This window comes from Saccostrea cucullata, unplaced genomic scaffold (genome assembly GCF_032062105.1).
Source record: "Saccostrea cucullata isolate Sc308-1 unplaced genomic scaffold, CSIRO_AGI_Scuc_v1 ctg116, whole genome shotgun sequence".
NCBI lineage: Eukaryota > Metazoa > Mollusca > Bivalvia > Ostreida > Ostreidae > Saccostrea > Saccostrea cuccullata.
Window position 1 is genome coordinate 141,063 of NW_026931870.1, and position 239,450 is coordinate 380,512.

The following is a 239,450-nucleotide window of genomic DNA, read 5'->3' on the forward strand; positions in this document are numbered from 1 at the left end:
TAGGTATAGGCAGACTTAACAGGAAGGTATAGACAAAGACTGACTGGTAGGTATAGACAGACTGATTGACAAGTAGGTATAGACAGACAGAGTGACAGGTAGCTATATATAGATTGACAGGCAGATATAGATAGAGAGACAGACTGACAAGTAGGTATAGACTGACAGAGGTGTAGAAGACGGACTAGGGAGAGGTTTTCTCAAGGAGAGGTTTTTTTAAGTTTCAAGAACTTGTAACCAATCCCTTTGTATAAATTATACAATAAAATATATTTAAAACAAAAACAGACGGACTAACATGTAGGTTTAGACAGACAGACTGACAAGTAGGTATAGACAGACAGACAGGTAGGTATAGACAGACAGACTGACAGGTAGGTATAGACAGACAGACGAACAGGTATAGACAGATAGACGGATACAGACAGACAGATTAACAGTTAGGCATAAACAGAGAGACTGACATGGTATGTATAGACTGATATACAGGTATAGACAGACTGACTGACAGGTAGATATAGACAGACAGACGGACAGGTAGATATAGACAGACAGACTGACAGGTATGTATAGGTAGACAGACTGACAGGTAGGTATAGACAGACAGACTGACAGGTATGTATAGGTAGACAGACTGACAGGTAGGTATAGACAGACAAACTGACAGGTAGGTATAGACAGACAGACGGACAGGTAGATATAGACAGACAGACTGACAGGTAGGTATAGACAGACAGACGGACAGGTAGATATAGACAGACAGACTGACAGGTATGTATAGGTAGACAGACTGACAGGTAGGTATAGACAGAGAAACTGACAGGTAGGTATAGACAGACAGATGGACAGGTAGGTATAGACAGACAGACTGACAGGTAGGTATAGACAGACTGACTGGCAAGTAGGTATAGACAGACAAACTGACAGGCAGGTATAGACAGACAGACCGACAGGCAGATATATAGACAGACAGATAGGTATAGCTAGACTGATTGACAGGCAGGTATAGACAGGCTGACAGGCAGGTAAAGAAAGCATGCAGGTATAGACAGAAGGTCTGAAAGTGGGTATATGTTGACTGTACTGGCAAGCAACGATAGACAGAAAGACAGACAAGCATATAGACAGGAAGCGGGACTGGCACGTACGTATAGGCATATAAATAGACACAGACAAATAGGTTGATAGACGAACGGGTTGACAGGCAGTGACAGGCTATAGATAAAATGATATTTATAGATACGTAGACTACATGCACATACATATAGACTAGTCACTATAGACAGACGAACTGATGTATACGTTTTAGGTTTAGATCGGCGGACTGACAATTTGGTATAGACTATAGGTATAGATCATGCTTTTTTATGCGGCCTCCTTAAGATCTATATAACCTAAAGGCACTCTGTAGGTTCTATCAGATCAGGGACGTAGCAACAACCCCCCCCCCCCCCCACTTTTTTTTCAAACATTACTTTTACTATTGAAAATGTTCATTGAAGGGCTGGTTGCCCCCCCCCCCCCTTTATTCTAAAGCAAAGCAATATCAAGGAAATATAGTATAGTAAGCTTAAAAATGCATATCGAAAGGAATTGTTAGTGAAAAAAGTTTGCCTCTAACCCCCCCCCCCCCCCCCCCCCCCCCCACACACACACACACACGAAATAGGATTTTCGACTTTGGGCAATTTTCTTTTTTTTTTTTTTTTTTTGCTTGTCGACTTTTTCAGGTAAGTAAAAAAAAATCTCTGTGTGTGCCCCCCCCCCACTTTCAAAATCGATGCTACGTGCCTGCAGATGACCTGAGATGAGCTGTGTGTATGTTTTTTATGCCCCGCCATGAATATGGCCGGGGCATATAGTGTTTGTCATGTCCATCTTCCGTCCTTCCGTCTTTCCGTCCTTCCATCTTTCCGTCTAGGTGTCCTTCTGTCCTTCCGTCACACTTTACGTTTAGCTCTGTTCAAAGCTTAGTTTCAAAGAAACTATCCAAGATATTTTCATCAAACTTCATATGCTGATAGATATTGGTGAGAACTATGCAACTGCATCAACATTTTTTTATCTTGACCTTTCCTCTGACCTTGACCTCACTTTTCTTGAATTGGTGTTTATCTCAGTTTTAAACATACCATTCAATATGGTGTTATCAAACTTCACATATTGATACATACTGATGAGAGCTATTCAACTGCATCACCATTTTTGACCTTGACCTTGACCTCACTTATATTTAATTAGTGTTTAGGTCAGTTTTAAAGATACCATTCAAGATATTTTTTTCAAACTTCATATGCTATTACATACTGATGAGAGCAATTCAACTGCATCAGCATTTTGACCTTGACCTTGACCTTTCCTTTGACCTTGACCTCACTTTTCCTAAATCAGTGTCAAACTTCATATGCTGATGCAAGCAATTCAACTGCATAAACTTTTTTGACCTTGACCTTTCATTTCACCTTGACCTCATTATCAAATTGTGTTTAAGTCAGTTTTAATTAAAGAAATCATTCTAGACATGACATATGCAACTGCATAATCATTTTTGACCTTGACCTCACTTTTCCTAAATCAGTGTCAAACTTCATACGCTGATACATACTGATGTAAGCAATTTAACTGCATGAACATTTTGACCATGACCTATTATTTGACCTTGACCTCACTTTTATTAAATTGTGTTTAAGTCAGTTTTAATGAAAGAAATCGTTCTAGATATTTTTATCAAACTTCATTTGTTGATACATATTGATTAGAGATATGCAACCGCATCAACATTTTTTACCGTGACCTTTGCTTTGACATTGACCTCACTTTACCTAAATTAGTGTCAAACTTCAGAAGCTGATACATATTGATGTAAGCAATTCGAATGTTTCAACATTTTTTACCTTAACCTTTCATTTGACCTTGACCTCTCTTTTATCAATTTGTGTTTAAGTCAGTTTTAAAGAAACCATTTATAATATTTTTCAGCTTCATATGTTGATGCATACTGATGAAAGCTTTTCAACTGTATCAACAGTTTTTGACCTTGGCATTTCATTTGACCTTGACCTCACTTAATTGAAATTTGTCAAACTTCATATGCTGATATATTCTGATGTAAGCAATCCAGCTACATCACTATTCAAGATATTTTGATCAAATTTCATACAATAATACAAATTTTCATGTTGCATTACTAATATACCCAGGGTGGGACATTCATGTCCTATGGACATATTTCTAGTTTCAATGTGAACTCGACATCGGTATGAAAGGTGTAGACAGTAAATAAATCAAGTGCATCTGTAACACCCCCACTGCTACCCCCCGCCACCCCACCCCCACCTCCCCGAATCCAAGATAGCAACTATATCGAACCTTTTATCATTATATATATTCATGTATAGAAATATAATATTTAAACTGAATTCAGTGAATTTTTATCTTCATTTCATGAGTTTATTCACACAGACATGGTTCTAAAACACAATTAGCAAAATAGACCATCCTGAAATCAAGCGCCTTTGGTTTTTATTTGTAATGAAACATATGGAGGTAACGAACAGTATTCAAACTCAAAAGTCTATTAAAACAATACAGACCAAACACTGACTTCCAAAAACATCGGGGGTGGAATCAGGTGCAGTGGAGAACTAAGCATCCCCTGTCGACAGGTCAAACTCACTGTATCATCAGGTATTAACGGGAAAATCCGTAGACAATTAAGTGTGTAAATAATAGCCTGATTAGTAAGAGAATTAATTGTAGGTTGAATTTGTTGACAAGGTCATAATATCGCTTTTAAAAGTTGCGACTAAAATGATGACTGAAACGTAACTGTTGATATGCTTGTTTCTTCCGCTTATTTGTCAGTAGCATGTCTCGTTTTAGAAACTGCTCATACGTAGATATCGAGCATGGTCTTGCGTATCGAATCAACTGAGACATAAACCCCATGTGCATTAAAGATTAAAGGAAAGTTGACGGTTGAAAAGTTGCACTAGAGTTATCAATGAGATCAATAATAGTTTTGTTTGTTTGTTTTAGTAACACCCCCCCCCCCCAAAAAAAACCATCAATCTTCAACTGCCCTCTCTGTTAGTATGACATTGGCTGTCTCCGTAAATTTCAGACAAGTAAATCTCAAGAGTTGTCGTTCCTGCTTAGCAGCCAATATATACCATCCCTTTTAATAAATGATTTCAACAAACTATAATTTGCAGTCTGGATATAAAAACATAGGAAAAAAACCTTTTTAGGGGATGATTTATTAAGGTGCAACATGTTAAATGATAATCGAAAGAGAAAAATTTAGACGATCATGCATTCTGAACGTTGTTAAATAGAAAATGTCAGTGAGAAAATACTGAGTGGTAATTATGTAAAAAACAAAAACAAAAAACTTTTAATATAGTATAAAACTTTATACTTGATATTGTAATTTTAAGCAAGTTGTTATAAATCGAATCAATTTAGTGTGGTAAATATATTTATTATTTTATTTGTTTTAATACAGTTTATTAACTAAAAAATTTAATATCTTTTATAACTTATGTGTATAAATTTTTGTAAATTCATTAACCCCCCCCCCTCCCCTATCCCCAGAATAAATAAAAACAGAAACTATATACATTCAGATCCTTGATCAGGCACTTTTTTTCGAAATGAATTTTAAAAGTGTCTGTGTTACAGGGGCATAAATATTTGCAACAATATTAAAAGACTGATCATTTTTTGATCCGCGCCTGAAAAATACAACAATGCAATATATACAAATAAATACGAACAAAAGTTAAATACCATAAAAATGCTGGGCGTGAATGGACTGAAACTTAATATTTATTCCATGTTGATTAATTAGGCCTATGATTGGGAAGTTTATTTAAAAGTGCACTGTAAACATTTTGTGCGGACCTCCCTAAAAGTAGTCTGCATATTTATTTTTCACATATCATTGCGCATAGAATAAGTCAAGGTGTGCAGAGTAAAAGCTGGTAGCAGATGGGAGAGGATATGATAATATGCTTTCGTTAACTATTTTGAAAGTTAAAATTTAAAATTGAAAACGCTTCAATAATAATTTGGGTGGGAATGTTATTTTTTTCATGGACCTAATTTCACACGGTTAACGAGAGTACTTCAGTGTGTTGTTCGGTTAGTTATGGTGGACTGACAAATTCCTATATGCTACTGTAACTTTTACTCCAAGAGGCGCATAATTCAAAATAACATTGTTTTAACTCCATTCAAAAATAAGCAAATCTAATTTCTTTATCAGCTTTTTGCTATTATTCGGTTTCTTCTGTCAGATCAATTGCATCTTCGACACTTAACTTTAGCCGAGGCTGAGTAAGGTGTTGCTTGCAATGCTCGACTTCAGAATCCAGTACCGTTGAAGTGACCAATGCACCAGCCATGTCTTTTTCGGAGAGGTTTGTATGTTACATCAATGTTAGCTTGACAATATCTGGCTTTTCCGTCAATAATTGTTCAGTGTCTCGAGTAATGACTTCCGAGCGGAAGGAAACATAATTAGGCCATCAGATTGAATCACTGTTGCCTCATAACACTAACAGTTACTGTTATTCTTCTGTGTCCATTGCAAAATTGTTGGTAGTAACTTTTGAGATTGGACAACTGTCAAACATTAATTTAAACAAAACATAGTTGTTAAATTCAGTAACCCCTGCTTCCTAATTTTCACAATGCTTCACACTACAGAACAAAATCTGCCAGGTGTTCCTCAGTACATAAAATATTTTCTTTTTTTTTTAAAGTTCAGATTAATCCATTTATAACATGAATGTGTGAGCTATGTTAAATAGGAATTAAATGAATTCAAACAAATTCTAAAATGTCCTGGATAACCTTTATTATTGGTATTCTTCATGCCAGTGATCAGCTGGTGATAAGAATTGTTATTTACTTTTCAGACAAAATTTGCCTTTAATCACTTGTCTCAAATTATAAAGACAGTAAATCCCACTTATAGCGAACATTTTTATAATGAATTTAGTCCTATGGCGAAGTCATTTTCATTCCCCTTGACTTTAAATTATACATGACTGTATTGTAAACTTGGCAGATATGACAAATTACACTTATAATTCTACAATTGTTTAAGCAAAATTGTCCGTCCATAGCACTTCCTTATAGATATGTATTTTAAAACTGTATAAACAGTGTTTCACATATTGTGTACTAATCAATATTGAAAATATTATTTGTCCAATTCAGTACTGGGATATAAATGCATGAACCCAAAAAAAAGACTCATTAAAACTGAGTCCATTAATCTGGTATATGAAGGATGTTTCAATCTAGTAAATGCTCTAGGGAAATATGAAGCAATTAAATGTTTATTCATTGTCTTAAAAATGCAATCCAAGATGATCAGGATTTGAGGAAGTCGGCAGGCCTAGAATTAGCCTGCCCCTTTCCTGTCATATAATACAGAATCTATATCTTAGAAAAGTATTTCTACACTTTTTATATGAACATATAGCAATATTTTAAACAGTATATTACTTCAGATGGAAGTGCCAGAATACTCAGATTAATTCTGATCATTAATCAGTTTGAGTTCAGGCTCATTATAGTCTTATAGACATAAATTTGGTTTGTTGTACACATGCTTTCATATTAGTAGTGTGGCAGTCAATTGGGTTCTACCTTTAGTGACACCTCTCATGTTTCATTTGGTTATGTGACCAGACAGTATGTGTCAGGTAAAAGACCTGCTCAGGAAGAATTGGTGTCTTATTGGTGGAAGACAGAAATGTGGTGGTCAGATGGGCTCCATCACCAGTTTGTCAAGTATCGTGGTAGAGCACCTGACTGGAGATTCAGGTGGCCTGGGGTCCAATCCAGGCCTGGTTCGTTGCATTTTTCTCCTCTACCTTTACAGTTGTACCTGCAGAATAAAATTAAATTTGACATTTCTTTAGTCAAGTGGGGCTTTTCTCTTATAAGTGAAGTGTGGAACAGTATTGTAAATGTTTAATTCGTATGTATAAACAAATAATTAATTTAGAAATTGAAAAACAATACTGTGAGGAGCAATGTAATTATAGTCAAATCTTGGTAATGCTCCAAAATTTTGCAGCAACTATCAGAAAGTCAGCGTGTACTTAAGATCTAATTTCAATCAGATTATTTTCAGGAGTTACCTATCATGCTAAATGAAAGAAGTCAAAGTACAAACAGTTAAAATTTAAATGTATGCTTTATACATCATTGCTTCCTGCTTGAGAAACTCAACAGTTGATTTTTTTTTCCTAGACAGTTCACACTAAGTCTAAAGAGTTTATTCAAGTTTTAATATTTTAATATATTTTTATTATTCCTATAATTATTTAGCTGATACTTCACATTGAATTTAGTTATAATCTGAAGTTTCATTTTATAAGTGTGCAGTGCATGCCTGTCTCTAAGTTGAATATTTGTTAGGGTTTTTCGCTTTGTTTGGGTTTTATTGATTGGGGTTTTAAGTTTTTTTTCTTTTTTTTTTTTAGAAAATTAGGAGTGTTATCTTTAACAGTTATTGCTTATTAATAATATCTTACTGTTTGAGTTGGTATCAATCATTACTCTAACTGGCTAGTCAAGGAGGATAACTCCGTTATGACTGTTTATCAAAACGTTGAAGTTTCGGTTTCATTTACTGGTATGTCGTTAGTCTTTCCCTGAAATAGGCAAATTTTTAAATAGAACAAGGTGGCTGATTATCTCTTCTTTTTTTTTTTTAACTTAGCGAACATTCTGAAAGTTATGATAGAGCTGTTGTCATTGAGTTCAAATTCTTGGAATTACTTTGAGATCTTTGATACTGATAACAAAGTCTTTGTAACTTTTCGACTGTGTTGAAAAAAACAATGATATTATTATAGATTGAATATTAAAATTCTCAATTCATTGGTATCAGTATATATAATTCAGTTACTCAGTACTCCTGAAGTATTGCTTTGGGAACAGCTGACTTTTTTTTCCGTAAAAAGTTTGTCACCATTTCTTTTCTTAAGTTGTTGATAAATGAAAGTCATAGAGATAGTGAGTTTTAAAAGATATTATATGACTGAATTCTGCTGGCCTCATTCAAACACTTTTAAAAATCACATATATTTTATATGTATTTATAACATTATCATATATCTAAATTATATTTAAGTGGGGCCAAAATAAAATTATAGTTTGTTTGGAATTGCCTCCCGACTCATTGAAATACCCCCCTCCTGAAAAAATTTTATTGACCAAAAGTAGGATGATTTTTTTTTATTTAATCAATTTTTTGCCTATTACATGTATCACATACAAAACACTGAAATATAGTGTCAGATCTATGTAAAATTAAATAAAATAATTTCCCTCCCTCCCTCCTGTGTCTGAAACCCTTCAGGCGGCAATTCCAAACAAACAATTTTTTAAGGATGGCCTGGCATAGATTGTTAATTGTATTATTTGTTAAACAAAATAAGAAATTATTAATATATATTACTTGTAGTAATACTATATGTAAAAAAGGTGCTTACCAATACTTGTCAAAAATCAAACTGAAATGTACTAAACCACTTCCATTGTTGACTAAATTGAAATCCAGGTGATGGAGGGATCTTTTAAAACTCCCTTCACCTTTGGATGCTTTGGTTGGAACATAAAGATTAAGTTTATGTTTAAGCCCGTATCTTTCCCTGGTTTGTTCTTGTATCAGTCTGTTGTCTGTTGTCTTTGAAGTGTGTACAACAACATGTGGCAGATCGCTAGGATGATCACATGTTGTCAAGTAGGTTCCTAAAATATCTCCTCCCAGCCTTGTCATTATATAGCCTGAATGTGCATCATAAAAAAGATGACTGAATATCTGATCCTTCCTGTATTTTCATGGATTATTAGTCACCTGATGCACTGAAATCTATAAGGTTTTGATTTCACAAGAGATATATGCATTACACGCAGGCCACACAAATCAGTCAGGTGCCAGCCGTGCCGTGAACCAGCACAATAATTCTGAATATTTTATCACTTTTTTAAAACAGGTAAATATTTCACTACCAAGCCCCTTTCACTTTCATGGACAATAGCACTCTTTACCTTTGCCTTGTTTGATTTTATTAGGGTTATAACAGCAGAACTTTATTTTTTGCAATTAAGAAAAGGAGTAAAACATTCATTCCTTAGGGATTAAGGAAATTGATTATAAATTAAGAATAATCAGCTAAAATGCAATATATCTGATTTATGGCATTAGTCAGCATCCATTGATATAACAGTAGTAGTATGCCTAAACCTGCCTAGTAATCTGTCACAGAATGTATCTTTATTTCACATCAGTTACTCGGCAATTATTTTGCCAGGAAAGTGACGTAAGGATATTTAAGCCTGGAGGTTTTATTTTTCTGGAATGTCGGATTGATTAGAAGGTTGGCTTGCTGGAATCCTAATGTGTTTTGTGTTTTGTCTTTATTGAGAGAGATATAAATGCTCAGTTAGCCTACATAGACAGATGAGTTGTGGTCATACATGTTTTGGGGTTTAGCCGGGTCACTAGTATAATCCACCTAGAAGGATCTGTAGTTTATGACATGTATAGATCTATATACAGGATGTGACTTAGAGCTCAGATAAACCTTACAACATTGATATAATGAAAGCCTTTGTTTTACTGTTGTTTTTACTTGTAAACAATACCATTTCCTGGTGTCTTCCCTCAAGGTCAAAGTTCACAAGGAATAACCACAGCAGCTAATGGTGGGGTTAGCTAACGCAGTGTAGATATAGTACTGTGGTGTTGGAGGGATACATTACATTCATTGACCGGGAAATAATAGGGAGTAAACTGAGTTTGCTGGAGTGTACTCCAGGTGATATTGTGTGTGTATTTAGTGACCAGGCTTTGAATGACAAGGATTATCAGTGATCGCTGGCTGGACGAACAAACTAATTTGATGATCCACCTCTTAAGTGTGAGAGTGTTGTGGTGTAAAGGAATTCATTTTATATATATAGAAGGGGAAAAACATTGTTTTTGATGATGAATATTTAATGAGGAATTTGAAATGGAATTAACCACTATCACTGGATGTTATTTGTGTTTTTTCATCAGATTTTGGTGTGGCTTGTGATCACATCTGTGAAATCAGTTATTGATTTGAATATTTATATCTTATTTTACCTCAAGTTTATTTTAATGTGTTATCTATCAAAGTGCTGAATTGAGTGAATATTAGGCATTCCTGCAGATTAATTAATAAACAGCTAATTTATTTGATAATGGAGAAATCATTCTTGTTGTTGAGATAGCTAGTCTACACAATGGTGATAATAGAAAGCAATTAATCTAGCTCAGCATTGATTCAATTTCGCGTAATCCAAGTTTACAAATATGCCATTGGGAAAAAAATGGCGATCGATGGACGTTCTTCATTTTGGCTCATCTAAGCAAGATAAAGAGGCCCTAAAAAAGGACGATGGACTGGTAGGATCTGGGGAACATTTGTCTCGAACCTGTGATGCTCGGGTAAAGGGCGGGTCCAGAGAAGACCTGATTGATGCAGATCCACCGGTTATTCTAAGAAAGAAGCATACTAGTTCTAAGCATCGGTTTAGTTCACGAGAGGACCTCCTCGATAAACCCGCCTCCCCCAAACTGCGACAGAGCCTGCATGTCCCCTGGCACAAGACTAAGTCGAGCTCTAGGGATGATCTCATAACTAATGAATCTAGGAAAGAAGTGAACGACAGGTATATCAAATTCACCAATCATATCTGCCTGCTTTATTAATTATCACACTCAGGGTTACATGGTGCATGTACACACACATTGTTTGTGTATGTATAACCCTGATAGCACTACCTGTGGCTTAATATGGGTGAAAGGGATAATGCAGTAATGTTATAATCAGGTGCACTTTTTAATGGATCAAAACTGGTATGCATTACTTCACAAAAATCCAACATTGTGGATCATCTGTGGTGCAGAATGCATTGATGGGGGAAGGAAATGAACTGATAACTTACATATGTCTAGGCCAGGAAATTGATGTCTTGTGTGTAGTGGTATCATCTCATTATTGGTAAATGTTAACACACTTGTTGAGTATTCTTCATGACAAAAATGACTGGACATAGTGTATTGATATTGTACACAATCATCCAATAGGACCTGATCTACTCCAGACCAGGGTCATGTTTACACTAACCTGTCATGAACAGGTATCGGTGAATGACAACTTTCCCACATGATTTTACTAAATTCTAGACTGAAGGAATGTTAAATATAGTCTTTTCCTTTCCCCATGCAATTATAATTCCTTCAGCTCAATTTAAGGTGGTACATCTACTTGATAGGAGTAGATAGATGTAGCAGGTCAGGTGTTTACATTGTGAATCTTTCCAGGGATGACTGAATTTAATGCTGTTTGAGGTCTTAATTTTGTGTTCTGCATGAGTAACTTGTGTGTATAATGGGTATCAGCGATGCTACGCATCTAACTTTCATACAGGAACTTGCATTTCTTGTTTGCCTCTACTCCTTGGGTTTTCTCAGGAAATGATAAATTGTAGATCTTATACACTGTAGTTAATACACAGACTGAAAGTTGGTTGAGTTTATATATGTATATAAATAATCATTGAAAGGGAATTTTACTCACATAATTATTCACCCTTTACATTATATTGTTTTTAGTACAATGTTTTCAGTAAAGAGACACTGATTTTTCATTTCTATGTGAAATATTATGGGTAACTAAGAAGAATCTATGTGTTCTTTATTTTCATTTGTGCAAAACACTTGAATTTAAGGAAAATGTATCCTCACTATGTGAAACACATGTTCCTGTTAATGCCTATTACGTAAAAGGTTTCAAGTTTGTTTTATGGCTTTTCTGTTGTAAAATCAGAGAGAGAGAGAGAGAGCATTAGAGAGAGAGAGAGAGAGGATGTTATGGATGGCAACAGCTGATCATATCTTTATTTACTCCAGGTTCATATTAATTGATCTATTTATAACAATCAGACTCAGAGGAGGAACATCTTCCTTGATGTTATAGATTGCTTATATTTACTATTTACACCATTCAATTTACCCAAGTTTTTAAAGAGTACACATAAACTATGCAAAATTAAACATTTGTAATTCTACATTTTTTTTTGTTTTCACAAAATTTAATGCTATTTGCTTCACAATACAAATCAGAATATATTTTATACACGCCTGGTAAAATGTCTGATATTTTGCTGTCCATTGTAGGCACTCTAGCAGTGTGAAATTGGAACAACATGGCACTCAGGAAGAAACCAAAGAAGGTAAGCTGGCAGAATGATAGGTGCAAGATTTAGTAAGAAAAAATAGGTACAAGATTTAGGCAGAAAAATATGCAAAAGGATTAAGGTTTAGACAGAAAAATAGGCACAAGATTTAGAGAGATAAATAGACACAAGATTTAGGCAGAAAAATAGGCATAAGGTTTAGTAAGAAAAAATACGCACAAGAATTAGGCAGAAAAATATGCAAAAGGATTAAGGTTTAGACAGAAAAATAGGCACAAGATTTAGAGAGATAAATAGGCACAAGATTTAGGCAGAAAAATAGGCACAAGATGAAGGAAAGTTAATAATATTAGTTAAGCAACAGGAAAATGGGTGGTTGATATTGCTTTGTGGAACTCTTTTACAATGGAGGTAGGAAACATCATTTAGCGGGTTGCAATGTGCTGCTTAGCATGTTAGGAGTTCTGTCATCACTGTAGGTTTTAAGGACATACAACAAATGAATACTGTGATGATATATCTTGCTAGATGTTGCTCTATTGACTCTCACTTACCATAAAGTCAACCATATCTTTCTGATAAATGTTAATTTTGAAAATCTGAGCAGTTTGAATAAGATGTCTTAAAATGACTCAAAGAGCATATAGGCTAATAACAAAAATTCAAAAAGTAGAGCAAAGAAGGGCTCTCGGATATATAAGCAACAAAAAAATACACAAAAAGAAAAATACACAAAGAGCTAGGGCTCTCACATGTCATGCATTTAGAGAAGCAACAAAAATACAAATAGTAAGGCAAAGAGCAGGACTTTCACATATAGGCAGGCAACAAAAATACAAATAGTGGGGCAAAGAGTAGTACTCTCACATATAGGCAGGCAACAAAAATACAAATAGTAAGGCAAAGAGCAGGACTTTCACATATAGGCAGGCAACAAAAATACAAATAGTAGGGCAGGGAGTAGGGCTCTCAATACAGGCAACAAAATTACAAATAGTGGGGCAAAGAGTAGTACTCTCACATATAGGCAGGCAACAAAAATACAAATAGTAGGGCAAAGAGCAGGACTCTCAATACAGGCAACAAAAATACATAGTAGGGCAAAGAGTAGGGCTCTCAATACAGGCAACAAAAAACAAAAAAAAAGTAAGGCAAAGAGCAGGACTCACATATAGGCAGGCAACAAAATTACATAGTAGGGCAAAGAGTAGGGCTCTCAATACAGGCAACAAAGATACAAATAGTAGGGCAAAGAGTAAGGCTCTCAATACAGGCTACAGGCAACAAAAAGTACAAATACTAGGGCAATGAATAGGACTCTCACATTTAGGCTAGCAATAAAAAAGTAGGGCAAGGGCAGTCTGGGCTCTCACATATAGGCAGGCAACAAAAATACATGTATTAGGGCAAAGAGCAGGGCTGTTATGCCAAGGCCATTTAGGCAGCAACAAAATATATGTAAAGGGCAATACAGGAAACAAAGAATTACAAACAGTGCAAAGATGTAAGAAAAAAAATAAATGGCAGGTAAGGCAACAAAAAATGTGCTCTCACATATAGTAAGACAAAAAACAAATAAGTAGGGCAAAGAGTAGGGAAACAAGAAAATTTACAGATAGCAGGTAGACCAAGGCACATAAGATTCTTGGGGATGCAATCCAGCAATGTAGGACTTATGATGTACTATAGTTCAAGGCATGACTAGCAATTCATTTAAATTTCATCCTGCATTCATTTGATATGGTGGCTTGTCAAGATAATGAGGCAGAAAAAATCACCCAGCTATTTCTGGATTTGTTATCAGAAGGGAAAGGAGTATATTGAAGCTTAATGGCTGCCAAAACACATCAATATCAAGTAATAGTTCAGGTTTCTGTCATTCATCCAAATATGCATTTACACACACACTTACTGAGAGAATAGGACAAATATAAGCAGATGTCTGTAGATTATCTTCAGAAATGTCCACTATTTGCGGAAAAAAACACTTTGTTTGTTAACAAAGCCAGGAATTAATCTAGGGCATATTTACTACTGATATTTTGCCCCAGAGAAAATTTCCCTATCCCTTTTGATAATTAAAAATTCCCCTGACAATGTTGAATGATAAAAATATAGAATAATTTTTTATTCCTTAATTAATAATGGAAATTTCAGGTAAAAAAAAAGCAACAAAATATCTGCAATATGGTTTTACTTAGCTATTTTATGCACTCAAAATGGTCTTTAAACTAATGAAGTTCAGTTGGGCCCCACAATTGTTGCTCTTTGGCCCTCAGACCCCCAGCTGATTTTCTTAATTTCTCCAGAAAGGGTAGTTTTACCAAAAAGCTAGATTAGTCCCTGAAAGCATAGGTGATTAATAAATAGTTACTGTATAGCTACAGAAGCTTTTACATCCCAACATTATAAACCATACTGCTTTTTATACATCTTAATGTTATAGGAATTGCCTAGCTGTTTTTAATTCAGGACTGGTCATAAAAAACAACAACCCTAGTTAAAAATCTACATAGGCCACACAGGTGTATGTCTAATATTATAATGATGGATAACTGAAGAGTTACAGAACCATAAAAATTATACTTCACAATGTTTACCTGATATAAGGCTTTGCCTTTGGAATGTTTTCTGAATGAAAAGTTGAGATATTAAACCATATTCAAACAATACAAATTAGGAGCAGAACAAACATGTATGTCTAAAACATCAGAGGTGGGATCAGGTGCCACAGAGGTGTGAGCACCCCCTCCTGACCATTCACACTCACTGTGTGCTCCTTGTCATGAGCAGGGAAAAATCTGTAGACAATTTAGTGTGTAAAAAAGTGGTCTAACAATGAATACTTAATAGCATGAAATAGATAAATTTTAATACATTTTTAGCTCACCTCGACAAAGTCGAGATGAGCTTATGCTATACCCCCGGCGTTGGCGTCAGCGTCAGCATCCCAGGGTAAAGTTTTTGGAGCAGGTCCATTCCCAAGGAACTATAAGCCCTACCCGGACCAAACTTGCATGGATGATGCATGTAGGGATGGACACTACCAGAATTGCTTTGGATGCTGGATCTGACCTACATTTACCAGATTAGTGACTAGATTATTCCTAAGTAACTATAAACCCTACCTGGACCAAACTTGCATGGATGATGCATCTAGGGATGGACAATCGAAACTTGCTTCGGATGCTGGATCTGACCCACATTTTCCAAATAAGTGATGAGGTTAAAGTTTTTGGAACAGGCAATCCCAAATGAATTTTAAGATGTATTTAAACAGAACTTGCTTGAATATTATTGTCAGAATAAAAATCAACTGTAAAGAAAATATGATGTGAGATTGGCATTACCTAAACTGATAACACTCGTCGAGGTGAGCTTCGTAATCTTTGATTACCTATGTTTTCTAAAGTGCACACACCATTTAAGAGAGTAATACCAATTATTATTTGAATGTGATAGTTATCATAAGGATATCTTAAGAATTTTAGGCTGTTCATAGAGAAAAAAAGACCCACCAAGTTTTGAAATGTTACCAGTTCCCAAGATTGTAGATATGTACACAATCTCACAATATCAATTTAAATCCTACAATTTCAAAATTTGCAGTACATGTAGCTTTGGTAAAACAAATTTATCTTGAGTTAGACTGGTTATTGTTTGGATAATGTAGATATGTCAGGTTATAGATGAAATTTAACATTGATTGAAATGGCTAGATGCTGAACACAATGTCTTAAGCCATTGTCTTCAGTGTTTTCCCTAAGAACCGGCTACTGGCCAAATTGACTGATTCAATTGACAAAAATGCCACTTTGAAATAAAAATTTGTTGTTAGGTCCACAGAGATTTTGTTCATAAACCTCAGCCCCTAGACTGTTACAACTGATCTCTAACCCTTTACTTTGAAATAAAGGGAATACACTGTGTCTTATGTTGTTAATCTTGGTAATTTGATGTTTGTAATACTTCATTATAAATGTGTTAGTATTCATAGTTGAGTAATTTGATTATATGTGGTACAGAGAATGTTACACAATGCCCACATGTATACTTATGTATGTACTTGACAGGTTATATACAGAGATGTGTGATCATACAGAGAGATGAGAAGGGCTACGGACTCACAGTCAGGGGAGACAATCCAGTCTATGTAGAGTCTGTCAAAGCAGGTCAGTTTTGTCCAAATTTTCAGAATCAAGTTTAGAAAAAAAGGAGGGGGAAAACTCAATTCAAAAATACAGACAAAATGCATCAAGAATATTAAAAAAGCATCCTCATGTAGTAAAGATTCATTTTCTCAAATTAATAAAGAAAAACATAATATTTAAAAAAAAAATGATAATAAAAAATCTTCTTGTGCAGTGGTCGGAATGTTGACATATAAATATTTTGTGAAATGATATCATTACCAGTGATGCTTAAAAATCAGTGATTGCTTAAGTTTCAGGATACATAGAATATTTTTAATGCCTCACTGTGTAAAGCCACAGATTCTTTAATACACTGTAAACATTTTGTTAGTTATTTTTTTTAAACAGTTGAACATCTAAAAATATTCAGTGCATACATTTTGTTAACAATATCATTTGGTGCAGTATTAAAACATATGTTACACAGTATTTCAAATTGCTGGTGGGTCTGAATCATCGGTTTTAAATTTGTCTGTAACTTGAATGATACACCTGAGAAATAAGAGATGTAAATATTTAGGATACTTACCAGTTTGAATATTAAATCACATTGTTGGTGTACCTGAGGCAAAATGCTTGGCATATTACACATTTATTCTAACAACTGCATTTAATACGTAACTATTTGTCTGATTTATTATCTTTATGATCATTATCTTCAGGAAATAGTATGAAAAATAATGTCTGAGCACAAAATAAAGTTTTTGACAATACACGATATTACACAATCTTAAATGTTAATTTAGAAGTCTTTGTGTTTTAGATGGGGCAGCAGAGAGAGCTGGCGTCAGACAGGGAGACAGGATTTGTAAGGTACAAAATAATTATCAATTCAATGTAAAATACAAAGCTCAGGTTTAATGGTGATGTAATTAAAATTTAGTTTTAGTCTCTGGTATGATTTTCTCCAATCAGACATTACATAACAATATCACACACATGGAGATGTGATCTGTAAAGGCCCACATTTTCTCCCATTCAGATTACGAAAATTAAGATCAGATATGACTAAGCCAGTATTAAGTGTGATTTGTAAAGTTTATTACAATTGACACACTCCCCAGTGTCTGGTACTCAGTACAGATATAACCTTTAAAGTGGATGTTGTTATATGGGGAACAAAATCTGTATGTAGAAGCTCTCAGTTTGGAGTTTTTAGCTCACCTGAGTCAAAAGCTTAAGTGAGTTTTCTGATGACATTTTGTACGGCATCCATCTGTAAACTTTTCACATTTTCAAGTTCTTCTCAAGAACCACTAGGAAAATGTTTAAAAATCTTTTTCTCTAGAATAAGAAAGCATTGATCACCTATATTTATATGAAAGCATCCTCCTGAAGATTGTTCAAAACATGAAAGAAAGGGCGGGGCCACAACAGCCTTAAAAGATTTTACAATAGAAGATAAATTTGTAGAAAAAAACCTTACTTAAGCCATGATTAGTCATAGAAATAGGGAAGCAACAGTGGGTGACTAAGTTTTACTATAAAATTGAAGAATGTATAGGAAAAAACCTTGAAAAATGTACATAAGCCATGATTAGACTTATATACCTCAGGTAGTGTAGGTTCAAGATTGTTCCATATCACCGAAAACTCTTTTCTGGACACTTGTATTCAAAATTCAATATTGACTGATTTGGCATTTTCGTAGCCAGAATGCTCAGATGAGCTATGTGGCCCATGAGCCTCTTTCCCAATGGTCTACCTTTCATGCTTATGCCATTTTACATGTTGTGCCAAGAAATATAAATGCTGTAAACATAGCTTTTATAGATTTGGGTTACTGCCCTTTGCAAATGCACAACTAAAATGAAAGGAAAAAGTTGGGAAATTTTATGAACAAGGTTATTTCTGATTAAGGTACAGTATCAGTATAAGGTTCAGTGTTTTACTGCTATATGTTTCATTGTAACTCTTTCGGAGAGATATCTTTCAATCTTGATGAAAAATCTTTATTTGATCCTTAGTTAAAACATTGTGTTTTATTTCTGTGGACATCACCTCTGTGCGCGGAGCAGGACGAACAGATGGCATTTTATCTCGACATACTTAATTGTCACATTACTGACTTCCTGTATGGAAGGAACTGTAACTCCTCCAAACCTTATACAAAAGAGGCCTACTGAGGGGCTCACAAAATTGTATACATAAACATGATTGTACCTGTATAAAAAAAAATCAAGTGTTAGATAGGTACAAAGCATCTTAAATAGGGGGTATAAAATTTTAGGGCAGTTTATTTCAGGGCAGAATTTTTTGTCTTCATAGATTTTTACATGTAGCTATATATTTTCATGTTGAGCACACAGTGTGGTTTATACTTGTCTAGAATGTTCTGTGTGATGCTGTTTGTAGATTGCACTGTCAGGAATTACTAGAGGTACACAGGTTTCTGGCACTACTGTAGGTGTAGTCTCTCTCTACATACATAAAGTGTGTGTTACTTCTATTACTTCCTGGTCACCTGTGTGTAGGCTCTCAGTCAGCTGATAACAGTAAGAAATTAGGTATCACACCCAAAACTGACTACAAAGTCAATCAAAGGAGCTGCTGTCTTAGAACAAAAACTAATACAGATTGAAGGCCATTAGTGTAGAAGATGTGAATAACTTGATGATTAGGAGAAGAAAGTGGCAGTAGTTTGTGGGGAGAGATTCTCTACTCCTTACACAAGTTCAGGGAAATGTAGGTGTGCATGTAAGTTATGATCATTCCTTTAAATATTCTTAGATTTTTGTGATAATATATAACCCAGTAAGTAATCTGGCAGAATGCAAAAGCATGAAATCTACTTTCACTGATATATATCACTGAATTTTTTTTCTAAATATTTTGTTGGTCTTCACTTACTTCAATTATAATTTTGATTTCCTGTAGATCATTTAATATTATGAGTGTGTGTGTGGGTTGGTAAACAATTTCAGTGCAGTTATAATTGATTGATTTGAAACCTTATGTTCAATACTGGAAGCTTGATCTTTTTGACTGATTTTATAACTGATATTGTGAGTTTCCCCCTGTAGCATTTATAAAAAAAAAAAAAATCAGTTAAGTCCTCAATCAACTCAAACTTTCCAACAAGTGATGAGGACAAGAATAAAACAGGGGCATTTGCCAAAACAAATTTTAAAAAACAAGTGCATTTCAAATCTTAAAATAGAAACATTGTATCCCAAATATCGCGGTATTTTTTATACTGTCTGGTGTGTGATGATAAAGTCGTGGTAAGGTCTTATACATAAATGTCAGGCAGAGGCTTTTCCATAGTATATACAGGTACACAGAAAATGTTCAACATGCATAAAATTCACAAATCTAAGGTTTATCAAAATGATTAAGGAATTAGCCGGTTTGGTATGGTATGTATAAATGTTTAGGATACATTTATCAGGTTTATGTATGCGGTGATCCTTGGATTGATACTGTAAGTAGGGTTGATAAGAATTGGCTGGGTTTGGCTGGATACCACCTCAGATTGACCGGTCCTGCCAATTACTGGCAGTGATGTGGAAAAAACCTCTCTCCCAAGGTCAGAAGGTCACACGGGAGGAATATGTTTGTTTGTTTTGGCCATACAGTGCACACATCTAATTCCCAGAAGATTTGATACCATTATAGCTTGGTAATGGTACATGAAGGTATACTCCTGGAATCTTTATTTTTACGTAAGCATGTGTGTACCATATCACTTGGAAATCATACATCAGTGTGTCTTATTTTAGACTTAATGCTGTCACTTCTTAAAGCATCAAGTGTCTAAAACAAGAACAGACAACTCATCCTATGAGCTAGTCATACAAGGCTTCATTGTCATGGGGGAAATTATTCTGCAGAATTTATTGATGACTTCTTCCTTTACATGAAGTCTCCTTACTTTTTATTATAACTACAATGTAAGATTTACATGCATTTTTATTAACTTAAGATTAGAAATGTTAATTTTCTTGTTTTGATTTTTAGGTGAATGGGACACTGGTAACAAACTCAAACCATATAGAAGTTGTGAGACTTATAAAAGGTAAGAATGGACATCAAGAAACAAGGACAGACTACTGACAAATTTATTGATGGATTAAAACCTCAAATTATCTGGGGTTAGGAAGGTCAATATAAGATACAAGATACTAAAAGTTATCTTTATGATTAACTCCAGTTTATTTGTAAATAGGTGTTCATTGATTGTGGAATTAATCATCAAGGAAAATATTGAAGCAGGAAGGAGTTTAGAGTTTACATGGGACACCTGATTTTCATTTATGTGCCCCATTTATAGAAGATTCAAGGGCACAGTTTTCTGGTCTGTGTATGTCTGTCTGTCTGTGTGTTAATCTTTTTGGCTGCCATAACTTTAACCTTGTCCATAACTTTTGAATGCCTTCTGCTAGGGCTTTCATATTTCACTTGTGTATTCTTTGTTATAACCAAAGATTTTTTATATTATTGGATTTGACTTCTTGACATTGACCTTGGAGTTTGATATACTTAAATTGCAAAATTTTACCCTGAAAAGGGTTGATTAAGAGCATTAAAATGCTGAGGTCAATATAATGTTCTTTAACTGCATCCCTGTTTTTATGTGTTGCTTCTGTCTGTTAAAATCCCTGCCCCTGGGTTGTGATGCCAAAGGGGGGGGGGATCATGCAGGAGTGTAGTACATGATGCATATTGCAGTACTGGTATGTCATGGGCAACAAGTGATAAAAACTAAACTCGTCACTATACGTAGTACTTTAGGAGACTGTACAATTAGTCAATATTCTGTCTGTATTTTCTGATTCATAGAACCAGCTAGTTCTATTGTAGCTATAATAATTCTAACTAACATCAAAGGCAGTGAATGTGGAAACATTAGACGTCCCTAACTTCTTGTTGATAACTCTCTCCCATCATTTAAAGCCATCATCAAGGAAGAGCTCAGCCAGAAAATGGTGGCAGGCCATCAATCTTACAAAAAAAACACCTCAGAATTCGGAGGGGAGATGTCAAGGTCATAGGTTCTATTGACATTGAAATTGACTGATTTATGTAATCTCATTAGCATGCTACAGGTAATTCTACCTAGCAGGTTCCTTTCGACAGTTTGGCAGACTTATAGAAGCAATCAATTACAAAGGAGATATCTGTAGAAAACTGAAATGTTTTCTTGTCTTTATCATTTTTTGATTCTTAAAGTTGCCTTCTTCATGTTTTTGATTCTTATAAGTCCAGTGGAATACCAAAATAGTCTCATTTATAGTTATGCTGCTCAATATGCCATATCACTCTGAAAAGGATTTTGTTGGAGTTTTATTTTAATATTATTTCTCAAAACTGCATTTATGAGTGGTCACATCCATGTTTATTTCTAAGTAAATGAAAATGCAATGAAGTGGAAGTTGAGAAGTAAACTTTCATTGCATTTATGTGGACAAGTATAGAAATATCTGTATGAGTCTAATATTCAAACTTTGGGTGGAGTAGTTACAATGTAAGATGCTTAAGGACATATTGTTTTCAAACAGGTTTAGTAACTTAATGAATCTAGCAGGAATTTGGGAATTAAGATTTTTGAAATAGTTGGTATGGAGGTAAAAATTTGGGCAAACAATTACAAGTGTCTGTTGTTTAGAGAAGCGATGAATTCTCTTCCATTTGACAATGATGAAGAGAAATGCAGACCCCCTTGAATTGGCTCACGGATTGGGAAGAACAGAATCTTTTTCCAGATCTTGTTTACCTATCTCTTGAGCTGAACTTCCTGTGTAGTACCTCTGCCATTATGGGCTTTCTTGGCACAGGCTATATATTGCCGATTTCTCTGATAAATAAGGTACTCCAGAATCTGGAGAAATACTGTACTGCAATAGCTTATATTTACTCTCTAAATAAAACTAGTAAATATATATATACATTCTATCAAGCTATTTTTGATATAGGAACAGTTGAGCTTTCTTCAGTTTTGATTTAAGTTTGCTGTTTGTGCTTAAACATTCAGTGATTACAGATGTGAGCTGGGGAGGAACATCAGAGCTATGTTCCTTGTCTGATGTTTTTTCTCTCCTATTATTCGTTGTCTTATGTTTACACATGTCATCCATGCAGTGTAAATGACAGATCAGACCAGAAAATCGCCCATGTGTTTGTGACAGCGAGACTCAGCTGTATAAGTCCTGTACAAATCACTCTCCAATATTCCTCTACTTCTGATCAAGGGCTTTATAAAAAGCCTCCGAGGGACTGTAAATTCTCTGATTAAATTCTCCATCTCTGTGATGCAGGGCTTAGAGAGCTGCTGCTATAATGGTTACAACCAGACCATTATCTTACAGAATTCAATTAGATTTAGATTTTAATCAGCAGCGTATTGTCTTTGAGAAAACTAATGATCTGTCATTCATTGGAACTGCGTGGACAGATATAAGATAGGAAGGGGACAAAGTGATTGTTATATTCCCATCCATTTCTGGGTTTAATACAGAAAAAAAACCTTGGTTCCTACCACTGTATATATTGATTTTTCTGAGTTTTGAGAGTGCAGGGACAACTGCATAGTCACAATTCTTACCATCAAGTTCAGGGTCCAAGGAAAAGACCAGGGGTGGGGTGGGGAGTATTTCTTTACAGAAGTTGTGAAATCAGCATCACCATTGTATAATGAAATAAACAAAAATGTACTTATGTTTAAAACAGTGAAGTGATTTTTAATTTGGTAACACTTATCTAGCGCTACTAGTTACGTAGAATAGTACTTTTGACTTTTGTCAGCTAGTGCTGGGATAAATGATATGACACTGCATGAATATAAAAAAAATCCTTGAAAAATCAATTTATAAGTAAATTAAAGAGGAAGTATAGAAGGAAAGAAATACAAGGCCTTAAAAATCTATATCTCAGTGATAACCTATACAGACACGTATGGTGTTACGGAACTCCATCCATGAAATGTGTTCATTTCCTCTATAATGTAGAATGATGTTTTAATGAAAATAATTTTTCACTTGAGGAATAAACTGATGCTGTAGTAATTGTTGAGCGGTATTTCTCTCCATGCCTGGCCTTGTTGGAGATCCCTCCTCTAGCTGTGGCAGCTTATCACCGGCAGCCAGAGGTAGTTAGCCAGCAAATATTGAAACAGACTATGACTCTCTCCGCAGAGCTCAGTATTGTTTCTACAGTAAACTGTTATATATATATATATATATATATATCTTTATTTATGTGTTCTATAATTCATGGAGTTTTTAAGTGTGTAACAGGATGTGTTAGGAAATATTAAGTGAAAGTTCAACATCGTTAATTAGCGGGATGCTGGAAGACTCAGAAGGTAAGCTTTGTCTAGAATCCAGGTGTTGGGTTAATATTTTTTTTTTTTGGAAAACTTTTTTTTTTATGTGTGTATTTAGCGCATCCATTTCCTTAGCAGGTGGATAAAGATTTGAACGAGGGGGAAGACATTTTTCTTTTGTTGATGAGTGAAATGTTTCGTTGTTCTATACCTGTTGTACACTGTTTTAAGCTGCGATATGAATAAGAATATCATTTGTAGACGGAAAGACACGGGAGCCGCGATTTATACCTGGTTCTCCCATGTACAGTTAGAGGCTCGGCTTATTGATGGAAATAGAAACACTAGAGAGACTGGAGAGCTTGTTCTAGGCTTTCCTCAATCTTATCTCTTTGAGTCTTGGCACTCCACGGCTTCAAACAAGAAACCCTCTGCCTTCAGCATTTTTTAAATAATTTGGTTTTTAATCTTCCAATTAGATGTGTTTATTTTTGTTTGCATTGTAATCCATTTAGCAAGTGGTTAGCATTATCGTTCTGCCAAAAATAATAATACCAAAAAATGTTATAAATGATCATTAAGAATTCCTATAGGTGTGTGCTGTAAGATTCAGATCGTTGTAAACAGGTGACTGGTAGAATGTTTCCAAAACATGAACAGTTTTGAAAGTTTAAAAAAGAGAGATGAAACTGGAGAGTAATTGAAAATTCATATCAGTATCTGGGAAGTATTCAGAAAATCTGTGTGATTGATAGTGAGCATAATGGGAAATTCTTGTCTGAACATCACCTGGTACTTCTGATAGTCGGAAATCTTCCTCCTCTTCCAGGAACACAGGGATGTTCACGACAAAATAAGGATAAGATGTCGGTCACTCTGTAAACTAGGATCTGAGAAAACTAGGGCTCATTCTGAGAACAAACCATCATGGCATGATGTAAAAAAAAATCCCTCTTATTTTCATTGATCTTCACTTATCAGTTTGATCCTATAACTGCCTGGAATGTGACAGGTGGTTGTAGGGAGATGGAAAATATCAACTAGCAAATGTGTACACACGTGTGGAACAATTCAGGGCCTCGTGATTGACTTGAAGATGTTTTATTGACATTATCAACATTCTAAATTTACATATTATTGATATCTACAAACCTCTGAGGAGGAGGAGGAGGAGGGGACTTAGGTGTTGTTTATTTTGTGGTCAGGAAAAGACCAGTGCACATGTACTACAGAAGATGATAATGTAACAGTTTATATTGATGAACAGTCAGCTAGTGAAAGAGATGTTAAGGTCTACCAATTAAGACAAGGCTGAATGTCCTTCAAATCAAATCTTGTGTGGTTAATTAAGACCAAGTTTCTAGGTAACTTTCAACACAGTTAAAATTTCTGCTTCATGTGATGTCAACATTAACAAGATAATCTTTGTGAAAGATGCTTAAGGTTCACTGACCTGATGATAAGAGAGATAACTCACACAGGGTAAAATGAGTATTATTCCTTTATAATTTGTCAACTTTTCCCTGTTAAATGTGCTGCAATTGTGTGGGGTTTAATTATTAATCAAATTTCTTTCTAAAATCGTCAGCATCAAAGCAAAATTTCTTGTCACTGAACAGAAGGACTTTGAACTATGTATTGGAAAAAAAATCTTTGGTAAATTATTTGTGCAGCAAAAATCTATTGTGTACGTCTCATAGTAAATTTAATATTCAAATAAGTTGGTGTAGATCTTCACATTCCTCATTTTATGCAACCTGTCCTGTTTGTGCAAGCTGTACTATTGTGAAAAGGCATTAGATTTCTGCAAACAACTCATTTATCATCAAGAAAGCAGTAAAGCGTCAATGTAAAAAAATCATCATTTTCATGCAAATGTTTCTTAATTTATCTAAATGTAGACCTGCCAGTGATCGAATAGTAAAAGTTGTTCTTCAGGTTCAGGGAAATGGAAAGTTATCGGTACAAATGTCAGAGCTGAAAATATAAAACAGCATAAACATTTAAACCCTGTTATGCTACAATGAATTTTACATGAGTGACGAGCATTTATTAGGATTATGTAAAATTATGACAGGGTGACACTCAGGTGAAAGATATGACTGCCTAGGCAAAACTTGTATCCCGTCTAGCAAGGTTTCTAATAAGGATACAAATTTGTTTACACCTGTGTGTCGGGAGAGTATTAGTGATAGGATCGAGTGTTTGGAACATTGGACCACTTGATAAAGTAAATTTACGATAACATTCCAAATACAGCCGACCTGGGATCCAAACTTTCACTAAAGCACTGTGTCATTGGTGCAAGACGAGAGAACATTGTGCAATGCTAATAGTCTGGAATGTCTAAAGATCCTGGGCTTTGTTAAACTTGTCTTGGTGAGGATTCCATTAATAGCGGCATGTAAAGGCCCTCGCTGACAGAAGATTACATATTTGTTTACATTAACTAACAACAGGAAGTGGAGATTCAGAATTCTTGATTGTTTCCAAATTCTCCCAGATCTACATTGTTTACGTTTCTAACCTTTAGGAAACTGTTTGTACTTTTTACGCAGATGTCAACACAAAAAAGAAAGGGGAATAAATCAAGTACTGGACCAGCTGTTTACAAAACAAAGTGACTATATTGTTAAATTAAGATACTTATTGGTTAAGTTTCTTTGATTCCATATGTCCGAGTGCCCAGTCTTTATATTTACTAAATGTATAATCTGCTTTGACCCGATTCCTGCTATAAACGACCCGGACCATTAATGACCCGCACTGAAGAGGTAGACCCCGGTTTATGGTCCTGATAGTGTGTGGACTTTGTTGACAGAGTTTATCAGGGAAGAAAACAGTTCTAAATACACAGCCAGGTCACTCCATTTAACACACTGGAAGCTGATGGAAGCAAATCTACAGAATTAAATATTGTTTTTGTGTGGGATTTAAAGTCATTCATCCATGTGGATTATTAGAAATCAAGCTTGTTATGGTGGAAAAGTCAACTGGATAAAATTTTTGTCATTCAATATGACGACTCTGCCAGCAAAGTAAAGTATTTGGAACATTGAAAAAGGAAACTGAATTGACTCATGCTATGCCCACATGGTGATAAATGAATGAACTATGAATAAATTTCTTGAGAAGCGAAGAAGTCAAAGTAAGTTGAATATCAGCTTTTATATTTAGACAGGTTTTTGTGTTGTTTAGGTGTCACTTTAAAGAGATGATATGGCCTGGGTTTATATTGATTGACTAGGTAACCACATTTATTGGTTTTAGTCAGTTTAACTCCCTCTGTACAGGAGGCTTGATGGTCACTTTTAATGTTTCTGTGTAACCTCTATTTAATGTTTCTGTGTAACCTCTATGGTAGATTAATGGTGACTTTTGATGTCTTTGTCAAACCATTGTCTCTCTCTCCTATTTACATCCCAACTTAAGGAGTTGCATCTATAGAAAATACCAGTCCCAAGGAAATGTTAAAACATGTATGTGTACCAAACTAAAATTATGTAACTAAAAACCTACACATGAAATGGCTAGAATCCAAAAGTTAATACACAGGTCTCTGAGCAGAGTAAATATTTCAGGTACTTCAAAGGGGTGTGACTGATCTGTAAGAACAAAAGAGAACCTATGCAGTCAAGTGTGTACGTAAATATACCAGTGTAACCGCTTCCCAATCATAGCATCTAAACTTTGCTGGAATAGATAAACAGTGTGCATTAGGAGAGATGTTTTGTGGTTTAGCATGTTTAGGTGTTGTTCCATGTAAACCTTGGAATGATGTTCAGTCCTTAGTGCAGTATATACATCAGCACATATCCTTCAGGAAATCGGCAGCACTGACTTGTCTGGTGCCAAAATACTGCTTGTAAATATATTGCCCACTGTCAAATTAAGCAATTCATTCATTTTCATTCCTCCATGATTTTTTTTGGGGGGGGGGGGGATGGGGGCAAGAAAAGATTTCTCTCTTCAGGAAGAACAAGGGCTTCAGGTTTTGACTAACTTGAAGATTGAAATGAAATATAATGGTGTTAATTTTGAGAAGAGTAATTGTTATTGTTCAAGATTTAATTTCTTTTTTTAAGATGGCCAGAGGCAATATCGAGATCTGTAAAAATTAAACTAAATACTTGTACTTCGATTATGATCTGTGACGTCATGCAATAACGGTAAAACAACAAATCTGTGTCTCCAAGATTATTTTGAAATAAAAAAAAAAGTGCAGCTTTATCATGTTTATGTTTCCAAACATGTATCAAGGTGCAGTCATTGCTTTGGTTTTACATGAAGATTTTATAGCAATGCATCTTTAAGGTTGTGTGCTGTTGTGGTTAGACGACAAACAGATAACTCTTTCTCCTCTAGTTGTTCTGTCGGTGGATCACTAATTAAGAGGTGTACACTTATTCCTTGTGATCCTTTGTGGGCCGACGTAGATAGTGATTTCACGGTCTGATGGTCATCAAAGTGTTTCTCCCATCTTCACAGTAAAAAATAAAACTTAATATTAACGCAATGGTTACTCCCTCAACAGAGTTTGATTTTGTTAAGTTATTTGAAAATGGATATGTTAAATCGTGTTTTGGCAGTTAGTTTTCCATATCTTGTAAGTAGAATAATTGCAACATATCGTGAATAAACTACTCAGTAAAGATGAATAGGTGTGAAGTAAAATATAGTTAAATTAATTGTGTCTGAGGACGGTAACGACAGCAGTGTTAGCAGCCATATGAGGCATTCTGTGTGTTATTTGATAACTTCTGAGGTTTCTTCCTTTTTTTGCTGATTGTGCATTCCTCTTAAATAATTTGACTTTGACTAAAACCTCAAGATACATATATATGTGTGTCACATCTCACAAAATTATGCAAATATTTCCCCATTGTGGAGTAGGTTTAATCGATGTTGTGTGTTAATTATCCATGTCCAGGTAGATGTTCTGTACGTAGTGGCAGGGTCTTGTTAAACAGTCAGGTGACACTTGTTAGAAGAAGGAGTATCATTGTATAGGGCACATCCATTCTTCAGCTGTTTACTCCAGGGAAGGCCAAAGTTTACACACTGAACACTGGTCTCCGTTGTGGAAGAAATGAGGGGGTAGGAAGGTTTTAATTTTCACACCTGATTTGCATTCTCACCTGATTGTTTTGTTTTTCTTGGAAGGAAGATGGAGATATTTATGGAAATGTTTTCTTTAGAGTAAGTGGTTTATAAATTTTATGTTTTTGTAACTGTGGTTGGGTTGATCTTGTGTCTTTGGCTTTGACCTATATATATGGTGGACTGAGAGCTAAGATGTGTGTGATACGACTTATTGACCAAATTGTCCACATCAAACAGTTAAAGACCCCGGTAAACAGGGTGTATGTTTGATTTATGATGAAATCCTCTTTACACAGAGAAAGTCAATAATCACATCTAGACAATATATCTCAAAGGTCATCACTAGAGTGGAAATATATCAGTTATCTCCCTTGCTGGAATAACAGGAGTCACCCCCCTTGTTTAACCTCAGGCAAGTAATGGAATAGTCATGTAGGAACAGTTCAATAGGTCAACATTTACCACATCTAAATAGAGGAATAATTATATTCTTTGCATTAAGGTGAATTTTAGAAAACTGGGACCATTTGTTGTGCATTAAATTATCCATATGTGCATGTAGTCAGATAAAAATAACTGGGCTTAGGAATAACTTAGAGGTGATTCACGGCAGACGTGCTGTGCAACAAAACAGGATTGTGTTTTACCAAGTCACTGGTCTAGATGTCATGAATATTCATAACTGTTGGAGGACACTCGGTGCACTTCTAGACTATACCATCCTGTAGGTTAAATAAAATGACATAAGGTGTGGCTTGATTTCATTCCCTGTCTTGACCACAATACAGGACACAGTCTCTAGGTTGTTTTTTCTTTAATATTTAAAAAAAGATCATCTGACTCAGGATTGTTGAAAATTACTTAATTTGTTGCTGGAGACTTTGTCTCAAAGTTCTTTATTTCAAAAAATTGATATGTCGAGTTTCAGAGTGAGAAAGGTCTTCATATACATTCAAAATTCAAATGTCATTAATTTCTGTTTTTTAATTGTCTCAATCATGGCTCATAACCTGTGGTACTGTATTTATGTATCCTTGAATGCATAACATCATGGTTGATTGATGATATCAATTATTCTAAAACTGTTGTAATTTTTAATAACAAATTTGTCTTTAGATGTAGTATGTATCTATAAAAACTGCTTTAATTCTTAAAAACAAATCTGAGGAAGTGAGGAAGTATGTTTGTGTTAGATTTTCCTCCAAGAGGTACTGCAATCGTCTCTTTCTGATTGCACATATCTTTTTCATTCATTAAATATGCAGCTATACCCTAAAGGGCACATAAAAAAAGAATCAGAATTTTTTATGTTGAAACTTGAACCCTGTTTATTTGAGAGAAGAAGATGAAGTGTACACGCATAAAATGCAGACTTTGCTGCTCAGGATATTTGACACCTGTTAGATAGAGAAGATATTTTTGATAAGTTTTCTCCCTTGATGTGCACTACCCATCTCATATGTATATGATTACATATGATTGCCTTGGCAAACAGGACAGTGGAGGAATGTCTAATTACTCCAGTGACTAATGATCAGATTGAGCTGGTGATCAGATACACAGCCATTATAGAGGGACACATTGGGAGACAGAAAAACAAACGGTTTACCCCCGGGACTGACTGGTATTAGGACCTCCTTCCTGTTGTTCAATCCCGGGATTAAGTGTTCTGGTGTCTCTATTGTACAATCCCAGGATCAAGTGGTTTGGTGTCTGTTGGACAACTTAACACTGTGAAGTGGGGAAAACACTGGTATGGACTCCCTCAGTGAGAGATACTCTTCAGTGTGTAGCGTTTAATCGGAGATGTTTGTCGGAAGTTTTATCTTGTTTACCAACACCAGATCATAATCATGGAGAACAAACTGAAGGAAAATGGCCACCAAGAGGGGTACAACTCCCTCCCCCTCAGGAGGAAGAACTGTAAGAAGTACAGGAGGGCCTCCGATGTGGCTGTGGGAAAACGTCCGCTCGGGGAGGGGCGACTGGCCGCCTCCATGTATGATGTTACTGACCACATGACTGGACAGGAAGATAGTAGGTTTTATACACGGGATGCGATATCTCAGGTTTTCCTTATCAAGCTTAAGATTCTCTCAGTTTAAATCTGGAGTTTAAATTTCATAGCTATGCTTGGAATGTGGATTATACTGTGTTGTTTGTGTCGTCTTCTTCTTACATGTTTTAAATGTAGGAGCTGGTCTGTTTATGAACATATTTATGTGTAGTATTTAGCATGCAACTTGTATAACAAACTGCCCTGATAGGCATGTTTGCTTATCAGGCCTTAACTTAAGTACACACATACTTATCACAGATTTATCATTGGGTTTTCCATGTAGTGTTTGAATCATCTCTTTCTTTAAAGTGAAAGTCCTTTGATGAAATCCTTAAAACTGAAGTCCAATGTCACTTCTATCATGGTAAACATTGAAACAAGAAAGACCCTTACTGCTTAATGGCCCTTATTGTGACGTATAGGTCTAAATTTGATGCCATTCACTGGTATATGTATATGGTGACATCTCTTATGGGATGTAAAAACAAAATAGAATCCAATTTTCTTTAAATTATACATTTGAATTCTCAAATGAGACCCCTCACCACCACCACCCCACCCCACCCCCCAAAAAAGAACAATTAATCTTTCCTATAAATACTCTTGTTATAAATTGAATAGTACTGGCTGCTAATGTAGAAATTTTACTATGAAGACTCTATTGATCATCTTTCAGCAGCATTTTATACATCAATCAATGATTATAACATTGTATAAGTTGACTCTTGTGTGTTAGTTTGTTGATTAACAATAAGACAACAGGTGCCCTTTAATTTGATCGGAATTCTTAGTTCTTTGACCTGTCTTTAACTTTTTTCTGTCACTTAATTGTCTTGATTTCAGTATTGTGTTTAGAATTAGAGCTATAATAGAGTAGGCAGCTCTTTTAATTCAGTTAGCCTGCTTTTCATGGTGATATCAGGAAATCTTGAATTCTTAATTGGACTTCCTGGTATACTAGATATTTGTGACAGGGTTTAAGCATCAGGTGATTTTAGGTTCATGTAAAAGTGTGACTAAACAGTTTTTGAGTTTTTTTGGTAAACTGTTTGGAGAATGTTACATTGTTTGGTGGTTGGTTCTCTTATTTTACATCTGATTAAGGTGTGAGGGTATAGAAATACTTTAATTTACCTGTACTTGTTTTTTTTTTATCAAACTTTTAATAGCATTTTTTTTTTTTTACATATTATGATACCTAAGATTTAAATTTGCCTTTAAATGTACCACAATCCTACATGGCCAGGAAGATGGATTTATAAAACTGTGTGTAAGGTGTTGTGATGAACTTGAAGCATGAAATTTATTCAAGACCTTCAAATGTTGACAGCCAAAGTTCCAAGATATTCATATGACTTAAACTTAACACTGCATGCTTAATATCGAGAGTGTAAATTATATGTAGAGCTGTAAGAAAAACAAGTGATTTTATGTTATTTTCCATGACTGTAAACAGTTGTGCAATCAATGAAACAGTTAAATGATGCACTCCAAGTCTGCATTGCCCCAGGCTATATTATATATATAGATTATATAGAGGAGACCTCTTGATATATTGCTCATAACTCCTTAAAAAAACTCCTACAAATATGATAGAAGATGTTTGTAGCAAATACTGATGATGAATTTTTATGACCTAGACATTTTACCACTAATGCCTGTATAAAGGAAATTTGACATCTTCAATGTTTTGTTCTTGATGAGGAATTTATTTCACAAGTGGGACAAGATTTTATTTAATATATGTTTTCATGAGTGCAAAGCATGATTGAAAATTTATGAATAGTCTGTCATACAAGTCACAAGTTAAATTAATTTCCATATTTATCTACAGAAGATTGAATGTTCTGTTTATTATGTTAGCTTTATCCCTTTTCTCCCCATTGCTTATATGAGCTTCTTATTTGCAAGCAGTTGTGAGATTTCATGTGAGATGAAAGATTTTAACAGTGTTATGGAGAAACTTTGGCAGTTTTAGTCGGTGTCAGGATAGTTTATTCACTCTCCCTATCTGTTGGGAGAGTTTTTGTAACACACTTAAGAGGAACTTTTCAAGGCAAACAATTTTAAAATTTCTTGTTATTTTCTTGGTTATAATAATATTTGTGTAAGTTTTACTACATGAAAAAAAAATGATGATGATGAAATATCACTTTTATTGAGAAGAAGAATTAATTATGGTAATTCACAATGGAAATTGTAATGAACTATTTTAATGGTCTTTTAAAGATCAATTTTATTTTCCTTCAGCCTTGACATAATTTTTTTTACATAAGATTTTTTCCCAGACTTAATGATACAACATTTTTTTACTTTCAGCTGGATCTTTTGTACAACTCACACTTATGAACAAAGCGCCTGAAAAGGTCACCAAACCCATTCCAGTTGATGTAAGTATGATAAAGTATAAATAACACTGTAATGATGGCAGTCAGTAAGGGTTCTGTAAAGTCAACCTATTCCAGTTGATATGTCCTTAGGCTTCTGTAAAGTGGCACACAAACCTATTCCAGTTAATATGTCCTAAGGATTCTATAAAGTCATACAACCTATTCCAGTTGATATGTCATTAGGATTCTGTAAAGTAACACAACCTATTCCAGTTGATATGTCCTTAGGATTCTGTGAAGTCACAAAAAAACAGTCCCAGATGATGTACACCACAAAGTTTATTCCAGTAAACTTGATTAGATATGGATATACTTATGTCCACATTTCACTATTAAGCTTTTCTGTGACCACATTGTTGATATTCCTACTCCTGACTTCATTTCGACTTTATTATTTTACGGTATCATAAGATTGAAAAGTGAAGTCTTCCTATACTAAGTATTGCTATGTTGACGTGACATGGATTAAAGATTTAGGGTAAAGTTAATCCAGGTTAAGTCGATCTATATAGACTAAATCTAGTGTGGATTAGCCCTAATAAAGTTAAGGTTTCTCAGAATTTATTCCTAAAATACTTACTCAAACTGTACATAAAATTCTTTCAACTTTGGAGATAAACTTTTGACTTTCTTCTGTAAAGTACACAACTAGGCTTCTGTAAAGTGGCACACAAACCTATTCAGAAATCTTCCTTAAAACAGTATTTTGTTGATTTTACTTGGCATACACACATTTCTCTGTGGCACACAAACCTATTCCAGTCATTAGGCTTCTGTAAAGTGGCACACAAACCTATTCCAGAATATATAAAGTGCACACAAACCCCACTTTTGTCACTTGTGAACAGTTTTGCAAGGCACAAACAGATGATATGTCATTAGGTACATGTACTAGTAAAGAGCACACAAACCTATTCCAGTTAATATGTCCTTAGGCTTCTGTAAAGTGGCACACAAACCTATTCCAGTTGATATGTCATTAGGCTTCTGTAAAGTGGCACACAAACCTATTCCAGTTAATATGTCCTTAGGCTTCTGTAAAGACCTATTCCAGTGTAAAGTGGCACACAAAACCTCTGTCCTGTAAAGTGGCACACAAACCTATTCCAGTTGATATGTCATTAGGCTTCTGTAAAGTGGCACACAAACCTATTCCAGTTGATATGTCATTAGGCTTCTGTAAAGTGGCACACAAACCTATTCCAGTTGATATGTCATTAGGCTTCTGTAAAGTGGCACACAAACCTATTCCAGTTAATAAAATTTGATGGCAACAAACCTTTTTAAGTTTTACTAAAGTATAATTGTAAAGTGGCACACAAACCTATTCCTGTTATATTTTTTGAATACAACCTATTCCAGTTGATATGTCATTAGGCTTCTGTTAAGTAATACAACCTATTCCTGTTGATATGTAATGAGGATTCTGTGAAGTAACACAACCTTTTCCATTAGGCAAAACAACCTCTTCCAGTTGATATGTCATTAGGCTTCTGTTAAGTAACACAACCTATTCCAGTTGATATGTCATTAGGATTCTGTGAAGTCACAAAAAAAGTCCCATATAATATACACCACAAAGTTAATTCCAGTAGACTTGATTAAATATGGATTTACCACATTTTACTAGTATATAAGCTTTTCTGTGACCATTTTATATAACCACTTCATTGACTATAATTTTAATTAAGAGAAAAGGCTTTCTATGCTAAGTATTGCTATGTTGACGTGACATGGATTAAAGATTTAGGTTAAAGTTAACATAATGACTAAATCAGTGTGGTGCATAAAAAGGTTTCTCAGAATTTATTCCTAAAATACTTACTCAAACTGTACATAAAATTCTTTCAACTTTGGAGATAAACTTTTGACTTTCTTCAATACACAACTCCGTCAGAAATCTTCCTTAAAACAGTATTTTGTTGATTTTACTTGGAAGACACACATTTCTCTGTAAACTCAGATCAGGGAAATATTGCCCACTTTTATCACTTTTGAACAGTTGTGCAAGGAAACAAATGATATGTCATTAGTACATGTACTAGTTAGAGAAAAATAAAAATGTCTGTTTATTATTCCTATAGATCCTTACTTGAAAAATAATAGGGAGAGTGTCTGTCCTGTACATTCGATAGACTTGGGAGGTATCCCTGGTATAGGGATGGGGTCTCTGTCCTGTACATCCGAAAGACTTGGGAGGTATCCCTGGTATAGGGATGGGGTCTCTGTCCTGTACATCCGAAAGACTTGGGGGCACCAAGGTTTCATCTGCTTACTTCTTCTATACCACTAGTACTGGATAAAATTTAATAAGACTTTTTAGTTTAACTGAATAATGTGTAACATAGTATAATTGGGCACCTCCTATTATATTTTTTGATCAGGCAGTTAAATAGGGTTCCTTTAGCGATGACCAGTTCCTTCTATACCACTGCAAAAATCAAACAAGGCTTTCACATAATCTTTCTTACATAATTTCATTGTGCATTTCCTATTTTATTCCTCAATCATCAGATAAATAGGGTTACCCAATACAAAATATAACATCTTTGTCTAAGAAGTGTGAGAAAAGTTAAAATGATTTTGACTTTTCTCACTAATTTATTGTAACTTTTTTTATCCTTATGTAATTAGTTCCACAAGATTAAGCATTAAAAAAAGATCCATATTATAATAATGAGAGTCCGTGTGAAGAGAAAAGGGCATGTTCTTCACAAAACTCAAAAAATTGGCAGCCTTGCTTGCATTGAGCTGTTCTGAGTTTACTGACATGCACTGCCTCAATATCTACCTCCAGTGTGTGTTTGGCAAATTTCACTCTAAACAGTTTAGAGCACACAGCATCTTTCTATATGAAGCAGCTTTTTGTACAGTGTGCATTTTAGCTTAATCTCTGAATCAGTATTTTTATCTATTGGGCTTCCCAAATTAACAGGTTACAGTGAGCACTGTTAATGATGACCTCTCATTCACCTGAAAATATGTCACAAACCGACTACCCATAAAGAAAGTCTATAATATTTTAAAGCTGAACACGATCCATAAAAGGAATGTGTTTGCCATATTCCATAGGACTCTGGCTACATCTGATGACCCCTATATAAAGTAGTCACTATTCAGTGTAATCAGTTGTCACAGGCGTAGACGTATATGTGCTTTACAGCACTCGGTAGTGACAAAAAATAACTGTATACTTCTTCTAATGCAGGAAAGTAACTTACAAAGAAACTATACAAACAAACACAAATAGTTGTAACAGGTAAAATGTAAACATAATACAAACAATCACAAATACACTGATACCCATGACAATAAAATGTAATAAACAAAGGTAATACATGTTTTACTAAAAAGATTTAAGTCCTGTTCAGCTTTAAGGACAGATGATGATATATAATTTTTTCCAAGATTTTTTCCACACTAGCATACCCAAAAAATGACAATAAAGCAGATACCAGATGATGGCATTTCTTATATAATTCTTTAGGAAAAAAGCTTAGTTAGCCAAAATTACATTTTTAGTGTTTCAAATTTTTAAAAACAATTGGAAACAGTTGTATCAAAAATAAAGGTATATTTTTTACATTATAAAGATATACAAAACTGTTCAGCTTTAAGCTTCAATATTTGTGACCTAACCAGATTTTTAAATAACAAGTGTAATTACATTTTAGATAAAATGTTTTCAATTGTCCATCATAAAAGTTCACTTTCTTTTTACCCTTTGAAGGTTCATAAATGAGGCATTTTTTTTCCAAGTACACAAATTTTCCAGTACTTTCTTACTTGACAGTTTATATTCATCTTTTCACTTCCTGTCTATGCTTTAGAAGTCTGTGTCAAGAAGAAGCATCTTTGTACTTTGTTAATATATGCTAGATAATTGACACTTTGTATGATGTAGCGATCTACTGTAAGTAGTAATTGTTTAAGCCTGACAAAATTTCTCTTGGCAGTCAAGAAAGAGCGCTGAACTGCAGGCTTCCAAACTCTCGGAGATCAAGAAGTATTATGACAACGCCACTGAGGAATTACAGGTTGGCAGCTTCAGTCAGGAACTTTATGTCAATGTTAATAAAAACTTGTAGTCATTTTGTAAACGGGCAAGAACAAATTTGACAAGCTCTCAGAAATATTCCATTTAGACTTTTTTAAATTTCTGTGTCACATGTAAATGTTCAAAGCTTGAATTAAGGAATGTCTTATGATGTAAAGTGAAAGTAGTGAAATACAACTTCAGTTTTTTTTTCTTGCAGAGAACAAGAACCCAGTTACAGAATAATCCCTCAGATGAGAAACTAGCCTCAAAGGTCAAGGAGCAAGAGACTCTTGTTAAAAAACTTGAAGACCAATTAAAGGTTCTTAGTTCTACCTTAAACTCTAGTCAAAATAATGTAAGTAGGTCAAAGGTCAAGGTAGCATGAGTGTCATGCATGACCTTTGTAACAGTTGTGTGTTGTGCCTAAAACGATGTGGTGAGTGTTACTGCTATTTGAAAATTCAGAAGGTGCAAAAACAGCAGGACGTAAATCTTATTTGGATATATCAAGTTTAGTTTATTGAAAGTGCTGTCAGTTCAATTTCATTAACAACATTTGGTAGTGACATCCCAAATTTGGCACAAGAGCATATTTGTCTTGTTTTCTTCCATATTGACATGTTGGTCCATCTCATCAGTTTAGAAGTCGTGGACAGAGATAATTCTGACTGTTAGAGCCTTATAATGTCAGATTCCAGAGGTTTGGGGTGGAGTGTGGCTTCTACATTGTTGATTTTTGTATTCCTGGTTTTATTGGCTCTTTGTTTAGTACAGCAGTATACTGGATGTTAGTCTGGAATACACACCTGCCCATGTTTTGTTTGCTGTAGTGGATAACAACCGTAATCTATGGTCCAGCCTATCTGGCTATGGTCAGTGTATAAGAATTATTTTGCTGTACTATCAGCTATCTAGGTAGCTGTGACTTTACATGGCAATACATCAGTGTATAGGCCTGGTTAAGACTGATGTCTCACTATGATATGATGGATTCACTTAATTGCAGTGTTTTTAAATAACATCAGTTATGAAGACTGCCTTTGTTTTTGGTGGGTGTTTCCCTTGTTCATAAATGTGGTTTGTATTTTTGAGCAGTTGATCAAATGTTACATAGGATTACTACTAGGCAGAATTAAGATTCTTTTCAGACTGTCATAATTTTGGACTGCACTGTGTTGTGTGGAATGTGTGCATGAATGAAGCATAATACAATAACTTTATAACTGGTTGTTATTAGAATTAACTGCAGACCCATTGTAAGTTTAGACAGCTGATCATGTTCTGGATTCAAAGGATGACAATAAGGAATGTTTAAAATATCTGTGCATTTGGGGTAATTGTGACTGTCAGAAAAGGAGGTATTGTAATCTCAATCTTTAAGTAATGCAGTGAATAAGGAAAACTTTTTTTTAAAAGTGAAAGGGGATGGTATTACATAAGATGTTAGCAGATTTCTAAGCTTAGTGGAGGTGTTAATTAAACATTGACAACATTTGTGAGGCCTTGTTTTCAGATATATAGGGAAACCGTTTAAAATCTTCTTTTCAAGTACTTCAAAACTATGATTAGTGATATTCATATGGAATCATCCTCAGGTAGTGTAGATTCTAGTTTGTTCAAATGATGAACGCCTGGAGGGGGGGGGGGGGTAAATTCAAGCTATTATTAAAATTAAGGTGTGCAGCACAGAGTTTTGTAAGAGTTCAATTAATCACATTAACACTTGCTTGAGTTTGGGAAAACCCCAATAACCTATCTATTATGACCTGTGTAGCTAACCTTTTGTAACGCATGCAGTGATTGGCCCTCCATCTTCTCACAGGTCAAACAAAACAGGAAATTAAATGTTTGTTTATCAGATGTATTTATTTATTGAATTGAAAACATTCTTCAGTGTATGATGGTACCATACCTCTACTAAATTTGATATATTACGATGTATTTGAATATCTTTGTTTTAAAAACATTTTTTTAACGAAGTGTCCAGTAGACCTCATGTTAACAAATATCTCTGTCACAGATTTCTTCATTATTTGTTGTCTTCTTACAGGCGCAAGCAGCAGAAGAAAGTAGTCCTGACATCGGTAACGGTGACGGATCAGTCGCTCCGTGGGTAAGTCCTTACCGTGTCCGGGTGTGTGGGCGTGGTCTCTGTATTAACTTACGTGGCTACTATATGTATATCACTTCTCTCACAACATTTATTGTTTCCTTCTTATCTGGCTTTATTATCATTATCAATTTAATGTACTGTAAGTTGTTTATAGGTTTTTAGTTTGTGTTAGTTATGTTTATATTGATGTGTTTTTTTGGACCCTAAATGTTTGCTGTGTCAATTGCTAGCTGCCTGATGGTCCGAAACATAAAAAGTCAGGTTCTACCCCGATTGAGTTTACACCTGACACTAGGGAATTAAGAACTATATCTCGCTCTATGTCTGACGCTAGCAGTCGAGTTATGTTTCGGAAGCCTGCACCGGTACAGAAACGACAGCCAGGGGACATAAGTCCAGAGGTATATATCTAAGTCGTCAGTGCTGTTTAAATGTTTGTACACCCAGATATTTTCATGGAAAAGACCAAGCATTTAACAAACACTGATGATAGCAGCCATGCCAGTCTCTGATCTTCCTTCTAGAATTAATCATGCTTGATGCCTGATATGAGGTAGACATTTGATCACACATTCAGCATTTCTTACGATGATCCAGCACTTACTGTATGACCTGCAGTTCCTCAAACACAGTGACATGAGGCAATGCTGTAGTTCTTACGGGGCTAGCCTGTATTACAGGGGATAACCTGTATTACTATTCTGAGAGTGTCCTGACCATTCTTAAGGACTACAGTATTGCACTCAGTGTCTGTCTTGCTCAAAAAAAGTCAGAGACATTAATCACTATCACATTACCCTTTTGCACTTTTTCACCATTTGACTCACAGATCAGCATTTGTAAGTCAGAGTCATTCAGAATACAGTAAACAAGAGCTTTGCTTTCTGTTTGCCTCCTCATCCATGCTGAATATGTTGTTCTCTCTGCATTATGTCAATGTTCTTCATAGAAAAGAGATTTAAATATTCATTCATTTAAAAACATGCATGGTGTACTTAATCACCAATTTAAAGTGTCCCGTTTGTGAAGAGAATACCAGTAGATGTATTGATGTTGTGTCCTTGTATTATGATTTTTTTGTCTACCTGTATTTTGATTTTTGTTTTTACCCTGTATTTTAGCATGTAAGGTTTAGCACTAGGCGAGGCCGAGTGTTTAGAATAAAGAAGGTACCAGTATGGTTTACTGAGGATCTGAAGCATTGGGTTTCTGTTTAAGCTAATTCTAGACTCCAGTTTTGTTTCTGATAATTTAGTACTAACAGTTGAGAAGTTTTTTATTTTTAGGTTTTGGATATGAATTTTGTTTTCCATTTTGAATGAAGCATTTGTTATTAACAGAAAAACTAAGTTAGATTTAGCAATTGATATTGAAGCTCATTTTGATATACATTGTATGTAGAAAAAAAATTGAAGACTATCTGCTTGTGTGTAAATAATGTACACAAGTGTGTAAACTTTGTACAAAGAGAAATTGTTACCTCTATTTGAAGATTTGTTTAAAATGCTTCTAGATTCAAGATGAGCTTATAATTTTTACACTTTGTTTGAAAAGTTTGACAATGCAGAACATTGTTTTCTGTTTGAATAATTTTTATGTTTCTTTGTCAAAAATAATGTTTTTTAATATTACTTTTCAATTGTATTTGAGTTAAGTAAATAAATCTCCTTGAATTCAGTTGCACATTTGATCTGTTTACTCATGATATGTAAGAAGGAGCTAAGCTAATATAAAGCATGAAACCAAATAATTATCAAACTCTCAGCATGCATACACATTTTTTTTTTCATGAAGAGTAATGGACAGTTTTACTTATTTCTTGTAAAAAAAAAAAATCAATTTATAAATGAAGCCACATTATAATGATTATATCTAAGTAATTTCAGTATTTTTACCTATGAAGTGTATATTTTGGCATGCTCATCTTATTGATTTGATTATTTAAATCACATACCTTTATCTTTGTGTCCTATTAAACCTGTGGTTGTGAATTTCAGGGAACCACCGGTCCAGTTTCTGATGGTAGCAGTGTGTCGGATTCCCCTAACACCTCCCCTCCACCCTCACCCACCCCCGCCCACCCCAACAACTTAGAAGACACACAATCCGTCCAAAAGAAAGACCTGGAGTACGACGTGAGCACATTTTTATTTTATTTCAAGTATAGGATGATAAATATTTCTAGAAAGCTTTTGGTTATATGAAGTGATAAAGGCTAAACTTGTAAAATAAGCAACCACTTCGTTATTCAGGATGATTTTTTATGATGAGGAGGTCACCTGTTGTCATGGTGTTATTTGTTGTTTAGGAAATCAGTCAAACAAGTCAGGTTTCCATTGGACAACAACAGATGCCAATCATAGCAGCAGAGGAGGACGAATTCAACTCAGATGAAGATATGCAAAACAAGGTAGAAAATCAGTGACCAAGTCCCAAAATAAATACTAGTTTTGTATGCATATATAAAGCTTCTGTAACCTATATGTTGTGAATTTATAGTTTTTCTCGAAATCATTTCTGAACATTGGCTTTTATATACATGTATGTACTCATCCTACATAGTAAATATTATCAGATATGTAATGCACAATTAAAATGCACACTTGATCAATCATTTGAATGAAGAATTTGTTATATAACTGCAGAGTAATTGCAACAGAAAATGTAGCCATTATTGACAAGGGACATAACTCTGTAAATGAGAAGAAGTACACTCAGAGTTGAGAACTTATTTGGATGTACAAACCAGTTATATTCCTGCATTTTACACAAAAAAAATCAAGATATTGGGATTTTATGTTAGCTTTCACGTGTGAAAATTTAAATGATGATAGCTTTATTAGATAAACTTTAAAAAAAATCTGTTGCAGTTACTTGTAAGAATGTATGTAGACACTGTAGATAAACTTAGTTTTATTGAGATTCTAATAATTAACAACTACTTAAAATTTGTAGTGCATGGATTCTGAAATGCCAGTGAAATGTTGTCACTTTGTTGATGTTTTCAGCTGTCATTTTTGACTTCTGTTAAGAAATCCCCTTCCCTTTTAACTGTGGCATTTATAAATATTAATTCAATGTCAGTCATATTGATTTTCAAGACCAGCTTCACATAGTAAAGATATTATTTAGAATAGACGTGATTATATGTTCCTTATTGACACAAGGAAGTTGATAAAGTCAAAATGCAGGATAGGGAACCAGATAGATAAAAACTTTGGATATTGATTTTGTACATGTATTCAAATTTTAAACCAGTATCCTCTTTTATCTTATTATCATTATCTGTAACAATGTTGAAATGTGACAATGGGATTATGGTCTTAAGTCTTTTTTTTTTATTTTATGATTTGGTTTGTTTTTCCTAATCCAGGTACCAGTGAATGGGAGGTCCTCCTCGTTAACAAGTGCCTATTTAAACGCCAGATCTCAAGCGGAGGTTAACAATTTATTAATGCACCGCTGTACTAGAGCATGTGGCTATAGAATTAATCCTGCTAAGCCTTGTCTCACCCCGTCATGTCATTCAAACTCAGCAATTCTAATAGCCATTCTGATTGGTTAATAAGTCAAATCTTTTTGGTAATTTTTAAACCACACTAGAAATCTTATGTGTGATTAATTTTCTCTGAATTTCTTACTGCTATAAAACTGATTTTAAAATATTTTTTGCTGCATTTCATTAAATAAAATATCAATAACATTTCTAAAGATAAAATTAAAAAAAAAAATTGTTCTAGAAGAATTTTGAAATTAAATATTAACAGTTTTACACTCATACCTGGGTTTAGAATGTGGAAAAATTATGGGCCTGACTATTAAAGAAGGATACTAATAAATTGTAATATGTTTAGGGCAACTTTATTAACTCAGGCATAACCCTGGTATTTGACATATCATATTATTGTCAGCTGAGTAAATCGAACTTGAACAGGATTTGATATGCTTATCAAAAGGCAGCAGGGTGATGCCATTAAAATTTCTAGTTCAATGCACATTATTCTTTGTTATAAATTAAATTTTTTGTACAGGCATATTCAAAATACATCTGGGAATTGGTTATATTCATGTATAAACTTTCAACTTTATGAAGTACTCTATGAAACAGTGACCTTTTCTACCCATTAAGCTTATATATTGACTCGCTGTGGGTTTTGTTTTTTACTAAACCAGCTTTTAATGAAGGAATACCTGTCTTTTCATATGTTTATATGTTACCATTAATGCTGATTTAATGGTTTACTAGCAACATGTAGGTGGATAAATCGAACCAGAAAAACAGATGTTTGTGACCTTTCATTTTATTTGGATTACATTTATATGTATGCTTATACCTAGAGATAGACAGAGAAATGCGGAATATACTAAAGTTGCTTTAATTAATTTTGCAGCAAAAATACAGAGACTGAAAATATATCAATGAGAATAAGGAGAAATTTAAACTTTTGGTGTATTTTCGCTTCTTTTAGTATAATATTGATGTGTAAATCACATGCACTTGTGATATGTTATTCATTGACAACTAAAATTTGAGGAAAGAAAAAAATAATTTCTCAGCTTTCAGAGAGGAAAGATTTTTTTTAATAATGTATAAACAGAAGAAATGTGCATGTAAAATGTATAATGTCCAAACTTTGATGGGTAGCTTAAAGGGCCTGTTGTATCGAGTCCTTCAGTATATTATGTATTATTATAATTATCCTACTATATTTGTACACACTGTAACCTGACTACAGGGATATCTTAGTACATGTACTACACCTATTGTATCTTGTATGAGGTCTTCCTACAATTCCACTTTCATATTGTCAAACATATCCAGATATAAATATATCTAAAATTGCCTCCCCTTATTCTGGCCATTCTATACTGTAATGACTACTGGGTACACACAAAGCTTAATTAATTTGTATAATTTTACTGTTCCTTACAGAATATTGCATGAAGATATGGTTAAGTAAAGGAGCAGAGAGAATCCTTGACATTTTTTCTCAACTGTCCTCTGGTCAATAACTTGTTTTGTTAAATTGTATAGTGGGGTGTCTGTTGACCTCTGTGTATACAGTGATTGGACGTTTTTGTTTTGTAGCTGGATGACTGTGGGCCTTTCAGTAGTCTACATCAGCTGGAGGCCAAGCCTGCCCATATGTCTGTCTTCCTCAACTTTGTCCTCCAGAATGAGTCACCCTCAGCCCTGGTTTGTAGCTTCTTAGTGTCCAGAAATAATCTAACACTCAATATAAATAATATCTATCAAGTAACAGTAAAGTTTTTGATTTAAAAGAGCAGGGTTTTTATGAGTAATTTATAGAGACAGTATGAAGCTATCACAGTTGTTAGTATATTTGACATCTTTGAAGAGATACACAAATTTAAAGAATGAGCATGAATTTTATCTTTGATTTTTTTTTCAACAGTTATTCTATATAACCACAAATGTGTACCAGCAAGCTAAAGGCGGTATCAAGGAATTACAGAAATGGGCATTCGAGATTTTCTCGACATATCTGGCAAATGGAGCAGTAAGCTAGTTTTGTTGTAATCTTCCAAAGAAACTTGTTTGTTTTCTGCATAAAAATTATTAATATTATACAGTTATTGACTGGGTATGAGGGCAGCATATGATTTGTTGAACCTGAAGGTGAAAATGTTGTCCTTGGCCTGCGGCCTCGGGCAACATTTTCACCTTCAGGTCCCACAAATCATATGTTGCCCGAATCCCAGTATAACCGTTTTGTTTTACCCTTCAGTGCTCTTTTAAGATTTAATCAATACACAATATTATCAATTACTTTATATGGAAAATTATGGCTTAATCAGCAAATATAAAACAATAGCTGAGAAAGAACAAAATTAATTATATTTTTATTTTATCACAAAAACTATTTATCACAAAACATATACTCTTCCCTTCTTCCTTGCTAGAAGCAACAACTCTTACAGCTCTTAACTTCGGCTATTTCCGTGTCGCCGATATTGAACGATGATTAATTACTTGTGATGTAGCAGTGACGTTGGGATCTTACAATTCTTATGTTGGACCGGCAGGCCGGTCAACAGTGAAATTGTTAGACGGATGTAATAAACATTTCTTTTGTTGGACTTTTTATTAGTAATAAATACATAGAAAGCTATATAAGGGTATAACAAATAATTCTGTAAAACAGTATTAAGGAATTATGTGTATTGACTTTATTCATACTGAGTCTTTTTCGGTCGTAAATTGTACACAGCTCTATGAACTCTTAATGAATTCCCGTTAACCTACTAATTTATTTGCAGCCCCTAAAGGTGAATGTGGACCAGGGCCTGGTGGAGAGAATCAATGAGACATTCAACAGTAAGGCTTCCGAGAAGGAGGACATTTTAAGGACAGTGTTTAATGGAGCTCGTAACTTTGTTCAAACCGAGATTTCCAACAGCCTTCAAGGATTCTGCAGCAAACTAGGCCTAGGTAAGGGGAGATAATTCATACCATAAGCAGAGATTTAAGTCTCAGGGTAACAGCCAGCCTTCGAGAAAATAATTTTCTATGAGAATTAATTTAAATTTTTTACACTAAAAATTTTTTGGATTTTTATTTCAGGTTTTGGCACTATGTATGGTTTACAGCTTATTACTAATTCATCAAGTATGAGGCAGAAAGAGGAAGCTGAAGTTGCATTACAAATCCTGTCTCCTTACATTGAGAAAGTCCCGTAAGTTATGCATAGTACAAATACAGTCTCTGCAAACAAAGATACCGTAAATTTTACATACTAATACATATACCACTTATCCTGTCCCCCCACATAAACATAGTCCCTGTTGATGTGCTGGTGTTTGTTGTAGACATTTCATTGTAGATTGATGTGTTTATTGTAGACATTTTAATGTTGATTCACTGGTGTCTACTGTAGACATCTTGTCATTGATTGACTGGCATCTACTGTAGACATCTTGTCATTGATTGACTGGCATCTACGGTAGACATCTTGTCATTGATTGACTAGCGTCTACTGTAGACAGCTTTTCATTGATTGACTGGCATCTACGGTAGACATCTTGTCATTGATTGACTGGCATCTACTGTAGACAGCTTTTCATTGATTGACTGGCGTCTACTGTAGACATCTTGTCATTGATTGACTGGCGTCTACTGTAGACATCTTGTCATTGATTGACTGGCGTCTACTGTAGACAGCTTTTCATTGATTGACTGGCGTCTACTGTAGACATCTTGTCATTGATTGACTGGCGTCTACTGTAGACATCTTGTCATTGATTGACTGGCGTCTACGGTAGACAGCTTTTCATTGATTGACTGGCGTCTACTGTAGACATCTTGTCATTGATTGACTGGTGTCTATTATAGACATCTTGTTGTTGATTAACTGCTGTTTATTGTAGACATCTTGTCGTTAATTGACTGCCCTTTATTGTAGACAACCGGATGATGAGAGTAAGCCTGACCAGAGTCATGCTATTGCCTGGGCTGTAGCCACATTCCTCAGACATAATGGAATAGCGGACAAAAAACACTCCTCCATGGAGAGAGTACAGAGCTTTATGGCAAAGGATAAAAAGAAACCTTTGATCCAGAGAAAGAGGGTAAGGTCATCTGAGGAGTACAGTATTAAACTGTTATGTAATGGGAGTTTATTTAAATTCTCCTATCATGGGAAATTCAGCAAAAAAACTGATATTGTGTTTAATTTTTATTTCAGACCCAGAAGGGACACAGTTTCCAGCCACAGCATTTTTCTCGGGTGGAGAACTGTATACATTGTAGAGAGCTGATCTGGGGTGTGGGGATCCAGGGGTACCAGTGTTCCAGTAAGTTATAGGGGTTAGAGAAGAGTTGTATAGATCTGGGGTGTGGGGATCCAGGGGTACCAGTGTTCCAGTAAGTTATAGGGGTTAGAGAAGAGTTGTATACATTGTAGAGAGCTGATCTGGGGAGTGGGGATCCAGGGGTACCAGTGTTCCAGTAAGTTATAGGGGTTAGAGAAGAGTTGTATACATTGTAGAGAGCTGATCTGGGGAGTGGGGATCCAGGGGTACCAGTGTTCCAGTAAGTTATAGGGGTTAGAGAAGAGTTGTATACATTGTAGAGAGCTGATCTGGGGAGTGGGGATCCAGGGGTACCAGTGTTCCAGTAAGTTATAGGGGTTAGAGAAGAGTTGTATACATTGTAGAAAGCTGATCTGGGGAGTGGGGATCCAGGGGTACCAGTGTTCCAGTAAGTTATAGGGGTTAGAGAAGAGTTGTATACATTGTAGAGAGCTGATCTGGGGAGTGGGGATCCAGGGGTACCAGTGTTCCAGTAAGTTATAGGGGTTAGAGAAGAGTTGTATACATTGTAGAGAGCTGATCTGGGGAGTGGGGATCCAGGGGTACCAGTGTTCCAGTAAGTTATAGGGGTTAGAGAAGAGTCAGTTAAAGGGGGCCAGGGACTGTGTAAGTTTTAGGGGTCAGGGATGATGTAAGCAGTACACACTGTATATATAGATAGGTAAAATGTAAATATTTTATGACCTAATGTTTTTCTTAGGTTTCATATATCTACAAGCATAAACAAATTCAGGTATAAAATAGACGGTGATGTTCTGACAGACTTGAGCATGTGAAGACTGTATTTATTTGTGTGTACTTTCAGACTGTGAGTCGTGGATACACAAATATTGTCTGGACAGCCTAGAGGATCAGTGTCCAAAGAAAAAGCGACCCCGACCTCACTCATCTGTGTTCAATATTCCAAGACCACAAGCAGGTAGGTGGACACCTTGTCATGTTTATCTGTGTACTGAGTAGAGTTAGTGTATAAAACTGCCCACACCAGGAAAGGGGTCATATCTCTCAAAGACAAAATTTTTAATCATAACAACCTTATTTTTGAATGCAAGAACACTGCCAAGTTATAGAATACTGATTGTGTAGCACTTCTTGTAGACCGAAATTCCAGTTCTAGTATAGAACAAATACTAAGTCGATCAGGTATGTAATATACGATACAGACTTAAAGCTTTAGGACTATATCTTCCTAACGCATGAAGTAAACCACTGATTTACTTCAGGTGATCACTCGTGGTTAAATACTTCATCAAATTTAAGCCAGAATCTTTAGCTTTTTTTTATCCTGAATACTTTTTTTTGTAATAACAGACCATAATTTTATAACACTGTAACTGCTTGTTATTTCATTCTTTGCATGATAAAGTAAAAATGGCTAAGGACAATAAGATAGAAGCATGACATGCATGTTTTATGAGTGAAATGCCGTGTTGTATATAAATAAGTAGTCACGGCGTGGTGAAGCTCATCCTCCCCGAGCTCTGGCCAGCAGGTATCACTAGATATAAAATGTCCACTCTCGTAGAAATGTATTCTGCACAGTCTGTGTATGTGTGCGACTCTAATGCAGACATTCTAGTTAATCTCGTATACAGATGTACCCTTGTTAATAGACTGACACTATATACCTGTCAGATTGTGTTTTTAATTGAAGTCTCATGAGGATTTCTAAGAAGTTCAAAATAAGTTTGTAAATGGTGTTCAGGTTCAGCATTTTGTTCGGGTTCAACATTGTGTTCAGGATCAGATTTGTTACAATGTTCACTATTTTGTGTGTTCACTTGAATGCTGACCACCCATGATGTAGTTGTGTAACACATTCTAATGAGTAGTTTTAATAGATATCAACGATATTACTATTAAAGTATTCATATTTCTTAGTTAACACAACATTTTATTTATATATAGATTTCTCTAACAGAAAGTATAAAGGCACATACATGTATTAACAAACTTATAGATTTGATGTAAATGACTAACACTGCCATTAATGTATATTCTGCTTTTATCAACAAGTTTTCCATGTGCCACTGGCTTTATCAGGTAATTTTTGCATTTGGGGAATGTTTTGCCTGAGTCATCAGATATGAATATCTATTTCCACAACTCTTGGCATTCAGTACCTTCATATAGTTTATAGTCTTACAATTCCCTGTCTGACAAAAACATTTATGATACTGGTTTGTATTTTAACTGTATTTAACATTATCTAAGAGATGTACTATAGCAAGGATAGGTGTGCCTCTACAAAGGCAGGGATTAAGAGCATGTATGAAGCTTGACAAGCATGTTTATAATTTCTAAATTACACTTAATTCATTAAGATTAACCTCAGTATAATTATACACGGTACTCTGTATACACAGACATTTGAGAATGTAATGTAGGTCAAGTATATGGGGAATTTCAATCTTTATCAGTTACTTAACCTAATACTCATCTCAACACTGTTTTTTTTTCTTTTTTTTTGACAAAATAATTACAACATCATAGCATGAGGATAATTGTATGCAATAATATTTTACTCAAGAAATACATCACTTGGTTTTCTCCTGTATTCAAAAATAATGCATTGAGCACATTGTAAGTAACATATTTCTCTGTCTTGGAGACTAACTGCATTTGAGTCCCCTTTGTACTGCTAGTTGTTAGCTATACATTGTTTTTTTCTCTGTGACTTACGGGGTTATTCTGTTGTTTTAGTCCCCTCATCCTCAGAAGCCCCCAGTCCAAGTCCAGCCAATCCCACGACGTTTAACATACAGTCCTTAAAGGATGAGCGAGAAGAAGATAAAGGTAACACAAGGACCAATGGAAAAGCTTCTAACAAATTAAAAAATTTAAATTCTGATGTGGTATGATAATAGACTGAATTTGTTCTTAATGATAATGAGAATATATTGTCCATGTAAAGATATTTGATATAACACTTTGTACTTAACTTACTGTGAGAATAATCATATGAATCTGATTTAGTGTTAACTTTCAAAACATATAGCTAAAAATCTAAAAAGGTTTAAAATAGCACTTATAAACTTGACTTCTACTACTACATGTAATTTACTTTGTAAGTAAATTTGAAAAAAAATATTCACATTTTGATATTTTGCCATTTCAGTAACCCCCATGCATACAGTGAATTCCCTGATAAAGAGATATGACAATGGTAACCCTGACGCCCCGAGTGACCGTAAGAAGAGCCCTAGTGTGGAGGACATGGCCAATAAGTAGGTCACTGTGACCTCATTCTGTAACCAAGAGGTCATCATTAGCATGTTACATAAGTATAAACAACAAAGCTGCACATACAGGCACATTCAGCTTTTTAGAGGACAAGATATTTTTGTAAAGAAGCTTTGTGAATTGGGATGCTATTAATTGCTATACAAGAGATAAAAATAGACCTAGAGATTGTCTCGCTGCTTAGACAGAGCTATTTATATCACATAGCCATGTATCATATATCTATGTAGTGCTGCTTCAGTATACTGGGAAAGCTCAGGAGAACTAGAGTAGTTCTCAGGCCGGAGACATGCTGAGCTTTCCTGTTTATCCTCTGGTGGTAGTCTTAATATTCTCTAATACTCTGCACAGCCAGTGCAAGTTTTCCCCCAAGCCTTATATCATTTAACAAACAGTTTACATAAAATCTTGATTTGAACAAGTTTAGATATCATATTTTTGTGATAAAGTTAAAATTGGAAGAGATTGATAATTTGGTCTAAGCTGTCAGTGATTTGCTATGTATTAGGTTGGTGCTTGTATTAAACCATGGTAACAATAAATAGTTGTATATTTAGGGATTTGAATATTGCTGTGGTTCTCATTACCAAAGACTGGTTTGACAAAGTATAAAATATAAACTTTATGTAAATCGTATAAAGTATCGTATCTATATATATGTATTGAATCTAACCCAGTATTATTTTAAGAACTGTATAAATTTTCATTCAAAGAAAAATTAAATTTCATTAAAGTAAAAGAATGAATTTGAATCAATTTGAACTGGCTGTCACACAGAGCTTTCTCCAATAATCAGCCTGAGTACAGTAGAGGCTATCAGCTTTTTTTTTTTGATGTGGATGATTTTCCTTTATTGACCTTATTATAGGAAATCGACTGAGATCAGTAGATCTGAAAGTTTAAAGGGTCGGCAAGACCAGAAAGGCAGAATTAAACAACGTCGCGTTAAAAGGTGAATCTAACGCATGTGTCTTCTTGATTGAATTTGGCATAACCCGAGTGACTATCATAGGGTGGCGATTCAGGTTAGGTCGTCCGCTCTGTGATAGTCCGTTTTCATTTCACTGTACAAATGTTTAGATTCGGGGTTAGTACATGTTGTCTTAACTCGAGTTAGCACGGTTTGGTTAAGGGAAGGAGAGAGAAGAGGCCATTTGTACAGTAAATGAATTTTTAAAAAAGTTGCTGTGTACATTTTTTTGAAAGATATATTTTTTATAAAGTCATAAATCAAATATAGCATGATTTTTTTTTCAACAATTTTATGTTTGATATCTATAAGCATGATTTCTCCTTGTTTTGAAGCAAAATTTTCAGAATCTTTTCACCTTGTCCTTTTTTTTTTCTTTTTTTATTTTGCATGAATTAAAAACCGAAAAAAAATCCTTAAAATTGTGAATGTTTTAAACAAGCCACCGTAAATAGAGCTGGGGTATGAAATTGATGGGCAGTTAAGTTAAGGTACTTAAAGCTACATTTATATGTTTGATTTATTTGCAAAAAAATTGTATATGTGATGCAAATCGCTGCATTGATCATTGTCTTTGATAGATATAAGAATGAAATTGATCAGACATTTAGTCATGTGGTACTCTTGTGAATTCAGTATGGCTGTTAGCATTGTAAGGGTACTGCATTTTAACTAATAATATATTGGAATTGGACTAATACTTTCCTGTTAATGGGGTTTTGGATTAGAACTGATGGCTGTACATGTAGTAGCCTGTGGGATACTAACACTGTATGATTGTATGTGTCCGAGGGATTTGGATTATATGCCGTCAGTCGTGGGATTTGGACTAACTCTATGTCAGTTGCTCTCCTCTTTCACTGCTTCTAACCTAACACATTCACTCCATTCTTCCCATATTTAAGAAAATATTCTGAGTTAATAATTCAAGGCACTTCTTATTTTAAAAAAGTCATTTAAGACTTTCCATAAGTTATTTTAGCTTTCAGTGTTTATTTTTCCAGTTTTGTTCTGCATATTTTTCTCCCCCTTTTAAATATGTTTATATATATTCTTGATCATAATTTTGTTTACTTTCATCCCTTAGAAGCAGGAATCTATAGTGACTTCTGAATGACATTTTTTTTGCGTTTTCAGTGACGTGGAAATTGATGATAACATGATGAGGACCATAACAGGGAATTCCCCCAGTTCCTCCTCCTCCAGTATCAGGTACGACGCCGTTTGTTTACTCTAATCAGCTGATCATTTATTTATTGAAATCACTTGTTTACTGAAATCAGCTGACTGACTGGTTGTCCATATTTTCCTTGATAACTAATACCTTTTTGTAACTTTAATAGCTTAAAGACAAAAAAAGATTTTATTTTTGTATTTTTTTTCTAATCTTAAAAAAAATTGACTGTTAGATTAAATAAATGTATTGAGTGAGAAGAATGAATTGTTTCCTTGAGAGTAGGGATCTTGTGAAGGACATGTTTGTTATGTCAACTCTGAAGGTCAGGTTGTAGACTTTATCAACTTCACTGTACCAACATCATATATCACAAATTGTATATTTAGTATATTACAAACAGTATCATGTAATAGAATTGTGTGTTAAGAGAAGAATATAAGGGATCTATATTAATTGAAATACACAATATGATAATCTGTTACAGACTGCATTAAGAAACATCATTTAAATGAAGCTGCAAAGGCATATTTTTTTTACTTTTCTACATGTAGGGATATTCCTATAATTTCCATGTGAAATTTGCATACACATATTCACATCCATTTATTAAATTCTCAATTAAATCTCATGCATGTTTTCACAAAAATGTGATTAATTATCATATCAAAAATTAGCATATTTTGATCATTTATTTATCTATGAAATCATTTCACTAAGAGAAAGACATAAATATACAGTAATTTTACACCAAAAAAATGTACTGTAGTTCACAAGGATTCAATAAAATGATATTTAAGATCAGTGTCAGATGATTTTGTTGATGTACATTTATCTTGTCTACACTGTAAAATGGTTGCTTCTGTCTACCTTTTAGCCTTAACTATTTTTTTCTTCTTTACAGGAGTGGGGAAAGCCCCAGCAGTTCTATGGATGCTGTTAATAATATTCCACATACCATAGAAAATGACTCAGATTTCGAAGTTGAAAATGAATTACCTCCCTTAGAATCTATTTATCCTAGAGATGTTTACAAGAAATTACGACCAAAAGATAGGAAGAGACTAGAAGTAATAAATGGTAAGGTTTAGCTTATCGGACATGTATAAAGTAATGTTTTATGTCATATGTTTTGGCCAAAACAGATCTCTAAGTCTAAAGTTTTAACTGTTTTTGGCTGATCTGTAAAGGACAATAAATATATACTAGGTACATGTGTGTCTGCTCTGTATAGGCAATATAATTTTTGTAACTGAAAAGCAGTATCTATTATTCCTGGTTTGTTAATAGAGGTCCTATAATGTGTATGATATAATTATCAAGCATACTAGTTTTGATGAATTGTTCAGCTGATAATATTGGGAATATGCATGTACAATTCATTGTTAATTTTTTTTTTTTTTTTTTTTTCAGAATTGTTTTACACAGAAAGAACTCACTGTCGGAACTTGAAGATATTACAGAACTTATTTTATAAACCTATGTCCCAGGACCCTAATATATCCCAGGATTTGGTTAATGTATTATTCCCTAACCTAGAGGAAATGGTAGCTCTACATGGTAAGATTTTCTGCCTTAATTAAATGTTTGTCTACAGAATTTACTTTTGGTAAATAAAAAAAAATGTGAATTCCAATAATAGTGTAGCTTTGTGATACCAGACTATAGTGAGCAGTAGGCATTAAAAAGTTGATGATATAAATTTTAATGTGAGAAATGTATTACTGCATGTATACATTTACTACTTAGGTTCAATGAACTGTGCAATGAAAGAAAAGAAGAAGCAGAATTCGGTGGTGACAGAGGTTGGGGAAATATTACTGGCTCGGGTAAGTACATAGGGCATCTTGGACGGTCACCTCGGTTTGAAATACTGTACATACCTCATTGTATGCAGGAACTTAGTATGGCTAAGTTACAGGTTGTTGTCAAATCACGAGAAAATGAACTTGTGAGTGAACTGTTGAGAAGGAATTTTTACCTGCATTGAAGATCTAAAAGTAAAATCAAATCATTTTATTTTGCAAGTTGTGCTTCTCATGAAATTGCAGGATAAGTTCCTTGCGTACGATTAGGAATCTAAAGTAAAATTACTGGCTTAGGTAACAACACAAGTCATCTGGTTACACAAATGCTCAATTACTTATACTGTGCATAAACACTTGTGGATTGAGAAGATTTATTGATTTCAGTTTGAAACTGAGGGAGAAGCATTCCGTAATGGCTGTGCCAAATTTTGTCAGAACCAGCAATATGCCCTAGATTTATTACGGGCAAAACAGAGAAAAGATTCCAAGCTGGCAAACTTCCTTATGGTTAGTGAATGTAAATGTTAATCTAAATAAAGTAGTTATGATATATCCCAGATAAACATAACTGTATTGTTGATTGGTCCTCTTGTAGGAGGCAGAAAGTAGTCCCTTGATGCGCCGGCTTCAGCTACGAGACTTAATTCCTACACAGATGATGCGTCTCACCAAATATCCACTATTAATAGAAAATCTTATGAAATATACTCAAAGTAAGTTTATCATGGCATGTAATCATTTAAATCTGTCAAGTTTCTTAATTTTTTCTTTAGATGTAGATTTGCGATTTGTTTCTATCAAATTATTGCAGAATTATTGCTCAAAACTGGTTTGATTTTTTTCAGCTTCAACTGAGGAGTATGCTCGGCTGGAACGAGCCCTTAAGTTGAGTAAACAAATTCTGGCTTATGTCAATCAAGCCGTGAAGGACTGTGAAAACAGCTACAAACTAAAAATGTTACAACGTAGAATTGACAAGAAACAACTGGATCATCCAGAATTTAGGGTAACTATGCCAATATAATCGGGTCATACATTTTAGTTTTCATTTAAACTAATACTATGAAACAATTTTTTAGCTCACCTCGACGAAGTCGAGATGAGCTTATGCTATACCCCCGGCGTCGGTGTCGGCGTTAGCGTCGGCGTCCTGAGGTTAAAGTTTTAGAAAGTCCATTCCCAAGTAACTATAAGCCCTACCTGAACCAAACTTGCATGGATGATGCATCTATGGATGTAATACCAGACTTTTTCGGATGCTGGATATAATTTTCAATGAGTGACCAGGTTAAAGTTTTTGAAGCAGGTTAAAGTTTTTGGAGCAGGTCCATTCCCAATATAATTTTTTTATTAGTACCAAATGCATGGATGATGATTTGTGTTGTTATACCAGACTTGCTCGGATGCTGGACCTGACCTACATTTTCTGATGTTGACCAGGTTAAAGTTTTTGGAACATTAACCAAGGAACTATAATCTACCTGACCAAACTTGCATGGATGATGCTTTAGGAAAGGACACTACAAAACTTCGGATGCTAGTGCTATATTTTCAGATGAGTGACCAGGTTAAAGTTTTTAAGCTGGTCCATTTCACAGGAACAGCTATTTGTACCAAACTTGCATGGATGATGCCGGTAGGGATGGACAGCCGATATCGGATGCTTCTGACCTACATTTTCATTCCCAAGTAACTATAAGTCCACACCAACAGCAAACTTGCATGGATATGTATCAAGGGATTTATCATAGCTTTGATCTGTGATGGACCTACATTTTATTCCCATGAAACTATAAGCCCTATTTGGACCAAACTTGCATGGATGATGCATCCAGGGATGGACACTACCAGACTTGCTTCGGATGCTCGATCTGATCTACTTTTTCATTCCCAAGTAACTATAAGCCTCTACCTGAACCAAAATTGCATTGATGATGTATCTAGGGATGGACACTACCAGACTTGCTTCGGATGCTGGATTATTTTACATTCTCATATATATCTATAAGCCCTATTTGGACCAAACTTGCATGGATGATGTGTCTAGGGATGGTCAAAACTTTGTGTGGACATACTTTTTCATTCTAAAATAACTGTAAGAAATTTACTAAACTTGCATGGAATGTATCATGGATGGACACTACCAGACTTGCTTTGGATGCTGGATCTGACCTACATTTTCATTCCCAAGTAACTATAAGCCCTATTTGCACTAAACTTCATGGATGATGATGCATCTAAATTCATTTTATTTGCTTTGGATGCTGGCATTCTATATTTTCTATACAAGAGACCAGGTTAAAGTGTTGGGAACAGATCAATCCGGATGAACTTGAAGTCCTTGATTACTGCAGTACTAATTACTGCAGTATTAACAGTTATGACTATTTGTTTACACTATACATGTTTTTCACGCTACACGCGTAGAAATGTGTATATGCCATGAAAGGGGTTAAACACAACTTGAAGAATTTTAAAGTTGGGATTGGTTTGTCATAACTTTTTAATATACGTAAATATATTGATAACTACGATATGTATCACGATATGTTAAATTTTATAAAATCTGTTTTTGCATTGAAATAAACAAATTATTTTTTTGCAAATAAGAATAATTTATTCAAAATAGTTGATTATATGTTTTTTTTACTCAAGTGGTGTAAATTATTATTTATTTCACATCTATAATTATATTTTTATTTACTTTATATAAGACCCCAAATGTTAAATAAACAAAGAAAAATAGAAGTAAGGTTTTGAAACTTTCGTATGTATTGATATGCGTAAGTCCCCAGGATCACGATATATCGAGGTGCATATAGCTGGCCTAGTTGGGAGAATACTAAATATAAGAAAATATGATGTGAGTTTTGCATTGCTTAAACTGATAACATGTAAAAAGGTAATCTTTGATTACCTATGTTTTATGTGTGACATAATTTTAACATAATGAAATACAAATATTCATGTAGAAATTTAAATTACAAGAACTAAGCACTTCATTTTACCCACACTCAAAAATTTAACTCCAAGGAAATATGATTTTTCAATGATATAATCAATGCACATGTTTTGTTGTCATTTAAAGGGACTCTGAAATCACTAATATAATTTTTTATTAGTAAAATACTGAATGATTTGTGTTGTTATAGGAGCTGGATCTGGGTAAACATAAGCTGATGTTGGACGGAGCGTTAACGTGGAACATTAACCAGAGGAAGTCAATCGACTGTCACGTTGTACTGTTAGAGGACTTATTAGTGCTATTTCAGAAACAGGACGATAAACTGGTTCTCAAACAGCAATCTACTCAACTGGTGGCCGGTAAAGAAGACAGCCGATATCAGTTCAGTCCTCTTCTCAGGCTGGAGAACGTACTCCACACCAACAGCAAAGCCACGGGTAAATATCAGGATTTATCATCTGTCTGTGATGGAATTGGTTAATCCATGAAAGGCTGAGTAACACCACATTTATGTCTGTTAGTTCAATGTAAAGGTATGGTTTAATCTTGTAAGTGATCTACATGTATTTATGTATGAGGAGGGTGGGGGGGGGGGCAGAAAAAATTTAGCTTGGAGTGCATGGTGAATTCTATCTGATTATTTTATACTCTCTGATAATATATATGTAGGATCATCTGTAATAGGTACGGGGGAGGGGGGCAAAAAGTAAGTCAAAACTTTGTGTGGAATTCTGTTTTATTCTAAAATATTGAATGAAAATTATTTACTTCTGAATTTATCATACAATCAACACCAGAAGGTGCATTACAATGGTGTACTTCAAATATTCACTGTTCTCTTACATCTAAATTCATTTTATTTGTAGACAAGAAGGCATTCTTCGTTGTTTCAAAAACCCAGATTTATGAGCTCTCCGCAACATCAACAGAAGAACAGAAAAAGTAAGTATAGAATAAATCGGTTTAATTTCAGTGTTAGTAATAAAAAACAGAGATGATTTTAAAGTTGGAATTGTTTTGTCATATCTTATAATATATATAAATATATTGTAACTAAATCAGTTTTTACCTCTTTTTTTGGTCGAAATTAACAACTGTTTTATTTTTGGGTGGGAAAGTTCAAACTAACTGATTTATTTTTTTCTTGGATACTTATCCAACAACTGATTTTTTTTTTAGGTGGATAAGACATATCAAAGAAGCAGCTGAAACTTTCAAGAAGAGAAAGGATAAGGCCCAGGAACCGGCACAGGTGCATGAGCTGGCCGTGGAGCCTCCACAGATCATCAGAAGGTGAGGCCCCGCATATAGCATATCTCACTGTACATGTAAAAAGGTTTGGTGTATGTGTGACATAATTAACATAATGAAATACAAATATTTGAAGAATTTTCAACTAAAAATTTTCACAAATGAAACTGAAAATACATATTTCAAACCATTTAACATTAGAATAAATGGCAAATATTCACTTGTAAGAGGAGTTGCAGAAGTCAGATATCTCTCACATTTGATAAAAAGTTAAGGGTTACAGTAAGTGACTTGGCTGTGGACAGAAATAAGTGTAGTGATGAAGTTAATGGTCCAATTTGTTTTACAGGCCGAGTGCCGAGAGACAGGAGGAAGATATAGAGGAGGAGCTCATTCAGCCTGATGAGATCACTGTACAGAATCCACTAACTCAGAAGGCTGAGCCCGTCCTGACCCCGCTAGGTATGTCACAGTCACTTCACATTCAGTCTCAGTCAGGAATGCAGTATCTGATAATCACTATTTTATACAGGTGTGCATTTTGTTGGTGGTGTCTATGGTTTGATATGGAAGAGGAAAACATGAACTAGTTTTACACATGTTTATGATTTTAAGTATAAGGCCATCCCTGAGGAGATTTGATTGTCCCTCCCTCCAGATATTTCTGATTACTAGATCCTGGAGTTTGATGAGAGGCTGCCGTGTGTCACCTTTTTACTAACACCTGTATGGCAGGCATGAGATGAAATCGGCTGTTCTGTTTTTGTTACCAGTATTTTGCAATTTTGAAAAGCAACCTATAACATTGTGACAATGTCTTTCAATTCAAACTTACTGTACTTCAAAATAGAGTTTAACTTTACTTGTTTGTTTTGCAATCTTTGGGAAAGAAGAATCTTCAAATTACAAATTACTGGTATCAAAAATTATTATAGAAGGGGAAAAAGTCTTGAAAATTGAACACATGTTAAAAAAAAAAAAAGACACCTTCACAATGTTATAGATCTGAGTCTAGTACTAACAGATACTAGTGTTGTCCCTGAGATTAGCCGAGTTAGTGTCTGTGCATGATTTTGAGTGTCATTTTTCTCTCGCCTTCACCAGAGAAGATCCGGCGGCTGGACGAGACGTTACAGGAACACCTTCAGGAGAAGACGGTGCTAGTGGCGGAGGTCCTCAACATCCCCACCGCCGAGGTCCCACAGAGGCTACAGGTACGACAGCCAATCAAAACACAGCTCTCATTTCTCTGGCTAAATGTAAACAAAACAGTTGTTATGATGGAGATTATCTGAAACCAAATAATTGTTATATAAATAGATGTATGATCCTTTGACTAATTTTCATTATATTTTTTCATCATTGACATTGAGACATTGTTTACACACTATCAGGTTCATCAGAAATGTAAATTGAGTGAATTCAAGTCCAGTTAAAATAGCATGTAATTATATCCCTTTGGAATTTTGCATAAGAAATCCTCAATGCTTTAACTTGATTTGAAGTTAAATGTTATGGATAAGTATAATCCATTTGTCGAGCAACATAAAAATGAATTGATGTGACACAATGTTGAGCCTGTGCATTATTTGCATTGTGTGGACATGTCTCATTGATTTAACAACCAAAGAATTTAGAATATATTAACTTTACTACAAAGAAGGGAGGGCATATTGTTTTGCTGCTGTATGTCGGTCAATCAAAGTTTCCATTCATTTTCTTCGCAGAGATTGCACATACTGAAATGAAATTATACAGATTTTTCTTAAGAACAAGCTAATTCAGAGAATTCGTGTCCCCCGCTTAGGGAAAAAGTCGGCTCCCCATGACTGAATTTGTAGGATTATTAAATGTATACATGTATACTGAAGCAAATAAAATACATGTATGTCAATATGCATATAAAGATTTGATTGCTTATTCTTTATTATCTTTATTATGTGTATAGAAGATTTTTTTTATATGGAATATTTATCACACTGTAATGATGATTTTATAACCTCATAATTTTTAGCTCTACTGGTCAGAGACCAGAAGAGCTTATGCGATAGTAATGCGTCCGGCGTCCGTCCGTCTGTCCATCTGTCTGTCTGTCTGTCTGTCTGTCTGTAAACAATTTTCCAAAATGCTACTCCTCCTACAGTTTTTGTCTGATTTCAATATAACTTGGCACACAAGTAGACTACACTAAGATACATAATTCTGTGTATCGGTTTTTGATTTCGACGAGCGGTGTAGGCGTTGTTACTAAAAATAGAAATTTCTGTGAAATTCTTTCAAAATGCTACTCCTCCTACAGTTTTGGTCTGATTTCAATATAACTTGGCACAAAAGTAGACTACACTAAGATACATATTTTTCTGTATATTGGTTTTTGATTTAACGAACGGTGTAGGCGTTTTTACTAAAAATAGAAATTTCTGTGAAATTCTTTTCAAAATGCTACTCCTCCTACAGTTTTGGTCTGATTTCAGTATAACTTGGCACACAAGTAGAATACACTAAGATACATAATTCTGTGTATTGGTTTTTGATTTTGACGAACGGTGTCTTCGTTGTTACTAAAAATAGAAATTTCTGTGAAATTCTTTCAAAATGCTACTCCTCCTACAGTTTTGGTCTGATTTCAATATAACTTGGCTCACAAGTAGACTACACTAAGACACCTAATTCTGTGTATCGGTTTTTGATTTCGACGAACGGTGTTGGCGTTGTTACTAAAAATAGAAATTTCTGTGAAATTCTTTTCAAAATGCTACTCCTCCTACAGTTTTGGTCTGATTTCAATATAACTTGGCACACAAGTAGACTACACTAAGATACATAATTCTGTGTATCAATTTTTGATTTCGACGAACAGTGTTGGCGTTATTACTGAAAAAATAGAAATTTCTGTGAAATTCTTTCAAAATGCTACTCCTCCTACAGTTTTGTGTAAGGGGCACTAATGATTATTCATTTTAACTTGGCACACAAGTAGACTATACTAAGATACATAATACTGTGGATAGGTTTTTATTTTGATGAGCGGAAACAAGCATCATTTTTCTTTTTATTGCTTTTTTAAATTTTCAAGTCCCAACTGCTACATTTCTATTCCTTTGTTTTAAGTATAAACCAGTAGAGCTACAGTCTCGACAGAGACTTCTGGTTTCATTTCACATGCTGAATACTATCATTTAGTTAAAAAAAAAAAAAGTATTTAAAAAAAAAAAAAAAAAAATAAGGATCGACCGAGATTTGATCCCGGGACCTCTCACATTTGAAGCGAGAGACATAACCACTAGACCACGGAATCGCTTTACGCGGTGTAAAGTATATGCAGAACTGAAGTCACATGCATGTATATATTCATGTTTTCATGTTCGATATTCTCAAATTTTTACACAATCCATGGTGTTTGATTTATTTAGCCTTTATTAAACAGTTCTAATAGATGTAATAAGAACATAAAGTCTGCCGAGAACCTGTTTTATGCGCAATAACTCTCCTCATGCCCCTGTGCTAAAAATAGCGACATGTAATACTATAAATACTAATAAAATAAACGGGGCGGGGCACCTTGAGAGGGGCGAGAGATGTCCTAGGGAGTTTTGGTATAAAATTACATTGCATAAGCTCAAAATCTTCTTTAAATATCGCCCGGAAATGATAGTGTTACACACAGACAGAATGTATAAATTTACGACCTTGAACTTTGACCTTTTGACCTCAAAATCAATAGGGGTCTTCATTAGGCCACAGGGAGTTGTTATGTAAAATTTCATTGCAATAGCTCAAATGGTTCTAGAGATATCATGTGGAAACGAAAGTGTTTTAACAGACAGAATTTGCTTATTTATGACCTTGACCTTTGACCTTTTGCCCTCAAAATCAATAGGGGTCTTCTTTAGTCCATAGGGAGTTGCTATGCTAAATTTCATTGCAAAAGCTCAAAGGGTTCTCGAGATATTGTGTGGAAACGAAAGCGTTACAGACAGACAGAAAGACGGACGGACGGACAAACCCAAATTAATATCCCCCACTTTTCAAGCGGGGGACAATAACTAGAGCAAGTTCTTTTTGGGATACAATGGAGCTATTTTGGACAGAGTTATGTCTCTTGGACATAGAAAAATTCCAATTATATGCAGTTTCCAATCATTTTCTATGCACATACTGAAGAAATTTGGTATACAGGTTTATCTTTAAATATCTAGGTCAAGCTCTGATTTGGGTAGGATCAAGCAATTTTTGATAGAGTTATGTTCCTTGGACTTACAAAAATTTCGATTATTTGCAGTTTCCTTTCCTTTTCTTCCCATATGTGATCAAAGGGGTGGAGGGGGGCTTAAGTGTTTCACAAAAATCTCTTATAATATACATGTAACTCTTAAAGGAATATGCTTAAAAAAACATGTTAAAAACAAAAAAAATCCTGAGAAGAGTTTAGTATATTGGTTGATATTAGAGCGTTGTGGTTTTTGTTGTAGATGGTGGAGGAGATGCCAGAGAATGCTAACACCAGTGATAACCTGCTCGCCCTCAGTCAAGAGACACAGAATTGTTTGGTTTTGTTAAACAATGCTGAATGTATGTTCTACTTCACGTATGCATGTCTGTCTGTCTGTCTGTGTGTGTGTGGTGCCTTCTATAGCTTGCTACATTTAAGCATGAAATATAAAGCAATTATTTGTTTATTTATTATTTTGGTATTCAATTCAGGAAAAAAAACACAAACAAAAAGTTTTTTTAATGAAATTTTATTATAATAAACTTTGGATTATATGTGCAATTTTTAGAGGCAGTTAATTTTTTTCTGTTGAAATTCCGTATTTTTATTTAAGAAAATAAATTGCTATACTGATTTATAAGAGGATTTGTTGTTAAAGAGAATTTTCATCTAGCATGGAGAAAATAAGTACATTTTTGATTAAATTGCTTCTAGAGAAACATTTTGTTCTGATTTCTGTCCATCTGTCTAACAGCTTTACCTTCAGTTGTGAGTGTTGCTGCATTGCTTTTACAAAACAAAGCTGATTAAATAATGAAACGAAATGTTAAAGACTTTGAACACTGTTTGCCGTGTTATATATAATTGCTTCTATAATTGTGATTAATTCCTATTGTAGCTGGACTAGCAGAGGAGGATCTGAAGATGCCAATACCAATGGAGAAACTCCGAGAGATGGCCAACAGAATGAACCAAATTCTCACCAATCTCCTGGTAAGGGAGAATATTTACTTCAGCTTATTGGAGTGAAGTGTTTTTACAGCAATATTTAGCCAGAGAGTTAAGCTTTAGGCTGATAATGACACTATATATTGCTGTGTTCATGTTGTACTCCTATACTCTGCTAGAACTGATTTCAGATGTGTTAAATTTGATGTTGTAAATATATAGGATAGAATTTCTGATAAGGGTTGTATTTGCCACTGGAAAATTTCTTAAGTTTTGAGTCTCAAGTGTATTGTGCCAAACATGTTAGTTAGGACTGTCACAGGTAACCAAAATGACCCAGAACCACAGAACAATTAATTTGGGTCGGGTTTGGTTCTTTTTTCCGGAATCCGGTTCGGTTCTGATTTGTACAATAGAGTAGGTTTTACCATAAAAATGGTGTCTAAAACGAAAGGTTCATTAGTACATTACCATTATAATGTGATTTGAATCATTTGGTTCAATTATTTTTCGAGTTACGAATTTACTTTAAACCAGTCATTATGTTGCAGTTTCTTAGATTAAAAGAAATAAAAAAAAATGTTGAATATACACTGTACATGTAATTCAAATCAATAATTTTATTCTGTTATATACCCAGACTGAAAAAAACCCAAAACCAAACCTAAAAAATTAAGAACCGACCCAAAAAAATATGGAACCGTGACAGCCCTATAATGTTAGTGTTATCATGTGATGCACATGAACAAAAAAGGAACACAGGACATACGATATAATTTTTGTTCCAAATGAAAAATTTTCAAATTTATAAAATGAAATCTGGAATCTTTTAGATGAGTGGTAAATATTTCACCTCCCAATTATTGGCATCTGATCGTTGTTACATTTGTAAACTAGATGCACTCTCTTTTTGACATCACTGTATGTGACTGTTGTTGCCAGTTTGATAACATTTGCTGTGTTGGGTGACTTTCAGGAAAAAACCAGACAGTATGCGGCTCTAAATTCGGGGCACACCCCCGCCACTTCCTCCGTGAGTCATCAGTAGTAGTGTGATTTTTAGTTTTCTTGTGTGGCTTTGTAAAAACATATCTTTAGAGTTGCTGCATGGGCTGTTATTTTGGATTTTTTTTTTTTTTATGAAAGAGACTTGATTGAAATGTTTTATCAAATTTTTTCATAATTTTGGTTGGCTTAACGTGAAGTTTTTGCTGTAAGTTGAGTTATGTATTATAATTCTTCCATACTTATTATTTGAAAGTCCCTTCAGCAGAAATAAATTTAGATCACAAAAAGATTTTTTTAATCTACAACATATTGTTATAATCTACAACAAATTGATTTTTTTTACAAGAGATATTTTTCTTTTTTTTCATGGATAAAGAGCCAGCATGCCTTTTTTATTCAATATCTTCCACACATCACAATTAACATGGTTAATTCCTAATCAGACTGTGACTGTATAGTATGCTGCAATTTTTATGCAGTATGAGATCAAAAGATGATTTGAGCATACATGTTAACTCTACCGATTTAGGCGGGAGTCTACCGCTTTTTTACTCCATCTCCCGCCTACCGATTTTATTCGTAAATCTACCGCTTTTCTACAAAAATTTCGTCTAAAGTATTTTTGGTTCGCTTGGGTATCCATTTTTGAAGCCACTCGTCATGAAATCTCGTTAGATTTCGCGTGATTTGACCCGGAATCATACAAACGCTTTTTTGTACCGATGTGTACATAGATTTCAAGCACGTATTTGACAACGACAACAGAACAAAATCAGTGATTACTGATTACATTGGTTACGATAAATTTCGTCGACATTACTGCCATGAAAAGGAGATACAGCATTTTAGAATTGGATAAAAATCTTTGACATCGTATATAAAATCACAGGAGCTCGCAATTTAATCAATAAAGTCAATAGAAATCACTTTATTGACCAAGCCATGAGGAACATCTCTACTTTCGTTTTCGATCATCGCGGGAAATCTGATTTATTTAAAGAAAGACAGGGACTAGTTTTAGATCTAGATTAAACTTTGTCATCATTTGTTGTGTTTGACAACTAAGAACATTCAGAGTTATTGCTTCTAGGCTATATAAGCAAAGACCACTCTTCAAAAGGCTAAGTTAAGTAGCCAATATAGCAAAATGAACATAAAAAATATTTGAATATGTATATTTTATGTCAAACTTAATGTGTTTCTGTCTATTTCATTGCAATAGATATTTTAGATTAATAATTGTTTTTTTTCATTTAAAACCATACATGTATATTACATGCAATATATCTTCATAAATCCAAGCGTAAAACAACGCGTGCAATGCTACCGCTTTCGTGGTTGGAATCTCCCTATTTTTCATCACAGTAGGTTAACATGTATGGATTTGAGACAAAATAAGAGTTACAGGGATTCCAGACTTAGTAAATGATGAATTAGATTTAGAAGAAGTATATTTGCTCTATATTGAAAGTTATGTGTTAGTTATGGTAATCTTTAAATTACAAAGAGCATATAGAGTAAAGAATTAAATTTCACTCAGAATGTTTTCATTTCATTTCTGAAAATCAGTTCATCTTTTGATCCACTATAAACAAGAAATGAGGAAGTACACATATTTACTTAATAAGAGCCACATTCTGATGGAGATACCCATTTAAAATCTCTGTTGAATTTATATACCAGTAGAATTAACATAGGGTCACGAAGTGACGGGATATTTTTAAACTGATATTTATTTGTTAAATTGTAGAAGGAGTTAGTAGATATGTATATTCACATAAATATATATATAGTGGTGTATATCAAATCATTGGAATTTGACATTTGAACTGTATTTATATATTCATATAAGGAACACTAACAAATTAAATAATTTAAATAGTCCATTTTGTGATGGTGAGATTCTAACAATAAGCATCCTGTTTTGTTTTGCCTTGGACTAGAATGCCCTTGTCATTTGATCACATCACACAACTGCCATCACCATTTCTGTGGATGGCGAGTAACAAATTTTGGATGTCCTCGTTGCAAATAAAATGAAGTTTTATTTGCCATTGATCTATTCTTTATGTTAATTTTTATTGGTCCTTGACAAAACAGAACATAAAGTTTGAGACTGACTGTCCACAGAATCAGGTTATAAAAGTCCATAGCAGGCTGGAACTGAACAAAAATGGGACATATTTCTGTGGACAGTCAGTAATAAACCTGATAGTTAAAAGTAGGCTGCATGCTCAAGGGGCCAGAATTGAGTCTCCTGTAAACATGGAGAAGACAGCAATGTTTCAGTATATGGCCCCACTTTATCTTGTTAAGATTAACAATCAATTGTTTAATCTTGTTCCACTTTTTAGTAGTTTTATTTGCTGAATAGTTCCTTTAAGCATAATTTCAATTTGATTGGTTGATTTGAATTCTACCAGTGCTTTGATTGGCTGTTTGTCTTGTAGGCGGTGGTGAACAGTCGAGATGAAGAACGAGAACGCCTTCGTGTGGAACTTAAGGCGGCTCAAGAGGAACTGAATATGCTGCGGGAGATCCAGAGGCGTGTGTCTGGGTCTAACACGGCCGCCCTCGCCCCGGTCCAGGGCCGACCTCAGAGCTTTATTTCGGACGCCTCATCGTTCTCGGATACTGAGGTCGTAGCCAACACAGAGGATGAGGACATGCCAGGTAGGGAAGACTTCAGTGTTGTGTTTTACAGGGTTTGCTTATTGTAGAGGACATTACAGACTCAAGTCTGGTGTGCAATCCAGTTTTTGCAGAATTGAAAGGTTTGAAGATGTTCGAACCTTTTGAATTACATATGTTCAATCAGATCTTTCGATTAAAGATGTTCAGTCATATACTTATGTTTGAACCATGTAATTACAGATGTTCAGTCAGATCCTTATATTAGAACCTTTTGATTACAGATGTTCAGTCAGATCATAATGAGGTGGATGAGGATACAGTGGAAGTACCTGATGATCTTGACGTGGATCCTGAGACAGCTGAACCTGAGGTCTCCCCTCCCACTAACCTACCCAAGGAAATCACAGACATTGAGTCTCTGACCGAGATTGAGCCTCCGTTGGAGGAGTTCATGGAGGAGCCGGAACCTCTCAGTGTGCCTGAGGACATTCTCACGGGAGGCGAGGACACAGAGAACGCCGTGACGGAGGGGGGTGTCCAGAAAGCCGAGATCAACCTGATCGAGGAGTTCAGTGAGGAGGTGACCGAGTTCTCGTCCAATCAGAAGGACGTCGTTCATTCCGAGGACAGTGAGGACACTGAGTGCAAGGACACAACAAAGGAGGAACAAAGTGCTGAGGTTCCTCCCACAGAAAATTCATGTGAGGACCCAGGAGGGCTTTCAGAGGAAACCAAGACAGGTGCTGATGATGAAAGACGATTCAGTAACGATGATTACGAAGACGCATTGGAAACACAATCAGAAATCAGGGAGAGCAGTGAGCAAAGGACTAGTGAGAAATTACAGGAAGAAATAACGGACCAAGAGAAAACAGACGTCGGAAAAGAGGGGGCCGAATCCGACCCAGAAACTGCTGACAAACAAACAAAGGAAGTGTCTGAGGACAGTGAAAAAAGCCAAATCATTGAGGACAAGCTGAGTGAAAAGTCAGAAGAGAAAATTCTGGAGAATGAAGACAATGAAAATAATATAGAATCTACAAATACGACGGACAATAGGGAAGATAGCGGGTCTCCTGTATAGCGTCGACTTCTGTCTCACTGTGATAAAGTGCTACATTATAATTACAGTCATTCTCAGTTATGTCCCTTTGTTCATTGGGAGACTGCTGTGAAGTCATTCCTCTGTACAGCCTGTGTTAGACGGAGAAGATATTGTAATGGAAACTAGTTTATATAAGGAATTAACAAGATACAAGAGATTGATGCTTGTAGTATTGAGTATATTATATATACATATATATATATATAAATCTATGTAATTTTTTGTTAGAAGGAAGATGTCACATATTTATTTATGTTATGGTTGTCTCCAATGTTACTAAATATAGGATAAATGTTTACAGTTTGTACATGTGCTAAGGCCTCATTGTCAAAACCCCAATAAATTATCAGTGTCTACATTTGTTACATATGCAAATGTCACAAGCTAGCCTTCATGAATATTCTGGAAGCTCATTACCTCATTATCACTTTCATTTCATGGCTGTGAACATTTATTTTAGGCATCAGTTTATATTGTTATTCATTCTGTAAAGGCCCAAGTTTGAAACTTGGTGCTAATTCTAGGGTGCAATACATTTATTTTAGTTCTATTGCAAAGCTTTTTATATGATGTATGGAAGACTTCCTATGTTTTTTTCGTGCTTGAATGAAAGAGTGCTCAAGACTGGCATATCAGGTCTCATTTTGTATCAGTGAACGTTTCTCATAACTGTGCCACAGAATTCCTGATAAAACTGCCTAGAAAATCAGAGAGAAAAAAAACATCACTGCTTAAAAAACAATGATCTGTATCAGAAGCTAATGTATCGAGCCAGTTTTCCTTAAAAGTTGAACTGCATTTTCAGCTCTAAATTTTATATTGTTCATTTGATACAAAATCTGAGTGCCATGCTAAAAGCTTTAGCTCGTTTCACATTGGTCATGTGACTTCTCGATATCTGATAAGTCACATGATAATAATTATATTTAATAAATGCAATCATTAAAATGCACAGATAATTACTGTAAACTTTGGGGTCAAGCATAAGCCAAGATTTATGTTGAGAAATTTTTAATAATGACTCCAGAAATAATAAAATTTTAAAAACCGTTTAATGTCATTTCTTGACTGCTGGCATCATAACAAGCTGTTAAGCTTGTATGTTGGTTTTGTTGTGCTCTTATGTAAAGTCCTACTCATTTAACTGATATTGCAAACCAGAATTGCTACTACCCTGCTCAGTTTACTTCTCCCAATTTTACTATATTTTCTCGATTGTTGTTAATATTTCAGTGAAATATTCTCCCAAAATTTGAAAGAGACTGCTTCTAAAATATTGGTAAACAAATGGAAAATTGTCCATGTAACAGCAAATCTTGCTCTCCCTGTGTGATCAGAACTGGTATTTTTTCTAGAAAATTATAAACCTGTTATGAATTTTAAACTTTTTTAAACTAATGACCTTGAACTTGCTGGAATGATATTTGGTCAAGGTCATGACACATCCTCAGATCATGAATAATCTCATAAACAAGTATGAGCTTCCAAGCATTCTCCATCACAATAATCCAGCCAAGAAAAGAAGGATATTTTTTTCTGAACTTTGAACTTTCTGTGATGACCATGTGTCAAGGTCTTAACAAATCCAAATGACATCAGCAATCTTTCTGCACTTCTTCTGGCCCAGTTGTTCTTGAGAAGATTTTTAAAGTTTTTCTCTATATATTTCAATGTAATATTTGGATTCCCTATTGTGGCCTCGCCCTACCCCGGAGGTCATAATTGGAACAATTTAGAATTAACAGTAGTGATGCTTCCACAATAGTTTCAACTTTTCTGACCCAGTGGTTCATGATTTAAAAGATTTTCCCCATATATATAACAGTTTAAAATTTGGATTCCCTATTGTGACCCCGCATTACTCCTGAGGGTCATAATTTCAACAGGTTAGAATCTACACTACCCCCGAGATGCTTTCACATTAGATTCAGCTTTTCTGGTCCAGTTGTTCTTGAAGAAAAAAAAATTTCAGACTCCACCCCTTTTTTTAGCTCTACTGGTCAGAGACCAGAAGAGCTTATGCGATAGTAAGGTGTCCGTCGTCCGTCCTTCTGTCTGTCTGTCTGTCTGTCCGTCTGTCTGTAAACAATTTTTCAAAACGCTACTTCTCCTACAGTTTTGGTCTGATTTTAATATAACTTGGCACACAAGTAGACCACACAAAGATACATAAAATAGTGCATCGGATTTTGATTTCGATGAACGGTGTTGCCGAGGTTACTAAAATTAGAATTTTCTGTAAAATTCCTTTAAAATGCTACTCCTCCTACAGTTATGATCTGATTTCAGTATAACTTGGCATACAAGTAGACTACACAAAGATACATAAAATAGTGCATCGGTTTTTGATTTCGATGAACGGTGTTGACATGGTTACTAAAAATAGAATTTTCTGTGAAATTCACTTAAAACGCTACTCCTCCTACAATTTTGATCTGATTTCATTATAACTTGGCACACAAGTAGACTATACAAAGATACATAAAATAATGCATCGGATTTTGATTTTGATGAACGGTGTTGCCATGGTTACTAAAAGTAGAATTTTCTGTGAAATTCCTTTAAAACGCTACTCCTCCTACAATTTTGATCTGATTTCAATATAACTTGGCACACAAGTAGACTACAAAAAGATACATTAAATAGTGCATCGGATTTTGATTTCAATGAACAGTGTTGCCATGGTTACTAAAAATAAAATTTTCTGTGGAAATTCCTTTAAAACGCTACTCCTCCTACAGTTTTGGTCTGATTTCAATATAACTTGGCACACAAGTAGTCTACATTAAGATACTTAGAATAGTGCATCAGATTTTGATTTCCTATATGTTGCCATGGTTTAAAAATAGAATTTCCTGTGAAATTCTTTGGCCTTGCTACCCTCCTACAATTTTGGTCTGATTTCAATATAACTTGGCACAAAAGTAGACTACACTAAGATATATAAAATAGTGCATCAGTTTTTTATTTTGATGAACAGTGTTGCCATTGTTACTAAAAATAGAAATGTCTGTGAAATTCCTTTATAAAAAATTTCTACAATTTTTTATGTAAAACTTTTTTTCATCCTTTGTTATACGTACAAACCAGTAGAGCTACAGTCTCGACAGAGACTTCTGGTTTATCTCTCCTTGTAAGGGAGGCTGGCCCTTAATTTTAACCAAAAAAAATTCCTTAACCCATGGACACTTTGTACCAACTTGGGTTAAAAATTTGCCTAATGGTTCTTGAGAAAAATTTGAAAATCTGACGAGTTACAGAAGGACGACGGATGATCAGAAAAGCGCACTTATTCAGTTTTTATTGCACTCTCTACCATCGGCTCATACATTCTGTGTCTGAGAGAGGAACGAACGACAACTCTGCATGGGAGATTGTTTTTATTGAGGAAGCATAAGCATATTGTGCTATGTTTTCTACATTATATTATTTCGACCCGTGCCCCCACCCCCTTTCCGGTTCCTACGGCCATGCTAAAATATAAAATTCTAAACGATGAGCCGTTATATTATGTCAGTGTCAAACAAATATTGACATGAACATGTATAGAGATTGTTTTATAGTAACTAAAACAGAGAGAAAAAAAAACATGTTAGATCAGAGAGCACATCATATCTGGCCGGGATATGATGTGCTCTGAATAGGTACCACAGAGAGTTATTTAAACTTTTGGTCATAAAATAAGACTCGGGTTGTTACGTGTTTTTCATCAGTTTGTCTTGATCCTCTGGCTGACTTACATAAAGCACACGTCCCGGTGCCTATCGAAGTTACGACACCCAGGGGATGTCATTAGAATTTTACGAGCCATTGCCTTTCATATCGCCCACTAATGAACACTTCCCCCCTTGTGAATGCATACTAAAGGTGAACAGAAGGCCATACAAATTCAAAATATTTTATTAAATATATATCTGGTATTATTTACAGACATAAGACGGTACAGGAGACAGTCTGATATCACTTGTGTAGTTTGTGCACAAAGCATGGACGGCATTACACTACTCACAAAGATATTACAATATTGTGTTAAAAGACGAGTTCTGATTACTCATGACCAGTAACCTTGGTGATATGAGAGGGGTCCGGCTACGATTCGTCACTTCCGGTTACTTGGTAGCCTTGGTGACGTGAAAGGTTGTACCCGTGAGTTAAGTGTGTCACTTCCGGTTATCCGGAGTGGTCCTGGTGCATGACTTACATTGGAGAAGTGTCATAGAAACTGGCTACGGTGCTCATGAGTAAAGTACATCACTTCATCACTTCCGGTCACTTAGTAACCTTGGTGATGTGTCAGGGATCCTGGCCATGCTACCCTTGAGTATGGCGAAGGTGCGTCACTTCCAGATGACATATCCTCTCCAAATAAAGGTTTGGGTAGATTGCCGGTACCTCTACTTTGGAAAAACCGTGGATGGAAGGGAGACATAATAGCGTGAGAGAAATGGACGGTGTTCGCTAAGACGTTGTTTGGTTGTAGTGGTGACAACAGGGAATGTCCGAAAGGTGGGGGAACTAGTTTAGGGGAATAGGGAGAGGAATGGAGGAACTCCGGACTTGGGAAGGGTGAATGTCCTTCACTAGTGGCAGACTTGCTCGGACGATACGGAGAAAAAGACATCTTCTTTGGTGTGGTTTCGGTCAGTCTAGAGATACTGAAGTCGGTGATCCTCTTCTTCTTTGGTCCGTTTTCAGCATCCTCTGGTTTGACCTTCAGGCATTGTGAGCAGACTCGCTTTGGAGAACTCTGATTGGGTACAAAGGACTTTCCACATTTGATGCAATTATCTTGTACAGAGGAGGCTGTGAACAGATCAGAATATAAATTTATTGTACTTGTATACCTGGAATACCAATCAGCACATTTGGTGACCAGTTTAATTCGATTCAGATCCCAAGCAACGGCAAAAAAAGTTAATGTTATGTCAAATAATTACCTTCGTGTGTTTTCATGTGCGTTTTCAGATTGCACTGAAGGGCGAATTTCTTTCCGCAGAGAATGCACTCATGTGGCTTATCTCCTAAAAATAAAAGGGTAAATGGATAACTACGAGTAAAGTTTGAAAAATGTCAAAGATATTTAGACAATGACCTATTTCGTCACTGACCGAAACAGCCGTGAACGTTAGAGGGATTCTAACGACCATAAGAAATCAGAAATATATGGAGCTGTAGAAGAGATGAGATAAGACGAGAATTCTAACGATAAACTCACCGGAATGAAGCAGCACGTGGTTTTTCAGGTTGGTTTGCTTGCTGAATCCCCGGTGACAGATTTCGCACTTGAAGGGCCAGGAGCCATTATGGACGTACATGTGACTTCTGAGATCGCCGGGCGTGGGGAAGGATTTGGAGCACAGCGTGCACTTATGGGGCTTCTCCTGAAAAGACCAAAGAACATAATTTATCTTCTTCTTGTTCTTCCAAATACTAGTAGTTTTAATATCAATATTTAAGCTGTATGGTATCTGTTCATTATTTTACTCTGTTTTGTTACCTTGTCGTGCGTCATTCTATGGTAGTAGAGGTTTGATGACGCAGTGAATCGCTTTCCACAAACTTTACAAACGTGGGGTTTTTCTCCACTGTGGATGCGTCTGTGCGTGTTCAGGGAGGAGGACGTGGAGAATGCTTTTCCACACACGTCACAGGCGTGGGGCTTCTCACCTACAATAATGTCAAGGTCATTACTCAATCACACGCATTAATGAAGTTACCGGATGATAAAATGTATATTGTTAAGCAATAAGGGTTATGAATAAAAAGTACAGTAATAAGTATTACAATACCTGTATGTGTGCGCATGTGTCGTTTGAGGAGCGATGGACGGTCAAATTTCTTTCCACATATATCACAAGGCAGCCATGTTCTTTCTCTGTTTCTTCTAACGGGCCTATCAGGGACTATTTGTTCTGGACTGCTGTTGGTAACGTCCGATTCGGAACATTCCAGTTTTATCTGAAGTGAAATCGATCATGTTTAAAAAACGAATCTACAGAGTAATGCAAATGTGTTTATGAGATATTTATATCATTTGTACTCACACTAGAGTGTTCGTCACTTCCGCTGAAGTTTGACGGACAGTCGTCTGCTCTTGCAATAGGTGACGTCAGAAGCGAGGATGAAAGCGTTGGCGAGGTAAAGAACAGCTTCTCGCTTCTTGCTGTAAAGGTAAAGAAATGGTGATTATACTGAAGGAATCAAATCGAAATATGACTGACCAAGAGCATTTCCACCAGTTTCTTGAAATTCCGTTTTGTTTTGTTTTAAATAATCAAAAAACTAACAATAAAACAAAACTAACTTGATTCTGACGAACTATTTAGTTCAAGCTTTGAAGGATCGCTACTAAGGTCTAGATGTTCTTTTCTTCCCAAAGTTTCGACAGTTTCCATGACGTCATCAGGACCGATATCGACAACATCAATTTCTTCGTCCTCAGACAACATTGACTGCTCCGCACTATCGACATGTTTTTGTCTGATGTTTTCTTCTGTATGCGGAGTTGTTTCAAAGTATACAATGATTTCATCATTAGGTTTTATAGTACGTAATGTCTGGTACGTTACTTTTCCATCTCGGTTTGAGGCAAACACGTTGGAAAGTTCTAGTTCATCTGAAGATTTACAAAATCGAACCCAGTTACAATGGCGGACTTCCTTTCCTTCCAAGATAAGAATGTCATCTTGACAACCAAACTTATGCCGAACCTGAAAAACATTGTTCAAGACTTTATTTCGCTGAAAATTGGGAATGATGGAATAAATAGTAAAGATAAGGATTCTGAAAACTGGAAAGCTTTTCAGGTATTGCATTCTTCATTGGTATTTCACAGACGATATGACATGACATTATTGTGATTCATGTATACCGTGCATTCTCTTGTATTTAAGAATACATAACACACGTCCTCTTACAATTAAAGTTGAGGAATTTCAAAATGATGGACATTTGAGAGCAATAAAACATGAGAGATATTCAAAAGGTCATTAGTGTGCGATGTTCTGACCAGAGCCCTGGAATAATAAATGCAGGATATCCTTTGTCGTGCAATGAATGGTTTATCAACCTGTTAACTTTAAATCAAATTCAATTTCACGTTTCCTGAACAGAAATATTCAAATTTAAACATTGTATTACACGTATTTAGAGCCGGTTTGAAGACTCCGGCCTCTTGATTAGACAGTACATTATACGCTCGGGTTCAGAAGTCGAGGCCCCGCCACGCGAATCAATTAGTATAAAGTGTTTAGGGGGTGATCCCCTATTATTATGTGATAATAGTGAGAGTGAATGGCGAGTCCCCCCAGTAACAGATGTCCCTTTTAACCTTCTGTCATCCCAGACACGTGCATCACGGCGGAGAAGGTCCTCCTATTACGCAATGCACACGAGCAACATCATGACCTTCCGAACGATACCGAAAACATTCTGAAAGGTTTCCAATTCCACTTTTCAGTTTTAAAATATTTAATTTATATTATTTGTCCCCTTCTCTAAATCATATTTAATAGAGTTGTGACTATTGCTAAAAGACTTTTATATGGAACTTCATAAAGATTATTTCTTATCTTTGCAATCAAGAAAACCTTTCCTGATTTCATGGCTTTCATGTACCTTCTTTCGCTCACTTTCTTAATGCCAAAAATTTGGATTAATTTTTTAGTGTACCTTGTCTCTGCAAGTGATGGGTTAAATTTCAGAAATCAATTTTTAAAAATAAATATTTGTTAATATTACTTTATTTTATTAGAGGCCATGCAGAAGGTCTAAGGAAAAAAACTGAAGATAATGTAAACGCTTAAAGTAAACCATCTACCCCGTATCTCACAGATGGACATTCCTTACGTCATTCGAGTACTGAAGGTCCCCAATTACATTAAATTTTATTTTTGAGACCACCATATGACCATTTGAGGAGCCAGTCCTCAGTCTTTTGAATTTCTCTTTGAAATGTAACTCCAAGGGGTGAATTATCAGTCAGCCATGATGCTTCACCCCGGGTTACCAATGGTTACATCATCTGTCCAATTAAAACAGCCCTCCACTTTTCGCGAGCTCTTCTGTGAAGGAGATGAGAAGTGATTTTGGCCAATGGTCGAGCTATTTGATTAAATTGTAATGATTCGTTATTACCAAATTAAGAGGACAATATCACCCTATCTGGAATGGGAATAATAGATTTTACACTTGAAGTTGAGTGAGCAATTATGTTAAAAGTTGAGCGCGGCTTATTGGATTTTCTGGAAACAATAAAGAAGCATAGAGGCTTTCGTTTTTCCCCCAGTCGGCGGTTCCTTCGACTCTATTTCAAATTGCTCTCGATGATCGTTTAAAGTATCATGTTGGAATGATGCAAAATAAAAGTTACACCGTTTTTACCAATATCGATATTATACTTAAACCCTTTTATGAACGTTCCATAATCGCAGACGTTGTCGGAAGTGAACACACTTAGAGAAATGACTTATTCAAGAAGTCTACATTAAACTCTTGAGACTTAATTTCCTTTTTTAAGGAAGTTCCGCTTTATAATGAAATAAAGAATTTAACTTTAATTTTATGACCATCTTGGATTTGAATTGACACAATCCAGATTTTATTCTACCAAAACGACTTCTCGGAATTGGCGCAAAGAAAAAGTTCCAAATTTCACACCCTCGTTTATAAGGTCTCGTGAGATTTGTAGAGAGGCTGGTTTACAACTGTTTAGACTCCCCTTTCTGACAGCTGCCCCCGTTTATCGCCCATCATCGCTGGGTCCTCTTTACGTTAACCTGTTTACATATGTAATTTACTTGGAGGAGGCCGGTGATCCGTTCGGATTCTAATCTCCCTTATCAGATTAACAATATCGCCTTCCTTGTTGCAATGTTCACAGCTTATCTCAATTTGTCAACATTTTATTAATCATTATCTTACTGCTCCACGTGGCCAAAAGAAATGCGAATTATTGCGAGATCTTTTCTTTATTTTCTTGAGAGCAAAAATAGGCATCTCTAACTTATATTTTGTGTTAAAAATTTCAAATTCATCTCAACAAATGTTGTCCGCACTTTCTCATTTTATTTAATTTTTTTTTTTTTTGCTTGAAAAAGGAAAATCGGTATGATATTTCATTACATGTGTTACATTTTTAGTATTGTACATAATATGTTCTGCTGTGTTTATCAATTGTCCCAAATAAAACTGTTTAACAAATTGCGAACAACAGTCAAATCAAAAAATCTTGGATCAAACGTGCCCAGTAGGTCACTTATCGATACCAGGCTACAACTGACAATGCCTCAATTGTGCTTTAGTACTAATGAAAAACACTTTTATTTGTAGAAAATACCACCCCATAGTAAGGACAAACACTTGCTTCATTCATATCACACGATGTACAGTCAAATTCGCGGGCCCCATAGCGCGCTCCCCGCCGCCAACTTCCCGCGCCCGTCATTGGTCGGTTATGCAGCGCCGGGGAGCCGTGTTTAGAATATGTTAAGTGTAGATCTAATTAGCGTAATTATACAATATGTTTACAACCTAACCGTTAACAGGTAGTTCCCGTTAAGATTTGCCTTTGAACAAGATAAGGAATATTTTAACTTAAATCTCCAGAGAGAGAGAGAGAGAGAGAGAGAGAGAGAGAGAGAGAGAGAGTTAAAATTCTAACGCAATTTTGGTCAAAGTTTCGAGCGACTGAAAATCCTTTTCCGTACAAAGAATAAATTATTATTTATTTGGTGCATAAAACACTTCATTGGCAAAATAAGTAGTGGAACTCTACATTTGTAAATGGCAAAAGTTTATCTAACTAAATAAATAAATATTACAAAAAGTAAATAGAGCATGCATTCTCACTGTGGCTAATACAACGTGCCTCTCAATAATTGAAATTTCACTTCGATCAAAGGAACGTCTCCCCCTTTTTGACCATTGTCTGATGTGCTATTGTTGATCTTCCTACCGAAATCAAAGGAAGCGCTTCACAAATACCCAGAAAAGGGACCCAAATAGAAAGGTGATAAAATAGACACCCGCCAAACTACAGACAAACACGGGGAAATCATAGCAATTTATTTCTAATGTACTGACTACCTTCCTCAAATATAGTGGCCGGTAAAGAGTGACCATTCGCATACACATTCAAATAAAATAAAATAAAATTTAATTTAAATTAAATTATAGATTTTTTTACCCAAAATTTGATTAATTCATTTTTAATGTATTGTCCTCTACAAAAATTTGAATTTTTTCATCGTGATAGTATGTTTTAAAAAATGCTGAGTTTATGTTTAATTAATGATGTATCTCGCCTTCATGCGTAGCAGTTTTCTAAACTTTACAACCCTAGCGTTAGAGTTTTCGCACACAGTTAACAAGTCTGGTAGAACAATTTAGCAACAAAAGCGATAAAAACAGATTTATGTCAACGACTTCAACTTCCGTCTAAAAGACAATATTTGTCAAGGAACACTTGAGCCTGCTTCCCTGGCGCGGGGTCAGGTGTGGGCTTCAGACACAGATTAGGGGGATCGAGCGCGGGATTTAGCGGTCCCCAAGTCCGGATTACGTCACACACTTAGTGGAGGCGCTGGGGATTTGTGTCAGTTCTAGGGTCCATACTCTGAACCTGTTAGGGTCGTCACTAACTCACCTACGGGTAGGGGTCGGAATTAAACAATGAAGTGTTCAGTTTGCTTATCCCTCAATCAGGAGACACAAATATTGCTTTTATATATACTTAACTGATAACAAAAACTTCTACTTCTAAAAATTATTTTCGGTCTAATTTTCAAGGATGGAATACTAGTAAATATATGTACTTAACATTACTTTTTTTAATTCCTTGACAAATTAACTTTTTTTCAACTGAAAAATATATGATTTTAATTTATTTGCAACTACTCTATATATTTCAAAAGTATATACTTGTATTCAAATTATGACCATTTTGTGTTTTTCAATCTTTTTTATCATAAGTTTGCTAGTTAGAAAATGTTCATTTATTACATCAGCTCTACATGACATGAGGAAGCCCATCTTCGCCCATTTGTTCGTCTCCGAGGGAAATCCTTTGATGTGTAGATATTTATTCTCTTAACGACTTCCGATATAATTAGTAATTACTTGACAACACTTACGATATTTAGAAGTAAAGATAAAATGTGCATATTGTGTCATTTACACAATCTTCTCGCGCATACGTCACAATTCGCGCAGCATCGCGAGATAAACGCTGACTTTGTTTCGGATACGTATGGGTGTTCTTCAAAGAGTTGCTCTGTGTGCCTCTTTATCATAAGTACTCGTTAAGAATCTGAGTTATTACTTTTTATCTTATTTTTACATATATATGAGAAATGAAAGTTTATATTTTGATAATACTTTGTTTACTGATAAAGAAGGCGTGATATATCAATTTCGCTGAAATAATAAAATTGTATATATCACTGTGATATATTAATTTCTGTCAGGAAAGTGAGACACAGTATTGTAGGTATCACTTAGTATTATTTTTTTCATAAAGAAAAAACGCAAATACATGTACATGAACAGAGCAGAAAAGTATTTCAAAAAGGCATTCGAAAAACTCTTAGTTAATATGAAAGCAAAAATGAAACCGCAAAATCTATAAGCAAATAAACTCGACAGAAAAATCGGATAAATCTATAATATTTAAAATATTTAAAAATGTACTATATATATAATTAGAATCTCTCTTTTTTAAAATAGAAACTAAATCAAGATTTTCTAAAATAATGCAAAAACAACCTTTTTTTCAAGGCTTGTAAAATGTCAATTTGCATAAAACTTAAATCGCACAAAAATGTAAAAATCTATCAGATTTTCGTTTAACGAAATTAAAGAAAAAATAATTTTAGCAAATATCAAAATTAGTATTTTTCATTCCTCGTAAATATGTTAATAAAATATTTTTTCTATGATTTTTTTTTCTTTTGAACATATATGTATGAAAAGGATAAATGAAATTTACTTTTATCATATTATCCTTTGAATCAAACAAACTGAAATTGAAGTCATGAATTTCTATATTCCTAAAAAGTAAAAAGTTACTTTTGAATAAAAAAAACCCCACATAGTTATGACACACAAGTATACTTACATCGTCTGCCGGGAGTTTGGAGTAGACTTCAAGCTTTTCTACGCGAACTTTCCCGTGGTCCGGATAGAAGCTGGTTCCCCGGGGGACGAAGTCATTGCTCCAGATTGCCACCGACATTTCCAGGATGTTGGAAGGATTAGGGTGAAGGGTCAGGACCAACCCAAACTCGTCCGGAATCAAAATGTAGGTGTCCATCCCCTAATTGCTTTTTGGAAGTCTTGAGTCACTTTATGGCCAAAATTAAGAAAAATATTTCGGCCAAATTTAAGAAAATATTTTTGAAGAGGAAAAATTCGGGTAACTGTTCATCATTCGTCAAACTATAATTAACGTCTCACTCAACGGCCGAATGACTTGGATGTCCAAAGTAACATGGGGTGAAAGTTAAAAATGAATTTCACTTCTAGCCGATGTAACAATTGTCACTATTCAAAGATTGAAAAAGTTTTGACAAGTCGTGTTTTCCTCCAGTGAGTTTTTATTCTGTGTCAAAGATCGGCCAGAGGGAAAATTATCTCCAACTTACTTCATTATTAGTCGTGACCAGTGTCCAGTAGTGGTTCATTATCCACGTGACGTAACCAGGCCGCATCCGAAATCCCGCCCCCTGATTGGTCGAACAAGTTCTCTTCAACTTGTTGCTCGCGCTGCAGGGGGCACTTTCAATTTGTGACGGCTGAATGGAAAGATAGCGACCTATTGCCCTATCATTAATTTAGCAGAAAAAAATATTCAGCTAATATGTTTGGAAAAAGCAATAACTAAACGATATTTAATTATCCAGTAAAAGAAATATTGTTGTCAATTATATTATCAAAATTGTCCTAAAGTAAATTTAAGAATATTTTCTATCTGTGTTGAGAAAATCATGTAGTATCGAAATGAAGAGAAAAATCATACCAATAGAGACAAATAATTAAATAGTTGAAAAACGAAATTTGACATTGGGATATGTTATCTTGTTGAGTGCACAAAAATGAAATATATATTATTTAACAATAAAAGTCAGTTGTGGTCCACGCCTTTGTACAGAAATAGTTGGAAAAAGTTTTTTTTTTTAATTGCTTCGAAATGGTTAACATTCTGGATATATAATTAACATACATCTGAATTTTCAAACTGGAAAAAAAATAATATTTAGAATAATTTATAAATAATTGTATTATATTAAAAATATTAAAGCTCATTTCTTTTTAAATGCTGAAAGGGATTGAAATAAATTTTTTTGGTCATTCTGATTTCATAAGCATACGAATATTGGGCAAATAGTAACACTACCCCCCCCCCCCCCCCCCACCACCACACACACACACACACACAAATAAATAACCAGACTTGGTCCTTTTTTTTTTTATTTCTAATGTCCTTATTTACGTGATTTTTGTGTAATATCAGAAAGATGTCTTAATGTACTTTTGATAGGGTGACTCGATGAATATTAAATTGACGCCTCATCAATATGTATTTTTGAGCGGAATGGTCGGTCCTGACATGCGGTTCTTGCAGCGCGCGGAGTTTGACGTTAATAAGTATACTTTTGGCACGGTCTTTCTGTATTATCTATTTCATATATATGATATATTTCAAGAAGTATGTAACAATTAAGAGTACAAGTAAATAAACCATCTCGCTGTTCTTCGGTACTAATTCAAATGCTTTAAATTTGCGTACCCGGTAAGTTAGTTAAGTATAAAGACTTTTCAGCATTTCAGTTTTTAATTTTTGTTTTTATATACGATATATTTAAACCGTATTTTTTCTGTTGAAAAAAGATTCGTTTCCCCTGTTTATTCCGATTAAAGAAGGTATAGGAACAACACATATTGAGCGGCCGCGCGAGGATTTTCTTGACCACACCGTGAGCTATGCCCACTCCGATATCCCGCAGGGAGGGGGAACAAACAGCGCATTGTGCGTGACCCCCATAAATTCTGACCAGCCTGGATCTTCTCGGTTACGTCCGAGTTAATGCTGCAATCATTTGACACAAGGTTCTGACATCGGCCTGACATATAGCAAAGCACCACAAAGAAATACCACACGCCGCACGGGCAAAAGAAAATCAGCCAGAACTTTACTGATTTGAGAGTGAAATTTTATAAAGTGATTAGGGCTGTAGAATAAAAAACTGCGTCCATTGTGACGGGCACAATGATCCCCCAGCAGGAAATAGAAACATAATGTGTGGCAAAACCCATCCCAAGTACAATACGGTACTCAAACCACCGAAAAATGTCCATGCACTCAAAAAATACCCAAAGCTTGCCTATTGAAATATTTCTTATTTATTTCCTGTATTTCTAAAATTAGTATGTTATCATAAGGTGTGCAAGTGATTAAAACATAGTATCTAGATGTTGCAAAAACAGTATACATTGTGAGTTGTTGAAGATGATACACACACTGTTTTTCCTTTGTTTCTTTTTCTTAATGAACTGAAAATAAACAGATACCTTTCAACTTACAAAAAAAAAAAAATAAATAAATAAAATAAATTCTACTCATTTATTATTTCTTTAGTAAAAAAAATTTAGAATTAAAACCAAAGTGTAAAGTTATGTTATTTATCTTTAATTAAATAAAACACCAAGTAGTCAATAAAAAAATTAGTTTTCCTCGTATAATCAAAATAAGGGTCAATAAATCTATTAGCGTGCTAAATGGGAGAACAATATTGTTAGCAATCTGTGAGATCTATACATTATCGATCTATGAAATCTACAATAGACCGTGGATAGGCCGGTCCGAGCGCCAGCGCCTCGCCCCTGGGTGACAATGCCTTTTTCGCGACCTTTGACACTTGAAAACACCTTTTGGACCGTAAAATGAAGTTAAAATTTGACATTCCATGTATCTTGAACAATTAAGTATGTACGTGCGATAAAATGTTCACAGTCTGAATATTGGTTCATTGATTCTGGTGTCTTAATAAATTAATGTACTCACACTGTCAAATTTTTAATGTAAGTTCATTCTTAATTGTTCCAAGGTTACATAAAAACTAGACTTAGGGATAAACCTGTAGGCAACTCTCTGATAGGCAAATAAACACGATTTATTATTTAGTTTTAATAATTATCTAGACAAAAATTATCACTAAAAATTATGTTAATTTAACATAAATTTTAAATACATTTTAAAATAAATTCAAAGTGCTCGTTATTTTGAAAATGGGTAGAACATATCTTAGAAAACCCATAGTTATTTAGGAATAGCCTTTTCTTTCACATATTACTAATTATGTGCGAAAAATGGTTGGTAATCGATTTTCGGTTTCCTTTTCAAGTTCTTCGGAGAAAAAGTCTGGCGAAAATGGGCGGCGGACTTATGGGCGTTTTTCGCACCATAAACCCTGAGCCCGATCCGATTACAATGCAACGATCAGTAGCCATCGATATTTCAATTCAAAAGAACACACTCATTACTGAATATTGTCAAGATCCTTTTGTTTGAGAGATAAAAAATAAGGAAATTTATACTTTTGTTATTGAAACGCTTAAATATCTATAGGGACCTGTTGTTAGGCCACCGAGGTTGAACCTCAAATTCGTCATTTTCGTTTAATCCGATTTTTTGGCGGGATTTGGGAGCATTATCTCTAGCAATGAATACACAGCGGCTGATAATACTATTATTTAATACTATCATCATTTGATCAAGTCCTGCAGGTAAAATAATTGAACACAGTCGGGTTTTGTTTGGTACCTTGAAAAAATTCTGGTATTAAAAAAATTGAAACAGATTTAAATTCTTGTTTTTGTATGGAAGATAACGGAGAAACTATGGACTTAGAAAGGAATAATAAAACACGTTTGTTCAGGCCGGGAGACGCTGGGTAGACGGGTCAGACTAGTGACATATCTATAACACTCTCTGATATGATTCATTAAATCAAAAGTAGAGTTTAGTTTTTTGGTGGCTTTCCAAAAAAAAAAATGTTTTGTCGGCTCCTCAATAGAAGAGACAAATATGTGATTAAATCTGTATCATCATTTTAATTCACGCATTCCATTTTTAATCCCCTTCTAAAATAAACAAAAAATTAAGAAGAAAAAAAATTCTTTGAGTTCATTATAACGATGTAAATTTGGAGTTCTTTAACACAATAGCGAGGTCTAACAAGCATTCCACTAGAATTATTTTATCATCTGATCTAAAACGGGAGAAAAAAATAATTAAACGGTTACGATACACAGAAAAGTGACACTTGATCATAGATGTTGTTAATTTTTATTTTTGTGTAGTGACTGGGCCCCGCAGGGATAACGGTCCTATCGGACTGCTACTGACAACCAGAAAACACACAGATAAAACTTTATCTCTAATCTTATCGTTTTTTACACTTACTGTCAGTAAAAGGGAAACTTATTGACACGAGACAATATGACAGATAAATAAACAATTAACTGTACTCCTCCAAAATCAAAAGAAAATCCTAATTAATAAATCAGAACTCCGGGTTATTTTCAAAACTGTATGAATCCCCCTTTCAGTAATTAACGAATTCTGTTAATTTTTCGTCCCATTTTAAGATGAAACAGAGGGGCAGTGTAGTTGTTAATTAAGGAGAATTGATTGGACACGATGCGAGTGTGGCGGGGGGAGAAGAAGACAGATTCGGACTCCCGGGGAGGATTCCTCACAGGGAACTCTGATGCTTGTTTGTAAACTATAAACCCCGGGCTTTGACTTAGGTCAGCTAAAACGAATTTTATTAACCAAAATATTACTGGCTGTCACTTAAAAGATCTTTAATCACACCAAAGGTTTTACATTTCTTCACCTGTCCCGGCAGTAGCTTCACTCAAAATACAGCCAACTTTTATTTCCGACCCCTCCCCCTTCCCGCGACGTTGCGTTACAAGAAATCAAGGTACTCTTATCACAATTTAGTAAGTTTCAATAATTTAAATCTTAAACAGAGATATATTTGCCCGTAGCCCGGCAGTAACTACACACAAAACACAGTCAACTGTTATTTTCGACCCCCCCCCCCTTTCCTGCGATGTTGGCCTACAAGAAAGCAAGGTACTCTAATCATGCTTAGTAAATTTCATGAATTAGTCTTTCACATAGATATGTTTGCCATTCAGTTCCCATTCAGAGTCACACAATTAAGTCGACCTTGACACACCTTAATCTAGTGGAAATCATCCATGTTAGAAAAAGTTTCTAGATTTAAATCAAAACCAAATAATTAGAAACTATCCCATTTATTGAAGAAAAACAATGAATCACAATCCAGTAACAAAAAACAATATCACACATGTGTGTAAAACAAAAAGTTGATCAACTTTCATGCAGAGAAAAAATAAATAACAATTAGTTTACAAGGAAAATATGCTGCTAAAGAAACTTCATCTGCTAATGCATCCTTTTCCATATCACTGTGTGAAAGATTCTGGTAAAATATTTTTCTTATAAAATGGACGGATGAGGAAAATGAAAACATACAATGTAAAAAAGACAAAATACGTGTATCACAGGTGTATGTAAACCACACAACGTTTGTTCATGTTCGACATATGTATTTAGCACTTCTATAAACATCTGAATTTGAAAAAAAATATCTTTACATCCTACAAGGCAAATCAATCCTCCAGTATCTACAACACTGCAGAATTTTAAATACTTTAACTTCTTCATCCATGGCAAATATTTTTTCCTTAACCAAAAATATAATACTGAGGTAGCTACATTTTAGAAAATAAGTAAAGAATAGGAATTTTGAAATAAATTAATCAGAAACAAAATATATATAATCACAAGAAATAAATCATTTACTTTACAGACTTGTGTTTGTCAAGTAATATTTTTCAAATAAATTGAATGGCAGTTTCAAACAAGATTTTGTTATAAATTGGCACTGTTAATAAATCAGGAGTGAAATCAAAGAAAATTGCTGTTTTTATAAAAGCATGCATATAATTTATAAAATATTTTTTTTAATATGAATGAAGCCTAAAATTCCAAACAGATCAATAATGAACCACTCCCAGGCATATTATTGTATATAGATTTATATACTGGTGTTTAAAACTTTGGAATCACAAAAATAAACATTCTTGTAGATTTCAGTAATACAAAACTTGGTGGATAATTAAGTGCAAAAAGTTTATCAATAAAATTAGCACACAATCAAAATAACTACATGAAAAACAGTTTTTACATGTATGAGGAGTTAACATATCTACATGTACATCGTTGTTTAGAAAAAAAAAAAAAACATTCAAGTATCTGAATCAAAAGTTTCTGTGCTATTGTTAAATAAATCATATACAAATTACCAGAACATTTTTTTATCATGCCGTGGCACTTCTTTACAAATAAGAATAAATTCATAAAATACGGCAAAACATACAGTCTCCAATTTATTTCTTTATAGATAAAACCTCCTCAATTCTTGAAATTAGGATATATATACAGTGTATATAGCACTGATCAATTGATTAAATGGTTGGAAGACACATTAATTTACAGAATAAAATTAGTTCAATAAACTGGTATAAAGAAAGACAATAAAAATGAGAATACATGTTCTTATTTCGATAGTACATGTAAATTGACAAAAGATGTAATCAGTTCAATTCTTTATTAACGACATCTATAGCTTCTCATCTCAGAAATTATTGCACTTTTAGTAAGTCTGTAATTCTTCAAAGATTGAGACATTTAAAAGAGATTGTAATTATAAATACATATTGTAAACTGAGAAATGTTTGACCATCCTTATCATTCTAACCCCCTGACAGTTTGAATGGCTACCTAAAACCAGGAAAAATAATATGAGTTGAAAAGAAGCAGAAATAATTTAAAAGGAAGGAACAGATAGTATATTAAGTGAATAACATGTGACAGTTTTGGAAAAATAATAAAGGGGGGAAAATCAAGATTATACAAAGACTACAATGTAAATGGTGTAGGAAAAAACATTTCATTTACTACTATTTCTAAAATGATCAAATATTTACTGACCTCAACTAATTTTAACTTTTGTATAAATTTTGATGCATAAATATCAAAAATCAGGCAAGTTAGTGACAAAAGGATTGCTACATAATGTCTGTGAAAAGAAAGAAAAAAAAATAATATCAATGTGTAATAATGTAAAAAAAAAAATACCCCCCTCCCATTATTTCTGTTAAAACAACAGAGAAATTATCAAAAACTTCAAAAATTTGAAGCTAAAAGAAAATCACTTTTTTCACTTCATTCCTAATAATACATACAGTCATAACTTGCAGCAAGAAATAAATTCTGAAGCACTTTAAATAGCTGGTTAAATGGTGGGCTTTATGTAGCAAATTTAACATGAGTGGGTTTATGGTATATTCCTGTCCCCTTGGTACTTGACCCTTTGACCCCGGTTCCGTGAACTGAGGAACCTTTAAGCCCGCCTCCATACTTTGAACTCTTGGCACCAAACTGAGAACCGGACACTCCGAAGTACGCGCCCGTGGTGGTGCCCTGCTTAGACCTGGAACAGAAACGTCACAATTTAGGAATCCTTCCAGGATAGTTCTATATTTACAGATATTGGAAATACAAGAGGCCCAGGGGCCACAGCGCTCACCTGAGAACATCAGCTAAGAAAAAGCACATATCAGATCAGAACTGAAAGTTTACTGAGGTGGGGGGGGGGCTTGAATTTTAACCCCCCAGGGATCATGATTTGAACAAACTAGAATCTACACTACCTGAAGATGATTCCATATAAATATCACTAATCATGGCTTTGAAGAACGGTACTTGAAAAGATATTAAAAGGTTTCCCTATATATTCCTATATAAAAATTTGGTCGACCATTATGGCCACACCCTAGCCCCGGGGGTCATGATTTGAACAAATTTGAAACTACACTACCTCAGGATGATTCTACATGAGTTTCATCTTTCCTGGCCCAGTGGTTCTTGAGAAGAAGATTTTTAAAGATTTTTCCTATATATTTCTATGTAAAACTTTTAACGGCCATTATGGTCCCATCCTAGTCCCGGGGGTCATGATTTGAACAAACTTGAATCTACACTACCTGAAGATGATTTCACATGAGTTTCATCTTTCCTGTCTCAATGGTTCTTGAGAAGAAGATTTTTCCTATATATTCCTATGTAAAAATTTGATCGGCCATTTTGGCCACACCCTACCCCAGGGGATTATGATTTGAACAAACTTGAATCTACACTACCTGAGGATGATTCCACATGAGTTTCATTTTTCCTGGCCCAGTGGTTCTTGAGAAGAAGATTTTTAAAGATTTTTCCTATATATTCCTATGTAAAACTTTTAACGGCCATTATGGCCCCTCCCTACCCCCGGGGATCATGGTTTGAACAAACTTGAATCTACAATACCTGAGGATGATTTCACATGAGTTTTATCTTTTCTGTCTCAATGGTTCTTGAGAAGAAGATTTTTCAAGATTTTTCCTATAGATATATTCCTATGTAAAACTTTGATTGGCCATTTTGGCCCCATCCTATCCCCGAGGATCACGGTTTGAACAAATTGAATCTACAATACCTAAGGATGATTCCACATGAGTTTCATCTTTCCTGGCCCTGCAGTTCTTGAGAAGATTTTTAAAAATGCCATTAATTTTTCTCTAATTCATAATTATCTCCCCTTGGAAAAGGGCATGGCCCTTTATCTGAAAAAACTTGAATTCCCTTTACCCAAGGATACTTTGTAGCAAGTTTGGTTGAAATTGGCCCAGTGGTTCTTGAGAAGAAGATGAAAATGTGAAAAGTTTACAACGACGATGACGACAACGATGACGACAACGACGAGAGACAACGGACAAATTTTGATCAGAAAAGCTCACTTGAGCCTTTGGCTCAGGTGAGCTAAAAACATGTGACAAGAAAATTAGGCATGTGGTATGTAAAACTTGGACAATTAAGGAACCATCAAAAAGGTTATTAGGTTAAGGGTCAGAGATCATGAGTCTGAAAAATGGAATTTTGCCTGACAATATAAGTGTGAACAAGGTAGGAATTTTAATGAAGTTAAGGACTTTTTTAACACTGAGAATGAGGCTGATGGAAAGATGAATGTTGCCATGACAGGTACTATATACCTCAGCCATGTACATGGCAATTTAAAACATTCTATGATTTTGACAAAAGGTCAATTGCAAATGATTTGATCAATTGACAATTACAAAACAGTGATACTCTTTTGAACCCAAAACACATTTGTTTTAAAATAAATCCTACCAATGAGGTATCCTTTTAATTAGTCAGCAATTTTATTTGTGTGTAATAATAATAAATATACACCATTTTCAATGGGTGGCACTGTAGCTCTGTGGTCATCCATCCCAATTTTTCAGACCAGCGAGCTACAGAACTGTAGTTATTATCACACTCACCATTCAAAATTTAAGAAAACAAATGCAGGAAAACAGTACTATCCTCTATTGATTGTGGTATAAATTTAGGATTGCAATTTTCCTTTACTCTGACAAATTTCTGAGGTATTTAAACTAGTCTGTACATGTTAACCTAGAAGTTTGTAAGCCAGTCCTCACCAAAAATACCCCCACTCTGATGTGAATATATGCTTTCCTGTGAATATATACACACAAGTTCAGTTAACGAAATACTATACATTCTTAAAATTTCAAGCATCTGCCTTGAGTAATTTGCTGAGAAAAATTTGATGAAAAAATAAAGAGTCTGCTATATAATATCAAGCATCTGTGGAAAGTAGTTGCAAAAAAAAGAACTTAAATTGAAAATTTGTCAGGGACAGACAAGAGGAATACAGTATATCCCCTCTCCAGGGGAGAAGGGTATAAATATGAAGGAAACATCTACTCACTCAGCATCAGATTTGAATCTTGGGGTGTGATTTCTGGGAGTGTGGGTGGTTGACTTGGGGGTGTACGATGACCTTGGAGTGGCCGGGTGTAGCCCAGTACTGGAGGTGGGGAAATGTTTCTCTGTAAACAAATTAGAGAAAACTTGGTTATTTTTTACCAAAAAGACACTGAAGTACATGTACAATTATCTATATACTCTTCAACAGAGAGAGTCTTTTTCCCTAGCAAAATAAAAGCACTTGTCTATTAATGAATTTGATAAAAATTTTATTTAAAAAAAAATGAAAAAAAAATATTTCTTATCATTTGCACTTTTACATCACTACATTACATTTATGCTATAAAGTTTTAAACAAGCTATTATGAAGGGAATTAGCAAAGCTCTGTGTTGTTTAAATTTCACAAAGGCAAAGCTGGAAGATAAAATTGATGTAAGGGAGCAAACTCCCACAAATGCACCAAACATTTTATATTCATAAACTAATTCATCGTCTCAAGCCACAGTCTGGTGTCAAGAGGATCTGAAGAGGATTGTACATTTTGGCCATGGTTTGCAACGATGAAACCAATTTGGCATTTAACTTTTATTAATAAAAGCCTTATTACCACTTACCAGTAAAAAGATATTTTTGAGAATTGAAGAAAAGTTTCCAATATAAAAACTAAATTCCAAAATTCTAGTACATAATCTACTTTTAAAAGCTAAAAATTCATGGCACCTTTTCAATTTCTTCTTCTTTGTCAAAGTAAATATAATTTTTTCCTTCACATTTGTTTTAACACACACATAGAAAAGGGGATGACAAATCCCATTGCCCTACATCCGGATCTACTGAATTTTGGGGACGGGGATGTGAAATTTTATCATGATTGCATGATCTACTCAGCATTTGTCTTCTGCTTTTTTGAAATATTTATAAATACAGTATTAGTTTATGGTAGGGCAAGCAAAAATTCAGGTAGGGCAAGTGAATTTTGACCATGTAACTTTTATAGTGAACTACAATTTTGAATTGTCCAAAGGTAAAACTTGGTAGCCCAAAATTTTTAAAGGAGAAAATTCAGTAACTGTATCTTAATTTGTTGTTGTAAATATTAAACAGTTATAAATTAATTTCTATTTTGAACTTAATTGCCCGGGAAATGTTGATATGGCAGTGTTGGCAGATGCTACAATTTGTAAATATATGTAAACCACTTTCCTGTCATTTATTATCCTGCAGGAATATTATTTTCTTCCAATTTCTTTTTTTAAATTTTAAAATATTTTTCCCTAAAAAATTTAGGTTGGGCTTAACGGAAAACAAGTTGCCATGTTTTGAATCAAGATACATCATGCACCGACTCACCACCGAGAATAACTGGTGCTCTTTATATTCTTTAAGAGAATAAATAACCTGTTCTATAATATCTATTTCATAATATGAATGTAACTTAAGTTGTCAGACGGAAAGCATAATTTTGTAAACTAAGAAAGAAAACAGAATAACGAACCTTTTTTTGAATGAATTAAGGTATGATCCAGAAACGCTATGAAGGGATTCCTAATGCAAAAACAATGTGCTGTTTCAAATTATTGTGTTGTTTATAAACTAATGCAAGATTAAAAAAAGTGATTCTATCAGAAATATCCACTTGCCCGATCAGACAAGTACATCGACAGTTTCACTTCCCCGAACTGAGAATTTACTTGTCCTGGGCGATTGGACAACTGTTAGTGTTGATCCCTGCTATTTTTCAGCCCTTGTAGTAAGCTTTAGATTCTAACCTTTCTGTTTTGGTTGGGGGTCCTTGTGATCGGGGTAGCTGGTGGGTCGACTCCTACTTCTGTGTGTTGTAGGGGGAGAGTCTTTCTCCTCGTGGGGAGTTCGATGTCTTTTGGGTTTGGGGACTTTCTTTGAGTACTGTTAAGAAATCAATCAAAATTATTTCATACCCTGGACATAATTAAATTTTGCTTAATATCATAATGCAAGCTCAATATTCACATGTTTGTCTGTAAAATATCCTAATAAATTTAGCTATATCCCTTTCAATGCTACATTGTTTAAAAACATCCATAGGAATTGAAAACTGCTCAATAACAAATATCTAATAAGACTGCAGCCCTCAAATTAAAATTGGTTATACTCTGAAAGTTGCAGATTGACTAGAGTAATTTACATGTATATCTTTGCTTCATTTAAAGTGTCAAATTTTACATCAAATCAGCAAATGTTGCAAAAGACACTAAAACATCTTTGCTACCAGTATATCAGTAACTTTGCACTGTTGATGTTAACTTAGTTTTATTGTATGAACATTACAAGAGTCTACTACTGACCATCTCCATTTACTGAAATCTGTAATATAAAACTACAAGACTGCCATCCTACTATCCCCATTTAGTGAAAACAATCATAGAAACTCCTTGACAATTTGAAGTGATCAATGAAATTGTCCTATTTACATCAAGTTTCAATAAACTGCAAAGATGGAACACTGTACAGCTAGGACATATACTGTATTTTTTTTTAATATGTGTACTGTCCCCACCTCTTTGGCCCTGTCTGCCTTGCTTTTTGTGTGGTACATAAATGTTGGACTCTGGGGGCGACCATGGTCCTTTGTCCACTTTTCACAGAACGGGACGTGACGCTCCGCGGCCTTCCTACTGAATGACCTCCCACACCAGCTACACACCACAGTCTCTGAAACCAAATCAACCAACAAAGGCTTAGTTTGTTAAGAAGATCTGTTCTTATTTTTAAAATTTTTCATTTTAAGGATCACTTATTTTCTCCAATGCTGAGAATTCATGCTAGATAAAGAGACCACAGATAATATAGTGCACATGCATTGCCAATAAAAATTTTGTGAAATATAATCTTTTAAAAACAATTTTACACAACATATCTGGAAATTGAATTGGTCAACAACTGTGGGCACTGTTTTCTAAAGAAAAATAACACCTGAAACAAGTGATTTTGAGGCTTTTTCTGTTCAAAACTGAAAACTGTATCAAGTTAATGATGTCATAGTTATAGAATGATCCTCCTTCATGCCATATTCCTTCCATCTTCGCTAGCCAAGTGTCCGATTCAGAAACGAATCAGACACTTGGCTAGCGAAGATGTATTCCTTCTTGTTTATAAAATTCATATATTCAATATTTAAGCCAATTTTATAATTTTTTGAAAACATTAAATGAATGAGCAGTAAATTAAGCAGTAATTACCTAGATCACTCTTTAACTCCTCCTCGCGTTTCTTGGCCTTGGCGGCCCTGCGCTGTCTCCGGATGTGTCTCAGAAGCTCCTCGTGGGTCCCCCGCCAGTCCCCGGGGATACTGGAGGGGCCGTACTTAGAGGAATACCCATTGTGGTCAAAATACTCATCATCGCTGTCAATGTTCACTTCTTTCTTCTGGCGCCGACCACAGGCAGGTTCATGAGTCTTCTATAAAGTATTGAAAATCTGTTACTTTAAGGTCAACTGAAATGGTCATCATAGTTACAGAATCTTTCAATCAAATGTTTATTTCATGCATTAACTTCAAAGTTACAGAGACAGTTATAATTGTTTTCTGTAAAGGTATAATTAAATTTTGTGAACTGATATACATGCCTGTATACAAGTTAACTAGTATTGATTCTCCTCTCACTTTCAGTTACAAGCAAGTCATTATTAAAATTCTATCTTATTAAAGAGGTTAAACTTACCAGAGCTTCTATTTTTAACATTTTCCCACAGAAAGAGCACTTAAATCGGGTTTCTTCATAATCATCTGCACAAATACAATGTAGTACATGTATCAGAATTTCTGTCTGTACTGAAACTACATGTTTTTTTTATCACAGTCAACTTATAGCACTCCTTCCGTATCAACATGCATATTTAATATATACTGCAATGAAGCATGGTTACTTCATATAGATTCATTCTAACATTTTCTTCAATACATCTGCATTAATACATGCATAAGGATCATGAACAATGTTGACTAATAATATAGAGAGCTGAGCCTGAAATACCGGTAAGTTGAATTAGTATACCAGTAAACTTAATTTTGATTAGAAATGCAAAATTCATGCAAACACATCAACCAGAGATCTCTTAATTTTTCGTGAAATATTACCAGATGACACGAACTAAATATTCTCATGACAAGATGGCCTTACATGCCAGGCAAATTCACTTCAGAAGTTACTAATTTATCTTTTTTTTTTTCCAAATAAATATCATTAACTTGTAGAACAGTTTCCTAGAAGTAAAGAAAAAAATTCAAAATTTTGTTCAAATTGAAAACAAAAATTTGACACAGCACAATGTCACAAGCTTTCCATGCTAAATATATAAGACCTTACCATAAAAACGATAAAAGCCAAATCCTGAATTTTTTACCACAAATGTTTTTCCCTTGTTTTTCTCAAAATAACAATATTTTAAACTCAAGCTCCAAATTTTACACTTATGGTAGAAGTAAAATGAGAACTTCTAAACAATCACTTATTACAGCAGCAAACTCATTTTACCATGGTACATAGCTCTTCTTGGCTGACCAAATTTTCATATTGAAAAAGCACTTCGAATGACATTCTAATGCAATTACTTTGTAAAACACCTTTTGATTGGCTAATGCACTGATGTTTGAGGCAGTAAAACGAGCATTAACGTGAGTGAAGCTTTTCATTGTGACGTTATAATAGAGCGATGCAAAAACACAATGTTCCGTGACATATTTTATATAGCGACTCTCAACAAAATATGACGTAAACAACAAACAAAATGCATGGATTGCATTAGAATGGGAATAACTGATCTTCTAATTTGGTATATGCAACCATCAGTCACAAACATCCGTTTTATAGGCTCCGCTTACTCGTCACCGGTAAAACTCAGTTTGCGACCATTAAATCAGCATTAACAGTCACAAATACCAAATTAGAAGATAGTTATTTCCTAATTGATAAACAATGTCTCAGGGTGTAAACTATTAAGTACAGTTATTTTTGACTTGGGACTAAGTATTGATTTTTATTACCTGGATCAGACTCTGACTCAGACATGCTGAACCTGAATGCTGGTTCATCATCGGAGTCCGAGAAATGGTTGTACATCCGAGACTTCCCTTGTCGAGGAGAAAACAGGAATTCTTCATTCAGATCCTCGTTAAATCCATACTCATCTGCCACGTCTCTCTTCCTCTCCTTCTCTCTCTTCTTAGAAAATTCACCTGCTTCTCCTGAACCTACAGAATAAATGGAAAGTTTAGGTGAGCTGGGCAGGTTGAATTCTCACACATAATTTTATAACAACATATTTTTTATATCATTACTGAAGTCAATTCTTCAGCCTTTGATACTGTTTTCTTCCTTGTTAAATACTAGAAGTTCATTAATAATTCCTGATTCATTAAACCACAAAATGTTATGAATTACTGTGTAAAGCAGACTTTATTACTAAACTTACTTGAGAAGAACTGAGCAAATGGATCTTCTTTATTGCCATAGAAAGCAGAAAACTCGAACGGAGCGGAGGCTTTGAAAAACATGGAAAAATGAGAGTCCAGATCATCCACAAACGTCTTAAAGGCAAACGAAAAGGACCTGCTCTCATCACCAAAGCCTAAAAAAAGAACAAAATATTTGCAAGTCAGAATTAGGAATAGTATGTCCTCTGTGTGTAAATTATTGGTTACAACATGTAATAGGTTAGAATAGAGCTTTCTGACAGCTAAAGAGATACAAACTTGAAGAGTCCAGAATACTCCATAGAGAATAAAATGAAACTTTTTATTTGAGAAATACAAGATACTGTTTAACATGAATGATAAAGGAAATACAAATAATCTTGTCAATGACTCAATGATCTAAAAAATCAAAAGGTGTCTTCCTTTGGCCTTCTTTAATCTGTAGTGTATGCATTTCGTATGTAGATATTTGCTGCATCACATAAAATAAAGATAGGTTAGAGATGCTATTCTAGTATACTTTATAAGTAATAATTCCTTAGATTACATATTGTAACTTAAAACAAGAAAACAATAATAACCAGGAACAAAATCTTCGTCGGGCTCGTTCCATTCCTGACTCCACGGCTTCCGTCGAGCTTTCTGGGTCGCCTTCTTCTTCTTCCCTTTTGTTTCCTTTGTGTCAGTATGAGACCTGAACCACAATGATTCACACATAAATAAAAACAAAGAAAAAAGCATCAATCTCTATTATACATTTTTTTTTAAATATGTGAATAAAATTCTGGAATATATTGCATATTTTGTGATTTAGCTGCACCTTTGCTTATCTTATTTATTTATTTGTAAAATCAAACTATTGCATGAAATCATTTACAAAATGATATAGAAAACAAAAGTAAGTCATGATTACCAGGAAAAGTCGTGCGGTTCTTTGAAGTCAAACCTCGTTTTGAAGCTTGTTCCCTTGTATTTACTGGAATATGCCGAGTCGTCTTTATCAGATTTGTTTTCTTTGGAGCTGTAGTAAGTGAAATTTGGAGGAACCTTAGTAGTTTTCTGTTCTTTTGGCCTGTTTAAATCTCTCTCCAAGATCTCTCTTCTGTAATCCAAAATAACCCCTGTATAGTTCAGAGTTCTCAAAGGAATGTTTACTTCAAAAAATCAAATGTATGTTAGCAGCACATAACCCTTAGTTTAGGAAAATTGTTGTATATCAATACAGTAATGGGGTATTTTCCTATATCATTATCAAGAATGCTTTCTGTAGAATCTTAATTTCTATTTTTAATAATAAAACTTCAATAAATAATTTTCAATAAAAAAAATCACTGAATCACTTGTGTCTTTTCTCCATGGATCAATAACAGTCTCTGAATTGCAATTCTTTATGATTTATCTACTGTATAAAATCCCACCTGTCTTGACTCTTTAGATACTCGTAAGCTGCGGCGATCTCTTTGAACTTTTCCTCGGCCCCGGCATCCTTGTTTTTGTCGGGGTGGAACTTTATGGCCAGGGATTTGTAGGACTTCCTGATCTCCTCCTCTGTGGCCCCCGCCTTTAATCCTAGCACCGCAAAGTGGTTCTTAGTCATCCTCTGCTCACTTCACAAGCCCTGCTTTTAAAAAATTGTAAGGAATTTTTAAGTATCCAAAAAAGTTTCTTTGCATTATTGAGCATATTACAAGTACTACATGTATATACGTAAATCCAAAGTGCTTGGTTTAAGGAGGGTGTTTTTTGTGTAATGTGGGTTTTTCTAGGTTTGCTAGGTGCCGTTTGACTTGTACCTGTTTACCAATACCAGTATGGAAAAATTAGATATACATGTAAATAAAAATCAAGTGTGAAATGAGGTTCCCCCTGAAATAGCAATGATATTGTCATGTTTTTACTCTGATAACATTATGTGCTAATTTCAGCTATTTTTTTATTTTTATATTAAAAAGTATGTTAAAACACAACAAAAAATACACCCTCCTGGTCGGTCCTGAAACCAAGCACCTATGAGTCTCAGATGAGTGGAAACTAGCCTTTATCTGTTGGACAGATGCAAGACTAACCCTAATCAGTCAAAAAATTGTTCAAAGACTAACCCTAATCTTTCAGGTAGATAAAAAACTAACCCTTATCAGTTGAAAAATGTGCAATATTAACCCACATAGGTTGAGCGACATAAATCTTGCGTCATAGTGCATTGAACATGTGAATCTTGCAGATCTGGGAACTGGTAAAGCAAGGTCTACCCCATAACTTGAACCACCTTCCTGAATTATTTTTTAATTAGCATTTTTTCATGGATAGATAGAAAATCTTACTCTGAATGATGCAGTGACATATTTCGATTTTATACTCACCTAAATGTACTGTAATGAACAGGTTGGGCACAGTTCCTTTTTCAGGGAAGTATTACTATAAAAGGGAACTATTACTCTTTTCAGTAATAAAAACATTACTCAATTCCGTAATTTTTGTCACAATTTTTAAATAATGGCTCTAATCCATTTATCAAATAAAAAGTGCATTAAAGATACGATGTGACGTGTTTAATCTTTGTCAAACAAACCTTGCTGACCGAAAAATTTGGTCCTTCAGTGCTGCAGAAAAGAGTAAAATGAGATTTAATCATTTTCCCTGTTGATGAATGGTACTAAAAGTATGGAATCTAATAATTAAATTAGAACGAATAATCTCATGAACAACTTAGCAAGTGCTGAACGTATCCCTTATCACAATTTTAACACAGGTAAGCTTCCATAAGAAATCTATATCATAGAAATATTGGATAACTCTTTTTCAGCTTTTAGCAGCAATAAATATTGCAGTTTTGAGCACACATACACTTAATAGACAATAAATATTTAGAGGATGTCAAAATGTTCTTGCACTTTATCTTATATTCAAAACAAGAGGCCCACGGGCCTTATAGGTCACCTGAGCATTATGCAACAACTTTCCAGTTACAGTGTATTGAATTTGATTCATGTTTTAAGCCAGATGCTATATGGCATTCACAATTTTGTAAGGGCACCATTGATCATCATAACAATAAACTTAGCAGTTGCTTAGCTTGGTTACTGAATACCCATACGCATAGGGGAACAAAAATGCACTCCAACTAATCAGTAATATTCATCAATAATCAGTAGTGCCCCTAACACTCTGACATAAACCCCTGACCCTATGTTGCACAAATTTTTAAAAGGCACCCTTAAAATTGCCTATCAAAAAGTAAATAAATGTTTTCTAAATACAATTAAGGACCAGATTTCAAACAATTAATTCATTTTCAGTATATAAGTAGAGCCCCCCCCCCACCCCGTGACCCTGGGGCCTTGAAATTCATAATTCTGCAAGATTAGGGTCCTTGCTCATCATAACTATATAGGTAGTTCATCTGCTTCATACCCAGAGACAGAGAAGAAAATTTTCAAAGATTTAATGTATTTTCACTATATAATCAATAGAGCCCCACCCTAACACCAGAACCCCAGACCCTGGGGCATTGAAATTCATAATTTTAGAAGAGGCATTCTTGCTCATCATAACTATGCACTTACTTAGTTTATTTAATACCTAGGAGCAGAGAAGAAGATTTTCAAAGAATTCATGTATTTTCACTTTATAATCAATAAAGCCCCCCCCCCCTCAGAACCATTGACGCTGGGGCCATAAAATTCACAATTTTTGTAGAGGCACTCTTGCTCATCATAACTATGCACTTAGTTTATTTAATACCTAGGAGCAGAGAAGGAGATTTTCAAAGAATTCATGTATTTTCACCATATGATCAATAGACCCCCCCCCCCCCCCCCAACACCAGAACCCTTGTACCTGGGGCCATAAAATTCTCAATTTTGGTTGAGGCACTCTTGCTCATCATCACTATGCACTTAGTTAATTTATTTAATACCTAGGAGCAGAGAAGGAGATTTTCAAAGAATTCATGTAATTTTACTATATAATCAATAGAGCCCTCCCCCCAACACCAGAACCCTTGATGATAGGGCCATTAAATTCACAATTTTGGTTGAGGCACACTTGCTTATCATAACTATGCACTTAGTTAGTTTATATAATACCTAAGAGCAGAGAAGAAGATTTTCAAGGAATTCACATATTTTCACTATAATCAATAGAGCACCCCCCCTCCCCCCACACCAGAACCCTTGACCCTGGGGCCATAAAATTCACAATCTTGGTTGAGGAACACTTGCTTATTAACTATGTACTTAGTTAGTTTATTTAATACCTAGGAGCAGAGAAGAAGATTTTCAAAGAATTCATGTATTTTCACTTTATAAACAATAAAGTCCCCCCCAGAACAATTGATGCTGGGGCCATAAAATTCACAATTTTTGTAGAGGCACTCCTGCCGATCATAACTATGCACTTAGTTAGTTTATTTAATACCTAGAAGCAGAGAAGAAGATTTTCAAAGAATTCATGTAATTTCACTAAATAATCAATAGAGCCCCCCCCCCCAACACCTGAACTCTTGACCCTGGGGCCATAAAATTCAAAATTTTGGTAGAGGCACTCTTGCTCATCATAACTATTTACTTACTTGGTTTATTTAATACCCAGGGGCAGAGAAGAAGATTTTCAAAGAAATCATGTATTTTTACTATATAATCAATAGAGCCCCACCCTAACACCAGAACCCCTGACCCTGGGGCCATAAAATTCACAAAATTGGTAGAGGCACTCTTGCTCATCATAACTGTGTACTTAGTTGGTTTATTTAATACCCAGGAGCAGAGAAGAAGATTTTCAAAGAAATAATGCATTTTCACTATATACTTATTTAGCCCCGCCCTAGCACTAGAACCCCTGACCCCAGGGCCATGAATTTCACAATTTTGGTAGAGGACTCAATGCTGATTACAATCATGCAAATAATTTGACTGCTTGATGTCCAGGAGTAAAGAAGAAGATTTTTAAAGATTGCATTAATTTTAGTGGTTTTGGCCCCACCCCTCAGGCCCCAGGGGGGCAGGGATCATGAAATTCACAATTTTTGTTCCCCTTCACCCATAGATGCTTTGTGCCAAATTTTTGAAATTGGTTCAGTGGTTGCAGAGAAGAAGCTGAAAATGTTCAAATGTTAACACACGACACACGACACACAACACACGACACACGACGGACGACGGACGACGACGGACGAAAACGGATAGCAATAGGTCACCTGAGTTTACTCAGGTGACCTAACAAACATGACAATAGAGGATAAATGAGTGAAAATTCCCAATTTCAGTAATGTTTTTTATTACTGAAATGCATAATAGTTCCCTTTTATAGTAATACTTCCCCGAAAAAGGAACTGTGCCCAACCTGATGATTCAGAGTATGATGTAAATAGCTTGAAATCACACATTTACATTAAATGAGCCAAAATCTAATTAATTAAACATTTTAGTTTCATTTATTTACTCCATTTACAAAGGCAAAAGTGATGATCTGCGTTCATCAATGCTGTGTTTGAGGTAAAATATACTGCATAGGCCTATCGAGTAATCTACCCTGTTCTTTGCGAGTTTTGACTACAAATAATTTTAACTCCTTTGACAACTACGCAAGTTACCTTAGCATGGGGATACACTTGCTTTATCAAGATTATAAATATTTTTAAGACTCCATATCGATCCTTTTTATGTCTTTTTATCACATCTTCTTTTTTGGTCTTGTTTCTTGACGACAAAAGGTGAAGGCCATATGTCTGAATCACGATTCCGATGTTTAATGTTTTCTTTGATTGCTTTTATTTTATTTATACATCGTTAAAAAAATTTAGTATTAAATACCAATACATCTATGTGTAATTAATTCAATTTAACTTTTTATTCGTAATGACCACTTAAATTAACTTGTTTCGATGACATGATTCCGGAAATAAATTGTTTATTTCTTTATTTTGCTTTACTTTTTTGCATTCGATATCCTGTGCTGATTTTGACTTGAGTTGACCGAAGAGCAAATTATTCATTAATTACCGACTCTGTCCTGTTGATTTTAGCATGTCAATCTCACATCGTCATCCAATAGCCATTCTAGACTGTCGTTTTACAAAAGATGTAGAATTAACTGATATTTACGCATCTGTGATTCAAAACAAGAGGGAAACGGTTTCAGTGGTGAAGGCTTTATGTGAAGATTTTCCACTGGAGGGCCTACAACATCTGAAAAGAGTAAGGTCTTGTAATGGCAAAGATGGTCCTTTGCAGGTGATTGTGTGCCATGACCGAGAAAACTCAAACATAGAAAAAGTTCTATCTGAAGCAAAATACAACTGCTTAGGAAAACCATTTCTGATCAAAGTGCCCAAACTAAAGCCACTGACAAGAAAGCAATACGAAGAATCAAAACTCTACTGGCCAGTTTCTTTTCATGAGGATAAAAAAGTGACAAAACTTTTAACTTTGTCTTACTTTACAACAGATGAACTAAATAAAATAGAAAAACACATACAGGAGGTGATTCAACAGAAGGAGAGAGAAGGGTCATTGAGTGCCTCACTGATCGTTAATCCCACAGATGACAAAGTCCTGGCAAAGACTTGTGACAGAAGACATCTGGGTCACCCTTTACATCATGATGTTATGTTGTGTATTGATGAAGTTGCTCGCAACCAAGGCGGAGGAATGTGGAACATTGAAAAAAACATCAACTCGGAAAATAGTTCAGAAGACCAGTTCTCTACAACTACACAACAGCAGGATGCTTGTGGAGGAATGCCTGGAAATTCATTAGGAAAAATCAGTGAGGTTCATAATGTGCAAGCCAAGAGTGACATGCAGTATCTATGTACTGGATTTGACCTTTACACAACCACGGAACCTTGTGTCATGTGTGCTATGGCATTAGTGCATTCAAGGATTGGTCGAGTGTTTTATATTCATTCTCATGAGGACGGAGGACTTGGATCAAGATTTAAGATTCATACTGAAAAAGATTTAAATCATAACTTTGAAGTTTATAAATGTCCATTACCTCCAAATAGATAGCTTTATAAATTCATTTGTATTTATATACTAGTATATACAGTCATGTAGAAATGAAATTGTATTTATAGCAGTGAAAAGCCTTTTCAAGTTGTGAATTTTATTAAACCAATTATTTGATCTCATTGATTCAGATTATTTTTTAGTGAAATAAATCCCTTTACATTCACATGTAAGAGTTCCTACATTAAAAGACTCAAGTCATGCATGTAGAGAATGATGTTTTAATTTGACCAAGAAAAGAACATGTCATTACTGTGATATGGAGAATTTCCATGACTGTACATTTACGGTGTATGACTATCCTGGATGGCATCACAGAACTTATCAAATTTGTGAGCATTGTGAAATGCCATTTCCTCACTGGCTTGTGGATGATATCCCTTCCACGGAGACCTGTGGATGTAGCTGGTGCATGAAATATTTCACATGGAAGTACGGGGCAGAAAATATGGTGCCCCTATGGGTAAAAGTGACCAGGAAGAGACCTTTAAAGAAATGTCTGACCTGCTGGCAGGAAAATATGGAGGGGAGCTGGAAGTGCCAACAATGTCGACAGTATCCTTGCTGTGAAGATTGTATCAAGAACTTCATCAAGACCTGCTACAGATGTTGTCCTTATGTAGATATGAAGGAAATAAATCATAAAATCAAAAAATGTTGTGTTTTTTTTCCCTGAGATACTTGAAATAGATGGGACTCAGGTCCATAAAGAGGTAGACCGAAAAAAAAACAAACAAACATGACAGAGAGCAGTGGTTTTTACTCAAGGCATGGTTCTTTTGTCTCCATCAGAGCCATGTTTTAGCCACAATAGGGACTAGAAGATTGATAATATCTGAAGAGACCATTTTTTTCCTCAAAAATACTAGGAACAAGGCAGCAGTTTTATCATGCTTCTGTAGTATGAACACACTTTATTTGTAAGTGCCAAGTTATGCTTACATTTCTGTTGCATTCTATAGAATTTTATTATATTAATAAAAACAAAATAAAGAATGGAGGAGTACAAGACGAGGGCCATCCCCCGCTCTGAAAAAAGACATTTCTCAATTCTAAAAGTAGTATTTTTTCCAAATTTTATGGTTTATATCATCTTTTACACATCAAATTCTCTATTTCATTGTTTAAATAATTTATTAATAATTTATTTTTCACTCATGTTTTTAGGACATTTGAAAACAAAAAAGAAAAATCTTCACGTATGATTCGAACTCTTTCCATAGCGCAGGTTTGGTCCAAGAGCATCCGCTTTTTTTCTCTCTCTCTTTTATTAGATCATCCACTTTAACCACTGCGCTTCGAAGTATATGGCACGCCAAATTCACAAAAATTAGCTAAACCTAGTTTCACAATTGATAAACTAGGTTTATCGAATGTAACTATAGTTTACAAACCGTAAATTATAACTGGATTAAGGTGTAACTCTTCTCGTACAAAATTGTATGATGAACTTGGATGGGATCTCCTAAAAACAAGGAGAAAAATTCATAAGTTAATATTATTTTATAAAATTATTAATGGTTATTCTCCACAGTATCTGTATGATCTGATTGAACCTTATCGCCCATCAAGTCATTCGTATAATCTTAGAACTAATAATGCTCAATTCAAAATTCCTAATATTAGAACAACATCTTATATGGAAAGTTTTCTCCCCTTACAGTCAAACAATGGAATACCTTGCCAGATTATATTAAAAATGCTCCAGGAATATGTTCATTCAAAAGTCTTTTAAAATCTCATTTCTGTAGGAAAAGTATTGAACTTTTTAATTTTGGAATAAGAAAGTATAATATAATACATTGCCAGATAAGGAATAATGCTAGTAATCTGAAAGCAGATTTATATAATCAACATTTAGCTGAAACTCCAATGTGTGAACATTGTACTGATTGTATTGAAAATGCCTATCATTACTTTATTGTCTGTCCAAAATATACAATTCCAAGAGATGTACTCTTTCAATCAACACATAATATTATAAACTGTGATAATATTCCTGAATGTGATTTATTTTTAAATGGTAGTTCTAACCATGGACTTGACATTAATATACAAATATTTGAAGCTGTACATACATTTATAGCAGCAACAAAACGTTTTATATAAACACTGTCATATCTATATATAGATATAATTTAGTACTCCCAAACCGGTACTACTTTGTATTTTGTCTCCCCCTGTAATTTGCCCTTTTTGTTATTTTGTTCATTCTATTTTTCTCTTTTGTTTAATTTTCTATATATGACTTTTTCTGTTTTTTTTCTATGTTACTTTGTTCACTTTTGTTTGTATTTTTTCTCTCTTCTTTTGTACATTCTTTTATTATCACTATTTGTTTTGTACCTTGACCTAAATGTAGGGAGAGGGCTAAAATAGGCTGCGCCTGCTGCCCAATCCTATTCACAATAACATCTGTGAATAAAATATTGTTTAAATTAAATAGTTAACGATTCGTTAAGTATAGTTTCATCTGTAAAACTATATTTAACGGTTGTTAACTATTGTTTACGAATGATAATCTAAGTTTATCTGTCTGTAATAAAACTTTAACAATAGATTTTGTTGATAAACATAGATTCACGTCTGTAGACTATAATTTACGATCGTTAACTATAGTTAAGAGTTGTAAACCATAGTTTACAAATCGTGAAACTGTATTTATCAGATAATCTATGTTTTGCGATCGCAAATGTATGGCACGCCAAATTCACAAAAAATTTGCAAAACATAGTTTCACAGTCGATAAACTAGGTTTATCGGTTGTAAACTATAATTTACGGACTGTAAACTATAGTTAACAACGTTAATCTATATTTTACATCTGTAAACCATAGTTAACGCGATAATCTATGTTTCACAACCGAAACTATACTTAACATCGAAAACAATCATTTACGATTGCAAAACATAGATTAACTGATAAATACAATTTCACTGTTTGTAAACTATAGTTTACAAACCGTTAACTATAGTTAACGATCTGATAAATATAGTTTCACGATTTGTGAAACTATGATTAACAACTCTTAACTATAGTTTACGATTGTAAACTATAGTTTACAAACGTGAATCTATGTTTATCAACAAAATCTATTGTTAACGTTTATTACAGACAGATAAACTTAGATTAGCATTCGTAAATTATAGTTAACAACCGTTAAATATAGTTTCACAGATGAAAACTATACTTAACGAATCGTTAACTATAGTTTACGGTTTGTAAACTATAGTTTACAAACGATAAACCTAGTTTATCAATTGTGAAACTAGGTTTGGCTCATTTTTGTGAATTTGGCATGCCATACAAATGATTGTTTTTGGTGTTAAGTATAGTTTACGGTTCTGAAACATAGATTATCGCGTTAACTATGGTTTACAAATGTAAAATATAGACTAATATCGTGAACTATAGTTAAGAGTCCGTAAACTATAGTTTACAACCGATAAACCTAGTTTATCGACTGTGAAACTATGATTAGCTCATTTTTGTGAATTTGGCATGCTAAACATAGTTTTACAATTGATAAACTAGGTTTATCGAATGTAAACTATAGTTTACAAACCGTGAACTATAGTTTACAATTCGTTAAGTATAGTTTTCATATGTGAAACTTTATTTAACGGTTGTTAACTATAGTTTACGAATGCTAATCTAAGTTTATCTGTCTGTAATAAAACATTAACAATAGATTTTGTTGATAAACATAGATTCACGTCTGTAAACTATAATGTACGATCGTTAACTATAGTTAAGATTTGTAAACCATAGTTTACAATCTTGAAACTGTATTTATCAGATAATCTATGTATGGCACGGCAAATTCACAAAAATGAGATAATCATAGTTTCACAATCGATAAACTAGGTTTATCGGTTGTAAACTATAGTTTACAAACCGTAAACTATAGTTAACAACGTTAATCTATATTTCACATCTGTAAACCATAGTTAACGCGATAATCTATGTTTCACAACCGTAAACTATACTTAACATCGAAAACAGTCATTTGCGATTGCAAAACATAGATTATCTGATAAATACAGTTTCACGATTTGTAAACTATAGTTTACAAACCGTAAACTATAGTTAACGATCTGATAAATATAGTTTCACAATTTGTGAAACTATGATTAACAACTCTTAACTATAGTTTACGATTGTAAACTATAGTTTACAAACGTGAATCTATGTTTATCAACAAAATCTATTTTTAACGCTTTATTACAGACAGATAAACTTAAATTAACATTCGTAAACTATAGTTAACAACCGTTAAATATAGTTTTACAGATGAAAACTATACTTAACGAATCGTTAACTATAGTTTACGGTTTGTAAAGTATAGTTTACAGTCGATAAACCTAGTTTATCAATTGTGAAACTATGATTATCTCATTTTTGTGAATTTGGCGTGCCATATCTATGTTTTGCGATTGAAAATGATTGTTTTCGGTGTTAAGTATAGTTTACGGTTGTGAAACATAGATTATCGCGTTAACTATAGTTTACAGATGTAAAATATAGATTAACGTCGTTAACTATAGTTTACAGTCCGTAAACTATAGTTTACAACCGATAAACCTAGTTTATCGACTGTGAAACTAGGGGCGAATTTGTTTCTCAAAAACGGGTTTACTTTTGAACCAGTTTTGTAAACTGTTCATTTGTTCCACAAACTGGTTTTAAATTAGAATAAACCCAGAACCGGTTTTCCATCTGTTTTGGCAGTAACTGAAACCAGTTCGTTAAACCAACCAAACCACCTCCGATGGTGGTTTATTCGGTTTACGAAAGAGCGGGAAGTATTCCAATATGGCGGTGATGAAAAACGGTGATTATTTTGATAAAAAAAAAGTTATGAATAATTGCTTTTTTCGAGGACAAACAACTCTTTTGACTAAAATGCCACATTCTGATAATTGATATTTTATATATAAGGCTTCAGAGAATAGATAAATGCTGCATATTGAAAATGAATGGTGTTTGTTCAATAATAATGAACAGAATATGTTAAATTTTCCTTTTCAAAAATAAGTTTTGAATCATTTGGACAAACTTCAACATGTATGGTAAATTGTAGAACATACTGTAAAGACAGTTTAAATATTGGAAATCTAAAGAGTAATTATTGATACTCGAGTGTTTATCTTTCCATGTGTAAAAAATGTGGAAATTGTTCATTGTTATATGTAAATCTTTGAGGCATTAAACATATAAATACTGCACGTTAACTATATGTAAGATAATCAAAGAATATAAATACGTTATAATTTCTTGGATTCTTTTATTAAGAAAAAGATTTTAACAAATTTATTTGCATGTGTAATATGGTTAATACATGTATGTTGTTCTGCATCATCTTGACGCCATCTTGTATAAACTGTTCATTTGTTTAACGAGGTAAACCGGATTGAAATTTAAACCAGTTTGAAACTCGTTTTAAACCTTAAACCAAAACCCGAACTCTTTATGTGCAACAAATTCGCCCTATGTTTTGCTCATTTTTGTGAATTTGGCGTGCCATATATATATGCATACTGTCGTCTTTCAGTGTGATTTAAATGAACGGGTTTGTTGAAGCGTAATTTTTTTTCAGAAAAGTTCGATTTTCATATAGAATGGGTTCAGATTCCATTTTTTGGACAAATGAAATAGATTTCACATTTACGTTTCCATCATTTAAGCGTTCAAGAAGAATGGAGACTTGACCCATTCATGTTCAAAATTCGTTTTTATAGCTCTATTAAACCCATTTTCCACTAAATATGCTTAACTGTCAACTTTGAAATAAAAATTATCAAATGATAAGTCGTTCAGTAAAATAAAATAATGAAATGTTTTGAAGAGGACATTACCGAGAACATGATTTTAGAAAAATATAACTTTTCTGTGAATTTTGAAAATTTAGAAACATTTTGTCTCAGAGCTGGGGATTGTACACGCCTTATACACCCTCTTTCTGTCTTCATTTTTTAAAAAGAGGTTGGTTATCTAATATCTAAATATAACTGTCATTTTCAGGGAATAAAACCTCCCACTATAGTTTTTAAATCCCACAGAAATGTTGAACGAAACTTCTATGTTGATAACAGGAGTGTAGTACTCTCAAATACACATAAAAGTAAAATAGGTATAGCTCGCACAACCTTTTATGTACAGAAGTAACCAGAGGTATTATGAGCAATGAGGTCACCAAAAACCCGATCATACTCCGCCTCCCATATGGAATGGCAAAGTTCATGTTTGCACTGGGAGACCCGAAATAAGTGTCAGATCGGAAAGTAAAATAGGAGGATGTAATAAGAATGGGCCTCCCAGAGCAATTCATGGGTTTTGCTATTAGAACCATACCTTGTCACTTATCATTTACAAAACGATTTTGTCGAAATCATTCTGATTGTTCGCACAAGTACTTAAAAGTTGATATCGTAAGGTGTTAGAGTTTCTGATTAACAATATCTGTGTATAGTTTTTCGAAATCAGTTCTTCCAACAATTTGTCGGAATTCCCATATGTACCATGTCATATTTATGACCGAATGCTAAAGGAAGTCAACATTATGGCTCGAACCTTTGACCAGTCACGAGTAAAAATTAAAATCCACCTGTGACGTCACTCTTTTGTTTTAGCGCTCATTATTTTTCAGTAATGGAGAGTTGCATATTACTATAACCGGTAGAAATACACAAGTCGGTACTTCGTTTAATATTTTATTAACGATCCAAACTTGGTATTTACTACACGATCGGTATGTCGGCGTGGACAGTGCAAGGTCCAGTTTCCAACTGAAGATCATGTATTAAACAACCAATTTATAACAATGATTAAGCAAACAATTACAATGAAGAGTTACTCTAAGCAAAATGATATAATTGACATAATTAAGATAATTGAATAATAATTAAAACTTTAACTCAGGTACAGGTGGCATCAAATGTCTTGCGGTCAAGGTCTAATTATATTATATTAAGCACTATCAAAGGAAATTATTGTTACTCAAAAATATGTTCATTTTACACGGTCACAGTACCCCTTTGAAATAAACACGTCCTCGTGTTTCCATGAAGAACTAGTGTTGTCAGGCATACTTCTTACAGTATTGGAAGTCCGTGGATACTGCTTCCTGGCTCCACGGGGTGGTCCACTGTAGATGGCTTTCCTCGAGGAATGAAACTCTTTATATTTGCGGAGTGAATTTATCTCCTCTTGTGTCTTTTTGGTGTCAATCTGATAGTCATTTATCACCTTTTTCGATTCCTCGAGGTCTTTTTCTACAGCTGAGAGTTTTTCCTGGAGTTCTTTGATAGTCTTGTCTTTTTCTAAGAACTGCTTTAGAGACACTTGCCGCTCACGCAACCATTTGTTCTGATAGTGCTGGCGTCGGATTTGTTGGATGCTGCCTGGTCCCTGAACTTTTTAACTTGGGTCTCCAAAGTTTCACCATGAATTTCAATAACACTGACAGATGAAAATGGCATTTCACTCAAAATGGAATTTTCTTTACGGTTTCTGCGAAATTTGATGATTCTTTCTCTGTCTCTAATCTGCTTTCTTTTCGATTTCCTTTGGACAGTGCATGTTTCCTCAGTCTGTGTTTCGACTGAGCGCGTTGGTATGGAGGAGACAGCACAGATGGTACGGGAGTTCCGTGTTTTACACATCCTAGCATAGTGTCCTCTTCTTCCACACTTGAAACAAGTTGATGTCAGTGCGTTGCAGACGGTCCATCCGTGTCTTAATCCGCAGCGTCCACACTGTTGCAAGGTGAAGCGCGGTTTGACTGGTCGCATCCACGCAGGAGCAAATGGAAACATATCCATGATTAGGGGAATTCTGGTACGAAGGTTGGCAAACTCGCTTAGCTGTATGAGAGTACTGGGATCTAACTACTACAAAGTATATGTAGTAGCCCTGGGTAAATTACCCTTAGGATTCTCCACCAAATATAACCGGTAGAAATACACAAGTCGGTACTTCGTTTAATAATTTATTAACGGTCCAAAACTTGGTGTTTCTACTTGATCTGTGTGTCGGCGTGGACAATGCAAGGTCCAGTTTCCAACTGACGATCATGTATGAAACAACCAATTTATAACAATGATTAAGCAAACAATTACAATGAAGAGTTACTCTAAGCAAAATGATATAATTGACATAATTAAGATAATTGAATAATAATTAAAACTTTAACTCAGGTACAGGTGGCATCAAATGTCTTGCGGTTCTAATCATATTATATTAAGCACTATCAAAGGAAATTATTGTTACTCAAAAATATGTTCATTTTACACGGTCACATTACATTGAAAACAGAATTTGTTACGTTCGTATTATCCTTCCCGTGCCTCTACCGAGGAAAGAACTTAGAAAATTTCATCAAGTTTATTTTCACATGAATAAAACATAAAGAAAGTCATAGTACCCGTGGTTGGAACCCCGGTACCTGAACCGCTACTCGTTCATTAACCCTTACGTACTTGCTACACTGTATGTCCTTTGACAGACTTTGTACAAAATATTATGCGTGAACAGAAGAAAACACTTGCTGTGTCCTTCAACTCGACATTAAGATTTATCGACGACGTATTGTCACGATGCTTATAATATTGCCATTTTTATGTTGACACGATACATCCCGATGAGCTTGAAATAAAAGATACCACAGAGTCTGACACATGTAGTTTATATTTGACCATTTTACTAAAAATAAAGAAAGGGCGTTAAGGTAATCTATAGCTAACAACAAAGCTTTATGATAAACGTGATGACTTTATCCTTTTAATTGTCTGTTTACCTTATTATGCAGCAATATACCTTTATTACCCGCATAAGGGTTTATATATCTCAGTGATTCGATACGCAAGAGCATGCTCTACGTATGAACAATTTCAAAATCAAGGTAAATTATTGACAAAAAAGTTGATGAAACAAGTTTATCAGCAGTCTCTTTTAAAGCCACCATTTCGTAAGTTCTATATGGTCGATTCAATGATCTTGTCAGCAAATATAATTCATCACTAAGGCAATATTGATTGACTTTTTTCATACTGATTGTAAGGCCATTAATGATTTATACACTGAATTGACGACGAATTTTTCCGTTATTTCCCGACCATTACACGGAGCACACTGCAGGTGTGACCGGTAGGCAGGGGATGCTCACTCCTCCATGGCATCCGATCACTCCGTATTTCCTCTGCTCAAGAGTTAGTATCGTTTAATGGACTTTTGAGCTTGAATACTGTAGGTTATCTCTATATCTTTCTTTCTACTCGTATTTATTTATTGACACGATATACCAAAGAACCTAACACATCCGTTTCATTTTTGTATCATTTAATGGTAATTTAACAACTTTATGATAAACGTGATGACTTCAACTTTTTTATCGTCAGCCAGCTTCCCACTCTTATATGACAAGATACCCTTATCACCAACGTAAGGGTTTCATGTCATTTGATTCGATATGCAAGATAATTCTCTATGCACAAATATTTTGTAAAACGAGACAAGCTATTGACAAATAATTTGTTGAAACAAGGATATCAAACCTCTCGTCATTTCACACATTTTAGTGGCGATACAATGACCTTGTCAGCAAATAAAATCCAACATTAATTCGTATACTGACTGACATTTTTATCATATTTGTCACTCGGTATTTACACACCCAATATCAGCTTTTCCCCTTCACCCGATCGTGTCAAGGAGCATACGGTAAGTTGACCAGTCAAAGAGGATGCTTACTCCTCCATGTCACTTGATCCCATCCCTGATGTTTTTGGAAGGAACAGAGTGTTGCAACCACTATTGAAATACAACCACTATTGAAATAATTATTTTAATAGTGGTTGAGAGTGCATTTCAATGAACATAGGTTGCAACCACTATTGGAATACGACCACTATTGAAATAATTTTTTCAATAGTGATTGAGAGTGCATTTCAATAACAAACATAGGTTTCAACCACCATTGAAATACGACCACTATTGAAATAATTTTTTTCATTAGTGGTTGAGAGTGCATTTCAATAACAAACATAGGTTGCAACCACTATTGTAATACTACCACTATTGAAATTATTATTTCAATGGTGGTTGAGAGTGCATTTCAATAACAAACATAGGTTGCAACCACTAGTGAAATACGACCACTATTGAAATTATTATTTCAATAGTGGTTTAGAGTGCATTTCAAACATAGGTTGCAATCACTATTTGAATACTGTTCACTTTTGAAATAAAGAATTCAGAAGAGGTTTGAAATGCATAACAAAACATAAAATAAGTTTCAACCACTATTGGAATACTGTTCACCATTGAAATAAAGTTTTCAATAGTGATTGAAGTAATGATTTCAAAAGTGATTTAAACAACTATTTTGATAGTTGTTGATAATTAATCCAATACTAAAATCTCATTACAAGACTTATTGAAATAACTTAACCATTATAAGATTTAAAGATTAATTGTTCATTATGTTCTCCAAAATTTTTTATTCATTTATTGAGTTTACTATTAAAATTACAACTACTTGAAAGAAAGATATGGAAATAACGAACAGTATTCAACATCAAAGTCCATAAAACAATACAAAATAGGAGCAGAGCAAACAAGGACCTCCGAAACATCAGAGGTATTGTATTGTTTAATGAAAATGATTATTTCAAAAGAAGTTGAAAATACGTTTCAAAACTCCACCACATTTTAATCACTATTGAAATAGCACCTACCATTGTAATAAACCTATTACTAACTTCCCTAGAAATTTTGATTTTTAATGTCTTGACGTGTAGACGTTGGCTTTACTATCCGTATTTGTAATACAGGTAAAACCATGAATATGAGGGACAATTTAGTTCTATTCTGCATTCTTTTTATTAAAAATAATCATATTCGCACTCAAAATTATGTCTTCTTTCTTCTTTTTAATGTACGAGGGCTGTTTAATAAATAATTTCATCGGTGCTCGGAAAGAAACAAAAAAAAAAAATGCTTTCCAATGATTAAGTCTTCTCTTTTAATAAAAACACATGTCCGTAACATTTTTATTCGATTTTTCAAAGACATTACCGGGGTATTTATTGAACAGCCCTCCTAGATATTCTAATTTCTACATCTAAATGTATTTACGAGGGCTGTTCAATAAATAATATCCTGAGATCTATGACGTACAACATAGAAAGCACATGACGTTAAGCTTGACTTTCTCTCTTAGTTGAATCTTTGATGAATTAATTACAGTTTATGTGACCACTTTTCATAACATAGTTTCATTGTGAAATGCCGGAAAACAAGGGCTATTCGAGGCACTGCGTTAAATAGTAATGGAAGAATGGTAAAGAATAAGTAAAAAAGTGTGAAATTATACGCTTCATTAAAGCTGCTGTAAAACTCATCAAGAACCCCAAAGAAATATTAGCTGATATATGTTAGATTTACAGCAACCAATGTCTGTTTTATACACACATGAGCAGGTGGATTTCAATGAACAAAAATGATATAATGGGCATCAAAAATGGGTACCGTCCTTGGCGACAAGGACTTACAACAACCAATGTACTGTTTGCAAAAATTCAAAAAAAGCATAACTGGTGATGTTTGATTGACTTTAAGACACCTAGCAAAATTGATAGGCATAATTTTAAGAGTGTTTTACAGTGTTTCAAAGAAACTTTTGACCGTAAAAAAAGCTTAGTACTCAATGTTCACCCTACTTTTTGAAAAATGAGTGAAAACGACAGCGTGCAAGAATATCTAAACAATTACTTTTAAAAATGAAAAATTTTAGTTATCCACGGTTTTTTGACATTCAAACAGATAATGACACTTGAACTATTGCTTCAAACACTCAAAAAAATTTTACAATAAGATGCACTTGACAAAAACAGCCAATCTGAGAAGAGCAGAGAATTCCAAAAGCACATAAACAGTTTTACATATGTATATGCTATTTTCTTAAATACAGTGGTCCTGTTGTTTAAACTCTTATTCGGGGAGGCAGTTCAATTTCTGGAGAAATCAAGAAAGCAATTAAAAAAAAATAAAAAAAAAATAAAAAGATTTATGAGAGGATTGAACCAGAATCAGGAATCAACTACATTAATTTTCTTCATGACAGCGTCCAAACCCACACGCCATGAAGAATAGAAGATACGAGGGGTGATCAAAAAGTTCGCAAACTATCTCTATATCTACAAAACCACAATTCAGATTAGAATGAAATTCGGTACACACATAGCCATACACAAGGTCTATAAATAGCATATGCAGAATAAAGTTTCTCTCCTTGTTTGTGACGTCACAATTTGAAAATGGCGTCACTATTTAGGCCACTTGTGACGAAAAATGGTTGTCTCAGTCGAACTCGTTCAACAAACAACTGTACAATTTATTGTAATATCTTAGAAATCCCTCTACAGTATCATATAATAATTTGTACACAGTTTATTGAGATAAATGAGTTCCTATAAATTCAATTAATGATTGGATTAATCGTTTTAGTGAAGGAAGGCTGATGGTTAAAAATGATACTTGTCATCTTGCCCAGTGAAAGCAAGTTTGAAAAGATATGTATTTTTAATTAAGCAATTTGCTATCAAAGACCTCCAATTAGCACTTTGAAAAATAGTTGAATATTTGAACAATGATATAAGTATTAAATACCTAAGATATCGTTTACTTTAGATTTTAAACATATTAGATATGATAAAAAGGATGCACCTATTCTCTATCCACCTTGAATAAAGGTCTCTCCTGAGACAGAAGATTTGTGTTTTAATGGTCGCCATGCTTAGTTTTGGAAAGGATGTTATTATCCACCCATTCTGTTGCCGAGATATGACCATTTCTGACAAATTAACTGTTCTTGTCATAAAAATTAACTCACATGGAAAGAAATATAAAACTCGGAAAAATCTTTTAACTTTTGTGACAGAACGCTACGGAGGGGGTCACGTGACCGCCAATATCACGTAATTCGCGCATGCGCAGAACGGTGGTTGATGTGCATTAAAATCGGGGAGGATTAATTTAAAATATAATCAACATTAATACCAAATATTGTTTCTTGTATGGAAGTTATTCAATTAGTTTGCGAACTTTTTGATCACCCCTCGTAGTTAATATTTTGTCACACCAACAATATAAATCTTTCACCCTTTGACATGTTTCATTTTCCAAACTTGAATATAAACACCTTTCAAAAAGAAGAAACAAGTCCAGGAAATCATAGGATCTGCCACATTCCAGTATACAAAGGGCCATACTCAAAATTGTGTTCTAAAACAATCAGAAATTGAATAAAAATATTACGGGCATGTATTTTAATTAAAAGAGAATATTTAAGTGAAATCATTCAGACTAAAGCATTGAAAAGTGTCGTTTGCTTCTTTCCGAGAACCGAGGACATTTATTTATTGAACAGCCCTCATATGATCCTTTCCTTTCAAAATCAATGACAAAAATGAACTTTATATAACAAAGTTATTTCAAAATTGCATAAACTGTATTAATTGATTTTCTGCTATTTTTTCACCGATTCGGCCAGATTAAGCGGGAGTTTGCTTATAACATTTGCATGCATGTTAAATTTGAATTATAGGTAGGTCAGTTTGATAAAAAGTGTCCGTATATTAATTGAAATTTCTACAAAAAAGGAAAACATAAAACAAGTTTTGTTATCATATTTTACATTCATTAAAATAATTGTGTTAGAAAACAGGATGTGCAATACATCCTTATATTAAAATCAATATTTCAATCACTTTTGAAATCTATATTATTTTAATCACTATTGAAATCTTTATTTCAAAAGTGAAATTTTTATTTCAAAAGTGGTTGCAACCTTTGTTTTTTTTCGAAATGCACTCTCAACCACTATTGAAATAATTATTTCAAAAGTGGTCATATTTCAATAGTGGTTGCAACCTATGTTTGTTATTGAAATGCACTCTCAACCACTATTGAAATAATTATTTCAGTCGTGGTCATTATTTCAATAGTGGTTGCAACAATTCTTATTCTACAGCCCTTATAATGATCTTGTTAGCAAATACAACCTATCTTCGGATCGTATTTTTGTTGACTTATTTCATATATTGTCAGGCCTTATTTTTTCATATTCAACGGCTACCTGATCAAAACATAGCGCTCACGGCGAATGTATGACTACCCCCCTTTGCACCTACCTCTAAAATATCAATGGACTATTTTTTCACAAGCTCTCAAAAAATGCTTTTTTAAAAAGACAATAATACATTTTTATTACTAAAAGACTTCACAAAAGTAGAATATAAAAGGGAATGAAAAGTCTGTAAATGTCATTAAATAAAGTAATCTTCTGGAAGAAAACGCAATTAATAAGAACAGATACGGGCCAAATTTACATACTGAAAACATGGAATGATAAAATTCCGTTCACATTTTGGGAAATGGTTGTACTCTGTTTAATGACTTTTGCGAGTCATGCACTCAGATTGCACCATACAGCCCTAAAACACTGAATTTATCATGATAATACAGCGTGTGATTAAGGACAAGTGAAACAAAAAAAACTTGTAATTGTAGAAAGGTAGAATTTTGAACATCATAAAAAGTTTACAATTTCTTTTGATTTTGGAAATTTAAACATTCGCATCACAACTCAAAATAAAATATACTCAGTACTTAACCAGGCATCCATAATTTTGCTTTTATAATCTGTCCTTAACAGGAGAGCAAATGTCATTACATGTGTTTGTTTAGAAGTAAAATTCCATTTATTGTAAAATTATACAAACAACAACAGTAAAGTTTTATAGTATGCTGCCTTATTTTTGATAAAAGGGTTTAGAATGCAGATGATGTAAATATCCCTCGGGGTTTACAAAGTTAACACAGCATAAATCATTATCCCTCAGTCCCTTTACGTGTTATCAGTGGCCTCTAGGCATTTACTTTTTTTGACAATGGAAGATTATTTAAAGGTTTCCATCTGAACTAATTAATTAATACCTAGAGTAAGAGGACGTGGTGTGTAGAATTCAGGTGTGTTTCAATGAGTAAGGATGGAATGGCATCTTACTCATGTTAATATTTCCTTTAAAAAATTAATTCATTTTTAGTGTACCAAACATTTTCAGTATGTACATCTAGTGTTCATTTTAAATATGGCTATATGGAATGGGCAAAATTATTTCTCAAATCCAAAGTGCAAAAAAAAAAAAAAAAAATGAGAGAGAGAGAGAGAGAGAGAGAGATGCAAGAGGGGAAACATTAATTCCTATTAAAAGAACAAAGTACGCTGAGGACCCACTCTGGCCCCCCTTTTTGGTGGACACTTGGAGCAATGCAATTGTTATACTAGTATACAAATTTTAATTAAAAATTCAATTTTTTTAGAGGACACAATGCACAGAAGTTTGTCAATAATTTTTATACGGCCTTTTGATCTGAAATTAGAATCGATTTTAAGTGAACCATCATAAAAGCTACAGGAAAGTTAATGGACATTTGTCATTTTTCAAATATTGTTTGCATTATGAAATATCATATACTGTATTAATGCTCTTATCATGCTTACCTTGAAAGATTTTTTGTGACCTTGTGTTTTCTAGAGCAATAAAAAGAATTTGTTAAAAAATTGATATCAAAGATGAGTAAATTCGGGCTATGCCATCAGGCTTCTTTGGCATTTCTTTATGTTACGTATAAAAATAAAGGTTAGTTTTAAGTGAGTAAGACCCTAGGTTCCCTATGGCTGGATTAATTATTAGTCAATCATTGAGATGGGCGGAATTTGGCTTTAACTCTTTCTAGACATCCAGGTAACTTTTCTATATATCTTTGATATATAGTAACACATATAAATTTCCGATTCTGATTTTGATATAAACAAATTATGCAAAATGCCACATACGCTAAATGCGATATTTTGACAATCGAAGCTTGCATGCATGTATATTATCGATTTAATATTACTAATGCCAAACATTAAAATGCCTTTAGCATGATTTTTCTTCAGTAATGAAAATAATCAAAATATATATGCATTAAATAAATTCTAAAAAATGTTAGTCTTGAACAAAGGTTGATATCTGTGCAATAAATTTTCATTGTCAAATGCAAACTATGACTATAATACTTTCTCTTTTCGACTAAATATTTTGAAATTTATGACATACTGACAGATAATTCTCGGAACGTCTACTGTATGATATAATTTGGGGGTCCGCCCATACCAAATTAAAATTATATTTTCAATGAACATTTATGGATTAAATTGAAAGCCATGATTCTAAAATCTTCAAAGAACAAGCATAATAAAATTTAATCGTGAATTTCATTGCTTTTCTGTATACAGTGAATTTCGGATTGCTTTTCGGATATGTGAAGCATACGGATATGAATCACCAGTTAAACAAAACAAAATAACATTTAAAAAATATAATGATACTTTCACTGTAAATGGTAAATATAATGAACTTTCACAGAAAGATTAAGGCCAAATCGGAAATAACAGTTAATTAGGTATCTTAAGCTCCGAGGTTGCTTTACGTCACCTCATTAAAATATTTAATTATATCGCCAGCGCTTATCTTGTTTTGTCCGTAGGCAGATCTTACAACACCGTTTGGCAGAATGCATGCATCAACTGTCGCTGACGAAAAAAATCAAGTCTTGAAAATAATTAACTTGGAAAAGACATTTCAAAACATTCACCTGGTTATTAATTTTTTAAATAACTTCGCAAGAGGACGCAGTTTGTAAACTGAATGGAGATGTGCCTTTTGTGTTGTTTCTGTGTAGGATGGATGTTAATAAGCCTACTATTTTCTTCTGTATCTCACACATATCCAACTGAAACGTCCCCGAATTTAAGTCCAAATGAAATGACTTCCAGGAAATTGACAAACAACTCAGCCCCTCCTCTTCCCCCTGGATGGGATGACTTTTGTAGTGAGAGGAATAGTTCTTTAACGACCTCCCAGTTTGTGTGTATCATTGACAGAAACAATTCAGGACGATGGAATTTTGAAGAGCTTAGGAATTACATTAAATCTGGTGAAATGAAATATAGATTCGATGTGGAATGTCTAAACGGAGCTAATATTTCATTAAGCAGCCCAGCCAAAGCAAAGAATCTAGTAGAAATTAAGGTAGATAAATGCGTCATAGAGGATTATTACAGAGACTGTATAAATCACGTGATAATTCCATTTCCGGATGAGATGGAGTATATTGCCTTAACGAATGTCGTGATAATGGCCGATATATTTGAGATGATGTATTTGGGTGGAATTATAGCTAACATCACTCACGACTGTCACTGTGGAAATGATGGAAGTGTTGTCACTAGAATTCTGAGCAACAGAACGTACGATTTTGGCGATTCTGCCAAAAGGTACAACGACCTGGTTGGACGAAAAAAGGAGATGTACAATATCAGTGATGAGCCAGTTCTCCGCGGGGCTCAGAAAATGCACTATGATACCTTTAAAATTGAACATATCTGTAACTACTCAAAAATGCTTACGCTTGATTATAGCATAAATACAACACCCGGAAAGTTCTACATTAACACCAAAAAAGAGACGTCTCGTTACCCTGTTCTTCAGACATTGAATTTTTCATTCACAGACATGAGCTCTGTATCAGAACTGTTTGATGATATTGATAAATACTTTCCCAAATTAAAATTGATGGATCTTTCTCATTGCAATATACAAAGACTTGATATAGATATCGATACGTTTACAAAACAACCATCTGAAAAGGTGTTGATGGTCAACTTTACACACAACAACATAACAGAGTTACAGGTTGATACCCTGGAGAAGTTGATCCAGGATGAAGGAATATTCGTCAACTTCAGCCAGAATCCCTTAGACTGCGTTTGTTCTCAGGACATGAAGGAACTTCTTGTTTTTGTCAATGAAGAAGAAAGGTGGACAAGACCAGAATATCAAAGATATAAATTCTTAAAAGAGATGGAATGCTTTTATCCAGCACACCTAAATGGAACGGCTCTAAAAGACCTACAAGAAAGTCAGCTCATGTGTAATTTCCACAGAAAATTAACCGAGTCCATTCTTTTAGAGGCAGTCATCCCTCTCACTGTAATATCTCTTCTTCTACTTGTGTTTATTGTTGTTATGGTGAGGTTTAGACAGGAAATCCGAATTTTATTGTATACAAGATTTAATGTCGTACTACCCTGTCAGCAAGACGAAACGATTGAAGATAAAAAATTCGACGCTTTCGTGTCCTACAGCAACGAAGATCACGAATGGGTCAGAAGTGTCTTTGAAGACGATTCGATTGAAAAGTTGAAATGTTTTAAATTTTGTTTACATCACAGGGACTTTATGGCGGGAAAAACCATAACAGAAAACATCATAGATAGCATTGAAAGCAGCAGACACACCATTGTCATCGTGTCGCGGCACTTTCTGGACAGCAGTTACTGCCTCTATGAATTTGAAGAAGCTCTAAGACAGAGTTTAAGTGAAAAGAAGCGTCATTTATTGGTGATTATGTTTGAGGAGATAGCGGAGGAAGAAATGCCAAAAGTTTTAAAAACATGTTTAAAGACATTTACATACATTCATAGAGACGACGCCATCTTTCTAGACAGGTTGGTATATTCCCTGTCTTACAAACAGAAAAAGAGAAAATATGGCGACAAGAAACAGTTAGTGGCCTATGAAAATCCTGTATGCGAACAAACTGACAAGAATTTGGAAAACATCTTTCAGAACAATGTGTTTCAAGCGGACAATGCACCCCATTTACAAAGACCTGAGATACTCAACATGCATATGTGAAATCTGGAAAATTACTCATCCTAGAATAAAATTAACAAATGAGTCTCATTGCAACATAATGGTATTTTAAAAGTCCATCAAAAGAAAATATTTAGCTGTACATAGCTGATATTAACATTACTTAAAGTAAGCTTATTTTGTCTTAAAATAATATTTAAAGATTTATTTCAGAGTAATTATCATCAATTTTCTGTGCAACTATTTAAATATTTGAAATTTTACATCTTGCATATATGAAAATACCATGTACGTCTTATTTATAACGAAAATGATGTTGGACATAACATTAAGATGTAAGAAATATGCTTTAAATCTAGTTTATTTCCAATATTTGGGTAATTTCTATATTTCTCAAGGATAGTATTTCAAGAACGACAAAGTGTCAGAAATCAGTGTACTTTACTTTTGTTGGATAAATGCATACAAATTATGTAATCAATTTCTGTATCTGATTGTTATGTCATTACAGTAGTTTTCCGTTCATTCCATCTTACTTCAAATTCTTTTCCTTGACTATTCTTGTCTTCGAATCTATTTTTCAGTGCTCCTGAATAATTCTATTTTGTGTTTACAACTCTTAGTCTTTATCCATTCTGTTCCTGAATAATTCTATTTGGTGACTACTACTCCTATACTACATGTATATTGCTCCTGTATGATTCTATTTGGTGTCTACTACTCGTAGTCTTTATCTATACTCCTCCTGAATGATTCTACTTGGTGACTTCTTCTCGTAGTCTTTATCTATACTGCTTCTGTATGATTCCATTTGGTTGCTACTTCAAGTACTCGTAGTCTTTACCTATACCGCCCAGAAGTGCATCATTTGTTGAACAGCTGTTATATCTTAATTGTTCTCAGTTACTCTGATGTAAAAGTCCAACATCTTAGTCAGTGACTTTGTGTGAATCTTCTCATCGTTTCTAGATCTGCTGCCAAAGAGCGGGATTCTTGAAACGAATTTCGGGGCTATTTATTCAGAGTGTTATTATTTCTAAGATTTTCATCCTTTTTCTAATTAACGAAGTTCGCTCCTCAGCTTTTCAGCAGATTTTTGTCCTGACCTCTATTTAAAAAAAAATCTACATAATGTTTTAGTTCTTACAATGAATTTGGATTCTATAATGCTTATTAAACTATATTCAATTAAAACCCCATGATTAAATCCCATATCAAAAACATTTTGTGTTGAACTATGCGGAATGTTTTTTTAAGAAGAAAAATATCAATATTTCCTTTTTCGAAGTATTTAGTAATGCAAAGTTTGGATTCCTGTTTTTACAAGCAGTTTACACAGAGAGTAATTTTGTGCAGTGAAATGTGCTATGCTGGCCCTAGATAATATTATATCAACTTTCATGAATTCTATCATCATATATATCAAGTCCTTGAGAAATCCCACTTTAAAAATGTCTTGAATCAACAATCTGCGTTTCGGTTGTTCTGAAGTATTAATAATTGCTAAATATAGGCTAAGCTTAATTATGGTTGTTCTAATGATGACTATTTGTTGTGTGCTAGTATTGTCATTTATATTTGGGAAACATTTAGATTCACCAATTAGTTCGAAATAAATATTTGTATATGCCTTAATACAACATTTGTAAAATGAAATATACATGTATGAAGATAAAGAACAGTATTTAAACTCAAAAGTCCATTAAACAATACAAAATATGAGAAAGTAAAAACAGACCCCCAAAACATCCGAGGTTGGATTAGGTGCCATGGAGAAGTGAGCATCCCCTGCCGACTGGTCACACCAATCAGCGTCAGTCAGCGTTTGACTCGATGATAAATTGTTTTTCGCTGACAAGGTCATTGTATTGACCATCTAGACCTTACAAAATGATGACTTTAAACAAAATTACTGGCATTCTTGTTTCATGAAATTGTTTGTCAATAATTTACCTCGTATTAGAAATTAGAAATACGATCTTGCGTTTCGAATAAACTGATAGATATAAGCCCCGTATGCAGGTGATGAAGATACGAGTATATTGCTGCTTACGTAAGGGAAGTTGACGATTGAAAAGTTAAAATCGTCACGTTTATCATAAAGTTTGATTGTTAGATTACCATTTATCCTTTCCAAGTAAAGCTGGTTTTTCGCATTTGGTGTGACAAAATGTTTTGCGCGTTTTCCTTATAAACCAATAATAAATTTAACACTTAAATTAATTTTACCACTTAATAAATTGATTTTTTTTTTACATACACAATTTCCATTTTCCTATAATTTATGGAGGAATTTGTTGACGACTGTAGTTTCTTACTAACGATAATTTAGACCTCTAATACGGACATCGGCCTCTCCAGTGGACCTGTTTACGTACATATATATCAGAAAGTCAAATGCAGTAATATCCTCATTTGATGGACACATTTTGTTTTTATGAACCGTTCACCTCATATAATGAGAGCAAAGACCACTGCAATCAGAGCATGTGTTACGACTTACGATTCACAAATTCAATAAACAAAACATGCAGGATTCCATTCATATGGAAGCTGACCACCTGTTTTAGTAGACTAGTAATATATTCACAATCGTCTAACGAGGAAAAAATCTTTACTATGGCCTTAAATAAGACATTTGGATGTATCGAAGAGGTTTTGTCCTCTAAAGATGATAATTTTTTTAATGTCGAATCAAGGTATTTCAGTGATTTCAAAATATAAAATATCACAAAGATCTTCTTTTACTTAAGTGATGCTTTACTTATAATTCACCGAAAGAAAACTAAATATATCAGTTAGGAATCATATAGTTATGAGTTATGTTGTGAGCATCGATTGATAAGTGTATACGTGCATATGAGTTTCAGTTGCAGACACTTTTTATTCAAAGGTGTTTTCGTCATAAATCTTGAAAACACGACAAATATTTGACCCTTCCATTTCAACACGACGGCCATGTAAATCCCTTCCACTGTATCCGCTGTGGTGTTAAGGTAGTCCGATCCTTAGGTTTATGAAATTAGGAATTAGATAATCAAAAATACACTGTACTCATAAAAGTAACTCTGAATCCACAAAATTATGTAAATATATCCACAGTATTTCTTTGAATTTAAAGATTAAAGTTAATCATATTATATAGGGAAAATTGTCAAATTTCCAATATTTTTGCAGAAAAAGCGAATTGGAATATCAGCAATGCATTTTTTAATTGCAGATTGATCAACAAATATATTTCAGGTTAAAAAACGATAATAAGCTTTGGTATCTAAGGCTGGATTCAAGAAAAATCTTATTTCTCTAAAACTTTATTATTTTTTTCCTTTTATAGGGTACAAATGTCAACTTTTATAAGACCTTTTCTAAAACTTTCAAAAACCTTGAATCTTATAAAGTTGAATAAAATGAAAATTGTTGCATGAACAAATTTCATTTTTAAGCTTTATTTTGATGCATTTTAAATAAATAATAATTTTTGGAGTTATCCTTCCTGGCTGAGGATCGGATATCCTTTAACAATTTAGTTCTGTACTGTCTTGACTCATCAGAAAATGGCTACTATAGAGTTTTGCTTTTTCCCGAATAACACATTTACTATTTTTACATTTGTGATAAGAGTCACCTGATCAATTTATAAATTCTCCTAAGTAACAATTTGTTTTACAACAGTAACTTTTATGAGTTCATATTCTTTTTGATATATTCGATCAGTGCTTATTATCTATTCAAAATATATTACTGTAGTCGGGTACGCTTCACACAAATTGTTCCGACAAAAATAGTTCCATCATGATAAGTAGATACAACTTTACTGTTTATGACTAAAATAATGCTGTGTCATAGGTTACAGAAACCAAAATTAACGTAAAAATGTTTTCAGAAAATCACATTCCCCCCGAAATACAAATAAGAAATATCAATATTCCTACGCTCGCTCCCTCCTCAGTCTTTTCTTAACATGTTTGATAACAGAGAATATTTAGGTCATTCTCCGATTGATATTTTTTCACCGATGAATTGATTATACTGTATCAACAATTGTATTAAGTTCATGTTTATTGTTCGTTAATTATCATACAATTTCTTCTTAGAGAAAAAAATTCATTCTGTGAGTGTGTTTTGTTAAATAACAATTTTCAATCCCTGGGCAGATTTCTGCAGGTGTGTAGATTGTGTAAACTGTAGGGAGCGTAACTATAAAATGTGTGGCAAAACCTGAACCGGGCCGGAGGTTTCCAAACTGAAAACCAGGTTCATGAAGAAGCTCAGCATATCATTATATGTAGAATTTGAATTATATAAGTAAGTTACGTGACAAATACATTAGTATATTTCAGTAATTTAGAAAAAAACAAAAAACAAAAACAAAAACAAGAAAGGTTTTCAGTTTCGAATTTCCCGGCCGGTCCTGATTTTCGTAACCCATTTTATACACACTTTGTTGTGGATTCAAGTGTTAGGACAAATGTTAGGAAAAAATATAGTTGTGCAGGGATTGTATTATTTTTATTAATCATAATTCGTATCCATATGATCTAATTAAGGTAGGATTCTTCTCATATTTCTAATATTTAAAAATTAATGAAATTTTCACAGAATCAAGAAGACAATATCAGTAAGTGATAGTATCAGTGAAATTAAATTTGACCGTTTTATATTAGAGGCAAGGTCAGGTCAAGGTCATTATCTTTTTTCTTGACATTAAGAATAAAAAACACTGTTGCCAATCATGTGAAGCCTACTTCTATTTCAAAAGTTTAAAGATTGTTCTTTTTGCATAAAAACATATTACTATATCGGGTCTATAGCATGATATTACCAAATTTACATAAATAATTTAACTTAACTGGATATTGGCTAATCCGAATTTTCTCTGTTTTTCTTAATTTTTTAGGATATATTAGTTATTTTCATATGCTTCCTATATTTAACTTTTTCTTATTTTCACATATAATAAAGTAGTCTTATAAATGTACAAAATGATACAAAAACAAAAAGTTTTGATCGTTTACTAAGAGAGAAAAAAATACTTTTTATGGACTTTTGGCTCAAATCTGCACTTTGATAGGAAGCGTTTAAAAGCTAACAAAGTTCTAGTTTGTTTAGAAAATCATATTTATTTGATATATTTTGAAAGTTTATTCCCTCATTATTAATTTAACTTACATTTGAAAATTTCTCCAAGTCTACGATTGTGTAAAAATGGTAACTAAATTCATTGTTCTATGGTAATTTTGAGAGGCAGAAAAGAAGATATTTTCATACGCCACCATTCCGCCAAAAATATAGTCCCTGCTAGTTTTTAAACGCAGTTTACCATTTCTATTAAAAGTTGTATAATTGTGATGAGGAAAGAAAAATATGGTCTTTTAAATTCCTTACACCTCAATATATAAGACATATAAGCAAATATACTTTGAATGTTTCATCTAGTCAGAAACCAGAGAAGAATCCTACCTTAAGTAAAAAAGTTACTAAATGAATTTTCAGGTTTGTAATCAAATATGAAGTTAAATGTTTGAATTGTGAAGAAAAAAAAGTTCACAAGATTTTCTACGCAAGGAAAGCGTCATTTTCCCGCCAAAGCCAAGCTACGGTGATGAACTAGGGCTATATTTTATAATTATTGATGAAAATTTAAGTAAATTGAAAAGTCGAATTCTTAATCCAGAATGGTTATACAACACTGGACCTGTCCTCGTAACTTCTCGGCAAAACAAACGTGTTTCTCCGAGCTCGCTAGATACGTTTGACAATCTCATCGCGCGTGTAGACCAAGGCTAACTGGTCTTGCAGACACAGGTATATGCACTGTTTGCTTGGAGACTGGGGACAGTAATGCTACGGACTCATGAATTTTACACCAGTTCCAAAACAAGACAATGTAGTTTTTTTTAATAGAAGTCGTTAAACACTGTTAAATCTAAAAGTCGAATATCTTTGGATATGGGGTAACCCATATCTATTCTTGTTTTATTGAAGGTTTTCGCCGAATTCAGTAAATCTTGACGGACATAAAATGTTATGCATCCTTTACAGGTCATCTAATTTGCCGTTGGTTTCGATATTTTTTTAATTCATCAAGAATTTTTTTTCTAGCATACAAATTGATAACCTGAGGAGTCTCACGTATTGTAACAGGTGGGATTGTTCATCAGGAGTGTAATTAAAGAACACAGCATTCTTTTTGTTTTCATCTAAATGAAAATTACACAGCATGATAAAGCATAAAAATAAAAACAAAACACGGCCTGTGTGACCGATCGGCAGGCGATGTTTACTCCTCCATGGCACCTGATCCCACCTCTGATGTTTTAGAGGTCCGTGTTTGCTCTGCTCCTATTTTGTGTTGTTTTATGGACTTTTGAGCTTGAATACTGTTTGTTATCTCCATATATTTCACGAAGAGGTTTTGAAAATTTTATTACATGGAATAGTGAAGAACTACAGATCGGCTAGAGGCTCTGATTATTAGACTTAGCAGTCCAAGTAAAAGTGATATCCCCTAGTTTTATGTGAAAGTGATGAAGAAATTATTGTTGATTCATATATAAAAACAGTGGATAGCATTGATGGTGAGGTGTAAAACGTGATAAAAAGTATCTCCTATGGTTTGTGGTTAAATACGATTTTTATTCCACTTGTATGTTTTTCTTTCCTTACCATGGCTCGGGGATTAAATAAAACACAATTTGTTGAATGAGAACAATGAATTACCTTGACTACTTTATTTTTTGATTTTGCATTGTTTAATTAAATTAAGAACTATTTCAAATGCATATATGATAAAAAATAAATACAAATCAGAAAAAAATATCGAGAAATTGAATATAAAACATACAGGCAAGCCAAGGAATTTGATGCAAAGTTGAATGTATACCAGTAAATCACGTGAATGTCCCTTTAACGGTATTTATACTTAACTAGAGTAATAATGCTAATAATGTTTAATCTTTATTCTTGTAACCCTTTTTTCTTGTTTCTAAAGGAGTACAAACTTGATTAAATAATCAATTACTTTTACTTGATTAACCTACTTGATTAACCTATTGTGATTTCTTGCATAAAAAAATTGACAGCCTATGTGGTAATTCTGACTTTTTGCTTTCCCTCATTAATATTATAACATTCTCCTATAAAGTCAACAGTTTGAAATTTCTATCGTCATTATAATAATCTTTTTTGGTATTTATTTACATATTTCAAACCGATTCATCATTATGAGGCCAATGTTTTCATACTAAATAAATGTAACTAGAACTTACGCTTTTTATCTGATCAAAACATAGGGCTTACAGCAAGCGCGACCTGTCGGCAGAGGAAACTTACCTCTCCTTGGCAGCTGGTCCCACATTTGGCAATTCTGTTCTGTTGTCCTATACATGATTTGTATTTAGAAGATTTATTAATTTGATATTTTTGTTTCTTTGTTTAATTAATATTTGGGTGAATTTATATATCTTGTCCTTTAAAAAATGAGAGAGAATTAGGAAAACCAGAAATTGTTGATGAATGATTTGTACTTTACTAGTTAAATTCGTCACGGTATTGATTGATAATAACTATTGTTGTTTTAGTTAATGAAGGCCTTCAGGCTCGTGCACTGCTTACCTGGTATTCAGTGTTGACGTGGGTCAATTTAATGCACCAATAAAACTTTCATTTTCGTTCTTTCGGAAAATCTAGAGAGGCGTACATCCACATACCACTGTCAATGTCCATGAGGGAAGATTAATGAACACGGAGCTCTTCTTGCTTTTTCTCATTGGAATTCACTTAACGTGATAAACAGTTTATCTACCTTAACAAGGTGGAACAAAATTCTAATAAGTTACCTTGAGGCGACGTCAATTACAACTGCTGAAAAAGATGCATTATTTAGTGTCATTTTTCTTCTTTGTAATTGTTATCGTAATCAAATTTGTGGCATGTATAGAAAATTCAACGCCTCCTCAACAACGCAAGACAGAGAGTGTGAAAGAGAGTAACAATTCGGAATCGACAGTGGCTTCCTTGCCAACTGGATGGGACGATTTTTGTATGGAGAAAACTGAATACACTTCTACTGAAACGATGTCTTTTAAGTGTACCATTGACAGAAATAACTCTGGACGATGGAATTATGACGAATTAAGGGATCACATTGCTTTGAAGAAACTGAAATATAAATTTGATATCGAATGTGAAAATGGGGCTAATATTACATTGAAATGGCCTTTCAAAGCCATAAATCTCATAGAAATAATAGTGCAGAACTGTCTGCTTGAAGACTTCTACGGTGACTATGAAAATAAAATGCTGGCTACCTTTGCAGATGAGCTGCAATACCTTCGTCTGACAGATGTCGTTGCTATGGTGAGTATATTTGACCTAATTTACCTGGCTGGTGAAATAGTAAATATCACACAAGATGCCATGTGTGGAAATGACGAGAGTCTCATTGAACATACAATCAGCAATTTAACGTATAACTTTGGAGCCTCCACGGAGACGTTTTTCCAGAATTTGTTAAACGAGACCACGGGTGAGCACAATGTAGAAAAGGACCCCGTGTTGAACGATGTTCCGAAAATGTACAACGAGGTCCTTAGGGTGGAACATGTATGTAATTATAAACACCTGAGGAAGTATGAATACAGTATTAACTCTTCTCCAGGCTCATTCTTTATTGACTTGGAAACAGAGAGATCTAAATATCCAGTTCTGGAAAACTTGAACTTTTCTTTTACTCCTTTTGGAGAAAAGTATCCGCTGGATAATTTGCTGAGGAACTGGGTTAGTAACTACCCTTCACTTCAGACCATGGATATTTCTCACTGCAATCTACAAGAGTTAAATTTCATCGGTTTTCTCGATACCATGAAAAGAAGAGATGACAAGATACTGCTTGTAAATCTAACAAACAATAGAATAAAGGAATTGAAAGTTTCAGTTCTTGAGACTATAATTGATGAACACCGATTGTTCTTAAATTTTAGTCAGAATCCTTTAAACTGTTCTTGTACGGAGGATATGAAGGAGCTCATAAGATTTATTCAAGGAAGAGAGAAATGGGCATTAGAGAAGTACGCTAGATACGCGTACATCAGAGAAATGGGATGTTTCTTTCCTGAGTCTTTAAAGGGAACCCTTTTAAAGGACCTATCTGAATCAATGTTGATGTGTAAAAATGACTTCACATTTACAGAAACTATTCTTCTAGAAGCTGTAATTACCTTAAGTTTGTTTTCAATATTGCTATTAGTGGTTATTATAATATTACTTGTGTTTCGAAGGGAAATACGCATTCTGACCTATACGAGATTTCACATACTGTTGCCATGCCAACCAGAGGAAGTATTCGAAGAGAAAAAGTTCGATGCTTTTGTTTCTTACAGCAATCAGGACCACGACTGGGTCAGTGATGTGTTTGAAAACAATAAATTAGAGGTACTAAAGGGCTTTAAATTTTGTTTACATCACAGGGACTTCATGGCAGGTAAGACCATAACAGAAAACATCATAGATAGCATTGAAAGCAGCAGACACACCATTGTGATCGTGTCGCGGCATTTTCTGGACAGCAATTACTGCCTCTATGAATTTGAAGAAGCTCTAAGACAGAGTTTAAGTGAAAAGAAGCGTCACTTGTTAGTGATTTTAATGGAGGAGATATCACAGAATAAAATGCCAAAAGTTTTGCAAGCCTGTTTAAAGACATTCACCTTCATTAAAAAAGATGACAAAATTTTTATGGACAGATTGATTTATTCTCTCTCCTATAAAGGACGTGATAGTGTGCGGAGCGGATCAAAATATAACGCTGCCTATGAAAATAAGGCGTGTGACGAAACTAAAAATCAGGAGAACAGTTTAACATTTAATAAGAACGTTAATCAGATTGGTTTTCCCCAAGGGAATGTTGATAATGAGAAAAACAAACATTATAATATGTTTCCTTAAAGGTGCATGGACACAGTTTGAAGTTAATATTTTCTATATAATATTACGACTTATATATTTTAATAGCATTTCACACAAAAACAAATTAGAAATCTTATTTCATTTAAAAGTTATTGAAACTTCAAAATTTTTTGCGGGTTTGATTGACACATCCTTGCACTTTCACAAATTTTAACTTTATTCTTAATACTTAGGAAAAGTGGCAATCTTGTTGTGTATTAATGAGAAATATTAAAACTTTAATCCAGAGAAATAATTCTATTCAGAGTAGAAATGTTACAAAGCAAAACTCCTTCACAAGTATCGTCATTCCGAGCTAAATGTTGTGTACAGAGTTTAGCAAATTGAACAGACCCGTTAAACATATACAGGGTTTTGAAAACAGGGCACGAGCTCTGTTATTGTTGATGTTTACGATTCACTGGGTGTGTTCAATTGTTAAAGTCTACTCACCACAACTGCACGGACTGACACTATACTGTGTGTATGTTTTGCTTTCGGACATTTCTACTCTAATTTTTCGAGATTATAATTTTAATATTCTTCATTTACACACAAGATTGCCACTTTTCCTAAGTATTGAGAATAAAATTAAAATTTGTGAAAGTGCAAGGATTTTTCAATCAATCCCGCCAAAAAATAGTTTTAATAACTTTTAAATGAAATAAGATTTTTGATTCATTTTTGTGTGAAATGCTATTAAAATATATAAGTCGTAATATTATACAGAAATTATTAACTTCAAACGATGCACCTTTAAAGGGACATGGCCACAGTTTCAACTGAATTTTTTAAAACCAATTTTAATGCTTACAATGCCTAACTAAGGCATCGTTTAATGATCAGCTAAAATATTGAACGTCATTTATTGATTAACAAACAGAGATACAGAACTTAGAGTTCTTCAAAATGTAAACAAGGCACGTGCCTTGCTTTTGTTTACATATAGAAAATATCATATCTATAACAAAATGAAATTCAGCAAATCACTAGAAACAGTCTAATTGTATTTAGAATTGACTTCTTTATTGAAATTATCTGCTTTAAACAAACAAATCATAATATATTAATTTATGTAAACAAAACATGAAACGGACCCTGTTTACATAACAAAGGTTTGGAACTCCAAATCTGTCTTGTATCTCAACAACTAAAGTTCAAATTTTTGATGATCATTAGAAAGACCTTAGTTAAATATTATAAAACTGGAAAAATAAATTTGAAAATTTTGGCTGAAACTGTGTCTATGCCCCTTTAATGGCTTTTGATTCATTCACGTAATAGACAATGAATATACTTTTGTGGGTTTGATCTCATCAATACCAAATTAAAGGTACGAGATTGATTGATTCGTTAATTTTTTCGCTTTTTGTGCCTTTTTGTGTATTTTATCATCAATAAACATTTCAAAAAATTGTTATATCTTCATTTATTAATTTAGACATATTTTGCCAAATATTCAGTTTTATTAGATAACAGGGGTTCCGATAAATGATCTACCAAACCTCTTTTTTCACCCCTCTAAAAGATATTAACAGTAGTGTATGAGAAGCTTCATGGCACCTGATCCCGCAATGATGTTTTGGAGGTTTGTGTTTGCTCTGCTCCTATTTTGTACAGTTTTATGGATTTTTTGATCTTGAATACTGTTCGTTAACTCCATTTGTTTCATTCAAGAGTACAGTTCAACAATATATTCGAGAAGTGGTGTGAATTAGATGTGGATGCCAAAAAATTCCAAGGAACTTTTGAAATATTTGAAATTACAATTTTTTTTTCAAAAATCAAAAGCATAAAAACTAACGACTTTTCTTCTTTCATGACATAAAAGATTAAAAAGTAGAGACACATTTAATGCCACATAGCTATTCGGGTGTCCAAATTTAGTTTTGTCGAAAAGTAACAATGTTGAAATGAAATATATGGTGATAACGAACAGTATAAGCCCCATACAACAAAATAGGAGCAGAAGAAACACCTCAAAACATTAGATGTCGAATCAGGTGCCATGGAGGAGTGAGCTTCACCTGCCGACCAATTACACCCGCCATGTGCTCCTTGTCTTGATCGGGAAATAACATTAAAAAAAATCCGTCTTCAATTCAGTATGTAAATAATAATAGCTTAATAATTAGAGTGAAAAACGTCAGTCAGCATTTGATTCAATGATAAATTGTAATTGATGACAAAGTCATTGTATAGACCATAGAACTTACAAAATGATCATTTTAAACAAGACTACTGATATTCTTGTTTCATCAACTTGTTTGTCAATAATTTACCTCGTTTTAAAAATTGTATATACGTAGAATGCCGACAAAAATGCTGATAAGTCATGCGAGGATTGTAATATAATGTATATTGTATAGATTTTACAATGCTGTGCTAAAGTCATATAATCGAGACTGGTGACAAAAGTCTGTACTAACATCAGAGTTTTTCGTCAATAAAACGTATATTGAGACTGAAAGGGGATATGAGAAGATGAGAAGAAATGGCGTTGTAAAACTCAACGGCGACAGGCCAAAAAAATAGCATAGTAAACTTCATTTAACCTTCTCCATAAAATTTAATGAAAAACCATCAATTGCAACAAATTCATGTAATATTTTCAACACAAACTTTGTTCCCAAGAAATTTTAACAGCACAGTCTAAATAATACATTTCAAACATCAGTCCAGCATCCATCCAGGAACTTTTGATAACCTGTTGAAATTTCATTCATAGAAAGTAAGAAATATACATTAGCAATTAAAAAAAATTACGAAATGTAAATTACCGGTAATTGAAATTCACGTAAAACTAAACTAGAACTAATATTAAGTATTCTCTAAAATATATAAGTTGTTAACTGGTATTAAATTAACTTAAATAAACTTCTTCGAGATAATCAAAATATTGAAAAAATACCCGTAAAATAAAGTTGATATTCCTAGATGTTTTTATTTACTAACTGATAACTACAGCGTTATTGTGTTTTTTTTCAATTGATGTTATTCTCTGGTGTTTTGGGGACCCGTTTTTGTTTTGCTCCTGTTTTATTATGTTTTATGGACTTTTGATCTTGAATACTGTTCGTTATCTCCACATGTTTCATTGTCTAATTGATTGAACATACCGAGTTCTTTATCTTTTTTTCATTTCATAATTGCATGTTGTTCTTTCATAATTTGCATGTGGTCCTATTTTAACTATCCAATGTTGATATGAATGTAGGTATTTGGAAAAGCTAATAGGAGGTGAAGGAAGTGGAACAACATGTGTTAAACAAAACTTAACATTTTGTTGTTAAATACAAATTACAAATTAACGATTTTACTCGCGAATCCACACTGTTTTATGTTTTATACTTGAGTTTTGCTATTTTGTTTTCTGAAATCGATTTTTAAAAAAACGTTATTGCACGTTTTTCTTACTCAGTTGATATTATTTTTCATTTTAACTATGATACACATAAAACTATTATCGCTTTATCTATTTTATCATCCCGACAGGGACGATTTTTTCAATGTTAAAGTCCTATGAAATAACATAAAGTTAGAAAGCAGAATATCAGGTAGTGCGATTAGAAGCCTGACAATGAATCACAAACAATTACCAAATCTTGTGGTTTTACGACGTGACGGGCCCATGCATAATTTGGTTAACAAAGGCCCGGGACTGTAAACATGTCCTGTTGTTTCATCCTACAGCGAGCATATACACTTTGTTTTTACAGGAGTCTGTCATTACATGCCAAAGTACAATACAAACAGCCAAATCACTTTCTATATACATTTTTGAATGCCTCCTTTTTTTTCTTGAAATAAAATTTTATTATTGAATGCAATCATTTAAATACTGATTTCACAGGCACCTGACGTTACTTATTTTTCTTTTAATTAAAAAAGTATACACATACCTAATGTGTATATTTTTTTTATTAAAAGAAAAATAAGTAACGTTAGGTGCCTGTGACTGATTTGTCTCGCTCTTTATTGCAGGAAGGATTTGTCTTAATTATCAAATGATTATGAAATTTGAAAAAAAAAATTAAGCCGTCATTAATTCATGTTTTCAATCATTCATGATTGATTCATATTTAATCGAGAAAATTATTTGATATGATGTAAAGTATCCTCGGCAGATTTATTGTATGGAATATAAAGAAACACGAAGAGAAGTCAAGAGAAATCAAGCTTATAATTATATTGAAGCAATACAAATCGAAATAAGATTAAACTTTTATCATGAAATTTTCTTGTAAAAACTACCACTAACATCTTTTTCTAGACTATCCAAGTATGAAACAGATGTTTTGGACTCTTTGGTGTGTTTATTGAATTTTACTGAGACATTTTGAGTCCACATATGGATCGAAGGAATTGTTAATTGATACATGTAATGCGTCGTCGATGTATCTAATATCGAGATGAATGTCACAAGAAGAGTTTCCTCATGTATACGTTTTTAATCAAGATTACTTCCTTTGAATACAAAAATTAAGGTCTGCTGAAAACGGGGCGCAGCTGGTATCAAAAGGAATTCAGACAATCTGTCTGAAGACCATCTCCAAAAACTATATAGGTAGTGTAACGGGGTGCAATTGGTACCCATAGATATTCAGATAGAATGTTGGAAAACCATCACCCAAAACTAAATAAGATATTATCTGTCAGAAATTCAAATATCTTTTTAAACTTCAGCTTCTTGAGTCTTTGTATGTACAGCAAGAATGCTTTTACAAAGTGAATGTGAAAATGACCACTGACAAGGTAGGTGAGTTTACGAGTTTAATTTTTTAAGAAGCTGCCTATAATAAGAAAAAGTCTGGACTTAATTTATCGTGAGTAATGCTTTTATCTTATCAAGCTTGAAAATTTGTACGGATTGATGTTATTGATTTTGGTAAAAGTTTGTGATTACGAATTTTATAAAAATTCCTTATTTACACCAATTTTAAAATATATTGTTGCAAGGTACTCCTGACGGTTCCCTATTTCTGCTGTCAAAATTTAGTGAGAAGAGAAGAAAGAGGCTTGGTAGAACATTTACTGGAACCCTTTATGTACTTGAGTTATCTAACCAAAGGCCAAAAAAAGAGGAAAATCCAAACAAAGGAAAAGTATGTGTTGAAAAACAGTATTTTCCCTGCATGGGTCTTTTGAACTTTGGGAACAGATAAAATTCATATAAATATGCAGAAATACAAACCATATATTAACGCATCCAAACCAGGCAGCGAACTTTAAGTATTTAGAAACACATTATGTTCATATGTGGTTTTAAACTAAATGATGAACTTCCTTTGAAAAATTAATAAGCTCATTTATTGTTTAATCTAGTTTTGAAAATAAAAAGATGTTAATTGCAAAGAGTATCGCAGAAATAATAGTAAACACAAAAAAGGAAATAAAAGGTCTTTTAACAATAAGTCAAAATTATTTTGAAAATAATTGCAATAGTTTGCCTAAAGATTTGCAAAACAATATAATTATAATCATTAATGCCATTTTTTTTTTTTTGGAAATGCTGATTTTAAGGAAAACTGACGATGCCCCTTTATCAAATTTTTTACAGAAGTCTGTCTCAGTTTAAACCAGGTTATGCAAACCATATTCAACTAATTAGTTGAACATGAAATATTGTTCAATATTTGTATAAAGTAAACAAATGCAAAGATCAAGTCAATGTGTTTATCATCGTATTTAATATTATGATTTAGTTATTAGTCTGCTCTAAATTCAGTAAAACGTGCAAAAAAGTATATGAGCAAATGTGACAGTCTCTATGTTGTTTTTCATTTTCAGTTCACTAGGATAAAACGAGTCAAAAATGCATAAATATGAATTGATAATTGATAAAACTTCGTTGATGCATATAATTTATCTTTGTGTCAAATTGAAGGCCACGATAAAAGTTTTATTCTCTCTTTATTCCCTTACACAGGTCAGATACTACAGGGGCAGCTTTGTGGTAATTGTAATATTAATAGATACAAAGAATTCTTGATGCAATCATAATGATTGCATAAGTTTATCTTTTTATGAACTCTAAAGATCTTTTAAATATCAATATTAGAGTAGCAATGTGAATTTTCAAAAAAAAAAAAAACAACAGGTAACTAAGCTCTTCTTAGAAAATAAACCTTTATTTTTTGTTCTCTGTCTCATAAACTCGCATGTATTGTTCTTGGCGTAAATATCAAAGTCGAAATTTTTTGTTTTTAAATGAAAGTTAAATATAGATAAAACTTTAGTTCTAAATAATTCATTAAAAGAACTTTGTGTTACATATATACTAGTACTGTTAAAAACATTTTTCTGAACACATCAGAGACTGAGTATCTTCTGGCAACATGCAACAGAAAACTTTCCCCCAATCTTATTTAAATACCAATCAGTAATTACTGGTTGTTTAATAAGAAAACTAAGCAAAAATAGATTCTATGACAAAGTACGTCTAACTTTTATGAAATATATGATCTCTTTTATCTTATATTTTCGTCTTTTATAAATGCATTATTCTTTTGAGCTGCAGGGCTACATATAAAACGTCAACCGAAGCCAATTAAGTTAATGCTTGATAATTAAGGCCTGTATTTTTAATTTGAACATCAGTCTTCTGTTTTTAATCTCTCATTGGAAAAAAAATCTTTTTTGCCTACTCAAAAGGAATAATAATTTAAATTTTAATAGCCGTTAAATCTAGTAATAATTAAGTACTAGAACGCCCCACCTCTACATTTGTCAATTCTTAGATAAAAGGTTATTATGCAACAATTCTTTTCAATTCTAATGCTAAGTAATTGCCTCTCTTATTGAAATGACTTTTTTCTTTTCTCCTATTTTATAATGTTTGATGGACTATTAAGCTCGAATACTGTTCGTTAACTTCATATGTATCATCTCTTTAGTTTCCAGAAGAAAAAGATAGATTTTAATGGGCACTAAAGGTTTCTAAAGCACGAAGTTACGATAAACGCGCTAACGAAAGCGCCACGCCAATCTTATGTCAGAAAAATGTATCAAAGTGAGCTTCAAATTAAAGACACAACTAACAACTAAACTGTGTGACAAATAAGACAACTTATTTCCCCATGGCACCTGATCTCACCTCTGGAAGTTCCTGGGGTTCTTGTGTTTTCCCCTCTTCACATATTTGTATTGTTTACAGATTTTTTTTAGATCGATCACTGTTGTTTATCTCCATCCTTCTCATTCCCATAGGAAGAGCTTTGAAATAGCTATATTTTATTGATTAACGCGAATAACAATTATAGAACTGCTTTATACATACTTGTATTTTAAATAAAATATGCATCGATCGCAACTAGTGACAAATGACTCAAAGAATTCTGACAGATGCGGTGTAATGACCTTCTGTCTATTTGAAGCCTTTGTGCAATAGTTCGAAAAAATTTAATGATTTAAAGTGCAAGTTGCTGTGAATTGTTTGAGGAGGACATACTAAAAGTACATCCGATGAATGTGGTATCCACTTGTAAGTATTTACTAAGTGTGAATCTGAAAAAAACAGGTTTCTTTCTTGATGACCTAGAAATCAGTGCGATGTAAATCTTGGAATGACCTGTACAGGGTTATGTCTTGTCATTATTTGGTGCATAGCTGTCTTTCTGTCTGTCCGCCTACGACACACGGTTGTCCGAATCTGAACTGTCACCCTTGACTGAGAAACCTGCAAAGTAGAGTACCTAAGTTTGAACGTTATTGTGTGATGACCTTGAATCGATGTTATATCTTGTTGGTCAAACTCAGGCACTTGGCAATATAAGTATGTCAAACACATGAATTTTGGAAGGTTAAATGAAATTATGATATATTTGACCATCTAATAATTTAGATATGTATTGTGACAATAATACTATCTTATTTTTCTTATCCTAAAGTAACTAGGAAATTAAATTTTGAAATTGTATCCTTACAAAGGAAGATACGTTACTCTAGAAGTGGTGTAGATTAGACTTACATTCTTAAAAATCCAAAAACTTTTAGAAAATTTCAGATCACCAAATTTCTTTTAAATTTAAAAACATCAAAACCTACACCTTTCTACGATATATTCAACCATTCTCCATAATCAATTTAAAACATGTCCTTATAATTTCATAAACAACAACATCGTTAAAAAAAGGAATTAGAAAATGTCATATTTTGATTAAAATTGATCCTAAAGGAATTCTTAAAATTGATCCTAAAGCAAAACAACGATACGAAAGAGCATGTCTACGTATGAATAATTTCCAAAATGAGGTAAGTTATTGACAAACAAGTTAATGAAGCAAACATATCACAGCAGTCTCGTTTATAGTGATCATTTTGTAAGTTCTATATATGGTCGATACAATGACCCTGTTAGCGAATACAGTTTTGGAGATCCATGTTTGCTCCGTTCCTATTTTTTTTAATGGAAGAAACAGATAGATTTTGATGGGCACTAAAGGTTTCTAAAGCACAAGGTTAAGATAACCGCTCTAACGGAAGCGCCAAGCTACTTTTGTGTCAGCGAGAGATATCAAAATGAGCTTGGAAATAGATACAATCTAACTACTACATTATATAACAAATAAGACGGCTTATTTCCCCATGGCACCTGATCTCACCTGTGGAAGTTCCTGGGGTCCGTGTGTTTTGCCCTCTTCACATATATGTATTGTTTACAGATTATTTGAGATCGATCACTGTTCGTGTATCTCCACCCTTTTCGTTCTCATAGGAAGAGCTTTGAAATACCTCTAATTTACTGATTAATTTGAATAATAATAGAACTGCTTCATACAAACTTGTATTTTAAATAAAATATGCATCGATCGTAACTTGTGACGAATGACTCAAAGAATTCTGACAGATGCGGTGTAGTGACCTTCTGTCTATTGAAGCCTTTGTGCAATAGTTCGAAAGATGTTAATGATTTAAAGTGCAGGTTGCTGTGAATTGGCTAAGGAGGAGACACTTAAAGTACATCTGACAAATGTGGTATCTTGGAAAAACCTGTACATGCAGTGTTATGTCTTGTCATTATTTGATGGAAAGCTGTCTGTCTTTCTGTCTGCCAACGACACAAGAGTGTCCAAATCTAAACTGTCAACCTTGAATGAGAAAGCTGCAAACTTGAGTACTAATGTTGATTTTTCATGTGTGATGACCTTGAATCAATGTCTTATCTTGCAGGTCAAAGTCACTTGGCAATATAAATCTGTCAAACACTAGAATTTAGGACAGTTGTATGAAATTATCATATATTTGACCAACTGATAATTTAGATGTGTATTTTGACAATAAGACTTATTTGTCTTATCTCAAAGTAACTTGGCAAAATTGAAATTGTGTTTTGGTCATAAATTCATGAAATCCATGACTGGAATGGCGTTAAATTTGAGTAATTTGACGCTGGTGACATAAATCTGTATTCCTAATTTGAATCAAGTCGTTTCTATAGGGCAAGGTCAGAAATTTGATTTAGATGACAAGAAATGGAATTCATAATATAAATGCTACAAACCTGGTTAAATTAGTAATTTTGAATCGAAAGTTAAAATATTTCATATATTTTATAGACACATGTACTAATATTTTTGATTTTTGATCTTTATAAGATTATTTATGATGCAATAAAAAGTTCTCTTTTTTGTAGGGAAAAAGGTTTTCGGTTCTCTTTGCTCCTCACAAACCGTTGGCATAATACAGCATTATAATGTGGCCTTTCAAGCCAGAGTCTTGAAACCAATGAAAAGACTGCTTAGTGCCATGTTGCATTAGGTCATGAAACAATTAAGAAACAACTTTTCACATATTAACTTTTGCCACTTCGTATTTTTGGGTACCGCATTTTTATCATTCCACCACTCCATCTCTCTTCTCATCCATTGCTTCACTTTGAGTTTTCTTATCTCTGTTTCTATTATGGAACGAGGATACCATAGCCTCCGGATGTTTGCATCATTTTTGGGGGGTAGGTAAAAGATATAGATCACAGAATAGTATGCGCTATCCGATTGGCTGAATTCAGGTATGTAATTATTTTCATTTTAATGTAAAAATATAATTATTTTAACTAAATGATGGAATTTAAAGAAAATATCGAAATACCATGAGATATTAACTCATAAAAGCCCTAATATTGCATATAATTTATTTTTTTTATAAATAAGCGCTAATAACAAGAAAAAAATTAAAAACCTGGCTTGCGAAAATGCTTAAAAATTGTTCATGCAATATAATGGAGATTGCAGATTTTTTTTAGGAGAAGAGGAAAACATCTGGGAAAAGATTAATGAAGAATGTTTTATATTCCGGTAACAAATAAATTCCTACATGTATTGTTCTTTTTGCTTTGGTTTATACACAGAACTTTCAAAAATTATAATGCATATTTTTTTTTTTACCATTAAGCCTTGAAATAAATAAAAATGATTTTTTTTAACATGTTTTATTTCTTAAAGTCATTCACCACATGCAGTGCAGTGAAAACTGAAACAAATTTAACCATTTAAACTGTTTAATTAATTAATGTCTGACATTGGTTTTAAGATCAAGTTATTTTCCCGAGATAACAAACCGATGGGCCCTAATTTGATGATTTCTGAAAGTGAAGGGAGCAAGTAAGTAAGTAATCATTTATTATAGTGACATTGTGTATTATAGACATTGTAATATATATACATTTTAAACAAAATACGGCAAATTGAATCTGCACCCGGTCCATTGGACCTATAAGTCACTTTTTCCATTCAATACATATATATAAAACAAATGTAGAAGATTCTTTTAATGGTTAAATGCTGTACTCGTATGAGCAACTCAAACAGAAGGCACGGATAACCATAACCCGATGACCGAAAAAAAATTTGGAAAACGTTCTAGAGGTTTGGACAAATAAATTAATTTAGACATAAAACAGTACTATCATAGACGTGTGTGTAATACAACCTATTTAACTATGCGGGATCAAGGAACCAGAACAAGGTATACGTATTTTTGAAAAATCAACATTTCAAAACTGCAGCAATTTTAGCAGAAATTCAACTACAATGCAGTGTTACTGAACATTGAAAGGTGAGTTAATTAATAATAAGTGCCTATTTAGGCTCATTTTGCAATAAAAGTCTAGGAATTGGAAGGGTGGAATAAAATGTTAAAATGATGCTCACGCAGAAAATCTTTAAGAAAGACTCGAATTAATGTATTCAAAAAGTTTCTCTGAATTGAAATACATGAAATTATTCAGGCATTCTTGTAACACCATAATGAACAGCATAACTCTACAACTCCGGCCACTGGCTGTAAAGCGTAACATGCACGTGTACATATGTGTAATCAAGTGGGCGTGCTTGCCAGTGGATGTAGATCTAAATATGCAGTGTTGTGCTACATAACATTAAATTGTAAGTTTTGTACATTTATTAACAGTGATTATAACTTCGAGAATATTTTGCTCAAAAGAACAAAATCGCTCTTCACATTTTCTCAGGAAGCATGCGTTAATTAGATCTTAACAGCCAAATTAATTTTGATAGATCGCATTGCCGCAGGCAGTCGGTATATATCAACAAAGCGTATCAGAAAACATAACGTGGTGCCCGCCTTAGATCGTGTGTTTCGTGACATTATGAAGAGCCGCGGACTTCGTCTATCAGGCATACACCATGGATTTTAGTAAATTTGTTTTTGTTCGCTAAGAATTTGTTTTCTGGAACACAATTATATTATAAGGAATATATCTGATGTTCCGCAGTTGTGTTGATGTTTTCGCTAAAGTGAGGGCACTTTCTGACCTATTGAGTAGTTCGACGTCAAAGTGGCAGGCGTAAACATCAGAGAGTGAAAAAAGATGGCGCTGTCCTGCAGCCTGACGTGTTATTTTATTGTTTTGGCAGTTTATACGTTCGTGAATGTTACATCAACACCTTTACCAACAGATACAAAATCCTTAGTGTCAAACAAAACAGAAGAAAATGACGGATATTTACCATATGGGTGGGATAAATTTTGTACGCTGAAGCAAGAAAGTGATGAGAAAATTAAAGTTTTCTTTTGTCATGTTAAAAAACAGTTTTCTGGAAAATGGAGCTTTACTGAATTAAAAGAACACGTAAACAACAAAACAGTGAAATATAAGTTTGAAATAAAATGTGAAGGTGGGTCAAATATTTCTGTACCTTGGCCATTAAAAGCAAGAAATGTTTTACAACTGCAGGTAGAGTCGTGCGACCTGGACCACTATCTACGGGAATATACTCAGATATCTCCTTCAAATATTCCGGATGAACTCGAAGTGTTGGATATCGTTGATAGTGTTATAATTATTGATATAATGGACATGTTAAATATCGCTATAAACATTTCTGAACTTAATAAAGATTTCGACTGTGGACATGAAGATACGTTAAAAAGATATGTGTTTAGAAACATCACTTATGCGTTTGATAAGTCTATGGAACTTTATTTGTCTAGTATGTTTAACAATGACTTAGCTAACATGTCTATTGAAGTACTAAACACAGGATCAGAAATGCTACCAAAGTCTCGTCATATCAAACACAAATGTATATTCAACAAACTCGAATATGCAGACCTCAGTATCAATACTCAAACATCGAAATTTCACACAGAATTATCCACAGAAAACGCAATGTTTCCTTCGCTCAGGTTTTTTAACTTATCGAACACTCGGCTTCCAAACCTGGCAGAGGCACATAGAAAATGGTATCGTTATTTCCAAAAACTGGAGGTGATGGACCTATCGCACAATCTCTTCACGGAGCTGGAGTTTGATCCCACGGCTGATGTCTGGGATATTCCCATGTTGACCCTGAATGTTTCCTACAATAACATTTCTGAGTTTAAAGTCGACAAGCTAGAGGAACTCGTGGACATGAAAAAATTGTTCATTGATTTCAGCCACAATCCATTAAATTGTTCCTGTACTGAAGAAACCAGACAACTTATTACTTACGTTAACGATCAATCAAAATGGATTCAACCGAAATATCAGAGATACAGATTCATGATGGATTTAGAATGCATGTATCCCGACGACATTTATGGAAAACGACTCTCTGATCTTAACACAGAAGACTTAAACTGTAAGCATGAGCTGGTAGAGAGAATAGCAGTAGAAGCAGTGGTATTCCTCAGTCTTTTATCAGTGGCACTCATCATTGTTATCATAATTCTCCTTAAATTCAGAAGGGAGATTAGAATATTAACATATACACGCTTTAACATCATTTTACCCTGTCAACCTATCGAAACATTCGAAAATAAGAAATTTGACGCTTTTGTCTCCTACTGCAACCATGATCAGGAGTGGGTCACCAGTGTGTTTGAAAATACTGCTTCTAACAACCCTCTTAAAAACTTCAAGTTTTGTTTACATCACAAAGATTTTATGCCAGGGAAAACCATTTTTGACAATGTCATAGACTGTGTGGAAGCCAGTCGCCATACAGTCATCGTTCTCTCCAAACATTTTCTCAACAGCCATTACTGTATGTACGAATTTCATGAGGCATTTCAGCAAAGCATTTATGAGAGAAAACGGCATTTGTTGGTAATCATGATGGAAGATATTCCTACCAGTGACCTTCCCAATGATTTAAAACGATGTCTTAAGACATTTACATACATCCGAAAGGACGATAAAATATTTATCGATAGATTGGTGTACGCCTTGTCCTATAAAGGCCAAAAAGCCATGCTTATTGACAGTCGGTGTAGAAGTGCAGCTTATTCTAATCAAACTTCTTGTGAGACGGACATTACGGAGGCCGGAAGTGATGGAAACTCGAGTCCGATTTCTATGATAGATCGAGATAACATTTTTCCTGATTTAATCAATGAAAAAGACATTGTAAGTGTCAAAAATGAGAAAAACAATATTTTGTGATCTTTTTTGGTGAATTGTATGTTACATTACTCACCTTGATATCTTGCTAGTTGCATAACAAAAATAAGAGTATTCGTTTTTAACTTGAAATAGTAACTCATTTTAAGTTTTTTTTAAAAAATGGCATTGACGTGTTTGTACACTACAATTTAAAAGTGAATTGATATAAGATTTTTATATTTTGTAGTGTAACATTCTCTTGATATTTTTTTGATGCTGTAAAATTGTTCACTTGTTTTCTATTTGTAATATTTTTATAAAGAATATGTCTTGCAATATTAGAATTCTTTCGACCATACAGAATGATGTACAGTATCTGGTTTTGTATGAGCTCATTTGGATTTGCTTTATTCACAAGATACCTCAGTCTTAGGTTAGATAGTAATTTAGCATGTTAAGTGGATTGTAAAATACACCTGTAAAACGGATATTGTCCTTTCGTTTACCAGGATATTCTTGTTTTAAAAAAGGCAAAATTATTTATCATGCCACAAGAAATGTCACAAAGTTTAATTGTGTATCACGGTCAGGTACACCTTTCTCTACAATATACTTCGTAAATTTGTTCTAAGAAAAAAGTAAAGTGAGGCTACAATGTTAAAAGTTTAATTTAAAGCCACCATGGTAATTGTATGTAAAAGTTTTATCACTACGGATCAATATATTGTCTCGAATTTTTTGCATAATAATTCGATATTTTTGACACAATTCTACATTGAATGCATCAACATATTAGTGGTTTACAAGTATTAAACTTGTACTGCAATGTACACGTTTTAGTAATAGTGTTATATAAGTAACAATGTAAGAAGAGAGAAATGTGAATAGGAAAACAAAGGGAAGGAAACGTTCATTTATTTTGTCATTTATAACTGATTTAATATTATGAAATAAAGAAGTCACATTGTCAAATTTATTCCATAAAATAAATTCCGCTGGAAAGATCACTGAATCATCAACGTGGTAATAAAAAGGACCCCGTCACCAAAACATTTCAACTTATTACAAAACAATTCATTGCCCAAGCTTAGACAACACACGGCGCCCTGAGAATTCACTTTAATGGATGTAAACTACTAGTGTTTAATTAATGTGACATGGCTATCATCGAAGAAGCTTCTATGTTGTTCGTACTTGTACAGGTTTTCTTTTCCTTGAAAAATTATGACGGGAAATTCTGAGAAAGTTATTGAGTTTAAGCATTTTTACTCAAGTTTTACAGAATTTGAAAACATTATCCTATGGAATGAGATGTAAAGACACAGCGTGACCTCCCTACAATTATGTAGTGCTTGTTTCAAGCTGTTTAAGAATATGATTATCGAATTAAGGATCAAACTTCATTTTTCTAGGAAGATAAACATTCTAAAAAATTGACTTGAGTGGAACCTAATCATAAAAATGTGTAACGTCTGCAATTTTTCAACTAATATACTAGTATATATTACATGATGATATAATAATGATTTAATGTATAATTAACAAGTAATTAATCATTTGTTTTACTTTTCCTGGACTACGTTAATTTACAATGAAAGGTTTAAAGTTTAATTACTGATTTCAGAGGATGTTGATAAGAATTAACATTTGTAGCGTTCATTTATATAAAAATATTTCTAAGGGGGTTCTTTTTAATTTGTGAAGGAGTTTTATGTATTTTCTACATTATAGACAAAATAAGTAGTTCTCTGTGGTGTGGTATAGTTCCACTTATTTGTCTTTTTCATATAAAAGCAAAATTATTTTAAAATCCACGTAAGTTGCATATTGTATCATAATTTAGAATTTAAAAGCAGATTTTTCAAAAGAATTATTATCCAGTTAAAATCAAAACAAGGTTATCTCTGTATATTTTCACAGCATGTATAAAAATAGACAACTGTTTACTCACTTCTTAGCTTTCCTTTATCATAATTCAGACAATGACAAACTTTTTTTGCTGATACAAATTTTTAGGATGAAATGTGAAGATAACGATCAATAATCAAGCCAAAAAATCCACAAAAACAAAACAAATCAGGAGCAAAGCAAACATAGACATTAAAAAAACATCAGAGGTGGGATCAGGTGACATGGAGGAGTGAGCATCCCTGCCGACCGGTCACACCCATTTTGTGCTCCTTGTCTTGATGGGGCAAACGGTAGTCAATGGGTATGAAAAACGCCGGTCAGCATTTGTATTAATGATAAATTGTATTTGTTAAAAATGGCATTGTATCGACCATTGAATTTGCAAAAATGATGACTTGAAACGAGACTGGACATAACATGGTTTCATCAATTTGTATTTCAATAGTTTACCTCCTATTAGAAATTGTTCGCAGAGGATATGCATGTTATCCATAAAAAAATCGGGGAGACATAAACACTATTACAAATAAAAAGGGTATATTGCATATTGCATATTGCTCAGTACATAATAATGGAAGTTGACGATAAAAAGTAAAACTTAAATCATCAAATTGTACTGTTTTTGTTGGCTTACCCAAACCGTCTTCTTTTCTAGAAAAAATCCAGACCTAAAACCTAATCTGATGTGTCAGACTCTCTAGTATTTTTGAGTATTGAATTTGAAATCAAATATTTGATCATTCTAAAAAAAAATCAGTCTCAATTGTAAATCAATTACTCTGTTTTCCCAGTTCATGTCAAAAGGCACAGATGAGCGCGAAAACTATGACTACAGGGGTTGATAATAATTCATGCCACCAGATCCCATCTCTGATATTTCAGAGGTTTGCGTTTCCTTTGCTCAACATTTTCAAAGCATGTTTACTGTTCTTATCTTTACATGTCTTAGGGCATAAGTATTTCTTATTTTACGTCCCTCTTCCCCAAATTCATTGGTAAACCTACAAAACCCAGTACAATAAAAACCCGGTCTCATAAGGAAAGTTTTTTCGGTCGAGGTTTATTATTGAGTTCACATGAATGTTGTGCAGTCTCGTCCAATCAATAGACCATTGATTAGATAGCAGCGAGTGTCAATGAATGGCGGGTTATACACGTTTGTCCGTAGGCCAGCGTTCGATAATCTCCCTAAAGTAATACAGATTTTCCATTGCTGCATAAATGCATGTATTTTTTTTAGTTTGGTGCTAATTCTTACATTTCAAAAAACTTCGAAAGAATGAAACTGTAATTCTTTAGCTTCTTTTAAATCAGCATATTTGCAAAATTATAATTTAAACAGGTGAAGAAATTGTTATTAATGAATTTTATTTTATGGCACAATATTTAATACTAGTAGTCTATTTACTAGTATGTACAAATGTGTCTGATATAATATGCTATGTATATATTCCTTTTTTACTCTAGTTTCTACTTCCTTTTTAGCTCACCTGAGCCGAAGGCTCAAGTGAGCTTTTCTGATCAAAATTTGTCCGTTGTCTTTTCGGCGTTGTTTAACTTTTCACATTTTGTCTTCTCAAGAACCACTGGGCCAATTTCAACCAAACTTGCCACAAAGTATCCTTAGGTAAAGGGAATTCAAATTTGTTCAAATGAAGGGCCAAGCCCTTTTCCAAGGGGAGATAATTATGAATTTGTTAAAAATTAATGGCATTTTTAAAAAATCTTCTTCTCAAGATCCACTGGGCCAGGAAAGATGAAACTCATGTGGAAGCATCCTCAGTAGTGTAGATTCAAGTTTGTTCAAATCATGACCCCTGGGGGTAGGGTGGGGCCACAATGGCCGATCAAAGTTTTACATAGAAGTATATAGGGAAAATCTTCTTCTCAAGAACCACTGGGCCAGGAAAGATGAAACTCATGTGGAAGCATCCGCAGGTAGTGTGGATTCAAGTTTGTTCAAATCTGACCTCCGGGGTACTGGGGCCACAAATCAAAGTTTTTAGGAGTATATAGGGAAAATCTTTAACAATCTTCTTCTCAAGAACCACTGGGCCAGGAAAGATAAAACTCATGTGGAAGCATCCTCAGGTAGTGTGGATTCAAGTTTGTTCAAATCATGACCCCCGTGGGTAGGGTGGGGCCACAATGGCTGATCAAAATTTTACATAAGAGTATATAGGGAAAATCTTTAACAATCTTCTTCTCAAGAACCACTGGGCCAGGAAAGATAAAACTCATGTGGAAGCATCCTCAGGTAGTGTGGATTCAAGTTTGTTCAATTCATGACCCCCAAGGGTAGGGTGGGGCCACAATGGCCGATCAGAGTTTTACATAGGAGTATATAGGGAAAATCTTTAAAATTCTTCTTCTTAAGAACCACTGGGCCAGGAAAGGTGAAACTTATGTGAAATCATCCTCAGGTTGTGAAGATTCAAGTTTGTTCAAGTCATAACCCCGGGGGGGGGGGGGCAAAATGGCTGATTAAAGTTCTACATAGGACTAGATAAGGAAATCTTTCAAAATCGTCTTCTCAAGTACTTCAAAGCTATGATTAGTGATATTTATGTGGAATCATCCTCAGGTAGTATAGATTCTAGTTTGTTCAAATCATAACCCCCAGGGATAGTGTGGGCCACAGTGGGGGATCCAAGTTTTGCATTAAAATATAAAAAAAAAAATCTTCCAAAAAATAGCAAAGCTATGATTAGTAATACTAGTATTTACGTATATGGAAGCATTTTCGGGTAGTGTAGAATTAAATTTGTTCAAATCATAACCCCCAAGGTAAGGGTGGGGCCACAATGGTTGATCAAAGTTTTACATAGAAAAATAAAGGAAAAAATCCCAAGAACAGAAAAGCTATGTTTAGTCATATTGACATGTAAGCATCCTCATGTATTGAAGATTTAAATTTATTCAAATCATGGTCCTTTGGAGTAGGGAGGGAAACAATGGGAATCAAATTCAAATTATTATCGAGTTATATGTAGGAAGAAAAGGTTTTTGAAAAATCTTTTTATTAAGAACAGCAAAGTCATATGCTGTACTAATATGAAGACAATCTCAAGTAGTATTAAAATTCACCCCCCCCCCCTTCAGTGAATTTCTCAGTTCTGATCTGATTTGTGCTTTTTCCTAGCCGATTTGCTCAGGTGAGCGATGTGGCACTTGGGCCTCTTGTTTTTAATCTGTCTGTAAATATGTTTTATACAGGACCACAATGTAAAATAGTCATATGTACTAATTGTGCTATCCTGTCTAAATAAAGAATTTATTATATATTATTATCATATAAATATAATTCATGAGATTTTGTTATGATAATGCCTGCAGCTCTTTTACGTTTTCCACTGCAATCAATTTAATAGGAATTATTAAAAGGTGAAGTGAAATATAGGGAGATAACGAATAGTATTCAAGCTCAAAAGTCCATAAAACAATACAAAATAGGAGCAGAGCAAACACGGACCTCCAAAATATCAGAGGTGGGATCAGGTGCCATGGAGGAGTGAGCATCCACTACCTACCGGTCACACCCGCCGTGTGCTCCTTGTCAGGATGGGAAATAACGGTAAAAATCTGTCGACAATTCAGTCTGTAAATAATGGTCTAACAATAAGCATGGAAAACGTCAGTCAGCATTTGACTTAATGATAAACTGTATTTGCTGACATGATCATTGTATCGACCATAGAACTTGCAAAATGATGAATTTAAACGAGACTGCTGTTAATTTTGTTTCATCAACTTGATTGTCAATAATACAACTCGCTTTAGACATTGTATATAGGTAGAGTATGCTCTTGCGTATCGAATCAACTGAGATTTATAAACTCCGTATGAAGGTGATGAAGGTATATTGTTGCATAAGTAAGAAGTTGACGATAGAAAAGTTAAAATCATCACGTTTATCATAGAGCTTGGTTGTTAGATTACCACTGACGTCTTTTTCAAGTAAAATATCTAAGTATGAAACAGATGTATCAGATTCTGTAGTACCTTTTATCTCAAGCTCTCTGGGATATATCGTATGGACATGAGAACGGAAATAGCCATTGGTAATTGAAAATACGTCTAATATATATCTAAATGTCGAGGTGACGGCCACAGCATGTATTTTTTTCTTTTCAGGTATAAGACTTTGGACAAATTCTGCTTCATATGGTAGGCTTATAACGGGGCGCAATTGGTACCCATTGGAATCCCAATAGATTGTTCGAAGACCTGGTCTCCAAAAACCATATAGATATTGTCAATCAGAAACTCAAGCATCTTTTTGATGTCAACTTCAGAATACTTTTGTGTACAATCAGAATGTTTTTAACAAAATAATTTTTATAATGACCAATGACAAAGTATGTAAATTAACGAGTTCCATTTTTATTGGAGAAACAGCTGTCAATGATATCAAAAAGCGTGGACTTAAATGTATCGTGGGAAATGGTTATAAAGTTGAAAAGTCTGAAGCTGTTGATTTTGGTAAAATCTTGTGATTTTAAATTGGCCAAAAGTTCCTTGGAACTTTTAAGTATCCACATCCGATGTTCACCACATCTCGAATATATTGTTATCATATTAGTGAGGAGTAAAGAAAGAACATTTGCTGAAACCCACTATGTATCTTTGCTAGTAAAGATTTTTATGAAGCTTCGGAATCCAATATAGATATGGTAATTCAAATTCATTTTGGTTCTTAGGGATATTAAAAATATTCAAAACTGCCATTCATAAAAAATATAAAAATCGTTTGAAATAAGTAAAAAATTCCTTTGCAATAATAAAATTATTCAATATTTTCAATGGACGTTTAGTCACGTATTTTTGTTTTGTCAGACTGGCACTGGCAGATTTGATTTAATAAACTTACACATTTCAGTGGTCACAACAAAATATTTTAGTTGTAGACCTCCTACAATTGTCAGTGTTCAGCTTTTAAAAAAAACTTATGAGAGGAGATGACAGGATTTGTGAACTACGAGGGGTTTGTTTTGTATATTCCCTTACTTGTTCTGGTACAGAAACTGACACCATACACTCACAAACAATAGCCGGACGATCGACATGTTATTCAAGGATCACATCGTTATGATTCCATTTGGCGAGTCATCTTCGGTGGCGTGGTGGATTTCTCATCCTAATCAAAAGCATGAGAATTCTGATTTTGTGTCAAAAATCCAATAAAACATATAGAACATCAAAAGAAATGATTGATGATACATAGAACGTGTTCTGAAAATTAATTCTAAAGGTTAATTACATATTCTTTGCCCTTTTGTTTATAAAATTATACATGGGGAAAACCGGTAAATATTATGAATTTTGAAATGACTGTTAATTATATTACATAAAAGCATTAGAAAAGCATTAAAATTGATATATGTCTAATTTTTTGCGTATTGTCAGTCATAAACCATTTAAAATAATTTGGAACAAAAATGTTTTCTTATGGTTGATTTAGGTCAATTACTTTCATTATTATATAGAGAGCTTTGCTACATTTGTATTATCCTGAATACAAAAAGAATCTAACCCTAATCAAATTGCAGTATAAAATGATAAACAATTAAGACAGTATGAAGATCTGGGAGGATTAAAAGAGACACGGATCTCAATTCCTTTTTTTATACATCTATTGTTCATATTGTGTTTCAGTTGAAACTTATATTTAAAAATTGAAAACTTAAACCAATTTTTTTTGTGAAATTTGGTTCAGAGAAGAGAGTTCATGAAACTTGACAAAAAGTAATAATAATTAAATATGTTTCAGTGTAAAAAAAAAAGAGGACTAGGCGGGTGTGAAATCCGCGGCTTAAACAAGAATAAGACGGACTTTTTTAATCACAAGAGGCCTAGAACGAATTCCAATGTTCTTTTAGCATAATGTTATTTTTCAAATATTTGATATTTAAAACCAAAAAAAAAAAATGAATTTGCTATGAATAAATCTCATTGATAATAAACTTTATTTTACTGATGAACATATTTTTTAGGATAACACAAGAAAGGAATATAAATGAGTAAAAAGGAAAGTTATTAAAGATTAAAAGAAGTAAAAACCTTTATGATTTAAAACTCTTTATTTGATTGGATAGAAAAATATAGTATATATCTATTTACATATGTTGCCTGCGTCACCAAGACTTACTTCAAAAACGTATCAGTCTGTTTGACGTTACACTTTGTTCAATGAAGGACAACTTAAAAATCATCTTGGCTTATTTCAAACGAAGTGATATATTAGCTGCCAAAGTTGTACTTGATTGATTTTTTAATGTTTCTTTATAACCTTTATATTTGAAAAAGGTAACTCAACAGAGATTCAAAAAACCTTCCTAAAGGTTCGAATTATTAATAAAGAACAGTTACTTCCATTGATATGTCTACTCCATATATCCAAGTAAGCTTGAAATAGTAGATATCGCAAAGTCTGACAAATTTGTTTCATGTTTCAGCTTATCCATCGGCAACTTTCCTTATTTGTTTTATAAATAATTTGCAGTAATATTCCAATATGACCTGCTTTAAGTTGACTGCCAACTCATTTACCACTCATTTACCACTCAAGAGCTTGCTCTGAGTATGCTCAATGTTTGAAGCGTTCCATCCTACTCGCTGATGAGTTGCTGTTACAGAGATTTCACAGTCTCGTTCTATCCTACTCGCTGATGAGTTGTGTTACAGAGATTTCACAGTCTCGTTCTATCCTACTCGCTGATGAGTTGCTGTTACAGGGATTTCACAGTCTCGTTCTATCCTACTCGCTGATGAGTTGTGTTACATAGATTTCACAGCCTCGTTCTATCCTACTCGCTGATGAGTTGTTGTTACAGAGATTTCACAGTCTCGTTCTATCCTTCTCGCTGATGAGTTGTGTTACATAGATTTCACAGTCTCGTTCTATCCTACTCGCTGATTGGTTGCTGTTACAGAGATTTCACAGTCTCGTTCTATCCCACTCGCTGATGAGTTGTGTTACAGAGATTTCACAGTCTCGTTCTATCCTACTCGCTGATGAGTTGTGTTACAGAGATTTCACAGTCTCGTTCTATCCTACTCGCTGATGCGTTGTGTTACAGAGATTTCACAGTCTCGTTCTATCCTACTCGCTGATGAGTTGTGTTACAGAGATTTCACAGTCTCGTTCTATCCCACTCACTGATGAGTTGCTGGTACAGAGATTTCAGAGTCTCTTTCCATCCTACTCGCTGATGAGTTGCTGTGACAGAGATTTCACAATCTCGTTCTATCCTACTCGCTGATGAGTTGCTGTTACAGGGATTTCACAGTCTCGTTCTATCCTACTCGCTGATTAGTTGTTGTTACAGAGATTTCACAGTCTCGTTCTATCCTACTCGCTGATGAGTTGCTGTTACAGAGATTTCACAGTCTCGTTCTATCCTACTCGCTGATGAGTTGCTGTTACATAGATTTCACAGTCTCGTTCTATCCTACTCTCTGATGAGTTGCTGTTACATAGATTTCACAATCTCGTTCTATCCTACTCGCTGATGAGTTGCTGTTACAGAGATTTCATAGTCTCGTTCTATCCTACTCGCTGATGAGTTGTGTTGATTGAGTTGTTGTTACAGTTGTGAGATTTCAGAGATTTCAGAGTCTCGTTCCATCCTACTCGCTGATGAGTTGTGTTACAGAGATTTCACAGTCTCGTTCTATCCTACTCGCTGATGAGTTGCTGTTACATAGATTTCACAGTCTCGTTCTATCCTACTCGCTGATGAGTTGTGTTACAGAGATTTCACAGTCTCGTTCTATCCTACTCGCTGATGAGTTGCTGTTACAGAGATTTCACAGTCTCGTTCTATCCTACTCGCTGATGCGTTGCTGTAACAGAGATTTCACAATCTCGTTCTATTCTACTCGCTGATTAGTTGCTGTTACAGAGATTTCACAATCTAACTCCTTCTAGGCATCCCACCTCTTGAAATTTCACAGGTCAGTGTTTTATGCTCTCTTCGCATGTTAGCATTATATATATATATTTATTTTATATCGTCCACTGTTCGTTATCTTCACCTTTTGTATTTGTTTGTGTAATGTCCCCTTCAAAAAAAATCACTTATATTGACACACCAACACTTGCTGGTCGAGGACTGCAGGGTCATTTAGCAGTGAGAGGTCTTTTTCTTGCCAAATGGGATTGGCACTATCGACTCTAGACCAGCGGACGTTCTTCCTATGCACCACGCGAGTGTACTTTGGATTTTGAATATCGACTCTTGAAAACCAAGTTGTGAAATCAGGCATCACAGAAGAGTAAATGTGCCTGTATTTATGGCTTATCTTTTTTGAGGTTTTGCAAAGATTTTGCAAAATGACGTCATTAAATGATACTTTTGAATCTATGACATCTTAAGTATCTTGCTTCAGTTCAAAACGCATGCTCCTGTATACCTACATTGTATTTACCTGTGAGCCATATACACCATAGGCAAGTGTTATTGGAAACTTTTATATGAATAAGGGAAATCGGTGATGATAGCTGATCAACCAGTTTAATAATAATTTCTTTACATTCAAATATAAATAATCTGGCATGCCTTTAAGGACAGATGATACAAACAAACTTTGTCAAAAGATTTGAAAATAACAACTTGGATCATGTTTAAATGAGTAAAATCAATAAGTTTCACCGCTAAGTTTTTTAAAATTTTTATTCAAAGTTACACAAAAAATGGGATTTGAAGTGAAAAATATTTGTATAGATAAATAAGAATGGTTTCAGACGGGCAGACTTTTGAACATCACAGAATGTTTACAATTTCTTTATATTCTTGAAATTTATTCTTTGCATCATTTGCAATGAAATTAGGCCAAAAATATACACATATCCAGGCATCCAAGTTGAGTTTACTTAGATATATAGATAGAGTTGACAAATAAATAAATAAATCTGAATTTTGATGATTTATAAATTGTCGTCTGTATGTTTAAATGTAGAAATGAAAGCCAAATTCTTTGGTTTCTTAACAATTTATTAGCAAGTATACTCGTAAGTACTCTTCTTTAGAAATGTTGCTTAAAATATTCTTAAGGAATGGTTTAAAAACCCATCAAGATAAAAATGTAAAAAAGAAATAATTTTGCAGAGATTTTTTGACATTTGTGAATTAAACATTGTTTATTAAACGTTGAAGGAAAGACAACTTCGCCTTTAACTTTTCCTAGAGACAATCAAATAGGGTTGTCTCTTGTTTCCTTCAATGTTTTTAGATATCCATGATTGCTCACGATTTGTATTATTAAATGGACTTTTAAGTTTGATAACAGTTCGTTATCTCCATATTTCCTGCGAAAAACCGTTTGCTACATCAAAAATTAACAAAATTTGTACATGAAACATATGGAGAAAACGAACAGTGTTCAAGATGGATATGGAGATAACAAACAGTATTCAATATCAAAGTCCATAAAACAATTCAAAATAGAAGCAGAGCAAACACCGACCTCCAAAACATCAGAAGTGGGATCAGGTGCCACGGAGGAGTGAGCATATTCTGCCAACCGATCACACCCACCGAGTGCTCCTTGTCATGATCAGGAAATTACGGAAACATTCGTCGTCAATTCAGTGTATAAATTATGGACTAACAATTAGTATGAAAATGTCAGTCAGCATTTGACTCGATGAATAATTGTATTTGCTGATAAGATCCAAAGATTTTATTTGCTTGTCCCCATATATTTCTTGATGAATATTTTCCGAACAAGCTAGTGAAATCTGTATACAATTCAGTGTGTAAATTATGGCCCAGCGTTAGTATGAAAAACCTCAGACAGCTTTTTGGTAAATGATAGATCGCATTGGCTGAAAAGCTCATTCTTACGACCATAGAAATTGTAAAATGATGACTGTAATCGAGACAGCTGAAGTTCTTGCTTCAAAACTTTTTTGTCAATAACTTGCCTCATTTTATAAATTGTTCCTCATTGACAACATTTACTAAGTATATAGTTTTTTTAAACAAAATGATAAAATGACGAAATGTACTTATTGTGCTCATATATAAGTTTACCCTTTATATTCTTATTCTTTATATTCAATACGTCTACTTGAGAAGAGAATTTGCTTTGACCTTCAATTCGGCATTCAGATATATCGACGATGTTTTATCATTTAGAATAAATATTTTCATTCCCTTTTCGTCTCGATATATCCCAGAAAACTAGAAATATAAAGACACCATAGAGTCTGCTTTTTGAATAGAAATGGAACTCGTAAATTTACTCGTCTTGTCATTGGTCATTTGCAAAATTATTTTGTTAAAAAAATTCTGATTGTACACAAAAGTACTCTGAAGTCGATATTAAAAAATACTTGAGTTTCTGATTGACAATACATGTATATATGTGGGTTTTTTTTGGAGACCAGGTGTTCCAAAAGTGTATTGGAATTCCCATGGGTACCAATTACGCCCCGTTATTAGCAGACCTATTTTTGTATTCATATGAAGCAAAATTTGTCCAAAATCTTTTACGTGAGAATAAGAAAACACTTGTTGTGGCCTTCAACTCGACATTCAGATATTTTGACGACGTATTGTCAATTACCAATGGTCATTTCCGTTCTCATGTCCATACGATATATCCTGGAGAGCTTGAGATAAAAGGTACCACAGAGTCTGATACATCTGTTTCATACTTAGATATTTTACTTGAAAAAGACGTTAGTGGTAATCTAGCAACCAAGCTCTGTGATAAACGGGATGGCTTTAACTTTTCTATCGTCAATTTCCATTACTTACGCAGCAATATACTTTCATCGCATGCATATGGAGTTTATATCTCTCAGTTGATTCGATGCCCAAGAGCATGCTCTACTTATGTACAATTTTTAGAACCAAGTAAGTCATTGACAAACAAGTTGCTGAAGGAAGAATATCAGCAGTCTCGTTTAAAGTCATCAATTCGTAAGTCGTACTGTCGATAAAATGACCTTGTCACCAAATACAATTTATCATTGAGTAAATTGCTGACTGACGTTTTTCATATGTATTGTTAGGCCATCACATGTATTTATACACTGAATTGTGACAAACTTTTCCGTTAATTCCCAGTCATGACAAAAAGCACACGGCGGGTGTGAGCGATCACCAGGGTATGTTCACTCCGCTAGCTCCCACCTCTGATGTTTTGGAGGTTCGTGTTTGTTCTGCTCCTATTTTGTTTTGTTTAATGGACTTTTGAGCTTGATACTGTGCGGTATCTCCTTATATCTCATTGAATACAAAAAGGTCTGCTATTGACGGAAAGTTATTGGTAGCTATAGGAATTCCGACTACTTTTTGGAAGACCTGGTCTCCAAAAATTACTAAGATACTGTCAATTCTTAAAGTTCTCTCGTTAGCAACAACATTATCAAATTAATTAAGTTCAAAAAAGATTCAAGAGTTAAATAAAAATAGCTCTGACACACTTTCAGCCATGCAAAAATCACTGCAATCAGGTTCTTTTTTTGCTATCTAAATAGTATCACCAAGTAAAGTTTAAAGATAGTGTTATACATAAAATCAAACAAAAACTTATTTAATGATTATAAATATAATTTAACAAGTACATTTTTCGCATTGTTTTTATGAGAATGAATTGCATGCTATAAATTTATAATACAGTTCTATCTCTTCTTTGTTTAATTAGGTTCGGGCACAGACACAGGACGCAAGCAAAGAAAGGAGTAAAATACAGCAATAAATATGATATCATAACGTGTATTCTAATTTGTCTCACTTAATGGGAAATGACAAGTTGGTATTTGTATTATTGTCTGCCTTTCATTAAATATTCCGGGCCATATATAAATATTTCTTCATTTGATTCCAGGAAAATCATTTCCTTCGTTTCTAAAATTACTTATTGACAATAAAAATTACAACTAGAGGAATCTTAGACCACTTCCTTCAATTTTTTATATTAACATTCAATTAATATAAAGAAAATATTTCACACTGATTCAGGAATTAGAAAATGACATTGATGGAAAAATAAAATAAAAAATGTTTATAAATGTGATAACTTCAACAATTTTATCATCAACTTCTTGTATTCATGAAGTAATATACTTTATCACCTGTATATGAAAAATCTCCCGGGTGATTTGATACGGAAGAACATACTCTATGTACGAACGATTTTTATAATGAGACAATCTTTAATTAAAAAAGTTGAAAAAAGGATATTATTTCTTTTGATTTTCAGTCGTTTATGCATGTTTGCTATTTTATACATGTATCATTTTTACCTGCTAAGACATTAGCAAGACAAAAATTTTAGTTCAATGATTATCATATTTTATCCTTATAGTGTATAACATTAAAAGTATAATTTTGGAAAGGATCGGGTATGAAATGGAACATAGATTAGAATTTCGGATTGTAGTGTTTCCTAGGTATTTTCAGTCTTATGTGTACATGTGTAAATTAAGATTTTGGAAGTAAGATTATGGATATGGCTTCACTGTATACTTTATAAATAGATTGAAAAATTCACATTTAGAAAGTTGAATGTCTATACCAACCATCAGCTCATGCTCTCTATCACAAAACATTTATTTATGAAAGGAAAGGAGACAAAAGTTCTTAGCCGGCAAAGTTTTTGCAAAAAATGGGAGTGGTTTTTAAAATTCTTCTTATTTTTGATTTTTTCCCAGTAGATTCGGAAGAAATGATTTACTTTCTACCAAGGACAGTGGATGCTCCAAACCCAGTTGAATCCGATGTAATTTGTATAACAAGGGAGGAACTGTTTTAAAGGTGACATTTATGACGTAAAAGAAAAGTTAATGATCTTTTTAATAATTTGATTTATTTTTACAACAAAACCTAGATTTATCAATGTCGTCACTGGGGAGAAAACAGTTGTTTCCATTTCTATCAATCAGCTTTTTATTTCAAGTGCATTACCTTCTGTAGAAATTCTTAGAAATCTTCTTATAAAATCTTGTTTATGTTTATGTCCAAATCAATCGACGTCAGTATGAACGACAATAATAATAATAATGTCTTTTGATGGGAACATATTTACCTAATTGAAAATTGAAAATAACAAACAATTATTAAGCCTCAATCTAACATCAAAACAAATTGCGATTAAAGAAAGCACGGAGACCCAGAATCGCATCTTGACCAGTCACGCCTTTATAGCCCCTGTCTTTATCGGGCAAATGGATTACATCTAGTCAGTAAAAAAAAATTCTGAAAATTATGTCCTAAAAATACATATGAAAAAAGACAATCTCCTTTCAACCTAAGGACAGATTGCCATTTTATTTGTATAATATCTTTATATGATCAAAGAATATGCGAAACGTTGACTTTAAAATGATTATGGATACCTCTATTAGGAACCTTTTTAGAAAACCGTCTTAGTTTAGACATTATTTGCATGCAGACCACACATGTGAGTATTGCATCAATTTGGAGAGAACAAATGCAGACATCATTATTTACAATACAGAATTTGCGCATTGCATATTACACAAAGTCTGTAGCACGAAATTCTTGATATTCTTCATATGAAACAAAAGTTGGAAACGTGGGATTAAATGCATAAAAGGTGAATCCTGTTATGCATAAATTATCCCACGTTTCCAACTATCATCAATGTTCCTTGCATACCAACAAACTAGACAGTAATTCCTTACATTTCCATTTCATTGTCAAATAAATTTAAATTTCAGATTTTAAAAATCCATCCAAATAAGTAGCCACAGAGGCATGTACATCTGCATCATTCATAAAATACAACTTATTGTAAATTTTTCAATAATAAGAAAAAGATGAAGGTTTACTTAAAAGTCTTCTCTCCGAACCATTCATAGATGACCTCTGTCGCAGTTGATGGGGAGGAGGTGTTAAGTGTTAAATTTGAAATGGTCCTGTTGAAAGAAATTATGTTAAAAGTTTTACAAAAATGAACATAAACTAGTTCAATGTTTCTTTACAACAAAACAGCATCTTTTCAGCATTTGCGTTTGATAAGCAAGCTTTCTTTTATATTGCAGGTATAAGCCAATATTACCAAGAGGTCAGGATAAACCAGTGGGGGTATCATACTTGTGCAAAAATATAGTTTTGAAAAATAGAAGGCTGTATGATTTTTCACTGAATGGATCATTGCGCAAGAGCATGGTCTACATATGAATAATTTCTAAAGCGAGGTAAATTATTGAGAAAAAAACAAGTTGATTAAACAAGAATATCAGCAGTCTCGTTTTATGTCATTAATTCGTAAGTTCTATGGTCGATACAATGATAAATACAATTTATCATTGAGTCAAATGCTGACTGACGTTTTTCATACTTATTATTAGGTCATTCTTTACACACTGAATTGTCGACGGGTTTTTCTGTTATTTCCCGATCATGACAAAGAGCACTCGACGGGTGTGACGTGACCGGACAGCAGGGGATACTCACTCCTCCATGGCACCTGATCCCACCTCTGATGATGTTGAGTTCTGTTTTTGCTCTGCTCTTATTTTGTATGACTTTATTAACATTTGATCTTGAATACTTTTCGTTATCTCCATTTGTATCATCATGTAAAAGTAAAATAAAGGAAGAATAAAGAATGTTTAAACCATTAAAGTACAAAGAGAGGAATTCAGACATTCTCTTTACAGAAAAATAGTTCAAACATCCATATGCAGTAAAAATTGCAAGAATCGTCAAAATCTCCACCTGATAAGGAGAACAGGACCAAACCCATATACAGTTCTAATAAATTAGATAGCCATATGAAAGGTAAAATTTGGAAAGACAAACCAGTAAAACCATTCTGAATCAGATACCTTATTACAAAGGAAGAATGAATAAGATATCCATATACAATACGTTGTACTTGAATGGAGAATGCTCAAACTTCTTTGTAGAAGAACCAAACATCTTTTCACAGAAACATCTATTATTTTGGAACAATCACCCATACATTTTATTCAATATCAAAGTCAATAAAACAATACAAAACAGGAGCAGAGCAAAGACGGACCTCTGAAACATCAGAGGTGGGATCAGGTGCCATGGAGGAGTGAGCATCCCCTGCTGACCGGTCACACCCGTCGTGTGTTCCTTGTTCTGATCGGGAAATCCGTCGTCAATTCAGTACAAATAAATAATGGACTAACAATTAGTATGAAAAACGTCAGTCAGCATGTGACTCATTGATAAATTGTATTTGTGACAAGGTCATTAGATCAACAATAGAATATACTAAATGATGACTTTAAACGAGACTGCTGATATTCTTGTTTCATCAACTTGCTTGTCAATAATGTATCTCGTTTTAGAAATTGTTCATACGTAGATTGATATGAATATGATATTGGTATGCTTATAACAGAGGATATTGGTATCCATTGGAATAACGACAGATTGTTGGCAGAATTGATCGCAAAAATACTGTGTTAATGTTGTCAATAAGAAATTCGAGCATCTTTTTTATATCTACTTCAGAACGTTTTAACGAAATAATTTTGCAAATGATCAATAAAAAGGTATATAAATTTAAGAGTTTCTTTTTTTTAATTGTAAAAGCAGCTGTCTATGATGCCCAAACCCCTGACATAAATTTTTATGGATAATGATTGTAAAAATGTTGAAAAATTGCATGTTTAAATGTTGTTGTTTTTTTGTTTTTTTTTTAAGTTTTGTTTGTTTAAATTTCAAAGGTTTCTTAGAAGAGAGCTATTGGTATAAGTTGCGTTGCCAATTGCAGAGTTAATTAAATCTTAGTTCCTGTAAAATAAAATTCAAATGATGAGTCTTGCTCGCAAACCACTGGAACTGTACAAAACTGAAGTAAAGCTTACTTCAGAGGCGGTGTCAAGTACCACAGGTGCACTAAAACTTACACTATCTACAACCAAAAAAGATATTGGAGAACAAATTATGTACCAAACTAAAATCCGTGAATATCAATTTATTTAATTTATCTTATAATATTATTATAATAATGATGTTAGTTGTTAGTTGATTGTTACCTAGTGGGGTTATTAAAAGAATACATTTTACAACTTATTTTTTGTGCTTCTATGCACTTTTTAAAAGAACTGGTTTAGGTGTAGAATTTGTCTTCTGTTGGTATTTAGTGCCAATCATAGAATACTAGTATCAAAAAAATATTCTGCCCAATTCCTGATATAAATTCCATAACTGACCACAAAACTTGAATGTCCTGTATTTATCTTTTCCCTGCAGGGCTTATTATCATACAACATAATTTGAAAATGACTAGAAAGCTAAACTGGTGCAGTTTTAAACCAAAGCTTTATTTTACATTAAAAATTGTACGTTTTTGAATATTTTTATTTAGCGACAGGTATACAATTTCCCACAGTTATTAACTAATTTTAACCTTCCTGATCTTTGACATCATATATTATATAAATCACGTGACCAGTGAAGCGTGACGGGGATCTCTTTATAACCGCTAGTTTACGTACGACATCTCACCTTGTTTCGTAATTTGTCATTCTAGTAGAGTCTACATTACGTATCCGCTTCTTGATGAATGAATTGTATAGAGTTTCTCTACACAATAACACAGATTTTGTGTTATTTCGTGACAGCTATATGATTTGATTGATGATTATGACTTTTGATAGGGAAAGTGAAACCACGATGACAAACAAAGAGTTAAAACAGGATCCACAGTCAGCTATTCGGGACATTCCCCAATTTCTCAGTTGTAAAAGTGGTCTTTATACCAATATATAGGATTAAGTATCTGATTTATACAAACTGATTCCACTATTGTTCGTCTCTTTGTATTTCTTCGCCAATATGAGACATAATAACATTTTCGAACACGAAATACAAGTGTCGACTGGTTCTTACAGACTAATTATTTTATTTACTTTATATGTTTCTGTTCAGTCTATTTTTTCGACAGCGGACAAAAATTTACATTCTTCCAGACTAACAGACCCAAAAGAAGAGTCACAAATTCTTCCCCCGGGATGGGATCAGTTTTGTACCCCAGTGAGAAAACGCCCTCATCAGTTTGATGTCGAGTGTTTTGTGAGTACCAAATATTCCGGAAAGTGGAATTTCGAAGAATTGAGGATTCATCTGGCTAAGCAAAATGTTAAATATACTTTTAATGTTGTATGTGAGGATTCTGCCACAATATCCCTGTATTGGCCGATGAAAGCTGTAAACCTGCGCGGGATATCAGTGGAGAATTGCAGACTAGAAGATTATTTCTCAGGATATGGAAAGGAAAATAGTGCTCCGGATCAATTGGAATATTATGTTTTTCGAAGTAACGTTGTAGTGGTTGATTTGACAAAAGTGATGTCTTTGGTCAATAATCCAATTGACGAAGACTATGATTGTGGCAACGAAAAAACCATTCAATATTTCATCAACAGAAATACAACGTATGAGGTTTTGGACGTGGAGCAACCGTCAGAGTTTAATGAACCGCTCGAAACCGTTCAAGCATCTGTTTATAAAATAAACGATGCAAAGAAAGGTGTACAATTAAATTTCTCAGCACTAAAATTGTCTTCCAAGGAGAAAAACCAAATTAGCCATGCTTTCAAAGCCCTCAATAGAAAACTTTCGTCTGTCGAACACAAATGTATTTTTAGAAGCTTAAAATACATAGAAGGCAGAAGCACTGCGCCTATAGCGTCTACCAAAAACTCGTATTTTCCGGAGCTTTCTGTTTACAATGTTTCACATTCAGACCTACAAATGATCCCCGATTCATTCACAAAGTGGTATTACTACCTTCGAAATTTACAAGTAATAGATGCTTCTTACAACAACATCAAAAAGTTCAGATTTGATACCTTAGCTGACGTATGGGATGTGCCTTTGCTGAAAGTGAATCTCTCCTATAATAATATCACCGAAATCAAGGCCAAACAAGTAGAAGAGTTAGTGCAAACCAAAAAGCTCTTCGTAGACTTTCGTAACAACCCCATCAACTGCTCCTGTACTGACACAACAAAACAATTAATAGCGTTGGTTAAAGACGAGAAAAAATGGTCTCATCCGACATACCAAAGATACAAATATGTCCGACACATGCACTGTTACTTCCCAGAGAGATTACGCGGGAAAACCTTGTTAGATCTAGAAAACAAGGACTTGGATTGCGAGTTTATAGTCGTGGAAAAGATGATGGTAGAAAGCATTGCGTGTCTGGGTGCGATTGTACTTATTTTAGTCGTCCTTCTTGTACTTATAGTTGTGTTGACTTGTTGCAGACGTTCGCGTCATAGATCCGCCTGGAACGTAGATTCGGGAGAATCGGGTACGTCAAAGTTTGACAACCCAACCGAAGTTTATAAAATCGTCATTCCAGACGTCTTAAGAAATGCAAATAACAAGTGTCCACCTACTCCATGAAAAGAAATTACAACAAATTTTATGAGAAGCCTCCCAACTTTTTTTTTTATTTTTGAAGAAAAAAAACATCGAACCTTTCAGTTTGGTGCTGTCTTTGTTTAAGTAAGCTACAAGCTGCGTGAAACAAATCTTATCTATGTCGTATTGTGTTCTATTTAGCAGATTTACTTTTTGTAAATTACAGCTAACTGTGTTTCAATTTGTGTGTTTTCTGTGTCATATTGTGTCTATTTATTCAGATCACGAAATCCACGTAGAACCGAGACTTTCCATTACACCATTAACTGATATCGTATGAATCTGCATGTGTTTATCATGCTTCCCTTTTCACTGTGATAGATATTTTTATTATTTTTTTTTATTGAATTGTAAATAAACAAACACTTTCACCATATTTGTCTTTGAAATACTTTTTGTTGTTAGACAGGTTAAAACTTTATTTCTCCATATCATTTCAATGGGGTTTTTAAAAACTAATTCAAATTTATATTTTGTTTCTTAATAATTAAATTTAAACTTCTCAATGTTTGTCGGAAACGAAATGCGTATCATTTTCATTGTTTTTATCTAAATATAGTAATCTATTAATATAATAAAGATAAAAGGGTTAATTAAGACAAAGAAGTATTGATTAGAGAGCATTAATTGTTTAATTAATATGTCACTTTGTGGTAGCCTTCCGAGAAGGTCTCTACAAATAATAATCTTTATTTAACATAATAATTAAAAATTTGGGGGAATTTCCCGCATTTTCTCATATCGTAGAATAGGGTCAAAAAAGGTGGCAAAATGGGAATGTCAAATCATACAGTGTAATTAGTTTAATTAATGTTAAATTAATTATCCGAGGCCTCTTTGCCTGCTAGGAATTTTTATGACAATTTTTTTTAAATAAAAAGAAAACATTTTTTATAATTAATTTAAAAAAAAAACATTCAAATAGTCATTAGAAGTTAACATGCTTCAGATTGTTACAAAATTTATAAATTAGGCCTATCTGTATACGTGTATACATATTCTAGACTGTTCTTTTTATGCTTTATTTATGTTGTATTTTGTAAATTTACTATGTAAAATTAACTTTTATTTTATAAAACATAAATAAAACATATTTTAGACTGTTCTGGATACCCAGCTTACAAGCTCAAATTACATATTAAAAAATTAATAATTTACAAAATATTTGATATTTTAAAAAATCCATTAAAACAATTAGATCAAGTGGATTGAATATTTAGATAAAGTAATCTAATAATAATGTAAATATGAGAAACATATTTTAAAAAACTGAACCTTTATCTGCCACGTGTCACCAAGAATTGCTAGTATTGTGAAAAAAATACAACTAATCGCCACACAGCTCACACTTCAATTAGGACAATTTGTATCTTTTATGGTTTAGCTAGCAGATCTGTACTTAGAACGAATTCACATTATCTTGAGAAATATATTTTATGAATATTATTTGTATAAAATATGAAGGCAACGTGACTCTGGAGTTCCTAACTGACACCATTTATCTTGTCTTCTGAGCCCAAGTTTTCCAACAAAACCTTGGAATTCTAATAAGGAAAAATATTAAATGTGCAAACCTTTTTTTTATATTCCTATGAAACAGAATTTATTTAAAAACTTCTTGGTGAGAATATGATACCTTGTGGCCTTCAATTCGACTAATTCAGATATATCAACGATGTTTTGTCAATTAACAATGGTTATTTTCATTCATTTTTCGACTCGATATATCGCAGTGAACCTGAAATAAAAGACACCATAGAGCTTCTACATGTGTTTCCTGTTTGGATGTTTCACTGACTATAAACAATAAAGGCCACTTAACAATCGAATTGTATGACCAACGAGATAACAACTTCAGATTTCTTATGTCAGTTTTCATTATTCTATGTCATGTTCCATGGCATCTGATCCCACCTCTGATGTTTTGGAGGTCCGAGTTTGCTCTGCTCCTATTTTGTATCGTATAATGGACTGTTGAGCTTGAATACTGTTCATTATCTCGATATTTTTCATGCAGTAATACTATCACCTGCTTATGGTGTTTATGTCTTACATCGTATTCGCTTCTCAAGAGCTGCCCTGAGTATGATCAATTTTTAAATCGAGGCAAGCTACTCACTGAGAAGTTGATGTTACAGGGATTTCAAAATCTTGCTTAAGGTCAACATTTCGGAAATTCCGCGTTCATTATAACATTCTCGTAAGCAATGATCACCTATCATTGGGTAGTATTTTGGCTGACTTTATTTATATTTAATGATAGGCCTTTGTTTTTATACTAGATTTGACTATATGCAAGGTACCCTTCTTTAATTAGTAAGGTTCAGGGCGGGAGATCGATCAACAGGGGATGCTCACTCCTCCTAGGTATCTGATCCCACCTCTGGAATTTCCAGGGATCCGTGTTTTATGCCCTTATCAGATATAGAATTGTATTGTTGATAGATTTTTGTAAGATCAGTCACTGTTTATATTCACGTTTTAAATAATTTGACTATACAGAGATTGATAATCTTAACATCAGTTACATCCAGTTTATTTTTTAAAAAACAATTTACAACACAAACAAGTTGAATATAAATTCATTGAATTGAATTAGAGCATCAGTTTGGCACGGTCCTTGGTTACATGCTGACGGGATGATATACTTATGTATATCTTGATATATAATAAATATATCCGTACCAACAAAATCACATTGTTACGTGCAGAAATCGTTGAATAGTTAGTTGATTCTCAATACTTCAGTTGCAATCAATCAAAGGTCATGTACAAAAGTCTTGAAACCTGAATACGACTGGTGAATAACAAAATCAAATAGTCGTAAACGAAATGTCGTACCTATCTCTTTCTATTAAATATGGAGTGCGAATATCAAAAAAATCTAAACGGAAGAAATCTAAAGGAACTGAATTCAGAAAACCTACATTGTTTTGACCGCCCTGACATTCTTAACCTCGAACCAGTGATTTGCCTATCGCTTTTGTTTTGATTCTCATTATGGTTTTTATTCTTTATTTAAAAAAAATAAGAGGAAGAAGTACAAATTCTTATCAGATTTTTTAATATCTTTCCGTCTTGAGATTGACTAGCGTTGAAGAGGAGGAGGTTTGCTTGACCTTTAGCAATAAGGACATTGACGAGGTCAGTAGTGTGTTCGAAAGGACAAACAGTAACGTACCACAGCAGTTTACTTTTGTTTTCTCCAGGAGGAACTGTTCATCATATTATAATTAATAGTATTCAATTCAGTAGACATACCATTATAATTCTGTCTAACAACTTCCCGAAGAATGCCTATTGTGTGTACGAGTTTCAGGAAGCTTACATAGTCTAACGGGGAGCCCCAGCTGATTCGAATAGAAAGAACAAAACATACTCTACGTACAAAACAATTCTAAAATTAGGCATGCTAAAGATTAAAAAAAAAAGAGGAATCAAACATATCAACAATCTTGTTTAAATGAAGCTTTGTAGAATACATGTATTTAATGGAACCCACTAAGTATCTTTGTTTGTAAGGATTTTTATGTATTCTAGGAATCCAGAACCGGGATATAGATATGGTAATTCAAATTCATTTTGATTGTTGGGAATATCAAAACTATTTAAAACTAATATAACATAAAAAAGAGCTTTGTTTTTAAGTTGTATAACCACCTGCATAATTAATTCCCAATTTCTCAATATATACAGTTAAATATATTCAGCCTTACAAAGACAATGTTGTTTCTTGTTTTTACAGCTGGAACCAGTACATATTGATATTTTAATCTATTTCAGTTTTTTTCACTTCTGGGAATGACTTAAACTTTTTTTCATTGCCATCTTCACACACTATCATACAAATAAATTTTCTTAAGGTGTTTAGAGGGCAAATCGGCATAGAAAGATAATTTAATATTGATCTTTCTTTTTTTAAAAAAATTACAAGCTAAGGGAATTATTTCGTTAATTTCTGCCGGTCACTTACTCTCCGCTATTATTAGGAGACCTATTATTGTATTCATAAGTAACAGGATTTGCTCAAAATCTTGTATATGAAAAGGAGAAAACACTTGCTGTGACCTTCAACTCGACATTTTGATATATCGACAACGTATTGTCAATTAACAATAGTTATTCCCATCCTTATGTATTGTAAAAACAGTTCTAGGAAATGATCAGCAATTACTATTTCATAATACATCCAAAATGTTCATTATCTTTGAATGTAAATTTTTTTTTCTATTGGAATGAAATTAAAATGATTAAGGTTTGATTCAAAAGAATAACTTTCTGTCAAGTCTATTTTAAAGATATTAGCAATCACATATTTTATAGCTTAAACAGAAATACTTTTTAAACATATTTACAATGCAGAACAATGGAGTATAAAATTAAACTTAAAAGTGCAGTAAAATTAATGGAAATTCTTACTTCTTCGTCAACCCCTTTAAACATACTAGTACATTTTTACATGAAATATTCACTGAAAATTACAGTTTTCTTTTTAAGGTTCTGAAAATCTAAATTTTCCAGTTGAATTCTCACTATTTCACTTAAAGGCATGTTCACCGGACTATAGCCTTTTATTTGTAACTTCGTTTCAAAACTGATGATTTAACCCTAGCTTCTTGCGTTACTGAACATTTTATCTTCGCCAAATTTTGTTTTGCCACCAGTGTTTCGGATTTTTAGTCCTGTTTTCATTCGAGCTTTGAGTAATTTCTAAAGAATTGATCCATTTAATAATGCAAATAAATTTTGTGAAGAATTTTTTTTTGTTCTCATTAATAATGAATTATACTGTATTAATAAATGAAAAAATAAAGAGATCTAAAATATGCAATATGTGTTGTTTTCTATTTAAGTAAATTAGATAAATTGAACTTGTAAGCGAAAGAAAATTATGCAAACATTTTACATTAAGAACAATCTACATGACAAACTCTTTAAAATTTCAATCACTTTTTTTAACAGTGATTAAATTAATGTCTGCAGTGCTGATCTTATTTCCTTATAAAAAATACAAAGTACGTGTATATATTTCAACGATATTTCCGTATTGGTCAACATGTCACATAATTCCATATAATGGTCAACTTGTCAATTATTCCCGTATTGGTTCACATGACAAACATTTCTTTCCGTATTTTGGGCACATACGTTTTAGATATTGAACATGTCTGAACAAACTGTATGCTTAATACTTAACAATCGACTGTATTGTATTTCATTAAATGACATTTGCTTTGTAAATCTCTCTCTCTCTCTCTCTCTTTCTCTCTCTCTCTCTCTCTCTCTCTCTCGTCCATGCAATTTAAATGACCAAAATACTTTTTCAAAACAATCGTTGAAATCAATAATTTTAATAGTTTCGTATTAGACCTTTATTGATTTATGTATTTATTTACATTTATTCGTACTGAGTTGGTCACTGGACATTACATAATGGATAAAGCCGATTTTCTGCTTCGTAGCTTATGGTCAACAAAAAGATGGTTAACCGTTAGACACAGCTAAAAAAGGAGGTTCTATCTGGTTGCAGTGATCTGCAAATGGCGTTTGGGATCTAAAACATGTATGTATATTTCTATTCTTAAATTTATTAATGACAATGTACATGGGACCCTGATCATTGACTTTAGCTTAATTAATATTTAATGTAATATTAAAAATGATTAAATGATGATTATCATTTTCTGATAAGTATAGTTAGTGAAGGATACTTCATTTATACGTCCTGCATGTTCTAACAAATCGCTGTGCTGTGAGATAAAGTCAGAAGAATCTATCAATAGATTGACAATCAAGTGAGCCCTGTGTATAACATTATTAACTTAACATAAAAATCTTTGTACATTTTACAAGTTGTTATTACAAGTTCTGTAAAATATCTTTGTAAGTTTTCTTATTAAATGCTTTAGAGCTATTAAAATCTTCTCTTCACTACTTACAAAAATATTATACATGTTTGAATATTTCAGAGCCAAAGTTTTGGCATATACAGCTTGTTTTAGTGAACTTCATAAAAATCTTTTAAAAAACTAGATATATTACCGGGAACTCTGCAAATGCTCTATAGCTACCAAACTCTTGTCTTTACTCCTTACAAAAATATTAACTGCTATAAAGGAGAAACATCAGACATATACTGTGCTACAGCTTATTCTAAAGGGGTGTAAATTAGATGTAGATTCTCAAAAACTGCAAAAAAGATTAGAAATTTTTAACAAATTTTCAAAAGCCAGTAACATTTTTAAAAGTTAGTTACATCAAAATGAATGACCCTTTACACAACCAGTTGCAATTTGTAAACAATTCCTATCCAGTTGACGATTAACAGGTTACACGGTCGGGAAAATAATACTAAGCGGTTACAAAATTGTAATTCATAATAAACATCCAAATGATATACCGTCAGGTGTGTATCCTCTAATTTTCCCTATCCGAAGGACCTGTCTCCCGTAGTGGGATTCAAAACCCCGATGCAAAATCAACCCTTAATCCGAGATCCTGGAGCAAACGCTCTAACCATTAGCCATAAAGGTTTTAGAAACCAATATAGGTTAGGCAAATCAAAGTCACTTACAGTACGTTTTGAATTTCTCAATATATAACAGTTAAAAAAAATGTGAGTAGTAAAGATAAGGGCTTAATAGCGCATATGCTGAACCTGACAACATATCATTGTAATGATTTATATAAAGTTTATGTGTTTGTTAAATTGTTAAACATCCCTTCGAAAAGTATTCACTCCAACTGAGACGCCACCACTTGAGGGCTGCAAATTAAGACCTGTATTCAACCTGTATTCAGCACTTACGGCCTTTAAGCAATCAGGGATCATTTTTGTGACAGCACCTACTGCGGCAGGGGAACTTTGTTTTTACGATTAATGCAAAAGACCTTACCGGTCTCCGCGTCCCACAGAGGGATTCAACACCCCGATACAAGAATCAACTCCTTACTCCGCGCACCTAAAGCAAACGCTCTAACCACTCTTTACCAGGGCGACTCTTTGAAGTTTAAGAAGGCAATATAGGTTGGGCGGATCAAATTCACTTTTTGACTGTGATGTTCAAAGTTAAAAGTAAACTAAAACACAAGAGTATACCTTTGAAACAGTTTTAAATCTGAGTGACCCGATTATATTCTTTTTTTTTTTTGCATAAAACACAGCACATGCTTTAACTGGACGTCAATTTATAGTGGTTCTCTCGTCTTCGAGAGTAAATCCTGTTTCAGAGGTTTAACTTTCAATGGACTTTACGATGTTGACTTTCCATGGCACCTGATGATCCTAACTCTATTATTTTTAAAAGACCATGTTTTCTTTGCTGAAAATTTGTGTTGTTTCAATGAAACTTTGAGTATTCTTCTAACATGAAACATATGAAGAAAACGAACAGTATTCAAGATCAAAAGTCCATAAAACAATACAAAATGTTTGTTGTCATGTGCCATAGGAGTGAATTGAATTGTAACTGCAAAATCAATCCATACACTTCTAACATCATCATTGTAATGACAGGAACAACTGCAGTACTGAGTTGATTCAGGAACATTGGCACAACGGCAGCCCATTAATAACTGTCGAAGAAAATTAAATCAAATTTTTTTCTAGAGTTTGGTTGTTAAATTACCATTAACGTGTTTTTCAAGTAAAATATCCAAAAATATGAAACAGATGTATCAAACTCGGTGTTGCCGGGATATATTTCGAAATAATCATTGTAGCACGATATATCTAAATGTGGAATTGAAGGCCACGGCAAGTGTTTTCTTTTCATGCATAAAACATTTGCTTTCAATAGGTCTGAAATATTTTCAATAGATTGTTGGAAGACCTGGTCTCCAAAACAACATAGATATTGTCAATTAGAAACTCAAGAATCTTTTTGATGTCAATTTCAGAGTACTTGTGTGTACATTCAGAATGTTTTAACTTCCAAATTATTCTGAAAAGAGCTGTCGATTATAAAAACCTTTTACGTTTTTATGATACTTTAATTGATTTCAAAGTCCAAAATGTCGTATCCACATCTGATTTACACAACTTCTTGAATATATTGTTGCACAATACATAGCCCTAGCCATTGTGATAGGACTAGGAGTGGGCGTGCTGTTCTTTCGGCCTACATATGATTTTACTTTGGAGGAAGCACTTGTAGAATTTAACACCTTACAAAAGATCTACATCATGCCAAAAGTGGATAAAAATCCATTCTAATAAAAGATTTGCTGTAATTTGAATATTTTCAATAATTTTTCAAACGGAGTAAGTGTCATATTGTTCTTTAAATTAATCTGACATTATAACAACTTTAATTAAGGAGCCTTGGCCATTGCAAATGGCGGAAGCAGAGAGTGAAAATCCATCATGCAAAAAGTGGATAAAAGTCCAAGGCTCAGTAAACAATCAAACTTCCGAAAGGCTCAACAACCATATTCCCATGGGTATTTAAGCCCAAAACAGATTCCAACTGTATTGTGACTATTCCAGAAAAATACACATCGAATGGAGAAGAACCTTTTAAAATACCAGACGAAAGTGAACTGGTGTCTCTTCCAGACAACATCGTACAATGTTTGTATCACCGCTATGTTACCACCCTGCAGTATTTCTGTGGTTATAAGCAACGATTTGGTCAAATTGCCAGAAACGGATGGTACGTTTGTTCTGATCCCGCCTTTGCTCCTAAAAATAATTGTGTTGTTTTTTCCTCCAATAGAAAGTTTTCGGACAATTTTTTCTTGTCTGAGATAAAAGCACGGTATCGTTGTCGAACTTTTACCACATCGCTTTCCCAATCCAATTCTCTCCAAAGTTGGATAACAAAGACGAACACATCTAATGATATCATTGATATACTTACCCTTACAATAAGTTCTTACTCTGAACTGGAGATAATCGATAAAATGGTGAAGGAACGGTCCATTGGAAGGGTGAGGCAGCTGCTACTGGAACTCCATTTCGATCCTGCAGTGACGAAAAAGTCAGATTATGTGAAACTTCTAAAACGTTTAAAAATGCTTTTCAAAGCAGGTCTGCGTATTATTTGGTACGACAGACTCTTTCAGTGCGCGGCCACCAACAAATATAATAGATGTTACGTTGTCTATTTCGTTCAGAAATCGTTAGCAGATACATCGAAAAAGTTTACAGAAATGAGCTTACCTTCAGAGGACAAGATTCGGCGAATGAACGGGTCGGACATTTCAGATTTGTACTTCAAGTACGTAACGACCACCCAGTTCTTCTGTAAACAGATCGTCCGGATCGGGAGGGTGGTCGACGGGGGGTGGAATGTGTGTCACGACATGATCCTCAAAACTGACCTCGACCGATGCATCGTCTACTCGTTTGGTATAAACCACGACTTCTCCTTCGACGATGACATGGTCCGAACATACAACTGCAATGTGTACTCATTCGACCCGACGATGAATAGGGAAAATCATAAACATGCCAAAAAAGTTTGGTTTTATAACAGGGGTATAGGGGGCGAATACAGTAAGTATGGGACTGGGGATATTGCGCCCCTGAACAAAATAAGGAAAGATTTGAACCACGAGAAGGTCCCCATAACTGTCCTGAAAGCTGACACGGAGGGAGCAGAATGGCCGTCCACACCTCAGATGTTACAAACTAACCAACTGTCGGACGTATCTCAGTTTTACTTGGAACTTCATTCATACGGAATGGTAGCAGCTCATTTAATACTTCTTAAACAATTGCATGAGGCTGGATTCCGTTTATTCTGGTTTCATACAAATCCAGCATGTGTAATAAGATACAAGAAAAGGCAAATCACGGGATGTATGGAAGTTTATTTCATTAACACACGATATCCATTTAAGATTTAAATATTTGTATTGTTCTACAGTGTAAGCAACACAATGGGAGGATGTGAATTTAGTGGAGGGTTACCTTTTAAACAATCCATTCTTTGCCTCGGTAAATAGATCCAGTCTCAGGGGTTTTCTTTCCTTTGAAAATCAAAGTATGTTCAAAATCACGTGTATGTTCAAAACAAATGTTTGAGGAACAAATATCAGAAAGTGAGTTCATAAGTTAAAAAGTGAAAATCATTACTGTGGTTAGACCTAATACATACTAGTATTATATATATATCATCTTTTAAAAAGTGATGATTATCTATTTAATTTGAATGACTGACATCATTTATTCGAAAAAGTGATATCACTAAATGGCAATAAATATCAAAACGGCGCCTGATACACATTTTAGTCGCGCGAAAGACTCTAAAATATAATGTATGAAACATATCGAGATATCGAACAGTATTCAAGCTCAAAAGTCCATAAAACAATACAAATTAGGAGCAGAGCAAACACGGACCTCCAAAACATCGGAGGTGCATGGGATCAACTGCCATGGAGGAATGAGCATCCCCTGCCGACCGGTCACACTCGCAGTTTGTTCCTTGTCATGATCGGAAAATAACGGGAAAATCCGTCGTCAATTCGGTGTGTAAATAATAGACTAACAATTAGTATATATGAAAAACGTCAGTCAGCATTTTACTCAGTGATAAATAGTATTTGCTATAATGTCATTGTATCGGCCATAGAACTCACGAAATGATGACTTTAAACGAGACTGCTGATATTCTTGTTTCATCAACTTCTTTGTCAATAATTTATCCAGTTTTAGAAATTATACATACGTAAAGCATGCTCTTGCGTATTGAATCAACTGAGAGATAGAAACTCCTTATGCAGGTAATGCAGGTATATTGCTGCATAAGAAAGGGAAGTTGACGATTAGAAAGTTAAAGTCATCACGTCTATCGTAGAGATTGGTTGTTACAATTAACGTCTTTTTCAAGTAAAATATCCAAATATGAAACAGATGCGTTATCTCAAGTTCACCGGGATATATTGTATCGACATAAGAATGGAAATAACTACTGTTAATTAACAATACGTCGTCGATATATCTAAATGTTGAGTTGAAGCCATGATAAGTGATTTCGTCTTTTCACGTATAATATTTTGGACAAATTTTATTTCATATGAATACAACAATAGGCCTGGTAATAACGGGGCGCAATTGGGACCCGTGGGTATTCCAATAGACTGTTGGAAGACCTGGTCTCCAAAAAGCACATATATGAATGCCAATCAGAAAGTCAAGCATTTTTTATGTTAACTTCAAAATACTTGTGTGTGTGCAATCAGAATGTGTTTTAACAAAATAATTTTGCAAATGAACAATGACAAGCTGAGTAAATTTACGAGTTCCATTTTTAAATTTTCAAAAAGTTTTTTTGATTTTTTTAGTATCCGCATCTGATTTGCACCACTTCTCGAAGATTTTGTTACTATTGAAGTTTCTCCTTTACTAATGTTAACTATGGCACGCCAAATTCACAAAAATGAGCTAAACATACCGGTAGTTTCACAGTTGATAAACTAGGTTTATCGACTGCAAACTATAGTTTACAAACCATGAACTATAGTTAACAATTAGCTAACTATAGTTTTCAGCTGTAAAACTATATTTAACGGTTGTTAACAATAGTTTACGAATGCTAATCTAAGTTTATCTATCTGTAATAATATGTTAACAATAGATTTTGTTGATAAACATAGATTCACATCTGTAAACTATAATTTACAATCGTGAACTATAGTTAAGAGTTGTTAATCATAGTTTTACAAATCGTGAAACTATATTTATCAGATCGTTAACTATAGTTAAGAGTTGTAAACCATAGTTTACAAATCGTGAAACTAATTTATAAGATAATCTGTGTTTTGCAATCGCAAATAATTGTTTTCAGTGTTAAGTATAGTTTACGTTTCCGAAACATAGATTATCGCTTTAACTATGGTTTACAGATGTAAAATATAGATTAACGTTGTTATCAATAGTTTACAGTCCGTAAACTATAGTTTACAACTGATAAACCTAGTTTATCGACTGTGAAAGTATGTTTAGCTCATTTTTGTGAATTTGGCGTGCCATAGTTAACACCTTAGGAAGGAGTAAAGAAAGAGACTAGGTTGAATATTTACTGGAACCCGCTATGTATCTTTGTAAGGATTTTTATGAAGTTTCGGAATCCAATATAGATAGGGTAATTCAAATTCATTTTGGTTGTTTGGGATTTTTAAAATATTCATAACATGATTTTGAAGAATTTTTGATTTCCTTATATATTCACAGAAAACTAAGCACATCGACCAAGCACAAAGTGCAAGGTTGATATTCTTTTCTTTCAAAACGATATGTCGGTAAATTGCTCGAAACAAAGGTCTACATTTGCTGTATAACTTTCTAAATTTTGTATTTCTAGCTCACCTGAGCTCAAGTGAGGTTTTCTCATCAAAATTTGTCCGTTATCTGTTGTCGTTGTTGGCGTGTTGTAAACTTTTCACAAATTCCTCTTTTTCTCCAGAAATACTAGGCCAATTTCAATCAAACTTTACACAGAGTATCCTTGGGTGAAGGAGATACAAATTTGTTCAAAAGAAGGGCCACACTCTTTTCAAAAGGGGGGGGGTCACAAAATAGCACAAAATTAATGGCATCATTGAAAAATCTTATCAAGAACCAATAGGTCAGAAAAGATGAAACTCATGTGGAATCATTGTCAGGTAGTGTATATTCAAGTTTGTTCAAGTCATGACCCCCCGGGGGTAAGGTGTGACCACACTGGACTATGAAAATTTTAAATGGGAGTATATATATAAAAAATCTTCAAAAATATTCATCTCAAGAAAAGCAAAGCTATGATTGTCTATGTTTAAGTGAAAGCAGCTTCAAGTGATGTAGATGCAAATTTGTTCAAATCATGACTCCGGGGGTAGGGTGGGGTTATAATGGAAGGTCAAAGATTTACATAGCAGTATATAGGAATTAAATATCTTCTCATAAGATCAAGCAAAGCTATTATTGGTCATAAGTATGTGAAAGCTTCCACAGGTGGTGAAAATTCAAATTTGTTCAAATCATGATCTCCGGGGTAAGATGGGGCCACAGTGGACAATCAAAGTTTAACATAGGAGTATAGGAAAAATCTTCCTTTCAAGAACAGCAAAGCTATGATTGGTCATATTTATATGGAAGCATCCTCAGGTGGTGTAGATTCAAGTCTGTTCAAATCATGACCTCTGAGGGTAGAATGTGGCCACAATGGACAATCTAAGTTTTACATAGAAATATATAGGAAAAATCCTCTTCTCGAGAACAGAAAAACCCTTGAATCTTATATACATACATGGAAGCATCCTCAGATAGTGTAGATTCAAATTTGTTCAAATCATGACCCCCAAGGGTAGGGTGGGCCATAATGAAAGTTTCAATTTGTAGGCAAAAAGTCACAGTTAGTTAAAAATCACTGTCTAGTTAGTGTAGTATGCCAGGGCATCAATGATAGTGGGAAACATGGGATAATTTGCATAACGGGCGAAGCCCGTTATGCATAATTAAATTACCCATGTTTCCCACTATTGTTGATGTCCCTGGCATACTATACTAACTAGACAGTGATTCCTTATATTTCCATTTTATTGTGAAATAAAATTGTTGGTTTAGATTTTAAAAATGTTGACATAAAATAATTACACGAGGACTCCCATGCCAATTTCAATAGTCTTCGCCCACTGACGTCAAACACAAGGCAGCCGCACGAGATTTACATGCATATTTGGCCTCCTTAGTGTCAGACACAGAGACAGATGCGCACGAGATTTGCATGCATATTAGGCCTCCTTAGCTCCTGACCTATCGACCTGTCTAATTTACATTCCGGCAGAATTATCAAGAAATAAACTTCCCTAACTTTCAAAGAGTTATCACAGAGAAAAATTAGAACTGGAAATATTATCGTATAACAAAAGTTGAAATAAGCTTCATTCCTTAATTAACAGAAATTTCTATTTTAGCAAACATTGAAACACCATACCAACAATCAAAAAAAAAAAGATAATAGAATTATTTATTTGACGTTGAAATCTTATATCCAATATAAAATAATATGCAAACCAGATCAAATCTGCAAAAGGAGTAGGTCTTTGAAAGTATTTTACATACACACAAATAATTTTTATTTTAGTACCCATGAACAATGTACCTTAGTACAGTCTACATATGTGTCAAGTTATATATTGAAAGCAGACTCAAATTGAAAGAGCGGTAGCATTATAAAAGTATTTCACAGATATTTCTAATTTTGATTTAATAACCATGGCAACATTGCTTTGTAAAATCAAATTCCCATGCTAAGAATTATGTATATTGAAGTGTAGTCTATTTGAGTACCAAATAATATTGAAATCAAACCAAAACTGGAGTAGGGGTAGCGTTTCAAATGATTATCACAGTAAATTTTATTTTTAGTAACCATGGCAACATTAAAATTTAAAATTGACAACATTAAAAACTGATGCACTAAGTTATGAACCTAAGTGTACTTGTGTAAAAGAAAAAAATCAGGTCAAAACTGTACAATAAGTGGCGTGTTAAAGGAATTTTAGGGGATTTTCTACTTTTAGTAACCATGGCAACGGCGTTCATCAAAACACAAATTATAGGAGCCTTAAATTTATCCTTAGTGTAGTTTAGGAATGATGTGTGTTGCCTAAGTCAGACCAAAAATGTAGGAGGAGAACCGTTACGAAAAACTGTAACAGACAGCTAGGACGACGCTACTCTGTCTCTGACCCTGTAAAACGGGGTCGGGAACCAGCCAGACTTAAAAAAAAAAAAAGATGACCTACTAACCCCGGCTGGTAAGAATTGTAAACAAACATGGCGCTGTCCAGCAAGCAGATGGAGCAGGTATTTTGCATGTAATTTTAAAAACAGTTGATACGTGCAAAGTCAGATTATTAATTTGTTTAAAATTTATCTTTAAGTAGCTTTATGATTTGGGTAGGCTTAACGTTAGTTGATGGCTCGTTATTACTCAAGTCGTCAACTCACCATGCGCATGCACACGAGATTTGCATGTACGTCGTCGCTGAGAGGATACACTTAAAAAAATGAACAAAGAATAAATCTCAGCTGGGCAAAGAGATTTTCCTTCCCTTCTGTGCTGCACAGTTTTTTAAAAGTGTTTTACTATAAAACACTGATAAATAACTCCCCCTATATCAGTGTATATAGCCTTGAACCTGAAAAACCATCTTGACAAAGACTTTTAACTGCCAGAAGTTTCTGTGTTTACAATTTTCGATTTCATTAGCTACATGTATACAAAATTAACACAATCGACATCTTGCAGCCTCTCAACTGTAATTTTTGTGTAATGTCACTTATAGTTAACAAATGGGCATACAGCATACTAGTATGACCTAGCTGCAAGTCTGTAACTCACTGGTCTATTAAAAAAAAAAAATTGGGATTGTTAGTTTTGCCTTAGTTTTAAATTTTTGTAGTTTGAGAGAGATGGTTACTTGTTGGTGGAGGATTTCATAACTCCAGAGGAATGTGACAGTCTGCTGACTGCCTGCCACAATGTTGTGGACGGTATGAAGCCAGAGGAACATAACACCGTATTCACCACTCTGGAGATGAAACGGGTAATGATATACACGAATTTATAACATAACACAGTATTCACCACTCTCGAGATGAAACAGGTAATGTTATACACAAATTCTGTACTAGCTCTGTAACATAACACCATATTCACCACTGTATAGATGAGACGGGTAATGTTATGCACGAATTCTGTAGATCTGTAACATAACACTGAACTCACAACACTAGAGATGAAACGGGTAATGATTCTAGGAGTGAAACGGTTCACCGCTGTATCCATTCATCGCGGTGTTTTTCTCTCGGATTGATACATAGTACAAAATCTCTATTTTGGTTCGGTTCTTTTTTCAGTCGGGATCTTCATTCAGTTGGATTTGGCATAAGGAATAAACATGTTCCTCCGTAGAAATTAGTACAAAACAAGTTAATTTTTGTGGGCTGATAGTTTGTAAAATAACTTTCGCGCTTGTCACAAGTGGCCGAATTTAAAATGAAGTGAATTCAAAGAACACAGTATAAATTCTTAAAGAGAACTGGGACTGGCCGAATTTAAAACGGGGCAAATTTGTAAGCAAGTTTAAAAGGGTGAAAATAACACTGGGCAAAAATAACCCTGTATACAGTAAGTACATATTTACTCTGTTAAAGTTCCAATTGTTAAATGTATAACTTTTTTAGGCATAAAAAAGTTAATATGTTGCATGTAAAACAAAGAGTTGATTCAGTTTGTTGTACTATCATGTGTATTTTGAATTATTTGTTAATTGTACTTAATTAATACTTCATTGTAATTGTAGACCTCTGATGATTATTTTATGACCAGTGGAGACAAAATCAGGTTCTTCTTTGAGGATGGAGCTAAGGACAAAGATGGTACGACTTAAAGTCATTTTCTTGAATCATCAGCTGAAAATCTTGATCGACCGACACTAGTATGGGGCAACATTGAGAAGTCACATCAATTGATTCCTTTAAAAGATAAAATACTTATAAGTTGGACAATTGTCACCCAGTCATTTTTTGCTGGGCCATAGTTTGAATTCCCAACTTTAATTAACATCAACCGTGCATTTACAAAACCTGGAGTCAGTTAGAATTGAATTATATTGTATGACTAAGGAAAGGTCTCCCAGTCCTTACAGTTCTGAGTTTAACACATTTCATTTGGTCTTATTTTATTATTTTAGGTAATCTGCTTGTGGATAAACACAAATCATTGAATAAAATAGGACATGGTAAGTACAAAATATTGACGTGCGAATTCTCTCATTTCTTCAGTCCCAGTGATAATATCAGATTATATTTTATCATACTCTCTTTTTTTCATTCTTTTCTAATTGCTTTCTTCAATACAGCTCTCCACATTCTCCATCCAGCTTTCCGTAAAATCACCTTTGACAACAGGGTCAAGGTAAGGTATACAAAATCAAAGTACTGAGAGGTACAGAGAGCTGGACTCATTACAGAGTAGTGAACAAAGATTTATACATGAAACATATACATAATGGATAAATAACATGAAGTTGAGAAACTGAAAGAATACTGTAAACCAACTATTATTTTTGTCATCTTTTAATAGGTTTTCATTTAAAATCAATCAGTGACGATCAATATTCACTACTGAGGAAACATTCTCTACAAATAGTCACAAAACGATTGGTTCATGGCAATTAATTTTCGCAAGTTTAAGTAGATAGTGAAACTCACAAATATTTCTTGCACCTGAATAAAAGGTGGTTTAAAGTATTTCTAATACTGCATGTGATATTAAAAAAAATGTCAAAATTGATATTTTTGTTAGAATTACTAGCATCAGTAGTATCAAGGACACCATACCACTTCCTGGAGTAAAATCTTTTGATTAACATTTTAAAAAATTGATTATCTGTTATGTTCCTAAGTTTAATTTGTTTGGTTTAGTGTTTCATTTTGTTTCAACAGTGGTTTAGAGTAGACACTATATTTCTTTACATAAATTTAATTTGGCTTAATTTAAAAAAAAAACTTATTTTATTCAGGATGTTGCAAAGAGTCTTAAGTTGGAAGATCCTGTCATTTGTCAGAGCATGTACATTTTCAAGGTACAAAGTCTGCACTTTGATATTGTTTTCTGTGTCATATTGACCTGGGAAATAACATTCTAGAAATTTCATTTTCTTGTTTTTATTTATTAACAGCAACCAGGAATTGGGGGAGAGGGTAAGTGCCAGTACTTTACTGTCCACTGGATGCCAATATGTCTGTCCTGTTAACAAAGGAGATTTTCTATTTTAATAGCTGTAATGCGTTTTATTATTCTATACATGTATATGTTTTTCTTACCTTGGTTTTAATCTTTATGAATAAGTATCAGATATGCATGGTATATGGACACATGTTTAGATATGTAAATTATTAAAACCCAAGTACCTGTGGTATCTCTGAGGATAAAATGGTTGGTCCTTCTCAGAGTTCTGATTATCCTTAAAATTACAAGGTTTTTTAATTCAAACAGAGATTACATACAGAATTTTATAATACTAGATGTGTTAATAATAAGATAGACACCAAATTTCTTCAGCTAATCAAATGACCTGTTTCAACCAAAACTAGAATGTTTATGGCTCATATATGTCAGTTTGGCATGTTCTGTATTTAAATATTACAGTGGTTCCCCATCAAGATGCCACTTTCCTGCTGACCACCCCAATGAGACTGTATGGAGTTTGGATTGCCTTGGAAGATGCCACATTGGAAAACGGTTGTCTCTGGTTCATGCCTGGCTCACACAAAGGTTTGTATCTTGTTTGATCTATTGTAAAAGCTGTGCGTATCTATGAAGGTAAACCTTGCAATGTTTGTACACCAAGTATGAAAGATCAAAACCCTTGCTACTTACATAAAGTAGACGTAATTTACTGTGTTGAACACTGGAGTTTACTCTGTTTTTGTAAAAGACCACATTTAATGACTCTATTACATAATGTCAAGTGTGTAAGGCTTTTGCACTGCAGACCTATTTCTTCTGCCTTACTTCTAGTATACATTTCTTTCATTATCTACCTAGATGGTCTTAATGGTGGCAGACAGATGATACGGAATCCTGATAAAGGTGAAGGTCAGCCCCAGACAGTGTTTACAGCGCCACCTGTCAAGTATGACGACAGCAAATTTATCCCAGTACCAGTTAAGAAAGGTACCTTGAAGAACCTTGAAGACCTTGAAGAACTGCATAAAGTTCATTTATTTTAATGAAATCAATTTCATTTTTGCTCAGTTTGAATTTGCCGTTTTGTCTCCTTTTATATTTAAATCTTGAAATATTGTGTCATTTAAACTGGACAGTAACACAGGCAAAGGAATCAAGACCATTAATATTTCCAAAGAATTCATCATTATTTATAATTATATATATGTTACAAAAATCTGTGCTGAAGGTGTTTTGTTGTTCACATCCCCAGGTAGTATGGTGATTATCCATGGAGAAGTTGTTCACAAGAGTGAACCTAACAAGTCAGATAAATCCCGACAGATCTACACGTTCCACATGTTTGACCAGAAAAACACAACGTACAGCAATCAGAACTGGTTAGTAGTCATGGAGAAATTAAACAAGAGGTCCATGAGCCACAATGCTCACCTGAGTACTTTTGACCATGATGTTCTTCACCAGATCTCCCCCCCTTGTAATACCTAATGTGGCCCAACCCTTTGCCTTGGGATCATGATTTGGGAAATTTTGGATCTTTACTGACCCAAGATGATTCCTTATAATTTTCAGCTTTCCTGGTCCTGTGGTTCTTAAGAAGAGTTTTAAAAGATTTTTCCTACATATTTCAATGTTAAACTTGGATTCCCTATTGTGGCCCTGCCCTACCCCCAGGAGGTCATGATTTGAACAATTTAGAATCTACACTACCCAAGGATGCTTCCACATAAGTTTCAGCTTTCCTGGCCCAGTGGTTCCTGAGAATTTTTTTTTTAAATGACCCCACCCTATTTTCGTCTTTTCTTGATGTCCCCTTGGAAGGGGGATTGGCCCTTCATTTTAATAATTTAAACTCCCCTTCACCCAAGGATGCTTTGTACATGTACCAAGTTTGGTTAAAATTGTCCCAGTGGTTCTTGAGAAGAAGTTGAGTACTTTTGGCCATGATGTTCTTCACCAGATCTCCCCCCCTTGTAATACCTAATGTGGCCCAACCCTTTGCCTTGGGATCATGATTTGGGAAATTTTGGATCTTTACTGACCCAAGATGATTCCTTATAATTTTCAGCTTTCCTGGTCCTGTGGTTCTTGAGAAGAGTTTTAAAAGATTTTTTCTACATATACTGACACGCAAAAGAAACGCAACACCCTACTTTAGGGTGAAATAATTATGTAAAGAAAAAATTTTGCTTCTTAAAATTATGGATATCTTCAATTTGGTAAATATCAGTAATTTAACAGTTGAACGATTTTCATACCATAACCGGAAGTCAAGTTTGAGTCTGCTTAACAGAAATCAAAAACTGCATGTTTAACAAAACATTTGGCAGTATTATGGAGTTCTAAGGGTTTGTACTGTTCATCTTAAGTAATGCAGCAATATTTCAAAAAATAAAATCTCCTTTTGTTTCCCGTAACGATGCTGAGGCTTCTCGAAAATGGCTTAAGTACGCATTTCCATTGCTCTAGCTGGAAAATATCAAAGTAAAGGTGATGGAGAGTTAATAATGCAAAAATACACTACATAACTCCTCAACGGGGTCTAACGCATTATATTCATAAAGGATAGTCCTTGGGCCGGAAGTCCAAGGGTTACTACAATGCGCTAAGTTATAGAAAATTCGACCTAATCATCTGAAAAACGGGCATTTAAAAATACCAAAAAATATGTCTTTCGCTCAGATCTCGATATTTGTAAACTTATTGTATCGTAGAAATTAGGTTGCTAAAGTTGTTTAGGACAGTCTTGCACGTTGTAACTGAATGGCTGGGAGGGGGGTGTTTTAACAGTCATACATTACTTAGTAAAGTTAAAAGATAAAGATTTAACACTTTTATAAAATCTCTGATGTTCTGAAAAGTGAGTTTAGCCTTAATGTATTCTTTTTAAACATCATTAGATAAAAAATTCAACCACTAGTAGATTACTGCCTGTTGCGTTTCTTTTGCCTGTCAGTATATTTCAATGTTAAACTTGGATTCCCTATTGTGGCCCTGCCCTACCCCCAGGAGGTCATGATTTGAACAATTTAGAATCTACACTACCCAAGGATGCTTTCACATAAGTTTCAGCTTTCCTGGCCCAGTGGTTAGTGAGAATTTTTTTTTAAATGACCCCACCCTATTTTTGTCTTTTCTTGATGTCTCCTTGGAAGGGGGATTGGCCCTTCATTTTAATAATTTAAACTCCCCTTCACCCAAGGATGCTTTGTACATGTACCAAGTTTGGTTAAAATTGTCCCAGTGGTTCTTGAGAAGAAGTTGAACATGCAATGTTTACATGGATGGACTAACAATGGACATTGGGTGATGAGAATATCTCACTTGAGCTTTCAGCTCAGGTGAGCTAAAAAACATTTCATATTATGAGCATTCAAAATCTATTTAGCATATATTTATTTGTTCAATTTGATAGATAACTTGGTAATAAAAGAGATAATATTCAGTGGATGTACATATTTTTCTATATCCATTTACTGGTACCTGGATTTTAGTCTACCTTTCCACAAGATTTACAAATGTTTGCATGTGTTTCAGGTTACAGCCTACCAATGAGGTGCCATTCACACCATTATATCCTACACCACCAGCCTAGAGGTGCTACCTAATCACCACCACCACTGGTACCACCTAGTGATTTACTGGCAGTGTCCCAATCAGCCAAAAGGCACTCCACAAGAGAGAATAAACAAACACTATATCTATATATCTATATTTAACACTCTGATTTTTTGGAATTCTATACATTGATTCTGGCCTATGTGCAATTATATCCAAGTAGTTTTTACCAGTAAAACTGATAGCATATGATTGATTCGAAAGATAATCATGTATATTAATTTAGTTATGCAAATACATCTATCAGGGGCATGTTTGTACATTTTTAACTTATTTTTTATGAATTTTACTTTTGATCATTCATGATTGATTGTTTAGAAAGAATCCAACATGATTAATTGATTCCTATTAATGAAAAAGCTTGTATCCAATACAAATCTTGAAAATGGACTTCTTGTTCCTTTTAGAATTGACAACAATTATAAATGTATGAGTATTGTACACTACACAGGAAAAATGTCCACATGTGTTGAACATATGTTAAACATGTGTTTAACATATATTTTTTACACATGTAAAACACATAAAAGGAGCACACATGTATAGGGTGTTTATTTTTACACATGTTAAACATATGTTTCACATGTGTTTAACATGTGTAAAAATAAACACAATGTATATTTATACATATGAAACATGTGTTAAACATGTGTTTTATATATGTTATACTTTATATGTGAATTATACGTGTATAATATTACTGTTGTACTTATTATCATTTTTATACTTTTTTCATGTCTGTCCACATAATATGTGAATCACATGAAAAGGGCAGCATATGTAAATCATATGAAATAGTTACATGTGTTCTCTTTCAATATTTATCACAAGGAAAAACACATTCTTGTACACATGTAAAAATCAGATATTTCTGCTTTAGATGAAAATCCATTACATTCCAATGATCTATCTTCATGAGGTAAATATTTGAAAATTAATATCTTAAAATGCTTACACAACTTTTTTGATAAATTATTTTCATCAAGAGAAATAACTTATTTTTCAGTGTACTTTCTAAACAGGAAAGTATACAAACAAGTCAGTAGCATTTGTCTATACATATATTTAACATATTCTAAGTTGAGTACAATTATAAGATTTCCACAAATGATTAAATAGTTAAACATGCATACATGTACAAATGAATAACATAATTAGTCCATGTTCTTTTTTATAATTTATATGATTTGACATGAAAGTGTCCAAAGCAAAATTGAAATATCACATATAACATTTGTCATGTATTCTCTATTGTAAATTTATGAAAAATCAAGTTATTTGATATTACAGCATACAAATAAGAATGGGAATTAAATGTTTACAGGTCAAATGCAGACAAGATTGTGTACATCCTCTCAATTTCATAATTATTTCATATATTTTCTTGTTCTTTTTCCTTCTGTATCTTTCAGTTTTCTTAAGTTGTCCTCCCTCTGATCTTCCATGAGCTTGACCATTTTGAACTCTCTTTGAACTGTACCCAAAATGCAAATCCACCATTTCTCCCTTTCCTGAACAATTTCTTTGTGGCACAGAATGGTCTCTACAAAAATTTCAAAAGTAAAAATAAAACAATTCTTAAATTACAAAATCAATTCTACAAGTAATATTAAAGTTCAGCAAACAAATGTATGCCCAATTCACCAACAGAGATATGATAAGAGATAAAACTAATGTTATATATGCTATACTGGGTGTTTTGTGGAATCCTATGATGTAATTTGCAAGACAATTACACTGTTGGAAGATATGCTTCATAATAAAGTCAAAAAAAGCATTTTTTTTTTTGATTTTGACAATTAAATTTGGAATGTACAAACAGTATTATTAATTCATATTGCCAAAAATTAAGAAGATTCTGACACAAATTTTTTATTTTTGGACAAAAAATACTACAGAGAAGTAGACAGGCAGAAAAACAGACAGTGTGATTCCAGGATATCCCAAACGTTGTTGGGAAGAATATAACAAAGTTTATTTAACAGTGTATAGTTACCTTAATTAAGCTTTTAAGCAAGTCTTGGATCTTGGGATTTATTCTTATGAGACGCTGACTGTATATTGAACCTGTAAAAGAAATATTCATGCAGTAGATATCTTCTAAGCATAACTAAAACTTAATTAAACTACAAAACTACAACTACAAAAAAGAGAGAGTACATGTTTATAGGTTCTTAATAGTCTTAATTAATATCTTACATTTTACCAGAAACTATGTTCTCTAGTGTTGGAAAAAAAATAATAAATGTCAGGTAATGAATACTGGTACATAATAGATGTAAATATCCAATGGATTAGCTAGCTGATGTACTTTCAACAACCAACACATATGCACATGTACTTGTACCTTGAAAGTTGGATGTCACTGTTATTATTAATTTTTAACTGAAATTCAATACCCCCCCCTCCCCCCCTGAAGTCATTTACAATACATGTACCAGTTTCATAGCTTTTAAAGCCAGCAAATTCTATTCATACTTTCCATATTTTAAAAGTGCACTGGATTAAAACTGTTTTATAATATAGAATAAAATCATTGTAGTATTGAATTGGACTTATTATTTATGAAGTCGTGCAAACAAATTATATAATGTAGAATTATAAAGGAACAAAAAGAAATTATCAAGAAATATTTTGTCATGAAGGAGTCATTACAGATGTTTACTTTGATTTTTTATTGCAAGTATTTATTTTTACCTTTAATATTGTGAAGATGCAATCATCTGTCAAATCAGCTTTAGGATCAATCGCCAGTCTTATCAGCTTTGGGCTTTTTAGACGCAGCACTGTGACACTGAACTCAAGTTACTGCATGCATCTATAGGCCATTAAAACAAACACTTGTTATTAAGTTGATGAAAGAATCGACTTGACAGCCATTTCAACATGCATAAACACCAACTAACAGTCACAATGGTTTCAAGGTTTCTACTTTCACTTTCATATCAGTACGTAACAAAAGGAAAACCAATGCCTTTAAAAAATAGCCTAACATGTAATGTTTACGTTCATTCAGAAACAAATTTATCCAAAATTACTTACCTGTATACAAATTATAAAAAATAGTAATGCCTTTAGCATGTTTAGCCTAACATGTAGGCCTAACCGCTTACATTCACGGGCACTGGAAGTTAATATAAATATATAGTATGTGTATGTATAAAAAAAGAAGGGTCTTTTTTTATACATACACATACTATATATTTACATTAACTTCCAGTGCTCGTGCTAACATTCAGTCAGAAACATTTTTCACCAAAATTACTTACAGATCACTAATGACACTATCGTTAGGTTTACAAAATTAATGACAAGTCACAATGATAAGAGTATATTACATGTAAAATCTGTAACATTCATACGCACCTGTAACTATAATGAAATGATATTTAAACAATATGAATTAAAAGTCTTTTAAAAATGGTTTGGAGATCACTTACCTTTCCAATACACCCAGCACGTCTGCTGCAGCAGTGACGTCAAAAATGACGTACATTTTCATCCGATAAAAGACAAAACCGGCCCGGAGACAAATACGGAATTATTTTAATTTTACTCAAGAAGTAAGCCAAGCCCATAAGATTTAAAATGAAAAGAAAATGAATTCATTCTTTATCAATTTTGTCTGATAAATGCATTATTACAGAAAAAAAATTGTGAAAGTTTTTTTTTTAGAAGGGAAAGGGGGGGGGGGTAAACAAAGTAAAACTTTACATGAGTAAAATTTTACTAACATTTACAAATTCTTTTGAATTAATGTACACACACATATGAGATAAAACTTAACATGTGTATAACATGTGTTTATGAATACACATATATTTTATATAAATTAAACATGTATAATTCATCTGTATTTTCGCACACATATATTACATATGTATAATACGTGTTATACATGTGTGGTGAAAAACATGTGTTTAAGATATATATTATCTCACAGGTGTATAACATGTGTATATTTTATATGTTTTACATATAAATGAAACACATATTTTACATGTGTTTATTTACACACATGTATTACATGTATAAAACATGTGTTGAACACATGTGAAACCAAACATATGTTTAACACATGTGGACATTTTTCCTGTGTATGTACATGTATTTAATCATTGAGAATAAAATGGAAATCTTGATTTTTTTTTCTTAAGGATGTCAAAGTCACACTGATGGCATAGTTTACAATCAACCAAAAGTTTCGGTTAGCAACAAAATATCTGTCGTCCTGAAATTTTAGAAATTTGAATTACACAAACTTTATAGTCTATATCAAGTGCTACAAAAATTATCATTGTCAGAACCCAGTCCGTCTTCTTCTCTAGAGTCTCCAAAAAGAGAGATTCCGACTCCCTGTGCTGGGACCAAGCAAAGATATAAGGCCTAAAGTATTTGACTATATTGTTATGCAATAACAGACATAATACAGATAGAGAAAGGCTAGAGATAAATCATTTTAATTTACTTTTTTCGCAAGGAATATTCATAATCTATGGGCTATATGTACCATTGATTAAATACTTCATAGTTCCTATAATATTTACTTGGTAATTAATGATACCAAATATTTCATTCAAAGGTCAAAATCGAACTGTAGTGCTTCAAACAATGTTGGTGCACGAAGTAATTAGATTGCACTTTCTTCCAAGCATAATGATGAAAACTAAAAGATGTTAGGAAAATCAAAAGGATTTCTTTGTTTTGAAATTTATATTTATTAAGATATATTTTAACACCATTGTTGTGAATCTACACTTCTAATTCATTCCATAAAAAAAATGAACAACACTGGAATTCTAATCAGCTACTGATTTTTTATAATTGTAGGTACACTGAGGCTTTTTTTTCACCACCACCAAATGGTAGCAATAAATCTAACCTGAAATTCTGAAAAAATTAATGCACAAACTATATATAATATTTGCTGACATGTACTGATCATGTATACAACAGTAATTTATAGTAAACAGATTGGCTAATCACAGCTATGGAATGAAGACATGGGAAGACGAGGGAGGTAGTGGGAAACACGGTTGCTATGACAACACGACTAGAAGCTGTCCCAACTCACGTAATACAATCAGGATTACAGTATAATAAACAATTAACACCAATCAACATGATTTTACCCCATGGTAATGTCTCAAAGAAATTAATTCAGATAAAATAATACCATGTACACACACTGGTGGGAACTCGAAGAAAGTACTTGATAAAATGTGCTTTGAACAAAAATTTTAACTGAAACACTGCATGTATAACATCTTAGTGAAACTACTACATAATCAGAGCATTTTTTGACTAAATTAACTTAGTCTCAAAAAAGCAGGGTAGAATACTTTTAATAAAATTAATGAACATTTAGAAAAATGTCTGCTCTTCAAACTTAAGACTAAAATCCTGTAGGATTATATTACAAGTAAAAATTCTAAAACACTGATTCAAAGAATGCCATATTTTCTGTAGCACCAATTCATAAAGGTTAACAAACATACAATTTTTTTCTGCTGGTATATTGTTACATCACTACAGAACATACTCTTCTGAAAATTTTATCACAATCATATTTCATGTATACATATCATCACAGTTACATATATTACATGTAAATCACAATTGAATGGTTTGACCTGAGATTTAAATCAAGCTCAGCCAATATATCTTATCAAACAAGTATCTAACCTAATGCCCACACATGTTACAGTTTTGATTGCACACTTCCTTCTAAGACGGTTTTCATCTCGTGTAGAGACTGTCTGATTGAGTTTATAAATTTCCTAGATTCCGTCTCAGGACAGCAGTTGAAGGCGGAAACTCCGAAAATAATCTGTTTCTCCTGAGGGTTGTAACAGACGCCATAACCGTCAGGAACCGTGGGGCCGAACACCAGACAAGCCTCATGCTTAGCTGGTACCTAAAAAATCAAAATCAAAGTTCAGTTTGAGTAAAGTTTACAAGAAAGTAACATAAAGTTGAGAGCTATGTGATATCCTATAGAGTTGCCTGACTAGTTGTTATTTTTTATTTTACCTGAGTAGTTGTAATATTTCTATTTACCTGACTAGTTGAGACGTTATGATGACTGCTTAGAGAGTAAGCCATGTCCATATGCAGGGCTGGAACTTTCATATTATTCTGAAGAGCAATCAGTTTAAGTCCCAGTAAGTGTCTGTCAATGCCTTGCCCCTTTACTGCCTGTAGAACAAAAAATTATATCATCACTGGTAAAGTAGATATGATGGTTTAAAAAACTAGTGTGACAATAGTTCATTCAATAAATCATATATGTTGCAAAAAATAAAATACATAGAATGCTCTGTTGCATAAATTCTATGTATCTTTCAAAATACTGTGTACAGGGTTATTTTCACCCCATCTTATTTTCCCCCTCTAACACCTGCAATTGTGAAAGGGACGAAAATAAAATGTTGACAAAAATTTCCCTGTATACAGTAATTTCCTGTGGAGGAACACTTGTGAGTTGACCTGACCTCTGCTACGTAGTTTTTATGCTCAGCCACAGCCCTCCTCAGAAGTTCGGCTTTCTTCTGCTTGGATAACGCAGAGTCCATCATTCCCTTAGAGAACTCCAGGGACTCGACGGAACACGACCTGATTGTGTCTGTTCTACCCAGCTGAAACTGACGCAGTGAAGCTGTCTCATACGTAGCACAGGGCTTGGAATATAACCTGTGTAAAAAGAGAAGGTTCAGTATGAATAACTTCTCAAATTTATTAGAAGACAAAGCAAGAAGAAACAGTGTAATATCACAGTAAGGTGTTACATGCAACTTCATTTTTAAATTCAAAACTTAAAATTTTTATGTCCAGCGAATTGACAAAATTCATAAATCTCCACCAATCAAACAAACCAAATAATTTTTCAGAAACATGTATAAATCCTGTTTTTGATTGTCTCATTAAAGTAATTTTTCATAAACATGTTACATGTATAACTCAAGTTCTTGATTCTATCAATAAGGTAGATTTACCTGTAATAAGCTAACTGGAAGCCAAGGTCAATAGATTTACCTGTAATAAGCTAACTGGAAGCCAAGGTCAATAGATTTACCTGTAATAAGCTAACTGGAAGCCAAGGTCAATAGATTTACCTGTAATAAGCTAACTGGAAGCCAAGGTCAATAGATTTACCTGTAATAAGCTAACTGGAAGCCAAGGTCAATAGATTTACCTGTAATAAGCCAGCTGGAAGGCCATCTGTAGGTAGCTGTCGGGACTGAGCTTCTGGCTCTTGGGGAAGTTTTTTCCGTACTCCGTAAATTTGAACACATTTAAATCTACATCCTTGACTAACCTGAAATATCAAACTTTCATTAACAGTGATAACTAAACAATAAAGTCATTCTCATATTCTGATAATGGAATATGAGCTACAATTTTTTCTACTTCTTTCAATAAAAAAACCCCAAAATGTACTATGCAGAAAAGTAATTTTCCTTCCTTAGATTTTTTGAAGTGTTTTTCATGACTTTGGAGCAAGGATATACAGTAAAACTCGGTTATAACAAAGTCATTGGGACCTATGAAATTACTTAGCTATATCCGTAATTCATAATATCCATACAAGAATTTGTTAAATTTATATAGCTTGGGATCCAAGATAACTTCCCTCTATCCGTGAATTTGCAATATCCGTGTTCATACTAAACAAGTTTTACTCTACCGCAAATTTCACGGTTTCTGGCAGAAAAATTATAGAGTATGATTATTCTGTCAGAGGTAAGTATAAGAGATTACGACATCTCATACCCAAGGAGTACATTTTTCAAAAGAAGTTAATCTGGGGCCCATTGAGTTCAATATAAAGAGGTTTGACTGTATCTAACAACCGAAAATAAACAAAATCTGAAAACTGAGATTGACAATTGGCTGTACTTACGAATCAATATTATCTACAGCTTCCTCTATGTTTTCTTTCAGTTCAGGAAATTTGAGGTTTAACTGGAGTTTTCTAGGAGCTTTTACATCAGGGGATGGTGTAGAGGCTACCTCATTTTTATCACTAAAAGAAGGCAAAATAATGTTACAATGTACTGTACATCACTATATATATATTTGAAACACCTATTTCCACCTAGATATTTGGTATTTATAAACAAGATAAAAAAAGATTTTAAATATGTAAAAGATGACATACCATATAGCGGGTTTTCATGGCGGGTGTAAACTTTGGTGTTTTGCCTGCTCAAAGGTATGCCATTAAATTTGGTGTAATTTATTTTAGCGAGTGCAGGGTTTCAGCTCTTTTCTGATGGACACTAAGAAGAGTACTGACTATTTTAGCGATTAAAATTTTAGTGGACTATAATAAAAATGCCAAAATAAGCCAAAATTAGCACCCCGCTAAAATAACCCGCTATACGGTAATACACAGTGTTTTCCCTTAATTTCAAAGTAAAGGGTTAGAGATCAGTTGTAACAGGCTAGGGGTTTAGGTTTATGAACAGAATCTCTGTCGATCTTACGACAAATTTTTATTTCAAGGCAGCATTTTTGTCAATTGAAGCGTTCAATTTGGCCAGTAGCCGGTTCTTAGGGAAAACACTGAATACATGTATACTCTACAAGAAATTATTTTAAAGTAATGATTTCATATTCTTGCATATTTGTCCAGTCCTCGACCTATTACCAGTAATCCAGGATGTGATCTACAATAGATATAATGGGGGGCCCCTCAGCTGTGGTGTGCTCGTAATTCAGACCACAGACTCCATTCTTCCCAACAATAAACTGAAAATGAAAAGAAGAGTTAAGGAATAGCTGTCTCTGTCATCTCCATTCTTACAAGGCTACAGTATATAAAAATAAAGTAGAAACAATGATTTTCTAGAGTAGAACTTGTGAGAAGGTGAGATTTCCTTGTTTTAGACAGACCTGCAGTGTTTTATCACACCACCTGTTGGCTGAGTTGAATTGACTCCCTCCGCCGTGTAGCATCATTTTAGCGGCTGTGCTTTCTTCCTCCCCGGGAGTGCTGTCTGGCAGTTTATTGTCTATACAGATCACACATATGCTACGCTGTATTATTGATAACGAAGTTTTGGTTTCCTTGTCTGAAATAGTCAAACAAATTTTAAGAAAATACAGTATTTTGTCAACTTTAGTGATGTGCATGACTTGTGAATTTTCAAATAGACAATGACTGTACTAATTTTCTTCATATATCCTCTTACTAATATGAACATGGCGTTATCTCTAAGCAGCAGAACTGACTATTTATGGCTACTTTTACAGAGTTTTTGTTTCTGGCTTCTCCTACCTTTCATCAGGAGTTCGTAAGACTTGGCCCATTTGTTCCTGTTCTCAGTGGTAAGTAGTCCTACGGGCACCTCCTGCTCTTTAGATTGGTACACGATGTATTTCAGCTGTTCATACAGCTGATCGGTGCTCAATGGCTGGTTGTTACTGCCATAGGCCTCCAGGAAAAAGAACTGTAACAGACAAAGAAACAACATTAAATAGCTGAAAAGTTTATCAAATTTTCATGTATCTAATTTTTATACCCCCCCCCCCCCAAAAAAAATATAGATTAAGGGTTATATAGTTTTTGGTCAGTTGGGATGTCTGTCTCTCTGTCCAAAAACTTTAACCTTGGCAAATAATTATATACATGACTTACAGCATTGTTGTGGGCCACCACGAAGTGTTTTGGAGGGTTGGCCTCGTCTGGAGGGTAACAGACCCAGGTGTCCTTCTTTTTCCCTGGGATACGACACCCACACAGGATCTTGTAGTACTGCATCATACACAGGGGCTGCTTCCCCATCTTCTCCACAGGGAGGGTCTGTCTGATAGAGAGGTAATCATATATATCGGGAAGAATACATTATTACTAGAGTGAGGGTGTGTCTGATAGAGACAAATTCTTATCAGTTATGTAATCAGTTATGTATGCTATAGAGCGTTTTAAAAAGTAACTCATATCTTGCTCAAAGGTTTTCATTTTTCACATTGGTTTATTCTCTCCCATGGAAAATTTATCTTTTTTCAAACAATTTTTTAACAAAAATCACTTTGTGCAAACTTGGCTAAATATGTTAATTTTGTTCCTAATTAAACATGTGAAAATATAATAGACACACAGAGTTCATAATCACGATAATATAACAAACTACCATCAAACAGCATTTTATATGTACTAAGTGTACTACATGTTGCTGAACCAAATAATAGTCATTACTCACTTGTCTATCATGGTTTTGTAATCTAAAAGACCAGATATCAATTTGGCTGTGAATCTGAAAAAGAATGAAATTTTATATATTGGTTAATATGTATAAACCCATATCAAGATTGATCCTATATTTTATATGATAAAAGAGATCTAATAATGAAAACTGCAAAAAAATACCGTATTTGGCCGAGTATAATACGCATTGATGTAAAATACGCACCCCCCTTTTTGAGTCTGAAACTGGGGGGAAAAAGGCAGTTCGGATGTATTATACGCAACAGAAAAATTTACCAAGCGATGTTCTGAACTATGAAAATTACGGTAATTTGTTAAGAAATTTGGCGCGAGGATTAGGTGTCAAAAATTTACTGAACACACTTTTTTTAAAATACACACTTTATAACTTTCTCTTAATCCTGACATTCCGTATCGCGGCAATCTGAAGAAAATTATTTATTCATTTATTTCAACAAAGCACAAGATAATGGTGCGTAAAAGTATTAACAGATTTTTTTAAAAGAATAGTTACGGTGATTTTGAAATTATGCGTCGCCATATTCTTAGATGAAATAATTTTATTTCAACAAAAAAGAGATATTGTCGAAAGTTTTATCAGTTGTCATATTTAATTTTGGTTCAAGATAATCATGCTTAAAATTATCTTACAATATTTTAACAGGAAACGAAATTGAAACATCAAAGTATTTATTTATTTAAGAAGACTACGATTTTCCTCTTCTTAATCTTCGCGGATATCTTATTTTCTAAATGATACCACTTTTATTAAAAGTTTAGCATAATTTATATTTCATTTATCAACTCTCAATTATTTAAACAAGAGGCCGATAAGTATAAGATAAGGTAAAATTACATTTAACAAGTGTTTAATTGTTTAAGTGCCGTAATCAACACATGCTCACCATGCTCACACATACGAAAGGTCATAAACCGACCCCCAATTTTTAAAAAAGAAAATAATCACAGCAATTAACATGGCAGTAAATAATCAGTGCTCTAACTGTAAAAACATTGCTTTGGAGTCGGTAGACAATTAATTACCCCGAGGGTGTTGATAGGTAATTATCATTTGACCAGCGCACGTGTGTCACAACATTGGCTTCCTTTCATTGGGACGTATGGAGGGGTGTTAATATTGTTGCAGATTATCAATGAGTTATTTTAAACCTAAAATTAATATTTATTTTATTGTATTTCATTAAAAAATGATTTATTACTTTGTCTGGCAGATAAGGTGCATGTGCACTATCATTCCGGAAGCACGTGACATAGCTATGAGTGAACGTCTAAAAATAACATCGGTAATGGCGGCCTCCTCGGAGACAATCAACATGCAGCTCAAATTACTTTTAACTTACTTTTTCATGTTATTTGGGCATAAAAAGATTATGAAAGTGACATTTTTAAGAAGCATACCTTCCAACAATAACTTTCCGAAGTTTAAAATATGGCAATTAACAAAAGAAATTGCATATGTCTCTAGGTAATACTACGGTATGTACGTATGATAGCCGTGTTTCACCTGAAAGAAAAACTTGTCAAAATCCCATTGTGATGTAAAATACGCATCCCTTTCTCACAGAAATTTATTTTAGAAAAAAAGTGCGTATTGTATTCCCCTAATTACGGTAATCTGAACATGCTGTCCCTAGTGAGTTGTCTCTCTTTGTGTAGGCCTGTTCACCTGAGTTGTCTCTCTTTGTCTAATTAGTTCTGTTAAGGAAACACGCCTTACATAAGTTGTCTCCCTTTATGTAGTTTTAATACCCTGAGTAGTCTTTCTTTGTATGTGAAGTTCTGATAAGAGAACATAACTTACCGGAGTTGTCCCTCTTTATCTTCGTAGTTCTGTTAGGGAACACAACTTTCCTGAGTTGTCTTCCCTTGTTTGCATAGTTTTGTTACCCTGAGTGGTTTCCCTCTGTCTATGTTGTTCTGTTTCAGGAATAGAACTTACTTGAGTTGTCTCCCTTTGTCTTTGTTCGTTCCAATTTACCTGATTTACCTCTCTTAATAGATGGAACACAACTAACTTGAGTTGTCCCTCTTTGTCTGTGGAACATAATTTATCTGAGTGGTTTCCCTTTTGTTTGTGTTAGTTCCAACTTACCGGAGTTGTCCTTCTTTGTCTGTGTAGTTCTGTTTAGGGAACACGACTCCTGGGCTGACGTTGACAGTTACAGGCTGACGGAATTCCAGGTAGGCGGTGTTAGTCCACCAATCAGAGAGCTTATAACAAAGAGAGGGAATATCAGATCAACACTACAAAGTTCTACATAGCTTACATTTAACAGAGCAAGTGATATTTAGAGAACAGTTAACGAGTAATAACTTAATTTATCGTACATCCACATTAGGGCGGGACATACAAGTGATATTTAGAGAACAGTTAACGAGTAATAACTTAATTTATCGTACATCCACATTAGGGCGGGACGAGTTGCACGGCAACGAGTCTCGGCCAATGTGGATGTACGATAAATTAAGTTATTACGAGTAACTGTTCTATAAATAACTTGTATCATGGATAACTCCGCCTACATTCCTAATTAGCTTTAGTGCAGCAGAAATAAGTTAATATCTAGAAAAGTCTAGAATTTTCTTGATAAACCCCGCCCACCGTCGCAAAGCATTGTGGTATAGCGCAACTCGTGTGCAGACGACATTTCCAGAAAAACAGCGAAAGAAAATGGACGACAAAATCGGCACCATCAATTTTCATGAGATTGACTTTTTAGCAATAAATGAGGATGATTTCACTCTATCACAGATATGTGATGCCATTGAAAAAGAAGAGGAACTTATTGATGGTATGAACACTTTGACATTAACCCGACAGGCGCGAATGCATTGAACCTCCATCTGTTTGGAGATTTTAATTTAAACGGCATGGACGGAGGTGCCACCGATAGATTCAGTGAAACGAACAGCGATGAGTCGACCAAGCGTTTCGGGGGAATTTCTAATTCCAAAATTGAGAAGTTGATTTCTAGTCAAGAAAATCAAAATACAAAGAGAAATACTCGTTGGGCATTTGGGGTTTTCGAAAAGTGGCGCCAAGAAAAAAAACAAAAATCTGCCTTTTGAACTTGCAGTACCGGAACTCCTATACATGGATGTTTCTACTATGAGCTATTCATTGACATATTTTGTATGCGACGCACGGAAGAAGGACGGAAGTGAATACCCACCTAAGTCGGTCTACTATCTAGTTTGTGGATTGTTAAGGTATTTACGAGACAACAAGAGACATGACATTAACTTCTTTTCAGACTTGAAATTTGTGGAGTTTAGAAAAACGCTGGATGCTCAAATGAAATCCCTCTTGTCTAAAGGACTGGGAACTAAAGTCAAACAGGCAGATCCAATAACTCAAGAAGACGAAGAACTGCTTTGGGAAAGAGAAGTACTGGGAAACAAGTCCGTGGAAACGCTACAATATACAGTGTTTTTCTACATGTGTAAATTATTCGGTTGCGGGGATTTGATGAGCATAGAGACTTGACATGTGCAAACGTCACGATTAGTGAGGATGGGCGAGGTAAATACATCCACTTTTGCGGCGGTTCAAACAAGACTTTTAAGGGAGGACTTGCCCACCTATCTCTGCAAAGTAAAGACATTCGGCACTATTGTCAACCAGGTACGGTATTTTTCCTTTAGATTGATTTTTTTACATTTAAAACTACAAATTGATGAATATAAATTTATTTTTGTTACTTTTTTTTAAGGAGATCGATGCATAGCCGACTATTTTCATCAGTACCTTGATGCACTTGGACACGAGGGAGAGTTTTACAGACGTCCACTTGCAGGGAACCCTATTCGATATGGTGCACAAGTTGTTGGTGTTAATAAGATTAAAAGCTTCATGAAAATCATCTGCAAAAAGGGGGGTCTCATTGGAAACTTTACTAACCACAGTGGAAAGCGTACCTGTGCTAGCCAGTTATACAGCGCTGGAATGGATGAACAGGAGATCATGGAGAGAACCGGACATAGGTCAGAGCGAGCAGTGCGAAAGTACAAATGATCATGTCCAGAGGTCAGTAAAATACTTGATCCACTGGCGCCGAAAGCAATGAAAATGGAAACACCGTATGACGAAAATGATAACCAAGAACCTATGTGTGCTGAAAATACGCTGGAAAAAGTCTGTGAGAGTTTGCAGTCTATGGCCTCTAGCAGCAATTCGTCAAAACAAATTAACAACAGGGCAATGGCGGATTTGACCAACAAGTTTCAGTTTGAAAACTGTAAAATTTCGTTCAATTTTTGAGACAAATGCTTGTGACATGGCTTAATGCAGGAAAAATTTAAAAAATTTGGTTTAAATCATACATGGCAGTACATGTGTCAACCTTTTTTTTTGTTGGTTTGTGAAAAAAAAATAAATTGTTTGTTAGCACTTTGTCTTTATTTTAAAAGTGTGCAATAACAAGTTATCACATTGGAAGTTAACGCATACTTAAGCTCCACCCCCTTTCATTTTAATTGGATTTAACATTTAGGCAACTTCAAAGGGAAAATACCGCATCCATGATACAAATGACAATTAAAGCACTAAAACACATCCAGAGAAATGTTATCATATGTATTACTGTGTGTGCCAATCCTATCTGTAAAACAATAGTACCACTTGTACCTGTATTACTCAGTGTACCTGTTCTTCTGTTTTACAGTATATACCCATTCTATTTACATTATACCTGGTCATACTGTACAAGTTGTATCTTTATAATAATGTGAACCAATTTGACTTGTATAATGAGATGTTTACTTTGATCTGTATTATATTGTACACCAGTCTCTATCTACACACTTTTGTTGTCTATCCATTTCCCGATAATTTCCCAATACTTACCCAGTTGGTCTCCTTTTGTGCTCGTTTCTCCAACAGACTCTGTAACTTGGGACCTGGATCTCTTTTGAAGTCTTCTACTACCTAGAACATGTCCAATTAATTAGGAGAAAATACTTGGTTAAAAGTATTTTTTTGATATATCTTTAGCATGTAAGAATTAATCTTATTTCTGATTATTTGTCTATTGTTTTCATAGAGAGAAAGACTAAAATGTTTCTCACAGATATATGTTTATACCAGCATTTTGCATGAAAACTGAACAGGTCATACAAGAGGTCCATGAGCTACAGAGCTCACCTGGGTCAATCCCTCTCCTGTACCCCTAATCCTAGCCTCTTAGGTAATTATTGAAAAAAAATGAATGTGCAGTTAATGACTTTTTAAAAAAAAAATGTTTTTCATTACTAGATCTACATCCTGATTTCCTGTTATAAGACACAAATCACATGTTAAATAATAATATGAGACTCTTTACTGCATTCAAAGAAATTGATAATAAGTGTAGTTATCAAATGACTAAGACAAGCACAGATCTATATAAGGTCATGTCAGTGTGCAAAAGACATGGGAAATACCTATTAAATTTAAACAAGAGGCCCATGGGCCTTATAGGTCACCTGAGCATTATGCAACAACCTTCCTACAGTGATTGAATTTGATTCATGTTTTAAGCCAGATGCTATAGCATTTACAATTTTGATCATCATAACTATACACTTAGCAGTTGCTTCAAGTTTGGTTACTTAATACCCATAGGCAGGGTAGGGGAACAAAAAATGCATTTCAACAAATCAGTAATATTCAGCAATAATCGGTAGTAACTCTACCACACATGAACCCTTGAATCTTGCACAATTTTTGAAAAGGCATCCTTGGTTTTCAAAAATATTTGATTCATACCAAGGAGCAGATTTCAAACAATTCATTCATTTTCAGTATATAGGTACAGCCCCCCCCCCCCCCCATGGTACAACTGACCCTAGGGGCTTGAAATTCACAATTCTTGAAGATAAGGGTCTTTGCTCATAACTATATACTAGGTAGTTCATCTGCTTAATACCCAGCACAAGAAGAAAATATTCATATTTAATGTTTTTTCACTATACATGTATAATCAATAGAGCCCCGCCCTAACACCAGAACCCCTGACCCTGGGGCCATAAAATTCACAATTTTGGTAGAGGCACTCTTGCTCATCATAACTATGTACTTAGTTTGTTTATTTAATACCTAGAAGCAGAGAAGAAGATTTTCAAAGAATTCATGTACCGTATTTTCACTATATAATCAATAGAGCCCCGCCCTAACACCAGAACCCCTGATGCTGGGGCTATAAAATTCACAATTTTGGTAGAAGTACTCTTGCTCATTATAACAATGTTCTTATTTAGTTTATTTAATACATAGGTGTAGAGAAGAAGATTTTCAAAGAATTCATGTATTTCACTATATAATCAATAGAGCCCCACCCTAACACCAGAACCCCTGACCCTGGGGCCATAAAATTCACAATTTTAGTAGAGGCACTCTTGCTCATCATAACTATGTACTTACTTAGTTTATTTAATACCTAGGAGCAGAGAAGAAGATTTTCAAAGAATTCATGTATTTTCACTATATAATCAATAGAGACCCGCCCTAACACCAGAACCCCTGACCCTGGGGCCATAAAATTCACAATTTTGGTAGAAGTACTCTTGCTCATCATAACTATGTGCTTAGTTAGTTTATGTAATACCCAGGAGCAGAGAAGAAGATTTTCAAAGAAATAATGCATTTTCACTATATACTTATTTAGCCCCACCCTAGCACAAGAACCCCTGACCCCAGGGCCATGAATTTCACAATTTTGGTAGAGGACTCAATGCTGATTACAATCATGCAAACAGTTTGACTGCTTGATGTCCAGGAGTAAAGAAGAAGATTTTTAAAGATTGCATTAATTTTAGTGGTTTTGGCCCCACCCCCCAGGCCCCAGGGGGGCAGGGATCATGAAATTCACAATTTTTGTTCCCCCTCACCCATAGATGCTTTGTGCCAAATTTGATTGAAATTGGTTCAGTGGTTGCAGAGAAGAAGCTGAAAATGTTCGAAAGTTTACGACCGATTGACGACGAACGACGAACGACGTACGACGGACGACGACGGACGAAAACAGATAGCAATAGGTCACCTGAGTGACTCAGGTGACCTAAAAAAAAAAAAACAAAAAAGAAAAAAAAAAATTAAATTTTATTTTTAGCATTCATAAAAAAAAAATGAATGGTAATATAAACTTTCTTTAGAATTCTAAATTTATTACTGGTAGTCCGTCTACACTCTATTTTCTGTATTTTACAATGCAATGTTCTCTCTAGACTTTGAAAGCATGTATTTATGTATTCCTATGAAAAGGATCAAAGTCCATTTTTAAATGCTCTACTTGACATCCTTGATGTTCATAATTTTATCAACAGTAGGCAATCAATACATTTGCAGGTTTGACATAAATTTCTTGTCTCCATCTTAAAGATCATGCATATGTTTATATTATAGTGTGTGACCCAGAAATTGATATGTCAATTGGACAATGACCCATGACTATGAATAATAATTTTTTGTATACATGTATAATTACTTTTTTAGAAATGTCAAAAAATGACTTTCTCACTAGACAGTCAGTGAAGCTCTAACACCAGACTAACACACAATTTATTGCTCTAACAGAAGACTAACACACAGTTTATTGATGTGAATTGTAATTTTGTACCTTTTGAGTGTTGGCGTACTCTTCATCCGTCAACAGAGGTCGGACCGATCGTAAGTACTTCTGGAGGGTCTGGTCTAGGGGAGGGACAGGCAGTTTGGGGAGGGAGTCCTGCACAGAGAACATCCTCCCCACAAATAACTTCCCATCGGTCTGCATCCTCTGTAGGTTACAGGACACACGATGGATCTGTCAACACACAAATACACAACTACATCTACATATCGTCACTGGGTTATTACATTTTATATAATAGCACAAAGAAATCTTAAAAAGGACCATCATCAAATTTCTAGTTAAAATTTATTTATATACCTTATTAATAAAGTTAATAAATATACCTCACAAGTACATGTCAGTCATGTAATCAAATGTCAACACAGCCGACACACTTTCTGCTTCAATGCATACCAAAGAGAGATAACTCTACATTATCAGTCTAATTTGTGACCTGGTGATAAACTAGATCTTTATGTATATTGTCTAGAGTAAAATGCACTGATGTAACTAGAGTTCCATATATAGATATTACACTTTGAACTTTTTCAGTTTGAAGGTTTGACTAAGCTCTCTCTCAAGAGATCAAACCTAAGTTTAAACAAGTAGTAGACAAGAGGTTGATGGCCTTTACCATTCAACTGATTATAACCATTCAACTGATTATAACTTTTCATTTCATTGAAGGGGGGGGGGGGGTTCTAAGCAACATTGCAACATCACGTAGCCCAAAGCCACATTACCCGGTACATGCTCTTTTTAATTATTGACTTTTATAACTTGAGTCCAAATACACCACAATTAATCTAAAGCCAATGATTTATACCTAATACATATTGGACTTTGTTCCAATTTATCAGTAACCACAATTACATAAAAAAATAAACCCCATCAACCTTGTTTCTACACTGAATATGTAGGCAGACTTTTAAAAATTCCAATGCATTTCTGGTCCAATTCCTGTCAGAATTAACAATCTACATTACATAATTATGCTAAATAAACTGAATTCAGAATCTCCCATGATCATAAAACAGACTAGTTTTAGACTTATTTTCAATCGTTAGATACTTACTAATTCTGAACTTAAATTCTAAATGTGTACATCAGAGCTCTTTAGAAATGCAGTTTAATATTGGACTGAGACTCAGTATACTAATGCTTATTGTATATAATTATATATATGCAATATGTATTATAATCTAGTCATGGCATTTGTCTAGCATGTCATCAGGCATATAACCAGAATTTTTACTTTCCAAAAAGGGTCATGACCTATGAATTTGAATAACTAGCCCCAAACCAGTTTGTAAGAAACTAAAAATCTAGAGACCCCTGGACTACAATTCTCACCTGAGTCATAATGGGTATGTTAATTAATGTTATGTTTCCATGACAAATATACCCCATAATGCTGTCCCACCATTGCCCCAAAGGGTTATGACTTCAACAAACTTGAATGATCAGCATATGGAGATGATAGATATCTGTATCATTTCAGTTTTATGGTATTTCAAACCTGTGGATTGTTTCTGTAGAATTTCTATGAAGTAAACAGCTGAAATAAATATTATTGTTCCTTTTTTGTAACACATACATATACATGAGTGTTTACATTGTACAGGGCAAGAGTTACTGTTCCTCCAAATTGCAAAGCAGATTACTTGCAATATGATTGTTTTGGTTGAAGAACTCTGAGGCTAAATCAGACTAAATGAATGTGAAAATGGAACAGGTCTCTCCCGATGGATGATAATCGCCATTGAATGGTCACTCAAATATTATGAGATGACCAAAAACAGTTATATCTCAAATGTTGTCCTAAGACAGCTAGAGTGTAACAGATGACAACTGAGGAAGAATTACGATAATGACAGAGCTGTGGAAAACTGCCGGTCATGCCGGCAAGACCGGCAAAAAATGCCTGTGACCAGTAAAAATGCTATCGATGTCGGCCCAAATGACCGACCTCTTTCTTTGTTAAAGGTTTTAGATTTTCCATTTTGATTTAGGCCTATCATCGGCACGTTTTAAAATAATTATGTGTGTTGTATTTGTATTAAATTTCATCATGTATATTATTAGTAACATTAAGTTTCTTTTTAATTTTGAACATTCCAGAGTGGTCAACATGCTTCTGAAAAAGTTTTCCACAGTCATGAAAATTCCATCTAGAACATTCATGGATTATTTTAATAAAAATCGATGTTTTTTTAAGAAATTAAAGTTTGAAGTGTTGTGAGGTGTGTTGTATTTGTATTATTTCATCATGTATATTTCCAGTAATATCATGTCCAGAACTTTCCAGGAATTCATGTACTTAAATTTCTAGAATATTCTAGATTTATATTACTGTATAAATACCCTGTCAATTCGATGCATAGATACTCTTGTCGTATGAGCACCATTGAGTTACAACTGGGATATATTTTCACTGGGACATTGTGTGCAGCAACGGACACTCTGATGTATGTATTTTTAGATTTTTGCTAAGTTTGTACTTAATGATTTGTATATTACTGTAAATAAATTATTGTTAAGTTTAAACTGTGTGATTGATCTTTGCTGGCATTTAGGGTTATTCTGACCCATAACAGAATTGGGGGCTCGTCCGGGATCAAGAATTTCTTGCACTTTTGCAGTTCATTGTCAGAATTTTGTTAATTAAATTGTTAAATTTGACTATAAGCCAGCAAAAATCAACATGGTATTTTCGGTCACAAACTTTCTTAGTTCGCCAAGTGTTCAGGTTTTTGATACGTTAAAAAAGGATGACTTGATCGCATTAGGTTTGCATTTTGGGTTAGATGTTAAATCCTCTCAGAGAAAGCAAGACATTAGAATTAAGGTTGCAAACAAACTAGTAGAAGAAAACATCTTTGAAAAATACGATCTTCCAGAATATACAGTTAAAACAGAGTTAGGCTCTTACAAAATGGCAGAATATCAGTTTCAATTAGAGTTAGAGAAAATGCGATTAGAAAGAGAAAAATTAGAAAGAGAAGAGCGAGAAAGAGACAGAGAAAGAGAAAGAGAAAGAGAAGAACGAGAGCGTGAACGGAAATTTGAATTAGACAAATTAGAAAGACAAGAGCACTTTGAGTTAGAGAAATTAAGATTACAGCAGAAACCAGAACCGTCATTTGTCAAGCATGAATTTGATGCAGCAAAAAATATTAGGTTAGTTCCGAAATTTCAAGAAAAATCTGTAGACAAGTATTTTCCCCAATTCGAAAAAGTCGCAGAAAATCTTAAATGGCCACAACACGTTTGGTCAACAATGTTACAAAGTGTACTGGTTGGCAAAGCAGCTGAGGTATACTCTGCACTAGGGGTAGCTGAAAGTTCAGACTATGAGAAGGTCAAAGCAGCAATATTAAAAGCATATGAATTAGTACCTGAAGCGTATAGACAAAAGTTCAGAAAGTATAGAAAGTTTGATAATCAAACATTTGTTGAATTTTCACGAGAGAAAGAAGATTTATTCGATCACTGGTTTAGATCTAAGAAACTTGATAAAACTTTTGTTAATTTGCGCCAAGTCATCCTGGTAGAAGAGTTTAAGGAATGTGTTACTCAAGATTTGAAAACACATCTAGAAGATAAGAATGTGAAAACTCTTGAAGAGGCAGCAGTCATATCTGATACTTATGCTCTGTCTCATAAAAAGAATTTTGTATCAAGATCTCAGACTAGCAGTAATTCTACAAATTCAGACACATATAAAAAGAGTGGTTCAGGGTCTCAGTCTTTCACAAGTTCCCAGTCTCCATCCCAAGGTGGTTCTAAGTCCGGTCCAGGACGTTTTGAAGGATCTTCTGGAAATAGGGTCGCTTCCTACTTGTAGTTATTGTAAGAAAAAGGGTCATCTGATCAGTGAATGCTTTAAACTTAAGAGAAAAAATGATTTTGATAAAACTCAACCACATGCTTGTGCGGCAGTTAGAGGTGATAGAGAAGCCTTAGTTTCGATTTGTTCTGACACTCCTGATGTCCAGGGTTCACAGTCCAGTTCTATTGATTCTATGGAGGATTATAAGCCCTTTATGTCTCAGGGATTTGTTTCACTCGGTGACTCTAGCGAAATAAAACCTGTCCAGATTTTGAGAGATACTGGTGCTGCACAGACGTTATTGTTAGAGGGCGTGCTTCCTTTGTCTGAGCAGACTTCTACTGGTGGGTCAGTTTTATTACAGGGTGTGGAGCTAGGCGTCATTGATGTTCCCCTGCATAGAATTAGTTTGAAGTCAGATTTAGTTACTGGACCTGTTATCGTAGGTGTTCGACCTACTCTTCCTGTTCCAGGCATTTCTTTGTTGCTAGGCAACGATTTAGCTGGTGGAAAAGTTGTACCAGATCCTATAGTTTGTGAGAAAATCACTCCAGATGTCATGTGCGATGATGAAGATGATGACATTTATCCAGCCTGTGCTGTTACTAGAGCGATGGCCAGAAGACGAGAAATGGAGGCAGACCATACTCAAGCCTTTGACGAGACGAATTCCTCTGTTGATATTGATTTGAATGACACTTTCTTATCTGACCTTGATGGCACTCAAACAAGCATGGAACCACACAATATCAAGAAGCAAGAGAAGAAAGAACTGTTACCAAAATTTGGTGGTGAGGATGATGAGTTGCATCCACTAGTTAGCCAAGGCAAGGACATCCTCAGCCGAGAACGTTTACTCTCTGAACAACATAAAGACCCAGATATCATTCAACTTAGTAAGAGGGCACTTCCACCAGAAGAGGCTACTAAAGTTGGAGAATGCTTCTATATGAAAGATGGCATCCTTATGCGAAAATGGCGACCACCTGACGCTCCCCCAGATGAAGTGTGGCGTGTTGTTCACCAGATAGTGGTCCCAGCTGCTTATCGTCGAGATGTCATGAGTTTAGCTCACGATACACCTATGGCTGGTCATTTAGGTATCAATAAGACTTATAATAGGATTTTGAGTCATTTTTATTGGCCTAAGCTAAGGAAGGATGTTTCTGAGTTTTGTAAGTCGTGTCATGTCTGTCAGATGGTAGGTAAACCGAATCAGAAGATACCATCCGCCCCTCTCCAACCAATTCCAGCTTTTGAAGAACCGTTTAGTCGAGTGTTGGTGGATTGTGTAGGACCTTTGCCTAGGACCAGATCTGGGAACCAGTATTTACTTACCATTATGTGTACATCCACTCGATTCCCTGAAGCCATACCTCTTAGGAATATAAAGGCAAAGAGCATAGTTAAGGCCCTAACCAAGTTCTTCAGTTTTGTAGGAGCACCAAAGGCAATTCAGTCGGATCAAGGCTCAAATTTTATGTCGGGGTTGTTCCAGCAAGTCATGCATGAGTTGGGTATAAGGCAATATAGATCAACTGCTTATCATCCTGAGTCCCAGGGAGCGCTAGAACGTTTTCATCAAACCCTAAAAACAATGCTGAAGACCTATTGTTACCAGTATGAAAAAGACTGGGATGAAGGGGTTCATCTTGTACTATTTGCTGCACGAGAAGCAGTCCAGGAGTCTCTTGGGTTCAGTCCTTTTGAATTGGTGTTCGGTCATACAGTTAGAGGTCCTTTGAAATTGTTGAAGGAAAAGTGGCTGACTGAGACTACTGATCTTAATCTTTTAGATTATGTGTCTGATTTCAAAGAAAAACTTTACAATGCTTGTAAATTAGCACAAGACAATTTGAAGAATTCTCAGATGAAAATGAAAATGTGGTATGACAAAGATGCCAGAAATAGGGTGTTTAAGCCAGGTGATAAGGTTCTTGTATTTTTACCTATTCCTGGTCATCCTTTACAGGCCAGATTTTATGGCCCTTATGAAATTGAAAGCAAGATCAGTGATGTAAACTATGTAGTTAAGACACCAGGTCGACGTAAAGAGAAACGGGTTTGTCACATTAACATGTTAAAAGAGTATTTTGAAAGGTGTGACCGAAATTCTGTAAAACCAGTTTCCACTTTAGCCAATGCTAAGACTGTTCAAAATTGTATTGAAAGTGATACGAGTGTAGAGATGAATGAGAAAGATTGTAATCAGAGTGTTCGTTTGAAAAACTCAGAAGTTTTGGCTAATTTGGATGCCAAACTTGGACATTTGAACATTCACCAAAAAGAACAAGTTAAAAACTTGATGAATGAGTATCATCAAATCTTTTCGGATGTTCCAAAGAAAACTAATGCAGCTTGTCATGATGTCATAGTGAGTGACGTTCTGCCTATCAAACAACATCCGTACCGTCTGAATCCAATAAAATTGCAGTACCTAAGAAGGGAAGTGCAGTACATGTTGGACAATGACATTGTTGAACCTAGTAAAAGTGATTGGAGCTCACCATGTATTCTTGTACCAAAACAGGACGGTTCGTACCGATTATGTACAGACTATAGAAAGGTGAATTCTGTTACCAAAACTGATTCATTTCCAATACCTAGAATCGATGACTGTATTGACCGCATTGGAAACGCCAAATTTGTCAGTAAATTTGACCTGTTGAAAGGCTACTGGCAAGTACCGTTAACAGAAAGAGCAAAAGAAATATCTGCTTTTGCTACACCAGATGGACTTTACCAGTATAAAGTAATGCCTTTTGGCATGAAAAACGCACCGGCTACATTCCAAAGGATGATTCACTCCCTCCTTCAAGACCTCGAGGGATGCGAGGCCTACATTGATGATGTCGTCATATACAGCGACACATGGGACGAACATCTCCGAATCATGCGTGCTTTATTTGACATTTTAGCTAAAGCAAACTTAACTGTGAACCTTGAGAAGAGCGAATTTTGTCATGCTTATGTAGAGTATTTAGGTCATAGAGTAGGTCAAGGTTATGTTACACCCATTATGGCTAAAGTGGAAGCTATTGCAAAGTTCCCGATTCCTACAAACAAGAAAGAGTTAATGAGGTTTTTGGGCATGGCTGGGTTTTACAGAAAATTTTGTCCAAATTTTTCCTCAGTTGTAAGTCCACTTACAAATCTTTTACAAAAGAGGGTTAACTTTGAATGGACAAAGGACTGTGAAAAATCATTTCATAAAATCAAATCTGTCCTTATGAGCAACCCAGTTCTGTCAACTCCAGATTTTTCTAAGCAGTTCAAGCTTACTGTTGATGCTAGTGATGTTGGAATCGGGGCAGCTTTGTTTCAAGAACATAGTGATAAGGTAGATAGAGTTGTTTCTTATTTTTCAAAGAAACTTACAAAATGTCAACAAAAGTATTCCACCATTGAAAAGGAATGCCTTGCTTTGTTGTTAGCCTTACAGCATTTTGATGTTTATCTGAATGTTACTTTGCATCCAATTCTTGTATATACGGATCACAACCCCCTGACATTTTTGCATAAATTGTCAAACAAAAATCAAAGACTGACTAGATGGAGTTTGTTGTTACAAGAATACAACATAACTATTAAGCATATCAAAGGCAAAGACAATGTTATTGCAGATGCCTTGTCCAGAGTATCGTGAACATATATGATTTTGTATTAATGTACATATATTTCATTTTAACAATATAAGTTTTCATTGACATTCAAACTTTTTAAGGGGGGAGGTGTTGTGAGGTGTGTTGTATTTGTATTATTTCATCATGTATATTATTAGTAACATTAAGTTTCTTGAACATTCCAGAGTGGTCAACATGTTCGGTCATTTTTTCTAGAACATTCTTGAACTTTATTCATGTCCAGAACTTTCCAGGAATATCATGTACTTACAACTTCTAGAATATTCTAGATTTATATTACTGTATAAATATCCTGTCAATTCGATGCATAGAGATACTCTTGTCGTATGAGCACCATTGAGTTACAACTGGGATATATTTTCACTGGGACATTGTGTGCAGCAACGGACACTCTGATGTATGTATTTTTAGATTTTTGCTAAGTTTGTACTTAATGATTTGTATATTACTGTAAATAAATTATTGTTAAGTTTAAACTGTGTGATTGATCTTTGCTATTATATCCCAAATGGGCTATAAATTTATGGTGCAAAAATTGAAAATTTTCATTTTGGCTATAAATATCATATATCCGCATCAGGACGCTTAAAAAGGAATAACTTTTGGTTGACAAGTTTTCCTGTATGTCATTTGTTTAGGAGATCGATCCCTCGGAAGTTCCTGAACTTCTTGGAGATCAATCTTACAAACTGTAGGATTGCAAAAAAAAAAACTTGCTTACCAAAAGTTATTCCTTTTTAAGTGTTTTGATGCGGATTTATGATATTTATTGCCAAAATAAAAATTTTCAATTTTGCACTGTAAATTTATAGCCCATTTGGGATATTATATCCCAAACGGACTATTATATCCCATTAGGGCGATTGGTCCCAACCTGATGAAGTGTCTGTGCTTCGTGGGTAACGTTAGTCTTTCAGATCTGCTGAGGCCATCCTTAAAAAATTGTTTTTTTGCGGTAACGCGACCGACTCACCAAAATCCACCCTACTGGATTTTTTTTAAGGGTTCAAAAAAAAATTTTTTTTTTTTACATATCCATTTTCTAATTTTATGCTATTGACATTTTTTTTTACGTCCCCATTGCACCTGTAGACGCCGTTTTTAAAAAAGAACTGATGTGTTCTGATATTTGAACTGTTACAATAAAAGATTGGATTCATTAAGAATGCCTTAATTTTCTTGTTTGATTAGTAACTTAAAGTGAAATCTAAGACATAGTTAATACCTCTATATAATCGAAATTTAATTCTGACTTTTTGTCTCCAGAAAAAAAAAAAAAAAAAAAAATAAGCCTACCTACCTACCCACACCTAAAATGATGAGGCGCGTTACCGCAAAAAGAAATTTTTTTAAGGATGGCCCAGATTTAGTCGGTTTGCGTTACAGATGATACGTCTTGCGCTTGATATGGAGTGCAGTCTTAGCTACAGTAACCTGCATTCTATCATCAAATGATGAATATTTGGATGTTTAACTAACCAAACTTACCCAATTCGCTCTAGCAAATCGCAACATTTTGGCTTCCACTCTGTAAAGTCGCTGTTTACAGAGCGCTTGAATTCATTTAGCAAGAGCCTATTGAACAAATCATTAATCTGACGAAGACGGCGCGTTCTTTTTCGGGGTACATCTCAAAATTTATTTTACAAAGATTTCAATATTTAGCTTACCTGGTTCAAAATGCGTGCAGTTGAATGGTTGCAAACAATAAATACTTTAAAAAATACATAATCCATCAATTGTATAGAAAAAGAGCCGCAGACAGGACATAAAAAGATTAGAACAGAATGAGAGGGGTAGCTGGGTAAGGGATTAGAGACTCTCAAAAGATGGGGGAGGGAATATAGGTATATATACATGTTGTAGTGGTGTGTTATATTAACGTTAACGCTTCGGTTCACAGCTGTTCAGTAGATGATTAAAAATGTATAATTAGCCGATAATGCTTTTGTATTTTATTCCCCATGTTCTCTTGAGTTATTGTTTATATTATCGACTTTCGTGTCACAAACTGATAAAATGAGTCAGTTACCACAGGCACCTGACGTTACTTATGGGTATATATTTTTTTATCAAAATAAAGATAAGTAAGGTCATTTGCCTATCAGTTACTGTTTTTTTTTTCATTATACATGTACATATACCATTGACAAAAAAGTTGATGATACAAGGATATCAACAGTCTCATTTAAAGTCAACTTTTAGCAAATTGCACGGTTGAATTGGAAATGACATTGTCCGCAGTATATGCAATCTATCCGAAAATTTTCAAACTGATTTATCTACAGATTCTGGACTAATGTTTACTCGACCGTGACAAGAAGCACACGTGACCAGTGGACAGGGGATGCTTACTCCTCAATGTCACCTGGTCCCGGCATTTCTGATATTTTTAGAGATTCGTGCGTATTATGTTCCCAAGATGTATTGTTTTAATGACTTGATATTAATTACTGTTTGTTATCTTTATACCATGATACGGTAACCTTTTATACTTGGTTAGCATAATTCAAATCCATATGAAATCTATATACATGTAAAATAACCCAAAACAGAAATACATGTACATATGAATTCTTATCTGATCCCTACTGTAAAATGTAAGTCTAGACCAAACTGTTGTCCTGTTTACATCCAGACAATAGACAGAGCCTTCACAATGATTTTATGATTCAATAGTTTGAGACTCGTGTAATTTAGTATGATGGCAATCAGGGAAAGAAGGGAGGGGGGCTGGGGGTGGGAATTATGACTTACTGAAATACATGTACATCTATATATCAAATTACCTTATATCTATCCCCAGTAAAATACATATACATGTACAAGGTATATACATGAGTTATGATTTTAATGTCAACAATAGCTGTAGACTATGAATAGAATGGCTGATATAGTTGTACAGAGAGAGAGAGAGAGAGAGAGAGAGAGAGAGAGAGAGAGAGAGAGAGAGAGAGAGAGAGAGAGAGAGATCTGAAAGGCAAAAACAAAACCTTATGTTTAACGCAGACATTGCCCATTCTCCTTCCTTGTCGAGTCGATCTATTTTAGAGCTGATTTACAACTTTAAAGTACTATCCTTTTTTATATTAATGAGCTGCACGTGTCTCCTCATTCCGTTTGTTTTTATAACGAGTTGTTAAACTTTGGACACACTAGTTTTTTTTATGCATCATTCAGTATCACAGGCGATTTACGATTTTTAATCTTTCTTTTCAGAAATATAAATTTCCCCATTCTATAATAATAACAGCATGTTATTATTATTATAGTATGGGGAAATTTTTATTTCTGAAAGGAAAAGTTAAAAACGTCAATCGCCTTTGTTCAGTACTAGTAAATACCAATTATAAACAAACAATAAGGATGAAAGTACTTCCTAAATGAAAGTACTTAGAAGCAAGTTGAGGTATATACATGTGTACTAAACTAGAAGCTGGTTTTGATAGTACAACTGTACATTTATAACGGTTAAATGTCCATGTATTCGTGCTCTATATGAATCATTCTATAATTTCTGTGTGATATCTCTGTCTCCTTGATCAGGCCTCATTCCTTTAACCAGGAGTAACTTTTATATTGACTTGCAACGCAATGTACACACAACTTACAAGTATGCAAATTATGTAATCTTTCTTCGCTTTCATAAAAAAATTGTAAGTCGCATTTTACATTTCAGTCTTATTATGCTGCTTTTTGTATTTACTTACACCCAGTGAAAATGCGCAACATGTTTGACGTTTCTGACAATTTAAACTTCAGTTAATCAATTTCAGAATGGAGATACTTTTTATTGTTCGTTTGAATAGTTCTTAATTTTTTTAACAAGTTTTAGTCATGGATCAATCGAGTTCCTATTTGGGAGGGGAACGAAATTTCCTGTAAATTTGTAATGACCCCCCCCCCCTTTGATATACAGTGTATATGGTCAAATCCTCCTCTCATTATTTATACTTCTTGCTTTAATACTTTTAAAAACAAAGAATCTCTCTCTCTCTCTCCCTCTCGACAAGTTGTCAACCCCCTCCCCCATTTCGTAATACATCACACAAGAAGAAAATAAAAATTGATAGCATGTAGATATTAAAAGAAAAGAAGCTAACAAAAGAAGATGATGAAAATAGCAGTTGGGGATTACATGTCTGTTTAATTAGGAGTGAATTTTTAAAATTTTTATGTTTTAGATGTTGTCGCACGACTTTTCTTTACTAAATAAAAGGAATTGAACAAAAACATTTTAACAATATTTGGAAAACGTTTGCTTAAAAAATCTTTTATCTAAAATCATCGTCTCAAGCCAAGGTTCGGAGACCGCATAAAGACAATATTTTCTAGTGAAATCGAACTTTCAAGAACCGCCATATTTTGAAATAGTCTTGAATATGATAAAATGAAATTTTTTTTAAAAAAATAAAACATATATAACTATATACAAAATGTTAAAACCCTTTAAAATTGCTGAAAAAAAAAAATTTTTTTTACATTATAAGGGAGACATATGTCTCCCGTTAAAACAAAAAGCTTTGGGATAAATTTTTTTTTTTTTTAATTGTAAAAAAGATTTTTTCTTTTGAGGATTTTTAAAAATATTTACACGTTTTGATGAATAATTAAGTGTAATAAATATAATTTTTACCAAAATTATAGAGTTATCTCCAATAAGCCCCAAATAAGTAGGGGTGTGTGTGTGTGTCCTGTCCACAAGTACCTGTGGTTCGCAGATCGCATAAAGCTCTCCAGAATGGGAGAGGATCGTAGATTTTGGCCGTGGTTTGGTTTGCGAGGCATTGGAAAAATTTTATCGGGACACGACATTTTTTTTCGTTTTGAGACGACTAATTTGTGATCATTCGGAACGTCTCTTGACCTATGTTTTGATTACTCATGCGTAGTCCGGTTGTGTATGGTAAACAAACAGTAAAACAGCACACCTGAGAATGTCAGGTACACGAGGGAAACGAGAGATAAAAATGTCTTTTAACCCGTAAAGATGATTTTAGATAGATGATGGATAGAAATGGGATGTGTTCAGTCAAGGATATTTCCAGGTAAGGTATTTTATGAGCTTGCAACTTACACAGACGAAAGGCATGAGGGGAAGGGCAAAATCTGAGTATAGCTCAGTATAGCTAGAGAGCATTTGCTGATTAATATTGAAATCTTGAAGTTAAAGTGGTATGACTTGATTTGTCATTTGAAGTGTTATATTATTTGTTAATAATTGTGCTATTATATATATATATATATATATATATATATATATATATATATATATATATATATATGGTTAAAATATAATTATATTAAAATTTGTTTTAAGGTTAAAATATATATCATAGTCCTTGATATAATCAGGTGACCTATATACTATAATATATTATAGGTCCCTGATATAATATATGATACCAGCAGACATTAAGTAATCCCTATTTCCAGATGAATGCATGTTACAAAAATACCCTGAATGGAAAAGGTCTGTAAATTGGATTCTTAAAAGGTGGTAATTAAATTAAGCTCAGACATTGACTATTTCAGTAAAGTCAACCATAAGTAGTACCCCATTATAGCTGTATACCCAAACCTTTTGTTTTACTGTCTGCTGATAATGAGATTTCTTTTTCATTAATTGTTTATAGAATCTTGTTCATTTTATTCCCTATACCCCTCCCTGCCCGGTTTTCATGTTCGAATTGATTCCCATTGTGGGAGAGAATGAATTAACTACCTAAGTGTCTCCAACTGAATGTTGAAGAAAAGTCTCTGGTTTCAATTACTGAATTAGAGCCGTACATTATTAACCTAATAACCATGTTAACTAAATATTGAGAGACACATGGTTTTTGCAGACTGAGTGAGCCTAATTTAATGTAATTTAACTTGTAAATGAAAGCAACAATAATGCACTTATCATTAATTTTATTTATATCAATGATTTAATAGAGTGCCAATGATTTTTACAAAGGCATTTAACGACAGGTCAACAGAAATACATACTGAATAAAAGGTCTCAGTGCTTGGTTTTTAAAAAAATCATGAATTTGAGAAGTCATATAATGTGACTTTTAAATTTTAAGTGTTGGTTTATTAGCACTCTGTATATAGATAAATCTCAAAGTCAAACATTTCTAATGTCTTACACTTGTACCTTGTACGTAATCTTTTTGTTTACAGAGAGATTAATGTTGCTTAGTTGCATAATTAATGCCAAGACTGAAATAAGAATAATTCCCAGACATGTCAGTTTGGCTTTAAACCATTCCTGTATATATAATAATGTAGACATCAGGTTCACTCTGTAGACACTGACAATTTTATAGAAATGTAGAAATGGCGATTTTGACCATGCCTTTCTCGTAGCATAATGGGGTCAGAATGTAAATACTTTTCATAACATTTTTACAAGACTTATGCTCTTAAACTATTTTCTGTTTAAACTTCACTTAAAAGTATGTGCTGCAAAATATTTATGAGAGATATCAATTTTTTTTTTTAAAGCTAATGCATAAAAAATACTTGTATATTTTCATTAATTGTTTCAAAACTTTTTAGATCATGAACGCATTGAATTTGATACTCCAGGTACATCATATATCACCATACATGAGGATGAAATGTGATTTTAAGTGCACGTGGTTATTTTTTGCTGATTAACAAGAGATTTAAGATAAAATGCACATATTCTTATTGCATAATAAGAATTTGGTCATCTTAGAAACTGAGAACAAACAAAATTCTAGAGTTTCTTCATCAACATATCCATTCCAATTTCATTAACATACACAAATACTTTGTTTTCATAAATAATTTCACGGCTGATTAACGGTTAAGAAAATCGCATGTCACCGTGTTTGAAGTGGATATAACTACTGTATTGGATTTTTTAAGCCTTAATGCACTTTCATATAGGGACATAAATGTTTTATTCTCTGCATAAAATATTGTTCATGCATTCACACTTTGGTTCACATTTCAAACTGATACGTCTATACTCTGATCGATGTATTAAAAAAATCAGAATTAAGCATTAACCATGACAGTTTATTTAACAAAAGAATCATTCTACACATTTGATATAATTATTTGTAAATTTGTTTTTAATTATTAAAAATCTTTTTTGTAGTTTTAGCATTTTAAAATTTTCCAAGATGTTTTAAAGACTAAAGACAGCTAGAGCTTATGAATATGATAGAACAAATGTACAACAAAGTATGTGACATTATAACCGCAGATAATATAAAGTTTTGATGTATGCTTTTGATTTCTTTTTCAGACGTTTACAAGGATAAAGATAAAACACCAAGCAACAATCCGAACATCTTACGAGGAGACGTGTCACTGAAATTCGAGGCCAAGATAAAACGCGAGAAAACGTTACACGATAAAATGGTCAGCAAAACTTTCGCAGCAGAGGTATTAATTTAATTGATCATAGTTAATAATTTTGTTTCTTTTGGACATTTTTTGGAGTAGAGTTCATAACATATAAAGGTGTGATGAGAGAGAGTTATTAAGATAAAATCCTGTTGTCTCTGCCACAAACTTGAGTGCAATATAATATAGGTAACAGCTTGAATATTTAAGTTTTCCCTCTCAAAATTCTAATTTCTATGTGTGTTGCTATTTGTATATACTGGGTAGTGAAGAATCACCATATCTGTCTGTCTTTCTGACAGATAACCATACCAGAGAATCACCTTGTCTGTCTGTCTGTGTGTCTGACTGAATCACCTTGTTTGTCTGTCTGTGTGTGTCTGATTGAATCACCTTGTCTGTCTGTCTGTGTGTGTGTGTGTCTGACTGAATCACCTTGTCTGTCTGTGTCTGACTGACTGTCTGATAATCATACCAGAGAATCACTTTGTCTGTCTGTCTGATAATCATAATGAAAAATCACCTTGTCTGTCTGATAATCATGCAGAAAAATCACCTTGTCTGTCTGTCTGATAATCATACAGAAAAATCACTTTGTCTGTCTGTCAGACTGATAACCAAATGTTGCACATATATGTACCATATCCCTCACAGAAATCATATTCTGGAATATATTTTTATGGACAACTTTTGCTGAAGATATCTGATATTTCAATATTTTATGAGTCACTTACTCTTGCAGGATAGATTGTATAAACTCCTAGTGGGAAAAATCAATGTTTTTGTACTTACAGATTTTTTGTACCATTTCTGATAATGAATACCCTTATCAGTGAGAAAATATGCACAGTGTATTATCAATAAGCAAGTAATGATTAATAAATAATTTGAATCTATTCAAGAGAAGAAAACTTGAAGGAGTCAAATTGACATGAATCACATTTTGATCAGTTGACTTGCTGTACTGAAAAATCATGGACTTTTATCTCCAGTGAACACGGAAATCATTAAATTGTTGTAAATATATTGACCAATTAAATATTATGCTGGTTGTTCAACATTGAATCAGATTCAGATGTTCAATGTATCAATCATTTCTTTTCAGTATGCAGATCTCTTGATCATTCTTTGACTTGAATCAAAATCTTTAAGTTAACTAAATAATATGGTGATTAATCAATGGCACACATGGGATTGATTTCATTTTATAAATATATTTATAATGACAATGAGTCACAGTAACAGCTGTTTGGTTTCTTTTATAATGTTCCTCATGAGAATTTTTCACTTTTAAAATTAAATTCAACCACTTGCCAGTTGAGAACTGCAAATTTATACCTATACAGTTGGCACACAGGGCCATTGCAAATTGAGCAGTGAGGGATGTTGTACATTCCAAAACCTACAGACACAGGACCTTGGTATATTGTGGTCTTATTTGAGCAACCGGTCTCTGCGTCCCAGTCAGGATTCGAACCTGTGCTGTAAGGATCAGCTTCTTACTTTGTGACCCTAGAGCATGTGTTCTAACCACTGTACCACAGGTGACTTTTCACATCTGTACATTGCAAACAACCATATAAGGTTTGAACTGCTTTTAGTCTGATGTTCAAAAATTGGATCCATATGGCACTATCAACCAAAGAGTTTACAATTGTATGATGCAAACATCAGCATGTTCAGCATAGATTTTTTAATGTCTTTAGGTCACTTGGAGAAATATATACATTTAAAGGCTGGATTCATTTCTGTCTGTGAATTCTTGTCCAGACATAAATGATTTCAACATTTCATGCCCTGTGACATATTGTTTGAGAAAAGAACAACAGTAAACCTTCTGAGGCATTGGGCAGTACTTTATAGATTTTTGATTCCATGAGCCCACTACATGGTGTGACATGATTTTAACTAGGATCTAGAGATGGACAGACAGACAGACAATTAGAGGAAGTATGAATGCCTCGATCAAAATTGGACCAATGTGAAAAGCATGCATGGATAATTGAACAAATTATCAGTTCTGTGCAATTAAAATTGGTATATATAGAACTTGACAGTCTTATTTAACACAGGACTGCGTGTTTGTCTAACCTGACTGGGCAGAACACAGATAGTAAATGGCGTTAACACAAAGCCTTGACAAGATTTTCACCTGAAATTTTATTACAAAGTGTGGGCACTTATATGACACTCCATGAGAACAAAGCTATTAATGCTGTTTAGAAAGGATCAAATTTCTATAAATCAATGGGCCAGGATTGTTGACCATAATAGACGAGAACAATTTCAGATGACTTGGTTTTAATAAGAATTGAATTAAATACCGGGTACTTGATGGAAATACACTGTTAACTGTATAATGCTTGTGGTATGCTTCTCTGAAATGAAAGTGAAGAAATAGGTTCCCAAACCCGGAATAATTCTTCAAATTTTCTGACTCGAACTGAAAGATCAAGATATTTCTAAACAATGTTTTATGTTGGAATGCATATCAATCTGAAAATTTTGAAATGCTTTTCAGCACAACTTCTGTTTAAAACTTTTACTTGATTTTATGACCAAAAAAAAAAAGACAAAAGAAACAAGAGAAACCATTTACACCTGTACCATTAAGGGGGCTGATTTGGGTTTCCATTGTGCGATATTTCGTGCATCATCATAAAATGAAGCGTATATACTCTATAGAGCAATTTTTTCAACTTAATTAAAAAAATTTACAAAATTACAGATTGAAGAATTTAAGTACAATTTTATATAAATGAATTTTAAAAGGATTTTTCAACTGATAGGTAGAATGATGTACGTTGTGAATAATATGTTTTTTATGTAGATTTTCCCCAAACTTGGCATGTGCACTGAAATTAATGTAAGATATATATGGTATAGACTAATAGAAATAAAGAGTTCTCACACAATAAAACCCCACTCAGCTCCATTAAAATCAATTTTTATTTCCATTTACCCTGCATTTTGTCACATTTTTGAGTTAGAAAAAAAATCTTCTTGAATAAGTTTAGTGTATCAATTCCATTTTAGATGTATGCTATTTCTGAAATAAAATGCAGTGTAAGTTTAAATTAAAAAAAAAATCAAAAATATGGAGTACTTTGGTATAATTAGAACTTAACCATATTTCCACAAAATATGACCAGCAGCAGGTCTGTTCAAAATATCTAAATAATGCAAACTTGCATGGGTGATGCATCTAGAGATGAACACAGTCAGAACATATACTTTGCTTTTACATGTATCATGGTGAAATTTGTAATCAAATTATATGTTTTTATCATATTGAGGGAATCAAATTGTCCATCAAGTGATCATTTCTTCTTCTGTCAACTTAACCAAATGCTGTTCCTTCTTTGAAATCTAAAAAATTGCTGGCAGCAGTGCATTGAACATGATAAGCATTCTGTCTGTTTATATAATCATGACAAGGACTGTATTCCTATACTGTGACTCACTCACTGTGTCGGTAACATTCAGAAGCTGACCACTTGTAATGGTCCGTCTTGTTCAGGTATTGATTCACAGTGCAGTCAGAGGTACTCAGGTATGTTAACAAGAGATATTGACTAGTTAAAAAAAAGTCAGACAGGTATTTCAGAATCAGGGAAGATTTTACCTCATGTCCTGGATTAATGTTTAATATCTCACCATTATAAATTAACATCAGGTAATTAGATAAGGAATTAAGTACACCTGAGGATGACAAAGGTGAAAACATCACGAAGCTGATGAATAAAGTGGTCAATAATTAGCTGATATCATCAGAACTTGATTGATTAGAAGTCTTAAGGTCACGACAATACCCTGAAAGAAGTGAAAAAACCATGTAAGAAGTAAAAGCTGGTCTACTTCTATTATTTAATGTTTGTAATTATTGTTTGTCTATAAATGATACAGCGATGTTTTATTCATAAAAGTATAAATATAAATAATTTATAGTGAAAAAGGTGGATATAATGAACGGTGTTCAATATACAAAAAATCTCTAAACAAAGCAAATATATATTAAGAGGACACAAAACATACATCCCTAGAAATTCCAGAGGTGGGATCAGGTGCCTGGGAGGAGTGAACATCCCCTGGTGATTGCTCACAAATAAGTCAGCTGATATATGACCCACTGAAAGATTTTATTTGCTAGCAAGGTCATAATGACCATTATCATTTACAAAATGCTGACTTAATTAAATGAGGCTGTAATGTATTCCCTGTAACGTCAACTTATTTGTAATCTTATATAGTATGACAGAGAGTAAGTTATTTGCCCAATTCATCATTTGTGTCGGTTATAGCTAAATAGTGAGGAGAGTATCTGGTTTACATGGATTCTGGATTCAGTTCCCAGGATTGCCACATATTTATCCAAGTTCTTATAAACAAGCTTTTCAGGAAATGTGGGAGGTAGAACTTGTATATAAATATTATCAAAGAAACCTTCAGTTCTCATAATTTGCAATGATCAATTCCCCAAAAATAATGGACTGATTTTAGAAACAATTAAGTAACACTGTTTGATGTTAAATGTGATGGAAATTTAAATGTGTAGCAGATAATTAAAAATCTAAATTATGAATGAAACTGATGAAACCAAGGGATACTATATGACTGTCAATTTTTCAGTGTATTTTTACTTTGTATGAATTTTCCACTATCTTTGAAATGATATTAAGGTGACCCTAAGGGTAGTCTTTGATGTACAAAAGTTCATTCTCCATTGAACTTGTATTTGCATGTTTAAAGTCAATAACAGCTTTCAGAAAGTTTGAGAAACTCCTTGAAGAGTGTGGGGCCGTTTTATAGTTAGGAGTAAATCATAGGGGGAGATGAAAGGGCGACACTGACTTCTAAGTCAGGGTCTGTAAATATCACTAAATATCCCGATTAGATTGATTAGATCGTTTGATTCCAGTGTTGAGGGACAAGTGGTCATGTATTGAGTCCTGTCATTTTTGGCACAGATCAAGTGCAGTGAAGAACACAATGAAAAGAGATTTTAATAACCCTCCCATCCACACGTAATTCCGCATCGAAAAGATATTTTACTATTTTTCAGTAACATAAGTTTTCCACTAACTCCTTTATTTTGGTGGTTGAGCACTTCCAGGCATGCAAATGTCAAAATAAAAGGAGTTATTGAAAGGCTTGATTTTTAGACGGAGGCTTAGCCTCCGCTCTATTGGTACCGCTCATCTGAGGCGGAAGAGAATTTGCGATCGCCATCTAGCGGCAAATCACGTTAACTTTGAATAGCATGGTCCCCAGGCTCATACTTTCCAAGGCAGGAGTACACGAAGCAAAACAGGGACAGGGAACCAGGCTAAATTTTGATAAACTGGCCTGCCTGTCTGATATCAGATATGCGCTGTATACAGACAGGTGATCAGTGATGTATAGAGTCTGCTGCTGACACGCTCATTGGCTGATAAAAACTCTCGCTGACACAGAATTTAAATTGTCAGGGAAACCAAAACAGATCACCGAGTGCAGTTCTCTGCATCTGATTTTGATGCAATTAATCTAATTCGGTCACAATATTTTCCAAAAACAATACATAATTCTTTTTTTTTTCCTCATGAACCTATAATTATCTGACCTCGCCTGAGGGCTTTTAAATTAGTTTGCGAAGGTCCTATCACATTAATACCCTACATTACCTAGGTAAAAGAAATCTGCATCATTGTTTAATTGAAACTGACATATTTTAAATGTTCACTCACTGACTCAGCAGAGAGCTGCGACTTATCTGTTTATAGCACAGGTACAGAATCTCTGCTGCATCTATTTTTAGAATTCCTTATCACATATTTCAGAAGATTTTGCAAACTGTTTAGATGGGACAAACTGACCCACATGTTTCTATGTTTACATGACCAAAACAGTGGCTTGAATCTTACTTTGTGGTGTAAATTAATTAAGTAATATTATGGCTAATCTGTGCAAAAAAGGATGCATTAAAACACTGTTGTCATGGAATCTGCAATAGTGACTCAAAGTATGCCCACAAAAAATATATGCAAGGAGTTAAATCTATTAGGTTTCCCAAACCTTGGAGAGATATTGAAAAAGTGTCAAAGATGGATGAATGCTTGTAAGCGGTTCATTGGTGGATCCAAAGGAGGGTAGGTTCCGGGGTTGGAAGCCCCCTTTATTTTTTGTCAAGTGGAGAGAGAGAGAGAAAGAGAGAGAAAAAATATTTTCCGAGAATAAATTAAAATACATGTATTTGTACGTCTAACTTATGTATTAAATAGATAGATTCTCACACATTAAGTTTCTTCCACTCACTATTCCCTTTTATATGAAAGAATATAGAGTATACAGTACAACCCTAGAACTCCCCTTTCAAAAATGGCTGGATCCACCTCTGAAACGGGAAGGATTTTCCACGAAATTGGGTTTTATCCGTAAAATCACATATAATACTGGATATTAGGGTATCGTTGAATCCATGAGATCTAGTATTAAGGCGTTGTAATCACTTTATTAAACTTAAACAATGGGATGGCACATTTTGCGGTACGTGTCAACTTTCACCTGGATGCAAATGTTTTCTTAAGGTATCACCAGTCAAGTAAGAATTTGGAAGTCAGGATTAATGCACACTGGAAAATAAAAGCTATAGAGCTTAGTACATTTTATGATCTGGACCAAACAGGCGTTTGTTCTGCTTAATATTTTTCATAATGTTTGAAATATTTGCATCCTCTTCATGTTCATTACCCAACACAACAGAATTGTTAATCAAAAGTTGAATGTGCATGTTTACATCTATGCATTGATATATCTGAATGCTTGTATCTCAGCTCCTTTTAGTCCTGAAGAGTTAGATATACTAAAGTACTTTTGGTTTTCTCACATTTCAGGAAGCTCTTACCATGAGCCACTAAAGAATTCAAATTAATATAGTTTATTGCAATTAGAGTGGTTTGTCCTTTTGATGAAAAATGGGAATTCAGTAAATTACATAATTAAACATTAGACCACGATAAATAAATGAAGAAGATGCTCTGGTCCCCCGTGTGGCAATATAGCGAAGATGCAAATTTAATATATTGGTACCAAAAGTATGGTATTCTTACTGGAAATACAATTGTGAAATATGAAAGTAGACTAAGGCTAAAGTTAATCCATAAGTACGGAAATCTCCAAGGTAAAGGTCAAAAGGTCATGATTGTTGGTATGCTATGAAAGGTCTTCCCACAAAGAATACATATGTGAAGTATGAAGCCCTAACCCTTCAAAAGTTATGAAAAATGATATTTTTTTTTAAAGTAGACCAAACTCCAAAGTCAAATGTCTTGCTATAAAATGAAAGGTCTTGTCATAAGGATTAAATATATAAAGTATGAAAGCACTAACCCAAAACCTTTTCAAGTTATGGTCAAGATTTGCTTTATAAAAGTAGGTCAAACTCCAAGGTCAAAAGGTCAAAGTTCTGGGTCTTCTTACAAGGATTACATATGTACGTATAAAAAGCACTATTTATCCCTTACCATTCAAAACTTATGGCCAAGGTTAAAGTTTCTTCATAAGTATGGAATCTCGTAGGTCAAGGTCAAAAGGTCAAGCTTGTTAATATCTAATGAAAGGTCTTTCCACAAAAATACAAATATGAAGTATACATGTCCTGGTATCTAATGTTCAAAAGATATGGCCAACTACCTTTAGGCAAATGTTGGGGTCAGAATATGAATAAAAAATTCCCAAAGAGACAACAAATCATGTTCATTCCAAGCCTCCGTCTATCAGTACTTTCAGTACTTTGATTATAACTGTGCCGGAAAGATTAAGTGTAATACCCCCCGGTATACCTTTAAATATTTCCATTTCTAATTTTTTTTCTCTGTGATAACTCTTTACTTTAAACATATTTTATTGAATAATACAATAAGGATTGGGCAACAGGCAAGGCCTATGTACACCCTCTCCTTGTATAATAGGTTAAGATACAATAGTAAGTAATAATACATGTACATGATACTCAATAAGATTATAATGAAAAATAAAGATTCACAATCAAGTATTATTTATCAATATTATATTTCAAAAAAGATGACCAAAAAAATTACAGTAGTCTTACGCTTAGGAGACCAAATATGCATGTAAATCTTGTGCGGCTGCCTTTGTGTTTGAACTACTATACGACTATTGAAATTGGCATGAGAGTCCTTGTGCAATTTTGATCTAGACTAATGTCTTCATTTTTAAAATCTAAATCTACTATTTTATTTGACGATGAATGTAAATATAAGGAATCACTGTCTAGTTAGTATAGTATGTCAGGGACATCAACAATAGTGGGAAACATGGGATAATTTATGCATAACGGGCTTCGCCCTTTATGCAAATTATCCCATGTTTCCCACTATCGTTGCTGCACTAACTAAACAGTAATATTTGTCCTCTGAATGTTTTCTAGCTCCTTTATTTCCAAAGAAAACCATAGCAACTTGCAGGGTTCGAGACTAATGGTAGCCCGCTGGCCCGGGACAACTGAATATTGAGGTCGGACTAGTCACTACTAAACATGTCTTTAAACTATCCCTGCAGGACTACTGTAAATTTTACCAAACACTCACTCAGAGCAACAACATAATTATAATTTACACACAATGTACCTGATAATTGTTACATTTATTTTCAAACATATGTTTTATCATCATACTTATTATTTTTGTAAGTCAAAATGTAAAATTTGAAGGTGATTCAAAATACCCTAAATGGTTATAAATGTGGAATTTTTTGAATAGGAAAATGTCTCAGGTACAATCATAGAGTGACATATAATTTTTACCCAAATACAGCCAGAAAGCAGGATTTGGCTTCTGTATTTTCAAAATTTCATGGGGGAGGCCCCCTTACCCCCACCAGAAGGAGGGGAAAACTCCCTCCCGCACCTACCCCCCTCGTCGCTTCGCGACTCGGCCACCAGCCTTTGGCTGCTGGACAACTAATACATGAACAGGGCGAGTAGAAATTAGAAATGGCTAGTCTTGCTGGCAACTATGGTTTCAAAGTTATTGTTGATCCCTGCCATGGCAACTGTATATCATTCAAAACCATCTGAACAGATTTCTATAGGCCTATGGCTATTCCAACAAACAAACATGCAATGGTGTACATATTAAGAATACTTTACTGATCATTATTACAGATATTATACTGTAAATCACTTTTTATTCGCGAGAACTTTATTTTCGCATACTTACGCGAGACAGTGTCCTCGTGAAAATTAAATTCTCGCGTATAATAGTATTCCTTAGATTATATAGAGCAATAACCACAATTCATGAAAATTTTGTCTCGCTAATCAGGAGTCAATGACCATCTCGCGAAAATAAGGTGTCGCGAAAATTTAGTGATCTACAGTAAATATAAACAACAAAATATCTTTCTTTGTTTGTTAGTATGGGAAATGTCGCAGTTATTCCAGAAAAAAATTAACAAAATGCACTTTGCGTTTCTGCAACATTATTTCCCTCTCTAACAACCAAAGATCCCTCGCTATAAATTCATGCACTAACTGATTTAGGTAAACTGACTAATGAAAGCCAAATATAGTTTTGGATTGAGTGCCAGCTAATTGTATGAATGGTTTGATATGAGCTGCTTTGTTTTTAGGAAATGTCTGGAAGAATAATGGAGGAAAGAGAGAGATTGTCCCTGGGGACGAGATCTAGGGCCACGTCGGGAACCAGTTCACCGGCACCTAGCAACAGTACCCGAAGTAAGAACGGCCTCTGTACACTAAATCAATATAATTGCGTGATCACCATTTTTTTTATTGACAAAGCTGATTAATGGTTTCGTTTTATTTGTAGAGAATTTCTTTGCTCATGTATCACAAGGGCACTTATCTCCAGAATTAAAATTACCAATTGTATCTTGTAATTATGTAATATGTACACACAGAACTTTAGTCCTTGAAATTTTTTTGCATTATTTAGTCCACATTCTCTGTGTTCATATAGTGCATTTAGAAGTCCTAGATTATTTATGGGTTGAACATTTCAGGATTTTCATCAACTTTTCGACAAAGCAAACATGATTAAGCCTTGTAATATGTCAATTAAATGTAAAGACATTTTGGATTAATTGTGACTCTCTCAAACATTTCTAAGAAAACAGATAAAAAAGTGAATCAGTTGAACTAAATTTGGTTTCTTTTTATTTACCCCCAATATCTGGATTTCTTCTTTATGTCAAAGTAAAATATTCTTTCTTTCATATATACAGTTTTCCTTGGTGCTTGAATTATCCTTGAAAATTAAATCTCACTGAAAAATTTTGTGTATTCAATCAACAAATATTTTCTTTCCTTGTAAAATGTTTCTTCATATGGTAACAAAGACCAACATATTTCTAGAATATCCAATTTTTCAGATCCTGTTTTAGAGTACCCTATGTGTTTAAAGTCACTTTGTATTTATCTTATAACTTACTCATTCTTTGTTTGCCAAGGTTTTTGTTTTCACTGAACATGAGTTTTATTTTGTATTTGTCTATATCCTCTGTTGGCAAAGATATTTAAAAACTGTTAAATTCAATTTTCAGAACAAGTCCATTTTAAGGCAGATGTGAGTGAAGATGTTCCAAAGTTCAAGAAAGGAGGCAAAGTAAAGAACTCGGTGAATCACATTAGTAGTGATGAAAAACAAATAACAGTTACCATAGCAGGGGCACACATCATCCAATCAAATGATACGTTAGATCAGCCAATCCATGGCAACAGCTCAAATGATTTGAACAGTTCTCCAAAAAACAATAAACTGACAACAATAGAAGAAAGGACAGGTAGTCGAGCTAGCGGTCATAGTGCATCAGAATCAAAAAGAGGCTAGGGGGACCCCTGGTGTTATTCTGCATTGTATTATTGACTGTATGAATGATATTATATAGCTAGTATTAACTTATCTTAGTCTAGTCCTTAATTGACCAAATTTAAATCTGTGATATATATGAGAAATAATTCTATAAAGTTGTATGAATTATGACCAATGAAATCTTTGCTCATTCTAGAGAGAAATTAAGTTACGTCCAATCTACAGAGGTTAAGTCAATCCAGATCGAATAAATTAATATAACTATAGAATTTACTTCATCCATATTAAATATTTAATTTATCAATGTTACATTCTCATGCAGGTGAGGGGATAACTTAACTTTTCATCAAAGTACATTATAATTGTGAAATGATAGTATAACCAAGGGTTCTGGTTTTTGCATTGATATGTTAATAGGTTCAAATGCGTGAATGAAGATACCTAAGAAGGAGTTATTGCCCTTGTCAACACTTATTAAAGATAGATTAATTGATTAAATAAAGAAAACATGCATTTTTAAAATTCTTTTTCTTAACAATATATACTTATCATTACACCAACATTATAGAAAACCATTCTTTCAAAAGGTATTGATCTATTGGGTATGACTTTAAAGTAATAACAGTTTTTGCAAAAACCCTTGACATCATCGGAGGATGGAAAAACCTTAAGTCAGATGTGAGGACTATATTCACGTACACTCACAGATTTGACTCTTTTTACCCAGTTAACAATTTTTAAAAACCAGTCAGGTTTAAATTTGTAGAAATATTTGTTACTGGACTACAGCTGGATGGAAGCAGAACTTAATTAAAGTGTCACAAACTTGTGGGACTAAGTTCAAAATAGAATTGAAAGCATTGGTTGGATGATTAAAATTTAATCTTTATTCATTTCCACAGAATAAATAAGTGAGATATTTTTATACTATGTATGTATACACACAAAAGATTTCTAAAGTGGACAGCTTGCTGAATCAGATTTTCCAATAAGCTTTTCAGGTTTCAATTTAAATTGGTATCATATTCATTATGGTTGGGATAATTAAATCTCCATTTATAACTGTTAATCAGTGTACTTTAATGATGCACATCCATAAGCATTATATATCTCTGAATATATTATAAACAGTATTAAAATTTGACTTCTTTTACTTAGAAATTTGCTTTAATACAAGAAAATATGTTTTTATTAACTTTTTTTAACAAGTTGACTTTTACCCAGCACCTTTGAAAAAGCTGTAATAATCACACTATCTTGGAGGTCATGTAAGTGTCAGACTTTGATTGAGGTCATAGATTTGTTAGGTCACACTATCTTCACGGTCATACACATGTATAAATATCAGACTGTTGCGGAAGTCATAAATAGTTCAAGGTCACACTACTGTAGAGGTCAGGTAAAGGTTATCGTGTTGTTGAGGTCATTGATCAGTGAAGGCACACTATCTTCAAGGTCACAGATCCTAGCTAGTCTATCCCATCCTGCTATAGAATAACGTACACTGTATGATCACGTAATAAATCTTTTGCTCTAAATAGTAATTAGTTTAGGGAATCAATATTTTTTGTCAATGTTTATGAATATTAACAGTGACATCTTGATTATATTTCAGTTTGTGACAAAATCAATGTGTACACATTTAGTCATAAATTATTTTTTAAATCCTACTTACCTTTCGTTCATAATTATAACCCTGTTCCTGTATTTAAGGAGAAATCTCTTTCAAACTTAGATATTCTCATTTCTCAGTAAATTTACACAGAAATTGTGACGTTAGTATAATGTATCTTTAATTCAAAACTGATAGTGATTTTTAGATCTAAATGTAAATAAACAAATATATACATACAAAGTTTCATGCACAAGTGTAAATGTTTCTGGGTAGTCAGCATTAATATTGGAGAGTACATTTACATAGTTTTCTTTTGCATATTAGTAAACAACTAGATTTGTTAAGATCTCTGTTTTTTACAATATATATCTGATCAGTTAAGATTTCAAATTTGATTGTTATTCTTACTTATTTCAGTGCAATCTGTTTGGTTGATATTATATATATGTACAGTGTATGGTTATCACTAATTAAATACTTGAAGATAATGATGTGTTTTTTGTTTTTTTTTATTGTTGTTTTTTTCAAATTCATATCATAAATCATATATATGTTTCAAGTTTGTTGAAAAAATTTTCATGTACAAATCTATATGAAAAAAGTATAACATTTGTAATGTTTTAATTGCTGAGTGGGCATAAAAAAATTGATGTTTGACCGCTGAGTGAGATATTGGACCGGTCGATGAGATGTTGGTCCACTTATATGTCACAGAATGGGCGGATAGTTTAATCTCATTTTCATTCTTTGATGTTCAACAGTGACGGACCTGTGGTTACATCAGGGAAGACAGAACAAAAATTCATGTATGTCAAAAAAAATTAAAATGAAAGGATGGGCAAAATGCGTTTTGTAGGACAAAACGTATGTTGCCTTCGAACTTGATCAATAAATGTATATTACACACAAACGCTTGATTTTTCAAGAGTTATCTTTCTTTTGTCGGAGAATGATTAAAAAAAATTTCACAAAAAAAAAAGAAAAAAATTAGTCTTCACATATTCATTTTGATTTTTAGCTCACCTGAGCCGAAGGCTCAAGTGAGCTTTTCTGATCACATTTTGTCCGTTGTCCGTCCGTCTGTCTAGCTGTCCGTCCGTCTGTAAACTTTTCACATTTTCGACTTCTTCTCAAGAACCACTGGGCCAATTTTGACCAAACTTGGTACAAAGCATCCTTGGGTGAAGGGAAATTTAAATTGTAAAAATGAAGGGCCAAGTCCCCTCACAAGGGGAGATAATCAAGAAAAGACAAAAATAGGGTGGGGTCATTAAAAAATCTTCTTCTCAAGAACCACTGGGCCAGAAAAGCTGAAACTTACGTGGAATCATCTTAGGGTAGTGTAGATTCTAAATTGTTAAATTCATGACCCCCGAGGATAGGGCGGGGCCACAATGGGGAATCAAAGTTTTACATAGAAATATATAGGAAAAATCTTTAAAAATCTTCTTCTCAAGATCCACTGGGCCAGAAAAGCTGAAACTTATGTGGCTGCACCCTGGGGTAGTGTAGATTCTAAATTGTATAAATCATGACCCCCGGGGGTAGGGCGGGGCCACAATAGGGAATTCAAGTTTTACATAGAAATATATGGGAAAAATCTTTAAAAATCTTCTGCTCAAGAACCACTGGGCCAGAAAAGCTGAAACTTATGTGGAAGCATCCTGTGGTAGTGTAGATTCTAAATTGTACAAATCATGACCCCCGGGGATAGGGCGGGCCACAATGGGGAATCAAAGTTTTACATAGAAATATATGGGAAAAATCTTTGAAAATCTTCTACTCAAGAACCACTGGGCCAGAAAAGCTGAAACTTATGTGGAAGCATCCTGTGGTAGTGTAGATTCTAAATTGTTAAATTATGACCCCGCGGGGATAGGGCGGGGCCACAATGGGGAATCAAAGTTTTACATAAAATTTATGGGGAAAAAACTTTGAAAATTTTCTACTCAAGAACCACTGGGCCAGAAAAGTTGAAACTTATGTGGAAGCATCCTGTGGTAGTGTAGATTCTAAATTGTTAAATCATGACCCGCGGGGATAGGGCGGGGCCACAATGGGGAATCAAAGTTTTACATAGAAATATATGGGAAAAATCTTTGAAAATCTTCTACTCAAGAACCGCTGGGCCAGAAAAGCTGAAACTTATGTGGAAGCATCCAGGGGTAGTGTAGATTCTAAATTGTTCAAATCATGACCCCCCGGGGTTGGGTGGGGCCACAATGGGGAATCAATGTTTTACATAGAAATATATGGGAAAAATCTTTGAAAATCTTCTACTCAAGAACCACTGGGCCAGAAAAGCTGAAACTTATGTGGAAGCATCCTAGGGTAGTGTAGATTCTAAATTGTTCAAATCATGACCCCCGTGAGTAGGGCGGGGCCACAATAGGGAATCAAAGTTTTACAATATTGAATCAAAGCATCCTATGGTAGTGTAGATTTCAAATTGTTTAAATTATGATCAGTTGGGTAGGGTGGGGTCACAATATGTATTACAAGAGGGGAATCTGTTAAAGAACGGAATGGTCAAAGCTTCTCAGGTGAGCGATGTGGCCCATGGGCCTCTTGTTTTGTGAAGGGATCATTTAGGACAATATGATAATAAGTAAATAAATGTAAGAGTCATTTTCAAAATTTGTCCAAATTCCACCACCAGTATTTTGCAAAAATAAATGTGGCGATTTAAACTTTTTAAAGTTTTATTTTAACATTCAAACATCATAGATGCATAAACAATGTTAAAGCACAAAGAATTCTATTAATATATACTAAAAAAACATTATATGTACATGGACCCAACAATAAATGTCCATGGTGTTACTTAGTTAAAAGTCATAGTAGAATCATAATTTTAAAAAAAAATTAAGGTTTTTAGAATAACAATCACAACGTAGTGATAAAATTATTCTATTGAATCAAACTGATGTTTCATAACAGAAAATTATCAGATAATGTATAGCTGGAAGTTGTAAGTGTTGTAACTTTTGTCTATATCTTAGACGTTTACTTAAGGCATACATCATTTCCCTCAGCACAAAATACTTGCTTTGCAAATAAATTTAGTATTAGAAAACGACAGTATTGTGTTGCAAGTTTCGATAAAATTGTATAAAGATTTAGAACATAAATATAGAAAAAATGTGTTGGTAACACCAAGGATATTTGCATAACACAAAGGACATAAAGGTTACACTAAGGATATTTTGTGTAATACTTAGAAAGAAATAATAAAGTTGTTCTCCTTCCTTCCGAAAAGGATAGTAATAAAATTACCCTAGAGGTGAATATAAGAGTATATGGTTTTAACATAAAAAATTGGTGGGGGATTTCTTTCATTATACATTTTGAGTCTGACTAGTAACACCAAGGATTAAACAGTAACGACATAGACATAACTATCCAATCATAAGATATATGACAATAGAAAAATGAAATCAAATTGTTATTCCCGAATAATAGATAATTACTATCACATGACTTTGAATCATTGATCAGTACTTGTTAGTGTATTTACATATCCAAGCAGAAGCTGTAACACCAATGACAAAAAATAACACAAAGGACACCTTTAAAAGATCCAAAGGTTTACATAGATGAGTCTTAGATCAGCTAGAACTAATTTTTAATGAAGAAATAATTGTGAAACTAGAACATGTATATGTATTTGTAAATGACCAGATTTCAAACATATAGAATGCATTAATCTTTTTATGGATTTTACATTTTCATTACATTTATCTACAGCTAGCCTCTTTCCACAATGAGCTCTCTACATATAAATACACATCTACAAGATATGATGGTGACAATATTATTAAAACATTAGCAATGCTATACCAGCTTTAATCTTTTACAGTTTTTGGCCTGTTAAAAAGGAATGTGGTTTTAGGTTCTATCTAACCCTGTGCATACATTTGAGTTCAATTTTTCTATATCTTTATCCAGTTTCTCTTCCAAGGGATCTGATTTCTCTTCATCTTTAGTCTGATGTTCATTATTGACTCCAATTCTTTCTCTTCCAGGGTGTCAGTCTTTTCAGTTTCTTTAGTCGGATTTCCTATCAGGAACTCTTGACTTTTTTAATCTGTACTCTTTTTCATTGATATTTTTCTGCTCTTTTTGCTCTTGTATCCACTGATCATTTGCCAAACTTTCATTGACAGTTCTTCAGGGTAACAATCCAACAAAGTGGCTTGAAATGTAGTGGTCTGTCACCATATCTGGCCTTGTTGTTGTCCAATGCTGCCTCGACTATATAATCTTCACCACCACTTTCCAAAAGCTTATGTACATCCAAGGTTAAAAACTTCTTTCAGCACCAACTTTTACAGGATGTAGAACACAGTCATGAGGGATTTCAGTTGGACAAATCTGAAGAACATCCTCAACTAAATGCAAAACTGTATTCTAGGGTAATGACTGGTACATTGTCTCCTTAAAAACATCTTTTGAAATCCTTTTAGAACAGTTATGAACAATTTGTGACTTTTTCATCTAAGGGTTTACATGATTAAAGAACATTAAATGCATTTGCAAAGAAATGTTCCGTATCTGATATAACTTTAAAGGTATTTTCAATTCAATGATATAAATCTATCTTTTACGTCTTGGATTCTATTGGCTTCATTGCAACTTTTTAATGTGTCTTGTTTACATCATCTTCATCAAGAGAACATAACTAGAATCCTCAGACTAAAGAAAACAAATCATATTCTGCCTTATTTCACATTCCCTTGTGTTACCTAAAACTTCCTTTGTGTTACCATTTTTAACCATCATATATTTTTAGCACTTCATTATTTATTGTTACTTGAATTGCAATATCCCACCACATTTGTTTTCTGCAATACAATGAACACAATTACCACTCCATATGCAATACGCTTGTTTCATTTTTCTATCTTTAATCCTTGCTGTGTCCCTTGAGTAACTGAATTTGTCTATGGTGTTACCATAGGTTACTTTAACGAGGTTCGATCCTGATATTTAAAGTCTTAAACTTTTTTTGCCAAGTATATTTTTAGTTTCTACATACATAGCTTAATTAAAATTCAAATCAAAAAATGGGGGTAAATGCGCTTCTTTTGGCGCTACAGAACATTAAATATGACCTTATTGCACTGAAATGTGTGTCTTAGTGAAAAATTAATTTTTTTTACGTTTTCCCTCCAATATTTTTATCCAATTATAGCATGAAACAAAATGACCTCTTAGGTTGTTTTAAAAAAGACACTTAAAATTGTGACTAAGAAAAAGTTTCAAATTCCTTCGCATAATCAATTATTTGACCTTTCTGCACTAATAAAAAGAGATTTTTCTGGCATTGAAAATTTAATTAACAAGAAAATTATTTTAAAGTCTTAAACTTTTTCTGATTTGAAGCAAATAGGTCAAATTTATCTTGAATATTTAGAAAAGAACATCAAAACATGGGGTATATGTTGTAAATTTTCAGATATTACTAAAAAAGTGTAAATTTTACGTTAAAATTAGCTCAATTTTTTCCTGGATTTTCAGAATATATTTACTATATTTGTCACTCTTTGTTGATAGAACTCATAAGAAATAATTGAATAGATATTTCAGAACCAGCATAACACATTTCACTGCAAAAAACAGCTTTGTGTGCAACCAGGATGGAAAAATAGGAATCGAAAATTAACAGTACTGTTATAGTTCAAAATGGAAAAACTGATCATTTTCGTCTAAAAAACCTTCCGCCACAAAATATAGTCCCTAGCTTAGTTCTACTTGAATGGAATTTAATCGCGGTTTTTTCATTGCATATAGTTAAATTTGCACTGTAGAATTCAGATTTAATGTAAGAACTTATAAATGATGCAAAATTTTATAAATAAAGGACCTGACCAAAATACTCTCAAAATATCAGGATCGAACGTCCTTAAAGAGCATAAAAGGCGATATGATTGCATTACGTAATGAATTTTGATATTTCATTTTATTCAAAAGAAATAAAAGTTGTATATTTTCCTACAGAAACAAAAGAACATGCAAGAGTATATTAATAACATAAATATTTAATCGTTTTTACATCCATTGTGTTACCAAACATTGTCCTTTGTGTTACTCAAATTATTTATTGAATTAATTTATAGCTCATGGAAACATTATATGAAAAATAAATGCCAGTTTGATAAAAATATTTCTGTTATTTTATATTGTAATAAACTTTACACAAATGTTGTATTAAAATTGGCAATTTAAAGGGTTTTTTTTTTCAATTGGTCCGCGGAGTTACCCAATTCTGTCCTTTGCATAACCAAGACTGCAAAATCATATGATTTTCAAATGGTAAAAACATTTAGTAAATAATTTGGCATTTTAAAACAAAATTAGTCACTGTTTAGTTTTAAATAGGGGAGGAAAATAAAACATATGACTCCAACTTTCATTCTTTTTTAATTATTTTCTATGTAAATTGTCCATGGAGTAATTAGATACGTCCTTAGAGTAACTTTTCTTGCAGTAACAAAATGGACAGTAACACCAGGGAATTATTATATAAATAATTGGAAGTATAAAAGCAATAACTGACTTATGAACATAAAGCACAGCTCCTAGATGATAGGTATTTTGTTATAAACTTGCTCAATGCATCAAAGAAATGGCAAATTAATTTATCATCACAATATCGAAGTAACTCCTAGGACTCAAAAATAAATTACTATTGCAATCAAACTTGCCTTCAAGCACATATTGTGCCTATGGTGTAAAAAATCTGTGTTAGGCCAAAGTTTTTATTTTTTTTGGTTTACGATTTTTTGACACAAAAATATGCGTTGGGCGGTCGAAAAATAAAAATAAAAATAATTTGGAACCTTGACATATTTTTCTCTTGAGTAGCATTGAAAGGTATTCAAATGCCCTGTTACTGTTGATGGTTTTCATTCTTCTGACAAGTCCGAGTTTGCACTGGGACAAATATGGGTAAAATTAAGTGAATCTGCTATTCTCTGGTCAACCTTTCCACGTATGAAAAAGTTTTTGGAAACTCTGAAAGTCATGGACTGCTTTCACAACAAACTTTTACCTTAAGGTACGTGTGTCCAGGGACCAATTAACCCAGACCCGAAATTTAAGGAGACATTTCTCCATCAAAGAAAGTTAGGGAGAAGTTTTGAAATTTAGGGAGACTTCTTGGCACACACAAATCGTTATAAAACTATTTCATTGTTTATAGATT

At 33.9% G+C, this 239,450-nt stretch overlaps 10 protein-coding genes and 3 long non-coding RNA genes across 40 annotated transcripts; 8 read left to right on the forward strand and 5 right to left on the reverse strand.

Moving 5' to 3' along the window:
- Window positions 1–5,198: 5,198 nt before the first annotated feature.
- Window positions 5,199–69,621, forward strand: LOC134233793 (rho guanine nucleotide exchange factor 11-like). Of its 20 annotated transcripts, none has more exons than XM_062715809.1 (43): window positions 5,199–5,423; window positions 12,239–12,294; window positions 16,332–16,430; window positions 17,215–17,264; window positions 20,412–20,469; window positions 33,197–33,267; window positions 37,224–37,304; window positions 37,524–37,661; window positions 39,357–39,419; window positions 39,650–39,820; window positions 40,541–40,588; window positions 41,417–41,554; window positions 41,728–41,829; window positions 42,793–42,858; window positions 44,509–44,616; window positions 44,837–44,941; window positions 45,702–45,873; window positions 46,006–46,117; window positions 46,844–47,009; window positions 47,126–47,234; window positions 48,058–48,171; window positions 48,351–48,395; window positions 49,269–49,295; window positions 49,956–50,048; window positions 50,371–50,479; window positions 51,364–51,447; window positions 52,603–52,677; window positions 53,544–53,719; window positions 54,053–54,199; window positions 54,389–54,468; window positions 54,832–54,954; window positions 55,043–55,160; window positions 55,293–55,453; window positions 57,600–57,849; window positions 58,279–58,354; window positions 58,592–58,705; window positions 59,013–59,125; window positions 59,768–59,877; window positions 63,136–63,235; window positions 63,775–63,869; window positions 64,801–64,857; window positions 67,283–67,505; window positions 67,748–69,621. In XM_062715809.1, the coding sequence occupies exons 1-43, from the start codon at window positions 5,407–5,409 to the stop codon at window positions 68,548–68,550; spliced, it is 5,223 nt and encodes a 1,740-aa protein (XP_062571793.1). In that variant the 5' UTR covers window positions 5,199–5,406; the 3' UTR covers window positions 68,551–69,621. The 20 variants fall into 20 exon arrangements, with proteins under 20 accessions (XP_062571793.1, XP_062571789.1, XP_062571780.1 ...); XM_062715796.1 differs by lacking the exon at window positions 5,199–5,423 and adding an exon at window positions 9,623–10,728; XM_062715798.1 differs by lacking the exon at window positions 5,199–5,423 and adding an exon at window positions 9,624–10,728 and having other exon boundaries at window positions 37,524–37,625.
- LOC134233817 (uncharacterized) lies at window positions 6,335–9,014 on the reverse strand. The gene is made up of 3 exons (XR_009985071.1): window positions 8,520–9,014; window positions 7,557–7,676; window positions 6,335–6,904 (listed from the first exon to the last, which is right to left on the reverse strand). It is a non-coding gene; the product is annotated as an uncharacterized LOC134233817 (long non-coding RNA).
- Window positions 69,622–72,727: 3,106 nt separating the features above from the next.
- LOC134233818 (oocyte zinc finger protein XlCOF8.4-like) lies at window positions 72,728–75,259 on the reverse strand. Its single transcript, XM_062715872.1, has 7 exons — window positions 74,876–75,259; window positions 74,616–74,734; window positions 74,361–74,529; window positions 74,069–74,238; window positions 73,787–73,952; window positions 73,509–73,592; window positions 72,728–73,374 (listed from the first exon to the last, which is right to left on the reverse strand). Exons 1-7 carry the CDS (start codon window positions 75,018–75,020, stop codon window positions 72,845–72,847), a joined length of 1,383 nt encoding a protein of 460 aa, XP_062571856.1. The 5' UTR covers window positions 75,021–75,259; the 3' UTR covers window positions 72,728–72,844.
- Window positions 75,260–85,883: 10,624 nt separating this feature from the next.
- On the reverse strand, window positions 85,884–101,696 carry LOC134233794 (uncharacterized). Of its 3 annotated transcripts, none has more exons than XM_062715817.1 (13): window positions 101,552–101,696; window positions 97,380–97,579; window positions 96,875–97,063; window positions 96,543–96,655; window positions 95,961–96,116; window positions 95,533–95,739; window positions 94,856–94,879; window positions 94,211–94,275; window positions 93,728–93,947; window positions 93,046–93,200; window positions 92,279–92,414; window positions 90,510–90,630; window positions 85,884–88,163 (listed from the first exon to the last, which is right to left on the reverse strand). In XM_062715817.1, exons 2-13 carry the CDS (start codon window positions 97,556–97,558, stop codon window positions 87,980–87,982), a joined length of 1,749 nt encoding a protein of 582 aa, XP_062571801.1. In that variant the 5' UTR covers window positions 97,559–97,579; window positions 101,552–101,696; the 3' UTR covers window positions 85,884–87,979. The 3 variants fall into 3 exon arrangements, with proteins under 3 accessions (XP_062571801.1, XP_062571800.1, XP_062571802.1); XM_062715816.1 differs by having other exon boundaries at window positions 97,380–97,582; XM_062715818.1 differs by lacking the exon at window positions 94,856–94,879 and having other exon boundaries at window positions 97,380–97,582.
- A 229-nt stretch (window positions 101,697–101,925) lies between these two features.
- On the forward strand, window positions 101,926–103,045 carry LOC134233819 (probable inactive tRNA-specific adenosine deaminase-like protein 3). The gene has a single exon (XM_062715873.1). It carries the CDS (start codon window positions 101,985–101,987, stop codon window positions 102,969–102,971), a length of 987 nt encoding a protein of 328 aa, XP_062571857.1. The 5' UTR covers window positions 101,926–101,984; the 3' UTR covers window positions 102,972–103,045.
- Window positions 103,046–107,282: 4,237 nt separating this feature from the next.
- Window positions 107,283–233,492, forward strand: LOC134233802 (uncharacterized). The gene is made up of 2 exons (XR_009985067.1): window positions 107,283–107,399; window positions 233,332–233,492. It is a non-coding gene; the product is annotated as an uncharacterized LOC134233802 (long non-coding RNA).
- On the forward strand, window positions 129,441–131,752 carry LOC134233820 (toll-like receptor 2). Its single transcript, XM_062715874.1, has one exon. It carries the CDS (start codon window positions 129,612–129,614, stop codon window positions 131,682–131,684), a length of 2,073 nt encoding a protein of 690 aa, XP_062571858.1. The 5' UTR covers window positions 129,441–129,611; the 3' UTR covers window positions 131,685–131,752.
- Window positions 143,005–148,857, forward strand: LOC134233795 (toll-like receptor 6). 2 transcript variants are annotated; one of them, XR_009985062.1, is made up of 2 exons: window positions 143,005–143,068; window positions 148,215–148,857. XR_009985062.1 is itself a non-coding variant. In XM_062715819.1 (2 exons), the coding sequence occupies exon 2, from the start codon at window positions 143,515–143,517 to the stop codon at window positions 145,570–145,572; it is 2,058 nt and encodes a 685-aa protein (XP_062571803.1). In that variant the 5' UTR covers window positions 143,054–143,068; window positions 143,201–143,514; the 3' UTR covers window positions 145,573–146,484. The 2 variants fall into 2 exon arrangements, 1 of the variants encoding a protein (XP_062571803.1); XM_062715819.1 differs by lacking the exon at window positions 148,215–148,857 and adding an exon at window positions 143,201–146,484 and having other exon boundaries at window positions 143,054–143,068.
- Window positions 164,061–175,699, forward strand: LOC134233811 (uncharacterized). Its single transcript, XM_062715867.1, has 3 exons — window positions 164,061–164,127; window positions 164,332–165,597; window positions 174,238–175,699. Exons 1-3 carry the CDS (start codon window positions 164,061–164,063, stop codon window positions 175,668–175,670), a joined length of 2,766 nt encoding a protein of 921 aa, XP_062571851.1. The 3' UTR covers window positions 175,671–175,699.
- LOC134233821 (phytanoyl-CoA dioxygenase domain-containing protein 1-like) lies at window positions 180,509–187,315 on the forward strand. Of its 2 annotated transcripts, XM_062715875.1 has the most exons (11): window positions 180,509–180,615; window positions 181,215–181,358; window positions 182,118–182,193; window positions 182,508–182,555; window positions 182,676–182,731; window positions 183,339–183,401; window positions 183,498–183,519; window positions 183,968–184,093; window positions 184,367–184,495; window positions 184,761–184,887; window positions 187,046–187,315. In XM_062715875.1, exons 1-11 carry the CDS (start codon window positions 180,586–180,588, stop codon window positions 187,101–187,103), a joined length of 879 nt encoding a protein of 292 aa, XP_062571859.1. In that variant the 5' UTR covers window positions 180,509–180,585; the 3' UTR covers window positions 187,104–187,315. The 2 variants fall into 2 exon arrangements, with proteins under 2 accessions (XP_062571859.1, XP_062571860.1); XM_062715876.1 differs by lacking the exons at window positions 180,509–180,615; window positions 181,215–181,358 and adding an exon at window positions 181,386–181,418.
- LOC134233822 (uncharacterized) lies at window positions 188,296–190,773 on the reverse strand. 2 transcript variants are annotated; one of them, XR_009985072.1, is made up of 4 exons: window positions 190,567–190,773; window positions 189,824–189,944; window positions 189,123–189,193; window positions 188,296–188,669 (listed from the first exon to the last, which is right to left on the reverse strand). It is a non-coding gene; the product is annotated as an uncharacterized LOC134233822 (long non-coding RNA). The 2 variants fall into 2 exon arrangements; XR_009985073.1 differs by lacking the exon at window positions 190,567–190,773 and adding an exon at window positions 190,169–190,262.
- Window positions 191,562–215,619, reverse strand: LOC134233796 (carnitine O-acetyltransferase-like). 4 transcript variants are annotated; one of them, XM_062715820.1, is made up of 14 exons: window positions 215,419–215,619; window positions 204,956–205,141; window positions 202,207–202,287; window positions 199,453–199,571; window positions 197,335–197,388; window positions 196,770–196,938; window positions 196,410–196,581; window positions 196,025–196,203; window positions 195,780–195,880; window positions 195,030–195,152; window positions 194,322–194,444; window positions 193,621–193,819; window positions 193,187–193,324; window positions 191,562–193,043 (listed from the first exon to the last, which is right to left on the reverse strand). In XM_062715820.1, exons 1-14 carry the CDS (start codon window positions 215,443–215,445, stop codon window positions 192,828–192,830), a joined length of 1,887 nt encoding a protein of 628 aa, XP_062571804.1. In that variant the 5' UTR covers window positions 215,446–215,619; the 3' UTR covers window positions 191,562–192,827. The 4 variants fall into 4 exon arrangements, with proteins under 4 accessions (XP_062571804.1, XP_062571805.1, XP_062571806.1 ...); XM_062715821.1 differs by lacking the exon at window positions 215,419–215,619 and adding an exon at window positions 213,914–213,991; XM_062715822.1 differs by lacking the exon at window positions 215,419–215,619 and adding an exon at window positions 205,294–205,408.
- On the forward strand, window positions 217,306–232,731 carry LOC134233798 (uncharacterized). The gene is made up of 4 exons (XM_062715824.1): window positions 217,306–217,473; window positions 219,696–219,835; window positions 229,427–229,532; window positions 230,360–232,731. The coding sequence occupies exons 1-4, from the start codon at window positions 217,443–217,445 to the stop codon at window positions 230,644–230,646; spliced, it is 564 nt and encodes a 187-aa protein (XP_062571808.1). The 5' UTR covers window positions 217,306–217,442; the 3' UTR covers window positions 230,647–232,731.
- Window positions 233,493–239,450: the final 5,958 nt, after the last annotated feature.

What these genes read in the sequence shown, in the direction of transcription:
- LOC134233793 (XM_062715796.1), top strand. Translation starts at nt 10,370, where the DNA reads ATGCCATTGGGAAAAAAATGGCGATCGATGGACGTTCTTCATTTTGGC. An exon ending in ACGCCAGATCTCAAGCGGAG is followed by an intron (nt 42,859 to 44,508) that starts GTTAACAATTTA and finishes TTTGTTTTGTAG; the next exon opens with CTGGATGACTGTGGGCCTTT. An exon ending in CATATCTGGCAAATGGAGCA is followed by an intron (nt 44,942 to 45,701) that starts GTAAGCTAGTTT and finishes ATTTATTTGCAG; the next exon opens with CCCCTAAAGGTGAATGTGGA.
- LOC134233818 (XM_062715872.1), bottom strand. Translation starts at nt 75,020, where the DNA reads ATGTTGTCTGAGGACGAAGAAATTGATGTTGTCGATATCGGTCCTGAT. An exon ending in AAATAGTTCGTCAGAATCAA is followed by an intron (nt 74,735 to 74,875) that starts GTTAGTTTTGTT and finishes TTACCTTTACAG; the next exon opens with CAAGAAGCGAGAAGCTGTTC. An exon ending in ACACATGCGCACACATACAG is followed by an intron (nt 74,239 to 74,360) that starts GTATTGTAATAC and finishes ACATTATTGTAG; the next exon opens with GTGAGAAGCCCCACGCCTGT.
- LOC134233794 (XM_062715817.1), bottom strand. Translation starts at nt 97,558, where the DNA reads ATGACTAAGAACCACTTTGCGGTGCTAGGATTAAAGGCGGGGGCCACA. An exon ending in GAACCGCACGACTTTTCCTG is followed by an intron (nt 96,656 to 96,874) that starts GTAATCATGACT and finishes ATTGTGGTTCAG; the next exon opens with GTCTCATACTGACACAAAGG. An exon ending in AGGCAGACAGGGCCAAAGAG is followed by an intron (nt 92,415 to 93,045) that starts GTGGGGACAGTA and finishes ATTTCTTAACAG; the next exon opens with TACTCAAAGAAAGTCCCCAA.
- LOC134233819 (XM_062715873.1), top strand. Translation starts at nt 101,985, where the DNA reads ATGTCAATCTCACATCGTCATCCAATAGCCATTCTAGACTGTCGTTTT.
- LOC134233820 (XM_062715874.1), top strand. Translation starts at nt 129,612, where the DNA reads ATGCATTATTTAGTGTCATTTTTCTTCTTTGTAATTGTTATCGTAATC.
- LOC134233795 (XM_062715819.1), top strand. Translation starts at nt 143,515, where the DNA reads ATGGCGCTGTCCTGCAGCCTGACGTGTTATTTTATTGTTTTGGCAGTT.
- LOC134233811 (XM_062715867.1), top strand. Translation starts at nt 164,061, where the DNA reads ATGACAAACAAAGAGTTAAAACAGGATCCACAGTCAGCTATTCGGGAC. An exon ending in CATTCCCCAATTTCTCAGTT is followed by an intron (nt 164,128 to 164,331) that starts GTAAAAGTGGTC and finishes TTTTTTCGACAG; the next exon opens with CGGACAAAAATTTACATTCT. An exon ending in AGAAAGCATTGCGTGTCTGG is followed by an intron (nt 165,598 to 174,237) that starts GTGCGATTGTAC and finishes AACTTCCGAAAG; the next exon opens with GCTCAACAACCATATTCCCA.
- LOC134233821 (XM_062715875.1), top strand. Translation starts at nt 180,586, where the DNA reads ATGGCGCTGTCCAGCAAGCAGATGGAGCAG. An exon ending in CCAGCAAGCAGATGGAGCAG is followed by an intron (nt 180,616 to 181,214) that starts GTATTTTGCATG and finishes AAATTTTTGTAG; the next exon opens with TTTGAGAGAGATGGTTACTT. An exon ending in CCACTCTGGAGATGAAACGG is followed by an intron (nt 181,359 to 182,117) that starts GTAATGATATAC and finishes TTGTAATTGTAG; the next exon opens with ACCTCTGATGATTATTTTAT.
- LOC134233796 (XM_062715820.1), bottom strand. Translation starts at nt 215,445, where the DNA reads ATGGGCAATGTCTGCGTTAAACATAAG. An exon ending in AGTACGCCAACACTCAAAAG is followed by an intron (nt 202,288 to 204,955) that starts GTACAAAATTAC and finishes GACATGTTCTAG; the next exon opens with GTAGTAGAAGACTTCAAAAG. An exon ending in GGTGTGATAAAACACTGCAG is followed by an intron (nt 195,881 to 196,024) that starts GTCTGTCTAAAA and finishes TTTCATTTTCAG; the next exon opens with TTTATTGTTGGGAAGAATGG.
- LOC134233798 (XM_062715824.1), top strand. Translation starts at nt 217,443, where the DNA reads ATGGGATGTGTTCAGTCAAGGATATTTCCAG. An exon ending in TCAGTCAAGGATATTTCCAG is followed by an intron (nt 217,474 to 219,695) that starts GTAAGGTATTTT and finishes TTTCTTTTTCAG; the next exon opens with ACGTTTACAAGGATAAAGAT. An exon ending in GCAAAACTTTCGCAGCAGAG is followed by an intron (nt 219,836 to 229,426) that starts GTATTAATTTAA and finishes CTTTGTTTTTAG; the next exon opens with GAAATGTCTGGAAGAATAAT.